General features: G+C 37.2%; 8 protein-coding genes and 1 pseudogene across 24 annotated transcripts; 4 read left to right on the top strand and 5 right to left on the bottom strand.

Moving 5' to 3' along the window:
* The first annotated feature begins 44,910 nt into the window (after nucleotides 1-44,910).
* LOC127935068 (sal-like protein 3) lies at nucleotides 44,911-55,557 on the top strand. Its single transcript, XM_052532658.1, has 4 exons — nucleotides 44,911-45,385; nucleotides 49,379-52,303; nucleotides 53,488-53,831; nucleotides 54,260-55,557. Exons 1-4 carry the CDS (start codon nucleotides 45,304-45,306, stop codon nucleotides 54,653-54,655), a joined length of 3,747 nt encoding a protein of 1,248 aa, XP_052388618.1. The 5' UTR covers nucleotides 44,911-45,303; the 3' UTR covers nucleotides 54,656-55,557.
* A 6,864-nt stretch (nucleotides 55,558-62,421) lies between these two features.
* On the top strand, nucleotides 62,422-92,658 carry LOC127934974 (probable phospholipid-transporting ATPase IIB; annotated as a pseudogene).
* On the top strand, nucleotides 81,135-87,309 carry LOC127935765 (probable phospholipid-transporting ATPase IIB). Its single transcript, XM_052533919.1, has 2 exons — nucleotides 81,135-82,084; nucleotides 86,525-87,309. The coding sequence occupies exons 1-2, from the start codon at nucleotides 81,942-81,944 to the stop codon at nucleotides 86,748-86,750; spliced, it is 369 nt and encodes a 122-aa protein (XP_052389879.1). The 5' UTR covers nucleotides 81,135-81,941; the 3' UTR covers nucleotides 86,751-87,309.
* Nucleotides 92,659-101,890: 9,232 nt separating the features above from the next.
* Nucleotides 101,891-141,660, top strand: LOC127935555 (nuclear factor of activated T-cells, cytoplasmic 1). The gene is made up of 10 exons (XM_052533540.1): nucleotides 101,891-102,373; nucleotides 104,531-105,563; nucleotides 105,687-105,846; nucleotides 110,664-110,866; nucleotides 112,378-112,550; nucleotides 113,542-113,682; nucleotides 123,725-123,780; nucleotides 127,262-127,394; nucleotides 129,243-129,881; nucleotides 139,792-141,660. Exons 1-10 carry the CDS (start codon nucleotides 102,355-102,357, stop codon nucleotides 139,845-139,847), a joined length of 2,613 nt encoding a protein of 870 aa, XP_052389500.1. The 5' UTR covers nucleotides 101,891-102,354; the 3' UTR covers nucleotides 139,848-141,660.
* Nucleotides 141,661-141,997: 337 nt separating this feature from the next.
* On the bottom strand, nucleotides 141,998-149,921 carry si:ch73-196l6.5 (riboflavin transporter 2). Of its 2 annotated transcripts, none has more exons than XM_052533541.1 (4): nucleotides 149,513-149,921; nucleotides 145,534-146,595; nucleotides 144,888-145,011; nucleotides 141,998-144,775 (listed from the first exon to the last, which is right to left on the bottom strand). In XM_052533541.1, the coding sequence occupies exons 2-4, from the start codon at nucleotides 146,550-146,552 to the stop codon at nucleotides 144,566-144,568; spliced, it is 1,353 nt and encodes a 450-aa protein (XP_052389501.1). In that variant the 5' UTR covers nucleotides 146,553-146,595; nucleotides 149,513-149,921; the 3' UTR covers nucleotides 141,998-144,565. The 2 variants fall into 2 exon arrangements, with proteins under 2 accessions (XP_052389501.1, XP_052389502.1); XM_052533542.1 differs by lacking the exon at nucleotides 149,513-149,921 and adding an exon at nucleotides 147,228-147,471.
* Nucleotides 149,922-150,066: 145 nt separating this feature from the next.
* On the bottom strand, nucleotides 150,067-158,175 carry LOC127935557 (solute carrier family 52, riboflavin transporter, member 2). Of its 3 annotated transcripts, none has more exons than XM_052533544.1 (7): nucleotides 157,397-158,175; nucleotides 156,372-156,484; nucleotides 155,547-156,264; nucleotides 153,692-153,829; nucleotides 152,715-153,567; nucleotides 152,286-152,409; nucleotides 150,067-151,549 (listed from the first exon to the last, which is right to left on the bottom strand). In XM_052533544.1, the coding sequence occupies exons 4-7, from the start codon at nucleotides 153,819-153,821 to the stop codon at nucleotides 151,340-151,342; spliced, it is 1,317 nt and encodes a 438-aa protein (XP_052389504.1). In that variant the 5' UTR covers nucleotides 153,822-153,829; nucleotides 155,547-156,264; nucleotides 156,372-156,484; nucleotides 157,397-158,175; the 3' UTR covers nucleotides 150,067-151,339. The 3 variants fall into 3 exon arrangements, with proteins under 3 accessions (XP_052389504.1, XP_052389503.1, XP_052389505.1); XM_052533543.1 differs by having other exon boundaries at nucleotides 156,372-156,550; nucleotides 157,397-158,173; XM_052533545.1 differs by lacking the exons at nucleotides 155,547-156,264; nucleotides 156,372-156,484.
* Nucleotides 158,176-162,492: 4,317 nt separating this feature from the next.
* On the bottom strand, nucleotides 162,493-176,308 carry LOC127935554 (epiplakin-like). Of its 2 annotated transcripts, XM_052533538.1 has the most exons (4): nucleotides 176,150-176,308; nucleotides 166,917-173,142; nucleotides 164,282-164,882; nucleotides 162,493-163,264 (listed from the first exon to the last, which is right to left on the bottom strand). In XM_052533538.1, exons 2-4 carry the CDS (start codon nucleotides 173,103-173,105, stop codon nucleotides 162,771-162,773), a joined length of 7,284 nt encoding a protein of 2,427 aa, XP_052389498.1. In that variant the 5' UTR covers nucleotides 173,106-173,142; nucleotides 176,150-176,308; the 3' UTR covers nucleotides 162,493-162,770. The 2 variants fall into 2 exon arrangements, with proteins under 2 accessions (XP_052389498.1, XP_052389497.1); XM_052533537.1 differs by lacking the exon at nucleotides 164,282-164,882 and having other exon boundaries at nucleotides 162,493-162,950; nucleotides 164,985-173,142; nucleotides 176,150-176,307.
* A 5,464-nt stretch (nucleotides 176,309-181,772) lies between these two features.
* LOC127935553 (plectin-like) lies at nucleotides 181,773-269,794 on the bottom strand. 13 transcript variants are annotated; one of them, XM_052533523.1, is made up of 36 exons: nucleotides 269,501-269,794; nucleotides 268,599-268,636; nucleotides 266,579-266,854; nucleotides 262,275-262,476; nucleotides 215,468-215,529; nucleotides 212,237-212,326; nucleotides 210,562-210,639; nucleotides 210,137-210,229; nucleotides 208,168-208,334; nucleotides 206,135-206,250; nucleotides 205,560-205,666; nucleotides 205,344-205,463; nucleotides 205,012-205,107; nucleotides 204,756-204,883; nucleotides 203,736-203,829; nucleotides 203,463-203,617; nucleotides 202,687-203,023; nucleotides 202,424-202,504; nucleotides 202,104-202,265; nucleotides 201,877-201,981; nucleotides 201,416-201,511; nucleotides 201,139-201,264; nucleotides 200,868-201,020; nucleotides 200,397-200,551; nucleotides 200,054-200,180; nucleotides 199,271-199,454; nucleotides 198,923-198,955; nucleotides 197,819-197,976; nucleotides 197,458-197,636; nucleotides 197,070-197,208; nucleotides 196,609-196,965; nucleotides 196,429-196,512; nucleotides 196,247-196,351; nucleotides 195,989-196,087; nucleotides 191,233-194,577; nucleotides 181,773-190,127 (listed from the first exon to the last, which is right to left on the bottom strand). In XM_052533523.1, the coding sequence occupies exons 1-36, from the start codon at nucleotides 269,655-269,657 to the stop codon at nucleotides 183,819-183,821; spliced, it is 14,313 nt and encodes a 4,770-aa protein (XP_052389483.1). In that variant the 5' UTR covers nucleotides 269,658-269,794; the 3' UTR covers nucleotides 181,773-183,818. The 13 variants fall into 13 exon arrangements, with proteins under 13 accessions (XP_052389483.1, XP_052389484.1, XP_052389485.1 ...); XM_052533524.1 differs by lacking the exon at nucleotides 198,923-198,955; XM_052533525.1 differs by lacking the exons at nucleotides 266,579-266,854; nucleotides 268,599-268,636; nucleotides 269,501-269,794 and adding an exon at nucleotides 264,322-264,492.
* Nucleotides 269,795-271,164: 1,370 nt separating this feature from the next.
* Nucleotides 271,165-280,038, bottom strand: eif3eb (eukaryotic translation initiation factor 3, subunit E, b). Its single transcript, XM_052534108.1, has 13 exons — nucleotides 279,900-280,038; nucleotides 279,320-279,437; nucleotides 279,058-279,175; nucleotides 278,887-278,929; nucleotides 278,652-278,756; nucleotides 277,813-277,938; nucleotides 277,290-277,414; nucleotides 276,502-276,628; nucleotides 275,880-275,981; nucleotides 275,022-275,131; nucleotides 273,683-273,785; nucleotides 272,549-272,683; nucleotides 271,165-272,175 (listed from the first exon to the last, which is right to left on the bottom strand). Exons 1-13 carry the CDS (start codon nucleotides 279,987-279,989, stop codon nucleotides 272,137-272,139), a joined length of 1,341 nt encoding a protein of 446 aa, XP_052390068.1. The 5' UTR covers nucleotides 279,990-280,038; the 3' UTR covers nucleotides 271,165-272,136.
* Nucleotides 280,039-288,358: the final 8,320 nt, after the last annotated feature.

Raw genomic sequence — 288,358 nt, forward strand, 5'->3', positions numbered from 1 at the left:
CGAATACACTGGCACCTTATTGTAAAGCAATGTTATTTTACATTGAGGTACTATAGCTTTTGTTAATATTTTGAATTATTTTTATATTTTCTGCTGTCATTTTCATTTTAGCCAAAGTTTCAGTAATTTAATTGTTTATTTTTATTAGTGTTTGTGGTTTGTGAATGTCTGTATTATTTGTTTATTTTAGTTTTCTACATTTTTAGAACATCAACATAAACTAAATGAAAATGAGATTTTTTATTTTTATTCAAGTTGTCTTAATCAATATCTGCCAGGTATATTTTAATACATAAATATGAAGATATGTTTACTTATTAAACACTTTTAAAAACCTTTGAGCCATTTTTAACTATTTAAAGTTTAACCATTGCTTTCAGAAAAATATCTGAAATGTATTATTAATATTTATTATATATATTATCAGTAGTAGTAGTAGTACTACTACTATAGTATTGTTATTATTATTATTATTATTATTACCAATAATAATGAAGAATGATCTCTTTTCTAATATGGCATGTTTTAGTCCAGATTCAAATGCAAATATGTATGAGTGTAAAAAAACTAAACAAAATAAATGTTTAAATAAAAAAGTACATATTTTACCCTTTCATGCATTAATTAATCATCTATCTATCTATCTATCTATCTATCTATCTATCTATCTATCTATCTATCTATCTATCTATCTATCATCTCTGTTTTAATGGCTCATTAAAATTTTAGTAATCAAAAGACACGTCTAATTAAATGAAATAATTAAATTATTTATTAATAAGAATGTATATTATGCCCCAAACATAGTACAGTACAGACCAAACAAAGTACAAACAAACAGTACAGACCAAAAGTTTGGTCTCATTCAAAGAGTTTTCTTTATTTTTATGACTCTGAAAATTGAAGATTCACACTGAAGGCATCACAACTATGAATTAACACATGTGGAATTATATATGGAATTATATACATAACAAAAAAGTGTGAAACAACTGAAAATATGTCATATTCTAGGTTCTTCAAAGTAGCCACCTTTTGCTTTGATTACTGCTTTGCACACTCTTGGCATTCTCTTGATGAGCTTCAGGAGGTAGTCACCTGAAATGGTCTTCCAACAGTCTTGAAGGAGTTCCCCGAGAGATGCTTAGCTCTTGTTGGCACTTTTGCCTTCTGTCTGCGGTCCAGCTCACCCCTAAACCATCTGGATTGGGTTCAGGTCCGGTGACTGTGGAGGCCAGGTCATCTGCTGCAGCACCCCGTCACTCTCCTTCTTGGTCAAATAGCCCTTGATGCCTTCAGTGTGACTCGACAATTTTCAAATAAAGAAAACTCTTTGAATGAGAAGGTGTGTCCAAACCTTTGGTCTGTACTGTTTGTTTGTTTGTTTTGGGGCATAAAATTCAACTTTTTGTTATCTTTTTAATAAATAATTTAATTATTTCATTTAATTAGACATGTATTTGATTACAAAAATTTTAATGAGCCATTAAAACAGAGTCCAGAAATGTTTTAATGAAATAGTCCAGTACAGGTTTCATCAGGTTTCCAGTACAGGTTTCGACCGATTTTAATCACATGACACTACTATACACAGCACTAGGAGATCCATTGAGAAAGTGTTACAATTCTCTGCCAAATCATTAAAATCGTTGTGACATCTAGTGAGAAACATTAAAATTTGGTGCAGAAATTTCTGTTATAAAGTATAAATATCAGATTAAACAGCAATGATTAGGAAACCAGAAGAAATAATTGTGCCATGAGGAAGTTACAGAAAGTTTTTTCAGTCCACAAATCAACTACATTCACCATGGATTTATATCAGTAATGTTAACTACAAATATTGTGTATTGTGTACAAGTAATAGTTGAATATAATAAAATTAATCATTTTAAGGGTTCACACAGCCTTTGTCAGTGAAATAGGCTACTAGCGGCAAACAAACACTTTCATTCTTAAATAAAAAAAGGTGGCAGAGGAGCACTTGTAGGCATTTCCAATGTGATTGGGTTCCACAGTGCTTTGAATTCATAGACATTATAAAATCGATATTGTAAATTGTGAAATCATCAAAAAACGGGGTTTTTTTATAAATGAAGATTTTTTTTTAATTGTTATTATTTGTAAAAGTTTGGCATATTTTTGTACTCAAATATAAAGTAGTAGTTTTTTTTGCGACTGAAAAGATGTAATGCTCTTTTTATAATCTCTGAAGCTGTCTGTCACTTAAGTATTATAGCCTACTACAGAAGAACAATGGTCAGCCACATTTAAGAGAATAAAATTGAACATTTTCCATAAAAAAACAAGGTTATTGCATGTTACTGTTGTTAAAAGAAAAACTTTACCTGCATGTAAACTTAATGGGGGGGGGGGCTTTATTATCAGGATGAAAAATCATGAGAGTCCTTCACTTTGATGGAAGCTCAATTTATATGCAGTACATTAAGTGCACACTGAATTAAAAAAAATCCAATCATAAGACACTGCATTGTCTCAGGGTCATGAAAAGATGCTATGATGATCTTATCACTTCAACAGGAGACCTGACAAATGTACCTGAATTACTGATAATGGATTATAAGAAGGTCAAGCGAGGCTGCAGCAGCATCATGATCTCTCAACTCTCATAGATCAGGGGAGGGGACTGAGGACTCTAAATGTGCAATATACTGCAGATTTGCATTTAAATTTATAAATATATTTACAACTATGTTTTGTGACCATGCGTTTTTGTTTTATGATATAACTAAAGTTCTTTCATGAGCTACAAAAGAAGAGTTGCTGTCTCAAAGTGCCCTGCTTTTGGTCGTCATGGAGACAGTGCAGGTACCTGAGTGAGTCCTGCAGTCTCAGGCTTAAGAGTTAGCAACAAGAGTTGTAATCCTCCATCATTGGTACATGCGTGTGCGTGATAGGTCACTGTGATCCACAAAAACACATGCTTCTGGAAGCTTCTCTTCAATATGGGAACACTACAGTTCAGAAGGGTGCAGAAAGAGTCTTGCTTTGTAGCAAATAAATAGAACACATTGGGTTGTTTTTCTTTCTATTCCCAAGATTAATATTTGGTATAACAGTTGTGTTATATATTGTTGTATTAATGTTGGTCTACAACACTGGATTATCTCAAAGCACTTACTGTATGTTACCCATGTAGTAACTTCAGCCAAATACTTTACTGTAGTATTTGCACTTTTAGTATTTATATTTACATTTAGTCATTTAGCAGACGCTTTTATCCAAAGTGACTTACAAATGAGGACAATGGAAGATTGAATAGAAAAATAGAATAGAAAAATATTAGAGAGGTAGTTAGATTTTTTTTAAAGAATAGAATTAGAATATAGATAGATAAAGAACCGTCTTTGAATTTCAGGTTTAGGTAAATACTTGCCCTCTATTAAAACCATCATGAAAAGACATCACTGCGTCTTTGTATGCTGTAAATGATGCAGCAAGATTATAAAAGGATTCACCAAAAAGGGCTACTTTTCTCTTCGCTGTGATGATGTGCAATTTGTAATTTTCAAGTACCTTCCTCTGACTACCATTTTTACGATTTCAAGATTTTCACCCCAGGGCCTCTTATGAGGAATCCATTTTGACTGCTGCAAGCGCGTGTCCATGTGTGTGTAAGAGTGGATGCATTTGTGTCTTTATGTGTGAGTTCCCATATGATGTTGTTCACATATGTAATTTAAAATTTTTTCTGTTCCCAAAATATTTCACTGGCTTCATTATTCACTAGGTGACACTATTCACACAGTTCCCAATATAAGTGCTTTATTGGCATTAATATGTACATTTTTATTGCCAAACCAATGAAGCATTGATGTATACAATCAAAACAGTGCAAGAAAGAATTGCTAAATAATATAAAGAAAACAACAAAAATAGTAATTGAAGTAAAGAAATAAATAAAATAAATACAGTTTTTTGAAGAATGGATATATCCGCTCAACCAATCAATGCACTCACAGTAATGGCGGCACTCTGAATAAACCTAGTATCCTAGTTTTCCTCATCTACTTTGTACTTTGTGATCAACAAACAAGGGCTTCACGATAAATGTGACTGTCATCAAAGTCCTTTATGCTGTGTTCACACCAAACGCGAATAGAGCGTCTGGCGCGAATGATTTCAATGTTAAGTCAATGCAAAGGCGCGTTTACGCGCGTCTGGAGGTCTCGCGGCGCGAATGGGGCGTTAAGCGCGGCGCGGAAGACGCGAATTCGCCTCATTCGCGCGTCTAGTTCGCGCGAATGACGCGAATTGACGCGCGAATAGGGCGTTTCGCGCGAAACGCGCGTTAAGCGCGAAGGTGCTTTTTGTGCATTTCGCGTTTGACGCGAATTCGCGTCTGCCGCCCGAGTTGAAAAATTTCAACTTTGGCGTCAATTCGCGCCGCGTTAACCAATCAGGAGCCTGCTAGGAGTCACTCATTCAACAGAATGTTCCTGCAGCCTCCGGTTGTGCAGGAATACCCTTCTCCACTCATTCAACAAGGAGGAACGACAGATGTTGTCAGTGAGCAGTCAACCGGAGCTATATGACAAAAGTACATATTTCTATAGAGACAGGAATAAGAAGGACATATATGTATATAAAAAACATATTAATAAATAAATTGAATAAAGGCCAATTGATAAGAAACGTTTCATTTTACCCCAAACGAATTATATTTTATCTTGAAGCACTAAAGAGACATCAGAGCCAGCGGCAAATGTCAGAAGGTCTAGCCGAGCCGAGGCTGCTCTCGGCGGATACATGATGACGGAGCTCCCGCTGGTCGCATGGAGCTCATCTCCGAGATCGGCGAAACACATTTTTTTAAATAGACGCTGTCATTATAAATAAACCACATATCTGAGTTTAAAACAACTACATTCTCGCCTGAAATACTTTTAAAACTACATTTCATGACACAGTAACAGTAATATTTTGAAAATTATCCGAATAAAAATGGCGGTTGAAAGTGCTGCGTGAACTCAGCTGGCAGAAGCCCCCCCATGACGCGAATTCGCGTCTGTTGTGAAGTTAATTCCACGCGCGAATGAAGCGAATGATCTCAAAATGGTCAAGCGGCAAACTAGACGCGGTAGACGCGAATTTGACGCTCTATTCGCGTTTGGTGTGAACACAGCATTAGAATACCCCAGACGTGTCAGTTGTATAGTTTTGAATGGGGAAAAATGCGATGCTCAACATGGCTGCTCAATCTCAGGAAGCCCCACCTTGTGAATGAAAATAGCCAATCGCTAATCGGCAAAGTCAGTGCGTCACTGCAGCTGTCATCAGAAGTCCAGGGCTGCTATAGAAACAGTAAGTGCACTTAGACGTGCGCATAGGACTGCCCATGTGCACTGGCTGATCTAGCCTGAAAAATAAGCGTTTTATACATAGACTCTATAAAAATATGGACATAGTGTCTGTGACGTCACCCATAGGTTTCCAAGAGCGTTCTGCGTTAACAAAAATGGACAAAAAGGCAGGAGTTGGTTGCTGAAACCACGCCCACTTAGCTCGATGGCAGTGACAGCAGCGGCAATCCACCTGTCACTCAAGTGGCCGCCCCCTTAATTATGCAGAACTTTAAGGGCTTAATATAATTTAAACAGATGAGTTATTAAAAATCTAAATTTGCTATATAGGCTAGACCAAAAAAAATCTTTTGAACCAGGCTGTAATTTATTTTTTATTTTTTTTGCTGTAAAGTTGGGCATTTTAACATGGGGAGTCTGGGGATTGACTCCATTTTGCAGCCAGCCTCCAGCGGCCAGTTGATAAATTACAGTTTAAGTCACTTCCGTATGCGGGAGGTTGCCACTTGGTTTTATAACGCTATTTGAGCAAAAGTAATAACATTTATGACACAGTTGTTGTCAGATTTCATTGGTGATTTCCAACATGAAATTTAATCGTAAGCTTTGTGAACAGTTTTGGAGAATTTGATGTTTCCCCATTCAAAGAGATAGGAGTTGTACTTGCATGCCTGAGAGGCGTTTCAAAGATGGCCGCTGAGCGCATCTTATCAGTGAAGCTGATTCTGTGATTAACAGTACCGGTAAATCTTCATCACGTGCTTTCAGATGGAAATTATTCCGATGCATTTAATACACAGAGCCTTAGACAAGCACTGACAAGCTACGCTATGCTATATCGCGTTCATTAGATGAATCATAGTCAACCAAATGAATGTAACATGACAGATATGAATGCACTTTGGGGAGTTGAATGTAAGGGAAATGTCATTTTTGAATTTCTGTGGTCTAATGTGATATTGTCCATGTTCTTGTCCATGATACATTTTTATTTTATTGGTGTAATTAATTTATAGCATTAAAAAATGACCAGTTGGAAGCGGTGACTGACGAATAAATTTTTAGTCCAGTGCCTTTACATAACATTAGTACTGATCAAGTTCAGAGGCTGTCATATGAGGATTAACTTGCTATGTTGTGTATTTCCATCAGTTTCATTATGAAAAATAACATCAGTTAATAAATATTGATTCAATGGATTCATTGCATGTAATATATATATATATATATATATATATATATATATATATATATATATATATATATATATATATATATATATGTATATATATATATATATATATATATATATATATAATATAATATATACATGTTATTATAACCTAAAGAAGCTATGTGAAAGTTTGAAACAGAAAATAGTGGTTTTCATCTAGCCACTTTCTTTGTAAAGAAAACACATTTTTACTCAAATTAATCAATATGGAACCGAACCCTTTATTTATGCTCCCTTGTGTGGTTGTGAAGTTTGGCTCTAATCCTGTTTTTGCTTTCATGTCCCGAATGATTAGCACAGTTCCCAGAGCCTGGAAGTGGCTTGTCTCTTTCTCCAATGTGTAGAGCATGTCTTCACTGAAGCAGGGTGACTCAGATGGTGGGGTGTATATGGCACAAAGAGAATATGTCTTTTTTTTGTGATAGAAGTAGTTCTTTATTGAGTTCTTTATGTTCTTTATGGAGTTTAATCCAGATATGGCATTTGACAATTTTGCAGTTGTCGAATCTCAAACTGTACAAGATGATTGGTCCTCCTGTGGGGGGAAGGCTGCAGTCTGGACTGGTGTGCTGAAATGATTGCTTAATACAAATAATTGTTCACAAAAAGATGATTTGTCTTCCTGAGTTTCTGCCTTGCTAAACTGTGCTAGGTTTTTGCAAATATATAATAGTTTCTCTGTAGTTATGTTAATTTTAAGCCTTGTATATTCCACAAACGTACAAGGCTATATTGATATTGACAGGGTCATTTTCCAAGATATTTAGATCTCCTTATCTCCTGAAGCACCAAAAGGTCCTAAAATCTGAAATCCAGAAGAGGCCATGGAGTAGGTGGAGAAAGTCCCGGAACACGCAGAGTACCTTGAAGTGAAGGTCTGCTCGCCTGTGTGGCCCACCCTTCCTTCCTCCTGTTTGCATAGTTCAAACACAAAGTTAGAAAAGTGTTACTTAAGTTTTACCAATGCATTATTCACTTTCAAAACCACAACCAGAGTAGTTTTGGCAATGTTACGCATTAAATCCAAACATGATGGAGGAAGACTGAACTGTCATGCATGCATTCATGGTCTGTTAACAGTTGAGCTTGTGTAAGATATTGCACTACACATAGCTGTCACTGAGAATATTTTTTTTCTCATGAATAACTATAAAAAGGGTGTGTAGTAGTTTGTATCAATTTGAAGATTTGAAAAGTCAAGTCAAATCACCTTTATTTGTATAGTGCATTATACAATACTGATTGTGTCAAAGCAGTTTCAGTTTCAAACAGGAAAATAAGAAAAACTAATTCTTATTTGTCAATAAAAATAAAAAAAACCTTGGGAGAAACAAAGCTCAGTCCAGGAGCCAAGTTTCCTCTGGCCAGACGAAACCAGCATGGCATGGTTTAATTCCAGGCTGCAACACTGGTCAAATTGTGCAGAGGACTTGTCTGGTTCTCGTGGACTAATCTAGATTTAAATTGATAGTCTGTGTCAGCCTCCCGAACAATGTTAGGTAGATTGTTCAAACGTTTGCATGCTAAATAGGAAAAGGATCTGCTGCCTGCAGTTGTTTTTGATATTCTAGTATTGAGGAGCTAAACCAGGGGTGTCAAACTCAATTCCTGGAGGTCTGGAGCCCTGCAGAGTTTAGTTCCAACCCTGATCCAACACATACCATGTAGTTTTCAAATAAGCCTGAAGGACATGTTGGATCAGGTGTGTTTAATTAGGGTTGCATCTAATCTCGGTAGGGCTCCAGCCCTCCAGGAATTGAGAGTGACACCACTGAGCTAAACTATTCAGAGGTTTATAAGTAATTAGCTAGATCTTAAAATATATTTCATGTTCAATAGGGAGCCAGTGCAAGGTTGAGGGAAGCGGGCTAATATGGTTATACTTCATGGTTATACATGGTTTGTTTATTAAGCACACAGAGCAACCACACAATAAAGCATTACAATAATCTAACCTTGAGGTCATAAACAAATGATTTAATATTTCTGCATTTGACGTTGAACGCATAGGTCAGTGATCCTCAAATCTGACTCGCAAGATCCAGTTTCCTGCAGAGTTTAGCTCCGACTCCAATTAAACACACCTGCCTGTGATTTTCTAATGATCCTGAAGACACTGATTAGCAAACTCATGTGTGTTTGATTAGGGTTAGAGCTAAACTTCGCAGGAAAGTGGATCTCGCGAGCCAGATTTGAGGATCACTGGCATAGGTAATCATTTAGATATACTTTTAGGATGGAAAAATGCTGTTTTACAAATGCTAGAAAAATGGTTATCAAATGAAAGATTGCTATCAAATAGCACATAGGCTCTGATGATGAAGAAATAACAGAGCAGCCATCAAGTGTTACACAGTGTTTTAGTTTAATACATGTGGAGGTTTTTGGTCCAGTAATTAAAACCTTCTTTTTTTTTTTTTCAGAATTTAGCAGTGGGAAATTACTAGTCATCCAGTTTTTTATATCCACTGTGCATTCTGTTAGTTTCGCAAAATTGTATGTTTCATCTGGCCACAAAGAAATATAGAACTATCTAAAAATATTGAAGTATTATCAGCATAACACTGAAAGCTAACACCATGTTTCTTGATGATATCTCCCAAGGGTAACATGTAAAGTGTGAAAAGCAACGGTCCTAGTACTGAGCCTTGTGGTACTCCATACTGTACTTGTGATTGATATGATGCATCGTCATTCACTACCACAAATTCACAGTGATGCCGGTAACGCGTTACTCTTATCTGAACACTTTTTTCAGTAACGAGTAATCTAACGCATTAGTATTTCCAAACCAGTAATCAGATTAAAGTTACTTAACCAAGTCACAGTGCGTTACTATTTTATTTTTTTTTTTTCATTTTCCTTAATAAAAATATATATTTATTAGGGGTGTAACGGTTCACAAAATTCACGGTTCGGTTCGATACGATACACTGATGTCACGGTTCGGTTCGGTTCGGTTCGATACGTTTTAGATACAGCAAAATGTAAAAACATCTCAACTTTTCAGAATGCCAAGCGCACCGCGGGTCATGTGACAAGAACTAACCAATCAGCTTCATCCTTTCCCGTAACAACGTTGAGAGCTCAGCCAAGATGAAGGATCAGCTGATCATAGTTGTATATGGATTGCAATTTTGAAATAAATTTAGTAGCAGAGCTACTGCAAGCGATTTTTAGAGCTGCAAATCCATTTAACCTTCGCTGAAATTTCCGCGTCTCATGGAGAGAGCACGTCATTGTTGCTTAGCAAAGACAGACGCCTCATGAGCGCTTCTGCCCAAGCGCTTTGGAAAGGAGGAGAAAGACGCGCTTAGCGTTTTCCATGCGTTTTTAGGCACGATATGTGAACGGCCCCTAAGGCGCTCGCTCACTCAGCACGCGCTGAAGGCTCGTTGCAAAATGTCGAATGCCTTTAACAGACCAGAAATATAAGATCCTAAAATAACCAACAGGTCTGGTGTTTGGGTTGGATTCCCTGTAAGCTATAGTTTCTAAATGCTGCAGGGATAGTTTGCTGCGTGCATGTTTCTCCTTTTTTTCGTCTTTTCCCAGATAGTACTGACGCATATATCCCAGATATTCCCGCTGGTGTTTTTTTTTTTTTTTTTTTTATTCCCGCTGGTGTACCCTGTCATGTTGCAGATGCGACATACCGTTGTTTTTTTATCCACCACTCTCTTGCCATCACCATTATAGCTTAAAGGGAATCCAAAGTGCACCCAAACACCAGACCTGTTGGTTATTGGAGGATCTTCTCATTTCTAGTCTGTTAAACGCATTGGCTATTTTGCAACGAGCCTTCAGCGCGTACTGAGTGAGCAAACGCCTGACTGAGTAGCCTAACATAAACATATAAGATGGTGTTTTTTTCTTCTTCGGGAGTGTCAGGGGCGTTGCCTGTTACGTTGTTTGGGTTATTGGGCTACCTTGTTGAACGCATATCATTATATTTCTCTCTCTCTCTTTTTTTTTTTTTTTCAAATATAATTAATTACTCCAACGAACCGTTCGGTATACATAATGCGTACCGCGTACCGAACCGAAAGCGTCGTACCGAACGGTTCAATACGAATACGCGTATCGTTACACCCCTAATATTTATTTCTTCTTGCTTCTCGGGGAGTGAAGTCACTTTTTCAAGTCACGTTTTCAGAATTCATGAAGTTCACGTCATGTGTATGTGCCACGCAGCAACACAAACGTAAACAATGGAGGGAGGCGAGAGATGCGCGTTTTCTAGATGGAGATACAGTCACTATTTTGAGTTTGTGTCAGCTAAAAGACAACATTAAGGTCCGTTGTACACTCTGTGCTGGCGGCGACAATGTGTTATCTAGCTACAAAAACACTACATCGAATTTGAAAAATCATTTGGATTCGCAGCACTGCATAGTCAAATTTATAGAGCAAGTCACACACAAAAGCTGGACTTCGGCGCAAAACCAGTAAGTGGGGTAGAGTTGAAGAAGTTAGTCGTGCAGTTTGTTGTGGAGGAAATGCCATTAAATACGGTTGACTCGCCTTCATTTCATGCCATAATGAACAAGATCCCTACCACTGTCAATGCCGCGCTGCCTCACAGAACAGCTTTTTTATTCTTACATGGAGGAGTATTCAGTGATGGAGAGAAATCTAATATTTTTATTAAATAATGTATTAATGTTAAGTCAAGAAAGGCTGCCTTTATTTTTTGTAAAAACATGTATTTTTTTCAGGAAATGGTTTTTAAGTTCTACTTTGTCGGGAGATAGATTGTGGATGTTACTGTTAAAAATACACTTGCAATAAAGTGAGTGTTGGCAAAACTGGTTGTCATTTTTATGTTGTCGGCAGCTGCTGATTGTAACTAATAAAGTAACTTGTAAAGTAATTAGTTACTTTTTAAATCAAGTAATCTGTAAAGTAACTAAGTTACTTTTTAAATCAAGTAATCTGTAAAGTAACTAAGTTACTTTTTCAAAGTAACGGTGGCAACACTGCAAATTCATGATGGTCAGCTAAATGAGTTTTGAACCATGACAGTGCAATTCCACTAATCTATTATATAACATAAAGTAACAGAATTTTGTAATCTACTGAAAAGGATGTTGTGGTTGATAGTGTCAAACACAGAGCTAAGATCCAGTTGCACTAATAGAGAAATACAACCACTATTGGATGATAAGTGCAGGTCATTTGTAACTTAGATGAGAGCAGTCTCAACTATGATACAGTCTAAATCCTGACTGAAAAATCCTCACAGTTACCATTTCTCGGGAGGAACATAGCTGACAGGATACTGCCATTTCTAGTATTTTTGACAGAAAAGAGAGGTCCATAAAGTAATTACTGCTGTGCTGTTGGGTAGATGCTTTATTTTTAAACAGAGTTATGAATGGATTTGGAAGGATCTTTTGGTATTTCTTTGTTTAAAATTCTGCGGCTGCATCAATAATGTCCTAAGGAATTTTTATGGCGGTCACAGGCTAAACCTTTGGAATCAGTATCTCGGTAGGTGAAGGGCAGAGACTGCATTTTGACCAATGAGAAGTCCTGTCCTTCCTGGGCTTGGTACCAGAGATAGTCTTCTTGCCCTCTAAAAGAGATGTCTGGATGTTTTCCTAGCATCTTTATCTGATGAAGTTGGACAGTTTGCTTATGTTAATCCACCAAGAGCCAATCAAAATGTAGAAAACCTTTGTCCACTACTGTGGTCAGAGAGAGGCCCTGCCATAAACTGGGCCCTGGAATGTGATGTCCACTACACAGCAATGCTGGGCTGTATTATAGTTGAGCAACTGTGTTATGAAGGCCTGTGCATGATGGAAAAAAACATTTTCTCTATCTTCTGAATTGTTTCTTTCCTTTGTACTGGCTTGGGTGATAGACTCGGTATTCTCAGATGTCCCAGGTATGAGGATTTGTTTGCAGGAGTTTGGTCCCTCCCTTTCCACTATTTCTTTTAAGGAGTAGAAGGCCTTTCCAATATGTGAGGGCAGCATAATTTCCCTGTACAATTAGAGTTGCATTCTGGTAGACGTTTACTCTTAGGTGCCTGTTCTCTGGGTCCTTTACTGAGTCTTCAGATATACACAGCTGTCTGCCTTTACAAATTCCATGTTTTGTGAAATGTTAATGTGTGAAGTATGTGCAGAATGCTGTATGTCAAACATTTGGGCGATCTGTGTAGAAGAGCAAGTTGGTGTTTTTTGTTGTTTTTGTTTCTGGGTTTTCGTTCTGTTGTTTAAGTTTCTGTTTTTGTCTGCTCTTTTCAGACTGGATGTCTGGGGGCTAGTCAAAGGTGTGAGCTCCAGCCCCGACTGTGGATGTTGCCAGCATGCAACAGTTCACACATCTTTGAAATTCAGAACAATACCTCAGCTACCTAGCCATCCGGGGGTGTGGAGGCCAACTATACTGTGTTGTTGTTACCTTGAATTAGAGTCTAATTTTTGTTGAGTTTGTACATAAACTAGATTTTTAATTTAGCTCTTTTTTATTTTATTTATTCATTTGTACTTTTGTTGTGTTCAAATTTTTTAATTAATACATTTGTTTTGAGGTCTATCTCTATCTCTCTTACATATCTCTCTCAGTGACACTATTGTCACTATTACATGTTATGTATCACTATCACAGGTTATGTATCACATACCATTTTGGTCACATTTGCTTGGTCCCTCCTTTTATAGAAAAGGATTTGGATAAATACTGTGTTGCAGTGCCTTAGGGTTGGCCTATGGCCTATTTTACAATGTGTTTTAACACGTAAGGCTCAAGAAGTTTATTCTTCTTTGTGTTTTGAACAGTCTGGATTTTGAAACTTTTCAAACTACAATTATAAGAACTTCTCAATTTTGGAAGTTTCTGGAAGATGCTGATTTTCTTCATCTTAGAGATATTAACATTCTTGAGTTATTTTAGAACGGCCTTCCTCAGGATGTGGTAACATTCTCAAATGAACAGAAGGTGCTTGAGGTACACAAAGCAGCAGCTACATGAGTGTGTTCACTCACAGAAGTGTTTTTGTTCAGCCGTCAACCTTATTTAAACTGTAGATTTGGTGAACCTTTTTAAATTCTTTTAGATTTTCTGAGACTGCTGAGGTGGAGTCATTTTCCTTCAGACTTTTAGCATTCAACATATTAGAGGCCATGAAAATGTGCTGCTGACGCTCATTAAATCATTAAATCATCACTGGCATCTAGTATAATGTTTACTATACTTTAGGGATTTGACTACAGGTTTTTTTTTTTTTTTTTTTTTGTATGGTAGAATGTATTTGGACATTATTTGTGTTGGAGTATTTGATCCATTAAAGTAATTTTTCAAAAAATAATATTTATTTATTTTAACATCTTGTTTGTGTTTTGCTGTCTTTTGTTACAGGTTGGTGAGTGTTGTTTTGTTTAGTTAGCTTATTACATAGAAAGTACAGGTGAGTGAGCTGACCTGGGTTATATTATTCAGGAGTTAGTCGGTTTTAATTGAAGAGGAAATGGTAGTTTAAGATTTGTTATCTCACCTGTCTTTGTCTAGTTGATGTACTCTTTGTTTATTTTGTAGCTTTTCCTTTTCCCTTTCTCTTTTCTATGTTGATTTTTTATATCATGTGGTGGATTTTATCTGATTGGATAAGCATTTAAAAACTGCACAAACCTCTATTGGCTTTTTTTATGTATTAATTAATAGGTTATAGAGGAACATTCAGAATGAGTTCGAACGTGATTAAAAAGCGTGTGATTAAATCATTTTAAATTAACACAACATAATTTAATTCAATTCTAAGTCCACAAAACATTGCAATAAAAAAAAGTTGCTATTTTAGGTTCTACCAGTAGAGGTCAGACTTGCACAGCATTTCAAAGATTGCACTTCATATTATGTAAAAACCCCTCTAGAGGTTCACCCAAGGGTTTTAGCGGCACTAGACTCGTTAACCACTAAACAAACTACAGATTAATCTAAAGCAATAATAATCAAGCATAGCGCTCATGACACTTTTCAGATCAGAATTCCCTCCTCCATTTTTCCTCCAACACAGACAGAACACAGTTCGCCCCCAGCAACATATCAATGTTTTATCATTGCTGTATAAAGCCTCGAGCCAAACGTGATGCTTAAACTCAAAACCGTGGTAATATCATTCGGGTAAAACGATGTGTAACAAATAGTAACTTAGTTAATTACTTAACTTAACAATTGTGCTTAAAGATTTTTAGCCCGTTAACCTGTTTGTGTGTGTGTGTGTGTGTGTGTGTGTGTGTGTGTGTGTATATATATATATATATATATATATATATATATATATATATATATATATATATTCTTATTAATATTTTTACGTTTTAAGTTGAGTTTTTAAGAAATGTGGAAATGTGGCGCATTAACTTAAATAATCATATTATATATAAATAAAACAGTATTTATTTATCATATGTATAAAACAGTATATGACCCCCTTTACCTTAAAGCTTCAATAAAACGTTTACTTCACAAAAAAAAAAAAAAAAAAAAAAAAACCTTTGTTATAATATTACTTAGTGCCTTAATTAAAGCATAATTAAGTTCTGCTATTAGATCCTATAACGCTTTACATAAGGAGGTCTAAGCACACTGCATGAATGACCAAGATAAGGGGTGTAGGCTATCCCAGCAGCTGTGATCCTTGGAGAATCTTTGGCCACTTAAGATTTGTAACATTTCCTTTTGATTGGGACTTCTTAATGATTGCCATAATGGTTTAGTTATTTTCTTATAACCACTTTCTAATATGTGATGCCCAACAATCTTTTGCTGCATCAGAACTATATTCTCTGTTTTTTTTTTTCTTTGTGACGGATGATTAAGGGAGTATGGCCTTTGAGGGAACATCTTTGTTCATTCCCTCTTATTTAAAATCCTGTGAAACAGTATGGATAATTTCATGTTCCCAGTCAGCCTGATGTGCTAAATTTGTAAATATGAATGGGAATACAGAGATATTTTAGACAGAAGAATTTCTAGGGGTAATGTGGCCAATGTGTATTTCTAGATTCCACTCCTACGGAAGAGATCACTGACAACCAATTAAAATGTTAGTCATTCACCTTTCAAGGTTTATGTTAAACTTACATTTTAAAAAGAAATTTAAACTTACATATATATACATATATATATATATATTTCTGTTGTTTTTTCTTACTTATTTTGGGACAATATGTACTGTACCAAATGCAGTACAGAACCAAAGACACTCTGTCAGCCAATGGAATCACTCTGGGGGTTTGGATTTGACACAGGGTATACAATTTGGGCACCAAATTGTATTGAGCCTATTATCTGATCTGTGAATGCCATGTGACTAATGACTAAGGTGGCAGCATAAGAACACATAGTCCCAAGCCCTTATACCCTGTGACGTCAATATGATCCATTATACGCTTTTAAGAGCCCTCCAAAATATAGCAGAAGCTAATAGGGCCACGCTATCTAGCAAAACCTTGACCCCCTTGGTCTGAATGTTGCTATATTATTATTAACTAAATATTAATTATCTATGTATGTTTACAGTTATATGCTGAACAGCTGTATTAGTAAGTATACAGTAGGTATTAATACTGCTGTAGTGACCAAACAGCATCTGATAAACCATTTTATAATTGTATAACTACATGTAAAGATTGAGAGAGATCATGCTGCTGTTGTTCCAATGCCTTTTCCGTTCCTCTTCCATCCCGGCAGTGAGCTGATGGCATACATCTCTTAAAGAGCCCATAGCAGTCAATAATATTCCATGCTAGCCCTCAGTATTGGACTCTGTAGTCGTATAATACCGCAGCATTTGTTATCATTCGCCCTGACGGCTGAGGTCTGTGTTATTCTCTCGGGAGCTGTTCCCCAGTCATTACCGCTGTCATAAATAATATGCACTAATGAGATATGAATTGATTGCTTATGTGAGTCTGACATTTTCATCTCTCACAGTAAATGCTGTTTAACAATAGATTACCACCCAATCGTTCCTTCACTATGGACTGAGCAAAAGAGTGAATGGACTCCACATCAGACTGAATGCGAAAAATATGGGTCTATATACCTGCTATAGATGTTGCACAAAAAGCTGTCAAGTGTTTCTCAGTCTGTTCAAAGAAATACTGATTTTTATTTGAATATTAAATCCTAAACAGTATGTAGAGTGCAGGATTTATTTCAGGGTCAGTTCTCATTATACTAGTGAGAATCACAGCATTATACATAAATGTTCTATTACTATGGTTTAGATGAAGAGGCTCTTAGGCAGCAAATCTGATTGAAAAGCTTGATTTATAAAAGACAGCACTAAAAGCTGTATTAAGTTAATTGTTTAATGACTATTAAATCTAAAGCAAACACATCAAGAAAACCTTGAGCTGAGCATCACAAAAAGAGAGTGTTTGTATGGCTGTCACTTTTGCTGATTAATAACTTGGCCTTTTAATGTACATTGAAGACCAAGTGTTTGTGTGAGTGTGTGAGACAGGAGAAAGTAAGGGAACTAGAGAACGAGAGTGGAAGAGATGGAGATAGGAGCATGAAGAGAGAGGGATTGCTGATGGTCTGTCCCTTTGTTCTCAAAGGAAATGGTGTCAGTGGTTCAGTGTAGCTTGCCATTGAGAGGTAAAGATTTACTGTCATCAAAGAGAAGATTAGAACACACAGACACACACATTGACTTGGGAGAGAGAGAGTGAAGAAGGGAACGAAAGAAAATAGAAAGAGAGAGGAAAAATAGATAGAGAGAGATTCACATTTTTGGTGAGGAAACTCATTCCGCGCTGGGAAAGATATGATCAGCTTATTTAGTGAGAGGGGAACATGGCAGCTCCTTCCTGAATGAATGTTGAAAGAAGTAAATTGTAAATATTGATTTCTGCAATGAACTGTCAATCTTCCTCGGCCCGAGATTATGCCGATCATCGCCGAGCGACGAATTCTAAAAATGCTGACAGAGACAGCTGTATGGGATTCGTTTTAGCAGTGAGTGGAGAGGGCTTTATTTTCTGATGGCTGGTAATGGTTGTTCAATTTCATCAGATAGCAGCTGAGATCTCATCGGTGGGGGAAAAAAGAAACCAAGCGTGAAACGACAGACAGACCTTCACAGATAGTGGGCTTTTCCCCCCAGAAGGATCTGAGTCTCTTCAGTGGTCCAGTATAGCAGGTCAATTTTGATACACCAGGAAACCTGTTTCAAACTGAGTCAAGTCATTGAACTGATATCCGTTCCCTTAAAGGGGGGGTGAAATGCTCGTTTTCACTCAATATCCTGTTAATCTTGAGTACCTATAGAGTAGTACTGCATCCTTCATAACTCCAAAAAGTCTTTAGTTTTATTATATTCATAAGAGAAAGATAGTCTGTACCGATTTTTCCCGGAAAAACACGAGCGTCTGGAGGCGTGACGTGTGGGCGGAGCTAAAGAATCACGAGCGCGAGTTGGCTTTTGCGTTGAGAGCATGTGGAAGCTGTGACAGCTGTGAAGGCTGAAACTGAACGAGAGCAGCAGCATCAACGTCTCGCTCCGAGCAGGGCTCGAACCCGGGTCTCCGGCATGGGAGGGGACGCACTAACAAGGAGGCAGAGATATTTTAAGCAGTTTTACTCACCGCCTGTGGTTCCAACACACAATCGTGACCCTTTTTCGTTGGGATTGCATCATCCTTAAGAAATAAACGATACGCAAATCCGTCATCAAACTGGGCTTTGTTTGTAAAACAAGCATTTTAGAAATGCAGGGAACAAACAAAAACACTTGCACAACTCCGTTGATGCTCTGTAAAAATAAACTCCATCCACTGTTCCCTTAATGCTGTTTTTTTTTTGGTAATCTGTGCAGGGTTGTCTTGCCCTGGCAACCAAAAACACACTCCTTTTGTGACATTTCGCGACGCTCTCGCTCTGATCAGTGATTGTCTGTGCTCAGCCTCTCATTGCTCTGCTATTCGGGAGCGCGCGCTCTTCCGGCAGAAGTGCCTTAGGACCCATATAAGGAAATTCTGCTCCATCTAACGTCACACAGAGCCCTACTCGAAAAAAAACTTTCCGAAATTTGTGACAAACCAGAAGGAGTATTTTTGGAACAGAAATACTCCTTCAAACGTACAACTTAATTTTTGAAACTTTGTCCATGTTTAGCATGGGAATCCAACTCTTTAACAGTGTAAAAACTCAGTATGCATGAAATAGCATTTCACCCCCCCTTTAAGTGAGTCAATATTTTGATGTAGACAAAAGAGAACTTTACAGATTTGTTCCAAAAAAAGAAATTGTTGGATTGTTGTGTTTTGCCCCTGTTTCTGTTCCTTTGCTCCCTTTTTTTTTTTGGTCATGTTCCTGTCCTCGTTTAGTTTAATTAGTCATTCAGTGCACCTGTGTTTGTTAATTATCCCTAGCTTTTAAGATTTTGTCTGTGCATTTCTCCTCTGTTGGGTCTACTCATTATGTATGTGTGTTTGCTCCATTCCACACATTGGCTACACCTTAGGTCCTAGCTCCCTTGCCTCCACCATCACCCGTTGATCCACTAACTCCACCGGGCTCCCTCATCCCACCGGCTCCACCTTGGTCGGGCGTTGATCCGCCATCGTCTCAGGACTACGCTCCGCCAGGCTGCCCCTAGTTGCTCCTTCTCACCGGCTCCTTTGGGCTACTTCCTCCTGCAAGCTCCATCTTGGTCTTCAGTCACTCTGGCTCTGGCGTGAATCTCCGGATCTCCACCATGGTCACCAGAGCCCTCAGCTCCTCTCCAACCCCCGAGATCCATGCCATCTACCTTGCTCGTTGGCTCTCTGTCTATGCCTCAGGCTCCTCTGCCACCTGCTCCCTCGCCATTGGTCAGCCCCCTGGACTCTGGCCATTCCTCCTCCACTGCTCCTCTTTCCGTCAGCTCCGCAATGGGCCATCATAATGGCTGTGGCCTGGGTCTAGCTTGGCTCCTCCTGCTCCTAATCCTTCCTGTTTCCTCCCTGGCTCCTCCCTCCATTTGATTCGCCCTGTCACTTCCTGTTTCCTCCCTGGCTTCTCCCTCTGTCTGATCCGCCTGCCTCCTCCTGTTTCCTCCCTGTCTCCTTCCTCCATCGTCCCCTCCCTGGACCTCTGTCCGCCGGCCACCTACCAGTTGTCTGTCCTCCTCCCAGGCCTCCTCCCAAGTTCCCACCCATGCCCTCCCCTCTGTTGTTCTGTTTTGTCGGGGAAGTCGTGGCCTAATGGTTAGAGAGTTAGAGAGTTTGACTCCTAACCCTAAGGTTGTGGGTTCGAGTCTCAGACCGGCAATACCATGACTGAAGTGCCCTTGAGCAAGGCACCGAACCCCAACTGCTCCCTGGGCGCCGCAGCATAAATGGCTGCCCACTGCTCCTGGTGTGTTTTCACGGTGTGTGTTTGTGTGTTCACTGCTCTGTGTGTGTGCACTTTGGATGGGTTAAATGCAGAGCACAAATTCTGAGTATGGGTCAACATACTTGGCTGTATGTCACTTTCGCTTAACTATTGTGTTTTGTCCCTGTTTCTGTTCCTGTGTTCCCTTATTTGGACATGTCCCTGTCCTCGTTTAGTTTAATTAGTCATTTAGAGCACCTTTTTGTGTTTGTTAATTATCCCTAGCATTTAAGTAATTGTCTGTGCATTTCTCCTCTGTCGGGTCTACTCATTATGAACGTTTGCTCTTGCGCCCATTGTTTGGATAGCCCCTGTGTTCCTTGGATTTCTCTCTCTCTCTCTTTATATATTATTCCTGTGATGTGATGGCAAAGCTGCATGTTCAACAGCTACTACCAATTTCCACATTTCACATTTTTACAAATTTCCATTCCTAAATCTGTTACCGTGTGGTCCGTCCATAAGTCATCTTGTGTACCGCTCTCGCAGACTCCAGGGGTATTCTTCTTCTTGTGGTTTTCAAAGCCAAAGATGTTCTGCTGCCATGGGTAGCTAACCCATGCCAGCCCTGATGGGGTCTGTTCCCTCCTAAGTGTTTGAATTTGGATCTGTTCCTCACACCAAACATCACGTGGATACAAAGGGATTTAAACAAAAATAAAATACTTTCATGATCATTTGATTTAATGCTTGTGCATGACAGCATACCAATCAGTGTGGGCCCCATGGTAAACCAAATAATATTACATGGTAGTGGTTAAATTATATCTCTCTCTTTCTTTTCATGTAAGGATTCTAAGATTATTTGTACCAATAATAATAATATAATATTTAATAAAAGTATAATTAAGTGCAGTGTAATTCAGTTGACTGATTTGCTTAATTTTGAAATGATAATTTTTCATTCTGATTTGACTTGCCATTTCAAAGATTATTTTAATCAATAATACACTTCATTAAAATGTATGTGATCATTTAACCATTATCATGCAATATTTTTTTATCTTGTTTATCATGGGTCACATAATATGCTGCCAGATCTTAGCCTGATTTGGGTCACATATCACTGGACTGATCTGGGTCACACTCCTCCCGCCTACAGTCGGCCCGGATATTGTTTGCCAGATCCACAGTGTGCCATCATTGCCACACATGGCCCAGCTCTGGCTGAAAGGGTATACATGCCATTGCCGACTGGAGGCTAGTAGTGCCAGCTTGAGGCCACATTTGGACCAAGTCCGTTTGCTGTGTGGGTCCTATATGTTTTTCTCACTTCCACCTGCATTTTAGCTGACCACTTGTGATCTGACCACAAAACACATCTTAATACCAGGCAGAAGCAGGGCAGGAATGAAGCAGTGACATTCAAGTGACAATATATTTTAGTGTTAAAGAAAAACAGTGCAGCAGTGGGATGTGCAGGTTTGAGCAGGTTGCCCCCCTCTGGTCAGATCAATAAGGTTTCTCTAAAGGCACAGAGCTGGTTATAAACCTCATATGAGTTATGTTTCTGTCATAATCATGAGAAGGTTTTAACTCTGACTTACAGCCCAGATAAACAGTAGGTGGAATGTGTAGAACAGGCCAGAGTGACGGTGACAGCTATTGAAACATTAAACGGGTGAGGAGTCTGAAATGTGCTGTTTGTATGCTGAACAGTCTGCCAGTCTTCATATTGAATATTGGGTTCCGGAACACTGAGTGCTTTGTGGACTCTATTATAAGGTTTTTGACTGATAAAGGATAGAAGCCACTTTCTGATGATTAACCTGGTAATCTACGATCTAGGAATTTTGAAGTAAATATAAGGCCATGAACACAAACAGACTGATAAGAAACTATTCTCAGTCATCACGTATGTTCTCAGAAATGCTTGACTGTGATTGGTCAGTCGTGGCACTCTGCTGTATATATGGGAAAACAGTCAGTCGGTCATTATTGTTTATTTTGCGATAATGACCGGCTAAAATAAAATGGCTTATTTTAACTGCAAGATAAATACATACGTGCACATGAAATATTGATTTGAGTTATTGTAGAACCTTACCTGTGTATATTTTCAGCTAAAATCTCTTTATCACTTCGTGGACTCACTCCCTCTTGTTGAATACAAACAGTTATCAATGGTAGTAAAAATGACCTCAGAGGTCATTATATTATTCTTAAAGCATTAATATTACTGCAATATTGCTTCAGTGTTCGTCTTCTTGCTATATTGTTTGTTCCGTACTGTAGATTGCAGGAGCATTGCCACAGATGACAGTGAGAATGAGGAAATCTTACCGCGAAATGCCTTGATTAACCAATAGAGCTTTTTCACAGACTGTGAGGATGAATATTGTAAATCTAGGTTTTTAGCATTTAAAAAAAATCAAATTTACATTTATAACATTATAATTGTGTTATATTGGCATACAGAAATATATATATATATATATATATATATATATATATATATATATATATATATATATATATATATATATATATATATATATAATTACATGAGGGGTAAAAATGTTGTTAATAGTGTAGTGATGTAGGAAGCATAACCTCACAAATCACTTTCAAACAAACCTAACACCACTTACTGTTGGTCAGTCCACATGACCGACTAATTGCAAAATCTCTGTGGGGAAATTCTTTGCCCTCATGTGAAATTCACAGAAGAATGGTAAATGTAACCGCAGCTTAACTTAGCCTATGCAACTGCTTTATTGCAAAATAAACCCCTGCTGACATATTTAATAGGAGATAGGTGAATAACGTTATAAAAACATGAAAAAGGAGAGGAATGAAAAATGAAGTGAAAACAAGCATTAAGACAAACATCTTTGCTAAATGTCTTTCACAGATATACACAATTCAATCTGAGAGCACTGCACAGCTGTGAGTGATGTGCAGAAAGCCAGTGCTAGCACTTTGTTTTGTTAGCATGTGCACATCCAGGTCTCATAACATTAGGACCACTCAATGTGCTGCTCTTTTGAATTACTGCTCCTGGACCAGGCCTGGGAAGGCTCATTTGCGAGCGATCGATATGGGAGAGGGATTGGGTGCAGATGGAGCGGTACATCAGGTCGGCCTTGATGGGGAAATCATTGAGGTCAGCGCTGAGGAGGCTAGAGCTGATCAGCTGTGTTAAACTCCTGCAGTGTCTCAGACCTCGCAGGACAGTGCTGGATGCATACACAGACTGCTCACTGCAGCATTATACTTCTGAGAAACGAGCTGGATCATTGAAAGATGATGGTGAGAAGGCAGCATTAGGTTTTAAAGCATCTAGCTGTTGTTAGATTCGATCTTAGATTACTTTGACAAATGAACAATAGCCTTAAAGTGATATATGCAAGCTGACAGGCTGCCCATAATATTGTTTTTGCCTTTTCATGACTTCAGGTCAAATCAGATGAGATTCAGTGAAATACGATCCTTTCTCAAAGAAAGTCTTGCAAAAACACACAAATCAAATGTGATTGTTGTTTTTTTCATAATTGATTCTGTCTAACTGATTTCAGAAAAAGGGCTTCTACTGGCAAAAAAAAAAACAATTTATAAAATCAAAATGTGATAGGTCACATATACAGGCTACAGCTAAAAAAAATGAATTGAAATATTCAAAACCTAATTTAGCATATATTTCACTTACACTGAGACCATCTTTTTTAACTAGCCAATAGTGTAAATAGCTTTCCACAAATCACTTACCTTCTGCAAATTATATTGTCAAAACTCAAATATGGCAATAATAAAGTTGAGTAATTAATAAAAAATGTATAACATCTACAAATGGCTCAATAAGCAGTTTTTATATATAGCATATACAATATCTTACTAAATGAACACTGAAGCCAGTTAATTCAGCTCTGTTTCTTTTATAGTGTACATTATTTCACACAGGTTACTTTCTCTTCTTTAAATCTAATTAAATTTAATATCAAAATTCAAATATGACAATAATAAACTTGGATATTAAAATCATCAACAAACAGCTCAATAACCACATTTTAATAACAGCTTTAAATATTGTATGGCATTATATATCAGTAAATGAACAATGAAGCCACTGCTTTTATCACCATTTATTTTTAACAACTATTGTAAATGGTTTCACACAGGTATCTTTCCCAGTTCATGCAGTCGCTATATTGTCAAAATTCAGATACGACAATAATAAACAAACAGTTCAATAAGCAGCTTTTAATGCTTCTAAATATAATAAAGCACATATTTCACTAAATGAAGTCTATTATTGCAGTGTAAATGGTCACTCTCCTTGTCGGCACTGTTGTCAGAATGGATTTGTGTGGATCATTTTGCTCATATTAAGCACAGATGATTCAGTTGTGTTAATGGCATTTTTGTATTCTAGTATGCATGCATTTATGGCAAACAGCCGTACTTGAACTTTTGTCCGAGCGATTAGGACACAAGGACAGTGCCTGCGGCATTAGGTGTCCTTTAATTGCCATTTGCATAGTAGGTTAATCATTTCCCGACTCCCCAATTACTTACCCTCTGTGCCCATGTCAATGCCGCTCTCACACAGATGCCCACATTTGGGATTATGGAAGCTTTGTTTTGCTTAAATGACTATCATCCCAGGATCAATCACAAATTGTTCATTTAGAGAGCGGAACATGGTTTTCCATTTAGACACATTCTCTGAATTCGGATAAGACTTTATGGCCTCCATTCATAGCATTATAAAAGATTTTTTTATAGATTTTTATAAATCTGGACTATCCATCTATCTATCTATCTATATATCTAGATGCACATTGATCAATGTTTTGTATATTTTCTAAACCTAATACAAATAATAATCATTATAATAATAATAATACTTCTGGGATTATTTAATGGTTTGAAAAGTGCTTTATACAGTATATATATATATATATATATATATATATATATATATATATATATATATATATATATATATATATATATATATATATATATATATATATATATATATATATATATATATATATATATATATATTATTAGTTAGTAGTAATGCCTTATATAAATCCAAATGTATTTTTATAACTAATAATGATAATAGCATAATTATGGATTTATTTATAGTTTAAAAAAAAGCTTACTATTTTATACCAGTTCATAATATATATATATATATATATATATATATATATATATATATATATATATATATATATATATATATATATATATATATATATATATATATATACAGTATATATATATATATATATATATATATAATAACCCATAGATTTAAGTCAGTTCCTAAATGTTTACCTCATTATTGTGGTTAAATCATACTTATTGTAAATAACTGTATTTTAAACTTTGCTTAAAAGTTTAATGCATATTCATATTTCATTCATGTATGTCTGATGTGAAAAAGTAAGCTGGAACACAAAGAGCTGACTCCCAAATTATTTATTGTTGATTCCCTACATTTTGGCATCTTGTTTTCTTTCCCCAGCTGTGTAGTGCCGACTTTGCCCTTTCCCTGAAAGGACAATATGAGTGTCAGATTTATGACCTGCTAAACGAGGCTGCTGGCCCGATTGAAATCTACTGCAGTGAGTAACAATGACAGAGTGAGGATGTTTGCCCATGATTAGCAGAAATGCTAGAGGTTAATTACTCAGATCTACATTTATTGTTCCATTTGCACATTTCAGACAGACTGATCGTTAATAATTAGGGTCACCGATCCGATCGAGGCGAACAAGGAGCCCCTACAGCCATTTCAAGCAGGCAGAGACCGAGGCACCATTACCTCGGCGGAACAGTTAGCGCTGTAAGCTATTGGCTTCATCTAAGAGCTGCATTAGCGTGAAGAGCTGAGCTCATAAACAGTGTGGGCCGAGCTTTAAATGGCTGACTGGGTTTATGTGTTCTTCTGTTTGATAATGCTTTGCACTTCTAATGCATTTTTAAGTGGCCCTTCACATACTCATTTCCCAATAAAGTGTATTAGTTTGCTTCAAGACCTGGTATGAAGGGGTAAATCACAGTAACATGCAATGTTTTTTTTTTTTTTGCATATGGAAAGCATTACCTGGCTAAAGAACCCTCAAGAACCTACAGACGAGGCTTCACCGCTAATTACAGGAAGTGTTTTTAACTTCCTGTTTTGCAGTGTTGAATATACAGTGCAAACAATTCAATATATATTTCACAACAGCTCACATGCAATGTCAGAAGTGCGTGATGGGTCAAAAGTGCATGTAGAAATCAAATATAATCCGACAACATGCTAGTATACTACTATTAAAGTGAGAGTTTGATGCTTGACATTGACTAGATATTGTTTACTTAATCTTGGAAATTGAATCAATAGATTTCGGCAGTTCCATAAATGTAAATCAGATCTTTAAAACAGGATTATCCTCTATGAGGGGATGTTATTCAGAGTGAAATGACTGACCGCAAGAAATCAATTCTGCAAATTAGAGAAGGATGAATCAGACGGCACCCATGTGGACATGGAAAATCAATAAAATAATTTAAAAGATAAAGGCTCCGGGTCCTTCAAATCTCCCCTGTGGCTGTACGTGACAGTTTATTCTCATTAAAGTTTTTGATAAAATGGCATGCAATGGAATCTGAGGAATCATGCATTAACTTTGTGTCCATAAGCAGAATGAGTCGTACCACCTTCCTGTACGGGATGAGTAAAGTTGGCGGAAACCAGATGTTTCTAATAATTCTATGATGAGGCCTTTGTTGTAACTGATGACTCAGAGGTGTTTCAGAGACCTGGCATTTCTGCCGCATTAGCTTTATTGCTATATTTAGAGTTGCAATGCACTTTCTGGCTGAGGGATATCATATCTGAATAGCTTCAATGGAAATTCCATTCATACCATTTGGTGGTGCTGTAGTCCAGTTCCTTGTTCTGTCAGATGGAGATGTACTCTGAATTTTGTAATTTTTTGTATTCAGACCCAACACAAGCACAGCAGGTGAGTTGGATTTATGTATTTAAAAGAAAAAAAAATGGTTTAGTGCTTTAGTGCCATCCATTCTTTTCACAGCATGCATTGCAGCATGATGAATTAATATGATTGTGTTATTTGTCTGTTTGCCAGTTTTATGTGCATTGCTGTTGCTTGTTTTTGTCATATTAATGAGCTTGCTGTCTTGTGGTGGCAGCGTGAGTTTGTTTCTCTACTTAAAATGATCAGTTAAGTAACCCTTGTCACATAACCGTTGTGATCTATTACGTTTTGAGGTCTGTGTTTGGTGTTTATGAATGTTTTAAGAAAATAAAAGTGTTCAAAAAAACTGGAATACTTCAAACCTTGCAAAGAAATTAAATTATTTACTTAGAACTATTTTAAAAACTATTTTAAAGAACTATTTTAAAGTCTTAAAAAACTTATACTAGAATTAAAATACTAGTTTTAAGTCTTATGAAACTAAATAGATAGCTAGCTAGGTAATAGTTAAGGTAATTGTTCAAATGGCTTTAGATTTTAAGTCATGGCGATTTGCCATTTTAAATCCAGTCAAGTTATTTAATGACGCAAATTATTATGCAAAATATTCAACAACAACAACAACAAAAACATGTAAACGGGCGTCTTCATTTTTTAAAGTTCAACAAACATCCCATTTTTTTAGTGCCTATAAACAGTGTAGTAATATATGACAAATGCATGACCACATATGACACAAAATGTATCCAATAAAGAACAAATATTTAGACTTACCCTAGACTGATGTTTCATTTTAATAACACTGCTGTGATTGAGGTAAATAAGATTGGAAGTTTGTTTTTCTGAAGAGAGACTCGCAGAATACGTTTTTTTTACAGACACACTGAAAGGTCACACTAATGTCTGAATAACCAGCCATTGATTTTCAGTTATACCTTTTAATAACGTGGAGAAAGAGACACTCCTTTATATACAATATTTATTAAGTACCTTTAAATTATCAAGGACCTTTAAAATTGAGAAACTCTCTAAGGCTTTGCTCTGAATCTTCTTTCTTTGAAAAAATCTTTTTGGACGCATTCTTCACGGTTTGGTCTATTTAAGATGTTCATCGACACAATGTAGGCACGAAAACCTCCATAATGGAGATGCCAAAAGGAACAGAGATTATTCTTTTGAAAAGGCTAATTGGTATGAATTACTAAAGTTATGGCTGTTTACATCCATCTTGTTGTTGGTTGTGAGGTCTGGACCTCACGGGGCAACCCTTTGATTGAGAATGAACTCAAGACAGCATCTGATGAGGTCAGGCTATTTGTTGATTGATATACAAAAAGTCACACTAGGACTCCATTAATCAAATGAGAATTTCACGTTCCGTATGATTTACATGTCGCCTCTCCTCCGGGAATTCTGTTTCGGACATGAAACAGGGTGGGAACGAAAGGATGAGTGATGAGAAGACAGGATAATGAAAGGTATTTTAAGCAACGAGTCTACTGTATGTGATGTCACTCCTCTAAAAAGTAAAAAAAAAAAAAAAAAAAGTTGTAGTTTTTTTTATTATTGTTTGTTTATATGCTTATATGACTTCTATGACTTTCTGTGATCAAACTAATTAATAAATAATAATTCTCATTTAAATTCTAATTCAGATTATTTTTTTTTCAGGTTTACATTTTTTTATTGTTTGTTTGTTTTCATCATAACCTGTCGTCAAATTGATGTTTCAATAATGAATCTAATTCAAAATCTTATTCTGATTTCAATTCTGATTTTAATTATGTTTGTTTGTTTGTTTGTCATGTGCTGTGATCACACTAATGGATTTAAATGATTCTGGTTCTGATTCTGATACTAATTCTCACTCTAGTTCTGATTCCACTAACTATTTTGAACGTGATTCTGATCATGTTTTACTTTTTTAACATTTGTTTACATCTTTTGGTCACACTCATGAATATATGTTAATGACAGATTAATTATGTTTCTTGTTCTTATTCTAATTCTGATTCAAATTTATTTTTGTCTTCTAATTCTGACTCTCAGTCTGACTTCTGATTTAGTTCTGATTCTCATTATTTTTGTCACGCATCTGGTTCAAAATCTAAATTTCACCCTTACTCTGATTAAAATTCAGATTTTAAGTGTTTTATTGCATGTTTTATCATTTATTTATTTATTTATTTTTTATCAAATTGATGCATCTGTAAAGGTTGTGGCTCTGAATTTTTGATTCTAAATTTGACTCTTAATCTAAATAAATTTGGATTTGAGTGTGAATCTGATCATGTGTGTTTTGTTAGTATAATTTTTTTTTTTTTTTTTTTGCACTGGTTAATACATTAATAATTAGGGATGCACGATATTGGATTTTGGCCGATATTCGATATGCCGATATTTTCAAAATAATTTTGGCCGATGCCGATACCGATATCGATATCGATATATATACAAATATATACTGATATATTTAAACTTTAATTTTACTGAAGAGAAATCCATGTATCTCTTCTGTACTGATTCTACCATAAATTTATTATTTTACAAATGTAGACAGACATTCACATCTGAAAAACAGGTCAATTATTTCACTTGGAGAATATCGGTTTGGCTCATCGGCAGAAATATTCATATCGGCCGATACCGATAATGGTCATTTTAAGCTTTTATCGGCCGATACCGATATTGTGCCGATATTATCGTGCATCCCTATTAATAATGTTTCTGGTTCTGATTTGAAACTGTGTTCTTATTCTTATTCTGATTCTTAATCTGAACCCTGACTCAATTCTGATTCTTGTCGTACAGTGATGGATTTATATTGATTCTGACTCCATACTGATTCTAGGTCTGATTTTGACGGCTGTCTTAATATGGACTGATAGTTTTATTTTCCTCTCTGTAGATCTGTGTGAAGGCTTGTGGTCAGACTCTGACCCTGTCAGTCAGTGACCCTGAACAATGACACACCGATTGACTCTTCGTCACCACCGTGTCATAAGGACGGTTGTTGTGGCAGCTGCAGAATGTTCTGAGCATAAAAGCAGAGCCATCAATCTCTGCTGGAACAGTCGTGTCCTCGCTGCCCTGAAATGATTTCAAACACCACAGGTCTTTTCCATTAACCTTTAAAAATTACAGATACTTGCTTTCTCGCTGTATCAATACGAATACACATTAATAAAAAATACACACAGACAGTGTGTCAGACAAATTCCCAAACTTGTTTTTGATGTTTCCTTCTCCACTTAAATTGCAACTGTTTCAGAGGGATCACAGTGCATGGGAGCAGATGTAATTTCATTTATATGTGACGTTTCCCAGCATGCCCCATTCAGACGCCAAAGCATAGCATGGGGTCACTCTTTTATTCCCTCAGTCTCAGGAGACATTCTCCAGCGTTAAAGATCTCACCAGAAGGTGAAGTCAACTAGCAAACATCCCACAATAATGGCACAAAGTGGATTTAATTTCTCACAAAGCATCAGCCGTAATCCACAAAGATGACTCTCACAGACTTTCAGGGAGTTTTTATGATGCTAATCAGATCACTGACAGCTTGAAGTCCACGGCTGACAGCGATGAAAGCAAATTTAATTTTCTGTTTTCACACAACGCAACTTTATTGAAACAAACTTGTATCTCTATGCATGAGGAGCTGTTTTGAAGCATATGGTGAAACTAGCATTAAACTAAAACTGCTAAAACTGCCTCAGAACTGTGTCCAGTCGGGTTTTTATTTAGCAGCTGTTTTTTTAATCTAGACACAGGACCCCCCACAGTTAGGCCAAGTATTTACTTTTCTCTCAACAGTTTACATTTGATAACAAGTGTGATATGTTGACTTCCTCAAGACACTCTCATGTCCCATTCTCTTGCATAATAGACCAGTGAACACAAAGTGAGAGAGTATAAGGGACTTTAATGGTATTTTATTAAGCTAGAATAAATAACACCAATGATAACAATAATAAAACATAATTATAATGACTTATTAAGATGCCTAAATTAAGTTACAAATTAAAATGATGTACATATGCCTAACTGCCTTTATATGAGGAACAATCTGACCTTGTCTAATACTTAAAAAAAAAAAAAAAATTAATAAGACTTGTTGACTTTCATGTATAGGAAATTTGGTAATATGTTACTTGAAGAAGTGAGTAACCTGACCTTGTCTAATACTTTTCTTGTAAAACATATTTAGTCAAACAAAAGTTTGAAATATTTAGTTTCAAACAAAACCAACTGATTAAAATGTATTTGCTCACTTGTTTTCTTTGTTATTATAGGCCTATATATTTTCCTTTCTATTTTCTTCTCTCTTAGTATTATATTTTGACCGGCGTCACCCATAGAAACTTTGCTTATGAAAATCGTGCTTATGATTTTGTGCAGATGAAATACTAATCTTATGCTGTGACTCACTGAAAATAAAGCATTAATTGTTACACATGTTTCTAAAATTTAAGTAATCTGACTAATCTGTCTAATAGAATATTGCATATGTATAATATATGGATGCATGTCTATACACACACATAATACTATATTTTAATATATTTTTTCTCGATATGTCTTCTGACCTCTATAACTTAAGAAACTATAATAAAAATTATAATACTAAAGTAATAATAATAATGTATACCTTGCATGTCATTAAATGCGACAGAGCAATATGCCTGCTTCTCTTGATGGTAAAATCTAATAAATATTTAGTACATTAAGTACATATTTGTTCATTCATTTTTTTATTACATCAGTTATAAAATATTTTAAATTATAAATATTTTGCAATCCAATTAAAAACTGTTTTTAACTGTTTTAAACAGTTAAAAACAGGAAAACAGTTAATCGACCATAACACTACTAATAAAGCCTAAATGTTATCTCTTGTGCTGATAAAGCACATTGAGAGAGCTAGAGAGAGCGAGAGTGAGAGAGAATGTCTGTGCATTCGCTGCATGTTCTCTGTTCCTCAGTCATTAGTGCAGCAGTGTGAGTGAGCGTTTGAGACCTGCTCTCTCTGGCCGCCCTGCTCTCTGCTCTGTTGTTGTTTATGAGGGCCGATGAAGGGCTGGGGAGTTGCTGAAATGACAGGACATGCCAACAAATTGCATCACTTCTGCCTCAGTAGCTGGGGACAAAGCAACGCCATATGCTCAGAGCCGGCGATGAATGGGGCTCATTTCCATGGCCGCACCAGGCTCCCAGCATCCCCTCTGTCCACCCGGGAGACAGCTATGCCAGGACATGTGACACAGATGAACCAGTGTACTCAATCTCACCAAAGAGAAAAAGAACTTTAATGCCTACTACAACTTTTAATGTTTCATGTTTAAGTAAAGTTCGTCACACTTATAAAAATGATAAAGAAAGTTTAATTTTATGTAGATAGTCATGCACTTACTCATTATTGCGTGTTTTTATGACAGTATGGCATTACTTTTTAGTCTGTTTACTTTCCCAACAAACATTTTCGGTCCTACTAAAACAAAAATAAAATGCTTATTGTTAATTAGATAGCTTGCTGATGTCTTTTACAGTAGGACGCACAAGCTTTGTATAATGTAAACCAGTATTCAAATAGCAAAATATAGATCCCTTACAACTTGTTTCACCCATGCACGGGAACTTTGGTAATACAAATGAACTATAGTTACTAAGATAATTTTTTCATAGGCAATAATGTATTTCTGAAATATAGGACATTACAAATATATTGTATTTTTTCCATCCAAAATGAATAAAAATTTGCATAAAGATACCTATATTTCTTGTTTAAGGACACTGTACCTTTTTGCAGTCCCCACAGAGGTGCGTCCCTCTCTGTCGCCCGCCTCTACTCCTAATAATCACTCTAATTAGAGTCGTGTGCTGATAATCAATCAAAACGATGGGGCTAATCTGTTACCCTCTCTGTCATTCTGCGCCTAATCCACCAACCCATTAGCAACCGCTTACGTCACTAAAACTGTTTAACTGAATTCACAGAAACACCCCAAAACCTTCGTTGGTGACCGATTTGTGTATATATGACTGCTGATTACTTATTTTGAGTGCTTAGTGACAAAGCCAATTACAAATGGCAAGAGAGAGAGGGAGAGGCAGAGAGAGATATGATTCTGTCAGTGTTAAATTGAGCATAGAAAGTCCACAGGGTTTAGGCATGTCTGCACAGATGTTGTACGGCTGAGTTGTATTCATTACTTCCCTGAAATGATTCTAGATAGCCGACCTCCAAGCTAGACAGACCTTGTTTAAATAACTCTCACAAATCGGGATCAAAACGAAAACCGACGTTGATGGAAAGTGTTTGCTTCTGTATAAGTAGAGGATTCTACAACAAGAATTGGACATAGCGCTCAAACAGCTACCAAGATGTGATTTAAAAAAATAATAATAATAATATCACACTGGCTTCTATGAAGGTGTTATCCACACTAACTTTTAGACCAGAACTAGTTCAAGGTTATTTGTCAGCATATGTTTACTCCGGGGGGGTTGACAGGGGTTGGGATCCTGAGTCAGCCCCACTTATGATGCTCGCTGGTGTATTCTCCAGCCTTCATCTCTGGGTTGATGCCAGCAACTCTGCCGATCCTCGGCTTGGCACAGGTTGAGATCAGGCATGCAGGTGCTCACTCTTTCTGTCTCCCGCCACTCTTTATGCCAGGAGTGTGACCCTCAGGTAATTTTAGTGCCAGGGTTGTTGGGGCGCTGCCAGACAGTGGTGATCATGTCAGATATGGTCATTAGTGTTGTGAAGATCTTGCCAGAGGATTTCCTCTTATGACCTGCTAAATGTTTAGGCTCTAGGTTTAGAGTAAATCAGGTGTCCGGAGGGTCAGGTAATCTGTCCTCGTGTTTTAAATCCCCACAGTTGATGGCATGTGACACTTATTTTGGTTTTAAAACTTTGAAAAGGGACCGAAAAGAAGGCTATTTTCCTTTCAGAAGTATTATTTAAAGAATGTAAGAAAACAGTTAAATGTATTACTTTATTGCTTCATAACTAAAACATCAAATGAACAGATCTGTTCTATTAATATTTGAGAACCAGAAAGTGTATAACATGTTTGTTCATAGGGAATGAATGAATGAATACATTCATGATATATAAAATAGATTTTATTTAGATAATATTAAGCGTAATATAATATAATAATTATTAATAATTAATGGGTTTTTTTTTTCAGTCAATGTGACTTTTACACTTAAAGAAATTTTAAGGTGAGCAGAGACTAAGATGTACAACTCTTTGATAGTGCACAAGTAATAAAGAACGGAAAATCTCATGTTGGGTTTTCTTTCCCTTCTCCCTTTTTTTTATTTTCTGAAAGGAGATTAAATTTTTCTGCATGAGGAAGTCTTTTTAAATCCTGCAGTGACTACCGCACTGGCCCCACACTTATTGCTTGGACACACCGAGCTGCAGTGAAATCCTGAAAAGCTCCCCCTGCCCCAGCTGTCCAGAATATAGAAAAAAATCAAATCAAATCAAAGCCATTTTATGGGGAAGACAGAGAGCATGTAAAAACAATGCTTTATGACCTGTTGCTTCTTAACAGGTGAGATAAAGCTTTTTTATCTCATTTTATAACCCAATACATTGTATTAGTAAAAACGTATTAGTTCTTAATGACAGTGTTCACTTAAAAAATAAACAAACATTGATTCTCATGACATCACTACAGCACAACAGAGTTCATATGGAAAGATGTAAATGCTCCGAGGTGTTGCGGTGGGAAAGGCGCGCATACGCTTGTGTTCAGAGATCTCCATTGTGATCTGATGGGAAGCCGAGACTCCCAGAGTAACTCAGGACATGCATTTATGACTGTGTGAAATAACGACTTAATTTTGGAGAAAGGTAAATGTTTTCACATGTTTTTTTCCTGTGTCTTTCAAGCACACCAGCTGACTAAATCCATGAAGTCAAACACACTGTTTATCATTGCAGTAATGCTCTGTTTCGGATGAATGACCGCAATACAATCATTGCCGCATTTTTAGCATGACTCCACTTATACAAACAGCTTTTTGAAAGACTTGGAGTCATCAATCTCTAGGACCCGCGTTCATCTTTACAATGGTGTTTTATGGCAGATGGGCTGTCCGGAAAGCTCAAAGACTTTTATTCCCTTAGGGTTACCCCCCAATATTCTCCAAAATGGATTTTAAACATGATTGGTGTTTCCAAGGAAAATTCGATCTTGAAGCCTCACTTGCTAGTGATTCTACCCATAAGCCCCCACACCTCCTCACTATGAACACTTAATCTGCTATGGAAACGTCCGGTTTCAGGACTACTCGTATTAAACAAACTAAGCCGTGTCCATATAGTTCCCAAAACATACGGCCCTCCACTTGTTCCAAACCTGTGTAAGTTTCCTTCTTCTGTTGAACATAAAAGAAGACATTCTGAAGAAAGTTGATTACCTACTTAATATTTAACTGTAGCCACTGACTTCCATATGTATAGGGAAAAAATACAACATTCTTCAAAATATAATTGTTGTTATTCTTCTTCTTCAAAAATTCTTATCCCTTCTGCATCCTAATCCTAAAGTCTGTACTGCAGCAGCATTCTCTGTTTAATGATGTATCTTTTGTGCAGATAAATGACGTCCTGACTCAGTTCACGGATGCTATTGTTGAGCCACACTTGTTTGGGACACCAGTCTATCAAACACATTCCAAGATCCAGATCGATCCGGTGTGGGTGTCTGCTTCTGTCCCTTTATCAAAGCTCTCTTACTGTACCAGACTAGAGGGGATTACGTCTAGAGACCGCAGACTAGATAGAAAGGACCTCACAGACACCCCTGGCCTCTTCAGGGACACTTGGTGGGGGACAAAAAACTTGCTTTTGTTCCCTCAGACAAAAAATTAATTACTATTTTAATAACAGAGCCAGACTTGCTGAAAATCGGCTTAGAGAAATGGTGATGTAATGATTGCTGGAGAGGAGTTTTGTAAGGGGCATTTGGGGGCTGCCTTGAGGGCCCTCCAAAATCTCTATTTGCCACATTGAAAAAGTGCACAAATCAAAGTAATCTGCAGGAAAATGAAACCCACACAGTAGGTTTGAGAAACCCGGGCCTATTGTACGAATTCCTGCGTGCCGTTGTGACATCTGCACGCAGTGTGTGCTTCCTTTACGTCTCGCATGGACTCGTGCACTTCAGATAGTGCAGCTGAAAGAAATCAAGTGTGTGTTGAAATTTCACAAATGCAAATAAATTTTCCATTTATCCCCATTTGAAGCACTTTGGGTTCGCACTTGCCCGCCGAATCTGCCGAGAACAAGAGGGAAAGTGATAAGCTCGTTTTTGATGAGCAACATTTCAATTTGCATGTGAACACACACGAATGGTGTTCTCTCTCTCACTCTTTTCTCCTCCCTCGCTCACTTGCTCTCTATTTTCTCTCCCACTCTCTCTCTTCCTGCCCCTTTCCCCTGACCGTGATTAATACACACATGTTGTACAAAGGGCTCCTTGTTAGCTTAATGGCAAGGCCTAAATGGAGACTTATATTTCCAGGATTATATCTGTATTCAATTGCAAATGATTTTTTGGGGGGACTTTTAATACCCTGCTCTCTTGTCTATGAATAATAGTATCATTTAAATGTAGCAGACACCTGGTGCAGGGAGGGGGGAGCTCAAGGCACTGAGTCTGGCTGGGCACCACTGCCAACTTCCCTCTTTCCCAGCCTTGCCTTATCCCCAACGACCAGCCTCCGATTTCACTCCCTTACCTTCAAATGCCATGCACTTGAAACTTTATTCTCCCTTTGGTAAAAAACACAGGCTCTCCTGAAAGGGAGAGAGGGATGGGAAAAAAATGCAGAAGAGATTTAAGAGAGGGAGGAAAGAAATTCTTATCAATCTTTTCTTAGATTTGGGGAAAAGTCATCTGAAGGAGCCGGGTAATGTTTCCAAGGGACCCTTCCAATTAAATACTTAAAAAAAGGCACAATAACAGAAGCCTCTCCTATACTCAGCGGAGGCATTAATGCTCTTTTGTTGATTTATTGTACGTTACCTTCTGAGGCCAAAGAGAAACAGGGGGTACTTTAGACGGGGGGCCATTTGTATGCGCCCCGCGTCCGTCCCGTGCACAATCCGGCTTGTATTGCGCGTTGCAAATTTATACCAGGATGTTGGTTTAGAGTGTTTTCCTGAAAAAAAGGAAAGTTTTTCAAGTAAGTGTCTGCTTTCATTAGCACAAGTGACTGAAGCTTATAAACAAAGCTTTGTTTCAAAACTCACAGATGTATTGCCGGAGCATGACTTTGTCCTCCAATGCTGAGATGTTTTTATTTTATTTCTTTTATTTGTCGATTTTATGAATGCAGACAAAAAAAAAAAATACTGGTGAGCACAAATATTAGACTAAGCTTTCCCAGGGTTGTGTCTTTCACCCAAGAAAGATATAGTTTTGTTTATAGTTTTCAAGTATAGAAACGAGTGAACACTTTTTCTAGTTCTCAGGGAAACAATTAAAATAACTATTGTTCCTCATTTGTGAGGCACTTCAGATAAAATAATCGATTTACAAATTAATAAGATATTAAAACAAATTTTATATTAAGAGAATGGAAGCATTATTACAAAATAACAATCAGGATCAGGGAATTTTATTCTGGCAAAAAAAAAAAGTATGTTGTGCATTAAACAACAGGCTAGACTGAAGCATAGCATAAAACCTTGAAAACAGTATCCAAGTGCACCTATTTTATTTTGGAAAGACCTGCCAAATATTGTTTATTAAAATGTTGGCTGCTATCAACACCCCGCATTCACACCGTTTCTTCCTCAAAAGTTTTGTCGGAGTCCGTTAGCTGCTATGCAAACAGCATGTGTTGGGACTTGGCTTGCCAACGTTTCTTTTGTTGTGTCTAGACTACAGGAAATGCAAAATTGCATTTGTTTACAACCGTTAGGAAGTCAAAGCCAAAGCGACAATTAAAGAGCTGCTCCCAGGGAAAAAAAAGGCTAGAACATGTAGCGCAGATTTTCTTTAGAGGGAGAGAGAGCAAGCGAGAAAAAACTCAGGAATATACGAAGAGGGTCTGCCTCATAAAAACATCTGTAAATCTTATCGTCCCACTGAGCTTCATTGTTCTCATTCACTGTCCTGACATTTGCTTCTGAAGCTTGTAAGTGCTGCTGTTTTCAGATCTAATCTCGAATCAGTCATTCTCTCAGCTTTCTTAATGAGTCACATAAGGATGTGAGGGGAGGAAGTCAATCCCTAACCAGAAATTTCAGGTTACCACAGTAGTAGCCTTCACTTCAATTTTTTCTATTTTAAGAATGTTCTTCCACGATGTGTGGATTACGGCTATACACCAGCGCCTGCTTCTATTTGTTTGTTTAAGTTCCCTGACCATGCCTCACATATGGGACTTTAGGTTTTTTTTTATCCTTTGGGAAAATAACAGTGAATGACGCTGGCCTTGTTCTGTGTTAACAGTGCAGTGAGATATGTGTCTTCTCTATGCCATGAGAATTAGTTGATATGACTGAGCTTCACCAATTAAATGTCGGCCCAGACAGACGGCAAACACTACAGTGTTGGCTGACTGTGTCTACGTTCCTTACAATGTCTGGTTATTCTGCTTATTCACTTAAGTAACAGTTTTATTTTAATTGTCAAGGCTACCCTTGAAAAAAAAAGTATTCGTACACTTGATGGTATCAGATACAAACAATAAAATCAAGTAGCAAGAAACGACGCCAGACATTTTCTCAGAACTAACTTCACTTTTCTATGCAAGTTTTGCAATGACTTTTAAATAACCGGTCTCAAGATCATTTTTAGTGGATGTATGGAGTCAGTTCCTCTCAAGATCACAAAGGTGTCCTAGCAGAGTGTAATTCATCAAATTTATGACTTTAAAACAATGACTTTTTTTTTTTTTAAGAATGACACTTGATTCAATATTTTGTTGTAGCTCAAAGGCATTAGTGCATTTTACATTTTAAACAATTTAAGCCACTGCATATATAAAACAAATAATAATGATGATAATAATAAAATAATTGTAACAACAACATTATTATTTTTTATTTTTTGTATTTATTATTATTATAAAGGATTACAATTATTTAAAACCTATGATAAATACAATTATAATAATACTGTATTTCAAAAATCAATAATATTAATATTAATCACCTTATATTATATTATTATTATTTTGCAATTTTAACTAATAATATTTTGTTATCAAATTGTACATGAACAATGTAAAACAAGATTCTGAAGAGCACATGATTTGATCTTGTTCTTCTGCTTCACCTCTACTGGACATAATGGACATTTTTAGACAGAATTAGTTCACATTGTTCAAATGAGTGATATGTATTTGGAAAAAGGATTTTATATCTTATATATATATATATATACATAGCCACAACATAATCTATAGTCTCATTAAGCACATTCAGAGAAAGCTGTGCCTCCGCTTCCACGCATAATGGTGCGCAGGGATAGTTTAAAAAGATAAAAACAGGAAGTGCCTTGAGTGACCTATAACAACAGCTTATTTAAAGCTAATTTTATCTACTTTTAAACAAAGCTGTGAGATGATAAACTAACAGATCTCAAAGTGAGATATATGTAAGATACATTCCTTACATCGAAAGTATTCCAAAAATGCCCAAAGGGAGAACATCTTATAGGCTATAATGAGGTGATCTCAGGTTCTCTTCCATCAGGGACATGTATGGTGACTTCTCTGCGGTTTGCCTCAAGCGTCTGTTTAAGATGAGAGAGGAAGTCACTATTTCAGAGAGTTTACACAGATGGAGCCCACTCTTCAGTCAACACTCACATAAAAATCGAGCAAAGACTTGTTTTTTCTTTTCGTTTCAGTGTACACACAGATGCTTATGGCGACACAGAGGTGCCACAGTTTGTTATGAACAAGCAAATTCACATGAAGTTTGGCTCATAGTGATAAAATATCACAGATGATTAATATTGTCCTATGTATACACACCAAAGCATCATTACAACAGATCTTGATTTATAACAAGAGAGCTGTTTACTAACCAGTTGTAGATCTCATTACACTTATCAGGCACATCTTCTTTTTTTTCTCAGATAAACTGTTCAGGACCGTGTGACTTTTGTTATTCATTCTGCCATTAAATTTAAGTTAGACTTTGGTGTTCTGGTTCTGTTGCTCTTGGTTTACTGAACTTTTGTCTGTGGCTTTACAGCAGAATGCTGAGGCAGAGGTGACTCATAAACCAGGCACACACGTCCGCTAGTCAGTGTCTGTTTACTTCTGCCAGCTTTTTACAATCGTAAACTGTAAATGTGATCTGTGATCTAAGGCCAGTGGCACGCAAGAGAATGTGCTATTAATTTGTTTTACTTTTTCAAGACACCAACAATCAGGGCCCCAGGCACCTTTGAGCTAACCTTTAGTTTACGCATTCAGAGGACTATTCAATGGCAACAGGCTTAAGTCAAAGCCACTAAATGACGGATGATCATGCTAACCTGGTTTTGCATCTCTCTCAGCATGTTCAGGGAAACAGCTTCCTAATCGTTATCTTGTCCCCAGCCTCCAACTGAGAGAGTAATTTTGGACATGGAAGGTTAGATGTCCCCCATATGCTCCTTTATTGAGCTGTCAGTGAGGTCTGACTTACAAATAGCAGTTTTGTCACAGTGTCTATTAAATTACAGAATACATTCAAACTTCCTCCCCAAAAAAGAATAACCATATTTTTGATCAAATTTGTAATTTACACACTGTTTCATTTTATACACGGGTCACTGGTTCTAATTTTCATCTGGATCTAAGAAAATCAAAAAAAAAAAAAAAAAAAATATATATATATATATATATATATATATATATATATGGAATCTTCTATGAATATTGCTTTGTTTTCAATTTCCTTAATTAAATGTCATAAAATATATATTTTTTTTAAGTTTAAGTAGTGTGTGATTTAATTTTAAAAGACAATGTCTCATTAAAAGTCTTTAAAAAATAAAAATAAAAATAATAAAAATAAAACTTTGGCATAAAGACATGTTAAAGCTATTTGAATTACTATTTAAATAAAAATAAGGAGTGAAGCAATTTCATTTTTAATGTAATACATATGAAACATTTCTGTCAAATCAATGTCAGTGTGGTGTAACCAACATGCAGGAAGCCATTTTGTTGTCATTTGACAAGTTTGTAAATATATGTTAATTAAAAAGAAATAATAATCATATATGTAGAACAATCACCGGGAAAATTTTTGATTTTATTTCGCTTTTTTATGCAAAATTCTTTTGTGTTCAAGTTATACTGTGAATAAATTTGTATTATTACTTTTAAATGGTGGTTACATAATAATAATAATCAGTAAAAAAAAAAAAGTGCATTTCTAATCACTTGCCACATGTATTTTGAACTAGATTATCTATAACCTCATAAGATGCAGTATTTTCCTAATATGTTCCCTTAAGAAGCAATAGACTGCATTATTAATTACTGATCTACCGACCAATGCACAAATATTATATTTGTATAAAATATGTCCTGTGATTTCAAATCCACAGACTCTCCATGTCTAACATTAGTTTTACCTTTGGATTAGATTATGCATCCTATGTCAGAAGATACTTCCTGTGAGGCGTTCAGAGAATCTGAGCTAATGGAGATTAAACTCATTAGTTACTTGCTTTTCCTCTATAGCATGCCAATAAATGCTAATAGCAGGGTTTGTTCTTTTTCAGGTCATAAATGTAACTGAATTACTTTGCGCCTCAAGTCTTCCGCCTGCCATCTCAGACTGCACACATTCACAGCCAATAATTAATGACTGTTTTTACTGGCTTTACTCTTATTTTGCTCGTTATTCCCACAAGAACATAAAATACGTAAAATCCTGTTTGTGCCTAAAATTTGCTGTCTTTCATTAAAAATAGTGTGTTGATATGACGACTCGGGTTAACAGAACTGAAACGTCTTCTTTGCATGGTTGTTTACAAAGCAAAAACTTTGTGTACGTTTTCAGCGAAGTGCTTCTGCAAAAGTGTTTGTAAATGACTGTAAGTATGGGGGTGAAATTACTACATGCTGTTGCATATCACGGCACACAGATCTCCATGCTGCTTTGTTGCATACAGTAAAAGTGCAAAAGTATTTATTTATTTTTTTGGACAATTGGATACAAAACTGTACCACGGTACTGCCAAGGGACCCGTATCTCACGGCTAAAAACGTTTATTTCGCCTTAGATGTATCAGGTCCAACTGGCCTCACAATAGACCCTGACTTACCCCTCATACATTGAGATTCAGTTTCTTTTCCCAGCTCAAGTCTCCCCCGCTAGTGTCAATCACAGCCTTTATTGGTGGAAGCGGACCTGACACCCCGGACCTCATGTGAAACCATGGCCGACAGGAGGCAATAAGCCAGAGAATAGCAGCCATCTCAAAGCAGTCCTCCATTTAGCAAGTGCTTTTTTTTTTTTTTTGCTCTCTTTGCTCCAGTCCTGCATTAAAGATAGAGAAGAGAAATCAATAGAGGTTCACAGCATTAGATAAAAGTCGCAGACTTGAGAAGCAGCCGCGTTAGATGTGGTAAATTAAACCAATCAGAAATTTCCAGAGGCCCTCGGCACATGGAACAGTGCTATCTCACATCTGTCCATCTCACTGGCCCTTCTCTGCTTTGTTTGTTCTTCGTGTAGTTTCGCCCTGACACTTCATTTGTTGATCTATCTGAGATGATGTGCTTTCTACTCAGAGTCAAACCCTCTTCATCGTGTTTAGAGCAGGGAAATATGTTTTTTAGCTGTGGGATATGTTCTTGGTTAAAAAGCTGCATTCTAAAATGGGGCTAAAATGAACAGAGAAATAGCACGGACCATGAAAAGATTCTAAACATGAACATAGTTTTAATTTAATGATAAATCTCAACAAACACAGACTTGGAGAGAATGTGTTTTTTTTTTTTTCAGTGGTAAACAACTCATGAATTGCTTGCTTGAACTGAAACACTGTTTTTCTGCTCCAACAGAGGCAATTATTTTAAATGAAAAGCTAAAATGTTCATCATACACATTTTTGCGAAGCTGCAATCCATGATTAGCAGGTGAGATGGTGATATAGAAAAGAAATACCTATATCTTTGACAATTAGTTCATTTAAATCTGCATTGTCGCATTCTTATGAAAGCAGATGGGGAATGTGAAGAAAAATAAAACAAAAACACAATTAACCACCGCACAGGCAAAAATACCCATAAGGGGTTTCATATATAGAATTTTAAATATTTTGCCCTTCTGGGTGATCTCCTTCACCCAGTTTTTTTTTTTTTTTTTTTTTTTTGAATAGGCTGTTCCTAATCCTTCATGGCATGGATAACAGAAAAGCCCGGACAACAGTAACTGTTTTAAAGACTTCCCTTGGGGGTGGATTTTGACAATTCTCACCACTTTGTAATTTTATTGATAATGAAGAGGATGGCGAGGAAGGGACTTTTGATTTTTGCCAGAAAAGCTAGTTAAGGACAATCAATAGTACATCATTGGGAGAGTTTTGTGATAAAAGCCCTCGGTTACCCTGGCAATCCATCACTTGGCCATACAGATAGGTCAAACGAAATTATATTGTGCTTATCTCTCTACACCAGAAGAGTAACAGAGACGCCGATCAATAGGCTTATATATTGTTCTACTTGTGTTGTAATGGAAATGATGTATCGCTGATTTAGAGCCCTTTGGCTGCTATGCACCAGCGATACTGGTCAGATGTGAATGTTGTCTGATCAAATGAGAGCGGCTAAATATCATGATAGACACATAACTGAAGTTTACTGTGTTAGGTTTATATGGCACTACACCACAGATCACAAAATAAGTGCCATAACTTATTTATTTATTTATTTATTTATTTATTTATTTATTATTATTATTATTATTATTATTATTATTATTATTATTATTATTATTATCATTTCCTTATGAAGTGAGATTCTTAACAGATGTGAAGTTAGACAAAAAGTAAACAGAAAAAAAAGAGCAGGTTGAACAGGGGTCCATCCTTCTGTGGTATCCTAGTGGTCGCCAATGCAATAAGCTTACACAGAACAGCCCTCCTGGACCTCTCCAGGACTTCTTCTGGGGTTTACACGCACATTTGCAGCACAAAATCAGCGAAAGCCCGTTTCAGTTCAGCTCCTACACGAAAGTATCCAACTTATGGAAAGCATCCAACTCTGCAATCCGCAAGAACGGGGATACAGTAGTTTTAATTTAGGTGAACTGGAGCATGCCTCCTCGGCAAGGCGCATACGGTCCGAGCGACATCAGAACGAACTGTGTTTGTTGCCTTACACGCTAAAAGTGTGTGAATCATTCGACTGCGTTCTTGACGTTCCTCTATAACTTTCAGGATTTCGCGCGCGCGTTCTGTGCAGGTTCCTCTCAGTCCTTTTTTTTCTTCTCAATAATACAATAAGTGAAAACTTCTCAAACGCTCTTTTGTGATATACTTGTTGTACGTAAATGTATAGAATGTCATAAATTACGCAGTAGGTCTGTTTCGTCGACGTACCGTCCCATAGCTACAGATCCTAACGGAAAGCGTTCGCGCAGCCTACTGTTGCTATGGTGACCTCCTCAGGCGAACGCGACTCTTCGGGAGTGTCTGTTTACCGTAGGCTAATAACTTGTAATTAAACTTTTGTGGCTATTGAAACATCTTAAAAACCGTCAACATTTTTGACTTCTTAGACTCCCCGAAGCCTCCAGATAACCAACTATTTTCCGAAGCAACTGCTTTTACAGTAGGTGACGTTAACTTAGATATTCGCCTCTCAGGACAAACTTTTCTTGTGTGGATATACAAATTAAACAAAACGTATTTTATGGACAGATATGCTTAAACTAGAATCAATAACGTTACACGTCGAAAGAACCTGTTTGAAAGTTGCTTGGATGTAGGCTAACTCATACTGTCAGTCATTTGAAAAGGCGTGTGGACTTGGTTTCCCTAACGTTAAGTGTTGTTTAACAAACTACGGATGGACTTTACGCCTTATGAAGTATCCCCAGAGCTGTAGACGCACTTGTTTGCGTCCAGTTTGTGGTCCTACATGAACAGAGAGCAAAAGTGGGACGAGTGAGGAAGTGAAACGGGCTAATTACTCAGTCCATCCCTCATTTCCATATCCAGAGAGAGTGTCTACTGGCGCGCGGCCAATCCGACATGCAGCGCAACGTAATACATGACCCTCTCTATCATTATAACGCCGACATGCGCAATCTGCACAACGGTAACAACATCTAATATCTCTTATTCGCTGACCCCGGGACTGTACGGGACTGCCTGCGTCCAATGCGTCTGCAGATCGGAGCACCGACGCGAAGTGCAGAGACATGTCCCGAAGAAAGCAAGCGAAACCTCAGCATCTCAGATCGGACGAAGAAGGAGCATTGTCGGACAAAAGTCCGGATAACGGTATGTGATTTGAAATACGAGTCTCTTATCTGGCTCTTTAGACACAAGTTTCTTTTGTCAGAAATTCGCGATGTTTTATGATTTGTTTCGAGTGGTGTTGAAAACACGCTGTAGGATGCATGGCATAGAATGGACACTTATAAATAGAAAGAACCTTTGAGTAAAAAAACAATAACTTGATTTAGTAAGCATAGCTTATGTAAGTTTATACCATGCTGTGTTCAGTTCAAGTAGACTAGATGGAACTCAAGACAAAGTTTTACATCCTTAAAAAATATAGGTTCTTCGATGGTTCTTACTTTAAATAGAGAGCCATTTTAACTGGTTCTTTGGAGATTTAAAAAACGGTTGAAGTAATGTTAGGTTTCCGTGTTTTTAAAGCAATTATGTCAAAAGAATCAGAGAATAAAGTTATCAAATTTGTTAGGTGTAAAAATCTTGGCTATTCGAACCTTTATTTTAAGAGTAGGCTACATTAAAGCACGAGTAAAGTGCGTTTATATATAATAGGCAACAACCTTTTGGAAATTTCGTGTCAAACGTTCATTAGTTATGTGTCATTTGACAAAAATGCCGAACACTTTTTTTTCTAAAAAATGCAGCAGTAATTTCTAGTGTCTTTAGTATTTTAGCAATATGCTAACAATTTATGTTAAAAGTAATTTAACATTTAAGGGAATATAGTGTTCTCAGCTATTTAATTTGCTTAATCAGGAACTGTACACGTATAAGCCATATATTTATTCAATTTTAGTGTTTAAAAAAAAAGAAAAAAAGAAGAAGAAAAAAAACAACAACAACAACAAAAGGATTTAGCTAACATGCTTTAAAATGAATTAATAAGGCTATAATCAGTAACGGTAGATTAGTGCTGTGCCTTTATTCGAGCTAAGACACCAAAATAAAAGATCTGCAAAACCTACAAAAATGTCCCATTGCAAGACCCAAACAAAACCATCAACATTCTTCTGTTTGCGTGAAAATAATTCTTTTTGTCATGATAATTAAGTTACTTACTTGTCTACATGAAAAGTCCTCACACTTGGTTTGGTGTCTAAGTTGTGTGTTCATTTAAATCGCGTTAAAGTATTTACTGCTACACAAGGATCGACCTTAAAGAAGAGAATCAGAGTATGGTTTGAAAACAGACGTTTATTGTTCTTCAGATCAGTTTTAATCAGATGAATCCATTAAAATCAGGCCTGATCTGTTCAAAGAGTAATTAAAAGATTTGAGTGAAAACCTGATGCAACAATATTGATGTAGAAATAGCCTAATCAATCATTTTAAATCGTGAACGTTTAAAGTCTAAACTGTGGGTTAGTTTTTTTATTTTATTATTATTCTAATTTTTTTATTTTTTTTATTTGTTAAAATTGTCTGCTTTAGTCAACAGGCCAGGCAAATAATTTATTTATTTTATTTTTAAACAAACCTAATTAAAAAAAAAAAAAACATCTGCTGAAGTATACTTGAAATTTAGTAAAATGGATGTGCAATATACAGCAATTTTACACAATGGGTACTTCAGTACATTTAAGAAAAAAATAAAAACTAAAGTAACTAAAGTAACACCATCTATAATTTATATCTGATAAAAGACTAATTGGCATAATGTTTCCTAATTGAATTAATGTTAAATTATGTTTATATTTTAAATAATAATAAAAATTAATAAATACTAATAATTTGACCTAACAGTTTTATCCACGTATGCAGCATAAGTACTTAGCTGATTGTTTTCTCTTATTTTTGTTGACATCAACGATATCATTTTCACTTTCATGTTTGCCCTTTTACATCTTTCAGTTTGCCTTCAAGTGTCATTCATCAGGCATCTACAGTGATGACTGCCTAATAGCGTTTTAGCTTTCTTCTTTTGGGGTCTGGGAAATTTATTCTAAGACTTACGTTGAAACCTTTGCCTGTCTCATGTTGAAATTATCCAGCTAGCTACCAAAACCACGGTTACCAGCTGAGCACCCTAAGAATCTCCCTATTTTTCATCTTTGTAGTGGTACATGCAGCAGGGCCTCACAGACTTTTCTTTCTGATTTAAGAACTTGATATATCTATCTCATGAACACATTTCACTGGGAACACCAAATGATTTTTTTTTTTGCGATTCCATTTGAACTAAATGCCAATATCTATACGGACTAATCTGTGAACATTTTAAGATTTGCAGCACATTCTTAAGTTAATAGGTTGCCTAACTAGATCAGTTTCCGTTAGCGCTCACCTTTCGTTGTTAATAGTTTTCAGACCACCCACACGGTTACTGGAATTAGACAAGCAAATTACCCACATTGTAACAACTCTGAGGAAGGCTCACAAAAATTGAGAAGAAACACAACAACACCTGACCATAAAATAATTTCAGATATTCTGTCATCCCCTCTTTACTAATTTATCTTTCTTACTGTCACTTTTTCTGAAATTTTTATCCAGCAATATTTTTATTTATAGATATATTCAGTGTTGCTACATCAAGACGATAAATGGGGTATTTAAGACAAATACACTGAATACACCCATATAATCATCTGTGGCATTCTCTATTACTATAAAATAATAAAAATATTAAAGGAAAAAGAAAAAAGCATAGAAAAGAAAAGAAAAAAATGCACACACACACACACACACATGTTTGTTTTTGTAAAAAGTGCATGTGGACATCCCATAGGTGTAATGGTTTTAATACTGTACAAACTGTATATTCTATGGGCCTACACCAACCCTACACCTAACCCAAACCCTCACAGGAAACTTTGTGCATTTTTACTTTCTCAAAAAACCTCATTCTGTATGATTTATAAGTGTTTTGAAAAATGTGTACATTGGTTATGTCCTCATAAGTCACCCTCTACTTGTAATACCTGTGTCATACCCATGTCAATATACAGAGATGTATCCTGATATGTCAAAAAAACAAGAGCACACACACACACTCACACACACACTTATACACAAATACAAACATATACAGGTAATATAGGATGTAATGCTTTACTCTATTTTTTTATTTCTGTTTGGACACATTGTCATTTCACCAAAAATGTTATGTGTAAATCTATTTGTGTGATTTTCCTCTGAAAAATTCTGACAAGTGCATAAATTACCCAAACCCAACCCCTTAGTGAGCAAATACAGTTTAAGTTGATGTAGCATTGGGCTTTTATATGTTTTCAAAATGCAAATATCAGAATCTTATCAAATACTGCTGTTTTATTTTATGACAAATAAAAAAATGTGTGGCTTTGATGATCATTACACTTCGATTTGAAATGATCATTTCTGAAGTTTGCATTCTTGTTTAGTATTGACATGCTTTATACTTCATGTTTATGTCATTGTATAATTTACATGAGAAAATGGCACTGACCAGATTTGTTTAACGATAACTACATTATAAAGGCTTTGACTTGTAGTGAAATGACAAAGATTGTTTTTTACTAGTGTTAATGATCAAATATGGCATGATTTAAAACAATTTGAAGTAAGTTGTGCTTTTAACACATTTAAAGCTGAAACCATTTTGTCAAGGTTGTACACCTTTAGCAAAAAGAGATAACTATTTCACTCAACAATGTTAAGTGGAGAGGAATTAGTTCTTCAAATTCATCAGGAAATAAGAGTGTTTGATAGCAATGGAGAGTTCAGATTAGTCAATCAAAGACTCAATTTGCCCCTTAACTGACAGTGCAGCTGTGAATTGTATAAAAACATTGGAAATCAATATCCCCTATAGAATTTCATTAAGCTCCCGTATATTCAATAGATAGGTCGCATAATTTGATGGATTGTGCAAGGAAAATTATCATCTGAGTCTTTGGAGCATGAGCACAAAGAGGCTGGCTTTCAGTAATTGGTAAAGTGGTACAATTGATTTAGTTTATCTATATTGTTCACTCCTCCAAGAATAGCTGTGAAAAATCTATCATCTCAGAAATTTCTATTCACACGCTTTCTCTCTGTGTCTTTATCTCCCAGTACTTCTGTTGAGGGGAGGCGTTGATGAGGACAGTGGCACGGAGAGCCGCAGCGGAGGTGAAGAGATGCACATGTGTGAGAGGTGCGGTGCTGAATTCTTCAAGTGGTCCGAAATGCTGGAACACCAGCAGAAATGCACGGAAACCCCCCCTGTGCTGATAGTAAAGAAGAATGAAGAGAAGGCCATTTCCCGCGGATCACCGACAGAGTCCCTTTTGAGCACCTACAGTGAAACAGCAGAAATGGAGGCTAGTGAGCTCAACTCAGAGCTGGCTGAGAAATTTGACGAGATGCATGAGGAAACTCAGATCGTCGACCTGAATGAACAAATGGATATAAGTTTGCCTGAGCATAAAACATCAAACCTCAGCCCTCTACCACTTGACAATGAAAACACTACCTCTTCCCCTGCACCATCAATAACCAATCACTTTGACATGCCAAGCACCAATGTGACCCTGGAGATTCTTCACAGCACCCGAGTGGCCGTTGCTCAGTTTTCCCAGAGCATTCAATGTGCGGGATCTGCAGGCAAGCTGAACTCAGCTGCTATACCCATAATTCTGGAGCAGTTGATGGCACTGCAACAGCAGCAGGTTCAGCAATTACAGCTCATTGAGCAGATCCGCAGCCAGGTCGCTGTAATGAATAGGCAGCCTACGCAAGCCGCCCTTAATCCTGCCTCAAAAAGCCTGCCCTCTGACTCGAACACTTACAATTTCCAGGGCATCGCTCCACCCCCTGTACTTCCATTATCTGGGGTCATGCCCTCTGCAGTGAATGGGCAGGCTTCTGTATCCCAGGCATCTATGCTAGCAAGGCCACCATTGCTGTCTTCCCAGCCAAGCAGTGGACAAATCAGCTCTAGAGCATTGGAGAATGCCACTGCTTCATTAACAAGTTCCAGTCCTCATCTCTTCAGCTGCAGCGGGGCATCCCCACTCTTGCCCACCTGTAGCAGATCGCACTCTAACGTTAGTAACTCTCAGTCCATAAGCACTCCTAGCCCACTATCAGCTTGCCAGAGTAGCATCCTTAGCCCTTCTGCCAACCTACCATTACTACCTCAAAGCCCTCCCAATGGAGTCATATTTCCCAATCCTCTGGCCAGTATTGCAGCCACTGCCAGTGCATTAGACCCACTTGCTGCTATGATGAAGTACCGTAAGAGCAAAATGCCCAGTGTTTCAATTTTTGACAGCAAGCCCAGTTCAGAGGACCCATTCTTTAAGCACAAGTGTAGGTTCTGCGCTAAAGTGTTCGGCAGTGACAGTGCTTTGCAGATCCACTTGCGCTCGCACACAGGTGAAAGGCCCTTCAAATGCAACATTTGTGGCAACCGTTTCTCTACAAAGGGAAACCTCAAAGTCCACTTCCAAAGGCACAAGGAGAAGTACCCTCATGTTCAGATGAACCCGTACCCAGTCCCAGAATATCTTGACAATATCCCTACCAGTTCTGGGATTCCCTATGGGATGTCTTTTCCTCCAGAGAAGGCAGGACCTACTTGGTTAGACAGCAAGCCTATTCTTCCAACAGTGCTGTCCTCGGTGGGTCTGCAGTTGCCACCCACAGTACCAGTTATTGGAAGCTTAAGTGATTCATTTACAAGCACACCCTCTGAAAGATCTCCACATAGGCTGTCTCCAGCCAGAGGTGAACTTGCATCGTCGTCGCCCAATCCCACTGGCACTGAGACAGATATGTCCACCATTGCGGCCTCCCCTAAATCAAACAGAGAAGGAGAGATCACACAGAGCTTCAATACAGAAGAAGTGCACCTGCCATCAAACAGTATGACTAGAAATGGCAACAACCCTAACAGCCTGCTTCAGCAGTCCATGTCTACAGAAAAACCTGTTAAGGTGAATGTAACTGAGTCCACTGATGCTCCTTCGGCTGATAATAAGTCATCCTCTCCTCCACTCATCTCAGATCAGTTTAAGGCCAAATTCCCATTTGGTGGTCTCCAAGACTCTATGCAAACATCTGAGACATCGAAACTCCAACAGCTTGTGGAAAACATAGACAAGAAGATGATGGAGCCCAATCAGTGTGTTATCTGCCACCGCGTGCTAAGTTGTCAGAGTGCACTGAAGATGCATTACCGTATCCATACAGGGGAGAGGCCATTTAAATGCAAGGTGTGTAGACGAGCATTCACCACAAAGGGTAATTTAAAGACACACATTGGTGTACACCGTGCAAAACCTCCTCTTCGGATTCAGCATTCATGTCCGATCTGTCAGAAAAAGTTCACGAATGCCGTTGTTCTCCAGCAGCACATACGTATGCACATGGTGGGGCAGATTCCAAACACTCCTCTGGCAGAAACCATCTATGAGAAAGATACAGATATGGAGAGCTTTGACAGCATGAGCACTTATGATGATGACTGTCTTGATAATATTTCATTTGAAGAAGAAGGGGATGTTGTGGAGAACAATGAAAACGCTCTCAGCTCTTTTTCAGACAGTCCACCACCTACCTCATCTCTTCCATCCAGTCTATCAGAAACTCAAAATGTAGGAGGCGACTCATCCCTCAATTTTAGCCAATCTAATGGAAAAAAGATGGTCAGGTGCGGACCTATGGATAATAATCTTCATGCTCTGGGCTCTAGCACCACTGGTGAGATGGAGAACCATAGCATGAGAAGTAGTTTGATGCCACCTTTGTCTAGCTTTATTCACATTTCACCCTATCCCAACAGTCAACCTGAGGGTCAACATGAGCATTCATTCTCTCTGAACCTCTCCTCTAAAGTCCCAGAGGCAACAGCCATAGTAAAATCTGAAGCAACAGATTGCCCTGCAGAAAATAAAGTCAACGAGATGACTGTTAATCAAACAGGAATCCAGCTTATAAACTCTACAGTCAAGAAAGAAAACAATTTCAACATGCACCTTTTCAGTAAGGAACACGGTAAGCTAAAACTGCTATATGATACCAGTAAAAACTGTTCACACACACACACACAAAAATGCTCATTGAACCCAATTAAGTTACTTGCAGTGCGCATGTTAACATATTAAATATAACATCATTTTTTTTTTATTATATGAAATGAATGTGATGAACAAGTAAGAAGGGACTAGTCTCAGTACTGCTGTTAGCAGTTATTCTCACTGAGCAAAGCAACACACATACACCGTAGTCATCTTGTAGCTCACAGCCTAAACACAAGCTCTACTCTTTACAGTAACAGTAACCACACAAAGACTGCAACATAACATAACATCTTCTTTAAAGGCACAATATAGAAGATTTTTTTTTAAATTAAAATATCCAAAAACCACTAGTGTTGTATGTTCTGCTGACTTGTGTTCTTACATTATCCCAAATGTTTTGGAGAATGTTTAAATCCAGAGGAATAAGCAATTTTAACTAGTGAAAAGGACCGTGTCCATAGTGTCATTGTGTCGCCTGCCAATGACGTCATAACCCCTTGATTTCCGGTTCCGGACTTTAATATTTCGTGCATTTGGTTTTAATCAAGCAGCAACCTTCTGCTCCCTCTCTTTAAACCGACACAGAAGTGACTAAAACTGCAATTCATCGACTGGCCGCCAGAGGCTGGCTCCAAAAGGGAGTCAATCCCATAGACTCCCCATGTTAAATTTCCCAACTTTACTGGTACAAAAATTTATTTTGGTCTTTATAGCTAATTGCCCTTCGTTGCAATTGTAAGGGATCAAATTTTTTTTGCCCATTTTCGATTATCTGGTAGTGATGCTTGGTGATGTGCTGCCAAGCATGCAGGGAATTCAAAGTCAACTGTCAGGTTATGTCAACAAAAATTATTAATGTAGTCTCAATACAAAATCCAGTTTACAAATATAAGTCATAAGGGGCAAAGTCGTGGCCTAATGGTTAGAGATTCGGACTCCTAACCCAAAGGTTGCAAGTTTGAGTCTCAGGCAGGTGGGAATTGTAGGAGGGGGAAGTGAATGTACAGCGCTCTCTCCCACCTTCATTACCACGACTTAGGTGCCCTTGGGCAAAACACCGAACCCTCAACTGCTCCCCGGGCACCAATTAATATTGTGGTATTTTTTTATTTAATTACACTGCCGATTTAATTAAAATATATATTTTTTTATTCTCAGAAAATGCTCAAAGGTCTGCTGAACGGGATGCTAAAAATGTGCCTACTGCGGTGAAACTGGAGATGAATGCTTGCAGTAGACCATACGTGCTCAAAGAGGGGCCTTTCCCTGCATTTGGCTTGCAGTCTCCCACCTCACGCTCGGAGGCGATTATACCGGGTGTCACCTCACTCACTGGACCACCCCCTCCAAGACGGACCCCTAAGCAACACAACTGCAGTGCATGTGGGAAGAACTTCTCTTCAGCCAGTGCCTTGCAGATCCACGAGCGCACACACACTGGCGAAAAACCCTTCGGCTGCTCTGTCTGCGGTCGAGCGTTCACTACCAAGGGTAATCTCAAGGTATGTGTGATCAATATTGTATTTTATTTAACAAATTAGTAACTTAATATATATGAGCTTTTAAAAGATTATTATTATTATTATTATTATTATTAAAAAAATTTTTTTCATAAAATGCTTACCATTGTTGAATGATGTTCTGTTCCCAATATGTAAAAAGCTGTTGTGCATGTGTAGACCTGGGCTGGAGCCAGTCCTTTGTCAGATTCAAGCCCAGTCATATTCCCCCTCTCTGCCTGTACTTTACTGTCAAATCTCCACCATCTCGTCAATCAAAAGAATAAATAAATAATATACGCATGGTGATTGTCGCAACATGGGTCATTTTTGTAACATCTCAATGCTACAGACACATATGCTGCAACACAGACACACATATTCCATAACTAGTGTAAAATTATTTTATTTTAATTTCTGTTTGTCTACAGGTGCACATGGGCACCCATATGTGGAATAACACTCCTGCCCGTAGAGGTAGACGTCTGTCTGTGGAAAACCCAATTGCCCTTCTAGGCAGTGATGCCCTGAAATTCAGTGAAGTGTTTCAAAAGGATTTAGCAGCACGGGCCATGAATGTGGACCAAAACTTCTGGAGCCGATACGCAGCAGCTATAACGAATGGCTTAGCAATGAGGAACAATGAAATATCCGTCATTCAGAGTGGAGGAGTCCCCCAGCTTCCTGCCATTACTTTGGCCACGGACAAGGCTAGCACTGGAAACAGCCCACCAATCACAGCCATGGAAAAAACAGGCTTAGAAAGGGGTGCTGGACAACACTTCTCCATGATGATTGATGACAAAAGAGACATTGGAATCAATTAATGTAAAGGTGACATATTCTTTCACCTTGCATAAGGAACATTGAAATTTTTCAAAATCAGAATGAACTTTTTAGAATGTGCCTGATACATGTGGAGGAAGAATCAGTTTATCTTATGCTATAATGGCACTTTTATTTTTATTTTTTATTATTGTTTGAAATTATGCCATGGTTAGTTTTTCAATTATGTTCACTGACTGAAACCTTACACTTGATTCAAGGGCATTGCTTTGAAATGAAATTATTATTTTATGTTATAAATATGAATTTTATTTTATTCTGTTTGTTTTTTTCCATCTGATTCTGCTGTCAAACATTGCTCTATTCACGGGAAAGGGAACATGTTTTTTTTTTTTTTTATATAATATAAACTTTTCATTCCCAAACATTGTGTTCTTAATATTGCTACAGCTGAAAGTATGTAACTTAAATCCCCAAGCAAAATATAAAGAAGACATTTTCGAGTTTTTGAAAAGAGATGTATTATTCTTTGACACCCCACTTCTTTGCTGCTATGCATTGAATGCAAACTGTTTATTTTCATGCAAATCAAGTACACCACCATGAAAGCTATTGTCATTTTAGCGGCTATCAGCAATGAAACGTTCCATATTAAACCAGTCTGTGTTATTATTTTATTAATGCTAATTATATGCTATTCTTTGCCTTATTTACCTTTACATGCAAAATTATTTAGTGGGCCAACTTGACTATGAACTTTAATATGACTGCTAATAAAGAACTTGCATTAAAAACACATTTACACTTTACAGTTTAAATGAAGCCCCTATGTTGCAGGACAATTCTATTTCACAATTTAGAGGTATGTTTCCTATCAAGAACAAAATAAATAAATGTTTCCAGAAACATTAACGTACAAGGGAAAATAAAAAAGTGAAAACAATATGCTTGTCTATGATGGTAACTTATGTATTATTTAAAGCGCCTCATGTCAGGTTATTTTAGTGTTTTTTTTTTTTTTTATTATTCTGTAGTGCTATTTTCCTTATATAATATATTGGTTAGTGTTGGGAAAAAAATATGAACAAGCGTTTCTTTTTTTTTCATATGATAATGATGAAGCAAGGGTAGGGGTTATTTGATGTGTCCTCTGCATGAAAAGGAGACACTATTTTTGTACTCAGATACATTATAACAAATAAAAAGTACACCAGGTTTGCTCTTCTGTCTGCCCGTCAGTATTTTTTACATGAAACAACTGATGTGGTATTACTGAACTGGACTTATTTCTAAGATGCAATATTGCTGCCACCCTTAATAAATAAATCAAAAAAAAAAAAAAAAAAAAAAAACTTAGTTTGTGTCACCTTACTTGTATATTGTAACTTTATGGAGAAAAGGCTTTACTCTTTATCGCTATCTCTTTCTCTCTAGGTATGTGTCTGTGTTGTAAAGTAAACGTGTGTTAGAGATTATTGTTACTGTGAAAAAAAATAACATAGGACAACATTGTTTCATTGCTGAATGTCAAATAAACCATCAACGATAGCCCATGAATAATAATAATAATAAAAATAAGTTTATCTGCATTTTTCCAGATTGCAGCAGGTATTTGCCTCACTCTAGGCCGGACGTGACGACATTAATACGTAGCCGAGCAAAGATGGCAGACAGCTTCCCTCTGAATCCTGTACGCAAGATAAACTGTGTGTTATAATGCTTGCTGGCAGACCTGCCAGGTATGTAAACAGTAGGATATTAATTTTAAACACTGTTCTTAAACACAAGACTCTTATCTGAGTTGTTGCAATAACGTATGTGTCGATATTGTATTTGTTTATGCCACGGTTCCGGGTTGAGTGCTAATGGCTAATGCTAGCAGCAGAGCGAGCTGTCAGTGTCAGATTACAGTTGATAGCACATGAGATGATACAAGACTCCCCGAGAGATGCCTCAGGTGATTAAGACGTTATATAAATCATGTGAGATGTTTGTCATTCCGGTTCCTACTCATGACACATCTTTGTACATTCATTGAAGCGTATTATGACACACTTATGAGATACTCTGGTTGTGGCTGCGAGTACATTTGTGGAGCATCTCAAGTAAAATCACATAGAATATGTCTATAAAACATTCCAGAAAATTCATTAAACATCACAAATCACCTAAAACACTATTCACGTGCGTCAGGTACATTCATAGAATATGTCCGAATTATGGTTATCAGTTAAGCATCTTTGTTTTATCTATGGCATATCTCGTACAGCATCTCATTCGCCTCAGGTAACATTATACGCGTCAAATGCCATGGTTTTCTCATGCTGAGCTTGACCAGATATCGCTGCAAACTGTTTCCCCACGTTTTACGTGAGGCAAAGATGTCAAAGATATTAATTTATTAACTAAAGTCCATCTGGTTTTCCTGAACTGCACAAGCAGCCTAATAGCAGACAGGATCTGTATTTATGGCATCCAGCTGTTTATCAAATGCAGACAGTCTTAAGGACCACTTGTGGCATTGCTGCTTTAGAGTATGGACCAAAGCCAAAGTGATTGCTTAATTAGATTTCATTGTTTGGGGTAATGCTATTGCACGTAATCACTGTGTGAATCGTTTTTTGTTTTATTGAGGAAGAAAGAGAAGAGCAGAATAACTGACCACAGTTAGGAGAGATTAATTGGACCACCAGCTATGTTTGGCTCGTACTTTGCTTATTCTGTTGTCCTTCTTGATATATATGGGTGGTTAAGGAGATTTGATGATGATACGAATGTCTTGCATTTGCCCTGCTCGACTGTATCATTTTATGATTACAACGGTCAGCTAACTTAGTTGCCTTTATTTTTTATTATTATTACACCCATTCTGCTTGACTGCTGTCTAGATTACTTTTAACCAAAAAGTATTTTCTAATGCACATCAAAGGCTAAAATCCACAGACACATGTCAGAGTGATATGTTTTTGTTGACATACCTAAATGATAACTTTCCTATTTTGGCAGGAACCAATTAGCCTTTGTAGAGATAATATTTGTAATTTCCCATTAGTTCGAAGCCTCTTATAATGGTGAATCTCATGAAACTTGTCAAGAACAAATTTTGCCCCAAACTCAAAAGAAATCATTGAGAAACTATTATGCATAGCCAGCCATGAGTAGGTTGATTGTTTGAGCATCTCGACTAACCTGACTTACTCATTTACCCTTAAGACTTTCATTCATTTTCAAAAATACGGTATTTTTTAAAGTAACGGTTATATATAAATTGAGCGTCTAAGTGTTCCAAGTCGCTTTATATGATGAATAGATTTATTTTAGGCTATTATTTACATAAAAACATTGATCAACACACATACATAGAGCACATTAAATATGGTAAAAGAAAAAAAAAAAGTTTGATTTTAGTTTAATGATGATCCGATTTATTTTATCATACAGTTCAGTTGTGCAGTAATCATCACTTCACAATGTGTGTGTTCGGTGTGTTGCGGAGGATCAAATAAGATTTACACTCTTTGAACTCTCAAATGTGTTTCTTCATGTTTGATTCTTTTAGAGGAAAATGGAGTGTTGCTTTTAAAATCCCTAGGACTAGAGTTTGTAGGTTGTTAATGTCCTCCATTGTAAGTGTATTACACTTCTTTAATAATTTAACAGACACAATATCATTACCTGAGGAGGCCTGTTCAGTCAGCACGGTTTGATGCTGATAGGTATTTTCATGCTTTTTTCAGCGTTCAACTGCAAAAGGCTGTCAGTGTTTACAGTGGTCACCGAGGCCTAATTGCATGAATTAAATCTATCCATGGACTGCTCCAGAGTGAAAAGGGAGTGTGCAGGTTTTGACACTAAGGCTAAAGTGGATCTGGTGCAGAAACGGTCAGGCTTTGTGTGGGTGGAAGTTGATATCCTCTCGGGACGTCGGCTGTTTCTGAGTGTCACAATAGCATTCTGCTGATCTGGGTTTGAGACTTGTCTCGATAAATGAGGAACACAGTATGAGAGAGGAACAGATCCCTCGACTTCTGCATTTTTTGTTCCACTCATTCATGTAGGCGCCTTAAAAAATGTACTTATTTCATTGCATAATGTCTTTTTTTAAATTTGCGAGGTAATAATGAAAGTAGGAATGCTGTTTTGGGAAACAAACAGTGTCTGTTTATTAAATTTGTGGCATGGCATCTTAATTCAAAACAGAATCTGTGCTCTTTATGTATCTTAGCAGTTATTTAGCTTTTTGTTCATTTCTATAAATGAAAAAGACTATGTAACTTTCATAATTCATAATAATTTTAATGACTCAACATGTTAGAGGGGTGACAACATCTTTTTTTGTCTTAGTGTTTCAGGTATCAGATTGAAGACGAATCCTCAAATGATGATGTCAGAGGAAGCTTTTGAAAATTATGAAAGTGACTATCAGACACTGCGTGAGTCAGAGGACTGGGTTGGTTCCTCTGTGGTGTATGGAAGGTCCTGTGCACCAGGTAACAGACCACATGAGAGCTTCTAAATTAGTCAGTTAGACTTAGTATTTTTCAATCTAACATGAACCACTTTTTTTTACTTGACTGTATGTCAAATAAATGCCAAATACTGTATAATGCATGGGCCAAAAACGTTTCTCTGATGCATACTCACACAGACCAACAATAAAAAAATAGCATGAGAACCTGTTCTTTATGAATGGACTCAGATTTAAAACTCAATTGCAAATAGTTTGGTTTTGACTATAAAGGCCTTTTCATATCAAGGGCGATAACTATTCCTATAACATTTTAATAAGCATTCTAATTCTTTGAGAAAAGGGCAGTCTATTCCTCCGATATAACCACATAGGAACGATATAGTTGAAATCACATTCAGAACGTTTTTTTTTTTCTAGTTGAAGAATAAAACATTGACATTAAGAATCAGACTTTAAAGGGGGGGTGAAATGCTCGTTTTCACTCAATATCCTGTTAATCTTGAGTACCTATAGAGTAGTACTGCATCCTTCATAACTCCAAAAAGTCTTTAGTTTTATTATATTCATAAGAGAAAGATAGTCTGTACCGATTTTTCCTGGAAAAACACGACCGCCTGGAGGCGTGACGGGTGGGCGGAGCTAAAGAATCACGAGCGCCAGTAGGCTTTTGCGTTGAGAGCATGTGGAAACTGGGAAATTACCGTGAGGGAAAAACCATCATCTAAAACAAACCATGGCTTACAGTCAGATTCAGACGTTTATTTATGATCCAGAATCAGATCCCGATGCTGAAACTGAACGAGAGCAGCAGCAGCAACGACTCGCTCCGAGCGGGGCTCGAACCCGGGTCTCGGGCATGGGAGGGGACGCACTTACAAGGAGGCAGAGATATTTTAAGCAGTTTTACTCACCGCCTGCGGTTCCAACACACGATCGTGACCCTTTTTCGTTGGGATTGCATCATCCTTAAGAAATAAACGATACGCAAATCCGTCGTCAAACTGGGCTTTGTTTGTAAAACAAGCATCTTCGAAATGCAGGGAACAAACAAAAACACTTGCACAACTCCGTTAATGCTCTGTAAAAATAAACTCCATCCACTGGTCCCTTAATGCTGTTTTTTTTTTTTTTGGTAATCTGTGCAGGGTTGTCTTGCCCTGGCAACCAAAATTACACTTCTTTTGTGACTTTTCGCGACGCTCTCGCTCTGATCAGTGAATCGCTCTGATCAGTGAAATGTCTGTGCTCTCTCAGTGCTCTGCTATACGGGAGCGCGCGCTCTTCCGGGAGAAGTGCCCTCAGGACCCATATAAGGAAATTCCGGTCCATTTAACGTCACACAGAGCCATACTCAAAAAAAAAACTTTCCGAAACTTGTGACAAACTGGAAGGAGTATTTTGGGAACAAAAATACTCCTTCAAACGTACAACTTAATTTTTGAAACTTTGTCCATGTTTAGCATGGGAATCCAACTCTTTAACAGTGTAAAAAACTCAGTATGCATGAAATAGCATTTCACCCCCCCCCCCCCCCCCCCCTTAAAGAGCTCAAGCTTTTAAAGCAGCAGACAACAAAACTGCAGTGCATGCTTATAATAAACATAATGATGCCATGCCTTAGTGTGGAGGCTAATATAAGTTCAGCCCAGAACTACATGGAAGGAGCTTGTTAATGATCATAAGGCAGTTGGGACCAGAGTCACCAAGCAAACCATTGGTAACACACTACGCCACAAAGGACTGAAATCCTACAGTGCCCGCAAGGTCCCCCTGTTCAAGAAGGCACATGTACAGTACCATTTAAAGTTTGCCAAAGAACATCTAAATGATTCAGAGAAGGCTTGGGAGAAAGTGCTGTGGTCAGATGAGACCACAAAATAAATACTGACTTTGACCACAAGAACACCATCCCTACAGTCAAGCACGGAGGTGAAAACATTATGCTTTACAGCTGTTTTTCTGCTAAGAGTAAGAACAACTTCACCGCATTGAGGGGCAAATGGATGGGGCCATGTACTGTAAAAGTGGATGAGAACTTGGATTAGAACCTCCTTCCCCTCACTGAAGATGGGTCATGGATTGGTCTTCCAGCATGGCAATGACCCAAAACATACTGCCAAGGCAGCAAAGAAGTGGCTCAAGAAGAAGCACATTAAGGTCATGGAGTGGCCTAGACAGTCTCCAGACCTCAATCCTAATAGAAAATCTGTGGATGGAGCTGGAACTTCGAGTTACCAAACAACAGCCAAGAAACCTTAAGCAATTAGAGAGGATCTGTAAAGAGGAGTGGATCAAAATCCCTACTGAGATGTGTCCAAACCTGCTGACCAACTACAATAAACGTCTTACCTCTCTGCTTGCCAACAAGGGTTTCTGTACCAAGTACTAAGTCACGTTTTGCTTGGGGATCAAATGCTTATTTCACTCACTGAAATGCAAATCAATTTTTAACCTTTATATAATGTGTTTTGGTTGGATGGTAGTCTCTATACATTAAAATAAATCTACCATAAAAATTACAGATCCTTGATTTCTTTCTTTTTCAGACTTAAAAAATCGGCAGGGGATCAAATAAATATTTTCCCCACTGTAGAAGCATTCAATATATCTTGGCCTTAACCTTTTGTTAATAAAATGTCATCATTGTCATGCAGCCTATCGTGTGTGTGTGTAGTGCTTGTGCCAGGTTAGCTCAGCTCCTTTCTAATGCACTGGTAACTGTGCATGAAATGCACACACAAGCACAGGTCGTGTTTTTTGGTTGAGGTGCTCTCTGCGCACCATCAGTCAGAAGGTCAAAGCACGCCAACCGAAAATTTGCGTATCCACCCAACGGTGTCAACAAACTCAATGTCTATTTGGACTTGCATTCCCACAATATCTCAATGCCTTTTGTGTTGCATCAATGACATGTGGCACAAGTGTGATTAAAAGACATTTTACTCATTTATTGTTATGAAAGTGTGTGTGCTTGACTCTTCTCCACTTATGTGCTACATAATCAGCAGCGCATCTCAATTGTAAGCTGTGTATTGATTTTTTTTTCTTCTCCTAATGAACAAATGGGATTTCACACAGCTGACCAGTTTGCTGCTTTCCAGTGGTTTTCTGTGTGCTTAGGCAAAGGATTATGAAATGAACAAATAATTCAAGCAGAATAACTCTTCTTATTCAAACGGTCCTTTTATTTGAACTACATTCATTTGAGCAAATAATCTCTCTTATGAATCAGGGTGCTGGCACTTACAGACACAAGACAGAAGGGGCCAACACAAATATTATTTTATTTTTTCAAGGTTTATGTAATTTAGTTCAGTGCCTGTCAAGCCAATCGCCATGACTGTGTACACTGCGCAGAGTACCGTCACACCGTTCAGTGGGGATGGCAACCGCTAGAATATAAAATGAATATGAAGGTCAGCAAAGTGTTTGGCGCTCTCTCTGACCTTCACAGCGAATCAGAGCTTTCAGTTTATTAGGGAGGGGTTTATTTGGCAGGGGGTTATAGAGGACGTCATCTACAGGTTTGATCTTCCCTGTAGGTATCTACATGGAATCTGCGACCTCAAATTATTTTTGTAGTGTTTGCCGTTTACAAAATTAATAACTCCCATAAGTGTAGTATTTTCAGTTGACATGAAAACAGAACGAACCCACTTTTCATAAGCTTCTTGGTCTTACTGTGCACAAATTCATAATTTGTCAATATTTCATATTACAGAAGCAAAATGAGTTTGTTGAGCTAAAATACACATTTAAATCCACCTCACACATTTTCCTTCACAAACACTCTATTTGAGGGTTTGAGAGCATCTGCAGTTTTCTGGCTCTCCCATTTCAGTCTTACTTAGTGGAAGTGCCCTGTCTGTCTGCTCAAAGTTCAAGTGAAACTAGACTGAGCTAGGCTGTCTTCGCTCACTGTAACATCACTTACATTAATGTTGCATTAACATAAGTTGTATTTCAAGTGGAATCAACTGGATACGCGTGACTGGTGATGAATTCTGCAAAAGGTCTCAAGTGTTCGTTTTCAAGAGCGTTTTAAGTGATTAACAGGGTGATAATTCAACAAAATCACTGGTTTTCAGTACATCCCTTAAATTAGGGGTAATGACCAGCCTTGATATTTGTTAATTATTCGGTCAGGGATCTTTTTAAATAAAGACCATTTACTGGAATCCAGGCCTAAACTGCGCCTGTAGCACTGTGTCCTCCTAGAAGTGAATTTGTCTAATCACCTCATGATCTTTTTCCTCCCGAGGTCTCTGTCACGCAGCTGTTGTGAATGTCTGGTTCACACATGTCGCTGGAAGAAGGAGCTGAATGCTCAGACATTATGCCTGGGACATCCCGAGAAATGTGAAGAGAAGTACCCCAAAAATGCCATCAAGAATCAGAAATGCAACATTGTAACTTTTGTGCCAGGGGTAAGGCAGTATAAACAATCTCTGCATGGTTTTTTTTTTGGGGGGGGGGGGGGGTCTGAGAGTGCTAAAATTAACCTCTTTACGAAAATAACAAGGAGTATATTTTATTTATTATTTGTGTAATATTTAATTAATGTTTATTTTGTGTATTTAAAATAGTTATTATTTTTGTTTTTTTAATTTACGTATTTTCTTTGTGCCTGCATTTATTTTGCAGCTCTTGCTAGGCTGTTTAAATTGAAATCTCTACCCATTGTACGCACAGCAGATTTGCTCAGTAATCAGGTTAATGTGTAACTAGCTGTGAAGTAAAGGGGTGTAACAGCAATCCAACGTATCTTTTTCCACTGAATGTGTAAGTGATCTACTGTATTATGACTGCTGGCGATGTCTTATTCAGTGGAACGCGCCTTCTGTAATGTTCCCTTGGCAAAGAATTTGCAGCTTGTATTATGAATTATGTATAAGCCACTCAGGTGTGCCTCCAAGAGCTGTGTTAGGATGTTACGTGTATTACCTTCAGTTACCTTCAATTTTTCAATTCAGTTTGTCATGGTTATTTTGTCAAATCTTAATCAAATATGTTGCATAATGATGATTTATTTTTGGTGCTTCTCTTTATTTTGGTGCCGGTTCTTTACCAGCAGTTTAAGGTCTTCCTCATCTTGTATTTTTTGGTAGTGGCTTGTTCTCAGTTTGTTCCATCATTAAAGATAGGATATTTGTACAGCTACTGGGTGCCACGGATGAGTACATCTAACCTCACAGAGATGGAAATTGAACACAAAAATGTAAATTTAATAGCTACTTTTTTTTTCTGTTCTTTTTTTTTGTCCAGGGCTTTGTGTTGGCTGTCAGTACGGTGAGGCAGTTGACGAAGTTCGGCGCTGTAGAAGAGATACAGAGATGAATTCCTAGCTGTACAGTAAACTCACCGTGAGAGGTGACCACACTGTAACACATCCTGATGATATTATACATGTTATGTCATATGACCAGAGCATAATTTTTTGAGCTCCTTCAAGATTTACTTCATTTGCAACCTATGAAGATTATGTAATAGTGAAATGATAATGAGTTTATTTGCCTTTTTTTGACTGATTTGTGCTGTTTACATTCTACGTAGGTAGGGAATTGATATAATAACATTTTCTCATCCAACATTTTAGACAGCTAAAATCATTTAGCAATTGTTATCATTGTAATCATTAGTTTATTAAATATTTAATAACTATTAATTTTGCATTTTATTAGCATTTAGTTCCTTTTTAATGTAAGAGATCTAAATAACATTCAATTATACGGTTTGACTTACTTGTATCAATGTCATTCGTCTCACTTTAAAAAAAATATATAATATATTTCTACATCAAATAGGCAAGTCAGTAATTGTATGCAATTTAATAATTTAAGTAACATTTTATTACATGTGTAAAGACCGAATCATTTCTGTGAGTGACAGTGTTTTACTCTTGGGTGACACGTCACTTGTTGATCTTTGATGATAATTCAATTTCACCATGCAAAGAATGCAAATGACTTCTGTTAAACGCCCTGTCTGGCTTTAATTTATGAATCAATTATCCATAAATAATGTCTTTCTCATCTAGTGGGAAACGGTTACTCTGTTTGGGGCTTTTTCTGCATGTGTGTAAAAATATTAGCGACTCTGTTCAGTTTGTGTATTTTTAGAAAAGCACACAACAGAATGAAAGTTGTGAAATTAAACAGATAATCCTACTTGAGTTGAGATATTAACTTTGACAATCCTTATATTTATCGTTTTAAAAAGTGTCTTTATTAAATATAAATTTGGACGCAGGTCTCATTTATCACCTAGGGCTAAATAATTCATTTCTAATTACAATTATTTGTCCATCTTGTTTTTCAGGGAAGGTCCAAGTAAAGAGCTCAGACATACAGGTTGGAGATTTAATCATTGTGGAAAAGGTTTGTTGTCCTTTTTTTATATCCCTTCCCTCTCTTTTGTTGTTCAAGGTATCAGCATAAACTTGCTGCTACGTGATCCGTCACATGAAATCCTGTCATTCTTTCAGTGGGACATTGTGTCTGTCTCTCCCCTTGCTGTCTGTGGTTCGCTTTAATTGCTTGCTAGGGAAATGACCTTGTTCAATTATTCAACACAACGCTAAAATAGGACTAACGTTACAGAACCAGAGTCAATAACATACGTATATGGCCACATTATTGCTAAGTTCAGCATAACTAATATATTAATATCTCTGAAGATTCTAGGCTGCCTAAGTGGGCAACTCTCTCATTTTCAAAACGGAGATAGTACTGAAAGCCCACCTGCCTCTGACCGATGGCTAATTTTTTGTTTTATAGAATCAGAGAATTCTTGCTGATAGGATTTTTCTGAGAACCTCAGAGAAGACTGGTGAGTTTGACTGTTCACATACAAGCAGAACTTTCAGATGATAACTACTTGTGTCATTAGTCAGTGGTTCCCAACAGTGTAGCCCATATGGAGTCTTAATTTTCTTCTATATAAAAATAAATTAGATAACAGTGCATTTTTTGTACACTTGTGTAGTCAATTCAACCCAAGTTCACAAAAGTGTCTTACCACAATTAGTTCATCAGATTAACTATACACGTTCCACTAATGTTTTATAACCACAAAGTGTCCAAATGCTTTGTCTTAATTTTGAACAATTTATCTTTTGTTATATATTTTGATTAGCTCGATGATTCTTGAAAAGTGTGTTTTAAGAACCTCTTGTAATTTCTTGTGAACACTGCTGGTGCTTCACTTACTAGTTTTAAAGTGGCACTTTTAATTCTTGCATACGGAGTAAGAATGTTCTCTGTGTGAAAGTGAGAGAGTGTGTGTATGATTAACTGTTTACCCGGCACTGAGCCATATAAATGACTAACTTACAGTATTTTGGGGATGTACAGCTTTCGCCAGATGCTGCAATTGCTATCTATAGATAAAAAATCAGAAAAGCTTAAAATTGATTTTATTTTTATTTGATGTACTTTTATAGAAATGTTTCTGGTTTTTAGCTGTGGTAGACTCTATGGCTCTTTAAAGTTACTTGCATTTGAATATTTTCAACAATTTGGAACGAATATTCTAAAACACTTTTCAGACTTATGCTGTACATTTTGCTTGTGGATCTTTTGTATCTATAAATATTTCCAGTTTTCTGTATAAATAAAGATTTTATTCATTTTTAAAAGGACAATTAAAATAATACTAGATAGTAATTTAGATTTTATTCATACATTAACCATTTCTTGGTGAGCAGATGCTCTGATGTGTTGGGGATATGGAATACTGGAACATGAAGAACATTCTCATATTTCACCCATCATCATTTATTTATTTATAGGGTCCCCTTTTTGCATTATAACATTATCTCTTACAATTTTCACAAATTAGTTTTCTTAAAAAATATATATGTATGTATATATATATATATATATATATATATATATATATGTCTGTGTAGACATTTTTTGACAAGTTGTGGATTCAGCAAGGATTGATACTTTTGGCAGTCTCAGTATATAGAGCATGATGAACACTGAAGCTTTTGCTCTGAGAGCTTAAAGACAATGACCTTTCCTGTCTACTGCCTACTGTTATATCAATCTTTGTCCAAGATCAATTTGAACAATATGTTAAGCATTCAGAGTTCTTTAGTGTATAGGGGCCAAGGTTTTGGCCTGTAACAAATGCATCCTTCACACATACGTCTCCATCCCTCTCACTTTTCTGTCTCTAAATAAAGAGAATACACCAGAATGGATTATTGAAAGTTGTCAGGTTAAATTTGACTTTTTTTCTGTCAGATTTAAGATAGTGTATTTGTTTTCCAGGTTCATGTTTAATTAGAACCGATCAGCTGGATGGAGAGACAGACTGGAAGCTGCGAATCGCTGTTGCTTGCACTCAAAGACTACCTTCCTTAAGGGTATAAGCCTTGTCTTGCACAGAAACAGTACATTTTCGATTTTGCTGTGACCTTAATGCCTGTTAATAATAAATTATGCAAACATTTGGAAATTGCAGCATGTTTGACTTCTTGTATGAAATACGATGTTATGATTTAGTCCTATAGTCCAAGTCTATTAATGGTGCTTTTATGCTTGGCACATATAAATATTTTCATACCAAAGTAGTCTGAAAGTTATGGAAAATTAAAAAAATGTCAAAGTTGACCACTATATTTGTGTGTGTGTGTGTGTGTGTGTGTGGAATAAATTTTACTTGATTAGGTTTTTATCCAATTCACAAGTTTTTGGCGCTCAATAAAGTATATATTTGTTTATATATATAGTATAAACAAATACATACAAATAATAAAAAAGTAAGATAATTTAAGCTGTCACACATCATCACCCATCTACTTCTGGAGCAAAAGCTGCTGCATCCCACATCACATTTCGGATGAGTCTGTAACTCTACCCCCGTAGACATTGAGTGATGTATCCCACACTCAGACTCTCTCAGGCTGATGATACGAAGGCTCATGTTTGATATCACTGTGTATCTGATTTACTGGCCGGAGGGTTTGTTTCACATGGGCCGGTAACTTTACCCCGAGAGACAACTGGAATCCTCCAAACGGCCTGTCTCCAGGTGCCATCGGCGTGGAGATGACACTCACCTCGAGCAAGGGTTCACGTTTGTATTTGTCTTTCCGAAACCACTTAATGTGATCACAGAATTAAAATTTCAGCAAGTTGCCGAATGATTGCTGCAGTAAAACAGCGGGAGTGTTCGGATCGGGTGTCTGGTGGGCTTGATGGTCAGATTGCTAAACGTCCCTGTTTTTCATACTTGCGCACACGTCATCGAATGCAAAAGCCATTATAACTTATAAGCAGCCCGTCAAAGTTTCGTGTCATTTTAATCATGTTGTTTTGTTTGCATTATCTGTTCTGTTTGAAATTCAGCAGGATGTCAGAATGGGCTTATTTTCATGAAAATCACTCTGATTGCTAGTCGCTTTTAGTCCTGCCATTATACTTGCACTAACAAGAGGTTGGGTTTGGGCCGAGCCTAGAATTTTGTTCATGGGATGACCTATCTGGTGCTGATTTATTGAGGTAATGTTTTTTCTCGACCTTTTCCGCTTTCTATCCGCAGGATCTATTCTCTATCAGTGCATACGTTTATGCACAGAAGCCTGAACTGGACATTCAGAGTTTTGAGGGGAACTTCACAAGGGTAAGAAAAACTGCTGTTAATGAAGGAATTTTTAAGAGGCTTCCTTTAGCATGAGCTGTGACGTAACAGCCCCAATTTAAACCCTTTGTTAGGTTTTCTTAGAGGTATTTAATGTTGTGTTGTTGCGCAGTAAACTAAACCTAACCGCTGTATTTAATTGCACATTAAAATAACATGGATTCTCAAAGTGTGCCTGTTCACATGACTATTAGCTGAAGTGTCTCTGGAATGTAAAACCGGCCAACAAGACACATTCCTTGCAACGCTGATGACATCACCGGTTGTTAGGCTCACTCCCAGCCCACTGGCCGAGCACAGTTCCTTATTATCAGCAGATTAGTGCAGTACCGGAGAAAGAGGGGGGGGGGGGGGGAAACAGACCCCCCACATGAAGCCTGTCTTTGTTTGAAGTCTTCGCTCTTGGCCACACAGCATGCAGGGGCAGAAGATCACTTCCTTCGCTGAGTCACCCTCCTGAGCCTGCTTTCACAAATCTGCAGCTACAGGGACACACTTCCAAATTCTGTTTCCCACAGTTCTTTACTAGCCGCACACTTGCTGCACCATATAGCCAACTCAGTGCTTTATTTAAAGGAGTTGTTCAATCAAAAAGGTTGCTGTTATTTACTCACAGTTATGTTGTCTAGACCAATAGATGTTACTTTCTTATTTGCAACACAAAAGATGTGTTTTTTAAGATTATTTGCTTTTAAATAAAATGAAATTGAGTGAAGACTGGGAAGCTTAAAAAAAAAAAGCACTGTAAAAGCCATACAAGTTAGGGATGACATGAGGGTGAGTAAATGATGACAAAATTTTCATTTATGAGTGACCTATCCCTTTTATAATGTTTTATGGTTCAGACGTCAATATAGCGCCTTACAATGACAATTTAGTTACTTGATTTATCGCTTCTGCTTGTATTATTCTCATTTGTAAGTCACTCTGGAAACAACATTCTTTAAATGTAAATGTGAATATGATTATTCCTAATGTAAGTCAAATGTACGCACATCTTTGTTAGTATCAGAGAGGTCAGTCCATTTCAGTCCTGATGCCTGTGATTTAACTTTAGTCTTGTCTGTACTCTTCTGTATTTAAACAGGTGTGAGTGTGGGTTTATTTAGCTGTACATTGGGGAAATTTGGTGACATATTATATCATGTTTTATAAATGAAATAATTTATTTTAGTGTTAGGTTATAATTTAGGGTTGATTTCTACTATTTATTATTAGCTTTATATACAGTTAATAAAATGATATACATAACTAAAGTTTGGGGTCTGTAAGATTTTCGAAGTGTTTTTAAAAATTATTTTATGCTCACCAAGGCTGCATTTATTTGATTAAAAATACAGTAAAACAGTTATTAAGTATTATTCACAATTTTAAAACCTGTTACATCAGTTTTGATGCTAAATGTAATATATATTTTTAGCAAAACTGATACAATTTTTTTAGGATGCTTTAATAAATAGAAATGTCAAAAGAACAGAATTTATTTGAAAGAGAAATTAAATTGTAAAATGTTATAATGTAAAAGTCTTTAATAATTAGAAGTATTTCTTTTAAAAAAAAATGAATTTACCTCAAACTGTGGTAGTGCAAAAATAATAATACCGCAAAATCAACAAAAATAAATATATCCTCAGTTATATAGCTAAATGAATGCATGAGCCTAAATATTTGTTGACAGAAAGGGGCTTTCACTTGATTTAGACATAAACTGACAAGTTCACATGCTATAGATTAAAGGGATAGTTCACCCAAAGATGAAAATTATGTCATCATTTATGTTGTTTCTTCTGCCAAACACATAAAGAAAATATTTTGAAGAATATTTGTAATTAAACAGTTTTGATGAGCATTGACTTCCACTGTTTGGACAAAAACTCAAAATATCTATTTTCTTTTATGTTCCAGATTAGGAATAAAGTCATACAGGTTAGCAATAACAAATAACGACTACATTTTTTTACATTTTATGAATGAGCTATCCCTTTAAGTAAGGAGTGTTTTTATGACTTAAATATGATGCAGCCAAATGTTTCTCATTAAACTGTCAGGTTCACTGCTGCAGAAAAGAATTATGAATGCTCATCTTGGAACTGTTTCTTTCCATGTTGACTAAAACTTATACCTAAACGTTTCATTGAACTTTTATCATAAGTATACGCTCCCATTTCTTTGATCCTTATCACTGATAAGAGACCTTTTCTCTTGATGAACCTCTTTTTAGTTTTAGCCAATCTGACAGGTTGGCATTGCTACATTCGTTGGCCAGAAAGAGACAAATCATGAACAAGTGGGCTGTCTCGAATAGAGGACACATCTCTCTTGTTTTCTGTGTCAGTACGCATGTCTCCGCAGCCACGATGTGTGTGGCCCTCTTTTTCACTGTATATTATACCCTACTGACAGAGGATAATTAGGTATCATCCGTATTCACCCAACCGCAACATATTATGTGGAAAAAATGCATTTAAAGATTTAATTTCTGTGCCTCTCCCCTGATTTATGGCCTGGCGTCAGAAATTCTGTTCTATTCTGCTCAGCACGGAGCGTGCTAACTCTAAATGAGGCCTTATTATGATGTTCAGCATGGCGCTGTTTTTGTAAACAAGGCAAATCAAGTCAAACCGATTTCACCGTTCCCTCTAAATGGACTGTGCCGCTTAACTGGGCATTAGTGTAATTCAATCCATCGTCTAATTCCCTACTTAACGTTCATCATGATGAAAGTTCATCGATTCATTATTTGTGCTTTGAGTCTTTGTCATTTTTATTGACCAGCTTTTTAAAGGCCATAATTGATAACCATGCTTCCTGTGCAAGATAACCATGAAATCAAAACAGAGTGTATAAATCCGGACTAATACACGACCTCTGTCCCCAAGAGGACCGTGACCCTCCCATCCAAGAGATCTTGAGTATCGAGAACACCCTGTGGGCCAGCACTGTGGTAGCATCTGGTAAGCACAGTCTTTTCCAGCTCAAAATGACTATTTTAGAAATATAAGAAAAACACACGCCTCAGAGGTCTGAAATATTCATCACAGGTCAAATATCTTTTGAGTTTATTGTGTTTTAGAAGAGTGTGTCGTTGATCTGCGATCTGCCAGCATCAAGACCCCCTTCGCTCTCCCGTTTGTTTGTCACTTGAGATCGCCGGACTCATCTTGCTACTATTCAAACAATCTCATGAGCAGAGAAATATGAGGAGCTGTTAATGGGAAGCCAAAGTGTCTGGCTTTTTGCAGTCCTGTCCCTGCGGTGTCAATGAAACGTGTCCCCAAAGAACAGGCCCGAGATCGGTTTTTGCTACTACGCTTTCTCCGACATCTCCTAGGGGTCTGTTGTTTAGAATCTGATCCCAGTCCAACAATAATAGCGGTACTATTCCTTCAAGTGGCCTGCGATTGTGCCAGCGATCAGCCCTTCATTGATCTGTGGTTGCCTCTGTCTTAGTTCTCCTGGGGGTTTTAGAGATTCTTCTTATTCCCCACCATGGTGTGACCTTCAGCCAGAGAAAGTCCTTCCATATCTCCCCACAAAACACAGTCTGGTGACATCATTGCATCCAACCAAGCAGACCCAACACAAAACACCATGGGGAGAGTAACAGATATGCCCTGTAGTCCTTGCCCATTAAAGACCCCCTTGAGAACTGCCTCGGATTCATTGCTTTCCAGACATGAAACGATATGTCAAGCTTAAACAAATTGAGAAATATTTAAGCTCTGCTGCAGCACGTTTTATATTGTGATACTTAGGGGTGTAACTATATTCCAGTGCCACAAATTGGTGCATATCACGGGTTTGAATCCATGGTACATTTTCGGTTTGGTTCTGTTTGCTGTGGGAGTAGAGTTCATGGCATGACACCAGTAATTACTAAAGAAGACTAGATTACCTTTTAACTTAACAATAATAACAATAATTGCTCTCTGTAATTTCATGTTAATTAATGCATTAACAAATGGGACTTTAGGAATAGTTACTTATTAAAGTGTTATCAATATATATATATATATATATATATATATATATATATATATATATTATTGCTGCGCAAGTAAATCAAATAATGGCCAAATAATGCAAATAAGTTATTTGAAAACATTACTTTGGCTACTTATAAAAAAATGCATGTGCCATGGAAAAATAAAATGGAATAACTGGACAATAAGGTAATGATTTTAATCAAATATGTAATCAAATATGTACCTCAGCAGCAGGTAGACCAAGAGAGTTTTGCCGTACGTACCGTGGGTAATGTATCCTGGTTCTTCGGCTTGGTTTGAATATTGTTACACCCCTGGTGTAACCGTTTAAACAAAAGTTGAACTTCACTGCTTCCTCGTTAGTGGTGAGGCTGTATACTCCATCAGTAATCAGTTTACTTTAATGAATCAGTCCATTACCAAAGCAGCACCATTGATCTGACTATAATAGGCCTCATTGTAATGGTTTATTTCTGGGTGTCCTACATATTGAATCATTTGTCTGAGTCTCAGCTGCATCCGTTAACTGGGAACACACTTTTTGAGCTAATTGTTCATTTATTGTCATCCGTTTGCAATCAGTCATCCAATTTGTCCTTTTATTTTATTTTTTACAGGTACTGTCATGGGTGTGGTCATATATACGGGAAAAGAAATGAGAAGTGTGCAGAACACATTGCAGTCCAAAAACAAGGTGGGTTTGTTTGACTTTGTTTGTGTTTATAAGTAAAATACTTGATTTTTATTTTTATTTTTTTTATTCATATTCGTCCCAAAGGATAATTGTTTGGGGGGGAAAACACACACAATTTAATGACATATATTAAGTATGAGCTGTGATATCTACAGTTGTATTATAAATACACACATGCCCAGGGAATATTTTTCACTTTAACCTTTCGAAATATACTTGAAACAAACCAAATAAAAATAGCGAACAGTTGAGGAGGTTTTCAACCCTGATCTTAGTGATGAATTTGGGCCTGTCGATGTGAAAGGACAACCCCAGAGAGATTAATCTAGAGGGAAATTAACCAACCAAGGGCTTGCGTGACATTTGTGGCAGAGCCTTAATCCTGCAGAATTCCACTTAATGATTAGATACAGTGGACGTCAATGCTTTAAAAGTAAACTTAAAAACGTCAAATCCCATTACACTCATTACCCCTCCCTTAACTGACCCCTGCTGTCTTTGGTTTTGACATTGTTTTACTTGTATGTGCACTACTGTTCAAAAATGTGGGGTCGGTACGATTTTTATTTTTTTAAAGAAGTCTCTTATGCTCAACAAGACTGCATTCATTTTATAAAAATATACAGTAAAACTGTAATATTTTGAAATATTATTTCAATGTAATATATTTGTTTAATGTTTTAAAGCTGAATTTTTTCTCCAGCCTTAAGTGTCACATAATCTTTCAGAAACTTTCAAAAATCATTTATTATTATTATCAATTTTGAAACGAGTATGAACAGACACTACAATTAAAAACTGAATGCGGCTGCTCAATGCAGTGTGCCGAACAACAGTCGCATCCCAGATCAGCAGGAGTCAGATTTCATTTATCACATGAGGAGAGTGAGTTGAGCTGACTGACAAGAAGAGTAAGATGAGAAAGACAAGGCGATGGCAGAAGATTTAGTTTCAAACAGAAATGCAAAAGCACCTGTTTGGCAATATTTAGCATTTTTAAAAGCCTGTTGACTTTTGCCGTTTGTCTAAAGTGATTTTGGAAGTTTTTGTACTACTAATTTCTTATTTATGAGGTTTCACAGTGTTTGCTTATTTTTACTTTATTTAAACTTTGTGTAATTTATTCATTTTATTTGATATCAAGGTGTCTACCGTGACTCCAACTTTCTTATTCGTTTTGCTAATAAACGTTCTATAGCCTATTTCTTATTTATTTGGTTCCACAGTGTTAACTGATTTTCTTTTTTTTCTTTTTTTTTACTTTAAGTCTAAGTTATTTTATATAAGGCCTATAACGTGTATTTTTTTTTCTTTTTGTTAATAATAGTTCTATGTTAAATATAAGTGAGTTCTCATTTTACTGTTTTGTTCTATCCATTCAAGCATTTGATGCAGAATTGCTGCTAATTTGAAAGTGAAAGTAAAATGCGCACTGGCATTTATAACCTACGTAAAAGGGAAGGCAAGCGAGGAAAAGAGGGTGATACTGGTATTATTGGTATTGTCACACGCCGATTAACCGGTGGGAAAATTTCATGACTGTCAACACAACCCTATGACTTACTTGATCTTAATAGAGTTCGTAGTGTTATGTCTGAAATCAGATGTAATTTGGTTGACGTTAAAGTACTGTATTCTACTTATTATAGTTTAATGTTGTTTAAATATGAAAAGTCAACTATAAATGAACTAATTGTAGATTAATTTCTTCAAGAAGCGTAAACATTGTAGGGCTATCAAAACAAGATTCAAACATTATTTGATCATCCCAATTACCCTGTCATGGTAAAGTTGGCTCAGCATCTGTACAATTATTATTATTATTATTTATCCAAAAGCAGAAGAGAGTGTTCGGGGAAACCTGTGTGAAAACAGTCGTTGTTTTAGCAATATCATTTGGCACACTCTACTGTCAAATAAGTTAATGCTTAATGTGGTTTTCCTGTTTGAAATATATTTGAGCAACTTTAGAGTAAATGTTTGGATTAAATTTATTCAAATATATTATAAGTGCATTTAATTTTATTGAATTTGCGTACATCATTTTATTAGACATCAGCCTGTCACAAAAAACTATCCTAAAAACCCATAGTGGTTAACCACTATTCTTCATGTCATGAAGTGTTTCATACCCTGTCATGGATGCTGCAAGATGTGTGTGAAAGCAGCAGTTTTGGCGGAGCTCATAGCTCTACCATGTTCTTCTGTATGTGAGAGTGGAATTCAATATCTCAAGGAGATGATGTCAGAAGTGCCAATACATGGAACGAGATGGGGCGGGAAAGTCGATACGACTCGGCGAAAGTCACGGAGAACGTTTTCGCCTCTTATAATCTGTTGTGACATTCCTTGAATAAAGCTCTAAGGTCTCACTAGAAGCTGCTGACAGCACAAAAGCCATCACTTTACATGGTGTATGTGTGTGTCTGTCGTTGTAATATGGAGCGATATTCTCTTTAAAGATCGAAACCTTGGTGGTCTAAAGGATGTGACAAAGGCTTGAACAACCCTCTTGGCTGACCAGACACTGCTCCCTACTTAAGGTGTTATAATCTCTGTTATATTTAAACAGTGTAACTTTATTTGATTTGATTTTGATTTTAAGTAGATGCTAAGATACATTTTATTTAATAAGTATATAAGTAGAGGTCTAAATTCAGTTTAACGCTGATAATTTTAGTTGATAAGATGGTTTGGTAAAGTGTAGAAACTTCTCAAGGCCTTGTCAGCAGTCCTGCACCGTGGATGGCATGTTCTATTTAGCTGTATTGCATATCCAGTTTCTGGAGCACTAGTATAATGCCATATTGTTGCAACAGCCTCTGTATTCTTGATGGATTTCAACCAATGAATATTCATTATGCAGGCACAAAGTCGTCATCAAATTTCACACACAAAACATACAGGCAGCGAGGGCAGGTTGAATCATTCCTTTCACTTTAAACGAGGCCCGGATGAATAGAGTAAAATATGCACTCTCGATTCATTGATAGCATCTTCAGCTTGAGGTAATTGAGTCGCTTTTTCCTCTCGGGCTGAATGAATAACGGCTTCACCCGATCCCCGGCCAGCTTTGCAAAATTCAGCCTCTGCATTGTTTTGCCCCCATAAGGGGGGGGGGGGATTCCTCCCTTTCAGCTGGGGAACTATGTCTTCTGTCTTAATTTTTCTTCATTTTAATCCTTCCATTCCCCCCTTTTTCTTCACTAGCTAAAGCATAAAGTTCTGAGTGGGGTTTTAAACTACAGCTGATAAATCAGACTGCAGCTCTTCTCTCCCAGTGTCTCCCAGTTTACTCAGTCCTCCAGGGACTGGGGGCCATAGCCAGTTGGGGGATTAATTTTGCTTGCATTTTTTTTTTTTTTTGTCTTTTCTGTTCAATTTGTCCAACCCCTCTCCCCCTCAACCATCCCTTTCACGCAGATTCCTTTTCTCAGGGGACGGTGTTATGTGTTGCTGTTTTATTAGCGTGCTGCCAAGATGAAAGACCTCAGTGTTTTCGCACAGGCCACGCTGTCGGCCCTTGCCAGTGAGAAACAAGAAAACTTTTTTTTTTTTTTTATCATTTTCCCACATATTCCACTGGCTGAGGGGACATACTTGAGAGAAAAAGGGGAAAACTCCAGCTCTTTTGTCAGGGGCCGTTTCTATGAAGAGGCGTTCTGCTTTTATTTTTCCAGTTTTGCCTCCTGTGCTTTTCACAGTGAGACGACAACAGCAGAGGGCTTCTTGGTTAAATGCCTCTCATCTCTTCTCTCCTCCACATACATTATTAGCATGAGAAAGGTCTGCAGTCTGGAACAGGTCTGGGGGACATTGATCAGTGCTGGCTTATAGGCAGGTTGTTTTATTTTTCATAAGAGTAACATTTCGGATCACTCCAGATGAGAGGAGCCCTCAAGGTTCTTGTTCTCAGAGGGGATATCACATGCTTTGGATAAGAGCGCTTAAACCAAATCAACTACTCATTCATTGTGGGAGCTTTTTTGGAGTGTGTTCTAAACAGCCAATGACAATAATAATTAAGTTCATCCGGGAATATTCATTACTAAATATTTTTGAATATTTCAATATGTATTTACTATTTTTAAACTACTTAAGTACTTAATTTTGGTTGGTCAGTGGCATAACATAATAATATTTATAATTGACTAGTTTCATTCACCTATCAGATTATGGCTTATTTTCACATTTTCACAGTTTATTAAAACTTAAACCTGTTAATAAAATACTTAAATTGGAATTTCATGCCCATTTATACATTAAATGAGGGATCAACAGCCAATATTTATTGCAAAATACACCTTCACAGGATGATTTAAAGTGATACTGACCAGCTAAATGTACGTTATCTCTTACTTGTCATCTCTTCACTATAGTGTAAGGCCCAATCCCAATTCTATTTTATGCCCCTTCCCCTTTCCCCCGTAAAGGGGTAGGGGAGAAAATATTCCCCTAAGGATTGAGACACCACTTCTATGCCGTCACACGTCATCTTTCGTCGTCTAGCTCTTACAATACACACATATACTGGTGTGCTGGTGTGCATTAGAGCCTTTAATTATCTTTCTGTATTACCATATTTTTCGGACTATAAGTCGCACCTGAGTATTAGTCACATCAGTCCAAAAATACGTCATGACAAGGAAAAAAACATATGTAAGTCGCACTGGACTATAAGTCACATTAATTTAGAAGCAAGAACCAAGAGAAAACATTGCCGTCTACAGCCGCGAAAGGGTGCTATATGTCTTCAGTGTAGACTACAGGAGCACTGAGCAGCATAGAGCGCCCTCCCGCGGCTGGAGACGGTAATTTTTTCTCTTGGTTAATGTCTCTTAGTTCATTTCTCTTGGTTCATGTCAAATTCATTTTGATAAATAAGTCGCACCTGACTATAAGTCACAGGACCAGCCAAACTATGAAAAAAAGTGCGACTTATAGTCCGGAAAATACAGTAATGAGCTGCTCACTGACACACATATATCGGAAACCGCGCAGCCCACACATCCAGGAGAAAATAAACTTGTCAACGCTGCCCCACGACTTTTATTAAATACAGTTTAAATACTGAATCGCTACATTATATTTTCCAGTGACGAGAGGATACAATCGCTGTTTTTAAGTAAACTCACTCTAAAAAAGATAAACGCACATAAATGCATCTTCCATTTCTCTCTCTCTCTCTCTCTCTCTCTCTCTCTCTCTCTCTCTCTTGCTCTCTCGAATAGGCAAAATTTGAGAAAATGGTTTAGCGATTTCTAATTATTGTGGGGATTAGTCTACGGCAGTTATCGCCCTGATCAGACATATGCTGTGGCAATATCATGCAGTCTGTAATGATATGACGTTAGCAAATATTAGCGATTTTTTGCAAACATTTCTTTGAGTAACATGACCATTAATATTAACTTGCAATTGAATGTAACATAAAACAAATGATTACTTTTCGTTAAAATCTTTATTTATGCAAAAAAAAGCTTAAATTTATGTGTCTTTTTGTTCACTGTAGCAGCCATGTTTCCGAGATAATTCATACCCCTTTGTTTGAAGTGTGGTCCCGAAAAATCTTCGTTTGAAAGGGCTATCTGGCCCTTCCCCTTCCCCTACACCTCCAACCAAAAGAGAATCTATTCAAAAAAGAAGGAAAGGGGAAGGGCTAAGGGGTAGAATTGGGATTGGGCCTAAGTTTAAACACTTATTTAAGCATCTCAGACTTTCCCATCTCTTCCTCTACAGGTGGGACTGTTGGACCTGGAGTTAAAACGCCTAACAAAAGCGTGGGTTCAGGTGGTTCTGTCTGTTGTTATGGTGGCTTTTCCAGGATTTCTTGGGCCCTGGTTTCGAAACCTGTTCCGTTTTGTGGTTTTATTTCATCCCCATCAGGTGTTTATAACATTATTACCCAGATTACTCTAATGTGAAAATATAACCGCAAAATCTTCAAAGCTTCAGCAGTGTGTAATGAAAAGATATGAAATGAAAGATAAACATATTTTAATACAAAATGTATGTATGTCTGTTTAGTCTAAGAGTAAAATTGGACATGGGGAAGTCGGCATAAGGCTGGATGATCATGAAGGATGAGAGTATTCCAGGTACTGTGGTTCGGACAAGCTCCATCCCAAAAGAACTCGGCTGTTTGGTCTACCTGCTTGGAGACAAAACGGGTATTTTATTTATTTATTTTCCTTTTTATTTTTTATTATTTGCTATTCCTTTAAATCTTTAGACCCCCCCCCCCCTGTCTTCCTTGTTTTATTTCCTCCCGCTTTCTTTGTGTTGAAACCACTCTGCCCATCCGAAGCTTTATAATAACTATTGATTTTTCTCCTGATCTTAATCTTTGTGAACTGTTTTTCCAGGCACTCTGACCCAGAACGAGATGTCTTCAAGCGCCTCCTTCTCGCTACTGTGTCATATGGAACGGACACTATGGATGAGATCCAGATTCACATCATCCAGTCCTATGCTCTGGTGTGACTGACATGTATCACATTATACATCACCATTAAGACATTCGCTTTCACTATAGTGAGAGCTTAAGGAGTCTCACATCCTTCACAAAAACTGCTGCCGTCTTTGGTGTGTGTGTGCGTTTTGTGCCAACAGCTGGGTGACACAATGTTAAAAGCCACAGTAGCAATTGATTTTCATGCTTCACGGTTCTTCATTACTGTGATGATGGAGTGGCAGGCAGGTTTGAAATGTACCCATGATATGAGCGATCATAGCCTTATTATATCCCCCCTCAGGACGTGTCAAAGTCCGTGTCCAACAACTTGTGTGAAATTGAGTTTGACAGAAATCAATAAACATAATGTAATTTACAGCTTAACATGCTTTGGTGTGCACAAGGCAGTTAAAGCTCAGATTCTCTCTGGAGTGTTATGAGTATAAAGAAATTACTATTAAAAACAGCTGTTTTTTGTAGAGGGCAAACCCCATCGTCTTATTTAAGAGTGTACGGAGGGATCTTGCCTGTCCATCTGGGATTCTGAACTCAAAACGTGTTTTGAAATGTCAAAATTTGATATTCATATGTAGACAATGTGGTTCAGTTTAAAACCTTGCAAGTTTTTTGTGGCTCTATTATAGTGTTCTTAGCTTTCCATAAAATTGTACTGTAAACGTGAAGTATGTGATTTTTGTGGCACTAAATGAAAATGAAATGAGTCATTTTATGACTCTTTAATAGCATTAACATCTTAGCTTTTCCATAAAGTTGAACTTAAAAGGCAAAGTATCTAATTTTTGTGTTAATATAAAGGTGAGATAAATCAGGACCTTCAAATAGTATAAAATGTAAATGTATACACTGTTGTATATATATATATATATTTTGTCCGGATTCTGATTATTTATTTAGTCTGTAAAAATTTTTGCCATATCACTGTTCCTCTCTTTCTTGCATAATAAATATGATGTTATTAAGTATAAATATGAAATATATATGATTACGAATGCCAATAAACTGATAATGAATTAATATTAATATTCTCTATTATTTTTTCAAAGTAAAACAAAAATACATATTTCTTTTAATGTTTTTAAATTCTACAAGTGAATTTAGACATCACAACATTTATAATTTCCACTATAAAATTGACATTCTTTGTTTAGATGTTCTAAATATTGCAGTTAACAATGTTATGAAATTGTTATTTTTTTAAGATTAAGTCAGCAAACATAATCTAAGTGTAAAAATAGGGAACATTTCGAATCCCAGTCAGTATGTCATGCCTGTTTACAACTGGCTGACTGTAAAATTATCTAATCACATATTTACTGTGTATTTATGTACATATTCAGATTGTCGAATCAGGAACCTAACTTACAATTTTGAGAGAGTGAGCCAGCAGTGGGGTGTTATTATGTACCTGCAGCTGTGATTTGAAGGCTATGTGCAGGTTGTCATCTCTTCCCCTCGGCAGAGCTCTGAGGAAAGAAGAGTTCATCAAGAGGAATATCCTGCTCCAGTGGAGCACAGCAACCCCTGTCAAACACACACACACACACACACACACACACAGGGGTGCTTATGTAAATTGGTAAGTTTCGGAGTCAGGGTGGGATTCCGACATCGCTGTGTGGGGAGACACCGATGAAATCCTCACGCTTTTTTTGCCCAGTGTGTCTTGAGACTGAGAGAGCACAGGAGAACAAATGATCAGCATACACTTTCTGACCAAGTCCCCCGTTCTTACACTGCACATGACTTTATCAGATTATGACATAACTTGGTAATTTAACTGATTTTTAAATGTGCTGGGCTGAATCCTTTTTTTGAAAAAAATATCTATTGCTGTTAGTGAAAGGAAAGGGCAACTTAAATTGTCACAGTATTACTGTATTAATGATCAAGTGGTGTTATTTCTGAAGTTAAGGCACACACTTGTTATTTCATATTTGTGTCTTTCCAGGTGAGCTCGGCGCAGTCTAATGGCATCATTACCAGTTCAACACCCTCTCGTAAACTACACCCACCTGCGCTAAAGGTCCGCAAGAGCGGGATCCATGAGGCCATGAAAGCCATCGGCCTCTGCCACAATGGTAAACCAGTGTACGAATCCCGTGTTAACGGTGCCAGCGCGGAGCCAGAGAGTACAGAGGCCGACCAGGACTTCAGAGACGACAACCGCACTTACCAGACTCCAGTCCTGATGAGGTAAGAATGATGGGATGTTCTGTTTATTTGTTTAATAAGTTGTTTACTTCTTCTTATTATTATTTTTTTCTTTGATTTTTTATTGTTGTGTATTTTGTATTTAGCATTTTACCTGTATTTACCAACTTGTTGTTGTTGTTGTTTTGTGGCATTTCCTGCCTGAGCGGTTCTAGCAAAAAAAACAAAAACAAAAAAAAAAAAAACAGGATTTGTTTTTATTTCATTTAGAATTCAAATAGATTGCATTGACACTGGTCTCCTCATTCCTCTAACGGTGTAATCCTATATATCGCTGCTTTAGTATTTATGACTCCCCCCACTTTAGCTTTGAATTTACTGCCTTATTGGATGGTAATATAGACTCTGTGTTAGTAGAGAAATCTGAGAGGACTCAATAAATATCAGAAGCAGAGGGGGCAGGGGTAGGTCACACACCAGGAAGGACTCGGTCATCATTTGTGTTGAGAGATCGTAGATATTTATAGATCCGTTGTAGAGCAACAATATTTTGAATGAGTTGTTGGTAAGAAAAGCACTAAATAAATGGCAGAAAAAGCATTGAGGCCAAACATATGTCACGAAGGCAGCGGCCCTCAAAAAGATGGAGGGAAACATCAGACTCATTATAGTGTTTTTTTTTTTTTTTTTTAACAGAAAGGAATGAAGAGTTGTTTGAGGCTCGACTTGGAGGTATAATTCACCCAAAAATTACATTTCTGTCATCAATTACTCACACTCTCATAATCTTTCAAACCTGTGTGACTTTCTTTCTTCAGTGGAATACAAAAGACGTTTAGCAGAATGTTTGGCATTGCTTTTCATCGTACAATGACAGTCTCAGAAAAAAAAGCCATAAAAGTATTGTAACCATAATCCTTATGAAACCAAGGTATACCAAACTTACTGAATGGACTGTATTTCCATCCTTCACAGCCTCATTTTCATTAGCATATGATATTTTTATATCGGAGCTTCACATTTTGTGAAGCATTTCTATTTTGTTGTCTATGGAATAAAGATAACTATATCCATTCTGAACAAGGTGAGTGTGATTTCACCAAGTACAACGTGTTCCTGGAACAACATTCCAATAAACCAATCAGAATGGAGATATAACCTTTCAGGAAATATCTGTTTTAGGCTTACAATCAGGGTTAGGTACTTCTACTCCCTTGTTAATCAGCTATCATTTCCCACTGATTTTAGGAATAGATTATGGGTATTGTTAGGTTTAGGGGTAGGGATTGGGTTAAGTCTATATTTTGGACAATAAATGTTGTTCCAGGATCATCAAAAGATGTTAATCCATGAAAATGCCCTACTTGGCAAAATCACGGCGACCTTCTGAACACCATGGGTGAATAAGTAAGTGATAACAACATTTTCGTGTTTAGGTGAACTAATTCTATACACTGTTTGCTGTTTGCTGCAGGATCTAATGTAGGTGAACTAATGAAAGGCAGTCGTTTTCAAAGCATTGATTGTTTTCAAGAAAATGCGCCAGTCATTATATAAATATATATTCTGGTGCTCTTTAATTTTTCCTTTATACAGACCAAGCATCTTTTTCTTCAGGACCTTCTTTAGACGCAGATATCTTTTGAGAGTGATAAAAGGAAAAAGAAATCTGTCCATCTCCCTCTTTAGTGGAATTGCCTGTCCTCTCTTCTCCCTTGATGTGTCTACTTATTTATTTTCTTTAATGCCCAGGTCTTATCTCTCCAACGTCTTCACTCCGGGATTGATCAATATTTAATTTTCTCGGAGAGACTAGCGGTTAACACTAGTCTTTCTCTACGTGTCACTCTCATCAGCGCCTGTGTCTATGTGTGCTCGCTCAAAGACCTCCAGCATCTTCAGCCTTTAATATGACAGACGCATAGCGATAATATTCCTAAAGAGAGCCGAGGTCAGGGATTTAATATCCCAGATGCCTTTCCGCACACTTACTTTAAGTCATTTGTGACCTTTGACCCCAGAGTGTCAAGGGTCAGAGGTTTATTATGACCTTTAATGATCAGACATTGTCATGAGCAAGTCCGTTTGTTATGTCCGATAATGAAGGTTTACTTATGAGGGGTAATAGAAGTTCACTGAAGGTTTTATTAGTGGTTTTGGCTTATTCAGATGAGATGACAGTGTCCAGTGGCTCTTGACCTTTGGTTCTTCAAGGGAAAATATAGTATTGACCTCTAACCCTTAGCCTATTAAATAGAAGTTGTCACAAAAAGATGGGACACTCGGACAAGAGAGTTATGACATGTTCAATTCTTTCAGAATGAGGTTTTGTTAAAATGAGGTTAAAGCTGATGCAATCTTAGTCTGGTTTTTATTAACAGAATAATTTTATGTATTTTTTTTTTTTATTATTATTGCATGTGTATTTTACAATTGTGACTTCCAGGCCTAGATAAGTTCATAATTAATAACAAAATGTAATCATTTATAAAAAAAAAAAAAAATAGTTTGCAATGAAATGTATGATAGATAATACAAGAAATTGTTCTTTGTGAGTGCGATCTCTAGAAAGTCTTTTTTTAAAGCCAGTAATCAAACAGCTGGAAAAGTCATGAAAAGTCATTGCTCAAAAAGTGTGAAATAATATGCTCTCGTAAATAACAACGATAAGCGAAAGATAGGACTCAGATAAACTTCTCTCAGCATATTCCTGGATGAAACTGCTCTGTCAGATGAAACCATCTCCACTTTGCCTTCTTTATGACGTCGTATCATATTTCCTGTCACATCTGCTCTCTTTATTAAATAACAGCCACGTCTTCATGTGGTCGTAGGTCACATGGTGCAGTTTCAATCCTCTCTGCTTCTTGAAGGCACAGTGATCCTGGTTTATGATTACAGCTTTTCTTCCTGTACTGCTGAAATGATTGATAGAGTGTATTAAAGGCTCTCCCCTGTGTTGTAAAACAGTTCCCTGCTCGTCTCCTGAAGGCATTTCTCTACCACCTGAGTTACTTTTGTGTGTGTGTGTGCTCTTGAGGGCATCATTTAGCACGGTCAGGCTTATAGTAGACTGGCTAATTAGTCATATCACATTGAAATGCCAAAAACAAGAGTGCTAGCTGTGTTCTGATGTGTGTAATATCAAAGAAAGCAGTTGTAATCACAGAGCTGCAGAAGAATTAAACGGCATCATTTGCAGGGATGGTTATGATCTTTCAGTCTTGAGATAAACAGTGCGTGCAAAGTAGTCTTGAGACACAACTGAACAAAATTTTATGTATTACTATCTTTTCTAATTTCATGCAATTTTTATCTAAATCCTATTAGCAGCATAACTTAACTATACAATATTGGCATATTTTCAGTAGAAAGTTGAATTATTAACATGAATTTTAGAATGTCATAGTATTTGGTTAAGGTTTACTGGCAGAAGCACTGTCCAGCATGATTTGAGAATGATCCAAACTGAATCTTGTGCTCCAGTGGAAGCAAGAAAATTTGACTGTGCAAGAATTCACATGATCAATGTCTCAAATTAGATTTTCAGAAATTTCATTAGTGACCTTTTGAATCTTAAAACTTTGTCGGTATTAATGCAAATGCCTCGGATGTTTTTGAAAGAAAACCAAAGTCTTTTATTTTATATGCATGTATTTATTCATGTAATGAAATGTTTTATTTTTCACTGGAAGCAAATTCTATGTGTGTGTAAAGTAGGGCTGCACAATTAATCGAATTTCTAATCGCGATTACAATCATGGATGCTACAATTACGCAATCACTCAAAGTGGCAATTAAGTCCACTTATGTTATTCTGCACGCTTGAGATATGTTTTATCTTTTTACATGTTATCTTAAGGGTTGTTCCCATTATTTACATTTTAGCCTTAATATAACATTATAATACCATTCATATTTTTTATAATTTAAAAAAGAAACCAATCAAATGTATAGTTGAAATTTGAGGCATAATATTATAGAAAAGCACTGAAGGTTTTTCAGTTGGAGTGTTTTCAGCTCGTTTATTTTCATTTACAAATACGGCATGTAGTTACATCAAACAATGGTAAACATCATTCAATGTAAATTGTGAGAATCGTAATTAATAATCGCAATTACATTAACGGGATGATTCAGATTTTATTTTATTGTTTTAATTTATTTTATTTTATTCATATTATATTTTTTTTTCATTTCTATTACTTTTGAATAATATTTACCTATCTATCTACCTCATTGATTTTTTATTTGTATTTTTTTATTTACATTTTATTTTTTTATTTTATTTTTAAATCTAATCATCAGCCATATTACAAAAGACTATAAACATACCCAGCTCTTTGAAAATTTTCTTATCATTGTGAGCAAAAAATGTGCATGTAATTGGTCACAATAACACATTTTCACAACAAATAGTTCTTTTGTGTTGGTGGCGGTGGTTTGCTGGACTGAGAGTGTGTGTTTGACTCTGCTAAACAGATACCTGACGTCCCTCCAGCTGAAGACCCCAGCCGGACACATCTTGACCTATTACATCCTCCAGATCCTTCCCTTCACCTCTGAGAGCAAGCACATGGGCATTAATGTCAGGATGTGTATCCAACTACAAGTGTGCAAGTGTGTTTGTATGTGTTCAGAATTACATATTTCCCTCATTTCAAACACTGTAAAAACATCTGGAGAGAATATGAATGCCCCTCTTTAATTTGGCTTTGTGTCCTTTAGCCTTTGTTGAGTGAGCTATTATATACTTCAGGACTCTGTGTATTTGAGTGTTCTGTGAGTGAGTGATGTTTGCTGTATCGTTTGTCTGTCTGTTACAGTGCATGCATAAGAGTATTTGTGACCTAAGCTTTTTGTGAGATTTTGTGTTCTACGTTTGGACATGGTAATGGCTTAGACATGATTTGGATTATATATTTTTAAGTGTTCTGTATTGAATTGACTGTTTCAGGAGGAGGCTCGCGGCGACATCACGTATTACATGAAAGGGGCTGATGTTGCCATGTGAGCATTGTACAGTACAATGATTGGCCGGAGGACGAGGTGAGAATGCATGTACCATTGTTGATGAGAAAATCGGCATTCTGCTTTTTTATGTGGGTTGGTGAGCTTATGAATAAATCTAATTTCTGTTTCTGTGACCCTTCTTTGCAATTGTTTTTGTACCTGATTAATAATCTTTGTGTGTGTGTGTGTGTGTGTGTGTGTGTGCGCGCGCGTTTGTGTGTCTAACTGCAGGAAAAAGCAATCAAATTTTTGTAGTGTTGTGTGTGTGTATGTGTATATATATATATATATATATATATATATATATATATATATATATATATATATATATATATATATATATATATATATATATATATACTGTATAAGGCAGTTATGACACATAAAAACTTAAGAAACCACAATGTACAAAATAAAGTTATATATTTATACCATTCAAAAGCTTGGGGTCAGAAGGGTTTTTTCTTTGTAACTTTGTATTCATTGAATTAATCCCGATGTAAAAAAATAAAAAAATAAATATAAGATCTTGGTAGACAACACAAGTCTGAAAGTTTGGGGTCAGTAACATATTTTTGTGACAGTCAAGACATTGTTTATATGCTTAAAAAAAAAAAAAAAAAAAAAAAAAAAAAATATATATATATATATATATATATATATATATATATATATATATATATATATATATATATATGCCATCGCAGGAATAAATTCCATTTTAAAATATTTTAAAATAGAAAACATTAATAAAATGTTTTTACTGTATTTTTGATCAAATAAATGCAGCCTTGGTGAGCATAAGGTTTTCAAAAACATCAGAACATCTCCAAACTCTAGCGTATGTACATATTACAGTTACACATTTATAGTATAAACAAGCAAACTTATAGCCCCGGTTCCTGTATTTCTGTCATTCCAACTCACTTTCTCAGTAGATACCGCCAATGTTTTTGGCATTGAATCCCTTGTAGGAATGACTTAATGAACAGATCCCTGTTGAATGAAAAATCAACACATTTGATAAGGAAGCACTTAGCATGACAAACAGGTCGGCTTGTCCTCGACTCTGTGATCAAGGACAATCTGCTCAGTCCATCATCACACATGCATTTCTCGCTTTAATGATTACAATTCTATTGGCAATAAGCAGTCGATGAGGGGCGGAGATGAGGCTTATTAATTAATGAATGACCTCATTAAAGGCATATGACTGGGAGCATCATGTCATAATCCTCATTGGTCTATTCATGATGCGTTATGTGTGTATGCGAGACGCTGCTATAGGACAGGTCAATAAGTAATCACTGCTTCACTTTCATCTGCTGAATTCTCATATCAAATTTAAACTGCTGCCCCACATGTTTTACAGTCTGCACAAAGATTCCCACAGGCACTGTTGTATTTTTCACAATTGATCCATTCTGTGTGTGTGTGTGTGTTTGCATATCTATATTTGCGTGACAGTGTTTTGATGTTTCCAGTAAATACAATTGTGTTAAAAGCATTTTTTATATCTTTGTTCTCATGCTTTCTGTATACCAATTGAGTTCACGTTCTAATACACAACCACTCTCACAGCATGGCTGTAGCTGATGTAACTGTAGTTGTGTGTTGCATTATGTTGTCTCAGTGTGGGAACATGGCCAGAGAGGGCCTCGGACACTGGTCGACACTAAGAAACAGACTGAACAGTGATAAACCAGCTGTATTTCCACCCTCAGTAAGTTAAATAAATTAATATGTTGTTCATATATAATGATATATATATATATATATATATATATATATATATATATATATATATATATATATATATATATATATATTGATTATCATCTAAGAGAAACAATCAGAGGGGGAATTGTGAAATAAAACATTATTATTTTTTTTGCAGGCTCAATATTTGAATGGGTTTGACTACTAAATGGCCCCACTTTTTGGGCCAAAGTTAGTGTGTTGCAATAACGGATGCATATGGACAAGGCGGCTAGACGTCTGACTAAATATAATAACTATAACAACCCCATGACTTGAGTAACAAGCAGAAGTAATCAAAAACCAAGTTTGCCTTGTCAGTAAGAGTGGAGGGAGGAGTGGGGTTTGTTGTACTCTTTGTGTTGATGATATTCTATTTATTTGGTTTGAGGGCCTCCTGGCTGTGATTAAAGCATATTCAAAGTCATTGTCTGAAATCTGTCTGTTATTGAAACACTAAAAATCTTAGTCTCGAGTGATAGTGTTACTTACACTTTTGATCAGTTCAATGCATCCTTGTTGAATAAAATAATGTAAAACAATCTTGCAGAGCCTAATCCTTTGATATAGTACGCTTTGTAATAAAACATTTTTGCAGAATATTTTCTATTTGCTTTTAATATATATTAATAATGTTAGTTATTGTTAATAATGTTGGAGACCTCTTTGAAAGATTATGTTGATTTAGCAAAAAATCATAGAATCAGAGTTTGGAATTGAAATGGTTACACCATTTTTACTATTAAGGCCAGGCAAGTTTAAAATCCTTATTAACTTAGCACCCATTTTATCCATCTTTCTGTCTGTTTAGAGTCATTATAATCAGGTGAAGTTGAGTGCACACGATCGCACCCTGAAGGTGGTGGCAGTGGTGGAGAGTCTGGAGAGAGAGATGGAGCTTCTGTGTCTCAGTGGAGTGGAAGATCAGCTGCAGGCGGATGTCCGGCCCACACTGGAGCTCCTCCACAATGCTGGGATCAAGGTACACATACAATAGATCGCCAAAAATATGTGAACACCCAAACACCCTACCTATATATGTATGAAAAGCATTAAATATCCTGTCTACACTGGATGCGATGCGACAAAATACAGCAGAACCCATTATAATCAGTGATGCTGTCTACACTGGATGTGGTGCGACACAACATGACAAATCCCCGACAGTAAACTGATGCCTGACTCTTTTTATGACGTCCTAACACAAATTCCAAATGATTTGCTGCAGTCACTTTGTTGCATCCAGTGTAGACCGCCTCAAGCTGTGTAGGTGTAATAATGATAATTAATATTGGGTTCTTCTTTATGTTTCAGATCTGGACGTTGACCGGAGACAAGCTGGAAACATCTATCGCCAAAAGTTCCCGATTAGTTTCTAGAAATCAAGACATCCACGTTTTCAGAACCTAGTTCTGATCCTGATGATTTGGATTTTTAAGTGAAGTGGATTTAGTGTGAACGCTCTATGGGGTTTTTGTGACAGGTGTCCAACAGGGCCGAGGCTCATCTGGAGCTGAACTCCTTCAGAAGGAAACACAACTGTGTGCTGGTCATATCAGGGGACTCTCTGGAGGTAAAAAAACAAAAACATTATGTATGATCAAGATTGATTTTCCCCCACTGATTATATGTGGCCCATCAGGTCTGAGCTACTGTGTGAATGAATTTGAGCTGGCGTGTCTGTGCCCCGCTGTGGCTTGCTGTCGCTGCTCTCCCACGCAGAAAGCTCAGATCGTTCGATTGTTACAGCAACATACAACCAACGGAACATGTGCCATAGGTCAGTCCTCTCCACGTCTCTCCTCAGACTGTTGAGCTTTAAGTCCCATTATCCAATAGCTGAGACAAAACCCACTTAAACTGAACTCTCTCCAAGCGCATGAATCTTTGAGAGTGGTAAAGATGACTGTCTTCACAGTGTCTTCTCATGTTTTCTCCCTATCATCTTTCTTATCTCTGTGCTCAGGCGATGGAGGAAATGATGTCAGCATGATCCAAGCGGCAGACTGTGGTATCGGTATTGAAGGGAAGGTGAGGCATTTCTCATTAATGTAGATTGTCTATTCCTGTTGCTGTAACTTTTTTTCTCCCATTTCATCTTTAATTAAATGTTTTTTCCATGTCAAATAAATTTTCATTACCAGAATGTGTAGGTGTTTTTATTTTATTTTTTTCTTATTTCTTATTTCTAAGGGTGTAATTCCCTTTACTGTTATTATTTTTTTTTTTTTTGATTCTCATTACTGTAATAAAGTTTTTTTTACATTTAATATTAAGTTAAATATAATATCATTGCAGTGTTCATAACATTTATATTTTACATTTTAATATTTAATTTTAATATAGATATGTATAACATAAGCATTAATGTTTATTAAATATTTGTTTTTGTTTTTAAGCCACCTTAAAGCCACCAATAATGGTTTATTTATACAATACATTTTAATATAATTGTTGGCATTATGTTAATGAGAATTTAGGGGAGAAATATGCATAAATGATGTGAAAATACAAATCATCTTAATAGTCATATACATTTTTATTTTGAGGAAAAAATATTATCCCGGCATATTCTTGACATTTATCGATTCATAGTTTTTTTTGCAAGGAAAACATAATTCACTGAGAAATGTTCATATTCAGTACATTTATTAACTCTTTTAACCTAGCCTAAAAAATCAAGAATGATAAACAGAACTGTGACATTATAATATTTCAGACTCTGTGTGATTAAGTAGAATTGTCACACAAAGAGGAAAGAGCCTCATGTATATTTCCACTTCTGTAGTGATAAAGTGATCAGAGTCATTAAACTGGTTTGCGCTCAACATAAAACCGTAAAAAGGCACAATCAGACATTCTTTGAAAATAAATCTGTGAACGTTTCATCAAAGAAATAAAAATTCTAAGTGCAATGTAACCTGTCTCCCGTCAATTCAGTGGAGGTCTTTTGATGAATGTGATTTTCGGACTATCGCCAGTTCTTGCACGCACATGGCTGTCTTATCCGCACTGTAAATCGATCCGTGCAGTGAGCAAGAGATCAGTGTCCCCGTCTGACAGCTCCTGCTTTTTAATTAAACCTTAATACAGAGAGACAAGAACAACAGGGAAATATGAGCGAAGATTTCATTTAGTCCAGAGAGTAACCCTGAGGAATGTTCGCTGTATGAAGAAAGGCAATTATGTGACCAGTTAGAGGCCATTAGGCTGGATTGCGCTGGCGTTTATGATTAAAATGAAAACAGAGACGGTTACAGTAGGCTGAGGAGCCGAGTGAGCGTGGAGCAGAGGTCAGAGCTCAAAGCGCTCATGTGTGAATGGGGGATCAGACCGTGAGCGAGGGTCAAGAACTTTCTTTATCATAGAAGAAACTTGTTCTAGATGGACATCAGTAAACCTTATGGATTTGTCAGGTCTTGCAGTCTAAATAACCCTAGCAGATATTTTACTTTATTATTATCATTATTATTATCGTTAGTCGTTTAATTTGTTAACTACTAATGTGTTGCATACAGATGTGCTTATACTCGTAACACTAAACTAACAGCTTCATCTTAGTCTTTGTTGGGTCATATCGAACACATTCTCTGGTTGTCCACCAGGGGGCGTCCTGATGTGTGTGCACGTGGTGGCGATCTCCTTCACTGCTCTGATGCTGACGGAGCTGCTGATGGTGGCGCTGATGGTCCGCACCTGGCACTGGCTCATGGTCGTAGCCCAACTTTATTTCTGTTTTATTTCATTTATTTATTTACTTATTTATTTATCAATAATGTATTTGAAGTTTTAAATACTTTTTTAATGTTTTTTACCTGTCTACCTTCCTCCCTGCACATTTACTGTTTGTCTGGCTATATAATAAATTTTTGACCCCCCCCCCCCCCCAACTCTGTTTCCCCTTAAGCTTAAATAAATGAAATTGATATGAATATAAATTTCCTATATGCTCTGGTTTCAGTGTTCGAACAAAACACACATATTTAGTTCCGACTGATATACAATAACTACAGCTTTAAAGCTCTTTCTTCTTCTTTCTGTCCATCTCTGTTTTGTGACTGTGCCTCGGGCGTAGGTCACGTGACCTTAGGAGCTTTCCTGGGTAGGTTTGTCTTTCCCCGTGTTCTCTCTGTTGTTTCACCACACCAGCTATCATTTCCTGTCTCCACAAACATGTCTGTTCTCCGTCCTCGGGTTTCAGTCTGGTGTGGTGTGGGCCCCTGGGTGAGAAGGAGCCATGCAAATATGCCCTAACCCTCACTCATTTTTCAGAACATTCCATCGGTGAATGCATCCCATCTACTTTATCCACAGCCTGACAGACTTCTTTTTTATAATGTGTGAAAAAGGCACCTTGATGAAATTCTGAACATTTTGACCCTGACGTTGTATTCCTCTGTTTTGTTTGTCGTCAGATCTTTCGTTTATCACGACACGGATGTTCTTGCGGAAGGTGTGTGTCATCACGCTGGTCAGCTGTTTGACGCTCTACATCATCAAATATCTGAAGCCGAAATGCTCCACAGAGGAGTTATTCCAAACTCTCCTCCTAACTTTCCATATGGTCACATGGTGTCAAAAGGCAAGTGCACGTGACTTTGAAACTTTGAAATTCATCTATTGCTTTTTTTTTTATGCTGAATGTTAGTTCACCAAAAAATGAACACGCTAACATCATTTACTCACCTCATATTTTTTTCTTAGGGTCTTTTTTGGGAAACCCAAAAGGAGAAGTTTAGCCAAATGTTCATGCTGCTCCTTTCCATACAATGGTGAGCATAGGGCTGTCACTTTTCAAAATTGCAACATCTTAAAGTCTACTTTTGTGTTTGAAATTCCTACCTTTAAATTGACATAAAGGTGAGTAGATAATGACCAAACATTAATTTTTGAGTCAGACCATCACTTTAAGCATCGAATACAAATGCCTGAAAGTGCTTTTATGATGCTGTTTACCTGTGCTTCATAAATGCATTTTTCAGTGACATAATGTGATTTGTGCGTGTATATTTATTGACTTCTCATCATGTTTCTGCACTTAAAGATGTTGGCACAGTTCTAGGATGAAACGATGAGTAGTATTGAGTTCTTGAAGAGGATTAAGCACAAAAAAGAGATCAAGATAGAAATAAAAGAAAAGCCAAAGGGTTTGAGGCACCCACACCTGTCACTTTTCACTTACCGTAAATGCATACAGAGGGAAAAAAAATCAGCATTACATATTTTTATTGAATAGATTATGGATTTTTATAGCTTTTTTATTTATAATTGTTATTATTGGTTGTATGTAATGATGTTAATAGTTTCATGATAAAGTATCAGCTATAATGAACCTTTCATCATTAGTATAGTCACACCTATTAGCACTATTTTTCATCTCATTTTGGCACATTCTGTAGGCTATTATTAACTTTATTAATGAGATCTGGGTGGCCGTTATAAAAGAAAGATTTTTTTAATAAGATCATGAAAAACTGCAAACAAAAAGCAGTTGGATATCCTAACTTTGTCCCTTGATGAAGTTGGCTCAGTAATGTGTAAGATCATCTTGCCTTATCTTTACCAAGTCAACTGGTATGAGGAATGAGTTTTATCATTCTCTTTATTTTCCATACTGAGTGTGTGAGAGAGTGTGTGTGTGTGTGTGTTTACAATACTGAAAGAGATAATGTCAAGCACATGTGCTGTTTCTTTCTTGCTGTGTGTTATGATGGTTCTCCAGTCTGCTTTGAAGATGTTGAGTTGTACTGCACTCAGGAAATCCACTGATTTATTTTACTGGATATAAACCTTAAACTAACCCTGTGACAGGCCCAACACCAATAGCTTATTTAATATTTGTTTGAGTATTTGAGTACCAGTTTGAGTGAGTATAAGGTTTTCTCTCTTAAATATTTATAATGCAGCACTGTTTAACTTACCTGGCAATTATTTGTATGCATTGCTTCTAACCACTAGAGAGCGGCATTTACACAGTATTTACTGTCACAGAAGACAAATATTGGACCCATATGGTAACTACATGTGTTGACAAGATTGCTGTTCAATGAGGCTTTCAGGACTGTGACCCAGGTTAAACCAATGGATGTCTTAATTGATTTTACACCAATACATTTTTCTTATTGTAAATGTTGAAAACAATTGTGCTGTTTAATGCTTTTGTGGAAACATAATTTTTAAAGATTTTATGAATTTCAAGGTTCAGAAGAATAGCATTTAAAAAAAATAGAAATCTATTAAATAACTCTTTAAATACTGTATAAATAACGTTTGATCAATTTAATTGCATCTTTACAAAAAAAAAAAAAATAGAAAGAAAAAAAAAGAATGCACTGATCCCAAACTTTTGAACTGTAGTGTGTGTGTGTGTGTGTGTGTGTGTGTGCATAATATACACATTATTTCATTTGTTTTACTTCATTGTTTGAAGATGTTTGTGTAAAACAGGTATAAAGAATGAGCAGTTGTGTCCAGACCTTTGACTGGCAGTGTGTATGGTACTTTCTGAGACAATGTGTTATCAAGCCCTCCGCCCAGATTCACCCACACACACTCTACGGAGCAGGAAACGTGTGGTTTACAGTGACCCCATGCTAGATGTGATGGTCCACTGGCACTAACATGCCAGGAAGCTTTCTCTTTCATCTTATCTATCTTTTTCTCTTCCTCCCTTTCCCTTCTCTCTATATCTCTGTATCTACCTTTCCTCACTTATACATCAAAACTCAATTTTGCTGTGCCAGCTTTTGCTTAAAATGCCTCAAATCCGTTGCACGTGCCTAAATGGCGTCTCCACCCTTTGATGTGTTTGTGCACTGGATATTTCCGCAGAGGTTGTGGGGCAGTTGCCTTGTTTTATCAGCCGCATGTGGGGCACAACACGCGTCATACTGTTTTGCTACTGTCTCAAGTGTATCTGTTTTTCCAAAGCATTGTGTTTCCTGTAGGTGGACACGGATTCGGGATACGCCTTTAGCTAAGCACTTTCTTACCATCAATGAAAACCTTCAGCTGTGTTTGTTGAAGCTTATTTTAACAGTGTAAAGGTCCACAGTCTCTCCATCAATATAACCTTCACATTTAGTTTTATTTGTTTGGTTAGTAATTTATTTACATTCTTAAAAGGTGTTTTTGATCTATCCATCTGTCTGTCTGTCTGTCAGTCTGTCTGTCTGTCTGTTTATCTATCTTATCTATGTGTGTGCGTGTGTGTGTGTGTGTGTGTGTGTGAGTATATGTATATTGGGTGCATATATATATATATATATATATATATAATAATTTCTATCATCCATCCATCTATCTATCATTCTATCTGTCTCTCTCTCTCTATCTCTCTCTCTCTATATATATATATACATATATATATATATATATATATATATATATATATATATATATATATATATATATATATATATACATATACATATACATATACATATACATATATATATATATATATATATATATATAAATATTACATTATGTGTATTATTATTTTCTATCTGTCTGTCGTTCTGTCATTCTGTCTATTGTTCTGTCTTTCATTCTATCTATCTATCTGTCTCTGTCTGTCTGTCTATCAGTTTGTTGTTCTTTCTGTCTATATATTGTTTTACCATTCTGTGGTTATCTATCTGTCTGTAATTTCATCCATCCAGATTATTTTTCATTATTTCTGTCTGTTATTGAGCTAAAGATTCCCCTGAAAATGAACTATAATTTGATATACATGAATGAAATAATGCAAAAATTATGATTTTTTTTCTCTTAAATCTTGTTTCATTCTGTTAAAATGTCTCATATTTCTTCTCAGGTAAGAAAGGTGCTATGTGTTTAAGAGAATTGGATTGATTGGTTAGTAATTTTTGTCCCATTTTTATTAAACTTGGGTTCGTGATTTTCGTGAAACTTGGGTAATTTATTCTCAGTGGCTGCATTTGCTCAAAACGACTGTCTTAAAAATCGATTGGAATGACTTTCCTGCCATTTGTTGCTCAGCTCGTGGTATCGTGGACAGGTTAGTCACTGTTGTGTCTGGGCTCCACAGTGGAGCTCTGGGCAGAGGGTCTGTGTTTGCTCACTCTGCCTGTGGGAGCACATGAAATCCCTCCCCTCTGGAACACAGCCACAGTTGCCCGGCAACAACCTTACACAACAGGAAACAGACTTGGGGATTCCGTCACTGCGCCGAGTCAAAGGGAGCATTCAGTGGAGACAGGAAGCCCCAAGGTACAGCAGGAGGGCAGGTCTATACCCAAGGCCATGTCATGTAAATACCACCTCAAATTGCTGTTGCTGTTTCTACTTTAAGCACTTTATATGTTCATCAGATTAGTTTTAATGTGGTCTGGATTTTATGACATGGACTCATAAGGCACATTGTAAAAAGACTAAAATAACACATTTGATTGCAATCCCACTGTGACTAAAAAAAAAAAAAAAAAAAAAACACATTTAACCCATACATATTTTCAGTTGCTCATAGAGCCCTAGTCATCTGAAGTTCAACTTCTGCATCCAGACGGGGTTTTATCTGTTTTATCTATTTAGGAAAGAGGGAAAAAAAAAAACATGAAAGGTCTTTTCCAGAAGACCTCCATCAAATCAGTCATTCCCAGTATTGTCACCCACAAATATAATGATGAGACCTGCCAGGCCAGACGGAACATTGACTTGTAAGAAGAGGTGAGTGGACCTATGACATCAATGACTCCCCCTTTCTGGACCAATCACAGCACAGACAGAGGAACAGTAGGGTGCACATGGGGGTTGAATGTGGTTTTGGTTTATTTTAACAACTTTTAAATGCTGACACATCATTAGTGATGCACATGCATATTATGATTCATGCCGTTGTTATGAGTGTGCAGCCTTTTTTTAAACATCTCCGAGACAGACGATTCAACATCTGTGGCATTAGTTATGGACTCACGTTACATAGTCCCACATGTCTTTGCTGTCTGTGGCATGCCATGCGTTGATACATATAATAGCACATTGCCGCCCATGTATCCTGTTTGGAAACATAATTTGTCATTTGTGTATTCTCGAAAACCTTATAAAGTGAACACAGCTGTGCATCATGCTGTCACACGAGCCATGCTAACTGCATTAGCACTCATTGTATTATCATTATCATTAGTGTCCGTAGTTCTTGAAGTCGTAAAGCCACAGCTACTCCTGTTCATTGCTAAGGTGTCTTTGGAATATAAATGTGAAAATTATGACTATATTTCATGTCCTTGTGTTGCAGTGTGTGTATAATAAACTGGCTGACCTGCCTTTGCGGGCGTCTAATGAATTATTACACAAAGTTCTGGAATACTCCTTTCTGACTGGTCAATCTTGCCATCCAGTGCATTGACCATTGGTGATTTTTGTCCCCAATCCAATAGTGCCAATTCAAAACATTACACAGACGATGTCAATTATTTCTCTAAACCTCAGTATAGGAACTCCAGATAGAAAGCATTATAGTTTGATGCGATTTTAACCATCCATGGACTCTTTTTCTGAACTTTGAACTTAACCCCTGAAGTCTGAATTATTCTTGATGGGAGGTTGCACGAACTGACCAATGAAATCAGCTGGGGGTTGGCTTTGCACCTCATGCAGATACAACTAGAGGCATCTTGACTTATGACTGTGTCCAAAATTACCCTCTATATTTTTATGTAGTGCACTATTTGATGGCACAACCATTTGTAGTGGTGTCCGAAACTATAATGGACATTGTGGAGTGCACTCATTCGATCCCACCAAAATAACAGACATGCAGCCCATGTACACTCAGCTGAGCACAGTCAAGGTCATCCTGAATTTCCATGTTTCATATATATAACTTGTTTCATCCATGTTTCATCATAAAACTTTTGAACACGATGAAGATGGCCAAATTTTTCTTATTTTGTTGAAATATAATTTTTTTTCCATTTAGTTCTGCCCTTCGTAAGCAACAGAAGATACTTGTATGTTTCCCGGTACATAAATTAAGTACAATTTACATTGATCTTCAAATTCCAAAAGTTTTCACCCCCCAGCTCTTAATGCATCTTGTTTCCTTCTGGAGCATCAGTGAATGTTTGAATCTTTTTAAATAGTTGTGTTTGAGTCCCTCAAATGTCCTCAGTGTGATAAGGTGCATCTCAAAATCATACAGTCACTGCTGGAAAGGGTTCAAATATGTAAAGATGCTGGAAAACTGAAGAATCTGCAGGACTTTAAAGATTTTTCTGAAGAACGCTGCTCAGTTTAACTGTTCAGAACAAACAAGGGACTCATGCACAACCATCACAAAACAGAAAGACAGTCGAGGATCATCAGGTGACCACACACAGTACTAAGAACCAAGGGTTCCCAAACTTTTGAGTAGGGTTATTTTAATAATTTCAGGAATAAATGCTAATATCTTACTCAGGACAGTACTAAATAAAAAATAACATGCATTTAGTATGATCTCTCTTATTTTTTGAAAATTACTCATATTTTCACAGATTCTGCAAGGGGTGCCCAAACTTTCGATCCCCACTGTATATATATATTTATATATTTATATATATATACATATATACATATACACACACACATATATATATATATATATATATATATATATATATATATATATATATATATATATATATATTGCTTAGCAGATGGTAATGTTTTCCTAGAAAATACTTTTTCAGTCTTTCTACTTCAATAAGTCATGTTTATTTCAAAGTGTTGGCAAGTGTTACTTGCCCTTTCTTTGTAATTATTTGTGAAAGTTACTAGCAATTTCTGAGTGAAAGTTGTTTTAAAGTAAATCCCACACCTTTTTTTCCAGTGTAACATTTTAATTTAAAGATTTTAAATCATTATGTCCATGTTTATTTGGTCAGCAACCATGTAATAAGAGGAATTATGTACAGTCATTGCTGATGTCGGTTTAGATCTAAATCTAGTAATATAGACAACAAAAGTTCTTTTTAGGGAGTACAAAATACACCACCTTTTTGGCATGTACTGAACTGTAAAGCTGAGACGAACAAAAGATCCGTAACTGTCCGGATGGTGCTCAAAAACCAACAACGGGCAGACAGAGTGGAAAAACTACAGGCCAGCTGACGTAGATCTAGGTGCACGTCAATCAACACAGTTAGTGCTATTTATTACCTTCAGCCTGGAAGCTGTGTTTACTGCGGCACGCAGCTTGCTTTCACATATCTGGGGAGGACAGGGAGGCCCTGCCCACATCCCCTCAAGCCCACTTAGGGCCCCTAACCAGTGGGTGAGAGCTTTCCATGAGGTCAAACAAATACATTTGACCCACAGAACAGCAGGAGAGAGAGGACTGTAAGAGAGGGTAATGGTACAATTACCATGTTCCCATGATGAAAGAAACAGCTTGAGTTTCATAAATGCACTAATTCCTGATGCAATTATATATCATCCTGTGCGTGTGGGGTGAAGGCTATTTGGCTCTCTTGTGTTACTCGACCTGGATGAATTCTTAGTGGGGGCAAGCACTGCACAGCTACTTCAAAACGTCCATGTCATTAGAGAGCTTGCAAAAGGCTCAGCCACAAAAAAAAAAAAAAAAAAACAGCCATTCATCTAGGGAAACCATATGCAATTTGTAAACTTTTGTGCACTGAGAAACCGTGATACTGTATTTGTGCAGATGCAATTCTTTGTGCAGAGATCTATTTATCGTTCTATATTTTGGGTCTTATTTGGGACTTATTTTGGGTCTGAAAAACGTTTAGGGTTACTTGCATGGGAAGGATGAATTGCATGAATCTTTATACTACAATAGTAATACTACAAAAATGTAAATATGCATTATTATTATTATTATAATTATTATCATCATAATTATGACAGTACATGTCACTGTTTACAATGAAGTGCTAAGTAAGATCCATGTTTTCAATAGTGCAAGTAATGTTGTGCAGTATGAGAATCCTGCACTAAATGCTAACATTGGCCAACATTTCTTGGCTTCAAGAGAGTCCTAGATCAATGGTTCCCAACCTTTTTCAACTCGCGTCCCACACAACCAAACATATGTTTGCGTGGCCAATTGCAAAAAAAATAACAATAACTGAACCTGCTATTGTTGGGTTAATAACTTAGTACTAAGAAGCTAGATTGTTAAATGTCTTTATTGAATGAACTGGCAATGAACAGTAAATAACTTGGGCTGGCACCGCTCGGCACAACTGCTGTTGTTCTGTAGAATATGCAGCAAAAATATCTAAGATAAATTGGCGGTTTATTCTTAAACCAATCGTTTGTTATTTAATTATATATATGAAATGATGTTATTATGTTATGGCTTTGACATTTTTACATATATGAACAATATTATTATTTATTTTAATAGTAATTGGCGGCCCACCTGCAATACCATCCCACAAGTTGAAAACCACTGACGTCCTAGATGATTCCCGATGACGCAGCGAATCGCACCCCACTGGAAAGTTGTCAAAACCGAAATAAGTTGCCCGGGTTGCCAACATCATCTTATGATTTTCAGATCCCATTTCCCTGATGTCCTAATATATATATATTTTTTTTTTAAACCACCGGAACTGTAAGTCTGTTTATTCAATCACTATCAACGCACTGCGTGACGAGTCTTAATGTGACAATAGAAAATATTAACATGACAATGACTTCTTTAACTGCATTTGTTTTTCAAAACAGCCACATTTGATTTTTCTCTGTTTCCAGTTGCCTCTGGACACGCCTACTTTGTTTTAAATCGTGGCTGCTACTGGGACATATGAAAGTAAGAAAAAAAAACACCTTCCTAAATATAATCTAATAGACAGAAATATAATAAACAACGATTTGACTACATGTGGCTCAACTGGAATGTTTTAGACAAATAGGCTACTATAAGCCGGGGATGTCAGGACAGTCGACAGCTGAATAATCATTTGAACCGGTTCTTTAAAACGAACTGTTCGAAAGAACCGATTCGCAGAAACGAGTTGGACTTCCCTTATCTAGCATATGCGCATGCGCACACGCCGGCTTCTTTGCCTTCGGTTTCAAGGGCTCCACATCTGGAAATGTTGAGAAGAGAGAATCCCTCTCTTCATCTGCTGTAGAGCTTGAGACGTGGTGCTTGCGTCACTCTACTGGGAGGCGGGGCTACACGGAGGTGTTTCCCGGCTTTATATAGATACAGAGACCTTTCCATCGCAAAGCAGTGCGTCACCAGAACCACTGGAAACGAACATGCAAGTCCAGAATAGAAAATATAGCGAGTTAGACAAACTGTATTAAAAGAATATTCTAACACTTTTGCGTTGTTATTGCACGCGCTTTAAAGTGTTGTATATTGAATCATCTGAGCTTTCAAATCATTTATAGTTTTCTCGTGACTGGAATACACCTTTATTGCGGTAGAAAGTGAACATTTTTTTATCACAGATATCTGGACTCGTTATATTGGGAAATAAAAGCCTCATCGGACCCTGCCGTGCGTATTTGGGAAAGTGCGTTGAACTAGGTGTGAGTTTACTCTACACTTCGCAAGCATGAAATCCGCAGAGGAAGGTAAGATTAAATGCATCCACTCACACCGAGTCATATTTCACGCTAATGTGTTTCTGTAATAGTATTTTAATATGAGTATAATTGAACCTATTAATACTGATTCACGCATGCTTGCTTGTGAATTTGCATGTCGTGTAAATAAAATAAATCCAAATCTGCTATCGTGCACGCACTATTTGTTACTAGGGAGACCTGGGAGTGTTGTAACACATTTGGTTTCAACTTCTCTAACTCCATGTGTACCGCATGTGTCTCAAACTCTGGCATAACGTTCCCATGTTTGTCTGCTATAAGTTAAAATAATTGACAAATCTGCGGCATGTTCCTAAACTGCGTAAATTAATGTCAGGTTTTTGTAATCTATCCGACTAACGAGTGTTTTGGCAGTAGAGGTGGTTTATAGAACACTTTATAGAAAATATGGGCAATTTAATTAAACATTTTTAAAATGAAAATAACTCACTGCCTCTATCCAATAATAAATTGTATTTGTTGCTAAATTAATTAACACACACACATATTATAGGACTTTGAAAAGTTGAGTTACAACCCTCCCCATGCATGATAATGATTTCACCCCAGTTGGTAATTTCTGATTGGTTATTGGTGATGTTATAGCTCGCCCTGTTTTACTGCTCTGTTGTTGTTTTGTTTGTTTGTTTTTTTGGACTAGTGGAATTAAAGTAATTTCTTATTTAATCAATGGGCTGAATGAGTTTTTCATCAGTTTAGCAGACTGCAGAAGGGACACTATTTAGATTGTGGGGTTTTGCATCCCTCCCTTTGCAGCAACTGTGCATTTCACAAGAACTTAGATTATAGTTCATAATGGCAGCTGTGCTAAAACAAATCAAGTTCTTATATTGTCTACTGAGAAAAGTAACTTTAACCAGCCTTAAGCTGGTTTCCTGGCCTTTATTTGTTTAAAATGGTCTCCCAGTCCATCATTTAGCTGGTCTACAAATCTGGTCTCCTAACTTGATCTGATGAAATGTGCCCAAAACTCTTTTAAATCCAGCCAGCAGACCAGCATAATCATGCTGAGATGCCAGCAAACCTACTTAGGCTGATTTAAGGTTTTTTATTTCAGTGGGGTTGCTAATATACTTTTAGTAATCAGTAATTATTATTATTTTTTTTTTAAAGCTATCAGAATCACATAGTGTATACTTATGGCTTGCTTACAAAAATCTAATATGTAGTTGTTAACTTGATTCAAAACGATACATACATTAGGGATACATTAGCATGCTATCAGTGTTCAGGGTGCTTTGTTGCACTGTGGTCACATTTTCAAGTATCCGTGTTTTTAATCGTCCTCTAAAGTAGCGAGAAATCATTGCAAATTTTATTGCAAGCAGAGCCAGTAGTGACTGTGCGCCAGTTTGGGCTAACTTACATTACTTATAATTCCACCAGGTTGGACTGACTGACTACAGTGGCTCACTCAACTCAACTATGCCCCCCCCCCCCTTTGCAGGAATTACACATTAAAATATTAAATTTCTTAGTCTTAATGGTATAGTAGCTGTATAGACATACAAACTTTGATAGGCCAGATGATGTATTACTACCGGTTTTCTTTCTTTTATTTTCTTTTATTTATTTATTTTTTTATATAAAATGCTAATGTGTTCAATGATTTGTCTCCAGGAACTATTATCTTTTTTTATATTTTTGTAAATTTTGGAATTTGGAAGCGTTGGAACCGTTCAATATACGTTGCATAGAAGCAAAAGTTTGCCCCTGTTTTTTCGACAGAGATTGCTTATGAGTATTGGTTTTCCGTCTGGTTTTGTCCTCAGGATGTTATTTTTAACGTTTTGTTATTTTTGGCATGCTATTTGTGTATCACACACCTCGCTTCCTCTGCAGAGGTTGTGGCTTTTAACCACAACGTCAACGTTCTTGACATTTTTGTTATTACTTATAAAGAATAGAATGTCATTTTTAGCACCCTTTTTTATACCAAATGGCAATTCTTAAAAAAAAAAGGTTTATTATGTGGATAATTGTAAAAACAGCAGTCTTCTTACAATACTCTGTGAGCTGCAGCATGCACACTCTTCAAGAAATATCTTTTGCACCTGTGCTCTTTTATCTCCGTAGCTTATTTTTAGTTGCAGTATCTTATGAAAATGTGATTGCACCTTACAGATGCATACGGTTACAGCCAAAACAACAGCATCTCACTAGCTCTGAGCAACCCCTGCCCACCCTCCCAGTACCACCATCTCCAGACCAGCCCTTCCTTGTCGATATCCATCAGTCAGCCATCCTCGTTCTCCCCTCAAGATAACATGAGCTCAGTGGGTTATTTCCAAACATCCGGCATCAGGTCCAACGGAGCGCCAACATTGGAAAGTCCACGCATTGAGATAACAGCTTACGGGCAGTTCCCAGAGGACGAAGTGGAGGAGAACAGCGTTCCCGTAGCCAAGCGAGTTAATTCCATAGTGACATTAACTTTGCCAAGCATTGATGGTTATCGTGACCCCACTTGCCTCAGCCCGGCGAGCAGCGTGTCTTCCCGTAGCTGCCATTCAGATGCATCTTCATACGAATCAGGCTTCTCGTACAACTATGACAACTCGCCACAGAACTCGCCCTGGCAGTCTCCCTGTGTCTCCCCGAAAGGTTCCTCATCTCTGCAGTCTTGCACACTTGGAGCTTCTCCACGCCATTCTCCCTCCGGTTCTCCCCATACCAGTATCACAGACGACAGCTGGATGGGCACCCGAGGTTCGCGACCAAATTCTCCTTGTGGTGGTAAACGGAAGTACAGCTTCAATGGTGGCCAGTCGCACAAGTACCATCCGTACTCGCCAAATCATTCCCCGGGGCCATCGCCACACACTTCGCCCCGTCTCAGCGTGACGGAGGACACCTGGCTGCCCAACACCAATCAGTACACCAACTCCGCCATTGTTGCCGCCATTAATGCCCTCACCACAGATGGATTAGCAGATCTTGGGGAGGGGATCCCTTTGAAGTCCCGCAAGACCAGTCTGGAGCACAGCGCCTCGATGAACCTGAAAGTAGAACCAGGTGGAGAGGAGACAGGATCCCTGGAGCTTTGCCAGGAGGACTTCTCCTCAGCACGCCTGCCATTCAAAAAAGAGACCTACTGCAGCGGCTTCTTGGATGTGCCCCAACACCCATATTGGTCCAAGCCAAAGCCTTACATCAGGTTGGTAGTACATAGATTTGATTTATTTTTTAAAATTCCTAATATTTCAGCCACTCATCTGTGCTAACTACATTTATTTTCTTCTCTTTGTCTCATTACTTTGTCTCACTCTTATTTTCGAAGTCCATCGTTGCCAGCTCTTGATTGGCAGTTGCCTTCCAGTTCAGGGCCATACAGCCTGCAGATTGATGTCCAACCCAAGTCCCATCACCGTGCTCACTACGAGACTGAAGGCAGCAGAGGGGCCGTGAAAGCACTAGCAGGAGGGCATCCAGTGGTCCAGGTATAAGTTCAGAGCCTCTCAGAGACAGTAGGGATTCTCATAGTGTACCCAAAAAATTAAAACTCTGTCATCATTTATTAACCATTATGAAGTTCCAAACCTGTACAACTTTCTTTCTTCTGGTTAATAATGTTTCAACTGCTTTTTTCCTTTGTATGAAAATCAATGTGGTCCAAAACAGCATTGGACTGCAATAAATTTCATTGTATGGAAAAAAAATAAATAATAATTGAGACATTTTTCAAAATATCTGCTTTTGAGTTTCACAGAAGAAAGTTCTATCAGTTTTGAATTACACAAGGGTGTATATGATCACAGAATTTTCATTTTTGTTTGAACTGTCTCTTTAAGCCTTAAAGGGGCAATGTGGCTTTTTAATAATAACATGTTTTTTAATAATGACATTTTTTTCTAAAAGACCTGCAGACTTTAAAAAGGGATATTTGGGTGGAGGTAAGACTAGACATTATTCATTTATACGTATGTATTATGACATTGTAACTATACAAAACTAGTTGAAAACCAGTGTAAAAAGAATATCAAAAGCTGCAGGGTTAATCTTTAACTAGGATGATGCAGGAAATTATTATTTAGATTGCAGTATAAGTCTTCCAGTAATATACATTACATCACAAATGTTTGGGGTCATTACATTTTTTTTCTTTGAAAGTAGTCTTTTATGCTTGACAAGGCTGCATTTATTTGATCAAAACACAGTATATTTTGAAATATTAATTTCTATTTTAATAAATTAAAAAATTTAATTTATTCTTGCAATGACTTTTGACTATTGTCAGTGCTGAAAAAGCTGTGCTGCTTAATATTTTTATATTTTTTCAGGATTCTATGATGAATGCAAGTTCAAAATAATTATTTTAAATAAAAGCAAATCTTACTGACCCTAAACTTTTGAACAGTAAATGTATATATACACTTTAATACTATAGCTAACATTCATTTAAGAGATTTTCATAGAATGTCTTATTTTCAACCATTTTTCGTCAACATCTTGCAAAATCCTCTCCATGATGTGCCATGGTAGTATATACTCACTCTCTCATTGTTTTTGTTTTTGCTGACGTAAGAAAACCTCCTTGCATTTGTTTTCTCTCCAGTCATAGTGACATTGTGTGATTTAAACCCTTATATAATATATTTTATTGTTATACTGCATGTCAAAATTCAGGAAGCGTGACTGAAGTACTTCTTTTATTTCACAAGACCACAGTGTTGTGGTGTCAGTCCATTCTGCTCAACAGACACTGGTGATTCACACACCTCATTAGCTTTCGTAGCTGAATCATGGGTATTCAGCACACAAGTTGAATGCAGATGCTCACTAATGGATAACAGAATTCCTAAAGACAGGAGTTGTGGTTTTATCTGAAAAAAATTAAATAAAAAATCAGTGTGGTTGGATGTGACTATTGGGGTCTCTACAGCCGATTTATCTACTAAAATCGCTGTTAAAGGTGAACTCAAAATTTCAGGGAATTTCAAAATAATGATGTGCTAATGACTGTGAATAAATGGCTCAGTGCGACTCCCGTCTGAAAAAACAAGGTCCTCTCACCCTCGTGTTTCATTTTTTTTTCCAAATTCATTGCCGTTTCCGGCCTAGTGCACAAGCTGCCTTTTGTTTAACTGAAGGTCCGTGTACTGTACTGACATCATGTGCAGCAGCATCGTGTGGAGGCGTCCAGTCTCCGCTGCACACAGTTCTGGCAGAGGCAAGTAAAAGGGGAGTGTTTGAAAGAGCCTCAAACAAGCTTGTCCCGTTCTGTAAACCATCAGATTAGAGAGCGCTCTCAACTGCACATGTTCTTCTTTTAGTGACGGCACCTCCCTTCATGCTCTGTCACCACTGATGTCCTCCGCAGAGGATCTCAGTCAATGTGCAAGTTATTTTGTGACCTTCAGCAGAGTTGTTAAAAGTACTTTGCCAGTAATTTGGGGGTTTTATCAAAGTGTTTTTCAAGTTCTACTTTTTCACAAACCAAATAGACTTGCCATTATAATTTGCACCCTGATCTTAATGAATTAGCTGTATTTTCAGTATTTTAAGCACCTACTTCATGTATTCCCATAATTATAAGTCACTATAACCTCAGAGTTAGTCTTTGTTAGACGCTGTCTCTCCGCTTGGGGTTTGCTGGTTTTTGATGGGCAGGACTTTTGTACCCATGCTGCTAGAGCCCCGTCTCGCTCTTTTTCTCCCTCCCTCTGCTCGGGTTCCTGGTGGTTTCTCTCAGATTTTTTGTATCCTGGATGCAGTTTGACCACATGCGCCGTCAGCATGTGAGTGTGTAGCCTCTGAAGTGAGTCTGCCGCACCACAGCTATGTGCTTCCACGTCTGCGCTTAAGTCTCTCGAAAAGCTAACTTCTCAAAGAACAGCTCTGTCAACAAAAATCACCGCAGTTACTGGAAAAAGTGACGAAATCACTAAATATAGGTTTGCTTTGTACGAGCAGTGCTTCCACATTTATAATATTCAGACTGGTTTTATCTCATAGGCCTACTGTGTTTTTCTGGTAAAACTGTTAGTAGAGTTTTTAGTTGGTTGAGTATATTTATTTAGGACTTATTTTATCACTGTAATGGGTCTCATTTGCTAACAACTGCATACTCAAGTGTTTTAAATTGTACCAAAAGGCTCAGCTATGTTTTATATCCATCAGTATTATTTTTAATGATAAACTCCTTTTAGACAGACCTTACACATACATGTATTTATTTAAGAAAAATATGTTATGTTAATATATTCAATATTTATATATAATCTAAAATACACAAATATAAATGTATATGCATGGAAATATTTCCAACATATATACTGTATGTGCGTGTATATTTATAGATACATAATAAATATACACAGTACACATACATATATAATGTAAACAAAAACTTTTATTTTGGTCATGATCGCGATTAATCATTTGACAGAACTATATATATATATATATAGAGAGAGAGAGAGAGAGAGAGAGAGAGAGAGAGAGAGAGTATCAATTATAACTTATGATTAATATTCTTGAAAAATAAAAGTCCTAATCATCCAAACAAACAAACAAAAATGTCCTAAAACAACCAATTAAGTGTATTAAATATTGACTTTTGGGATTTAGCATAGTATATTTTATATACCATGTAATATAATATAATATTTTATAATAATAGATTTTATTAACAGATCTTGATGGTTAATATAGTTAAATTAACAACTCACAAATATATAAACATAATAAAATACAAATATTTTTTCACTAATAATTTAGTTGGTTTTAAATTTGATCTTTATGTCAGAAAAAAAAATGTGTGAACTTGTATATCTGAATCATGATTTTATTGTTTTAATACATGCGTAAGCACTATTAGTGAACGAGCCCAATGAGAAGAACAGGTGGTCTTGCTCAATATCACTTGAGACGTAACCTTTTCCAGTAAGAATTTGTTCACTGATTGTGTTTAGTAACTCTTCAAAGGAGCCTGTGCTGTAGATCTCCTTTTTTTCCTCAAGCTGTTTCCCTCATCTGCCACAGATGTGCCACGGAGGTTGAGAGCTTGAGTGGGTAAGAACTGACCCACAGCACTTGGAGGTGTGGACGTACTGCTCTGAAAGAGTCTTGGCATTCCTCTAGTGGGTGATAATGTAATGAAGTGAGGGCAGGGTTCTGAGAGTGCGATCTCTCTGGTCTCTGTCTTTCTGGCCTGTGCACTCCCTATTGCCTGAATAAACACAAATGCAAGGCTTAAACATATCTGCTTAGAAAAATATACAGAGTGGTTCAGGACTTTCACCACAGATTCTGACCACCCTCGTTGAGGATCTCCATACATCAGTTGTGTATTACAGAGACTTGACCAAATGGGCCTGAGTTTTGAAAATAAATTTTCCCATACAAATTCTTACTTCATATTTACATCAAGAATTCATGATTTAAAACAACTTTTGTCTTTTGTATGGTTTTCCTTGTGTTATTTGTTCTCAGCTTCCACAATCAGTATCTCCTCATTTACAGTAAATTTGAAGATTAATACACACTACCATTCAAAAGTTTGGGGTTTGGGGGTCACTTATGTTTGATGATTTTATTTGATCCAAAATACAGTCATATCTTTAAATATTATTACAATAAAATAATTGGGTGTATTTTCAAAGGTTTTTTTTTTTTGTGATAGCAAGCTGACTTTTCAGTATCATTACTCCAGTCTTCAGTGTCACATGATCCTTCAGAAGTCATTCTAATATGCTGATTTGCTGGTTTCTTATATTACCAATGTCAAAAACGTTTGTGCTGTGTAATACTTTTGTGGAAATCATGATATATATATTTTTTTTCCCCCAGGATTCTTTGATGCACAGAAAGTTCAAAAGAACAGCATTTATTTGAAATCTTTTATAACAATGGGTTATTTTTAATTGGTCCCTGCAGAATAAAAGTAAATAAAAATCATACTGACACAAACCATTTGAATAGTAGTGTATGTATATGACAAAGTTTTTGGTCCAGTGAAATTTCAGTGTGGACGGGGCTTCCTTACACCTCCTTGAAGAAATAAAAACTGAGCAACTGACAAAATGTAGCTTAATTTTGTATCTGTCAACGTAGCTGCCATTTGAGTTTTTGTTAAGCAACAGGACATACTGTTGTTTGTTAGGCTTCTATATATGCAGCACCCACTTTTATAGTCCAAAATCCCATTTTACATTAAACAACATCTGGCTGTGATTATGTCACTTCCTTGTTAATTGTGGATAGACAATCCGCTAGAAACAGGTTATGCCAATAAATTAGTGTCTGTACCTTTCAGCTTCACGGCTATATGGAGAGTGAGCCTCTGACCCTTCAGCTGTTTATTGGGACAGCAGACGACCGTCTTCTCCGGCCCCACGCCTTCTACCAGGTCCACCGTATAACCGGGAAGACTGTGTCCACACCAAGCCATGAGGTCATGCAGTCCAACACCAAAGTTCTTGAGATTCCTCTATTGCCTGAGAGCAACATGAGGGCCATGTGAGTATACATGTACATTTCAGAAAGACAGGAAAAGCACAGAGAAACTTACAAGCCCAGTGGGGGGAAGTGTTTGTACCTTGGTAATTATGTATTTCTACATGCATCCTGTGCATATTTCCTTCAATAAACAACATAAAAAAACCTTCGTTTTACTGCCGATCCTCCTGTTGTGAAGCAGAAGTGTGTTTTGTGTGTGCAAGGAGTCCCAGCGCCGTGGGTTTCCCTTGTATGAGCTCCAGGGCTTGTGTTACAGGAGGCCTCTGGTCGTGTGGAGCCTGTAATGGCCCGATGGGGTCTGTTCTGCAAGCCAGGCGGTAGCAGTCTTACCAGCTCAGCATTTTCCTCCCACTCTATAATGGATGTAACACTTAACTTAAACAAAAAAAAAAAAGACAAGAAAAAGAAAACCACACACCCCTCTGGATCGTTTTTCGGAGATTTCTGGGAAGCGTTCCCGATTTGTCACGTTTCTGTAGTAAAGCCAAAAAATGGGTATGTCCCTGTTTCAGTGCAGTTTAGCCATTTATTTTTATTTTTTTTTCAAAGTCTTTAGTATTTAATTCCACGTTTTCTTTTAATTGGAGAAAAAAATTATATATATATATATATATATTTTTTTTTTTACTTTTTATATAGAGTTCAGTTTGAATGCATATAGTGTTGAAAATGGAATGCTGGAAGCTCAACACAGACAGTTGTTTGGGAAAAGGAATGACGAATATAACCTCGCTCTTTTATAATAGCTGTATAATTAATAATTTGGTAGCCTTGTATAATTCAGTTTATGATTCCAGATTTATGATTCATTATATAACTTGTATAACTATTTTATTTTTTTTATAATTTTTGTCTTTTATATTATATATTTGCATATTTTATTTTATATTCGATCTCATTTAAATCTTTTCAATAATTGTCATTTCAATAATTTTTATCTAAAATCTGGATGACACCTAGAGTAAATTGTGCTCATCCTCACCACATACACATGGAGATGTTAATATCTGTACTGCAACAACATATCACTCGTATTCAGTAATTGTTACTCAAGTTTTTTCAGAATTCCTGTTTTTTCCTAAAGTAAGCTTTAAGGATCAGCACTTGTGTGCATCTTAAATAAAGGGCCCTAAATGTTTCTTCAATGAGATTCAGATCTTTGACAGGCTCTTTAAGTATTTTTTACTTTTGACAGGTATTTACTTAAATTGACTTGGAGGATTTGAATGTTAAATGGAGAAAGAAAACTTTTCATGGATTTTTTTGACAACATCTCTGCCATGTCAGAAGCAGAAATTGGAAGAGACGAGAGAGAAAGGGAATTTATTTGTGCAGGGCCAGGCGTAATTTTGGCAGAAATAGAACAAAAAAATTCAGGCAATATATTAAACATTTACTCTGTTCCGAGAAAATGTTTATTAAACAACTGTCTAACGATATTTACCGCACATTTTTGTACTTTGGAAAGGATTTGTTGAGTCTGTAACACTAACGTTTTTTCTGTGCCACAGAATCGACTGCGCTGGAATTCTGAAGCTGCGTAACTCAGACATCGAGCTCCGGAAGGGCGAGACAGACATCGGACGGAAGAATACGCGTGTGAGGATGGTGTTCCGTGTCCACATCAACCAACCCAACGGCAGGATGGTGTCCTTACAGGTGGCATCTAACCCCATTGAGTGCTGTGAGTCATGCCACTAAATCTCACTAAATCTTTTTTTATTCAGTATCACTAACATGGCATTCATTTACTTTTTATCAGTTAATTTATCCCCTGGTAATCAAACTCATGTCCTTGCTAGCACTGTGTTCTACTGACAGGAATGCTGTAATTAGATGGATTGAATCAATAAATCAAATACAGACTTTTCGCTCTAATAATTGCCAGGCCTGATCAATTGCTATGAGGTAAATGAGAAATATCACTAGACAATGGGAACCGCTCATAAAATGTGAGTGATTTCTGGATTATAGCCAGTTAAAGGATAAACGTGTGAAAGACATATGAAGCATATATCAGCAGCACATATCAGGTACAATTTACAAAAGTACAGACTGAACTACTTATATATATATATATATATATATATATATATATATAGAGTCAAAAGTTCAAATGGTTGGGTCAGTAAGATTTTTCATTCTAAGAAATTAATAAACCATAAAGTGACAGTAAATAAAATTACATTGTAAAAAAAAAAAAAAAGCATTTACATTTATCAAAGATTCGTGAAAATAAAGATATTAAGCAGCACAAATGTGATATTAATAAGAAATGTTTCTTGAGCACCAAATCAGCATATTATAATGACTTATGAAGGATCGTATGACTCTGAAGAAGGAGTATTGGCTGCTGAAAATTAATTGTTCCATCACATGTAAAATAAATAAATAAATAAAATAAAAAGAAATCTACTACTACTCGTAATAATAATAAAAAAAGAAAACAGATATTTTAAATTGTAATCATATTTTACATTATTATTATTATTATTATTATTATTATTATTATTATTATTATTATGCTATATTTTTCATTTTTAAAAATGCAGCCTTATTGAGACTTCTCTCAAAAACATTTTTTTTTTTACATAACTCACCATTTTGAACCATAGTGTGTTACACATATACATCTCTTTCCTGGCTTTCTTTCTGTCTCTTTATCCTCCTTGCAGCCCAGCGCTCGGCACAGGAGCTGCCCCTCGTGGATAAACAGAGCATGGAAAGCTGTGCCGCCTCAGGGAGGGAACAGATGCTTCTCAGCGGGCACAACTTCCAGCCCGACTCCAAGGTGGTGTTTGTGGAGCGAGCACAAGGTAGGGAACACGGAGCTGTGATTGTGTGTGTGTGTGTGTGTGTGTGTGTGTGAGAGAGAGAGAGAGAGCAATAGGAATTGTTTTGAAATGGCCTCTCTTTTGGAAAATTTCTGAAGATAAAGCTTTAGGGACAAAGGCTGAATCCCAATTCGCATACTTCCCCTAAGTACAAGGATATATGCAATGCTGACGATGGTTAATAACATAGTTTTAAGTGTGATGTAAATGTTTTGGGTAAGTTCCACAAGGAATCTCTGTGTCATTCGTAAAGTACATCCCCCACCCCTTGCATGTTAATTAAATATTTAGCTTATTGTATGCTTTTAGATGCCAATATGAGTCTAGTACACATCACTTTTGACCAAAATCCACTTCACAGATTGTCGCCCCAAAAAAACAAAAACAAATTCTGTCTTGGCCTGGTCATAATGATATGTTTCAATAGGGCATCAGAGAACAATCGCAAACCAATCCTCTTGCGTAGTTCTAGAGGATCTGGACAATATTAGGCCAAAAAGCATGTGTAGGTGCCATCTGGACATATTTGGCATGCTGTTTCAATGCAGAATGATTTGTGATGGACTCTAACCTGGCATACTGTATAGGACAGGTAGCAAGGAAACTGGGATTTAGGCAAACACTGCTTACTTTTCACATTTTAACTAAATCATTTTAACTTTTAACATTTCAGTATGTTATATCTGGGACACGTGCAGCATAAAAATGGACCACAAAAACTTCCCAATTTTCCAAATACTCTCCTGTCTTCCATTTTTTGGATGAACACTTAAAGTAAACACATTCAAATAAACATTGTTCATTGTAACTTTTTGAACTGTTTAATGCATTTGATGATGATGATGATGATGATGATGATGATGACAAAGAACTGAATTTATTGTATTTCTTTTAGTTTTTTTAATAAAAATAATTACATTTAAAGTTAGTTTAAAAGTAATCTTAAACTAACCCAAAATGTATAAATTGGTGTGAAGTTGGCCTACAAGTGGATCCACAAAAATATTAAGCAGTGCAACTGTTTTTAACATTGATAATAACAAGAAATGTTTCTTGAGCACCAATCAGCATATTAGACTGATTTCTGAAGGAGCATGTGATGCTGAAGATGAAGTAATGACTGCTGAAAATTCAGCTTTGCCAAAAAAAAAAAAGGAATAAATTACAGTTTAAAATATTTTAAAACGAAATTGCAAAACCCAAACACACTCTCAATATCCATTGTTTGGATGAACACTTAATTCCATCCCAAAACTATCCCATCAGTTGAGCTGATATTGTGTTGTGCTGCTCAAACAAAAATTATGGAATTATTTTTCAAGCCACTAGTGGTGCAGAAATCACACACTGCAAATTACTGCCCATAGTCCAATGGAAGTAAAGGCATCCAATATGAATGCCTTCCTCCCTAGGCTTGATGCAGTGGCTTGTCTCTCTGTTATTGTCATGAGCGTCAGTGTTTACTCAGAGCATTTATTCTGTGACAGTCCTCTAGAAACTATGTGTGGAAAGGTCGTGCTTTGCTCTTAAACTCCTTTCTTTAATTGTGTGAATGTGTGTGTATGCTTTCCTCCAGAAAAACCCTCCTACCACTCCCTCCATCCCTCCTTCTTCCCCTCTCTGCCGTCAAAATATCCCTTCCTATGCCAGAGTGCCACATGTGGAGCACATTAATGCGCTGTATTTTTAACCTAACAGATTTACATTTCCAGAACTTTCCATTGCCTGAGCTGCCCAGGAATGGAGCCCAAATAGAGAGAGAGAGAGAGAGAGTGCAGTCTGGGCATTTGTTTTGATTTTTTGTGTCTGTCTTTATTCAGGTCTCTCTCTTTTTCCATATGGAAAATAGAAGCAGTAGCCCTTGACTGTTGATACCTGAGATTTACAAACAGTCATTTCCTTGATGAGTAAAAAAAAAAAAGACAGGCGGTGAAGACAAGGCAAAGGCAAATTAAAGTAAACACGCTGGATGTTTGGCGATCAGTAACACAAAGCTGAAGGAAATGGCCTCATTGTTTTACCTGTGAAGAAGGGAAATTAAGCTGCTGAAGTGCATTCAAGTTGTAGAATGATATCGAACCCTCTCTTTAATATAGTAGGCAATTCTCTCTTTCTCTCTCTATATAATGAAATTAAAATTAGTATTTTATTATTGTGTTTTATATAAAATTTTGTCTTATTAAATTTTTTATCTTATTTAGAGTTGGTTTTAAAGCGATGGAAGGATGGATGGATGGATGGATGGATGGATGGAGATGGATAGAAGTTGCTGTGGAAGTTGCATGAGTTTTGTTGCATCAAGGTCCAATTGGTTTAATTACTGCATCACTAACATGCTGTCTAACCAAGAGACATTTTTGGTTTGTGCACATATGTGCGTGGGTGTTTGTGTAAAGAGGAGATAGAGAGAGAGAGATAGAGAGGGCATGTGTGTGCTTGCTGACAGAAGGGTGTGTGCTCTTGTTTTTGAGAAGGGTTTCCCTGTGTCTGGCATGGGTTGTGGATTCTTGGGCACTCCTCACATGGAAACACCCCTGAGCCAGCCCACCGTTGGCATCAACAGCCCTCTCGCTCTCTCTGTCCACTTTTCTAAAGGCAAATCTTTTCCACTATCATTTTTCATGAGCTCGGTCACATGCTCCTGCTTCATTGCCTTATAACTTATTCCCCTGTATTTGCATTTACCATCATCTATAAAACTTTGCCTTCTTTAAAACTGGGAAACACTCTGTTTGTTTTTAGGAAGGGAACGAGGCCTCTGCCTCTCTATGGATTTTTAGATGGAATTTCTGTATATTAGATTCATATTAGTTCTAGTATCATAATTTTTAAAGGAATAGTTCAACCATAAAATGAAATCATTACTTATTCCCTCCTCCTTATTCATTGTCATGTTGATCCAAACCTCTATAACTTTCTTTCTTACATGAGACTCAAAAGGTCTTTTGAGGAAATATGCATATAATGCAAGTGTATGCATATCCAAATTGAAACCGAAACCATAGATGTAGTCTAAACAACTTGCACACTATATTCAGAATCTCATAGAATTACAGTTGTGTGAGGAACAGACCAAAATTTTGATGTGTGGCCAAGATATGCTTGAACAATGTATATTTTTTGATCCATGGAAGAAAGAAAGATTTGGAGCAACGGGGGGTGAGACAAAATGACAGAAACGGTTCCTTAAGATAAATGTTAGAGGAATATTTCTTGCAAGATGATCAACATGGTGACTGTTAATGAAAAGGTGTTGAAATCAATCTGAAATCTGAAATCTCGAAGTCTCGAAGGAATGGGTTGTTTTTGTTATGAGTAAAGAGGGGGCTCCCGCAACGTGACTCACACACAGGGAATCCCTCTCTCTCTCTCTCTCTCTCTCTCTCTCTCTCCCTCTTTCTGACCATTGTTTCCTCTCAGCTGCAACGTGACTTCATGCACTCTTTTCCCATCTGTACTTGGAGCGTTTCTTAAATGGAAACTAATATACAATGGGAGAGGAAAAATTCTGAAACTGAGAGAAAGAAATAGGGAAATCATTTAAAACTGACTGGTGATTGAAAGTAAAGCAGAATTTTCAATTGGAATTATTGTTATAGCTAATTCATTTGAATAGAATAGAATAGAATAGAATAGAATAGAATAGAATAGAATAGTTTGTCAGATTATGAATGTCATCTTGACAAAGCCTTATTTGAAAGTTGTTAAAAAGAGATGCAGTTATTAGATGCCTTTTAAGGTGGATTTTTGGCCTTGTTTTTGGGTTGTTGCTATGGATTTGCTGATAGATAGATAGATAGATAGATAGATAGATAGATAGATAGATAGATAGATAGATAGATAGATAGATAGATAGATAGATAGATAGATAGATATGGCTTTATATAAATGTGTTTGCTGTCTGATCTGTGCACCTTCCACATCAGAGTCATCTGTGATTAATATGTGTATGTTACTAATCTGAGTTCACTGTCTGGTCTAGACACCACAGCATAATCAGACACCTCCAAGAAATCTTCATTTTGGCTTATGACTAAAGATAAGACATCTCCTTTTCTTAGAAGAGGAAGAGGGAGAGGGAAGGATTTCTCAACTGTAAAGTTCTTTAAGTTGGCGTCCTCAGATGCAGATCAGGTTGAGATGGGTGGAGAGATCCCAGTGTCAGTGGTCGAGCAGCTTGTTGACTTTGTATGCAAATTCGTAACAACAGAAGTTGTTTTTGTTATCTTTATTTGACACCGGCCAGGGCTGGGATCTATCGTGGTTGCTGTTCGAATCAATTTTTTTTTTCCAGTGACTGGAAATGGTGTATGTGTTTGTGTGTGAGTGCTTGAGCCAGATGTGTTAAATTTAATATGTGCGTGTGGGTGTGTTACGGAACAGTGGGGATTCCTAACAGAAGGAAAAATAGAGGGCAAAAAAAAATTAGTGAAAGGAAGAGGTAGACACAAAGAAACACCCTCGTGAGAGCAAAAGCGTTTTTACATCTGGACTCACTGGACTTCACTGCCTGCCTAGCTGCAAAACCACTTAAAATTCTTTTTCCCCTCTTTCCCCTCTTTTCTTTGTGTGTTGGTCTGTGAGTTCATATGATAATGCTGTGGGACCATGCTTATTTTTACCCTTTATATTAAGTTATCCAGGTACAGACTTGTGTGTGTGTGTGTGTGTGAGTCAGTGTTCATTAGAACAGAAGTAGATCTGTCTGCAGTCATGGGTGGTTCCAGACAGCACAGGTGAATATTGGTCTCGGCTTTTGTCCATAAAAACCATAAACCAAATTCTTTTTACTTAATCATACGGTGAACAGACAGATGGTAGTTTGAAAACACACTTTAGATGCATCAACCTCCAGTATTGGTTAAAACCACAGACTGCTGCCAAAATGATCACAGCATTAAAATTTAAGTCAGTCATTCAAAATGTACTTGCAATAACTTGTGTGTGTCCGTATACATTTTCATCAAATATCTTGTGAGGTGTGTGCACCACTGCTTCAAAACCACAGCATCAGCAGTGCAAAGAATTTTGTCCAATTTGTGAACGAATGACTTCGTATGAACTTATTATTTTTAATGGGACAGTCATGAAAAGGTCTGAACTCGTTGAGTCAGAAGTTTGAATCGTTCTCATTGCTTCATTGAATTGTTTGGAGCCACTACTGACTATGACTCCCTTACTGAACCATTTACTTGAGTAGCAATGTAACTCGTAGAAAGGTAATTAACCCAACAAACAGTTGATTTAAATCAGCATTTCAAGTTCATGTTAACAATCATAGCCTTAGAACACATATATTTTATTTTACTTAGTTTAATTTAGTCTAGTCTCTAACCTTCCCTATTAGCAATAGTAATAGTGATGCTCACCTTAACAGCTACTAATAATGTTGTAAGTTGTGAGTGGTTTGTATAGGTCTTCTATGAGTTTATCCTAGAGAGGCTTGGAGAATGAAAATCTCATGCGGGAGTCCGCCTTCACACTTCAGAACAATAACCTCCGTGTGAAGGAGCCCTGAGGTTTGGCTTGTCCTCAACAACCCTCGGCAACAATGGTGCTCTCTCGCAAACAAACCAATCACGACCACAAGCCTCAGGGAATCCCTGCATTGTCTCCTCATTAAAGAGCAACAAAAATAATATTAGACATTCATAAACAGACCATCCATGACAATGGCCTGGCAGAATTTGGTGTCTTTTATAGTTTTCCTTTTAAACGCAATGAAAATGCACATTTTTTAGCACATTGGAGTGTTTTCACATGGCATAGAAGAGGAGCGCTCCTCGCCTGAAGACTCCACAGCTGCTGTTCATTAGCACGTTCTGGAAAACTGGCTCGCTTGAGCATCTGCAATTAGGGTCATCCCAGCCTGAGCTCCCCTTTCTCTCTCGTGCCATACGCTGATCCCTTTTGCCCAGAGGAGGAGGGGGATCGCTCTCCGCTGTAACTCGGGGAGGACAAGGGAGTCTATTCACAACGCAGTGGCGAGCAGGTCTGCGTTGCCGCATCTGTGTATGTTTACAGCACAACAGTCTGAGGGAGGCTTTTGGACGCACACTACCACCACCACCCAGCTCCCTGACTGCCTTCTACCCCTGGGGCACTAAGATTTCTTTCTTTGTGGCCCACCCTAATCAACAGCACAACAGGGCTTTTGATTCTGATCTGGGCTTAGGGGGAGTTTGGCAAGTACAAGCTGATCCAGAAAGAGTTTTCTGATTTTGAATTTAGTTTTTGAGTGGTATTTGCTAAGACAAGCGTCACTAGCTATTTGTAATACTCAGTACCTAATACTTAAAGAAACAGTTCTCTCAAAACTCATTGGTTCACTATCATGTGATCCTAAACCTGAAAGCATTTCTTTATTCTATAGAACGCAAAATATGCTGTTTTGAAAAATGGACTCTGGATGATGTTCATCATAACATTGAGACATTCTTTAAAATATAAGTCATACAGGTTTAGAACAACATGAGGGTGAGTACAAGACAACATCAGTTAAATGTTTTGGTGAACTCCCTTTTAGTATTAAAGGGATAGTTTACCTACAAATTAACATTCTGCCATTATTTACTCACTGTCAAGTAGTTACAAACTTGTATGGGTGTCTTTTTCATCTGCTGAACACACATACACTCACACACACACACACACACACACACACACACAAAATAAAATATATTCTAATTAATGTTGGTAACCAGTTGAAGGTAGACATTTTTTTTCATACCATGGAAATTCAATGGCAATCAGCAACTGTTTGATTACCAACATTCTTCAAAATATCTTATCTTATGTTCAACAGAAGAAAGAAAATTTGTGATCAAAGGCTATATCTAGAGACCAAAATATCATACAGACTTGGGGTGGGCATTTTTGATGTGGAACATAATTACAACCACCCTAGCAACTGCATAGAAACGTCTGAAAACTAATCTGAATGTCTCAGCAAATTGCATAACTTGCCTAGTAGCCCCCTGGAAAGCATTCGGTAGTGGCAAGTTTTATAGATGTAACCACATGTAAAATCTAGTTAGAGTTTAGTTTTTGAAATACGTCAGGTTGACCTTGGCTTTCAAGAAAACTAGCTCATGGTATTTATTGATAACGGACTTGTTTACTTCTCACTGAGCAAGTATTCTGATATGATGTGGTCAGTGGCTGAGTCGTAGGCAAGAGGATTGTGTGTCCTCATCAGTTCTCCAGCGTGGAGAGCAGGCAGGTAATCCACTCACATGGCTCAGCTGAGTAGGGAAGAGGGCTCTTATGACCACAGGCTCCACAGTCCTGCACTAGCACTTAGACATGTCCCACTGGAGGGAAGGCTCAGAGAAAAGATTGAACCTTTGCAGAAAGAAAACTCAAAATAAGGGAGGATGGGGTGCAGAGTGATGTTACTTACAAAGAATTGCTAAGGCCTTGATCCATCAGTTTAATACAGTGTTTCTTAAGTTAATCAGGCATTCCACATCTTTCCCAAAAATGTGCAATGTGCAAATGTCACACACAAGAGATTGTATTAGGGTGAAATAGTATCTCTGATGGAGACAGACGGTGATTTAACTCAATTTAACTCTCTCTTCTGTTTAGTTCAACTTTTTTACTGATCAGCTGTCATTTTGATATCTAAAATTTTGGGGTTGGTAATATTTTTTTTCCTTTTTTTTATGTTTTTGAAAGAAATCTCTTATGCTCATCAAGGCAAGTAAAAACAATAATATTGTGAACTGTTATTACAACTGAATATTTGTTTAATATTTTTCAATGTTATTTTGTGCTGTAATGTCAATTACAATGTCATTACGCCAGTCTTAGTGTCACATGATCCTTCAGAAATCATTCTAATATACTAATATTTAGTGCTCAGTAAACATTTCTTATTATTTTATTTTGCAAACCATGTTTTTTTTTTAATGAATAGAAAATTCAGTAGAACATCATTTAATTGATATAGAAATATTGTGACATTATGAATGTCTTTACTGTCACTTTTTGATCAATTTGATGCACCCTTGCTGATTAGAATATTAATTTATTTCCAGAAAAAATTTACTGACTCCAAACTTTTGAATTGTAATGTATATATCATCATTAAAATGAGCCGTAAAATCGCTGTAGATAGACATATTTAACCATAATATATTTGTCTGCTGACTCCACATACGCCAGTGGTACTAACTCTTTGGAACTGATCTGAAAAAGAGCAGGAACAAAAGCGAGAGAGAAGGAGACAGTGGGAATGGAGGTTCCCTGAAGCATCACATTACCTTCCAGCAGTAATGACAGACCGTTCCACCACATCACAGACCGCAGCGCGACTAGCCAGGGATGCCCTCACTGTCTGCCCACGAAAACTAGACCCCACTGTCTAAGCTTTCTTTTAAAATGCTATCAAAATAGTCTCAGCATTCCATTGGAATAATATGTCTGGAATAGTTTGAGAACCTCCAATGGAAAATGACCCCCGATGCCAGAGTCATCGCAATCAGACGTTACTCCAGTATTGTTAGCACGCCTCTAAATCTGATGCTATTCGGATCTATTCAGCGCATGTGCTGTTGAGTAACTTTAGAAGAACTTGACAGGTCATTTGTCTTGAAATTTAACCAGCAATTTGTCTGACTTGAAGCTTGGGACCTCATATAAATATTTCAAAGAGGTGAGAACAATACATTTGATCTTTCTCAGTGGTATAAATAAAGCACTCAATGTCTAGGAATACTGGAGCATATTTGTCATAGAAAATTATCATGGAAAACCAATACAGTGTTTTCCACCGCATTCTGTTTAAAGCCAGGAGCATCGTCAGTGTGACATGTATGATAGCAATATGCAATTATGTAAAATTACGACAGCAGACGAGCCAATGGAAAGATGTGTCATCCATTGTTCTTTCTTTCTTTCTTCTGCTTGCTTTCCTCTCTTTTATTCTGTCTTAGACGCAATGATGCTTTATATTTTCATGTGTGTGTCTGTGGTTTGCCCTAGCGGGTCGCTGCTGTGACCAAACTACCCTGCGGTTTTCTCCTGCTTTTACAGCCTGAGTAAAAACGTCTTTTCAGTGATGTCTTAACTAAAAATAGCAAACGAAACCTTAATATGTCTTTTGTTCCCGAGCGTTTGTGTGGGAAAGCCTGTTTGCATTGAGAAACTGGTGGCTGAAAATAGTTAAATAAAACTTTTTATAATAAGGAGAAAATAAGCCCGAGATTGGCGATTTGAGAGAAAGGACAGATGAGAGTCTATGACGTTTAAGCACGCCCCACGCTCTTTAGCCAAACAGCCGCTGCTCATTATCTGAAGCAGAGTTTACTAGGTCTTTTATTGGACCCTTCAGACACTATTTGTCATGAGTTGCGAGATTCCACAAGGGGCTGATGTAAGCGACTGGTCCCCCCCATAGCAAAAGCACGTCACACGCACACACTTCTTGGCTCTGGTAAGATCATTAGGATTGCATCAGCCCCCCATCTGCCCAAGCGGGTCAGAGGCAGACAGGACATGATGTAATCGCAAGGCTGACTGCAGTATAGTGATAGCTCTAGAAGAACTTTTTAATGTTATACTGAGGTCGTCTGCGGCAGCGGGTCTCTGCTGATTTTGCTTCAGGACCCAGATTTTATATCGAGTTGTGACTCAACAGCTACAAAAAAAAAAATATAAATACATATATAAAACATTATTAGCCATGTTACATATTGACATATTAAGTGGCACTAATTTGCACCAAAAATGCAAAAGATTCTCCTACATTTATCTTGTTTTCATCCCTTTAAAAATGTACTAAATATGTGTTGTATGTTTATTTTTCATGTTAACAAAATATCATAATGATTATTATAGATTTTTTTAAATTAAAGTTATTCACTCATTTTTGTTTTCCATCACTCTATCATAATATATAAATGTAGATATATCAAATATTGAATTCAGAGTTGAAGTTGTATGGAGTTTCTTTTGCATATGCTAAGTGAAAGTTAATAATATGCTATAAATTTGTGCTCTTTTTATTTATTATTTGCAGATGGCCATCACATATGGGAAATGGAGGCCAAAGTCAACAGAGAATCATCCAAATCTGTAAGTCGCCAATTTTTCACCATTTTGTCTTACACCAAAAAGGGAAGCAAGATGAAATCCTGACAAATATATAAATTAAATAATATAAACATATGCATAAATATATAACCAAAATAGTTTAGAAGTAAGATTTTTTTTGTTGTATTGTTGTGTTTGAGGCAAACGGGTTGTTTTTTGTGTCTAAAGCGGATATAATGTACGAGTTGAGCCCTACTCTCTGTTCTCAGGAGGAAACACAAACACACACACAGGCAAACCTGCTCCTTGTTTTCTCTATGGAAGATTCTTTCTGTGAGAGCTCAGGGACCACAGTTTAGACTCTGGGATTAGACCGTGTTTGTGTGTGAATCACTGCACCTGCTCCCCACGCCACACACACTTGTTAGGTAGCACATGTCTGTCTGTAGAGCTGTTGGAAGAGACCCATTCTAAAGGTCTTAACCATCAGTACTGTCCAGCTAAGAAACAAAGACTTGGTTAAAATACATTTCTGGAATATTATACAATATTTAAATCAAAGACAAAAGCACCAGCTATTTTGCATTTTATTTGTAGATTCTGGTAAAGAGAATGTATAATTGCGTAGTGACTCTTTAATTGCTTCTTGGCAGAACTTTCAAATGCGGTCCCTCTATCAGAAAATAAGCTTGCTAAAACTCCTTCAAATTTATGGCAGAATTGTGTTAGCTTCTGTCTGAGCTCATGTGTTTATGATAAAATGAAGACAGCTCGATGGCTGTCATATTTTTTTTTAGAATGAATTAATGTTTGTTTCTTCCCTGCTTGAGCCAAAATCTCACTGAAAGCTAGCCTTTGTCTGGTGTCTCTTGGTTCATAACTTTATGAGAGCCTCCACGCCTGGTTTCAATGCTCAGAGTGAATGGAGACCATCTGTTTGAATGGAGCATTAATGTGTTAGACATTTTTTTACAAGGACGCCTTTGATTTCTGCCCTTCCCTGCCCTGCTCTGTGTGTATATGTATATTTATTTAATATGAACCATTTTCTCACTCAGTCTAAACCACATGGCTCTTTTAGTTCGGTAAGCTGGATTGTATCAGTGGCCTTTTTTTAAGTTTTGGAGGGATCTGTTTGTCTTTTCACAATCTGCACATTCATCTGCAAATCCAGAAGATAAAGCATGATCTTCTTTAAAGTCACAGTAATTTTTATGTAAACACCAGCGTTTGAAATTTGTTGCTGAATAGTCTTCAAATGAGGACTGTTTAGTTGGTGGATCCAGAAAATGTATAAAGAAAATGAGCCTTAATCATTTTTTTTTTTAAATGTTTTTTTCTTTTGTTTCTGATCTCCTAAATAGCACTGTGTATTCAGTGTGATCAAACATACAGTAAAATGGTAATATGTAATATAGAATTGTAATAATTTATTAGCAGTTTTCTGTTTTATTAAATTTGAAAATTGTATTTATTCCTGTGTTGGCAAAACTGAATTTTCAGCAGCTATTACTCCAGTCTCCAGTGTCAAATGATCCTTCAGAAATCATTCTGACATGCTGATTTGCTGCTATTATTACCAATGTTGAAAACAGTTGTGCTGTCAAGACTTTTGTGAAAAGAGTGATATTTTTTTTCTGGATTATTTAATGAATAGAAAGTAAAAAAAAAAAACAACAACAAAAATGGTATGTATTGTCATGTCTTTACTGTCACTTTTGATCAATTTAATGCATCCTTGATTAATAAAAAAAATAATAATAATAATACATGTGTATTAACTGAACAGGCCTAAAAAAAATTCCATCATGATTTACTATAGAGACAAAAGATAAAAACTTAAAAGATTTAACATAATGATAAAACATGATATTGAGATTTTATTACTATTTTGTAGCAGGAAATGTTGTCTATGTCACAGTTTTGGGGATTTCAGTCTTTCTCAATTGAAGTAGATAAGATCTGTAGGCGTATAACCAAAATAGCTTCTTTTGGGTGTAACCAGGTTGAGACTGCCAAATTACCTAAATCGCCTTAATATTTGCATTGAATATGCTGTTTCACTCAGAAATATGTCATTTTATAAAAGTAAAATGACTTGTGAAAGACAGTTCATTTTGGATTTTTAGGAACATGGGTGTGTTGTTGCTATTTTAACACATTTAAGTATTTTTCCCCTGGGGAAAATCTGAATTTTGTTGGATTTTGCTGTGGGCAAAGGGTCCTGAGCACAGCTGAGAATCAGACTAATGGATGAAATTCTCTCTAACACATTGTGCTTGGTCTGGCATTGCTCTGCGGCTAAGGCGATGTGCTAATATAAATAGTCGGGGAGCTCACCTGCACATGCTTCTAAAACCTGCAAGAAGACTGATGACTTCCTCTCTGGCTACTGTACAGCACCTCCATCAGTCTCCTCTCAGCCACACAGGGTTCATCTCAGGGTGGAGGAAAAGAGGCTGAGGGAGATAGACAGTTTGACACTAGCAGCACCTTTCTCATACTGTAGTTATAATCGCAGATGGCTCAGCGGTCAGAAGTTCAGTGTTGTCTGGAGACAGAGAGTGGAGAAGTCCCCGGATATTCTCTCATTCAGAGTGAGAAGCACAAAAATAAGGCCGTGCATGCAGCTTGGTTTGTCTGAACCTCCTCTGCCCTGAGCTCACAAAGCCACAATTGCTTGTGCTTGTGTGTGGCTGTTGGCTGTTGAGGTTGAATAACGGAGACATTGTTATTAAGGCTTTTGTTATTTTGAAACTCTTTATTCATTAAAATGTCAGATGAACCAATACTTTCAATTTTAAACTCTTATGGACTACTAAAAGTAACTCACCTAGTGGCTCTGTGGTGATAGAAAAACATTGTTCTGTTTGTTTTAGCATCCTGACCAGCCCAGCACATCAACATGTATTTGGACAGAGGAAAACTGGTACCCCGATGAAGGTTTTTCCCCCATTTCAGTCACCTGATGGAGTTTGGGTTTCTTGCAACTGACTTGATTAGCTGGTCGTCAAAAGACACTTATTCTGTCATTTTATCAGTTTGACAGCAGTGATACTTAATGATAACTTGATCTGAATTAAGCTGAATAATGTCACTATATCGTCTAGGTGCTGAACTGAATTTGTGCATAATTGAGAAATGGCACAACATGGACACTGTTATTAAAATGAACTGAGTCAACATTGAACTCACTTGAGCTGAATAACGCACTACTGTCTTCGGTTGAGCTGCTTATCACTGAATTGAACTTGTTTTTTTTATAACTGATGAACTTTTCACAGTTATTGAACTGAACTGAATCAACATTGAACTAAAAATGCCACTATTTTCTTCTGTAGAGCTACTTCGGTTGAGCTGCTTATTGCTGAATTGAACTTGTTCTTCAACTGAACTGAATAAACACTGAACTGACTTGCGCTTAATAATGACACTATCGTTTTGTTAAAGCTGTATAAATAAAGGTGACGTCACTTGACAGCAGCTCAACCGATTCTATTTCACTTCATAATTTGCATTTCAGGTGGCTTTGCTTGTGGAAGTCCCACCATACCGGAGCCAAAGAATATCCAGTCCAGTTCAAGTGAATTTCTATGTGTGCAATGGCAAACGGAAGAGAAGCCAGTACCAGCGTTTCACGTACCTTCCTACAAACGGTAATACATCACCTTCTTTTACTTTAATTCATACACACTCCTTTATTTCCAGTCTGTGACTGAATGAATTCAGAAGACATTCAAATGCCTTTTTAGTGGATGGAATTGTGGCTAGTTTTTTTTTTTTTTTTTGCTGTTGTTAAAATCATTTACATAAAATTTGTTCTTTTCCATACCTGCTCCGGGAGCAGTGGAAGGGCAGTGACAGGGTGGGGTCCAGTATGTGAATGCTATTATTCAAATCCAGACTGGTTGCCAGGTGAAAAAAAAAAAAAAATGACTTGACATCTGAAAAGTCCTAACCACTGCTAATTCCCTCAGGCCCAGTGTGCATAACCAGTGGGTGGTTCAAAGGCTTGAGTCAGACCCAGCTTGTCCCAACCCTGTCTCCTGAAGTGTGGGCACTGCAACTGTAGTACTGTCTTTTTTTAGACTGAACACTATAAATATGATGCAGTGTATCTGTACGACATATTTTATCATTATGTGGGTGGAACAATGAAAACATTTAGCTAAACATTATCTTTTCAGGTCAGTCTTCAGGTTGTGGCCAAGGACCCCTAAAATAATAATAATTGTTGTATTATTAATAATAATTAATTATTGAATCATTAATAATTTAATTATTAATTTGACTGAATACATAATTAATGATTTAAATAATTAATTTTAAATAATAATACAAATTATTTTATTATTATTATTATTATTTTTTTATGTACCTGGAAGTTAAGTGTTAAAAATCTGAATCATCCGTCTTTTGAGGTTGAACATGAGGTGGAGTGACAGATATCTGCCAGCCTCTATAGTCATGTGCTAGAAGCCTCATTTCCCCCTTCTGGGCTTAAAATGGGTGTCTAGACTCTATTTTAAACTTGTCTGGGCGGCAAAGAGAGTTCCCTTTTTTCTGTATTGTTGACAGAATGCAAAATAAAACATTAGGGCTTCTGTGGAGGCATGTTGGTGTGAGGGATGTCTCATCGCTGAAGAAAAATAAACTGCTGCTGACAGTCTGTTGAGAAATGCAGCCAGAAGTTAAGAGGTGAAAAATGTAATGTCATGAGGATGAAGAGTTTGTCAACAACAGATGAATTCTCCCCAGTATCTAAACATCTGTTCACCAGAATCAGATACATCAGGAAACAACATTGAGGTAGTTTTTAGTTGTAGACAAGTAGTCATATCTGCTAAAAGTTACTTTTGTATATAATAGATTATATCATACATAAGACCATAACTAAAGGCATGAACTAAAAGCCACAGAAATATAATTTTTTTACAGTCTCTTTTGCTACTGTGCATGTCAAAAACGGCCAGCCTTACTGCTAGTTTGAACTCAGTACACTGAATATGTATGATCTGGTTTTAATCCAGTCTCAATCCAATTCTTACCCAGTTGCAATTTAGCTCCTTTAAACCTGAGATGACATCTTAAAATGACAACCTGAATCTTCTACTGAGAGAAAAATGTAGCTATGGATTTGAAGCTACTAGTAAAATATTTCATAATGCATGCTTATATGGTAATAGCACTGGGGGCAGATCCAAAAAAAATAGGCCTTTTATTTTTGAAAGCAGCTGGAAGGCTCTTGTGGTGATGATTCATCCTTTTTTTCCCTCTTTCTTTAAATATTTTCAGTTGGGCGGGAGCGCGTAGCCTCAGACACATAGTCTCATTGATGAGAATGTTTGTTTCGCTGTGGGTATCCTAGCCACAAACCCACTCTCTCGTGCTAGCTCGCATAAAGTCACATGAACCCGGAACGTGTGTTTATTCGTTTTTCTCCTTTCCCCCATTTTCTTCATCTGATCTTTCTCTTTCCTTTCTTTTCCCCTTCACCTCCTCAGCTCCAGCCATTAAAACAGAGCCGCACGATGACTACGACCTCCCTCAGGTTTGTGCGCCACTCCATCCTACCGGGTTGGCGCTGCATTCGAAGCCCTACTACAGCCCCCCGGCTTTGACCCCCATGATGCCCTCAGAACTAAGGCCTTGTGTCACAGGCTCATTCACATCGAGCCCTCAGAGACTGGCGGCAAACCCCTCCTCCCTGTCCTGTTCGTCCTCCCCCAGCACCAGCCCCAAACTACAGGATCTTTCCCCACCTCACCTCTCCACTAAGTGCCTATCAGCGGGATCGAGTATAGGCCCCCAGTCTCCAACGGTCCCACACATCTCCACCATCCAGCCCACACCTGGACGTTACCCACCGTCCATCCTCTACCCAACAGGAAGCCCTGCATCCTCTCCAGGGTCCCATCCTTCCACCCCAAACTCCGCACCAGAACTCCCCTTCACTCCCAGCCACAGTCTTACCCAATCACAGGCTACCAGCGAGGCCTCTGCATTAGCAGCTCAGATAACCAAAGGACCGGTGAGGAGTGGGTCCTCCCCCCTCGTACAGGAGGAGGGAGACACCCCCACCATGCTGGCTGTCAACATCAAGCAGGAACCACAGGAACTGGATCAAATTTACCTAGATGATGGTAAGTGACAGCGCAATATTCCAGCGAAATTTAGTGACCGTGTGCATCGTAGTCTGCTGATGTAATGCCCAACAGATGTTTCTAATTGCTTGATCTTTTTGCTTGAGTGCTCCCTCACAAAATTAAGATCCAGCGTAGTGCTAACCTTACCGCCACAACGACAGCGGCACTGTTCCATGATGTTTAATATATCGAGAATGTAGTTACATTAACTGGAAAGTTAATGAATGACTTCATCGGTTTTCCTTCAACTTTTGTGTTAAATTTTGTGGAAGGAACATTCAACAGATGGAAGAATTTTAATATTTAATCTAACGATTAAATCATAAAAGCGTATAGATAATGGTTTTGTAGTTGTAGCCAGATCTTTGACTAAATGGCAAAAAGTCTGATCCACATCGCAGTTTATTCTGGCCCAGAACCACCGACAAAAAGAGAATGTTTGAATGACATAATGCAACCCATTACAGTTTGTCAGTTTTCATTCGGGACAGGATTATCCTCTTCAGACAATTCAAACAAATATAGAGAACATATATGCTACCGTTCAAACGTTTGCGGTTGGCAAGTTGTTTAAATGTTTTTAAAAGAAGTCGCTTACGCTCACCTAAACTGCATGTATTCAATCAAAATTAAGTGAAAACAGTAAAACTGTGGAATATATAATATTTAAAACTAACTTCTTTGCATACTCATTTAGCCTGGCAAACTTTGGCAAATCTAGTGAATATTTTATCATTGTAAACACAACTTCTATCCCCAGGATTACTGATTGAAACCCTGTGCCCTGACTCTGGGACATTAAGTCAGCCAGTCAGATTAGAACTTGCCTAATTGAGAAAGTACTGTCCAGTTTTGCCTGTAATATGCATCAGGCGTTCTCTGGCTGGTTTGTGGGTGTACTGATACTGAGACTAATGGCTCTCTAGTGTATTCGCAGAGGCCCAAACATTATTGGTAATGAAAAGATCTGCTAAAACATCACATGGTGCTTCAAGTCCAACAGGAGGTCCCTTTTCAGCAATGTCATTAAGTTTGCATCATGGGAATATACAAATAGTCTGGACACCATTCAACCTGCAGCTTTTCAACACTTTTGAACATATGATCGGCCATCAGCATTTCTTAAACCTTTGAGCGTCTTCCTTCCTTAAGCCCTAAGAGCACTTTTGAGTACATAAAACCCTTATACTGTATGCTAATTTAGTGAGGGAATTATCTTGAATCATTCTGCTAGTGATCTAAGATCTCTTCTTGGAGTTTAAAGATGTCTGATAGCAGATTACAGAAGGATAGTGCTTTCCTTAATCTCCAGACGAGGCTTAAGTCTTCATTCGTTTGAGAAGTTGAAATATAGTCCATACCACTCAAACTAAGCAGAAACATGGACAAGTAGTTATGCATGGAGTGAGAGCGGGATTTTTTATGGGTTCGCTTGTCAAAATTATTACCTGTCATTTCTCCCCTGGCAAAATATATCGCATTTTACCAAGCGCTAACACAGCTTCCCGTGTCATTATACAGTCGGATTGCATTTCTTCTAGATTGTAGCTGTAATGGACTCTGTCAGGTGTGGCATTCGCTGAGCTTGTCAACCACTCTCATTAATTTGATTTGAAACAGAGGCACTTTTCTACTGGCACAAAACCATCGTCCATCATGCACAGCTGTCGGTCTGTCTAGTATTGAGTTTTTCTGATGCTTTAGCTGTCTTATTATCATTGAAGATGTTCTTACTTCTTTTTATATACTTGAATAAGCTGTCGGGTGTGATGAAGGTACGTTCAACTTCACAACCAACCGCTTAACCAATCCTTCAGTCTTCATTTACTGCTCACTGTTTCCTCTGATATGCTCCTTCTGTTGTTTTCCTTTGCTTCTTGAGGAGGGGTTACAAACCCTTTTACTCATGGAAACTCTTACAAAAGCTGGCTGCGAGCCTGGCTCCTGGCCTTCACCAGCCGTAAGCTTTGAGGGGCCTCACTGCAATAAAGCACACTGACTTGGCCGCTGCCGACACAAGCCTGTGGCTTGAGCTCTGCCAGGAAGAGCGATCCAGCTCGACCCGAGCCAAAGCAGTAGATCCTGCAGTAAAGGAGGGGGTCACTACGGGAAACGCTCCACACCACGTGACCCGAGAGCTGGGTTCCCCATAAGAAACCACAACAAACTTTCCAATTTAGCCTGTGGGGCTGTTAAGAAATGCATGTAGGAGTGGTGAGCAGTTTGAATGTTTTTAGAGCATTGAGCAAGTACAGTGACGACTTGGGAAATATATTTATGCAACGTGGTGAGTTAAGAATAATTGTGTTGTTTGGCCAATAGACTGTTCATTTATGACTATAAATATTGGAAATGTTTTTTTTTTTCAAAACTAAAAAGCACTGTAAACTTTAGTCCTGTTTATGAAATATTAAAGTATTTCTCATGTTTTTCCAAGACATTTTAAGGTTTTTAGCAGTTTTTGCCAATTCAATGAAAGTCAGTGGGGCCCAAAACAATATTGGACCCAATTGACGTTAAATATATGGACCAAAATAAAACTTACTATCCCTTTAAACGATCTCATTTGGTGGGTGCTTACATAAGTGTTTGAGGAGACAAGATTGGCTAGACTTTGGTAGACACCCCCAAGTCGATGACTAACAGTATTGTAATTTTGTTAATATTGTAGCAAAGGCCAAAAACATCTTGTGGTCTGGTACTTGGTCAAGCTAACATAGTTTTTGAGGAAGATATGCCCTTGTGAGTTAATTATGTTGCTGGTCATTGCGTAGATGAAAAATCCCAGTGTGATTGTGATCCTGACCCGGGGTCTGTTTTTCTTGTCTTCTGCTGATTAAAACAGTTAGGACTTCTGGGAGTTTTGGCGCTTGCGGACCCCTTAATGAGGCTAACAGCATTGGTGGGATAATTGTTTGGTAGTTCCTTGTTCTCCCATTGTTTCCTGAAGGTAGAGCATGGGCCAGGTCTCCGGGCTCTATCACACGGATCCAGCTGCCGCTTATCCTGGTCCAGCAGGAAGCAGGTTCTTGGATTACCTCACATCCACATATTCACTTCCCAGTCGGAGTCATAACAGCAATTCCAGAGATACGAGATCTTTATATCAAAGTTCATGAGGTGCATTTGTCAAAATAAATAGTATATATATGTAAACATATATATTAATTTAGTCTGAAAAATATGAATTCTGAACTTTTCTGAACATCCAGTCCACTCCTGATGGCTCATGCCATGCTATCTTAAGCGGGTCTGAATATAATTGTTTGGTTTTAAATGTTTAGACATGAACTTAGCACATGCTTCTATACAAAGTTATTTAGTTTGCTTTCAAGTTGATTCTGTATACATTTAACCAGTTTTAGTGTTATTTCAACATTATTTACATACTTTTTTTTATATGTATAAGCTTTTTTCTTGCTTTAATACAAAATATACTTTTAGTTATATTTTTAATAATTCTGTTATGTGCTATTATCTTTTGTGTTTATATATATATATATATATATATATATATATATATATACACACACACACACACACACACACACACACACACACACACAAAAGATAATATATATATTATTATTTAGGACTCATTTATTTTATTTCAGTTAAGATTTTAGTTAAGTTTTGGTTTTCCTTTTTTTATGTCCAGTTACTAATTTTAGTACTTTAAAGTACACTTATTTCAACATTTCTAATTTTCATTTAGTTTTAAGCTTTTCGTCTAATATTTAGATTTATTCTATTTCAACTTTATTTCGTAAAAAAAAAAAAAAAAAATGCCTTCCCTGGGAATAGAACCTGCACGATCTTGGCTTTGCTAGCACCATCCTCGATTGTTGGAGATGCTGTTTTTAAAAATAGTCTACTGTTTGTACCGTGCTTAATGGTCTAGCATTTTTAATGTGTTATTGAATTGAAAATGGCATCTAACATCCACATATTTCTTTCCAAGCAGAGGACTAATAAAACCTAACTGGCTAATGCACTGATTCATGAACACTCTATAAACTCTGCCCATGCATCATCTTTACTCTGAATCATTTATCACGTGCTGAAATACCTCTTGAGTCATGCTTAGCTTATAAGGTTATAAAGGGTAAGTCTCAACTATTTTTGCCACCTCAAACAGCACCAGGCTGAAGTCAAAAATGTGTATTAGTTCGATATGAATCCTGAAGCAGTGTCTCATATTTCAGCTTTATTATTGTGTATCCACTATCCAGTCACTTATCACTTGTTGAAGTCCTTTCATTAGAATCCTCATTCGAAATGTGGCAGCAAATTGAGATGTATCCTATGGCAACTGCCAACAGTTTTCTTTTCAAGCCAACAGTCTACAAAAGCAGCATTGCAGTACATGAGTCACTAGCTGCTATGCTTAGCCAAAACCCCAAACCAAAATTGTTGGCCAACAGAGACTTGAAAACAATCAAAGTTTCCTTGGTCTTTTCAAAATGTTAGTGCATGTGTCAACACCTACCGAAGCCGTCTTTATTTACCATGAGCACTCTGAACAAAATAAAACCTCTTCAAATGTAAGTTGTCATCTTGGCTCAAAATAACCGAGTCCCTACTAGAGTCTCTCCACTCAACAGAAATGTCTTGATTGCTTTTGGATATGTTCACATTTGTTTTTGTATGCTTTCTTTGTGGTGTGCTCTCTGAAGCTTGGGTTCACAAGAAATTTGTGTTTCCTGTTATTCACGCCAAGGAGGAACACAGTTCAAATATATTTGGATGATCAGGTCAGTGTAAGGTGAAACCTCAAAGGAGCTGTGAACATAGTAAGAGTTATAGTAGAGTTGCTCTCAATCTGGTGTGATCTGAACATGTGGTGAATGTCGAAAGTGTTAGTAGATGCTTCGTCGTCACAGCAAGGGTGGTTTGGACCATGACACAATAGGTCATGGTTAACTAGCTCTCACATAGTTGTACTACCAGTAATATTACCACAGAAGGACCTGTTATCTTTTAGAAGATCCACTGATTTACTTCTATTCTAAGTTCTGATCGACTGATAGTGTCCCACCATTTGTATCACTCCGCTTGTCTGTGTTTGTTCCACACAGACTGTCAGTCTGCATTAGTTAGGGATTCACTCATTCAGATTCACTCATTCAGACAGAAAGAATCAATGAATCATTTGTTCAGCTGAATCATCCAAAACACTGATTCATTTGATTCATTTAGAAATGAACTAATGACTGCCTTATTCACCTGATACATTCCATTCAAAGGTTCAGTGTCAGTTCTATGTAATTAATACTTTTATTTAGCATGGATGCATTTAGTTGATAAAGTGATGATGCAGTTTTTGGTGTGTTTAAAATTATATTGTGCATTATATTAAAGTTTTATTTTGTTTGTAGTGTTTTGAGTTTTACATTTTGTTTTCTTAGAACTTTTTCCACAACAAAGTGTCCGACCCCGCAGTTCATTCAGTAGTCTTTTAGACTCGAAAAGATGCTTTCGCCAACGTCCAGCTCACCATATATCATGTGAATAAAATTTTATTGCGTGTGTGCAGTCGTGCAGGTATTTCTTCCCAACCTCCTCTGTTTTGACAGATGGGAACCTAGTGATTCAAGAGACCTGCGTTTTAATGTCCAAACTCCCATGGCAGTTGTCAGTGCTCACCAAATTTTTCAAGAAGATGTATTGGCGTAATTTACTCCCAACTGTCAAAGGTTCCTAATTGTTTCAGCATGGAGTGGTGTTTGTGTGGCACATCCATGAGTGATTTTCTCCCCATAAATCAGCCAGTCTTATTGATTCATTTCCTGTTCACGTATTAGTGCTACTCAGTCAGAACACCATTGGCAGTAGTAGCGTATCATAAGGGATTGTGCTCAAGTGAATGTGAAATCTTAATGGATTTTTATATTTATAAGGCTGTGAAAAATATTCCTCCAGCTTCAATTTCAGCATATCAGTGGTTAGAGTTCTGGTATTTTGCATATGGGGTTAATTTAATTGCAGTTTTTGATGTTTTGTCAGCTGACTGTTCCCAATTTTTCTTAGGTATGTTGTTGATGGTGTAAGGTGTTTCCGAGTAATAGTTCTTGTAGTTTTTGGAGAATGATCCTGTATCAGTTTGAAGAAAAAGTGAAATCAGGAGCCTGGGAAGAGGCCGTGTCAGGCAGAGGTCAGGTAGGCTGGGTGCGCTGCGTCTCATGAGGAGATGAAAGACAGATTTGGATTCATTGTTTAGAGGGCACGTCAGCATTCCTGGCGACTTCTCAGTCCCTTAGGCAGTTTTGCAGTGGGAGCATGAAGGCCATGGTTCATTTGCAGGGAATTCCTCAGCAGGCTTCCTGGTGTTGGCCGGGAGCAACACTTGAGGGGAGGAAATCCACCGCCTTCAGCCCACACGTGTCTGCTTAAACTCCCTCTCTCTCTCTCTTTGTGTCTCAAACTTTAGATTGTAAGGATTTTAAGGCTTGCATGATTTTTAGAGGTCGTAAAAGGACTTGCGTCTCTTCATTTGTACAAACTAGTGGTCAAACTGAAATGGGTTTTCCAATATCTTTTGAATTTCATCAGTGAATCTTAAAAAAAAAAAAAAAAGTATCACAGTTTCAGCCGTTTTCAACATTGCTAATAAGAAGAAATATTTCTTGAGAATCCGATTTCTGAAGGATCATTCGACACTGAAGCCTGGAGTAATGGCTGCTGAAAAATCAGCTTTGCCATCACATAAATAAATGACATATTAAAACAGAAAACAATAATTTAACATTTTAATAATGTTACACAGTATTTTTACTGTATCTTTAATCAAATAAATCATAATCAATTAAGCATAAGATAAATTTTTTTTAAGACATCTTAGACCACAACATTTTTAATGACAGTGAATCTTCTATTCAAAATTTAAATATAGAGAAAGGTAATGCTGATATGTTATTAATAATTCAATTTAAGAATGGAAAATGAAGTGTAAATTAATGTTAATAAAAATAAATTAAAAACACTTATTTTACACATAACACAGAAATTAGGCCTAAAAATAAAAAGTATGTGTTCACCGTTAGATTTTGTAACTGACAAAAGACTTTCAGTGCTAAAAACCGCAAAATTACCTTAAATATGCCAATTCTTTGGCTCTTCACCAGTGATGGGAATAACGGCGTTATAAATAACGGCGTTACTAACGGCATTACTTTTTCCAGTAACGAGTAATCTAATTGATTACTCTTCTCATCTTAATAACGCCGTTACCGTTACTGCCAAAAAATGCAGACCAACTAGATCTCTGAGCGAGAGGCAAATACTTGTTTTTACTGTTCTTGCTTGGTTAGTGGGCAGAGCACGAGACAAGCGCATAAATGCTGACGATTGGCTGAGGTAGAGTAAAATTTCATTGTAAGCCAATCAGAGGTAGAGTTGGGCGGGTTTTCGAAAGCACGCATAGTAGTGATGGGAATTCGGCTCTTTTGACTCAGCTCACTGAAAAGAGCCGGCTCTTTGGCTCACAAACGGCTCTTTAAATGACTTTGACTATAATATTTCAATTTTTATTACATAATTATTTAATTTCTATAGGCTAAATTTGAAAAAATAGAGTTGGCTCTTCAGATATGCGAGCCAGCTCCCGAAGTTCAACTAAAAAAGCCGGCTCTTAGAGTCGGCTCATTCGCGAATCGCGAACGACTCATCAAAAGCTCATTCGCGAACGAGTCGATCCATCATCACTAACGCTCATTCGCGAACGACCCATCATCGGACAGGACAGGACACACAACGAACAACACAAGCCAGTCAGTCAACGAGAGACAGGTATGGCGACGAGCCCAAATAATCCAAAAGTAGCCTTCTCTAAATAGAAGTATATACATTACTTTTTCCTTCAAGAAATTAAAGAAACAATAAAAGGAAATATCAAAAGTTCCCAAAAATCTATCGTGTTATTTGCATTGATCCACTATATAAACATAATATCTACATACTTGCCATTTGATTGGAGGCTAGTCTCACTTTGTCCCACAGCAACTTTTTTTTTTAGATGTGTGTACAATGTTTCATGTTTCTGTTAATAATGTATTGTATTAAGTGTCCATTTCATTATAATATTCAGATTTATCATAAATAATTGAACATGCACATGTATTTTAAGTACCTTTAAAGAGGGGTAGAGGTGGGGTCACGTTTGAGCATTTAAAATTTAATTTTACTTGAAAGTAACGCAATAGTTACTTTCTTAAGTAACTAGTTACTTTAAAAATTTGTAACTGAGTTACTAATTTAGTTACTTTTTGGAAGAAGTAACTAGTAACTGTAACTAATTACTTTTTAAAAGTAACTTGCCCAACACTGCTCTTCACTGATATAAAAGATGCAGAACTTGTTATTTATGTAAAGATTACCATTAAATCTGTGGCCAAGGAAACTATGACTTGAAAACTTTTGATGCCTTTAGAAAGATGCTGAATCCTTGAGGATGATATCCCTCACCACAAATGAGAAAAACACACACAGCTTGTCTAATAGTTATCAAATGCTTCCTGCTGGTGCTTACGTCCATGCTAAAGAATTCAAAGGCCAGCTAAAGCGGTCTGTGCCGATCGTAAGGGAAGAGGAATGTGCTGTTTTGAAACAGATAGAGCAAAAGATATGGTTGCCTATCTGCGTCCCTCAGAGGTTTGAGAGCCGTTAGCAAAGAAACGTGAACGCGAATCACTCTTCTCAGAGCTAAGAGGCTCAAATGTTTTGCAACAAACCACCAAAGGCATAAAAACTGAAATACAGACATTTAGGGAAGGATAATGTGCTGTGTCTTGGTCATACAATGCTCCCTATGGGCCTGAGAGTAAGATAATACATCTGCCGCTAATATGCTAACATGCTAACTTTAAGAGGCAGCCTCATCCGGTTTCCCCTGCTATCACACAGCAAGTGAGTGCCAGGCTGTTTGTATAGCCTGAAGCCATGCTAAGTCACTTCCCATGCTCAGGCCAAACAACACAGCTGACAGAAGGAGCCAGGGTCCTAGTGTGTGGGAAAAAGCAATGACAGATAGAGGGCAGGAAGATAACAGACAGCTGGAGTTGCAGGGATCTCCATAAGAGGGCATGAGATCTTCTGATCTTTCTTCTTCTCAGTCTCATGGAAGACACTCAGAGGATTTGATTTACTTTTATTCATGTTAGTTATATTTACTATTGTTTTTAGGGGTGCCATATATGTAGAAATTATAATAGGAGTAATTAAAACATTTAAATCCCTTTGCCTAGAAAAGTAAGAATAGTTTCATACTGACAAATTCATACTCAGCAAGGATGCATGAATATGTTTTAAAAGTGACAGTAAAGACATTTATAATGTTACAAAAAGATTTCTATTTTGATTAAATGGTGTTCTTTTGAACTTTCTATTCATGAAAGAAACGTAATGAAAAAAAAATTGATCATGTAAATGTATGAGATAATAATAAGAAATGTTTCTTGAGTACCAAACCAGCATATTATAATGATTTCTGAAGGATCATGTGACACTGAATACTGGAATATTGGCTGCTGAAGATTTAGGTTTGCCATCACCGTAATCAATTGTATTTTAAAATATATTAAAATGGAAATAATTTCACAATATTACTGTTTTAACTGTATTTTTGATCAAATAAATGCAGCCTTGGTGATAATAAAATGTATAAGAGATGGAATTGACGTGAATTCAATAGGTGCTATTGATCACATAAATATCACATAAATATTCACATAAATCATCCACATATAATAGATGCCTCATGACATATAGTATGCTGCTATCAGGGCATAAAAACTGTTTAAACACATTGTAAAACTGCATTTAGCAATATTTTCCTGTGATTTGTATTGCAGATGAATTGTTTGTTTTGGGTGTAGCCTACAAGTAACATGATTTCCGCTTGTTTTCACAGTTAACGAAATCATCAGGAACGATCTCTCCAGCATCTCGGTGCACAGCCACGCATAGCAGCTGAAGGTCCCTCTGAGAAGACCATGACAATCATCAACTCTTCTGCCTACCAAATTTCTGACTGAAGATCCGAATCAGCAAGGCCTGACTGTGATAACACCAGTTCAACAAACAAAACTTATGCACTCAGATCTCCAGTTCATATGAGGCCGTCAGAACACACCAAACCTTACTTGTTTTATTTCCACAGGGGGGACTGAAAACCAGCCTAAAAGCACAGTAAAACACAAGTGCACTTCATTTCAGAATTTATCAGTACATCTTGGCGAGATGGAGCGTGTGCTGTTATGGACCAAGTTGTCTCCCTCTTGCTTTCCTATTTACTCTCTTGTACTCGATGTAGCTTTTTAAATTATTACCGTAAGTGCAGTTTGACGTCTTTCTCCATACACAACCATGTATATTTCTAAAAAGAACATTTGCATATCAGAACATTCAAGTCTGGTCACAAATCAGTAACTTTGCAGGCAAAAACCAGACGTGCATATGACGCATGCACAATTCTAAATAATAACCTAAACCTTTTTTTTTTCTTTTTTTCTTTTTTTTTTTTTGCTTTGGATGCATGCATATGTGAATGCATGTCTGAATGCTCACTTTTGTCTATTAGTGTTTTTTGTTACATTTCATCATCCAATAGCACAAATACGTGCGGTTAAATGAAGTACCTGTTCCTCATGAAGAAGAAAACATTGATGACTGATTGCCATTGCGGAGATGTTTGTTCGAACATCATTTTGAAGCCTTGACCTGTTTGTAAGCCCGAACAGCCTTATTGATTTGCCTTAAGCTTATGCCAAACTGTTATTTTGTTCATCATTTGACAGCAGATGTCTGTGCTTATGTCTGAATAGCCATTCCAATGTTTATAACTTTTGTAATATCAGGTATAATATGTACTTGTTAACTGGAATTTTTATGAATAGAATAGAATGGAATAGAATAGAATTATTTATTTGGAGTGAGCTGGAATTAATCAAACACAAGCCATAAGGGAAGTATAGCAATTCTGTTCCCTTCACATTTAGTAGCAACTTTGTGACCAGAGAATTTAACTGGACTGGCATTTGTCAAGCATCCAATATTATTCTAGCAATTTTTCAAGGCAAGATAATGGTTTCAGATTAGGCTACGCTCTCGGACTGCCTCTGAACAGCTGCATATATGTTTCACTATAACTGCCTCTATGACCTGATGGTTTACTGCACTGTGCCTTAAAGTGTTTATCAAGCAGGAATACTTTTTATATGTATTTGTCCTCTCTAATTATAAACGTAATGCATGTTTCTCAGCATATATTGAGATTTCTGTACAGGGGTTTTTACTGCCTGTACATTGTATCCTGTCTGTAGGTTGTTAGATAATGTATGCACTTTAATTTGTATTTTTCTGTACTGGGATCTCAGAAATACAACATTGTTTTTTGTTGTTGTTTGTTCTTGACAATCAGACCTAACATGATATATATCAGTGACAACAACAGATTGTTCTACTTGCAAGTATATGAATTCAATTTACCCATGCTAGTCACATTTCTATGGTGCATTTACATTTCAGTACCAAAATATGCACAATAAATTCATGCTTTGTTGGCTCTTTTAGAGGTGTGTTGTTGAGTGGTGTAAAAATATGCATACATATTTTTTTTTTTTTTTTTTTTTTTTTTACTAAAGCTGTTTGGTAACAACTGAGCAAAATAAAAACCACATACATTAGGACATAAGCCAACTATATAATGAAAGATTTTAACTGAAGAGTGCCCATAAGATTTTCAAATGTTAAGTTGGTCAATGTGTAACATGTTTTTAAATGTATACAATTTTTTTTTAACCCAAAATTGTGTTTTGCTATTTAAACTAAGGCGCTGCTGAATGCTTGAATCTGTCTGGTTTACAAATGTTCAGTTTTTATGGAAATGCACAGCTAAAGTAGTTCAAGGCAGGTATTGACTGCATTACCATGTTCATATCACTTCACCAGACGATTTCAGTTATTTCAGTTAGGTCCTTGCAGCATACAACAGCAAAAGAAATAAAACCCTCAAAGACACTGACCCAGCAAATAAATGTAGTAAGCAACAAGATAAACAACAAATTATTTCCATGTTTTTGCCACAAAATTATGTTCTGTTATGTACAGAAAGCACATACATACGATTTTATCAGTAAAATAGTTTATCTGCTACATAACATTTTTTCACTATCAAGGTAATAACAGAGCTGTTCTTGAAGCAGACAAACTTAGAGTATCGCTATTAGTAGAGACGCACAGGCTCAGCTAATTCAACATGCTTCACACCCGAGATGTTACGGACACAACTTCACTTCATCAATTTTTGGGTATGCATTATTTTCTAATAATTCAATGGACTGTTTTCAATGATTCATAATTTAAACTGTCCTCGAGGGCCGGTCTCCTGCAGGCACATATCTAGAAGCTTTTAGTAATTCTGAGGAGCTTGATGGCTGCTTCAGGTGTGTTTGTTTAGATTTGGAGCTGAACTTTGTAGGATAATGGCCTTCCGGTAACTTGATTAGACATCCCTGCGTTAAGGTATGTGTCTACCCACCTTCCATTTTCATTTTGATTGGTTGCATGCAGCTATTAGTAACTTCAATGTGCGAGGCTTCCAGTGTCATTTACTTCTGGTTATTTTAGCAGTTCAAAAAAGGCCTTTTATCATGCTTGATATTGCAAACTGTTTTTTGTCATCATATTATTTTAATTATTCAAGTAGTCATGAACACACTTGTTTTTAGTGCAAATAGTTGCATTACCGCGGACTGCACTTTGTTGTTCTTGTTATGAACATATAGTGCATGGATATTAATGAATCTGAAGTCTTGCACATTCACAGAAAATAGCTTACTTTCATGTTGCAAAAAAACGTGGACACATAAAACTGAATTTCAAAAATAAGCCCACTAAGAGAAATATTCACTGGAGCTAAAAGTGTGAAAACTAGTCCTACATTTTAATTGTGACACCAGACTGCTAACTGATGTTAAATTCTATACCAAAATCAAATGACAAAATACTTCAAGATGTTTCTTATTGGTCCTAAAAATCATAGAGAATAAAAACTGGAGATGATTTATTTGACAAGTCTTTTGTCCAAACTTTTAAAGAGTATAAAACCCTGACTGAAAATTCCGTTTCACAGATCTAGTTTCAACCCTAGAACCAACGGCTCATTAAAAATGCGGCAGTATCGTCTGAAACAGAATCATGAAAAAATGCTTAAGATCTCTTCCCCATGTGCACAGGAGAGCTGAACTTCCAGAGTAGTAACTAATGGATCAAAGTAGAAGCAGCTGTTGTATCCAGGCTTTAAGCCAAGCACCCTATGACACCTGCCAGGCAGACAGGAATATTTTCCATGGGTTTGAATCCCCGTTCACACAGCCATGGTGACAACGCACAGTCAGGGTAGGGTGGATCATCAAAGCCAGTGCCCAGAAATAGCCACTCTATTAGTTGGCTGCCTGGGTGAGGATTGTTAGAGAGCCAAGAAGTCAGATGGCCTTTGCTAACGGTCACAGTTATCATTGTGTGAAAACTGTCCCGTGGAGTGAAGAGCTGCGAGTCTGAACTCCCTCCACATCCTAATGCAAATAACTGTCGTCCTCCCATTATCCTCTCTCCCTTGATAATGTGATGGCTGGATCAAAGCATGATGGTGGATGTTCTGTCCAGACTGTTTTCATCTGTAGTCGTTTATTAGAATATCAGCAGTTGCAGAGGATACTTAAGACTATGAATCTTCTTGAAATTTAAATAAAATAAATCTATAACACTGCAGATCTTTAATACCCTATCTACCCAATTCATTGTCCTAGCATAATTACATTTTCTAACTTTATGGCCCTCGTTTTCAAAGTCAATATCAAAGACCACCCTGCAAAGGCTGTTTCTTCTTCGTCTTCTTCTGGTGAGATGATTACAAAAACATAAGCTTGGTGTCCAGGTTTTTTTTTTGTTTTTTTTCCAGAAACTAAAGCTGTTTATACATTCAAATAATCATGTAGAATAATTAACAATATTTTTTTAAGGAAAGAAAACTAAATAAGTGATCTTGTGTTTTCTCTTTTTTGATGTTGTCTTTTCTATTTTTTTTCTAACAACTAAGCAATTGTTCTAAAGGTAACTCAAGCAAATGTTTCTGATGAATTACTCAATATAAACATTTTAGATCATTTTAGACCATTGTTAAGGGGACGACTGAAACCTTCCTGCTTATTACCCATAGTAGAAAATCCAATGCATGTGTTACTTATGCATTGCTACCCCATCCCCCCCCCCATCCCCCAACCAAATGGTAGTTTGAGGTCAGCTAGTAAAACTTCTCCTGTGTAAGAACCAATCTCAATTGACTGTAGAGCGTTACCGCCTCCTAGTGGACGATTCCGGCAACTCTGGGATTGAACATACTACGAACGAGTTATGGTTAAGGATGTTAAAAACAATTAAATGGACAAGAAAGCAAATAAAAGGGGGATCAGCATATCAGGGAATCATACCAAATCAGGGAATAAGCATAAAACACTTTAAAAAAAAAACTATGTTAATATGTGTAGTAAAACATCTGCATAGTATACAGAATGATTCATATAAAACAATATATTGAATAATAATATTTTACATATGATCCACGATTAAGAATTAATAGAAATAATATTAGAATTAATTTTAATATTATTTACAGAACCCATATCTCATAGACAATTAGTGTTACATGGGTCACCTGAGGTGAAAAAGTCATATACATTGACCAAAGGAAACATAGTCACCGCCCCCAACATTGAGCCCAACTGCACTACAGCTCCACACCACACAAGAGCGCTGTGGCCTTCATCTCGCAAGATGACAGCAACAATCACCTTTACGTAAGATAGGATGAAGATAAAAGAGAACCACGCCAGCACCTGAAAACACAGGATTACTCAGTGTGAATAAACAAAAATAAATTGTAACATAGATTAAGCAAAACATGCTTCTTACATTAGGAATTAACAAAAACTGGTCTCGAGTACTCACAATAATGACGGCTCCAGAGGTCTCATTGACTAGCAGTGGACACGGACTCAACACAGCCATGCCCATAATGTAAACTCCAATAAAAGAGCCGATAGAAGTGAGGACTCCCATCAACACCAAAGACCTGTTCAGAATGCAACAAAGTGTTGAGTGGTAAGTTAAGAATGTTTTAATTTAACATTTTAAACTTTCAGATTATGCTTTCTCAAGCCAACATCAAAGTTTAATTGCAAAATGTGCTCATTTAGTTAAAATATATAAATGTTTTACATTGTTTTAAGGTAATTAATTTTTGCGATGGCAAAGCTGAATATTCAGCAGAATTTTCCGTCTCACATGGTCCTTTTAAAATGCTAATTTGGTGCTCAGTTGGCCAGGATTCATTGAACACTACGTTCAAAAGAACATAATTTATTATAAAATGACTTTTGTTTAAGTAAAAGTATTTACTATCACTTTTATCTATCTATCTATCTATCTATCTATCTATCTATCTATCTTTTTATTGTCTATATTGTCTATTTCATGTCCACATAAATTATTTGACTGGTAAGTAGCTATAAAAAACCCAAAGTTATTTTTCACTTATTTCACTATGAATTCAGTTATTGTCCATAAAATCACTATTGCTAATGATGTTACTCACCTTTGAGTATAAAACATGCTGATGAAACAAGCTATAGGATTGGCAACATTCGCCATAGTAGCTGACCAGTGATAGGCCTGGTTTCCATATGGTAAACATGAGTACGACTGCACTGACGGCAAACCGGTATTAGTCAGAGCGGTCACCCATGCCAGGATAATGTAGATGTATATCACTTCCATCCATGTGTGCGTCCCTGTCCCGAACATGCTCCTGGGCTTCTGAATGGCCTTTCCAGGATGCATCATTGGTTTCTGTTCAGATTTCTTGTTTTTCCAACGCAAGACGGGATCTCCATTTCCATTTATGTTATTGGGACGCTCACGTGCAACAGCTGGATGGTAGTTCAAAAGTATGAACGCCACCAAACAAACCACCATCATAGCCATCAGAAAGAAAAAATAGGCTTCAACTGAAAAGTTAGCTGGTTGGTAGTGAGCCACAAGGTAGTTAGTGTCTCTTTCAGATCCGTTAAGATGTGTTTCATTGGATTTGAGGATTTGAGATGCATTGACGCATTCCACAACACCTACACCTTGAACCATCGCCACTAAAGCTGGGACAAGACCACTCAGGCCTTCTCCTACATAGTAAGTCATGAGATACTCCGCCTTGAGCTGCATCATGAAGGGAAGGAAGGTCACCGAAGAGGTGCAGTCCACTATTGAGATGAAGAAGATGAGGATCAGGAGAGGAACGCTGCGCTCCACACCTTGCACCACTACCGTCTCACTCCAGAAGAAAGCCAGAAAAAGGCTTACAAGTATCCCAAAACCAACAATAAAATAGATAACTGCGGTTTCGTTCAGCACTCCTGGACGGAAGCGATGCATTATTGTGACAAACAGAGGTCCGATGTTGGCCAGTTGGACAATAATGGAGATGTAGGAGGGAAGGTACCAGCCTTCAGGTACCTGAGGAACGATTAGAGGCAGCTCCACCCACAGACCACAGATGGTGACCCAAGAGCCCATGCCAAACAGGCCAGCCAAAACATGGGTGAGGATAGACATGGCCATGGTGATTTAGCTCAGGATCCCTCAGACTTTGTATCCTTAATGTCTTCAGGAAAAAAAAAACCCGATGAGTACAGTTAGTAATAAAGAGAATTTCATTCAGTGACAGACATTAATATTGCAGTTCTACTTAGAGCCACTATGATATACAAATTACACACTTTAACTTTAAATTCCAAATTCGGTGCAAGTTTATTTATTCAGCTGTAATGTCAGAGAAAACTCAGCATTATGTCCCTTAGCACTACATTTAATCCAGGGGCTCTCCAGGGGATTGACCCTTTAGTCAGTGCAACTTTGGATAAGAAACATCTGCTAATATAAAGTTATTCAATAACATCTTCTGTAACTTGAGCATTCTCTTACTAATTCTTTGATGCTGTGCCAATGTATTTAAAGGAACAAAGTCAGGAAGATTGTGCTTATTTGCAGAAAGAATATCAAAGTACAAATCAGAGTGCAGTTAGCAGGGAGTTTACAGCAAGCTGAGATCATGAAAATGGGACCAAATGGTGCAACACTGTCATAGCAAGAAAACTGTAGTCAAATGAGTTTTTCAAATTTAAGCTTTCAATGTGTAGCTATTATCAGTTAACCTAAACTGATCAATATATATATATATATATATAAGTATACTTAAGTTAAAAATAAACCATGTAGTAAGATCATAAATCTTACCTTTATGTAGTGCAGCAGCAACAACAACAAAAACCAAGTTAAAATGAAGTACAGCAATGTGGAGAATATATATATTGTAGCATCATGCAACTTCCCAGAATAAATAGGCAGGAGACTGAGATCCAGTTCAAAAGCAGCCAACGGCCTTCATTTGTTTGAAACAACGGATATCAGGAGGCATACTAACTTCCCCAATAATAAGAAAAGGTGGAGGGCTCAGAACGTTCTCCTCCCTGATCTGAACTCAAATTAACTTAAATCCTCCTCTGCCACATGCGTGCACCTGGCCCCTCCTCCAAATGTTCCCCCAGACCAGGGATGGGTGATACCTCTTACATTCGATCCAATATTTTCAAGCCCAGTCGATATCAATTATACTTACTTAACATATTCCGGGCAGGATTTAGGGGGTGGGGGCCCCTGGGCTTGAGGTTATGCTTGGGTCCTATACCTACACTATAAATGCCCTCTAATAGAACATCATTATGGAGTAACACAAACATATGCTTTGAGGTTCATAAATAATACAATTAATATGCAACATGTCTAGGCTATAGTTAAATAAGAGTGTCCTCTTATGTCAGGTTCTTCTTTAATCAATAAACTCAATCGAATAAAAAGACACGCTGGCTATTAACAATCAAATGAAATCACTATATCAAAATTCATAGATGGATTGTGCATAAATGTTACGTTTAAATATAACATTTTAATGTAGAAAAAAATAAATGAATTCAAAAATGACATGAGCTACTTTATATAATATGAAACTACAACTGCAAGTAGGTGGAAGTCTTAATGAGTGAGTAAAATCAACTGATTAGTTTAAAAAGCTGATTCATTTAACCTTGTAAACGATGTGCTTCTAGCCTGATTGAATCAGTTGCTGGTCTGTGTAAGGCTGAAGAACAAAACACTGTTGATCTGACTGAGATGCAGCTGTTCTGCTGTTTGTTCTGTTTTCTTTCTTATTAAGCAAAACGGAATGTTGTGTCGGAAAGTTACTCAGTTGTTTATTTTACATTTGCGAGAAAAAGACAGAACTCTTGTTTGTGTGATAGCTCTATAAGCTATGTAATAAAAACAGAAAGTCATTAAAATTGCTATTTTTATTTAAAATAATTTTGATGATATTTCTTCCCCACTGTGTGTAGACGGCGCTCAAATCTCATCAGATGATCACATCATTTAGTGGAACATTAATATAGTAATATAGAATCATCCTCTGTAAAGAAATGAGGTGTGAACATTTGAGAATGCATCATTATATTTCTAAATGTGCACTATATTTGGCTAAATGCTATATGGAGCGATTTAAAAGAACCATGTGATAAACCAGTCAGTGCAGACACGATTCAATCTGTGTCCTTCTTCTATGTGAAAAAATACTAGTTTATGCTGTTTGAATGTGGCCTCGGAGGTCATAGTTGTAAGCTTACCCCCGGGCTGGCCCTTTTAGATATTACGTCCACAGTGGAAATGTGGCTAGTAATAATTTCTGAATTCTGACTGGCACATAATGAACAAATCAAACGAACGTAAAGGGGCTAGGATTATGCAGGATTACTTGTTATTGTTTCACTGTTTCATTTGCTGTTGTTTTTGTTACTCATAGTTATTTGGTGACCAATTATAGGTCATATAGCCTGTTAAAAGGTTTTTCTTTTTTTTATTCTCACTGTTGTTTGAGTGTTAAATTCAAGTCAAGTCAAATCTGCTTTATTGTCAGTTTTTGTACACGTGCAGCACAGACATAGAATTGAAATTGCGTTACTCTCAGACCCGTGGAGCATACAGATAACACTAACAATAAAACATAAAATATGGATAAAATATAAAAAACAATGTAAAAGACAAAAGATAAGTAAAGCAGCACAAGGCACATGGCAGATAGAGTGCAAGCCAGTGAAGTAAACAAACTGCAGATATAATGATTGTAGTGCAAAAGCAGCAAATTATAAAGTCTGTTCGCCTGAGTAAATGGATATGGTAACCTAGTTCCAGTAAACTGAACGATAAACGGTCGAATAGGCATATATTAGAATCATTATCATCTCTGCATCCTAGGATTGACGTGCACAGTTAGTCTGTCGTATATATTTGTCTCCTATATCATAATGAACAGCTCTTTTATAAAGTGTGGTTAAACAAAACTAGATTGCGATTATTTTTGTCATAAGCAACAATTATACTGATCATACAAGACTAGCATGCAACATTTGACAAATGCATTTTTTTATTTTTAAGTAAAACAAAAAAATAAGTGACAACTGACAGATACTCACATGATCTGAGGCTGATCATATGGAGACAAAGTCCTGTACAATGAGAGAAATGTCTTATATGCTCTGCATGAGTGGGTGTGTCTATTCTAGCCAACCATGCCACCTGTCTATTGATGTTTTACCAAGGGGGGAAATTAATGTGTAATGTGTAATTTGTAGATCATTTATTACAATGCAGGTATATAATTCAGAATTACACTAATCATTGCACATGCACTTATTCATAAATAAATATTCATAAAAATGCAATATTAAAATTTATATTTGGTGATTAAAAACATCATCAGTAAGCAATGAGAGCTGTTTCCTATGTACATTCTGGCAGGAAATGTAACACAATTTTCCTTTGCTGAGCAGACCAATCACAGCTTCAGTGAAAGTTTAACTATAGCCATTATGTTATGTAAGAATGTAGTAAAAAAGTGACTACAACTGCTGATGACTAAAAAAACAACAACCTGGGAAATAGGTTACATTTACATTCCTATAGCTTATCAGTTTTTAGGTCATTTGTTTATATAAAAGAAACTCCACAACTTTGTTCATACCACACATTTCTCTGTCAAATGAACCATTTATTTAAAAAGCTCTGAGATCTTGTAAAACCAGCATATGCATAAGAATGTGAACAATTCAAAACAGCATTTAACTACTGCAAGAAAATTCAAAATGAAAATAAATATTTATATTTAAAAGACAGGGACCACCGAAATATATGGCATTATGGAACTATAGTTCTATGATACCTTGTAATATTTTAGCCTCATTGTCTTTTAAATACATTTTTTTTCTCAAATCTTTATTGACAAATTGTCAACAGCATATAAATACTGTGCACAATTAACAGTTTAAACAGAGGCTTTAATTAGAGACGTCAGGAAATCAGTTAGTGCTCAACACAAATCTGATTTAAGCCCAGTTTATAAAATACAAATTCTGAATTTATGAAATAAGTGATGAGAATAATTAGTGCTAAATGCCCAAAATTACACATACCACATTTGTTTTTTGAATGTTGACACATTTTACAAAAGATAACAGCAGTTGCAAAATGAGATTAACCTTAATTAAAATACTGGCCTCACATCTAAAATATTAAAAATCAAAAGGGTAAAACATGGCAGATCTGGCAGGTTAGACATACAGTATTGTCAGTACTACATTTAGACTCTGTATATACATTACAACTAAAATTTAAAACCAAACAAAACCTGATATTCAGCCAACAAAGTTAAATATAAATCCAGAAATACTGGAATGTGATAATATTTTTTTGCTTATGGTCGTCAAAACAGTGTAATCTTGGGTGTAATAAAAAGCATTGTTTTCCCAGTTAGGAACAATGTCAATATACTATTGTAACTTGATTTTACTATTGGGAATAAACAAAATACTACACAGATGAAGCATATAGTACAAGTCTATTCATTGGATAGTGTATATTGTAGCAGATTGCCGACTTCTGTTTTCTGGCCAAAAAAACTGCGGACATGCCGATACTGAAGTTTTCCATTATGAAATCAGACCCGCTCTGATTTTCAACCACAGATGTCTTGTCTCGTCTTGGTGCATGAAAACACTTTTCACTTAATCTAGATCAAGGTCAAGATGTTCACATATACACTTTCAACATATTCTTTACATTCACAATATTCCATCGGGTAACACAAAGATATGCATTGTAAACAAGTACAGCTGTTTTTGCATTGACTTTAACTTGAAATGTCCTGTGATGGCATCAGTTTGACCATCTTTTTCCATTTTAGATTCACACCTATATCTGTTGTATAAAGGTATGGGGTGAATGTAAAATCAGGTGCTGCAATATTAACTGCAGTTGTCTGTGCAGTCCTGGGCTCGCTGGAAGACCTGGTACACACTGACTAAAGGGAACATTGTGAGAGCTCCAATTAGAGAGCCAGCCTGGATGAAGACTCCACACCAGAGCAAAGCTGCATGCCCTGCTTCATGAAGCAGCGTCCCAACTACAACCTTCACGTAAGAGAACAAGCCAGTGAAGATGATCCAGGATATGATCTGAATGAAGACAAATAAGACTTCTGTTAACAAACTAAACCTGATGTTAATTAATGGTTTCTAATATTGTCCGTGTAATTTAATATAATTATTTATGTACTGTATTTGCATAGAATTTGTGTATTATGTGTGGCGAATGAATGGGTGACTTTGTGATCAGGAATAAAATTAAAAATTAATTATTAAATCAACAATAAGGTCTATTGAGCATATTTGGCACATTGTCATTTACCTTAGTAAATATTTAATTACAAAAGATTTCCACTGTTCAGAACTACTAAAATGAGTGGATTTGTTGACTCCAACATTTTTTTTCCTTTGAAATATTGAGATGGTCCTCACTGCAGAACACAAGATCCAGGGGGAGTGGTTGGATCCAACTCTTCCCACCTTACACCTAAACCTACCTGTCTCCACCCCCAGATCACTAAACCTACCCATCTCCACCCCCTAGATGTAGATCCAACCACACCCCTTGGATCTTGTGTTCTGCAGTGAGGGGCTACTGGAAATACTGCTATAATGACCCCTTTTCACAATAATTATCTTTCAAGTATCTTAATATTTATCTTAACTCTTTCTTTATCAGATCTTTAGAGATGATACGATAATGAAACACTTAACAGTTGCGACACTTTTGCACGTGGTAGCTCAGTGAAGTATTCAGCACTTTTAACATTTTGAGAGATTCGTTCTTAGTTCCTCTCCCACTTAGTAATGAAATAGAGTTACTAACCACAAGAGCAACGCCATACTGACTTCCTAAAAGTGGTGGACAGGGACTCAGCACAGCCAAGGCCATGAGATAGGCAGCAAAAATACAGCCTCCCAGTGACATCATACCAAGACCAATGCTGGACCTATAATGAAACCATCAATTTCAATTTAAAAAATTCAACTCAATGAACAACACCTATAATCACACAATAATATGACAAATTGTACAAGAGCAGAATTTAAATCAGAGGTGTCCAAACTCCTGAGTTGTCCTGCAGGGCCGCTGTCTGGAACTTATGCATAGTAAGGCCTTGATAACCAGGCTCAGGTGTGTTTAATTGGGGTTGGAGCTAAACTCTGCAGGACAGTGGCCCTCCAGGAGCAGGTTTGGACACCCCTGATTTAAAGTAACAGGACAACTAAGCATCAAGAACTTTAACTCACTTACCTAAGTAAAACAAACATGGCCACAAAGCAGACCAGAGGGTTTGCAATGTTGCCCAAGATGACAGAGAGGTGAAAGGTCATGGTGCCATAAGGCAGACAGGAGAAACTCTGCACGGATGGCAGCACACCGTTGGTCAAAGCATTGGATAATCCCAGCAACAGGAGCAGATATATATTGCGTGATGTCCAAAAGGCCACAACAGGTGCCTGTTTTTCAACTTCAACCTGTTCCTCAGAAACTGTGGAATCTCCATTTTGTAAAGGTTGTGTCTCTTCCTCTGTTTTCACTGATGCCTGCTCCGCCTTTTGAAATTCCTCTGCCGTAGTCAGAGTGACCACTCTGCATGTCAGAGCCAGGAAACAGAGGGCAGAAATAGCAAGCATCACAGACAAAAACCAGAAGAAGTCTTGGGCTGGGAAGTTTTCTTTGAGATAGTGGGGCTTTGTTCCGTTGGCGGTCTCATTGCACTCTAGTTTCCCTACACCCTGCCCCAAAGCAACCACACAGGGAAAGAGTGCAGAAAGACCCTGTCCAAAAAAGAATGTCCGGATGTACTGCGGGGGGTAACGGAACATGAAGGGTAAGAAGGTGACGTTGGAAGTGCAACAGACGAATGACAGGATAAAAGTAAGCAGCAGGAACGGGACAGATCTTGGCTCTCCAGCAACTGTGACCACCTGGGACCAAAAGAGAGAAAGAAACACAGCTGCAACCACCGCTAGCACTTGTATGATGTGGATGACCATGCGTTCTTTCAGCCATCCTGGAGCAATGTGGTGGGTCAAAGTCACAGCCACTGGACCCAAATTCCCAAATGCAATCAGCACTGAAATATAGGCTGGCAAGTTCCACTCTGTAAAGAAAGAACATGTTTAAGTTCTACAATTATCAGGATAAATACAGCATCTACTAGGTACAGCTGTGGCACGTTAATGTTTTATTAAAACAAGTTTTTATGTTCTTAAAACACTAATTACCTTCAGGCAGAACTTCTACAACAACCGGCATCTCAACCCATAATGAGTTCACGGAGATCCACGAGCCCATTCCAAACAGGGCCACTAGAATATGTGTAACAATGGCATGATTCCACCATGTATCTGCCATTTATATGTCTAAGAAAAGGGCACAGTTGAGTTAGAGCGTCCATATTTTTAATTCAAAAAAATATACACATTTTGTTTGACTGTATTGAAGGAATAGAATAATCAAAGTAAATAGCTTGACGGTGTCAACTGATATGGACTGAATTAAAACTAATAAACGTTAATGACTTCTCACTTTCTGAGTGATGATCATCACCGAAATGCTTGTTCAGCAGTCAGGGCAAAATTTTCAGTGTTCACTTATATACAGCAATGAGATGTAAAATATAAAGTAAATAGCAATGTAAATGTAAAATAATAAAACATAAAAAATCTATTTTAAATATATGCATAGATACATATAAAAATAATCATTGCTTTTTTTAAATTAATTTTACAATTTGTCCTGTGTACATGAATAGTACTCCACAAGCAACAGAAAAATTTAATGCTGCAAGTCTTTTGAAATGTTGGAAAGAAAAAGCCACATGCAACTGGCTAAAAAGTGTGAAATGGAAAAAGAAATTAAATATTGGAATGTAAATAATAATAAAAAAAGAGTATGGATGAAACTAAGGTAGGTATTGTTTTAATTCCTTTTAATTTGTAGGATTCTTTAAAGAAAAGTCAATGTTAATACCATCATTTATTTAAAATATACATACATAAGATTATATAAATATATACTATATAAGTGATATAGTATGCGAAATAAATATAATGTAGTATCTTATCAATAATAATAATATGTATTATTATTAGTGGTGGTAGGTGTAGTAGTAGTAGCATTGTTATTTAATAAAAGTCAGGACAAGTAATTTGCTAAATACATTTATTTTGAAAATGCAACTTCTATAAAATAAACTAATATTAAATAAAACAATGAACTAGTTAACTATTTTGGGTTTAAGAGAACAAGCTTGTTAGTATCAGAACATTGGAGAACAAAGATCTTTACCATATGTGAGAAGAAAAAAAAGAAACTAATGCAAAATGCATGTATTCAACATTTTCATCAGTTTAAAACACAATCAGAGAAATTCCAAGTTCTCCCTGTAACAAGGGCCAAAAATCTTTGTTTTTTTCCTATCGATACTGCTCTTTTGTTGAGTTTGCTGATCAGTGGCTGTGCTTTGGGGGTCTGGGAATGATGGTTCAGTCAGGGTCTCTTAATCTCAGTGTAATCAAGCACATTTTCAGATGGTGATGTAATTATAACTCTCTCATTTGGCAAGACGTCGTTCAGTGTAGAAACCATGTCATTCAAAGAGAACCCTATGTGTTTGTTATTCAAAGAGAACCCTGAATGATTTTTTTTCTCTGGAATCCAAGATGGTCTTTTGGTAGTTCAGCTCACAGTGAATGACCTAATGTGTATGCACATGGCTTGCACCTTCTTATTTTGTGAGCAATCATTCAACATCTTGCCTGCTTTTACATGGGCCTCCATATTTTGAAACTGCTTCAATAATAATTTTCTTATGAATGTGATCTTGAGCTTTTTGCTTTAGTCTAGACACCATTGGTTTTTGTGTGGCATTGAGATTTTCACAATCAAAGATGGAGTAGTGTTTTTGAATGGTTTTGACTGGGGATAATGTGAGCGCTGCTGATGCAGGTTCATCTGTTGTCACTCGGGAAGCAGGTTCTTGTTCTGCATTTTTGGAGACAGAACCTTCAGTCTGACCAAGAGTTTTATCAGGCCTGTTTTTCTCATAAGGGTATGCATGACCAAAGGGGTACTCACCCATCAGCTTTGAAAATGTACAGTTTGCCATTTTAACAGCTATATCTGTAGACAGATCTTTGCAGTGTTTGCCACCAGGTAAGAAAACTTTAAGATTGTCCTCTAGTACAGCTGCGAGGGCTTTCATCATCCTCTGTAAACAAGCTTTTATTAGACTCCTCTTTCGGCTCCTCTGGTTGTTGCGGTACTATTTTATGAAATCTTTGAGACTTGACCGTAGGAGCCTATAGGCTCGTTGAATCTTGCCATCACTACAACATAAAGGCTCAAAGTTGCATATCCAGGACATCAAGATGACAGGGTCTAACTTCTCTCGTGAAATAAAATTTGTCAATTCAAGAACTAGACTGTTTTGAGACCAGTTAATTTTGCACAATCAGAAAAGTCCAACATTTCAAGTAAATCTCTTCTTCCGATTCCAATACTATCACATAAAGTTCCAACAAACTCAAAGTTGACAGCCGTTTCAAGAAAGTTCTGCCTTGGCTTTGAGCTGCCATGTTTCTCTCAATCAAGCTTCAGAAATCAGCAGATTGAAACATTGGGATTATCTTTTGGAGCCACTGAATTAAATCAACCCATGAAATTTCTTGCTCTTCTCTCATCAGCCCAATCTGAACCCATATGCGGATTTTCCAGGGCTTTTCATCCAGCTCCAATAGGTCTCCATAATGAGCACCAAGGAAGTCGTCAACAAGCTTGGTGTAAAAATCATCCTCTGAAAGACATAGTTTTCAAATGTAAGAAAAAATATACTTTTTAAAAAGCTGTTTGATTTATTTTAAGTCATTGGAAACAACAACAACAAAAACAAATAGTACTCACTGAGCTCAGCAGCAATGGTCTTAGCACTCACACTAGAGGAACCAAAGTCTTGTAAGTTGTCCATAGTTGAACATCAAAATGGCTTGGCTTGTTTTTAAAACATCTGGTGGATGCTTCCAAATAAAGGCCAGATAAGTGTTTTAGTAATAACGACCAGAGAATGGTAGTCCACAGCTGATCTTAACCGTGCAACAAAGATTATCAAAAATGATCAGGTTATTTTTTATCATGTTACAACTGGTGTATTTGCCTAAGACTGTAGTTTTCTTATTGGTATTACAGCTTTATAATCATTTTCAACTTAAAAAATCACCTGCACACTTTCACATGGAGCAGCATTAACTAACTTACACTTTTTAAAAGTCATCCTATATACTCACCTTAATTTTACAGTCGTGATAATATTTACAGCAACTATGGTTTCCTTGATACTATATTGAAATGATTATGAATTATGTAAGGGTTATGATTACTTGCTGCAAATGTCACAAAATGAATGAATATAATTCATGGGATAAAACCGTAAGAATGGTGCAAATGGTCAGTTGCATCACTGCTATATTTACTGACATAAATCAAGTTAATATACTCTTTCAGCGGGTCAAGTTATTTGTTAGTTATCCTTGAGCAATCAGGGAATAAGATGTTGACGCCCAAATTGTGCACGCGGTCGATTTAGTAGGAATATGTTTTCTTATCGATTTCATGTTATTATTGACTATATATCTAGTTTGGTCGTTTTGGTTTTAATGTTTAAAAAAAACGATCACTATGGCTGGAAATGAGAACAGCTTTTTTTCGTATTTCGTGGTTTGTTCTAGCTAACGTCGCGTGTCAGTCCGTGGTGAAGCTTGAAAACATGTCTTCTGTGTCGAATTGCGTTTACTGTGGGATATTACCATTGATGTTTAAACAACGTTATGTAGCAAACATATTTAAAACTCATAAGCACAAAACACGTAAACATATTAATGTATTTAAATCAACGGTGAATGTTTAAGTGTGAAATCTCAAAATGTACTTACCGATTTATAGGTAAATTAGGTGTGCTGTGCAGCGTTGTTTCTTATTGTAGCCTTTGAAACGTGAAGAAAGAGCCGGGTCCGATTCAGTAATACTTTTCATAAAACTGAGGAACGTCCACTCTTCATCGTGGACTTCCCTGTTGAGTCACGTGAGCATCTGAGGAGTCTTTGATTGGATATACTCCTTGCATTGTTTTCTTTGATAAACGGCTACGCTAGTCCAAAGGCTTGTTCGACTTCATGCAGTTTTGCGCAAACCGATCGTCGGCTGACTTGAAGCAGTGCATGCCGGTTAGAAATTTTGTCCGACTTGATACAGCGCTGACGCCACGTGACTGTGACGTGTGCCGTCAAAGTACCACGAGAGCGATTCGAGAGTAGCCGGAGAACTCAGCCAGCGCAGCTTCTGAAGAGCGGCTGCACAGGTTCTGATGACGACACAACTGATCCACGATTGGCTGGATTCACTGATGACACCGATGACGTGCGTTTCAAGTTTATTGCGAGTCGGCTTCAGTTTCAGAAATTCTCATATGGACTTTAAAAACAGTTCAATACGTTTTTATGTCGTCTTCATCTTATAAATCATATTTATTAAATATTGTTTTACTGTATTTACTTTATTGTTAATATAAAGTTTGTGTATGTTTATTTTGCATGACTTTCTTTTTTATACAGACCTTTTACAGTATTCAGCAGCATAACCTATTCAAATGAGCATTTTTAAGAACTAAAATGTTAATCTAAAAAGCATACAATCTAATGTGGTCATAAATGCTCCTATACAAATGATACATAATACATTGTGTTCCTCCATTTGTTTGGTTTCTTCATATTCTCTAGTTTATTTAGCTGTGTTTATACTTCACCTGCATGTGGTTAGCAAACTGCTAACAACTTGCTGTAACTTCAACTTGACAACACTGTTCACTTTCAAATAGTTGGTCTAAATCACAATATAAATCCAACAGAATTGTGCTTTTCTGTATATGAAAATCAGTGGTGTTATGTTTAAAATGTTAAAAAGCTCAGCAGGAGGGCACTGTAAATCTTGTTGCTGAAACCTTCTTGAAAAACACATACCCACCAGGGAATTTTTTTTATAGGTTACTTTTATCATTTTGTATAAGCAGAAACACCCATGTCATACTGATAAAGTATATATCCAATATGGTATCTTGTTTTGGAAGGCACCCTTCCAAAACACCACTTTTTATTTTTTTATTTTTTTATTTTTTTCAAAACACCACTTATACACACATTTAAACGCGATCAAGTAAGCAATCGCCACGTGATCTGCCATGACTGACGTAATTGCAGCAAACTACGGGAGCCACAACGTGTCCGGCTTCATATCTCCGTTTGCAGCTCCTCCCCACCTGCACGCGGCTACTCTCGCCGATCGGTTGCATCCAGCCGCAGCCGATGTCGAACACACCTCAACTCTATGGTCCAACTCCAACTCGTTTCAGCGAATCAGTTACAAGGAGCCGGTTCAAAAACGGTTCAGTGATTATTTTGCGTCATTACGTAATTGCGTCATCACATCGAATGTCCAATATAATATTTTCAGAGGTGTAAACAGTACTGAAAAATTTTACTCAAGTAAAAGTACAGATACTTAGTGAAAATTTCACTCAATTAAAAGTACAAGTATCTGGCCAAAATAATACTTGAGTAAAAGTAAAAACGTACATCTTTACATTGTAGGCCTACTCAAGTAGTAAAAAAAGTAAAGTACTTATTTTTATTTGTTATTTTTAACAACTACATTTAAAATGCAGCACAGTGGAACACACACACACACACACACATACAGGGAAGGGGATTAAAAGGAAACTGTATCCTTTCCACCCTTATGCCATCCTATATATATATATGTGTGTGTGTGTGTGTGTGTGACTTTCATTTATCAGATGAACGCAAAAAAAAAAAAAAAAAAACATCTCTTAGTTTAATGCAAGTGAATGGGACGTCCCAAAATGAATATGACAGACAGTAACTCATACAACCCCTGTTAATGAATCGGTGTATTCTTAAGTGAAACGATAAATAAAAAAAATACAAATACCAATATTTTAAACTTGACCGGCGTGTTCACTTTGTGTGGTTTCTGAAGTGGTCCTGTCCCCTTGCATTATACAGACTAAAAATCTTTTTTTGTGTTCATCTGAAGAAAGAAAGTCATAAACATCTGGGACGACATGAGGATGAGTAAATGATGAGATAATTTTTGTTTTTGGGTGAACTGTTCCTTTGAATAGCAAGATGTGATGCAGAGGCTAAAACATATTCCAGACAGAATACAATAATGTGTTGCTTGCATTAATGAGGAGAGTCATAGAATTAAAACATACAACATTCAAATTTTTAAAATGCCACTTTTTTGTGTCTATTCAACATCTCTGTCTAGGATAATTAAACGTTTAATTGTTTATTTGGGGTATTTAGAGTATTTATTATTTTTTCAACAAATATTGATAAATAATTATTTGTGACTAATTAGATTGATTAATAAGCAAATTATAATTATTAAGGTTAAAAAATACTCATTGACAAGTCTTAATTGCTACTCAAAGTGCCAAAAAAACATCATAGCCTCTGGCCTCTGCCTTGTGAGAGTAAGTGTTGATTTTGAAATATGAAGAAAGTAAACATTGATGTGCCCAACGCATTAGTGAAAGTATACTGTAAACCACACACATATGAACATCACATAGTTTGATGGACATTACATCAATTTATTCTCATAATATATACAGGTGTATCTCAATAAATTAGAATGTCGTGGAAATGTTCATTTATTTCAGTAATTCATTTAAAATTGTGAAACTTGTGTAATAAATAAATTCAATGCACACAGACTGAAGTAGTTTAAGTCTTTGGTTCTTTTAACTGTGATGATTTTGGCTCACATAAAAAAAAAAAAAAAAAAACACCAATTCACTATCTTAACAAATTAGAATATGGTGACATGCCAATCGGCTGATCAACTCAAAACACCTGCAAAAGTTTCCAGAGCCTTCAAAATGGTCTCTCAGTTTGGTTCACTAGACTACACAATCATGGGGAAGACTGCTGATCTGACAGTTCTCCAGAAGACAATTATTGACACCCTTCACAAGGAGGGTAAGCCACAAACATTCATTGCCAGAGAAGATGGTTGTTCACAGAGTGATGTATCCAAGCATGTTAACAGAAAGTTGAGTGGAAGGAAAAAGTGTGGAAGAAAAAGATGCAAAACCAACAGAGAGAACCATAGCCTTATGAGGATTGTCAAGCAAAATCGATTGAAGAATTTGAGTGAACTTCACAAGGAATGGACTGAGGCTGGGATCAAGGTATCGAGAGCCACCACACATAGAATTTGCTGAACCACAGACAACATCAGAGGCGTCTTACATGGGCTAAAGAGAAGAAGAACTGGACTGTTGCCCAGTGGTCTGAAGTCCTCTTTTCAGATGAGAACATGTTTTGTATTTCATTTGGAAACCAAGGTCCTAGAGTCTGGAGCAAGGGTGAAGAAGCTCATAGCCCAAGTTGCTTGAGGTCCAGTGTTAAGTTTCCACAGTCTGTAATGCCTTGGGGTGCAATGTCATCTGCTGGTGTTGGTCCATTGTGTTTTTTTTTTTTAAACCAATGACACTGCACCCATTTACCAATACATTTTTAAGCACTTCATGCTTCCTTCTGCTGACCAGCTTTTTGAAGATGCTGATTTAATTTTCCGGCAGGATTTGGCACCTGCCCACACTGCCAAAAGCACCAAAAGTTGGTTAAATGACCATGGTGTTGGTCAGCAAACTCACCAGACCTGAACCCCAGAGAGAATCTATGAGGTATTGTCAATAGTAAAATGAAACCAAAGAGACCAAAAAATGCAGATGAGCTGAAGGCCACAGTCAAAGAAACCTGGGCTTCCATACCACCTCAGCAGTGCCACAAACTTATCAACTCCATGCCACGCCGAATTGAGGCAGTAATTAAAGGAAAAGGAGCCCCTACTAAGTATTGAGTACATTTACAGTAAATGAACATACTTTCCTGAAGACCATCAATTTACTAAAAATGTTTTTTATTCGTCTTATAAAGTATTATAATTGATTAGATTGGTGGGTTTTTGTTAAATATGAGCAAAAAACATAACAATTAAAAGAACCAAAGACTTAAACTACTTAAGTCTATGTGCATTGCATTTTTTTAATACACGAGTTTCACAATTTGAGTTGAATGAACTTTTTCCACAACATTTTAATTTATTGAGATGCACCTGTTGTATAGTATGGAAGGATAACTATGAATAATATCTGGGGCTTGTACTTCAACAGCAAGATCGTAGCATCCAAGAAAGGAATACACATGCTTGCCCACGAATGGAACAGCACCCTCAGGGAGCTTGATTTGGCCAACCAGCCATTTTCAGAAGAAGACACGGAGATTGCCATGGGAAATCTTGCACATGGTGGTGAAGCTGATTTGTTCTGCATCCTGAACCTCAGTGGTACTAAAATCACTTCATCTGCACTCAGGCAATGATGTAGCTGTGCATATACTGTACATACGGTACCCGCCAAAAGATAGAAAGTGCATGTATTTTCTTACTATTCAGTAGATCGGTAAGGATGTTCGGGAACCATTTTTGATGTTTCACAGGTCATTAATGAGACAGTCAATTGCACTGAAGTACTTGAATGTCTTCTTGACGGTATCTGCCCGGTCATCTCTAAAGAGTATATCATGGTGGAGAAGACATTCAGCTACTGGACAAATTAGTCTGAATATGTATATTGCAGGAACTCTTAAATTGAATTCATTTATTTTTAAAGTGTACAAAATGTAATTTCTCTCTCTCTTTTTGGGAATTGTTTATAAATGATAAGGCAACTTTGTCAGATTTTCAAGTACAATTTTTCCAAAAATATTTGTTTATCTTTTCTACCCTAATCTGAAACAAGTTTCCTCTTGTTTATGTCCTGGTATGCAATAAATGTTGAATGTTGACTTTATCACAATGTAAACGCCATGTTTAACAAAACAGTATTTAGAATAAAAGAGAATACTGATTACTGACTTGAAAATGACCAAATACATTGACATATTGCAACTGTGTGTTTATTTCAATTGTTTTGAACACAGTAGCAAGAGGGCTTGAGTTAAAAAGATGAAATACGAAATTTAATTTGCGCTTTTACTTATGCTTCTACATTTCAGTTTAAAATGTATTTTATAATAATGTAAGCAATGCACACAGAAAATGAATGTTAAATAATACACACATACAGATTTGTATTTGGCTTAAGTGGAAATAGAACATAATGATTGTGGATAAAGAAGTTAGAATATATTGCATGGCATTTTGAATCCAATCTTAAATCTACTTTTTTAAAGCAAGCAGACTAAGGCCAGTGTTGGGGTCTCTAACACACCGCTCCACAAGTTGCAAGTATGTGAGGTTCTCTTGTGTGTTGGGATCAAAGAAACCTTTGGTGTCATCATCTGGATCGGATAGGATCTTGTTCATCTCCTCATCAAAGTACCCTCTTTGGTAAGCCACCTCCACAGGAACACGGTGGCTGTGCACAGGATCAATGATGCCCCCGGTGGCGATCTGAGCCTCTAACAGACGAATACCGTGGTCCTTGACGATCAGATCTTTTTTCAAGGCCTGGAACAAGGAGATTATGTTCCCTGTGTAAGGGTCTGTGTAACCAGTGACCGCCCGTTCTGCAGAGAGCAGTTTGTTTTTCAAATCTGCCCCAACAAGTCCTTCAGCCACTGCCTGTTCTACTGACAGCTTTTTATTCTTCACTGGGTCAATCATAAAGCCAGTGGCAGCCTGGGCCTCAAGCAAAACCAGAGATGTTCCAGGTGTCAGAAGTCCCTTATTTTTGGCTTCGAAGATTTTCATGGTTTGTTTGGTAGACTGCACAAATACACCAGCGATGCTATTTGTTCCTTTCAAGTATTTTCGCACAGAGTCCATTTCACTTACATGATCAACTGTGACTTTTCCGGAAGTTAGGTCTTTGTACATTTTCTCATCAATGACTTTGGACTGCAGCAACTCATCAGCGCTCACTTCCTTTCTGATGCCTTGAAAATTTTGTTTTTGGGTCGTCTCTGTTGTTGTTATTGTTGTAATGGTTTGGGTGCTCGTTTCTGATTTCTGTGATACCACTGTGAGAACTATTTCTAAAAACTGTTCTATAGTTATTGTTCCTGATTTAAACCGCTGCACCAGTTCTCTCCTCTTTTCCTCAGAAATGTAATTTGAGTGCAGCAGATCCCAGAGTGTCACCAGCTGTCCTTGGAATTTACCTCCCGCTTTCTTTGTGCTTGTAGATTTAAGGATATTCTTTGTATGTTCATCAATGAAGAAGTAGAACTCACCCTTTTTCGCAATCACAAGGAGGCTCAGGCCAGTGTTGGGGTCTCTAACACACCGCTCCACAAGTTGCAAGTATGTGAGGTTCTCTTGTGTGTTGGGATCAAAGAAACCTTTGGTGTCATCATCTGGATCGGATAGGATCTTGTTCATCTCCTCATCAAAGTACCCTCTTTGGTAAGCCACCTCCACAGGAACACGGTGGCTGTGCACAGGATCAATGATGCCCCCGGTGGCGATCTGAGCCTCTAACAGACGAATACCGTGGTCCTTGACGATCAGATCTTTTTTCAAGGCCTGGAACAAGGAGATTATGTTCCCTGTGTAAGGGTCCGTGTAACCAGTGACCGCCCGTTCTGCAGAGAGCAGTTTGTTTTTCAAATCTGCCCCAACAAGTCCTTCAGCCACTGCCTGTTCTACTGACAGCTTTTTATTCTTCACTGGGTCAATCATAAAGCCAGTGGCAGCCTGTGCCTCAAGCAAAACCAGAGATGTTCCAGGTGTCAGAAGTCCCTTATTTTTGGCTTCGAAGATGTTCATGGTTTGTTTGGTAGACTGCACAAATACACCAGCGATGCTATTTGTTCCTTTCAAGTATTTTCGCACAGAGTCCATTTCACTTACATGATCAACTGTGACTTTTCCGGAAGTTAGGTCTTTGTACATTTTCTCATCAATGACTTTGGACTGCAGCAACTCATCAGCGCTCACTTCCTTTCTGATGCCTTGAAAATTTTGTTTTTGGGTCGTCTCTGTTGTTGTTATTGTTGTAATGATTTGGGTGCTCGTTTCTGATTTCTGTGATACCACTGTAAGAACTATTTCTAAAAACTGTTCTATAGTTATTGTTCCTGATTTAAACCGCTGCACCAGTTCTCTCCTCTTTTCCTCAGAAATGTAATTTGAGTGCAGCAGATCCCAGAGTGTCACCAGCTGTCCTTGGAATTTACCTCCCGCTTTCTTTGTGCTTGTAGATTTAAGGATATTCTTTGTATGTTCATCAATGAAGAAGTAGAACTCACCCTTTTTCGCAATCACGAGGAGGCTCAGGCCAGTGTTGGGGTCTCTAACACACCGCTCCACAAGTTGCAAGTATGTGAGGTTCTCTTGTGTGTTGGGATCAAAGAAACCTTTGGTGTCATCATCTGGATCGGATAGGATCTTGTTCATCTGCTCATCAAAGTACCCTCTTTGGTAAGCCACCTCCACAGGAACACGGTGGCTGTGCACAGGATCAATGATGCCCCCGGTGGCGATCTGAGCCTCTAACAGACGAATACCATGGTCCTTGACGATCAGATCTTTTTTCAAGGCCTGGAACAAGGAGATTATGTTCCCTGTGTAAGGGTCCGTGTAACCAGTGACCGCCCGTTCTGCAGAGAGCAGTTTGTTTTTCAAATCTGCCCCAACAAGTCCTTCAGCCACTGCCTGTTCTACTGACAGCTTTTTATTCTTCACTGGGTCAATCATAAAGCCAGTGGCAGCCTGGGCCTCAAGCAAAACCAGAGATGTTCCAGGTGTCAGAAGTCCCTTATTTTTGGCTTCGAAGATGTTCATGGTTTGTTTGGTAGACTGCACAAATACACCAGCGATGCTATTTGTTCCTTTCAAGTATTTTCGCACAGAGTCCATTTCACTTACACGATCAACTGTGACTTTTCCGGAAGTTAGGTCTTTGTACATTTTCTCATCAATGACTTTGGACTGCAGCAACTCATCAGCGCTCACTTCCTTTCTGATGCCTTGAAAATTTTGTTTTTGGGTCGTCTCTGTTGTTGTTATTGTTGTAATGATTTGGGTGCTCGTTTCTGATTTCTGTGATACCACTGTGAGAACTATTTCTAAAAACTGTTCTATAGTTATTGTTCCTGATTTAAACCGCTGCACCAGTTCTCTCCTCTTTTCCTCAGAAATGTAATTTGAGTGCAGCAGATCCCAGAGTGTCACCAGCTGTCCTTGGAATTTACCTCCCGCTTTCTTTGTGCTTGTAGATTTAAGGATATTCTTTGTATGTTCATCAATGAAGAAGTAGAACTCACCCTTTTTCGCAATCACGAGGAGGCTCAGGCCAGTGTTGGGGTCTCTAACACACCGCTCCACAAGTTGCAAGTATGTGAGGTTCTCTTGTGTGTTGGGATCAAAGAAACCTTTGGTGTCATCATCTGGATCGGATAGGATCTTGTTCATCTCCTCATCAAAGTACCCTCTTTGGTAAGCCACCTCCACAGGAACACGGTGGCTGTGCACAGGATCAATGATGCCCCCGGTGGCGATCTGAGCCTCTAACAGACGAATACCGTGGTCCTTGACGATCAGATCTTTTTTCAAGGCCTGGAACAAGGAGATTATGTTCCCTGTGTAAGGGTCTGTGTAACCAGTGACCGCCCGTTCTGCAGAGAGCAGTTTGTTTTTCAAATCTGCCCCAACAAGTCCTTCAGCCACTGCCTGTTCTACTGACAGTTTTTTATTCTTCACTGGGTCAATCATAAAGCCAGTGGCAGCCTGGGCCTCAAGCAAAACCAGAGATGTTCCAGGTGTCAGAAGTCCCTTATTTTTGGCTTCAAAGATGTTCATGGTTTGTTTGGTAGACTGCACAAATACACCAGCGATGCTATTTGTTCCTTTCAAGTATTTTCGCACAGAGTCCATTTCACTTACATGATCAACTGTGACTTTTCCGGAAGTTAGGTCTTTGTACATTTTCTCATCAATGACTTTGGACTGCAGCAACTCATCAGCGCTCACTTCCTTTCTGATGCCTTGAAAATTTTGTTTTTGGGTCGTCTCTGTTGTTGTTATTGTTGTAATGGTTTGGGTGCTCGTTTCTGATTTCTGTGATACCACTGTGAGAACTATTTCTAAAAACTGTTCAATAGTTATTGTTCCTGATTTAAACCGCTGCACCAGTTCTCTCCTCTTTTCCTCAGAAATGTAATTTGAGTGCAGCAGATCCCAGAGTGTCACCAGCTGTCCTTGGAATTTACCTCCCGCTTTCTTTGTGCTTGTAGATTTAAGGATATTCTTTGTATGTTCATCAATGAAGAAGTAGAACTCACCCTTTTTCGCAATCACGAGGAGGCTCAGGCCAGTGTTGGGGTCTCTGACACACCGCTCCACAAGTTGCAAGTATGTGAGGTTCTCTTGTGTGTTGGGATCAAAGAAACCTTTGGTGTCATCATCTGGATCGGATAGGATCTTGTTCATCTCCTCATCAAAGTACCCTCTTTGGTAAGCCACCTCCACAGGAACACGGTGGCTGTGCACAGGATCAATGATGCCCCCGGTGGCGATCTGAGCCTCTAACAGACGAATACCATGGTCCTTGACGATCAGATCTTTTTTCAAGGCCTGGAACAAGGAGATTATGTTCCCTGTGTAAGGGTCCGTGTAACCAGTGACCGCCCGTTCTGCAGAGAGCAGTTTGTTTTTCAAATCTGCCCCAACAAGTCCTTCAGCCACTGCCTGTTCTACTGACAGCTTTTTATTCTTCACTGGGTCAATCATAAAGCCAGTGGCAGCCTGTGCCTCAAGCAAAACCAGAGATGTTCCAGGTGTCAGAAGTCCCTTATTTTTGGCTTCGAAGATGTTCATGGTTTGTTTGGTAGACTGCACAAATACACCAGCGATGCTATTTGTTCCTTTCAAGTATTTTCGCACAGAGTCCATTTCACTTACATGATCAACTGTGACTTTTCCGGAAGTTAGGTCTTTGTACATTTTCTCATCAATGACTTTGGACTGCAGCAACTCATCAGCGCTCACTTTCTTTCTGATGCCTTGAAAATTTTGTTTTTGGGTCGTCTCGGTTGTTGTTATTGTTGTAATGGTTTGGGTGCTCGTTTCTGATTTCTGTGATACCACTGTGAGAACTATTTCTAAAAACTGTTCAATAGTTATTGTTCCTGATTTAAACCGCTGCACCAGTTCTCTCCTCTTTTCCTCAGAAATGTAATTTGAGTGCAGCAGATCCCAGAGTGTCACCAGCTGTCCTTGGAATTTACCTCCCGCTTTCTTTGTGCTTGTAGATTTAAGGATATTCTTTGTATGTTCATCAATGAAGAAGTAGAACTCACCCTTTTTCGCAATCACAAGGAGGCTCAGGCCAGTGTTGGGGTCTCTAACACACCGCTCCACAAGTTGCAAGTATGTGAGGTTCTCTTGTGTGTTGGGATCAAAGAAACCTTTGGTGTCATCATCTGGATCGGATAGGATCTTGTTCATCTCCTCATCAAAGTACCCTCTTTGGTAAGCCACCTCCACAGGAACACGGTGGCTGTGCACAGGATCAATGATGCCCCCGGTGGCGATCTGAGCTTCTAACAGACGAATACCATGGTCCTTGACGATCAGATCTTTTTTCAAGGCCTGGAACAAGGAGATTGTTTTGCCTGTGTAAGGGTCTGTGTATCCAGTGACTGCTCGTTCTGCAGAGAGCAGTTTGCTTTTCCATTCCATGCCCACAACACCTTCAGCCACTGCCTGCTCTACTGAAAGCTTTTTGTTCCTCACTGGGTCAATCATAAAACCAGTGGCTGCTTGGGCCTCAAGTAAAACCAGAGATGTTCCAGGTGTCAGAAGTCCCTTATTTTTGGCTTCGAAGATGCTCAAGGTCTGTTTTTTGGACTGGAAATATACACCAGCAATACAGTTTGTTGCTGTAAGATATTTTTGAATAGATTCCATTTTGTTTATATCTTCATCATCTACTTCATCATTGTTAAGCTTACTCATAATTTCTTTTGAGATGATTTTTGCTTCAAATAGCTCACTTGCTGACACTTTTCTTCGAAGACCTTTAAATGAATGCTTTTTTGTGGTTACTTCAATTATCATTGCTGTCACCATTTCTGTTATCTCGTCTATTGAAAGTTTCTTTTGTTTGTATTGGTCAAGTAATTCTTCCCTTTTCTTTCTAGATATATACTCTGAGTGTAGTGAATCCCAAAGTGATACACGTTTATCCGCGAACTTACCAGCACTGATGATCACTGATTTTTCTTTAAAGATCTTTATTATTTGTTTGTCACTGTAGATTGAAGTTTCAGCACTCTTTTCAGTCACTGGGAGAAGCAGCAGGCCAGTAGTTGAATTCCTTTCACATTTCTTCATTAGTTGTTGGTAAGTAAGAGGTTCTTTTGTCTCTGGGTCTGAAAACCCCTTTTCACTATTTATAGGATTTGCCAGAAGATCACTGGTCTGATCATTCAAGCATCCTTGAATAATTGCTTTTTGTATAGGCAATCTGTAGCTGCCAATTGGATCAATAATTCCTCCTGTGGCAAGTTGTGCATCTAAGAGGTTCAGTCCATGTTTTTGAGGGAGGAGGCCTTTTTGCATTGCTTCAAATAAGCATATTTGCTTATCTGTGTATGGGTCTGTGAAGCCAGTGACAGCACGTTCAGCCAATAGTAAGTGCTCCGATATCTCTGGTCCAATAAGTTGATTTCTGACAGCCTCCATGACTGTGTGCTGTGTGTTTCGGATTGGATCAATAACATATCCAGTTGCTGCCTGAGCCTCAAGCAACAACAGTGCTGCATCAGAAGTGAGTAATCCTTCAGTTTTTGCCATGTATAAACTTAACACTTTTCCTGATGGATGAAGCTTTACTCCAGCAATGCTTCCAGTGCCTTTCAAGTACATTTGAACAGATTCAAGTTTAACCATGTTTTCAAGAGTCTCCTTACCATGTTGCAGCTCATTGTAAGTTTTGGTGTCAATAATTCCAGAGTCATACAGCTGTTGCACAGAAACAGGTTTTCTCAGGCCCATAGTTGTCTGAGAATTTGCTTCTTTCTGTTCTATTGTTTGAATAGTTTTGGTAACTATGTGGATAACATCCTTGATATTTATCTTGCCCAAACAATATTGTTCAAAGTACTGCTGCCTTTGTTCATCTGTGAAGTATACAGAATGTATTAATTCCCAAAGTGACAGTGATTTTCCAGAGAAATTGCCAAAAGGAACAACAACACTTTTTTTCTCAAATTCTTCCTTAATCTCAGCATCTGAGATAATTGTTTGTGATCTTTCTTGTGTTTTCCCTTTTTCAGCAACTGGAAGCAGGAAAAGACCAGTATCGGGGTCCTTGATGCATCGTTCCAACATTTCAATGTAGGTCAGATTTTCTTGTGTGGTGGGAGCAAAAAATCCTTTGGTGTCATCACTTTGATCAGCAAGGATCTTATTTAAGTCTGCATCAAAATAACCCTTTTTGAAAGCAACTTCGAGTGGTAAATGTAAACCTGTTAAGGGATCAATGATTCCACCTGTTGCAATCTGAGCTTCAAGCAGACGTATGCCATGCTGTTTTACAATAAGGTCTTTCTTGATGGCTTCGAAAAGTGATATTGTCTTGCCTGTGTATGGGTCTTTGTAACCAATCACCGCTTTCTCAGCAGCCAGGAGTTTTTCATACAACTCTGGAACAATGACTTTCTGCGTCAAGGCCTCGTCAACAGTGAGTTTCTTGTCTTGTATTGGATCAATAATAAAACCAGTGGCAGCCTGTGCTTCAAGAAGACACAAGGCAGTCCCAGGGGTCAGATAGCCCTCTTTTTTGGCTTGGTAGATGCTCATTTTCTGGTTTGACTTTTGTAATAATACACCTGCAATACAGCTTGTTCCTCTAAGGAAGTTCCTCACAGTGCCCATCTCAGTGAGGTCTTTGATTGTTAGTTTGCCCTCAAGCACATTTTTGTATGTTTTTTCATCTATTATTGCCGAATTCAGCAGCTCCAAAATGGATACTTTTCCCCTGAGACCATCTACACTGAGGTCAGCATTCCTTTGTACTTCCTTGCTCTCAATGATCTTTAAAATAATTGTTATGATTTCTTCTATTGTGATTGCTTTGGACTTGTAACTCTTTAACAGCTCCTGCCTTTTCTCCTCTGACAAATATTCAGAGTTGATGAGATCCCAGAGTGTCACTTTATTGTTGCTGAATCTGCCGTATCTCACAGAGACGTATGTGGTCTGGAGCAGCTCTTTGATGCTGCCTCCTATTTTGACTCTCTTGTCGTTTCCTTTGATTTTCAAGAGGCAAAGGCCTGAGCTTTGGTCAGTGACACATCTGGACATAAGCTGCATATAAGTAAGGTTTTCATGAGTGTTTGGGTCAAAGAATCCTTTTGTGTCATCAGTTGGATCGCAAAGGATCTGATTCATTTCGTTATCAAAATATCCTAGTTTATAAGCAATATGAACAGGAATGCGATGGCTATTTACAGGATCAATAATGCCCCCTGTGGCAATCTGGGCCTCTAGCAGACGTATACCATGATCTTTCACAATTAAATCTTTCTGCATTGCTTGGAACAATGAGATTTTCTTGCCAGTGTAAGGATCTTGGTAACCAGTCACTGCCTTCTCTGCTGAGCTTAATTTCGCATGAAGATCAGCCCCTACCACTTGTGCCTTCACTGCATCATCTACAGAAAACTTTCGATTAGCATTTGGGTCAATTATGAATCCTGTTGCAGCCTGAGCTTCAAGAAGAACAAGTGATGTTCCTGGCCTCAGAATTCCCTTTTGTCTGGCTTGGTAGATTGACATTATTTGGGAGTCAGGAAGCAGCACACCAGCAATACTTGGTTTACCTTGTAGGTATATCTGCACAGATTCATTATCTGTAACATCTTTTACAGTCTTTTTTCCTCCTCTGAGATCTTCTAGATCATGCTCTGTGAGTATGTCAGCTTCGGCAAGCTGGTTTGCAGTTACTTTTTCCCTTATACCTTCAAAAACGACATTAGCTGTTTTCACTGAATGTTCAATGATCTCCAGGACTTTGGTGACTATAATTTCAATTGTGAGTGTTTTGTTTCTGTATTGCTGGATAAAGTCTTGCCTTTGCTGTTCAGTAAAATATTCAGACATAAGTAATTCCCAGAGCGAAACAGTCATTCCCATGTATTTTCCACATGCCACTTTTACCATGACACCCTTGAAGACTTTTTTGATGTCATAGCCAATAAATTTGTGATTCAGACTGCTGGATGGATCCTGAATGGGCAATAATGTAAGTCCAGTAGAGGGGTCGATGACACAGCGATCTAGCAGTTGCAGATATGTCAGATTATCATTTGTGTTTGGGTCAAAGAAACCTTTAGTGTCATCTCTAGGATCCTCAAGGATGGCATTCATTTCCTTATCGAAGAAGCCATGCTTGTATGCAACATCCACAGGAACTCTGTGACTGTTTATTGGATCGATAATTCCACCAGTCGCAATTTGTGCCTCAAGCAATCGGATCCCATGCTCCCTCACAATCAGTTCCTTCTTCAGAGCTTGAAAAAGAGAAATGGTTTCACCAGTGTATGGATCCTTGTAACCAGTCACTGCACGTTCTGCTGCAAGCAATTTTGCATGGTACTCTGGCCCTACAAGTTTTTGTTTAATGGCTTCATCTACACTGTATGTCTTTTTTTCAACAGGGTCAATCATGAATCCAGTTGCAGCCTGGGCTTCCAGCAGAATCAAAGCAGAACCAGGCATGATTATTCCTTGTCTAATTGCCTGATAGAAGCTAATTTTCTTGTTAGTAGAGAGCACAGCTACTCCCCCAATGCTCTTTTTACCTTCTAGATATTCTTTCACTGTTTCCATTAACATCACATCCTTGGTAGTGGTTTTACCATTATGTAGATTTTCAAATGTCTGTTGGTCAATTATTTTTGATGCCAGAAGCTCAGCGGAGGTTACACCTCTGCGAAGACCTTTAAATGTGATGTAAATCGGGAACAGCAGCAAACCTGTCTCTGGGGCTACAGTGCATTTCTTTATCAATGATGCATAGGTGAGGTTTTCTTGAGAGTTTGGATCATAGAATACTTTTAGAGCATCCACCTGGTCTCTAAAAAGATCTTTGTCATAGTGACCTTTCCCATAGGCTTGTTCTTCTGTTAGGTAGCATTTTTCAATGGGGTCATAGATCCCTTTGGCAGAGATCTGTGCCTCAAGTAATCTAATGCCATATTCTCTTGGGATTACATCTTTTTGCATGGCCTGAAAGAGTGAGATTTGTTGGTTGGTGTATGGATCGGTATAGCCTGTGATGGCCCTCTCAGCTAATTGAAGTTTCTCTTTGATTTCATGTCCCACAATGCCTTCCTTTACTGCATCTTCTACAGACCATACCCTGTTTCTGACGGGGTCGATGATTCCTCCTGTTGCAGCTTGAGCTTCTAACAGTGACAGATATGTTCCTAGCTTCAACAAGCGCTTCTTGAAGGCTTGGTATATTGTAATTGTTTCATTTGAATGTTCAAGGAACACTCCAGCTACTGGCCCCTGAGAACTGCAGTTTTCTTGAGCTGGCATTTTTTGTGTGTATGTATGGATTTTCTTGCACCAGGTTCTGTGGATTACATAGGAATAATTATTAGTCATGCATGTAAAAACTAGTCTAATTTGTTCATTTAAGTTATCCATATTTTGGCCACTGTAAAAAACGCAAAACTGTACACCATAGAAACCCGTTGAAACTTGTGTTTGTGCAAGCAATGAAAGTACCCTTCTCCCCTTTTAAGTCTTGTCCTCACATGAAAAAAACTTCTTGAGCATTGCATCACTGGAAAATTCAGCATGTGCTCTGTTTAGCATGAAACTTAGCTTGTAAGCACTGGGAAACTGGAAAAACAGTATTCTGAAGTATTCTTGAAGAATGTCAGGACAAAGAATCAATGACCCACACAGGCTTTTCACTTTTCAGTTGCATAATCATGCATAAAGGTTCTTTCTTTCTTTCTCTCTCTCTCTCTCAATTTAATTTAAGTGTGCTTTATTGGCATGACAAAAACTAAACATTTGTATTGCCAAAGCAACTGGGCTGCTCACAAATAGTGCACATATGCATTAACAGAAAGAAAAAGAATAGCAATAATAGTAATTATATATAAAAAGTATTAAGCATGTAGTGCAAAATTAATTACTAATGTTTGTAAGTATATAAATTACAAATAAAAACTAAAATAAGGGATTAGATAGATTTACAGAAGCAAAATGTACATCTAAGTTTAATAGAGTAATATGACATAGTCTACATGTGCTGGAAACATCAGATCAGGGGAGATTGAGTGTTTTCTCTTCTATCGTGACAGGCAGTTACATATTGAGCAGCAAACACACAGCAGTCCTTTCATTCTCTCGCTCGCTCTCTCTCTCTCTCTCTCTCTCTCTCTCTCTCTCTCTCTCTCTTTAGTAACTAGCAAAAGAACAACAACAATATATTGTCCAAAAAAAAGGCAGAATATTATGCATGTGCAATATTATTATGGCTTCTGACTAAAGTGAGTGACTGAAAATCTATCTCCTAAAATGTTAACTGCATCATCAAACGTCTTTCTCAGGTTTCTTCGTCAGCTGAACTTGGTACTATTTCTTCAAGATAAATGTAAAAGAAATTAATTATAGTCATATACCTTATTTAGCAATCAATAAAGGGTTGTTTTCATTAAAATATATTTAATAATATGTGTAAATGCATAAAATAAGCCTTGAATATATCCGACTTTGCCTGTGAAAACCCAGCTAAAATTTAAAAAAAAAATTAGATTTACTGTTTCCTACATAAAATCATTCTACATAACGTACAGAACATTCTGTGAAAATACAAACTTGACATCTTTAACACTGACTGAATAAGACCATGTTAAAAATTTAAATGATAATGAAAATTATAGGTGTAATCAAACTTTGTGACTCTTTATCTCAGAATTTGATTTTTAGACTTTAGCCTGCTTTTCACGGACAGGGTCACATGGTTGGATAAGATAGCCCTTTTTCAGTGAATTTTAGCTCCCCTATACTGACTTTCATATCTCACTATTTTAATGATTTTATAACAAGGATGTGACATCCTGGTGTAAACACTGAATGTTTTCTGCAAGTGATATTTGCTTTAAATGATATCTTAGTTATGAAGTCTCTCTGTTGCAGTCATTCTTCTAGCAAAGAGCAAATGGGTGGTTAACCCTTACACAAAAAAGGAGAAAAAAAAAAATGCTGTCCAAATTTCTGGATACAGACAGTGATTGATGACTGTATGATTAAGGACTTCTGAAACCTTACCAGAAATGCACATTATAATACCTGTTCATGGACAAATGTGAACCTGGACCAAAAAACCAGTCATAAGGCTACATTTCTTGAAATTGATATTTATAAAAAGTCTGAATGAATACGTTTTTCATTGATATATGGTTTATTAGGATCTGACAATATTTGGCCGAGATACGACTATTAGAAAATCTGGAATCCGAGGGTGAAAAAAATAAAATAAATCTAAATTCCTTTAAAGTTGTCCAAATGAAGTTCTTAGCAATGCATATTACTAATCAAAAATTAGGTTTTTATATATTTATGGTAGGAAATTTACAAAATATCTTCATGGAACATGATCTTTACTTAATATCCTAACCGTCGGTGTATGAATGACTGTGTGAATGGGTGAATGTGAGGCAATTTGTAAAGCGCTTTGGATGGCCATGTGGTCTGTTGAAAGCGCTATATAAATGCAGTCCATTTACCATTTTAATGATTTTTAGAAAAATCAATCATTTCGACCCATACAATGTTTTTTTTGGCTATTACTACAAATATACTGTAGTAATGATTTTTTTATTACCTTTCTGGACATGGACAGTATACCGTACATACATTTTCAATAAGAGAAACGGAAAGCTCTCAGACTAAACAAAAAAAACTTAAAATGTGTTCTCAAAGGTGAACGAAGGTCTTACGGGTTTAGAACGTTTGGAAAGTTTTTTAATGCATTCTACAATTTTTCTTTTAATTGAGAATACTTGTCAACATACAACTTATTCAGTGTCATTTCATGATGCATTATATATTCAGAAAGCCTTACTGTACTTCTGTAATTCTGTAGGTATCCCATTACTTGTTCCACAACTATGACGTACCAGGCAATGTTATTTATTGCAACACTGTTGTACTGTGGAAAAACCTTGGTTATGTTTCAGCCTTCACCTGAAAGTCACTTTTGAGAAAAATGTCTAAATGCATCATGTAAATATTTGACCAGTTCTTTAACCATCTTAGAAATGCATTACTTTATATAATCATCCCTGTTCAAAGGTGTCCATGTCTGTACTGTCTGCAAATATTTGCCCTTTCATAAAGCATTTTAGATCTTTATTGCGAAGAGGTGTGGTCAAAAGAGGGAGCATGTGGTAATCATTACATTCATAAGAACATTAATTATGGAACACACATTCGGTTAACTGATAAACCTTGCTCTACATTGTTAGAACTGCTACCGTTTTAAAGTAAATGACAATTCAATTACAAGAATAATCTTTAGATTGTTGTCTGAGACCACAAAAACTACATGAAATCATTCTTACTTCTTCTGGATGTTTTTGCTGGAAGCTTCAGTCAGGATCCTGGTAGAGTCTAGTTAAGGCTGTGTTTTTCTGCTCACTAAGGGTTGATGTGGGTCAAGCACACTGTGAACCCTCAGTGAAAAACTGTGCATGTTTCCTTCCTTTCCTCTGTTTAATATACAGTCAGGGGCAAACTCCACCCTCAGGAACCCACCCACCTCTCTCAGTGGAAATAAAACAAATACTGTACCTTGCAGCCGAGTAAAGGAATAGCTCTCTCCCTGTTGAAAAAAAATATGCACAGAAACCCAAAGCATAAACTATAGCAGTTATTAAAAACTAGTTTTTTTTTTTTTAAGTCAGCAACGACTTCGAATTTTGTTTGCTACATTAAATGGGGTTATTAAGGGAAAGAACTGACTGCCAGGTTGTTGTTTTTTTTATTTCACTGCATTCACAATTGGTGACTGGGATTTCAGACTGTGGCAGAGCAATGTATCAAGCTCATTTACCAACTTTCTATGAAAACCTATTCTCATGGATGCTTTTATCATTACATTTCATTAGTGTTATTTATTTAATTTTGTGCACAGTTTCTGTTAGTCATTTCAAATTATGTAAATGTATTCCATGTGATGTCTTGTCTCTGTTGTCACAAAAGGCATGGTAGTATTACAGTATTGCAGTATTGCAGAACTTGACAGTATTATTATATTACTGTATTTGCTTATTCAATGCACCAGTGTAAAGAACAGATTTAAGTAGAAAGTCTCTTAAGATTTCAAAGGCTGCATCTGTTTGGTCAAAAAAAAAAGTAATATTGTTGAATATTATAATTAATGTTTTCTATTTTAATATATTGTAAAATGCAATTCATTCCTATGATAGTAAAGCTGTAACTCCAGACTTCTGTTTCATCCTACGTGGTTCACAATACATGTTGTGATGGATGAGAAATTCAAATCTTACTGTAGATTGACCTTTTACTGAGACAGATTTCTTTTAGCCTTTAATGTGCAAAAATATTTGCATATTGACCACAGGATTATATTGCTAATTTGACAGAATAGGCAAAGCTGAAGTCCTTGATGGTGAATATTGGGCATGTTTGCCAAACCCACACCGCCCTTCCTCTTGTCACTTTCTGTTGTTGAAGCTGTTACAGGCAACATGTTGTAGCTGTTCCAGAAGTATTTTAAATTCATCATCTTTCAATGAATATGGCTTGATATGTTGACTTGCCCCAACTGATGCAGATGAAGTGACTGAAGACTGCATTGGATTGCATACTATGGTCTTATATCTGATTCTTGTTGGGGACAGTTTCAGTGGGCATAAAATGAGATCCTGTTCTACCTGCCGCTTTTGGTTTTTGGATAAACATACCTCAAAGAAAACATAGATTCCAAGATAAGATGGACAGACCATTAATCAATAATGTCACACGTAAGTGGAGATATATTTAGACTTGTTAGGTTGATGAAAAAAATGTAATCAGCATTTATTGGTTTCTGATAAACACTTTTATATAATCAATTTCTGCAAAGATCTGACTGTGAGGCATTTATGGGAATTTGGAACAGAAATCATTTATCATTGTTGCAATTCATGCTGAACTAATCTAAACCCTCAGGGAATGAGGGAATTATTTTTTCAAATAACTTTAGTTATTTTGTGTATTTGGTCTAATAGAACATGTTGACATGCTTTAATGTTCAAAAAACACATTATTTTTCAAACACTGTTAATTATTGTATGCTCTGTCTCTCTCAAACTCTTAGTTTTCTTCAAAGTCCCTCCTTCCGACAAGCACAGTCTGCTCTGCTCGTATGTGTTTGCAGTACAAAAGCCAAGGACAGATAAGACAGCTGACTCCATTGTGGTGTGACCATTTCTCTCTCTCTCTCTCTCTCTCACAGCTCATATTTACAGTAGCTGATTCAGAAGTGCCAGATTATCATATCAAAGTCAGAATTACCTCCTCTCCTAGGTTCACGAAACGGTTGTCCATTAAATGCGTTGCTGTTCTGTTGTAACTTGTAAGTAGTCTTAAAGATTCCTAAATGCATACTTTCAGAAGGCCAAATAAAGTGCTTTTGCTTGCTCCTAGATACACACAGCATCTCCCTGATATGGCTGATTCAACACTTACTGTGGTTACTGAAACCACACCTTCTTTCCTTGCGTGAACATCTGTGTGGCATTACGCAAAATATTCCCACATAGTGACATAGACATGTGGGGGCGTGTTTGAATGAGCTGTTTTAAAGGGGGGTGGCAGAGTCTTAACTTTAGTCTTTGCAACTTTACAGATCTTCTTCATGCACCAAGAGCTTGTAACATTCCAAAGAAAAAGTAAAAATTATAATATGACCCCTTTAATATGTGTGTGTTTTTATGCATAGTGTGGTTTGAGAGACTTGTATGACAATATATTCAAGTGTTAATACCAGTTTCGCTACGTGTTAATACTGCTTTATACAATATGGTTAATACAAGTGTGCCAATTCCTTTTGTTAGAAATGTTTCCAGTAACCGGATACATGTTCGAACAGTTCCAGAATTTCTCAGTACTTAACCTGTCTTGTTTCTCTTTCTTATTACTCAGTTCCTCCTACATTTATAATGCAGATGCACTAGAGTATCTGACAGAACGACTATGTAAGACTTGGCCTGAAAGAAACAAGGTGTGGCAGTTTACAGTAGTAAAGCAGTTTTGTATTCCTTCCTTGGAAGAAAATTATTGATAAGATTTAGATCTCATTTGTCATTTTCCACTAAAATAGGGTGTAAAAAAAGTTAAGGTTTTTCTTTTTTTAAAACAAATTGTCATCAGGGTTCTTAATATTGCATGAGTGGTTTATTTATAGCATTCTAATGTTGCATTTCATATATATATATATGAGAGAGAGAGAGAGAAAGAGAGAGAGAGAGTGCGGCACAAGGTGTCTTCAATATCGAACCTTTTCACAATATTCTAATTTTCTGAGATACTGAATTTGGGATTTTCCTTAGTTGTCAGTTATAATCATCAAAATTAAAAAAAAATTAACAATTTTAAATATATCAGTCTGTGTGTAATGAATGGATATGCTTTACAAGTTTCACTTTTTTTGAATGGAATTAGTGAAATTAACTTGATGATATTCTAATTATATGACCAGCACTGGTATATATATATATATATATATATATATATATATAGAGAGAGAGAGAGAGAGAGAGAGAGAGAGAGAGAGAGAGAGAGAGAGAGAGAGAGAGAGAGAGAGAGAGAGAGAGAGAGAGAGAGAGAGAGAGATATATATAGAGAGAGAGAGAGAGAGAGAGAGAGAGATAGAGATATATATATATATATAGAGAGAGAGAGAGAGAGAGAGAGATATATAGAGATATATATATATATATAGAGAGAGAGAGAGAGAGATAGAGATATATATATATATATATATATATATAGAGAGAGAGAGAGAGAGATATAGAGATATATATATATAGAGATATATATATATATATAGATATATATATATAGATATATATAGCCTACCTACACTCTAAAAAGATGGTTCTTCAAAGGTTCTTTACATACTGTATCCTGAAGAAACCTTTTAATACTGAAATTATTCTTTGAGTCAGAGTGTAGGGTTCTTTACTGCCGTCTTTTTATTTTTTAAATCTGTAACTGTCAAAGCACTTCATTATTGAGTTTCTGGAGTTCAGTAAACCATCTACAGACTGTCAACACACTCTCAACAGGTAATTTATTTAAATCTTAAATTGAAATACAAATTTAACTTTAAAATTGTATCTGGTTTTCAAATAAACATGTTCTTTTCTCCTCTTCTTTGGTCACATGTAAGTTACTTCTCCACTAAGTAACAGAGACAATGAATAACAGTTTATGCCTTTTTTATGGCTCATTAGGCCAACTGATTTTCTGGAGTTCAGCTACCCAACTACACAGACTGTCAACACACTCTCAAAAGGTAAATTATTTGTTTCTCAAAATGCCTATAACTTTTAATTTGCAAGTGGTTTCTCGTAAATCATCTATTTTTCTCTTTTCAGTTTAAGGGGACATGTAAGTGGGACCAGCCCTGTTCAGTTAAGGATATTTCTCTCTACTTTCTCAATGAAATCATAGTAAGTTTCTGTTTGCCTCATTCCAGATTTGAAAATATCTCAATCAAGGCATAACACAACAAAATGCCAAAGTTACTATAGTGATTGTTTATTAACTCTATTGTGAGCATGTACAGTCTTCTGTTGAAGTTAATTTGGTTAAATTAATTTAAACAGCAGTTTCACTGTTACTAGTCTATCTCACGGTATCAGTTTTTTGCTCTTGACACCCACAATGTCCTGAATATATAGCAGGTATAAAGAGTATGAAAAATAGCACCTAATTTAATGTGATTCCGATTAGTAAGAAGAAAACATTTTGGTACATGATGCAGAATTCTGCGCATGCAAAACAAAAACCAGGATAATTAATATAATGATTCTGCTACCAACCAAGAAAACAGCACCACATTTTAACCTTGTGTCAAATTTGACCTACATGGCAATGAACTTTCCATGGAAAAACAAACATTTTTAACAGAATGATGCCTTTTCTTGTTTTTTTTTTTTTTTCAGCATGACACCAGGCCACAATTTACTGAGTCTGGCTGCAAAGCAAACCTCATCACCTACAGTAGCATCAGTGCCTGACCTCACTGGAAGCAAATTAGGTAATGTGTGGAAAATCTTCCAGAGGTATGAAACCTGTCCTAGCAGCAATGGCAGGATCAATTCCCTTTGTTTTGAAATGAATGAGATCTTCTAGCACATCTGGGTGTGGAGTTCAGGTGTCCAAATGAAGTCATTTTGATATAGCGTTCCAGATGGTATCAGTTACAGAGAAAACTACTTAATTCAGTTTCAGTTAAGATGAAGAAAAGGATGGGGGATGAAACTGTTTGGGGTGGGCAAATAATTGGTAATAGTTATGAAGAAGATTTTATATCATTTTACAAAGCAAAATTATATTTGCAATGCAAGCAAAACTTGGTAAGTGTTCAGGTGGAGCTAGAGGTAGAAGACTGCTTTAAATATTTAGGGCAAAGCTCAGAAATAACTTCTGTATTGAACTGCATTATTAAATAATTCAAACACACACCCAACATATAAACAATCATTAATGCTACCATTTTATTACAATGTTTTGATGACAAGTTAATTATGATGTCAACCTTCGTTTTACCTGTTTCTTTTGGCTCAGTAAGGCATGTTGGCTTCTTGATTTTATACGCAAGTATGGTTTAAATGAAAATAATAGCTTTTCATCACAAATCTTTTGATAAAGGGCATTGTATGTATGTGTGTGTGTGAATAGCTTGAGGGGGTTTGTAACCAATCCAGTACAAAACCTGTCACATATAGTATGACAAACCCTTTCTCTTACCCTAAGGAAAATGTCTCAAAGTTAATGGATTTGAATCATTACATAAAATTATTTAAACTCTTAAGTTAAGAAATGTAATGCTACTTCATTTCGTTTTAATGCTGAGTGTATTTTTGCTGTTTCACTGATACAAGTTTGTTTTTTCTGAAGGATGTGACTAACTACCAAGGAGTAGACAAAAAGGTAAATTGACACTGTACAGCAGGTATTTAATATTTATTTACAATAGGATATTAACATTTCATCTTGGAAATACCATACTCAGATCATGCATTCAATATCAGAACAGTTTCAAATATACCTTTTACTTTCCTCAAAAAGCTTACTTAAAAAAAATGTTTTGCTGAGTATAACTGTTCATATTGCATCATTTTTATCATGTTAGTAGAAGAAGCAGAAGATTGGAAAATAAAACTGAAATATTATTTATAATACAGTGAAATACATCATCGGATTGGACAGACTGAAACAGATTTTCTTTTTGTCTTTGAAATTCAGTCTACGTTTACAATTTTATGACTACAGTTTTAGATATGGCATATCTTGTTAGATTACAGAGACCTTGATCTTGTAAACATCTACTTTCAGGTCAGAGATCAATGTAAAATCAGTAGGCCTACATCATTGCACCAACACACAAGGCTGTATTGCAAATTATATACAAAAAAATGTGTTTACTGAAATACTGTGACTTACACACCAGTATTTCTAGTACAACACTAAAACGCTTAAGATTTAGTGTTCAAATTGACCAGTAAGGGTAAAAATTAGTAGACCATTATGATGTCTTCTATAGTCCATTAGCGTTTTTAAGTCTAATAAACCAAATTAATCTAACAATTAATAATCAAAGCTGAAAATGGAGCATAAATAAAGGTAGTGGAACATGTCTGTTGGTTGAAAGATCACACTGTGATTCTTTTCAAAAGGAGCAATTCATTCCATATGCACCAAACACACGGGTGGAGTTCAAGTGTCAGTGAAAGATAGGGAGCTATTTAGTGATTGAAAACAAAGCAAATTAACATATCAAATGGGCACTTCAATTAAAAAAGTTTGTCTTGGAATATTCAAGGTATCATCTTTCTGTGGTAGACAAAGAAAGAGACACCTGCTAAAAAATCAGACCCATCATTTATGATATTAAGAGGCTTTCATTTGATAACTACACAAGTGCATGGAAAAAAAAAATGTTTGAATTGACATTATTGCCCAGGCTAGATAACATTGAAAGAGAGAAGGGAGTGCATCAAATAAAATAGGCTACTTTTATGCAACAATAAAACAATGAAAATCCTTACATCATTCTGTTCTATATAATCTGCAATGATACATAAGTATTGTCTTTAGGCTTTAAGTCTAATAAGTGTGCACAATACATTTACAAGAAAATGTATGCAGACATCACACAAGGTTAAGGCGCAAGTGAGGTCCCCTTTGAATCAGATGAAGTACCAGATGCAAATTATGGTTGGGATGTGAGCCACTTTTTCCTTTTAAAGAGGTTTCAGTGTAATCTTTAGAGTGATTTCTGGCAAAGTCTGCAAGGATCTTCATTTTTTAAATGTCTGTAGGATTGGTGAATCCATTTCACTTTATCTAAGACTGCATAGTTCAAAGTTTATTTTCCAGTTTACAATAATGAAAAGAGAATGGATTTCTAAAGAACTGTGTCTGTGGCAGTGCTGCCAAGACATGTAATGTTTTGTTTATTGACATGCTCCCAATCAAAAGAGTCCAAATGTCCAATGGACTTTATTCCGCTCTGCAGATAACAATCACCCCCCCCCCCACTACCCTTTTTTTTTTTTTAACCATGCTGACTTAAATTGTTAAAATACAACCAAGGGATCTTTACATGAACACACAAAAATATATAACAAATAACTTATACATCTCATTTGGAGCATTACCATATCCTTTTCAAGAAATCTAAACATTCTTAAAACTTCAATATTATTAATGTGCCAGTTTACAACGTAATACAAAAAGAGAGGCTATAAGTATTTAACACTGCTTATAAATGAAAAGACTGAAAAAAAAAAGATTCTGCTATGAATGTTGCGCAGAAAAAAACTGTTTATGATATCATTTTATACTGTCATGTCAAAATGTAAATGAAAGTGAGAGATAAAAACATCTGTATATTTAAAGCCAGTCTTTTATAGCATTATTATTCCCATCATTAAAAAAGCCTATTAGCAATATCATGCAGAGCAGGATAAATGTCCTTTGTGTGTACATAAATTAAGCAACTAAAGAGGGTTGAGTTTGTGATGATGTGAATATTCTCTTTTCATCATAGCAACAGTTCCTGACTGATGCTAAAGCTAAAAGGGCTTGCTTTAGTTCATCCATCTGAAGTCCACCATGTGCCCCTGAATCATAACGACGACCATAGCTAGTGGGGCTGTAAGATGAGGAAAAACCCATGGAGAAACCTGAGCCTGTAGCATCAAAACTTCCCCTTCTAGAGCCTGATCTTGAACCAGTTCTGGATCCAGACCTAGACCCTGAAGTTGATCCAGAGCCACTGATGCTGTATGGGCTATAAAGGCCTTTACTTGACTGAGAGGATGCCTCGAGCAACCTCAGGCCAGATCCTTCCTCGATCATGCTTCTGTCCATGGCATCCTTGTATGAGATCTTGAGTTTTGTTTTGGGGCAGGTGAGGTATTTTGAATATCCACTGACATCTCTCAGTTTCTGTGCAGTGCGTGCATCCAGATTGCCCTTCTTCACAGCATCATCTAATGAAACTCTTCCTGAAACATCCGGTTCAATTAAACCACCTGTTAGGTACTGGACTTCAAGGAACCGTTGGCCAGCTTCGTAGTAAAGCCAACCCTTCTTTAAGGCTTGAGCGGCAGACATTTTGGTTTTGGTTCTTGGATCTTCAAATCCCTGAAAAGCTTTCTGAGCTAGGTTGATACGTTCAACCATGATCTTGTCCATCAGCCCTTTGTTCACTGCATCAGCAACAGAGAATTTCTCTCCAGTGTTTGGGTCAATAATTCCTCCTGTGCATGCTTGTGCTTCTAGTAGTCTTTGACCAGTGATGTTGTCAACTAGATTCCGATGCATAGCCTCCGTAACTGACACCTTTTCCAAAGTATCTGTATCTAAGATTCCAGCCACTGGTCCAGTTTCCTCGGCTGGATCAGTCCAGGTTGTAGCCGGCGTCTTTATGGATGGAATTGGACTCATGGGATAGGATGAGCTGGATCCAAAGGAAGATGATCGAGATCTGAAGCCACTCATATTACCAGAGAGCATGTCTGCAAATTCAGTGATGGAAAGGGTACCAGCACGGTACTGGTCTAAAGCAGACTGGTCTATGAGGCCCTTGGAGATTGCATCATCAATGTCATACTGCCGCCCAGACCTTCTGTCAGTGATTATAGACTTAACAACACCATCTGATGATGAGGTGGTAATTTCTTCCCATTCACACTCCTGCTCTGCAAGCTCAGTGTATGTTTGTTGGTCAATGAGTCCTTTGCGGTATGCCTCATACACAGACATTTCTTTTCCTGTTTCTGGATCTACGATGACAACTCTACGTTTGCGTACTGAAGACTTAGAGGATGTCTTTCTTTCTCGTTTCTTTTCTTTTAGCAGTAAAAGAGAAAGTCCAGTTTCAGGGTCTGTTATGCAGCGCTCCATGAGCTGGAGATAGGTCAAATTCTCCTCTGTGTTTGGATCAAAGAACCCCTTTGTATCATCAGAGGGATCTGTGAGAATACTATTCATCTCCTCATCAAAGAGACCCCGTTTGTAGGCAATTTCAACAGGCAGGCGATGGCTCTCTTCAGGATCAATGATTCCACCGGTGGCTATCTGAGCCTCAAGCAGACGGATACCATGGTCTTTTAGAATAAGATCTTTCTTCATAGCCTGGAAGAGGGAGATCACCTTGCCAGAGTATGGATCTTTGTAGCCAGTCACAGCTCGTTCAGCAGAGAGGAGCTTATCTTTAAATTCAGGTCCCACAACTCCCATTTTTACAGCTTCTTGGACATTTATTTTGAGATTTTTGATTGGATCAATCACATATCCAGTAGCTGCCTGAGCCTCCAGAAGTTCAAAGGCAGTGCCTGGTCTGATCATGTTCTTTTTCATGGCTTGGTAGACTGACAGTCGATCTTTGGTAGCCTCTACATATACACCTGCTATAGAACTGATGCCTTCAAGATATTTTTTCAAGTCTTTACTAAGGTCCTCTACAGAAATGGTACCCTCCATGAGTGCTGTGTAGGTTTTCTGATCAATAATTTGAGAGCGCAACAACTCATCTGGGGTGATCTGCTTTCTAAGGCCTTTAAATAGAAGTCTCTTGTCTGCCAGAGACAACAATCGTAAGCCACTCTCTTTGTCAACTTTGCATCTTTTAAGAAGTAGTGCATAGGACAGCTTTTCATCAGTCATAGGATCAGCAAACTGTTTGACATCTCCACTTGGATCAGATATCCTGTCAATGGTTTCTTTGTTTATATAACCACGTTGCATGGCAACATCGATTGGGAGGCGGAAATAGTACTCTGGATCCATGAGGCCACCTGTTGCTACCTGGGCCTCCAAAAGCTTCAAGGCATAATCCTCAGGCACAAGGTCCTTTTTCATGGCTTGGAATAATGAAATGATTTTACCGCTATAGGGATCCTTGTAACCTGTGACTGCTCTTTCAGCAGACAAGAGTTTGTCATGGATCTCTGGGCCAACAAGACCCTTCCGGACGGCCTCATCAACTGTCAACAATTCACCTTTCACAGGGTCAGTGATGAATCCTGTTGCTGCTTGTGCCTCCAAGAGATTTATGCCAATGTCAGGTTTTATGAGACCTCTTTTCATTGCTTGGTAGATGCTAACCTTAGCATAGTTGTCTGAGAGTATTCCAGCAATGCTGCCTGTTCCAAAAAGATACTGCTTCACACTTGGCATCTCCATAACCTCCCGGATCGTTTTCTTGTCTTGTTTGAGTAGGTTGTAAGTTTCGAGGTCTATAATGCGAGCTCTGTAAAGTTCATCAATAGTAACCCGCCGTCTGATGACATCACACAACATACTCTGCTCAGTCCTGATGATCTCTCTTTGTTCAATAATTTCAATTATAATAATGACCATTCTTTCTTTTGTGATTTTGCCTGAGCGGTACTGTTCAAGAAGACTTTGTTTTTCTTCTTCTGGAAGCAAATCTGATTTCATGACTTCCCATAATGTCACTTGTTTCCCTGCTAAACTATCATGTGGTATGTCAATTTGAGTGCTATTTAAGTCCTCTTGTGCTTGCTCCTCAGTGTAAACATATGATTTCTCAGCTTTCTCTGGAGTCTGGGCTTTAGAAAGTGGCAACAAGAGAATTCCAAATTCCGGATCAGTCATGCACCTCTCTTTCAATTGTTTGTATGTGACATTCTCATCTTTGTTAGGGTCAGTGAAACCTTTGATGTCATCTGTGGGTTCTTTAAAAGATTTGACTAATTGCTTGCTGAAGTAGCCACGGTGAATGGCTATATCACTGGGAAGTCGATGGCTATTTACTGGATCAATTATTCCTCCAGTAGCCTCCTGAGCCTCTAGAAGAGGTATGGCATGTTCTCTTAGAACAAGCTGTTTTTGCATTGCTTGAAGAAGAGAAATCTTATTACCAGTGTATGGATCTTTGTAACCAGTAACAGCTTTCTCTGCAGATAGCAGTTTTTCATGAAGCTCTGGACCGACAATGCCAGCCTTAACGGCATCATCCACTGTAAATTTCTCATTCCTGATGGGATCAACTATGTAGCCAGTAGCTGCTTGGGCTTCTAGCAGGGACAGTCCTGTGTTTGGTGTCAGTAGTTTTTGTTTCATGGCTAGGTAAATGCTGAGTTTTTCCTTGTTTTTCTCCAAAACTACACCAGCAATACAATCAGAACCTTGCAGGTAGCGTTTGATGGAGTCACTGAATTCTGCAGGTTTATTTTTGCCTTGTTGGATTTTTTCATAGGTATCTTTGTCAATGATTTTAGATTCAAGCAAGGCACTGGCTGGTACAGGACCTCTGAAACCTTCAAAATTGTGCTGTCCCTTCTTTTCTTTTTCATCCACTGTAGCGATCACAATCTTTATCAGTTTTTCAACAGTGATTTTTCCTGATCTATACTGCCGAATAAATTCAATCCTTTGTTCTTCGGTGAAATATTCAGAATTGATAATCTCCCAAATGGTGATTTTTCTTCCCTTAAAAAGTCCACTGTGTAACTCAACTGTAGCATGGCTTAAGGTCTCTTTAGTTTGTGTGTCAGAAACTGTTTCAGTTTCCTTTGACTTGATTGCCTTTTCTGATAGTGGCAGCAATGGGAAACCAGTCTGCTTATCAGTGATGCATCTTTTGAGCAGTTCAGCATAAGTGACATTTTCTTGTGTGTTAGGGTCAACAAATACTGTATTGGAGTCTGATGTGCTGCTTAAGTTTTGGTTCATCTCCTCATTTAGGTAACCACGTTTAAATGCAATTTCTGGAGTGATGCGATAACTTTTCTCAGGGTCAATAATTCCTCCAGTTGCAAGTTGAGCTTCCAGCAGACGGACACCTTGGTTTTTCTTAATGAGATCTTTTTGCATTGCCTCAAATAGGGATACAGTTTTTCCAGTATATGGATCTTTGTAACCACAAACAGCTCTTTCTGCAGACAACAATTTCTCATGCAACTCTGGGCCAACAACACCACTTTTGACTGCTTCATCAACTGTGAGCTTTTGGTTTTTCACTGGATCAATTATGAAGCCTGTTCCAGCTTGGGCCTCCAGAAGGTATAGTGCAGGCTCTGTACCAAGTAAGTCCTTCTTCATAGCTTCGTAGAAAGACATCTTTTCAGAAGTTGACTCAATCTGCACTCCAGCAATACTGTGTCCCCCTTTTAGGGCTTTCTTGACGGGTTCAAGCTCAGATACCTCTTTAAGTGTAGCTTTTCCATTTTGCAATTTGTTGAATAAATCTTTATTAATAACTTTTGCATCTAGAAGTTCTGACGCTGGCACTGATGATCTCAAACCATCAAATGCAGGTTCCTTCTTGTTCTCCTTATCCTCTACAACAGTTATTACAATTCTAATTATTTTTTCAACTGTAATTTTGCCTGTCTTGTATTGACGGATAAGATCCTTTCTCTGATCTTCAGTGAAGTACTCAGAGTTTATGACCTCCCAGATTGTGACAGTTTTTCCTTTGAATCTTCCAAATGGAACTGTTAAGTTAGCCTTACTAAATACATCTTTAGTTTCCTCATCTGTAAAAGTTCTTTCAATTTGGGCTGCTTGTTCTGTGATTGGTAGTAATGGAATGCCTGTCTCAGGATCTGGTTTGCATCGATCCAGCAACTCACCGTAAGTGAGGCTATCCTGAGTGTTGGGGTCAGTGAATGCTTTTTTGTCAGCAGGAGGGCTGGAAAGAATTTTGCTTAGGTCTTGATCGAGTTGACCTTGTGTGCATGCCATTTGGACAGGTACACGGTGGCTATTAACAGGATCAATTATCCCACCTGTTGCATATTGAGAATCAAGAAGTTTAGCCGCCTGGTCCTCTGCGATTAAACCTTTTTTCATTGCTTCAAATAGTGATATTGTATCTCCAGTGAATGGATCTTTGAATCCTGTGGCAGCCCGTTCGGCAGACAACAACTTGGTGTGCAACTCAGGTCCAATCAATGTATCCTTCACAGCTTCGCTGACAGAGAGTCTTCTGTTCTTAATGGGGTCAATTATGTAACCAGATGCAGCTTGGGCTTCGAGAAGCATCACAGCTGTGCTTTGTGAAATCTTCTTGTCCTTCAAAGCTTGATAGATACTCATTTTCTGGTTGGGTTCAACTATTACACCACCAATGCTGTCTTTACCTTTTAGGCACATCTTTACCTTGTCATTCTTAGAAAGCTCTTGCACAGTTGTTTTGCCTTTCTTGAGCTTGTCAAATTCTTTTTTGCTAAGCACCCCGATCTCATGAAGTCTGCTTGCAGGCACCCTCTCTCTAATTCCATCAAATGCCAGGGGTACATCTTTTTTCACACCATCCACTTCTCTAGAGCCATTTAGGACCTTCTTTGTTGTTTCTACCATGGTCATTTGAACTAACTCTTCTTCAAGGACCTCGTCTGTTTGAATTTCAATCTCCTTGGTGTGGGATGGCTTCTGTGAACTCTGAAGTTGCTGGAGTTTTTCTCGCAAGTTCTTGTTTTCCTCTGCCAAAAGTTTATCTTGTTCAATTCTTTTCTTTTCAAGTTCTTGCATTTCTTTTTGCTTTGCATGCATCTCTTCCTCAGCATCCTTTTGCTTTTTGATAGCAGCATCCATTGCAGCCTGCAGTTTCTTTTTCTCATTCTCCATTTGCTGCTTCTGACGCTCCTGTTCATCTTTGAGTGCTTCAGCCTTCTTCACTTCATCTTCAAATAACTTCTCCAACTTCTTTTTTTCTGCCTCAATAGCTTTCTCCTTCTTCAGCAGTGTCTCTTTTTCTGATAAGAAAGTTTGCTGGAGGGTAGTCTTTTCTTGCTGTAACTGTTCTTGTTGTACATTGGCCATCTGTGATAAAAATGTATAAAACAATAATTATTTCAATGCATGACAGAGAAATCACCATACAAGGAAAAATATAACTGCACGAATCAAATCCAAAATTATATAACGTATAAATGATTTTATATTTTGAGATGCGGTTATATTTTTTCTTATATAATTACACCATACCTTGCACCTGTCATTGCACCTATTAATTAATCTCTCTTGTATGCTGTGGTGTCATATGTATATAGGTTGATGTTTTCATGTGATTCTATGGTTATAGTGATTTCCACTTGAAAGACAATTAAGTAAACACACATCTTAAAGATATGGTTTACCTAAACATTAAAAATTAGTCATCATTTACTCACACTCCCATGTCACAAACTTACTTGCTTCTCGAGAACACAACATATCTTGAAGAATGTTTCAGTTGTTTTTGTCCGTAAAGTCAATGGGTTGTAAAATAACTTTGGACCCACTGACTCTTACTGTATAGAAAAAAATACTGATACATTCTTTTAAATTTCTTTGTTTGAGTTCCACAGTAGAAAGTCATACAGGTTTGGAATGTGAGAAAAATATGAAATATTATTTTTGGCGGGGGTACTTTACCTTTGGGATAATTGTCTTTTCAATTGAAATCACTGTAACCACAGTACCCTATATAAATAACTTCACTGCATACTACAGTAGAGATTAATCAAAAGGTACACTATTATCTAACGTAATAGCTGAACTAGTTAGTTAATTTATTAATAAATAAATTATGAATTTTAGGAAAATTACAACACATTATAGTGTCCAAGTTACAGACATTAGATATTAATAAAAAATATATATATACCAATACCTTGCAAATATGGGCTGTACAACATAACTGTACACTACTGCATTTATACTATTCAGTAATTATTTATAGTGTACCATGGACACTGTAATATAAAAAGTGATCAGAACAACTTTGTTCATGACAATTGCAGGCTGTGTTATTACGGTGACTGGCAACATGCAATTTCCATGAACAAAGGTTCAGAAGTTGTATGAAATCTGTTAATTGTTAATTAAGGGGTTTACGGATAAGATGTAAAACACTAGGCCACAGTACTACAACATAACACAATACCTCTTTTGACTGTTTTTGTAAGTCAGCTGCCTCTTTTTTCAGTTTTTCCTTTTCTTTCTCAAGCTCTGCAATTGCTTTATGCAGATCATCAGCATCTTTTTTGCTTTGCAGCCTTTGTACTTCCAGTTTCTCGACAACAGTATGTTTTTCTGAAGTCTGTTTTTCTGTCTCTAGTAGGCGGGTTTTGATTTCATCTGCTTGTTTCTTGAATTTTTTGGCTTCGTCTTCTGCTTTTGACTGAGCATCACTTAGCTGTGCCACCTTGATCTTCAGTTTTTCAGCCTCTGCGGTTATCTCTAATTGCCGCTTGCGTTCAGCCTCTAGGGATTTCTGGAAACCTTCAGTCTCCTGCTCCAGACGCTGCTGCATCTCCTTTTTGGCCTCCATTAGCTTTTGAGCCTCTACCTGTGCTTGCTCTTTCTGTTTCTGGAGTTTTTCAGCTTCAGCCTTTAGTTTTTTTGCCTCCTGAATGGCTTGCTTTTTCTCTTCCAGCATCCTATCGGCCAGTTCGCTCTGTTTGGCAAGATCAGACTCTGCAATTTGTCGTAATCTTGCAGCTTCTTGAGCCTCAATGTTGAGCCGTGCTGCCTCCTCTGCCAATTTTTTCATGTTCTCAGCCTCTTCCTCAAGAAGTTTCTTTGTGTTGTCTTTATCTTTCTTCATAAGCTCTTGGTTTTCTTTTTCAATTTTAAGTTTCAGTTTTAGTAAGTCCTCCATCTGGATCTTGACTTTAGAGAGCTCATCCTCTACTTGAGCTTTCTGCTTCATAGCATCACTGACCTCTTGTTTAAGTCGCTTAAGTTCATCATCAAGGATTGATTTCTGTTTGTCTGTCTCATCAAGTTGCACTTTAACCTTCACTAACTCCTCCTCAACCGTAGACTTCTGCTTCAGGGTCTTTTCTGCAAGTTTTTTGTACTTGGCCATTTCAGCATCAGCCTCTTGTTTTTGTTTTAAAGCAGCAGCTTCTGCCTCAGCCCGTCTGGAAGCTTCTGCCTCAGCTTCCTTCCTCAGTTTTTCAGCATCTCCCTGGGCTTTTGCCTGTTTGGCAGCTTCAGCTTCAGCTGCCTGCTTTTGACGTTCTGCTTCCTCTGCTTTCTTCTGCAACAAAGCAGCCTCTGTTTCAGCCTTGTCTTTAGCCTTTTCTGCATCTTGTGCCAGTTTCTTTGCTTTTTCAAACTCTTCCTTGAGTTTATCCTGAGCCATGCTGTCCTTATTTTGCTTTAGAAGAACATCTTGGGCTTTCTGCTCAGCAGCCGAACACTTTTGTGCAGCCTCTTTCACTAAAATGACCTGTTTCTCAGCTTCTTTCTCTGCAAGCTCCTTCTGCTTTTTGGCCTCTTCTGCTATTTTTATAAGACGCTCAACCTCCTCTTGAGCAGCTTTGTGTTGCCGTGCTGCCTCTTCTTCTGCAGCTTGGATTTCTTTTACCTTGGCCTCTGCCTCTTTCCTTTTTTTCTCCTCTTCTGAAGCAAGTTTTCTGAATTTCTCTGCCTCTTCCTCTGCCTTCGCTTTGCTCTTTTGCGTCTCCTCTGCAATGCCCTTCAGCTTGTTAAGCTCAAGTTCAAGGTCCCGTTTGCCAGTTGAAGCTTTTTCGAAATTGAGTTTGAGAATGTGGATCTCCTCCTCCACCACTTTCCTCTGCTTCAAGGTTTCTTCTACGATTTTCTTTTGCCTGTCAAGCTCAGTGTCTGAAGACTTCTTTAGGTGATCAATCTTTTCTTCGATCTCTTGCTTATGGTGTGCCGCTTGATCTTCAAGAGCTTTCCTCTGGTAGGCCTCGTCTTCGGCTTGTCTCTTTAGACGGTCATTTTCAGCCTCCTTCTCTTTCAAAGCAATCTCAGCTTCAGTTTTTAGACGGGTGGCTTCGTTGATAGCTGCTAACTTTTCTTTGAGTATCATGTCAGCCTCTGCTCTCTGGCGGGCAGCTTCTTCTTCTGCCATCTGCCTTTGTTTCTTTGCTTCTTCTGCAACTGACCTCAGTTTAGTGGCTTCCTCAGCCAGCTGCCTCATCTTGGCGGCCTCGGATTCAAGTAGTTGTTTGCTCTTTTCAGTGGTTGACATAGACTCTTGCTCAGCTTTGGATTTAATTTGCAATAGAACTTCCATCTCTTTCCTAACTTTGACCAGTTCCTCCTCCAGCTCTTTCTTCTGTTTAACAGCAGCATTAACATCATTTTTGAGACGCTGGAGCTCATCATCCAAGACAGTCCTCTGTTGGTCAGCATGCTCGAAATCTGCTCTTAACCGAATAAGTTCTTGCTCTGCTGCAAGCTTCTGTTTAGCTGTTTCTTCAGCCATCTTCCTTTGATTTTCCAGTTCATTTTCTGCAATCTCTTTCTGTTTAAGGGCAGCCTCCTCAGCTTTTGCTCTCTTCTTTGCCTCGCGTTTGGCCTCCTCCTTCTGTTTCTCCGCCTCCTCCTGAGCTGTAGTTTTCTTATTGGCTTCTTCCTCTGCGTGAAGCCGGAGCCGGAGAGCTTCATTAGCCTTCTGTCTCCATGTCTCTAGCTCCTTCTCTGCCTGCTCTCTCGCTTTATTTGCTTCAGCTTGCTGCTTTTTGAGATGTTCTGCCTCTTCCTGCAGCTGAATGACCATAACCTGCTCATTTTTGAGTGACTCTTCCAGTTTTGCAGTTATTGACAATTGTTTACTCTCAAGCTGAGTGGCCGCTGTCTTCTTGGCCACTTCCTCAACCACTTGAATTTGTCGCTGCTTTTCCAGCTCTGCTTGTTTCAGGTGCCTCTCAGCTTCCTCAGCTTGGAGCTTGAGCTTCTCGAGATCCTCGAGGGCCTTCTTCTTCTCTGTGGCAGCCTCCTTTTCTGCCTCTGATTTCAGTTTAAGCTCCTCTTCTGCCTTGCGTTTCTTCTGAGTCTCTTCAGCAACTTGTTTCCGAAGCTTCTCTGCCTCATCCTGCGCTGCCTTTCGAAGCTTTTCAGCTTCTACTGCTTTGTCCCTGAGTTGCTGAAGCTCTGTTTCAGCAGTGTATTTTTGTTTCATCGTTGTCTCCAGCTGAATTCGGATTAAATGGATTTCTTCTTCGATTCTGGTGCGGCTTTGCAGGGCCTCCTCTACCTGTTGATTCTTAGACTTAATTTCCTGTTCTGAAATGCTTTTGAGCTCCTGTAGCTCTCGCTGGATATTGTGCTTCTGTTTCTCAGCATCGACAGCGACATCCTGTCGTTTGCTGACTTCGTCTTTCATTTTCATCTTCAGCTCATTTGCCTCTTGTTCTGCTTTAGTAATAGCTTTTGCATGAGATTCAGCTAACTGCCTTTGCTTTTCTAGCTCGGCCTGCATCTCGGCCAGCTTTTTCCTCTCTTCCTCCTTTAGTCTTTCGGCAGCTTTCTGTATTAGTGGAGGTAAATAGTAGGGGAAATGGAGACAAAGGTAAGCATTTAAGAGTTAGATATTACAGACGCATGTAAATACTTGTTGATGTAAGTACATGGACAAAGTTAGGGGCAGTTAGACTAAATAGTTATACTAAATAAAAATCAACTTCTGTAGTTGCAGAAGATTTATGAAGGATAATATAAAGTCACAATATATGGTATGCAAAATGAGACACAATCACTTGACAAAACAACACTACAAAATGGCATCATGCTAATGAGGATTTATTACTGGATATGGCTTTTTTATTTTAATATTTCACATCAGTGTAAAGGTTTACAGAAGTTGTTATGAACTCTTTAACAAAAGTTGCATAATATGGAAATTTAGCCTTTTAAAATTTTCACTGAAGAAAAAAGTATTTGAAAATTTATATTTAAGGTATTATCATGCATACAACAGAAAAGCTTAGTGATGCAGCAAAAAAAAAAAAAAAAAAAAAGAATGATACCATAAGGGGGGAAAAAGAAGAAAAATAGTTCTGATGAATGTCCAACAGTGTAGATTTTGACAAATAAAATAATACATATTAATGCACATATTATTTAATGTATTTCTATATAATGCAAATGTAATTAACAGGGGGACTGGAAGAGGATGTAAATGCATTTTGTGGACAATTTACCTCTTTAGTGCCCAAACATGACAAACATTCATCATGATAAAGCACTGGCAAGCAGTTTAGAGAAGCAAACAAGAAAATAAAGGTTAGAAAAGAAAATGGAAACCAAAATTGTGTAGAAAACAACTACAGAGGAAGGAGTGACAGTCAAGCTGAAGCATACTTAGAGGGAAAATCAACAATCAGAGGACAAAGTAACGATGGATAAGAATACTGCTTTCTATTTAAAAAAGCAACAGATAGAACCAGGAAATTAAACTAGAGGGAAAAAATCAGGCATCCCTGGTTTGTTGCATCATACATTAACATTTATTCTCTGGATGAGAGAATATTTTGTGTTTGCTTCAGGCTAAAAGATACCTATACTAACTGAAAGCTCACTATAATAGAATTTTTTCTCCATAATAGTAAACCGATAATGAAAGACATACATTGTGAAAAAAAATGTGATGTGCTGCACCACTAGCATTATCAGACCTGTGAGCATCTTGATTGTTACATTTTTTATTTTCACAACGTTTACCTCTAGCACATGACCAATAATAGCAAATTTCTGAATTGTGTCACTCTTTAATAACTTGAGATTTTTTTTTTTTTTTTACTGTGTCTCTTATGCTTTGTACAGTGAAATGAAAACATATTTCAGATGTCCATATATTCATAAACTGAACTACACAGGGTTAAGTTAGTGAGTTAAAGTTAGTGCTAGACTACTAACAGACTTTAGGTTTCGACACTTACCTCCTCATCCTCTAGGCGACGCTGTGTCTCAGTGATGAATTTAATATACTGACTCGAAAGAGTCATCAGCTCACTGTAGCGTGTTCTCAAAGTCACATACTGAAAGATGTTGTTGAAGTTACTTGGCATATCAAATACAAAACACAATCAAGAAATAAAGCCCAAGTACAACACTCTAAGTTAAACATACAGTATGTAAATTAATGCATTTATCAGAATGAGATTCAAAAACGTATGGATATCACAAATTAAAGGTACCTCTTGTATTATGTCATCAGATGCAGACTCCATTTTAGTTTTCTTCAGAGGAGAAGCGATGGGCTCCACCGAAGCTTTATACATCACCAGCTGAAGCTCATAATCCTGGATGAGAACATTCAGTCAGACTGCAACTCATAAATCATAACTCATTAAATGAACATGCAGCGACATTAACACACCTTTATGGCGTCAATGTATGCTCTAGCATATTTCTGGCACTCATCCACCTTGTCCTTGTTCTTTTCAATCTCTTCAAGCAGTTTCTGTACAGTGGATGGACATGACATTGAGAAGTGAAAATGAATCAAAACCCTCTATGTCATATATACAGAAAGACAGATAAATAGATAGATAATTACCTTCTCCTTGTTCAGCTGCTCTTGAAGGGCTTTGCTGTCACCTATAGGGACAGCATGAAGTTTGTCCTGCCTTTGCTTGGCATCTGCTATCCAGCGGATAAGCCACTCATAGCTCTGTTTGTAGGCCTGCATCTGCCTGTTGAGAAGGTCAAGTTCTCGCTGCCTTAGCTCAATCTGAGCAAACACAGCCTGCCAGCGATCCTTCAGGCTGCCCACCAGCTGTCTGTAGTGCTCTAGCTCTATGTCCCGCTCACTGTACAACTGAGACATCCGATCATTCACCGCTGTAGCCCTCTGAAGCTCCTCTTCCAGCCGGTCAAACGTGGCTTGCTTGCCGTTTGCCTCTGAGTGCAGTTTCTAGGGTTAAGAAAAGAAGTCATGTTTCATTCTAATTCCTATTGGTAACCACAAAAAAAAAAATGCATATGTTTTTTTGTGTGTGTGTGGGAGGGAGAATGCACCTGGATCTGTGTTTTGTTGGCCTCAATGTCTTTCTCATTAACAGGAACTTTGTTTACATCACGCAGTTGGTTTTCATACTTGTTGAGAATGTCTTCAGCTCCTTGTGTGCTGCGGATTACTATATCAATGGTCTTCAGCCTTTGTGGACAAAAGAAATGGAATAAGCTGTATTTTATATAGAAAAGACAAAACAACAAAAGGTTTCCACAAAAATGTATGATCAATATATCAACATTGATAACAATAAGAAATGTTTCTTGAGCACCAGTGATTTATGAAAACTTGTTTAAAAATGAAGACTGTAATGGCGGCTGAGATTCTGCTTTAGGATTTAATCTTTTTTTTTTTTTTTATAATGGATTCAAATAGAAAAGACTTGAGTCTCACTTGTCAAGATACAGAGAGGAAAGACTGTAGACATGCTCCATCTTTTTCTGGGTGATGTCTATTTCTGAGCGCAGGACAGGGGCAGAACTGGACTGCTGAGATGTGGCCAGAACTACTTCACTCTTCTCCACCATCTTATCCAGGTCTTTCTTTATACCCTCCAACTCAGCCTGCAGTTTCTGTAGGATGAAGTGGGAATAAACAAATATGCATGAAAGAATATATATTAGGATTTCAAATGACTGCAGTTGACTTGTGCAGGCTCTTTATTTAAAGGTATTTCTTCAACCAAAAAGAGCCAATTCAATGATATCATGTTCAAACAGATTTAATATATATTTAATGCAGTGTTTCTGTAGACCTTCTGTTCAGTGGCTCTCTGTGCACAGGCTTTGAGAGGCTCCTTGTCCATCAGCTGTCTGAGGCGGTTCACCGTGCGGCTCTCACAGCCTTCTAGTCTCAGTCTCAGGTCCTTTATTTGGGTGATGTAACTCTTGCACACGGACTCATCCTGTTCCCCTGGATAATTAAAATACTTAGTGTTCAAGCAGCTCAAACTCATCCTAAAATACAATTCAATATCAAAACAACACACAGACTTCTAGGTCTCATCAGTCATAATAGATCGATGTTGTATCTACAATATAGGCACACTACTGTTCAGATGTTTGGGGTCAGTCAGAATTGTTAATATATTGTATGCTCAGCAAGGCTTCATTTATTTGATTAGAAATACAGTAAAAAAAAAACGGTAATACGGTAATGGTAAACCTATTTCCTAGTTCCCCTATATTTCAAGGGAACTGTTTCTGATTTTAATATATTTTTAAATGTTTTTTTATTCATGTGTTCAGTCTTCAGTGTCAAATGATGCATTAGAAATCAGTGTAATATGCTGATTTGGTACCTAATAAAATATTTCTTCTAATTATAAAAAGTGAAAAGAAATGTGCTGCTTAAAAACAGATGAAATCTGTGAAAACCACAAATCCATTTTTTCAGGATTCTGTGATGAATGGAAAGTTCAAAGGAGCTGTCTTTATCTGAAATAGAAACCTTTTATTACATTATAACACTTTACTGCTAATTTTGATGAATTTAATGCATCCTTTCTGAATTTATTTTAATTTATTTCAAAAATCGACACCAAACCTTTAAACAGTAAAGTATGTTTTCACATGAAATCAAGCTGACATAGTTAGAAGCATTTACATTCAGGTGCTTGTGTAGAGAATATCTCAAGGCTTAAAGTAAATCAGTTCATTTGCACAATTTTAAGTACGTACAGTACATTTCAAAATGTCAAATAGTGATGAAAATCTCAATGATGTGGAAATGTCATCACACAAGTGAAAAGACATGCTTAGAAACAGCAACACACACTGCTCCATTAGCAACACATTGGAGTCAATGGGGATGAAAGCAAAATGTTTATTAATAAAGAAATCCACACTGTGATCTTTACCCGGTGCGATTCCCTTTTGGATGGCAACAGGTTCTGAAAAATAAGTCTTGCAGTCATAATGTGAGGTGGACGGAAGGTTCTATCCAGAAGTGTGCTGTCCTAAAAACACTTGATCCAGCAGAATAGCAAAGCTCTTGAAATTCCGTAATGCCTTTGTGTTGGATCAAGCATGCAGAAAAATCTGCAGCTGTGCTCAGGGCTACACCTTAAAACAACAGTGTTTCTTTCTTGTTTCTTGTGCCAAGACAGCTTTGTCTGTGTGCAATCCCCATTTACTTGATGAACAGTGAAAGCGATGAATGGTTTCTATACATATAAACAAACCCACCACCCCAACCTGACACCTACCTTGTTCAACAGAGCGTAGCAACTTATCATAGTGTTGAGTGGCTTTGCTGTAACTGTTTTCAGCTTGCAAGCGATCATCAGCACCGAAGAGCTCAGAATCCTGACTGTCACGCATGAAGGCCTGATAGTGCTCCTCCAGTTTCTTCAGGGTGAGTCGATATTCCTCGACTCTCAAAGTCCTAAACTAAAGAAAATGAGAGAATAGAATATGTCACCTAATTAATATTCATGAGTGTTTGTTTATATTGTAATTTTTCACATCATTCATATGCCTCTGCATGCAATGAAAGAATGCATAATAATGCATTCTTTAAAGTTATGTATGATATATCAATATAATATCAATTATTGGACAATATTAGAGCTTTTATTTCTGATAGCAAACTAAATATATATTGGCCGATACTGAATATTTAATTGTGCATGCTCAAATGAACTGCTGTTTAAAAGTTCAGAGTCCGTACAATTTTTTTATGTTTTTGAAAGAAGTCTCTTATGCTCACCAAGGCTGCATTTGTTTGATCAAAATATAAGAAAAACAGTAATATTGTGAAATATTATGAAAATTATATTTGATTATTATATCATTATAATATTGTGATGCCTGAATTTACAATAGATTTTCTTTTTAAAGATCTGATTTTAGGCATGGAATTTTATTGTAATAATTTCCATAATTTATATATATTTTTTTTTATACTAGTGCTTGCGAGTTCTAGTATTTCGTACTAAGAATTTGAAAGTCTTTAAATACTGAAAAAGGGGTGTGCATGTGTTAGATACCATGATTAAATTCCAGGAGTTGATAAGCAGGATATCTCGCATGAGGTATTGCCAGGACAGCAGACTCTTCATATCTACATGCAGCTTTTGCCAAAGGACCATCAGCCTCTGCAGACTCGCGTCTAACCTGTGGTTCAAAACAGAATTAAAGATAAGATGGCAAAGCCAAATGCTGATCAGAAGGATTCGCTTTATACTACAACATTTGCTGAAACCACACATCTCGAGTCAAAAGTCAAAGGAAAAAGGAGTATGAGGAATTTTATGAATTCGCTGCTAACTGAAGAAAGGGAGGTCGACTGGGACTAGACTTCTGCACTTGTATCAGGCTGTACGGTCTTACCCAGAACTGATGTCCATGGCCTCTTTGTTGGTGGGAGGGATGATAAAACAGATGGACGGTACCGTGGCCTCATTTCCACTCGAGTTTCGCACTTTCCACTTGTACGGTTGAGAGTTGTTCACCAGGACACACTCGTCTCCTTTGTGTACTGTGATCTGGGTCAAAAGGATGAAGGATGTTAATTCTGTAGTGATTAATATGGATTACATTTTGTGTTCGATAAGTGCAGTTACTAATAGCAAGACAACTTATTGGGTGAGGCTGATTGCTTAGCCTCTGTAATAACAAGATATTCATACTTAATTATGATTTAATATGGAAATCACATCCGACTCCATTTTTTTAAATCAGGACTGTGATATAGCAAGGCAAATAAAAATATTGTTGGTGTCTCCTTAATATTACCCCCAGGATTAATTCAGCTTCTTTTATTACCAATGCACACAAGAAAACAAGCGACAGAGTGTTTACCTCCATTTGTTTGAAGTCACAGACAGCCTGAACGGGTAGTTTGCCTTTGACAGGGTAAGCGGTGTTCCTCGGCTTCAGCTGGATAATGGTCTTGGCTCTCCGGTTGAGACCCTCCAGGTGTGTCTTGAATTCGTTTAGCTGTTCTTTTTCCTCCTGAAGACCAGAGAGACATATATAAATATATACATACACACACACACACACACACACACACACAATCTAATCTAATATATATACTGCTTTGTAAAATCCCACTCATATTCACACCCACCATTGCATCCTGTAGCAGATCCTCTAGACGTGTGACCGTGATAGAGCGCTCACACACATATTTCTTCTTCATCATGTCCTCCATCTTCTTCATCCTCTCTCCAGCCTCTTTAACATCTGAGAAGAACTGTAGAAAAGAAAAAAAAAATGTTTAGGATATCAAGATAATTGAGCTGAAGTTCATTTTGATCGAACTGAAGACCTGTTTGCCTTTCTCCATGGTTTCTCAATTGTCATCCAGAATCTATACAAGCATTAAGTCGTATTAATGTATGTACCTGGAAGTAAGATGTGTTTTCTTTCAGATGAGTCTCAATGCAGCAGCACAGCTGAAGGATCCAGCTCCACTGAGTCTGGAGAGCTGCAGTGAAAGCCTACAGAGGAACAGATTACAACCATTAAAACACACAAATTCTGCTGAAATGCTAAAATATTCACATTGACACTACAATGAAAATCTGGGATTGAAAAGATAATTGAAGCTCGGAAAAAAGAATGTTACAGAACCTTAAAAAACGTAAAACACAGACACTTTACAAGCACAAACGGATTAAAATATTAAAGATTCTGCAGAAACAAGTTAAATTTATTAAATTAGATACATAAACATTCATTACTCACATTATGTAGCTTTTTTATCAGCTCTATAATTACATGACTCGCATAAATCAAAGACTCATTTTAGTATTTTGCTTTGGAGAAACACAACTAATAAAAGATTAAATGTACAATTTTGTACCTCCACAGTTTTCCTGGCAGGATGGTCCTCTTTTAGCAGTTTTTCTCCAGTCATCTGGACATTGTTCACTCTCTTCTCTCTCTGTTCAAGATCTCGCATCAAACCCTACAAGATATCACAGGAGCATCGACCGTTAGAGTCAAATGCAATTAAATTGGCATAATAGCATTAAAAAGGAGCAATTTTAGTGCAGGTCGTATCATGTTCAGATGTCTTGGGGGTCTTACAGAATAGGTATCTTTCTTGGCAGTCATGTTGGAGTTTCGGTCGCTCCAGTCGTAGTTCACTTCCTCCTCTTCTTTCTCATTCAGCCACATCAGCTCTTTAGTGGCAGCTACAACAAAAGCGTGCAGCTGATCTAAACGACGTAGCCGTGACTTGGACGCATTCTGAGATGGAACAAGGAGAATTAACCAACTGATAAATTGGCAAATTCTGTTTTAGAAGGTTATGTACATTATGAATTTGCTGTGAAGACATTTTAAGGTCCATGATTAAGATTCAACAAAGGGATCAGTGTGTTTTAGTTTTACATTGAAGAGCATACCAGCAGTTTGGCGTACTGAAGGTCCAGTTTGCCCAAGTATTCTCGATAGGCTTCCTTACTGACTGACTGAGTCAACTGATTCTGAAAGGGGGAAAAATTAGGTTGGTTTTGTGATGTTAGCTTTTCATATATTTTTCATATTTCACATGCAAATAAGATTCATATATACAAATCTTAAAGAGACAGTAGCAAAAACCTGTAAGAAGGGAACACAATATCTACTACAAAGATGTAAAATTTCAAATTTTTATGCATTGAATTACCTCATCAGCCCGTGCACGGTCAATCTTGCATTTGAACTCCTCAATGGACTGATGAAGACCACGCTGGCTACCGAGCTGAGACTCCACAGAGGGCAGATCTTCGCCCCACTCTGCCCCATCAATGCGTCTCTGGTTGTCCTCCACCCAAGACAAGAGGTCCTGAATGTACTTGAGAGTGACTTCGTCAAGCTCAGGTCTTAGGCGCTGGGGAGACTGCTGTAACGTTTGGACATGGGAGATCTGGGTCATGGGTATCTGCGACACTGTCACACCTGACTTCAGACGCAGATTAAACTCACTGCGCAGGTTAACCAGACGCTCATGGAGACGGTACACCCTGAGAGAACAAAGAGAGGACAGTTACTGATGCAATTGCAAAGATGCAGTGATGAGAAATCATTTATTATAGATAATATAAGATTAATTGTTGTTTAATTGCCATTTAATACATATCGATATATATATATATATTCTTAAAGCAGCTTTCTTAGATATTATTTATTTTATTTATTTATTTCTACATATTTAATGGCTATTTAATAAGTAATAAACAGCTTTTCAGAAGATACCATATCACAACTCAAGGCAAGGAATTATTATTATTTATTTATTTTAATTATTTATTTATTTTAATTTCTTTAAAATTGTAAACATTTTTAAAAAGTTAAATATGAATGATTAAATGAAAAATGGTAAAGAATTCCTATTACAACAATATACAGTTTGTAGATGTTGCTGAATTTCTCAAGGGTATGACAGTAAAATATTATACTGACCGCCTGTACATCTGTTCTGCCTGTAGATGGCGTCCATCTTTGAGTAGTTGAACATCGTTGAAAAGGTATCGGATCATGTTTTCAGCCTTGTTCAGATCTGTCTCTATATCAGATGCATGCTGGATGGGCTTTCCCGCACTCAGCAAACGTATGTCCTGCAGTAAAAGCAAAGGTTTATTATAATGCTACTTGCTACAGGTTTTTCTTCTTTAAAGTCTTTGGATTCAAATAAAGGAATTAAATGGAATAAAAGGAATAGGATTTATATCTCACCGTCTGTAACAGTGTTTCCACCTGGTTAAGCTGTTCCTCGCACAAACCTGACTCCATTTGCACTTTACTGACTATTCTCTGCAAACGCTCCAGCCTGTACATGTAACAGACACACAAATACTCTTACACGCTCTGCATAATTCAATAAAAGCAAAACCGACATGAAATATTAAGAATATAATGAGTGGACAAAGGCTAAACTAAACTAGACAATATTCAGACTGTACAGGCATTTAGAATCCACTAGAAAAAAGTCACTCACACCCTCCTCTCACGGAGCAGGTACTCCAGACCATGGCTGTCATTCATAAAAGCCATGACTAGTAATTCTAATAATGCTGAATCCCAGTATAGAGAGTTTTTTTTTTCTTTTTCTCCGGAGCAGAGGCACATTGAATTGGCTATTGATGTTAAGAAGTGCTTCTGTTACTGTTCAGGCTCTTAAAAAGATTGCAGAGAGGTTGCAAGGCTGTCTTGTGACAAATATTTTTTGAAAGTGACGGCCTGTTTGCTTGTGAGAAATGCTATTTATGAAAAATTCATCTGAACAACTAGTTGTGATGTAAGGTTAATGCATTTGAAACAAAAAAACAGAAGGGAATAATCATTCAAATAAAATATTAAATTATATTAAGAGCTGAAAATAACACATTAACGCGTTTCACAGTTGTTTATTCATTAGAATAATATTATTGTTCAAGATATTATCCATTAGAATGGTTGATGTTTCTTTTTAGGGCAAGTCAGTTTAATCTGTAGATCTTTATTTTTCTTGAAACATAACTGAAATGAGGTGACTAAAGCTGTTTGTTTAGATTCAATTCAAAACATTAGTCAAATCTGACCACAATGGTATCATACTTTTTAATTCATTAGCTTGATACTTTTTGACCCATATTACTATTATCATTACTGCAAAATCATCTTGTAAATAGTTCAGATAATTCAAATGAGTCATTAAACAAACAACAAATTCATGAGGAGTTCCGCAAAAAAGAAGTTAATCCACAGATTTCTCACCGTTCAAACTCTGAGCGCAACAGTTTCTCTCGTTCCAGAATGGCTATGTGCAGGCGGCCCCACTCCTTCTCCACATCGATGGGGTGGAAGCTGGGGGGAACCTTGATTTGACCCGCCTGCACAGCACCCTGGTGCCAAACAAACCACGTGCATAAAGTCAAATCTTGGTCAAACCATGTTAAGAAAACTCAAAAACCCAAAAGGATTGTACTACACACTTGTTTAAAAGACAATTACTGTAGCGAATTTGATTTACCTCGAAAGACTTGTAAATGAGCTTGGTGCGATTTTTGTCAGTTTCCTTGGCTGGTAGTTCAGACTCTTTAAACTTCAGAAACTGACGCCAGAGAACCTGCAAAAATAAAAAAGAAATGGTCATATCACTTTCTTTTTTTATAGTTTGAATGTTTTATACTTAAACACACTTGCATCTGTGACCACAAAATAATGACATTATAGCTTTTTTTTTTTTTTTTTACATTTTATAATTACTTCTAGCTTGTAAACAATAAAAGTAAATTACTGTACCATATCATAATTACATATGTAAATATGCATGATCATTAAACCATGGATCGTGGGACTAACCTCAATTTCCTCATAGCTGGAGGGGAACTTGCGTTCCTCAAACACGAGAATGTGATGTCTGATCCACTGCAGTAACATGGTCACCAGCTCGTAATATTCCTGCCAGCGCAACTCCAACTCCTGTACACATCATTAAAAATGCATTTCAATGAATACTGACCATCTCAATGTCCCATGATGCCTGTATAATAAATACTTATATTTTCAAACACCCACATTGGCCTTGACTCCATCACGAACGTCAGGAACTCTTGGCATGACGTCATACAAAGAGGACACATACGTGATGATGGACTTCTCGTCTGGGTGTGGCACGTCTACATCTGCAGAAAGGAAAAACTAACTATTATCATGATGTACAAAGGTAGGTAAATAAATCACATGATCACTTTTAGAAATCATTTTAGTATGATGATTTCTTTTAACAACGTCAAAAGCAGTTGTGCTGCTTAATATTTTTGTGGAAATCAGTTTTTGTTGGATTATTTGTTGAATAAAAAAGTTAAAAAGAACACCATATATTTAAAGATTATTTTTTGTAACATTATAAATGTATTAACTGTCATTTTTGATCAGTGGCATGCATTAAATTATATATAAAAAAAAGAATCTAAGTAAAAATTTGACTAACCCCTAACTTTTGAACAGTAGTAAAAATTACTCAACATCATAGAAGCACTATTGGAAAACTATTAGAAACCACTGTTACACAGGCATAAACAATCATTTAAAAGCCCCTTAAATCCTCTAGGACCCCTAAGATCTACTATTAGTGTTTTCTGCCTGTTTACCTTCAGGATCCAGCAGGCGTGTGACGCCCATGTCTCTCTCTGCTACGGTGAAGGCCTGCTCCAGATTCTCCAGGTTGGTTTGTCTGTACACCTTATTCATGTCAATCAAATTTGGCCTAAAGCAAAAGAAAGGAGACACAGAATGCAGTTAGAGGTGGAGAATTACAGGAATATAACTCTAGAAAGGAACAATGGAAGAATCAGTAACAATCATAAATGAAAAAAAAAAATCCACACTTTAAACATTTCAATGCATTGATTACATAAAAATACACCATGCATCAATTATATTCTGCCTGCTTTTAATTACATTTTTAACAGATACTGCTCATTTGGTTAATTATTTTGCATTTGATTATCTGCTTTGTTGAAATAAATAATTTCCATGTAGCAAACAAAAAGTCCTATGACATGAACTGTGAGCCTTTAAAATGGATATTTTACCTAAGATTTCATTTTGACGCACACTTGCAGATCTTATATTTTAACTCATTGTTAGGACAAACCTGGAGGCTGTGTAAACATCTGTGGCAGTATCTGGCAAGATTGATACTGTATCTCTTCAAAGGATTTAAGCCTGTCTTATGTGACTAAGTACTCACTCAACAGCAATCATTGCAAAACAATTAAGGTAAAACACTTCGTGCACGCACAAGCAGCCGGTTAACTACATGAAAACCTGAAAGTTCAGTACAACTACATTTTATGGCAAATAACAACTAAACTAAATAAATAAAATAAGTCTGTGAAATTGCAAAAGCTACAATGAGAAAGGCAGAATTGCTTTACTTGTTTTTCAATTATGTTTTTAACGAAACAAAGCATTCATACGATTTATTGACTGTCTGTGTGAGCAGGTAGCACGGTTGGCCCCAGGGAAGCTCGGCATCTGAGACGAACACGTTTCTGTAAGAAAACCCATCTCTACTTAGGGTGGAGAGCCTTTGCTCCATGCCATGTTCAAGATCTCCGCTCTGGGATCCACCACTAGAGCAGGCACCAGGGCTGATGGACCCCTGGCCCGAATCAAATGAAGTCTCTGATGGCACATCTTCACACAACATGACCACCCGGTCCTCCAGTTCACAAACAGATCCATGGCTGGACAACGAACTGCGACTCTTCCTTGAGCGTAGCTTCTTCTTGAGACTGAACATTTTGTTGAATTAAATCAATTAAATTCCCATTCTTTGAGTCATTTACAGAGGGTCCAGGCGGGTATTCTTGTCCAGTGAGAAGCAAGTTCCAGTCTCAGTCCTCAGAGAAACCGGCCTCCAAATTGTCACGCATCAAGCTTCGACTGAGAGCTTCGACCAGGTCTTCTGTTACCGCTACTGTTGCAATGGCTTTCACACACTCACACTTCACCAATTTGCAAGCAAGTGGGAAGGCGAACTGCTTTCTGTTTGCTCAAATCTCAAGAGTCCTCTGTGTGTGATAGAGTAGGGTGAACCTGAGCTATGCAGCTGCATGCTGAATGATAAAAACACACCCTCTGGGGATCCATTCAGATTCAACACGCCCTTATTAAAGGCTTCAGGTTTCCAACTTTTTTCATAAGTGCCAATTCGAGCATACTTGGACTTAATCCTGCTAAATCTGATGCCAACCCAGGTGAATTTGTTGCAGTTGAGAGGTATTTGTATGAAGTCTGCATGTATGACAGCAAATTGTTGTGCTCTTGAGTTTTCAAACAGGTCAGCCTACATTTAAGTATGGCATGACAGATCACAGTTCCTGTCAAACATAACTTGTTAAAAGCCAGGGTTTAGTACTAAAATTATAGACCCGTCAAGGGGCAGAAGGAATCTGTGACTGACACTGCAAATGCAGCCAGCAAGTCTGGAGATGAGCTTCATAAACAGCCCGGAGATACAAGGGTGTGTCAACTATTTCTCGCTTCTCAGATGCCAAGATTACGAAATAAACTTAAAAAAAAACAAATTCTGTCTCTTTTACATGAGGACCATTGATTAATGTGTCACGAGAATGTGTTCCAACAACCATTTTCCCTATTTAAAAGAAGTTTTTACTTGTGTTTATGGATGATGGCGTTGAAGAGCTTGCCATCTTTCCAGCTGGTGGTGAAGTTATCGCACCGCAGGCCTTGGTAGCCCTCCACCATCCGCTGAGACCACAAGAGCAGCTTCTCCTTGGCGGTCATATCATCTGACTGACCGTTCACCTGGATATCAGAAATCTGACGGAGCCAAGGAAGATAGTGAAACAGTCAGCAATGTATTATGATATGTATTATTATATAAAGAAATAAACTAGCAGACTAATGATATATATACTCAATAAATTATAACTACAAGTTTCATAGTAAACTAAAATAAGGCATAAAATGAAATGGAATCAATGCAAATATGGTTTCAATAAGCATACTCTATTAGTATTAGTATTCTGCTGATTGTGTCAAATGCTTTGAATGGTTCTCTACAAACATATACACAAAGGGTACAAAGTTTGCACTCTGTTCAGTAAAATGTATAGTTTGTTGCTTTTCCAATAATAGAATGCAATCTTGTAATGCTCAGGGAAAATGTTATAGCATTTCATAATTTAAGTTTCATCAAAAAAAGAAAGAAAGAAAGAAAGAAAGAAAGAAAGAAAGAAAGAAAGAAAGAAAGAAAGAAAGAAAGAAAGAAAGAAAGAAAGCCTAAAATACCCTCACTGTTGCCAAGATACTATGGACAATCATTGTGGTAAGCAGTGATCATAAGATTCACAGAAAATAAGAGGATTGTTCAAATTTTGGCCTGTGATTTTGCATGCGTTTGTTTCTCTGGTGACTCATCATCAGGATTCTCCATTGGGTAATAACCGCTCAACGGCTAAAATCAAGTTCCCTCTTATAATGAGTATTTTATAGGGAAGTCTGGATGATCTAAACCTCAAAATCCTTACATTAAGGATGTACACAGTGACTCATCCTTGCAGCATAGCTTTACAAGAGCATTTAAGGTCCTTTTCAAGGCAAAATTCCTTTCTGTCTCTATTTTAATAATATTTCTTGTGATGACTATAAGTTCAACAATTCAAACTTCAAATTGTTACAAAGTTATTGTAAGAATAAAGAATAAAAAATTGAGATCTGGTGCCAAACACAACAACTTCTGCAGAGTGCATAACGTTATTTAAGCTAATTCTGCATTGCTGCGACCAATTCTGGTATATTTTTATTGTATTACAAGCTTTACTCTATATGAATTCATAACTATTTGTTTAACTAAGTTTATTTAATATGTCTGTCCAGATAAATAACATTAGACATTTTTTAAGTCGCCCTAAAGTTCTGTACAGCAAGCTTTTTTAAAATGACAATTTTTTTGTAAATCTGTTGTGCCAAGATAAGCACTTTAAAAAATAATAATAGTAATAAGGAAAAGAAAACAATTAAGATGCATTCCCACAACCAAAAACTCCCTGAAGGGAAGATGTGAGTCACCAACCGAAATGTACCCCATCTCAGCCCATAATCCCCCACAGGCCTAACCGTGACATCAAAGACGCAGGCTTCGGTTTTTATTTCCCAGAAAAAAAAAGTACAAAAACGTGCTCCAGTCTCCTCGTGAGACAAAACATTGTGCAGCAGTCCAGAGACAATTGAAACAGGTTTTGTCTGACTTTTTTCTTATGAATGAAAATCAAGTTTGTGCACAAATGAACATGAGGTCATGTGTGAAAATACAACAAATTCTAGTTCTGTTCTGAGGGTGTTGTTTTTTTGTGGGTGGCCTGAGATTTATATTTGGTAAAATTATGAAAAGTGATCTCTATATCACTGATGCCAGATGATACATTAAACCCTGTCACAAGTCTGCACAGATGACTGTGTTGTTACAGCAATAGTAACAGGTAGTTGAGAGACTTGTGACATGTAGAAACAGTGAAAAGGGAAACGAAAATCTGTGAAGCAAAACTAAATGTAGCATATAAAGAACTCATTAGAATGTGTCTGCTCAGAGCAAGTAAAGCACAACCAGTGCTACACCAGACCTGGAAGTGAAGGATGATGGTCCATATCAGCCCAAGGGTCAGTTTTGGATTTCCATCTGCAATGTCGTCATTTCTTATGTTTACCAGTTTCACCTGTCAAACAATGAGATCTGTGTTAACCAGTGAAATCTTATAAGGCCAGGGTTTTCATCCTGGAGTCCACAGACACCCTGTGGGTCTAAAAAGATACTGCAAGAGGGAAATGGAATGGAAATATAAAACAAACAAACAAAAAGTATGACTTTTCTAAACATCACCTCATGATCAATAATGCAATAATAGGCTTTCATATTTTTAATAAAAAAATAGCTTTTTATATTTTTATTAATATTTTTCTATTTATTTTGTTTTATATCCTTAATGCTGAATAGTAAAATCAATAAATAAATGAAATAATGGCTAATGAGGTGTTTGGTTCACTGTACCTGTCTGTGTCTGAGGAAGTCCAGTGCGATCTGTACATTCTGTAGTTTGTGAAAGCGCATGCGACCCTTCTCTCTGGGCTGAAAAATAAAATAAAATAAAAATTATATAATTGCATTAGCTAAGCAAACACAACAATGACTAAAGTAGGGATGCCCCAATACAGAAATATTATAATAATGTCTCGTCCATTTTGAAAAAATACACTAAATGAGACCAGAAGGTGAAACAGAACATCCAAACATTTTATTGTACAGTAAGAACTGCTAAGCACTTTTAAAATGCATAGAAAAAACAGCTCAAAACATTCTCATTTAATTGGACATTTCTGATATCAACCTACACAGGACATGTAAAAAATGATTATGGCCAGTAACAGAACAAATTCACTATTTCTTTATTTGACTATTCTTTGCACATTTATTGAAAAAATAAACAACTGAAAGAAAACTACGTTGTACAAGAATACCAGATATCTCCCAATTTCATTAACTATAATCCATTACCTGAATCCAAATACACCACTATGTCAAAATGTGGACAAAATGCATCAGCACACAAAAAGAACATGCAATGATAATTGACAATCAGTCATCACAATTAATAGCAAATCAAAAGCTAAGCTGTCCTATGAGCCAGGCTCTTACTGGCATGCAGTGCATGATGTCACTTAGGATTTCAAAGGATCCCATGTCTGCAAACATGAGAAGACATGAATCAATGCATAACTAAAAAGAATGTTGAATACTAAACTGACATACATTATGTCAAATTCCTGAAAGCCTGTGGTTAATGATTCCCTGGACAGTGAATGCAGTACATTCTGTCATCGCAAACATTTGAATATCCACCCTGATTTTTCTTAGTCAAATAGTAGCATAATCTATTTACATTTTAAATTGAATATTTTCGTGGACATGGGGGGAGGACAGCACTGTGAACAAGCGACATGACAAAGGAAGTGACATCATGCACAACACATTTCCCCTGGCAGTGACACATGCCACGCCCCTTACCGGGGAGGCGAGCCGGAAATTTTCAGACCCAACTCACCAACCGCGAATTCCTGCCAACGTCTCGCTCCCTCGGCTACCACAGCAAGAGCATCGCAAGATAAAAGCAAAGGCAAAGGGGTCAAGGTCAGGGCAGAGGTGAGCAAACAGGAAGTTGAAAAAGGAATGGTCAAGAGGGTCAAACCGATGCAGAGTTGAAACTGAGGCAGAAAATGTCAGATTGTTAATGTGTTAAAAAAGTGAGACGCAATGCAAAAGAGACACAGTCACAGCAGAAGTCATAAGGATGGGGAAATGTAAGGAGACATTCATTCCTACCAAAACATTTCTGTATGTGTGGTTTCCTCCACTGCTCATACAGATCTGAATGCCACGTGTCAACCACTGACGCATGCAAAACAAATCTGAGGGACACGACTTTAAGGGTGTTAAACTACATACCTATCCAATCAGATGCAGAATTCAAGGGGAAAATTATTTAACACAAACTAAAAGGTCTATAAAGCAAAGGAGGACATAGGAAGAGGAGGGGCTTATATTAAAAGAGCAGATCCAGGTAGTGAGAGTGAGCCTCGCAAAAGCATAATTTCAGATTGATGTTTGGAACTAGGTTTTGAATTGGGTTGTGGATGGAAAATCCGATCCCAAATTAGCATGAACTTACCAGTGTCTCTCCAGACAGCACCTCCAGCAGCGAGATGAGGCTGTGTCCATCTCTGAGATCCTCGTACAGGTCTGTGATGTGTCGCTGGGCCTGAATAAGATAGGAAATCATCATTACTAATTATGAAAACTGTGGAAGACTACACGTTTATAAGATAATATTATGCTATTTAATACCACAGTTCTTTGCAATAATTTAGTATAATAGATTAAATCAAAGCTGTTCTTTTGAACTTTATATTCATTAAAATGATTCACGGTTCCATGAAAACATTAAGCATTAAACATTAATAATAATAAGAAGAAATGTTTCTTGAGCCCCAAATCAGCATATTAGAATGATGACACTGATGACTGGAGAAATGGCTACTAAAACAGATTTGCCATCACAGGAATAAAATATTTGAAAATGGAAAACAGTTATTTTAAACTGTAATAATATTTCTCGAAATTAAATGCAGCCTTGGAAGCATAATGATCTTTTTACATGATTGAATGGTAGTGTATTTAAAATAATTTATGTCCATATTTTATCTACCTAGTTAAATACTTTAACTAGTTTTTTTGTTGTTGTTGTTGTTGTTGTTGTTATTTTATAATGCCCATCTGACTTCTTGCATTTTTTTTAGTTTGTTGTGCATCCATTTTCTTCACTTGAGTTCAGATATTTACAGGTCTTAGTGACTAAAACAGAGATTCCCTACAAAAAAAGGGTTCTGAAACCCAAAAAATCCTGTTTTGTAAGCATTGAACCTACAAACAGAGCAGTTTTGCTGTGGAAATTATAGGCAAATGTAATTTGAAATGGCTTTCCTCACCAAACATAAAAAATAAAAAAGCATACACAGAGCAGTTTTAAACATGAGAATTAACATCACAGATTTATTCAAAACCACTATGGGATTTTAATAATTACAAAAAATGTTTCAGAAAAGTGAAGTTAGTTGGTTCTGTGCAATTAAAACCATACATTAGTTTGTGGGCCAATTTATCTAATGATACTCTGTTTCCTGTTGACAAAGGAAAATAGCTAGGGGCTAAAACAGTAAACATAGAAACTACTAAAGGAGACACAGAACCAGGTGTTGACACATCTTAAGTGTTAGAAAACTGCATTTCATGCAAGGAAGTCAGGAGAATGTGTATGTTAGCTCTAGGTGCAGATGTAGGAAGCTCCATACAGTGCATGTGAAACCCATGCAGGTAATAACAGAAGTCAATCTGCAAAGGTGTGATCACAGACAACACCTACCTCTGCCTTCCAGTGCTGACAGAGAAAGATGGAGGAAAGGATGGAACATGGAGAGATTAAAAAGAGAAAGGTTGGAACAGATGGGATATACAATGAGAACGCTATGACAGAAAGACAGTGAGAGAGACAGTGAGATACTGTATAACAGTGAAATGAACACAGGTGACACATACAGTTTGTATTAGGGGTGAATATATCCTTTAAATATTTTGTTCATTGCATCAAATCTTTAAACAAGTCTACTGATAACAGAAACCATTATTAATATACTTGTTCAGTTTTAATATTCAAACATGAAGCAACAAATCAAATATGACAGAGCACAACACACATGGAGCAAAGCATCAATACTAAACTGTCTTTGTATTTAATTCAAATCTATTAAGTCAAAAATAACAATGCAACATCACTGACACATCTGGTGAAACCATCATTTTGGCAACTCGTTCTTAATAAATCTTTTTAATCTTTAAGGCTGATCCTCTCTGTGCCCAGTTTGAAAGGAGAGACGGTAAGGCTTTGCTGGCGTTCAGGTTTCCATCCCAAACAGCTGCATCCAGATGAGAAGGATTTCCTTACAGCACACAAACAACCCACAGAAAAGCCTCTGAGTCCACTGAATAAACCCTTCATCTCCTCGGAGGAAGGAAAATCAGTCTAACACAATCCAAAAAAACTAACAGAGCTTTAAAAGAAAAGCTCTGCTTATAAAAAAAAATAAAAAATGCAAAACTAAAATAACTACGTCATAATGTCATATTAATTTATTAATTCAATTTATTTTGATAATAAAACTTAAAAAAAAAGTAAAGTCTGATAAACATCAAAGTAAATTTAAAGATCCTTTAGATTTTAAAAAGATATTTGTACACGTGCAAGAGTGAAATACTTTCTACCTATATCCTTGATAAGTTACATATTCTTGTATGTTTTTTTTTTTTTTTTTCATTTTCTTTAGGTTGGATAACATAAAAGCAGCCAAGGAGAACATCAGGATTTTATATTCAATATTATATATATATATATATATATATATTCACACCTTTGCCTTGACTTCACTGCAGTCATGCAGTGCGAATTAAAAGAATATAACAGTAAAAACACAAATATTGTTTTAGCAGCATTTCAATGGATAAGCTCGTAAAAGCTGAATCTAAAATAAGTATTAAAGATTTTAAAAAGTGTTTTCTTTTATAGTTTAGGATGGAGTTTAACATAACATCTCAGGATTTGCCACAGTTAACTGCAGCATCTCTTTTGTTGCTTTCTTTTTTTGTGTGTGGGGAGGGTAAACCGTTGTTTACCAATTTTAAATCTAAAGATTGTAGATTTTGGGGTGGAGTTTCGTACCACATTTTGAAACACTTTCTTTTCAAACTGGCACAACTGTTTGTGAAAAGCGGTGCCTGTGGGCCAGACTGTTGGATGAAATCCAAGCGGTACCAAGAAAACAATCTGTTTCTTTGGGGATATAAAATGAGGCCAGATGTTGATGACTCATCCTCACACACTCATAAATAAATAAACAGCACCTTTCAGCAGTGCGGTGTACTGGGTGTGTACTGGATGATTATTCAGCTACTCCACAGCAGTAGCAGTTACACACACTCACCATATGTTTTCAGATATAGACAAACAAACTAAACTAATGTCTGTTCTTCCCATTCTCTCTCACACACACTCCTATCATTTTCACACTTAAAGCGTCATAAACTGTTATTTTCCCTGTAATGACAGACTAATAACTATGTTCTCTGTGCAGTGTGCTAAGAGTTTCCAATCAAGCGGCTGTCACCACGGTCATTTGTAGATACTGCACAAGTCTTCTACAAAACAAGTCTGTGAGATAATAGATTGACAAAGTGGCAATCGGTGAAGGGCAAAACAAATATACTGAATGCATGACTCTCTTTGAATGTGTGAAAACATAGAATAACTGTGTATACTTTGAATTCCCTCTATTTGTGTGAATGATAATACCTTCATCAGATGCTTGTTCACCCATTTTGTGAAGGTCTTTTTCTGTACTCGATCTCGTTCATCTGTAGAACACAAAAAGACACAATTTTTAGTTAAATTAAATCAAATCAGAGAGATGCACTGGAAACCAGTAAATGTAATACAACATACTAATGGAAACTTCTGAACAAACCTATAGTTATCTTTGGAATTAGCATAAGTTTTTCATCATATTTGCTTTGATCAAAATATTTGCATGTGATCTTTTATTTTAAACTAATACTTTTACTTTTATTCACAAAGGATGCTTTAAATAGACTTTTTTAAATCATGGTTTTAACAGAAATTTTCAGCTGCGTTCAACATTGATAATAATAAGAAATGTTTATTTAGCAGCAAATTAGCATATTAGAATGATTTCTGAATGATCATGTGAGTAACGATTGCTGATAAAATTCATCTTTGAGACACAGGAAAAAATAACATTTTAAAATATATTAGTATAAAAAGCAGTTATTTTGAATGTTAATAATATATTACAATAATACTAATTTTACTGTATTTTGATTAAATCAAGGCAGCCTTGGTGAGCCCTTCAAATGCATAAAAATATTGTACCAACCCAATATTTTAAACAACAGTATACGTTATGAAGCATAATTAAAATGTCTAATTAAAATGTCTTCTCAATGGTATTTATCATGACCCAAAATTGTGCGGGCTCATTTTATGAACATCCTGTGCATATTTATCTACTATCTATCTACTCATCTGAGCACCTAGAAAACATTCCACAGGTGAACTGACTTAAGCTCTTTACACTGTAGTTAAGTGACTACTTAATTTGAAAGTTTTTCAGTTCTTAGTTTGTGCGTCTATTTTCTTCACTTGAGTTCAGATATTTGCAGGTCTTCATGACTAAACCAGAGAATCCCTAATGACGAAAAAAGAAAGATGACTTGAATCTTGATGCTTCTGAAAAAAAACATGACTGACTCCTTTACTGGCACAGTTTTACTGTTGCATTTGCTCCTCAATTTGTTTAGAAGCTTTCAAGTGTTCCACATTTACCTTTACGTTCATCTTGAATTACCATCAACAATGGCATCAAACATTTATGTGGAAACTCGCTTAAAGGCGTGCTAAAGGAGTGCAGTGTTCCAGAAGTACTACTACCTGAACTTAGTGGGATTTACAATGAACTCGTAAAATGTAAAACAACTAATATAAGAGAGTGATTCAAGAAATTCAGTATAATGGCACTTTCAGGTCCCATTCTGACTTTGAGATGATAGCACACTTGAGCTAGCATGAAAGAGAATTGATGAGAATTCAAGTGGAGCTGTAGTTAAAGAACACTTGGAGAAGAACACCTCATCACAAGATGAACCACTAAGCCTGAAGAGATTTCTGATGACCAGCAAACATGACAAATCTCAAACTTGTGATAAGGCCTGCAAAGTTCCGTTTTCATCACCATTTCATCAAAACATTGAGCTAAGATGCAGGAAAGCTGGTTTTAACAAAACAACTGCAGCGAACTGGATGCATGTTGTTGTTCTGTCATTCGGTTGCCATGGCAGCCACGCCAGTCGGCATCACCACCACATCACTTCCTGTTTCTTAAACCTCGTGCTGTCATGAAAACCAATTCCTGTGACAGCGTAGTGACTCATTGTATGAAGTATTTTATGAAACGACAAACATTTATCTAGTCAGCTAAAAACTGGGCAATCTTATATTGCAATTTTACATAGCAAACAGCATAAAACACATAAACACACATCATTTTCTAACACAAACTTCAGAAGCATGTGGAGACATGAAACGACAAGATGATGCATCTGTTTACTGAGCGTCTCTTTAAGTCACAGTAATGATTTCAATCAGAAAGCCGATCTCAGAACAGCTCTAAGACTACCTGAATGGTTGCACAGGTCAAAGGCCGGATAAAAGGGGCACTTAAAATTCCAAGCAAAACATCAACAGACCTGCACAGCCTCATAATGAAAAGGTAACGCCTATCAGCATATCTTGGGCCACCATAAAAGCCTAGCTAATGTTCCATGCCACAGAACCAAAGGTTTTCATGGTCTGACAAAGAGCATAGCATAGGAACGCATAGCTTGAGGGAACAGAGTTTTAGTGCATGAAGCAATGTGTCAGTGTAAATTATAGTTAAAAATCTAGAACATTTACAATGTTTGAGCTGTGCTGTACCCAAACCATGACCTCTTTTCCGACATGCCATGCATGTGCACACTAGACCACAACCCAGATTTGGGATCTGCCTTTGCAATGGACCCTCCCTTTGAAGCCCCAAAACTTCCAGTTGACATATTAAACTTCTTATTATTGGTTGGAAGTTTACAAATTAATTTCACCTGTCCAGAAAGGGCTAATTATGATGCAGAATGATATCTTGACTGCATAACTGATTGCAGAACATAACAAAAGAAGCCCAAAATATGTGCCAAAAAATACAAAAATTAAGCAACATAAAAAAAATCTAAATCCCCCCAAAGAAACCTTAATAATGTATAATTTACATCATACTTAAGAACTTATTAATAAATATTGTAGAAAGATTAAATAGGATATAAAAAATAGATTTAATGTCTAATAGCTAATATTAAGTATTCAAACTGAGAATTTCCTCTGTACCTTTTCTTTCATCCATGGCCCTCAGCATCCCCTGGTAATAACCTTCATCCGTGAATACAGCGTCACTGCCAACACTGTCTGTGGAGTATGTTCTGTAACCTTGATATACAGCCATTCCTGTACTTCTGTTCTTGCTGCAAAACCACAGTTTCAACCACCTGAATGGTTTCTTTTCACCCGGCCTGCTGTTTCAGAAAGCAAAAGAGAAGATCCATGCAGGCGAGTGGGTGTGTTCCAAGCCAGCTCTTTTCGCCCTCCCTTTTCTTCCCCTCGAGTTCTGTTCCCCTCTCTACCGCTTTCTTCTTTTTTCACATTTCTTGATAAATACCTGCCTTTAGGCTATAAATTCAAAGGTAGCTCTCATTTTGAAGGGGGTTCTCTAATTTTGTGGTTGGAAAAAGTGTGAAAACGCACACACAGCAAAAAAAAAAAAAACTAAAAAAAAAACTTTGTGGCAGACCAAATGTTGATGGTGTACATGGACAATGAGAAAGTCAGTAAAAAATGAAAACCACAACAATAATATTTTTTAAATATAGGTATTACTTCTACTCAAAGCCACACATTTTTCACATACTTTGAAAATGGTTAACTATCACCGCAGCTCACATCTGCAAATACCCTGTAACAAGGGAAGCAGCTGTCCTGGGAATGTGACCACTGAAAATAAGTCTGAACACGGCACAAACCACACTAACACGTGTCCTAAGTAATTCGTCTGTCCACACTGAAAGCAAAATGTCACCACAAAGTGACCAAACTGCCATCAATCAGAACATATTTGAGGGTAAATATACAGAACTTTGAACCAATAACATTGCATTATGGGCGGAGTTACTCCATGTGACAAAGTAGAAATAGAACCTTACCAACTTTTTGACTTTGCCATGGTCCTGTGGCTGGTTAGGATAAAAACTTTACATACTATAGAATGAGCAACTTGTTTTACTGTAGAAGCTAATCTGGTAGCATGCAATAGAAATGAGCCACCATCTAAAGCACCAGGGAGAAATATCAGAACTAGGGTCTGTTTCCATCTGGGTATTCCATCTGTTTGGGGTGAGAGGAAGGATTTGGTGTTCCACCAACAAGGAAATCCCACTCATGAGGGAAAATGTGACTAATTTCAGGAGTCACACAGAAAGGCTCTTGTAGTCTCAAGTAGGAGGTTCAGATTTTCAGTGTCAGGAGTTGCTGCTGTTCTTTGATTGATGTAGATAGACACAACAAAGACATTATTTCATGAAGTCCTGCCAAAGTCACCGCAGACGGACAAAAATAAGGCTGAACCCATGTGCATGTGTGCTTGCAGTAAATGAATCTCTATCGCTCTCTCTTGCCCCAAACAACAGACTATTTTTTCAGATGAACAAAATGACCTTCAAGATGTGAATAACTAGTCTCTTGAAGTGTGTGTGTCTGAATATTTGAGACCACTGGAAGGAGTGAGAGTAGTCATAGTATTCCTGAGTGCACATGTGTGACTGGATCTCCCTAACTTCAAAGACTATCCATCTCTCTCTATCGTGGACAGGATGGCAAGCAGATAGCAGGTACTGTATGTAGGATTCTTTGTATTGCAGCTTGGGGCCGCCGCCTGTTTGGGCTTGAGCTGGAAGACTTGCTGCTGTCACATTTCTGATTGGAGACAGCGCTAGCAAAAGCCACTAACAGTGTTTTATTCCGTTTACAGCTGCGCAATGAAAATCAGATGAGAAAAAAAAAGAAAGGTAAAGACAGATCTGCACACAGGAAAAAACAATGAGATCTGTGCAGTCTGATTAAAATCTTCAGAGTCAGATATTTAAATGAATCATTCACAAACTTCCACGTTATCTGTCGGATTCATTTTGATGAATGAACTCACTGTCTGTCAGAGGTTTTTACTAAACTGACATCCGACCCACTGAACTGAATCTCAAGTTGTCATTACTTTTCTTGTGTTCCACTTGTAATAAATAAAAAAAACTATTACTGTATATTTAAGGTTTGTGAGAATTTGAATTTTATCAGTGTAATGACTATATGAAAATTTAGTTAGAGATCAATAAAATGTAAGATACATATTTAGTGCAATTACTAAAATTTGTAACCGTAAAAATATTTTACCTTGCCTTACATGGCCTTTATATGTTAAATAGCTACTAAACATTCAGGAAACCTTTAGACCTATGAACCTTTTTTAATTAAAGTATTTTAGAGCCAATTGAAAGGAATTTGTCCTCTGATTAATTGCTTAGTCCTTCTGCAAGTCAGACAATATATCAGGGGTAAGAAAATAAGAACAGGTACCAGATATATTTGACTTCAGGCAGTATAAGAGCACTATAACAAAACACAGACCAGATACTCATTTATTCCTTCATACAAACACACCAATCACACGAGGCAAATCCTCCAGCTTATGAGCGTGCTGTGGACATGTAAAGAGGAAAAGGGCACAGAGTGCAACATTTTGACGGTTTTACAAATAGTGCCAGATTCTGCAGACATTGAACTTTTACTTTCTCTTAAGTGTCTTTGGGTCAAACAGTACAATGATTACTTAAAATATTTATTCATTTCTATAGTAAAGAACATCTCTGTGTAATTAAACTCTTAATAAATGAAAAAAAAAATAATAATAATACAATATTAATAATATATATATACTTTTTCAATTAATAAAAAAATTGCACTTCTGTGCATGTGGAAGTTTTTCATTGGCCATAATAACCATATTATGCTCCATAAAATTCTATAAATATAAAATACTGATCTACAACAACCTGTAAAAAAAGATAGAATAAAATGTCATTTTAATTCAATTAGTAATACAAACAAAAATGCTATTAGTAATATTGCTAATTACATTAATAATTACATTTTATAAAATTACATATCGTACACATATTCAAATGAGATTGATTTGTTAGTTATTTTTTGTGCATCTACATCTTCTTAGTAAAAAATAAATAAAATACTTTCTCTAAAATACAATTCTTAACAGCTTAACAGCTTAATTCTTTAGCTGAAAAAGCATGCAAAGACAGACAGTTTTGTGACCGATTCAGAGGGAGCTCTGAAATCTTCCGTAGCCCCAAACTGTCAATCACACATTCCTTCAGTTTAAGCACCTACTATGAACATACATTCAGGCAGTAACTCATCAGACACATAACACCGCTGCTCCTCACAATGACTTGCAATAGCTCTTAAGACAGGTTCACATCAACGACCACTCCTCCAACAGCCAGTCAGACTTGTGAGAACATGTTCTAGATCAACAAGAATGAAACACCAGCAAAAATGTTCTGGTCCACCTTCCCTCGTATACTCACATTCACACTTATGTGACAGACCCTGGTTTATAGTGTAAAAATAGTCTGGAAAACTATAAAACTAGATTTAGGTTTTAGACGGAAACAGAATACTTTTTTTTCCAGATAATCTTATTGGGCAGATTTTAGAGAAGGGTGGGGGGAAAAGTGTTACATACAAATAGCATTGCTTTGGTAACTGGAACAGCATGGAAATAAATACTTTAGGAAAAAGGTTTGTGAAGCCTAACTATATGTCTCCCTCTTGTGGTCACCATTCCAGTTGGATAGCGCAAAAAGAATCAAACCGCTTTATTATCACATAATTCATGAAAGACAAAGACCATCATTCATAAATCATTTCTGCGCATATATCTTTGTACACTGATGTTCCTCACAGCTGGCCATGTCAAAACGTTTTCCGGCAGTCACTTAGTTTCTGTTGAATATGAAAGCTGACTAAGTTACTGAGGCAACAGACCCAAACATACAGAAGCTGTGAGTTAGAAACAACCCGACAATATTTTCAGAGTCATTGCGGTTTTGGTCCAGTGAGGCTCACTTTTCCAAAAGCAGATGCTGAGATGCAATTTTTCCTCTAACAATACTCACATATGTTTATAGTTAGTGAAACAGCACATACTTGTGCTTATTAAATAAAGACATAAACAAGTCATTTGTATTTATAGTTTTTAATTATTTAAATGATGTACTGTATATAGCCTAGGCCTAAACATGGTCTTTGTAGATGTACGTGTGTGTATAGGCTATTATATACTATCTTATCTTCATTTATACTACAAGTCAATTATATTCACACACAGGCTACACATTTTATCTAATTGAAATATCAGATAAGCTTTAGAAGGAAGAAATCGGAAACTATTTCCTCAATTAACAATTAATATAAACATAGACCTATCTACAATATCTTTTTTTTTTCAACTACACATTTTTTTTTTTTTTACGAAAAGTGACAAACTGACTTGATTCAACATAGGCTATGTAAATTTAGTAAATTGGAAAAAAAGCAAAAAGATACAGTAAATTACATTTTTAGCATTAATGTATTAATTTATAATATGTTTATATAAAAAATAATAATTTAAAGCATATATTTTATGTTCTTTGAATAAATATGTTAGTTCTGGTTCTCTGACTGGATATAGCTAAGTTCAGAGTAGCATACTAGTAGGCTATATTACTACTACTACTACTACTACTACATCTCGCTCCAAATGGGTTTCTCTCACATGCGAAAAGTGACCTGGAGTGGATCTGGAGTGATTGCAAAACGCGCACATATGAATCACTATTGCTTGTTGTGTGATGCCGCTGTAATATTCAATATAGGTTATATATTTCGAGAGCAATTATAATATTAATAATTATAAAAGGAAATGTTAGATGGAACGTTTAAAGTTGTTAAGTAATTATTAAACTGCGGGACACTTCTGTTATTACTTAAATGTTATACCAGTTAGCCTAGCCCATTAATAATTAGCTACACTGTTTTCACCCTGAATACCATCAAAACATAAATAAACTATCTTTAAAAGACACACATGACGGGACGGACGTAAATGTTTATACAAATGGCACAAAACAGGTTGACTCTACTTATACCCCCCACCCCCATAATTTAGGGACGCGCGCGCTCACACAGAGTTATCGCCCCCTAAATCGAACTCCGCCTATTCGCCTGAACCACATCACACGGCAAAAATCGGTGCTTCCGCGCATCAGCACCTACCTGCACAGCACATGCGGCTGTATAAATGCGGTCCGACTTCACCCCAGCTCATCTCGTGAATGTAGTTCCCGCGTCCGTAAATCACATCCAGGCTGAATATAGCGAGACACGGCGCAGCTGCCGAGGACATGTCACCCGCGCCAGCCATGATGCTCGCTGAGGAAAAACTGTTGCGCTCCCTCTGCGGTTGAGCTTAGTTCCCGAAACTCTGTATCAGCCTCACACGCTTGGATTCATTTGTTTTGGGGCTGAAAAAACGAATGGGCGTCTCACTGGGAAAGCAGTGAAAGCATTAATCTCAATAACTAGCCCAACCCATCGCGATGTGTTTGAAGCTGCGCGCTCTCTGCTGCTCGAGCTGCGGGACAGACTCTTCTCCCGGACTTCCATTGAAATGTGATTCCTCCCTTTAGGGCTATTAGTCGCTTTTACTGATCAAGACAAATAAACTCACTTTTTTATATATATAGATTTACATTTAGCAAATACAATCACAAACTTTATAGTGTTTTTTTTTTTTTTTTTTTTTTTTTAAGATTCAAAATAGTTGACTTGATACAGGTACATAGCTATAAACTGTAGGTAGGCTATAGCTACAGTTCTGGCTAGAGGCACTAAAAGACAATTTTGGTAACGTGAAAAGAACCTCACAGCTCCCATTAACACTAATGGAAAGACATGGAAAGACCCTCCTGAACTTCATTGTGAAATTCTAATGGTGATATATTGCTGCTAGGCAACAAGCGTCAATTAATTTGAAAATAAATCATGTTTAAAAAGCAAAGTGCTGTAAAGCAGAGACAAAAACAGCAATAAAATATGAAAAACATTGCATAATGACAATTAAAAAGGGGTAATATTCAGAGGAACTTCCACTAATGCTGCTATTACTGTTTTTTGTTTAGTAAAGATTTTCAAACCGAAATGAGTTTTAGCTACAGGAAGTAGTGTGGTTTTGATGTGCAAGACTTTCTTGCAGTGCAGGTTATTCAATATTTGAATAGGTATGCAAACAAAGGCAGTGTCGGTACAGGTGGGAAATGTTGAGCTGGCAATGCGGTTGTGAGATGACCTCACGTTCAATAGAACGATGAATTCAGGTTTTCACCCATCTACACTTCCAACTCACAGCATTCACAATGCATTTTCTTTTCTTCATGAGGGCTCACAAAAGAACTACATCACCTCAGGGAATTTCTTCTTTCCCAGCTTCTGGCATCCTCACTGGAGATATTATTGTGTTTAAATCTACTTATTGTGAAGAGCTATACTGTCATACAAATACTTGACTTTAAAAGCCAATGAGAATGAATGATATAATCCATGAATATAACGAATCCACATATATGGGGTGGGTAACAAATCAGACTTTGACTCAAACCAAAAGCCTTCAGAATCACGAAGACGACAGTAAATATTGTGATGTTTGTGAGTCATTCAACATAGGAACTTCATTTAAAGGAATTCCTCACAGTTGACTCATATAGAAAATCTGACTCACTCATTTTGTACATTACATCTGCAACACAGGAAATTTGAGCTTCTGTGGTCTTGTGTACGAAAAGATCCACTTTTACACCAAGAATACACACAGCGCTATAGTACAACCCTACAGAGAAAAGTACATTCTGCTCAGTTTTTCATTCCATAGACTTGTTATTCCACCTATAAAAAAAAGAAAAGAAAAGAAAAAAAACACGACTACATGCTAAATCACGACTACATGCTAAATCTATAATCTGTCTCGCATTGGGATTGATATGCAACATAAGGCAGGCATCGATAAACCAAAAAGACTTCAAAAAGTGTTCAGAAAAGGAAAACTATTTCATTCAGATCTATTTAATCTATATGAAAGTCTACATACAGTTCCTGGATGCTTGTCTGACTGCTTCATGCTGGCAGTTTAACTGGCTGCAAACAAAATATGGTGCTTATCTTCCAAAGAACTTGTCTAACCATCAGAGATCATGGGTAAATGAGAAATATGTGACGCATTGAAAGATATTTGACTGTTTCGATTTTTGTGAAGATAAGGGAAATATTATATAGTATAATAACGAACTATATTACCTGGGTGTGGTCAATGGGAACACTACACTCGGCATCATGTAAAAGGTCAACTCCCCCCTAAAGACTTACTTGGTACACAAAAAAAAAAACTGTATGCATAATAAAATAAGTCTGCACCTTATGACCAGGTCTATCAAATGTGTAAATGTAATTCCACAAAATGGGACACTCTTGCCTACTTCAAATTTTAAAATCACCCCTTCAAAATATGTTTCAGCCATGTTAAACTAATTATATCATATACTGGAATAATAATAATTCAATTTTATACATACCTTCTCCTATTTTATTTTTATTAATTTAATTGTTAAGAAAAAGATTTAACTTTTAACTATAATTTTAGCAAAGTTTTAAAATCATGGCAATTTTTGAAATTTTTGCAAAAAAGATAAGCACTTTTTCATTGAAAAAAAAAGTCTAAATATTTATATATCTGTTCAAATTAAAATCTTTAAAGGGGGGGTGAAATGCTATTTCATGCATACTGAGTTTTTTACACTGTTAAAGAGTTGGATTCCCATGCTAAACATGGACAAAGTTTCAAAAATTAAGTTGTATGTTTGAAGGAGTATTTTCATTCCCAAAATACTCCTTCCGGTTTGTCACAAGTTTCGGAAAGTTTTTTTCGAGTATGGCTCTGTGTGACGTTAGATGGAGCGGAATTTCCTTATATTTTATATTTTCCTTATATTTTCCCTAGGGCACTTCTGCCGGAAGAGCGCGTGCTCCCGTATAGCGAGGCTGAGCACAGACATTTCACTGATCAGAGCGATTCACTGATCAGAGCGAGAGCGTCGCGAGAAGTCACAAAAGAAGTGTGTTTTTGGTTGAAAAACACATGGCTGCGAAAAAGGGTCACAATCATGTGTTGGAACCGCAGGCGGTGAGTAAAACTGCTTCAAATATCTCTGCCTCCTTGTTAGTGCGTCCCCCTCCCATGCCGGAGACCCGGGTTCGAGCCCCGCTCGGAGCGAGTCGTTGCTGCTGCTGCTCTCGTTCAGTTTCAGCCTCGGGATCTGATTCTGGATCATAAATCCAGTTTCCACATGCTCTCAACGCAAAAGCCTATTCGCGCTCGTGATTCTTTAGCTCCGCCCACACGTCACGCCTCCAGTCGGTCGTGTTTTTCCGGGAAAAATCGGTACAGACTATCTTTCTCTTATGAATATAATAAAACCAAAGACTTTTTGGAGTTATGAAGGATGCAGTACTACTCTATAGGTACTCAAGATGAACAGGATATTGAGTGAAAACGAGCATTTCACCCCCCCTAACAGAAAAGTTATTAAAAATGATATTAACTGTATAAAGGACATAAAGGTTAAAGTATTATTATGCCAGCTAAGGATATGCGTTGTGAGATTTGCTCAGGGATCATTTGAGCTAACACATGTTTGAAAGCCCAGAGTCGAGATCTTCATGTAACTCACTGGTATGAGCGCGGGTGTTTTGGCTGTATCCAGGATACACACATCACTCACAGAAAGTAAAACTGGTGGCACCATGTGAGCTGCAGAGGAAGAGTGTTCTTAATGTAAACTGGATATGGTGAATGGTGAAACTTGCCACAACCGGCTGACGTTCAAAGGCAACCTTACAGATATCCTTTACTACGGCCAGTGCTCTATAAGCACTGCAACAAAACAACTTTCAGAGATGAAAGAGACCACAGCCGACCTAGTTTCAACTGGCACGCGACTGAGTCTCTAAAAACTGACACAACCTTTTGTGTAATCCTTATTGCTTGCTTCTGAAGCGAAGAGCAACTGCTGGCACAGTCACCACAGTTCACCTCATACAACCCCAAGTCAGTACACCCAGAAAAGGGAAAGTACATAGTGGGGTTTATAGCTTGAATGTACACTGCCATTTGAAAATTTTGAAACTGGTAAGATGTTTGTGAAAGCATCTAAAGAACCAATTTAATTGATTTACAAGTAAAAAACAGTAATATTGTAAAATATTATTATAATAAAAAATATATATATTTTATATTATAAAATCTAATTTATTGCTGTGATTGCAAAGCTAAATTTTCAGCAGTCATTACTCCACTCTTCAGTGTAAAATTATCCATTATTAATATTTATAATGTGCAGATTTGTCGCTAAAGTTCATCACTTATAATTGTGCTTCTTAATTTTTTTGTGGAACTGTGACTTTTTTTTAAGGATTCTTTGATAAATAGAAAGTTTAAACGAACAGCGTTTATTTCAAATATAAATATTTTGTTACATTATACACATTTTTACTGTCACCTATGATAAACTCATACTTCCTTGCTGAATAAAATCAATTTATATCCCCAAACTTTTGTGTACCGTAGTATACAATACTACACTCAGAAATAGCTGAAATGATATATCTATTATGGACAGAGAAACAACTCATAAGATCATTTTAACAAACAAGCATCTTGAACTAAAACATTCACTTCACAACACAAACTCGAGTTTCAGGTTTACGAGACTACAGGAACATGCAAGCTAGTGATCGCTGCCCAGGTGTCTCAATGCAACGTAACCTGCCCTCCAGCACAACAACCCTCATTTACCAGTCAAACGAGCCCTGAGTACATATAACGCCCAAAGGCCACACCCAGTCCCGATGGACAGATTAACAACAGAATAATAGTGAATTATGCTGATAATGTGACACGCAATTAAACTATTCCATCAAAGAATGATTAATCGGTTTTTTGCGTCTGCAAAAAATAATGTGCTTTTGTGACTCCACTTGTATCCATATTATTTGAAATGATTTTAAACTCACAAACAGTAGGTGTATAATTATGGGTTCATAAGTGCTATGTTTGCCATCTCTTATTAAGGATTCAATTCACTTCCTTTGCTGAACAAAACAGGGAGGAATTTCAAAAACATTGCCAATGAAAACACCACACCATCAAAATCAAGGCTGTCTGAGAATGTTTTGTTCTTGATAACGTGAGACAGCGGCATTATTAGAACTTTTTGTTATTATGCAAATAATATGTCATTCAACAGCACAGATAAACACACATTATGTAAATTATGGTTTTAAAGTCAGTATTAGGTAGAGAAGGGTTTCAGGACAGTTGTTTGAAGGGACAGTACCCAAGGACACGCCCCTGAATAATGGTCACCTTTCCACACCTCTATCTATTTAAATAGACTGCCAGATAATGGGCAAGTATGAAGGTTAGGTTCAGGGTGTGTGCTTTTGCTTTCATACCTTTGGAAAAATGTCCCTGCAACCCTCACAAGATGACTAGATGATAACAGCTTTTCAGCATGTCTTACAGTACAATGCCTTAGGCTAACCCTGTAAGCACAACTGAAACCAAGTGACTTCTTCCAGACACTAAGAATAACAATTTGCATTCTCAACATACCAGTAAGATACTCCTGAATATATGAGAAAAACACTCTGTATATCTTTTTCGAGCTAATAAAAATATTAATGACAATGCATTACGTAAAGTAAAAAGTCCTTAAACCACAGAACAAAATACAGGTTATACTACAAATGCCTGCCAGAATTGTAAATCAAACGTAAACAGAGTGCTTCAAATGAGTGAGCTTTCTCGCCATTGGCAACAGTTTGCATCTGCAACCCATCAAAAGTCACAACGTCATCATGCACTGTGCAGAACGTAAAGGGTTAACACCGTAGTTTCAACACATCAGGGGAAAAAAAGAGAGAGACAGAGAGGGAGGGGAATTGAGGGTGTGCTCCACATGTGTACAGAGAGAGCAAGAGCTCGCTGGACAAACGCGGTCCGATACTATCAGAACACTGATGCAAGACATTTTCTAGCTTTAAGCGTCTCAATTTGTTTTTATTAATCTTACCTTCGTTGACTTGCTTTCTTCGCTGCATCCATCTCCACACGGCTATCAAGGTTGCCACATGCCCCAAAACCACCAGGGTTGGGAACACAGTTCCAGAAGGGTTTGCCGGCATCTGGCCTGGGATCGAGTTTGTGAGCTCCGCTCACCGGAGCAAGGCTCGAGGTGAAAGGTGAGGGAGGCTAGATAGGAGGGGGAGGTGGCTGGGGGGCTTTAAATGTACCCAGCAAAATAGTTTCTCCAAATACAAGCGCTCTAAACGACAGCTGCCCCCCCTCCTTCTGTCCTTTTTTATTTTTTTCTCTCCGTCTCTCTCTCTCTCAGCCTGTGACTCGGTGCGCTGGTAAAAGCGTTTGAGCTTCCTCCACCTCCCGCCCTCCTTTCACAACCACTCTCGCTTTGACCAATAGCTTAATTCCTGCATATTTTTTGTTTTTGCGCTCCATTTAAACATGCTTACTCACTCCAGTTCTTTCTCTGCAGTCTTATGATTTAGAATAGATCATGTTTCTGCATGGCAACTACAGTTGTTCTCTAATAATCCATTGTAGGAGCTTTTTTTCCTGTCTACTCAGGCTTGAGTCTCCATCTCAAGTTAATAATACATGAGAGAGGATCGTTTTTGGGAGTGCGCACATGCAAACACATTCATTTGCCCTCAACACCTGATAAGAGTCTGTATCTACCATACTATTAAATAACATCTTCTCCCATGGTTTTTCCGTCTGCAATATGTCATAAGAAAAAAACTTTTTTGGATTAACAAACACCAACTATTTTGTTTTCTTGTGTCTAGTTTAGTTAAAATTTATAGCTGTATGTGGAATATTAGAATTATTGTCCTAGTAGTTTCTCTCATGCATTATGTACTGTAACTCCACTGTACTTCCAGCAGAAAATGACTTCCATATGTTTTCCAGCTTCAGCCATGTGTTGTAACTTTCCAGATGCCCCTGCAATTAAAGGGCCCCCGTGCATGGACTTTCATTTCTGCAACAAAACACCAAGCAGACTGGACAGATCTATTAGACGTCCTACCAAAAAGAAAGTCAACATATTTTATCCACGGAGTGAGAGAGCTATTGCTCTTGCTGAACAAACAAATCTAACATGAAGGACGGAAAACATGAGAACATGAAGAACATAGAGTGCAAATATCTGCAAATGAGTATTTCTGCAAGTGCTGTGATCTTATTCCAGAATGTTTGTTTCCAAACAAATGACATGGCACACCCAAAGTCATAAAACACAGACACGCACCCACACTGCATAATCATATTAAATGATTGGAGCAATGCACAATGTAATGACAAGAAACTGTCACAAGCACTGCTGTTTTAAAACAGTAACAATGAGCCTCTTGATGATCTATTGCCATGTGACCAAGCAGCAGGGAGGTAGTTAAACACAGCCAAATAACGATGCCACAAATAGAGCCGCTGACACATTAAAAGGGACTCATGTTATGCATAGATGAGACGATGAAAGAGTTTAAAAGTAGAAGAGAATCCAGGTCAGGTATGTAGCTATGCAACCCTAAAAAAACGATCACTCACTGGTTGTAAAAACTTACACATCAACACACACACACAGCATACCAGGAATAAACCTCCAGGTTCTAAATAATGGCAGGTGATATAGATAGACAGACAGACACACACACCCATGTCTGTCTATGCCAGTTCACTGGGCTGATCTACAGTAGATACTGCTGACGGACAGAACCAAAATGGCGTACTCTACAGGCCACACACTGACCTCACTTCCTTTGAGTGTGGTACAGTTTCACCTGTCATCCATTTCTATTGCACAAGACAGATGGCAGGTGAGATATTCAGCAGAACTGAAATTCAAAATGAAACATTATACACTTAGTCTAAGCTTTTAAAAATCAACAGTAACAGTAAATTGCTATGAATACAAATGTAGCAATATTAGCAATAGTAGATTGTATATTTAACACAAAACATAAATCAGACATAAAAGAGCCCTTGTGCTTCAGAAAAGCCTCCTAAACAAGGGTCCAGGTCAATGCCCATATACAGCTTCAATGTATAATCACTTCTAATGTAGCCCAGAAAAAATAACAAAAAAAGGTCTTTGGTTCCAACCTACCATCGGGTCGAGATCGGCAGCAACAGCAAAAGTTCATGCTGAACAAAATTGGCCCTTCTATCGAGCGCAAGCAAAATACTGACACCAACTGCTAATGCGGCACATCTGACCTCAAGACATTGTATGCTGATAAAATCCAGAGGGGCGTACAGCAGTCAGAAGATGCTGGGGGGGCATGGAAGGAAACAGGGAGGGAGAATGAGAGAAAAAAAGAAGTGAAAGGGCAATCAGTTTTATTCGGTCCAAATGTTTTCCGCTGTGGAAACTGCATCCCTGGAACAGCGGTAAAGTTCATTATACACTTAACTGTATAAACATAGCAAAATGAATTATTTTCTAATTTTTTAAACCTGCATGTATAACAAAGATCTCATTGTGTAATGCCTCCTTAAGTCTAAGCAGTGGGCTGTCCCTAAAGCTGCTAGAATTAGAAAATAAATGGGGACCTCAAATACTTGCAAATCTGGACTGCCAAACAATTGCAGTTCAAGTCTGCTGGGGTTTGAGAAATCAATTTTTGCAGTAAACCCTCTGTTTTTTACATTCTTAAGGGAGTAGTGGGTGCACCAATAATATTAGCCTTGAAAATAAAAACAATACATATGGAAATAGTGGTAAAATCACTAACAACCTATTGGATTTTGGTAGCTTTTTAACTACATTATTAACACCAGGTACCAACCAACCACCTTCACGACATCTAACAAGGAAAAAAACATTAGCATGCCGATGTGTGTCAATGAAAACAAAATTATGTAGTTTTATCTCAACATAATTAAATGACATTGGAGCAAGTTTCAGAATCAGGCTCTTAAAATCTGTATTTAGTTTAGTGTCCCTTTAAATATGCAAATCAAATGTTGCCTACCTTGGCCCTTTTGGATCAAATCCTCCATGTATGATCTACCATCTTCAATCTCCATTATAGCTTGTTTAAAGCAGTTACTCTGATTTACTAAACTGAAATCACTTAGAGGACGACAGCGTTTCCCTTTTCGTCTCTCTTGCCCCGTTTGTCTTTATTTCACTCAGCAGACTGCGCTAAAGCTGGAAATACAGTTTTTGGTAAGAGTGAGTTGGCAACATCTTAGTGTGATCGTCAAGAGCACAGAAGCAAGCGTGTTTCTTGCCCATTTCAAAAGGGCAGAGAGGGGAAAAAATGAACGGACGTTAATTGGTCTCAGATCTCCTACTTTTTCTGTGTCATTTATCTGCCTGGGAAAGGAAACTTCTGGAGCAAAAGATGAATGGCTTGTTTGAAAATAATGCACTCCCCCTGACTGTAAAAGTATCTCGGCCCCATGAAAATGTATGATTTAAAAGTTTGTCCTAACTTTAAATATAAAGTTTTTGTAGAAATATCTGAACAGGAGGTGGCAGTATAGAGTGGAACAGCTGTCCTTAAACCGTGAGAGGGGCGTAGGCTGCATCCTGTGCCACGACCCATGACCTCTTTGTGCTGTTTATAACTGAACCAAGATGCCAAGAAAGACCTTTGCCTTTAAAGTTCTTTAAAAACACTTCAAAGACAAACACATATAAAATAAACAAAAGTCTTCTGCAGTCTAAATTGCATGGTAATTTTTTTTTTATCAAGGATTGATTTACTATTTATCCTCTTCAAGGCAAATGTTTTCCTCACACTCCTTTAGACTTTAGGGATCTGTGGGCGCCTGTCCTTCTGGCCTCATAAATAGTCTGTCTGAGACTAGCATGAAGATTCCAGCAACCCTTTTGCCTCAGTTGTGGTGTTATAGATTTGCCGCAGGCATTTTTGTCTTTGAAAATGCAACAAAGCAGCTCCTGTCATTGATTCTTGAAAAATAATTTCCTAATAGGTCATTAACAGCACAAAAGAAAAAATTCCAGCTTAAACTGTTTCCTAAGAAAAGGTTGGTCTTTTTTTTTTGTGCAATTCCTGAGTCACTATTACGTACAGAAAGCAGTAAACTTTACTTTCTTTACTATGTGCATGAGAAAATGTAATCAAGTCAGAATAAGAGAAAGACTGAAGCATGCTAAGCACTGCCATCCGAACACAGCATTTCTGAGACACTCTTTCACTGCAGACATTCTTGCTGAACAAAGTCCTGACACTTTACATATTCTTTCCATCTGATTTCTTCCAGTGATTACAGTAAATATCAGCTGGGATGGGATTTTTTTTCTCAACACATCTAGTCGCATCTATTTGAGTTTCTGCCATAAGTTAACACAGATGTTTTGTATGCTTTGTATATTTTGCATAACTTTGCAAACTGGTCACACATCATTCAGTTCTTTAGAATGGAAAAGCCTGAGGCACATACACTAAAAGCATGAATGAAAGGGAGGGATCTTAACCTGACCTGCTGTTCTAGTGCAACTGAACCTGTTTATCTTATCATTCCTTAGACTTGAACAAGAAACTACAGTGTGTAGTAGTACACGTGGCACAGGTTCCCTTTTGCAGAGTTAAAAAAAGGAACAAAGCACTAAAAAAATCGTAAATCCTAAGCATGATCTGGAAGGAGTAAAGCAAATCAAAACAAAACAACGAATGATGTTATTTCAACTTCCCGATAAAATGTTGATCTTAAAAACGAGATGTGCTTCAGGCCCCATTGCATTAAAATAAAATAAAATAAAATACAACAGAAATTATGAAATTAAGCTGCCGTCAAAATCAGACTAAGCAGATTGAGTTTAGTGGATGCCGAAACATTGTGATTGGAAACTTTCAAGTGGGTTTTTCCTCTGGCATTCCAGAACCAAACAATCAAGACAGTATGTTTACACCCGAGGGGTTTCATAGTCAATAAAAGAAGAGGCAAGAGAGTTAAGTTTGTACAGAGTCCAGCACAAATCTGCACAAGGCTGGAAAATGTATAAGGAGGTGCTTAGAAGAATACATAATAACACTTAAAAAAAACTAATTTACACAAAGAAACTCCAAGCGCGTGCTGGACATGTAAAATGTCATGAAGTAGCTGCTATATATTGTGTGGAATATTCTACGTTTCATCCAATTTCTGAGGCGCCAAATCATGTTTAACAAACAAGAAAATGTATTTATGAAAACCACATCTACAAAAATCAATGTCTCCTTATCATAAATCCAAGTCTCACCAAAACATAGCTAAAAGCATAATCTTGTTGCTATATGCAGCTTTCAATTAGAATTGTTTTAATTTATTAAACAAAACTGTTATTTAAAGTAATTGAACAAAATAACTAATATAATACTCAAATATACAAACATATATTTTTAAATAAAATAAAAAATGTATAATTAATTTATAAATAATAGTATTTGTTTTAGTGTGATAGATGGACATTAATGTTTAGTTTATAAAAATTAAGAGAAATTTTAAACAAATGTTTCCAAAGACACTACACACACCCCCAATTTATGAATCACTGGTTTAGAATGTGGTGATTCAAAGGCAAAATTATAAATCAGTATCATATGGTTTATTTACGGTAAAAGCTCACTTAAATTCAAGCATGCACCAGTAATAGAGGATGTTAATTTCAACTCATAATACATAATTAAACCTAATGAAAGGTAAATGGTTCTAGTGCTGAAAGGACTGTTTTTTTTCGCTTCATCTCCCTTTAGCAGTCTCTATTATATATACACAATCATACAGTATGTGCTAATGGATGCTGATGGAAAACACAGCTACGGCAGTCTCTCAAAGGGAAATCTAGACAATGGTGCCTATGTTTGCAGCATCTGGTGAAATATATGAGACCTTACTCCAAAAGTGTGGAAAGAAACATGGTTTACAGTTAGACCATAGAAAAAAATGTTCATGGAAAAATGACATCAAGCTCTCTTAGTCTCAGGTTGGAGTGTGTTTCACATAAAGAAAATGTCAGAAAATTTCAATATTGGGATAAGGGGTAATAAAAACTTTAACCAAACTACACACTGCCCTCTAGAGTTTAATGCTGGTTATATTTTAAATCATTTAAAGTGCAGAATGAAATAAAGGAATCACTGTCATATCTAAATCCTCTATCACCAGAGTATGAGAGTAATAAATGCAAGATCAACTTTTTCTTGATTTCAAACAATTTTGAAATTCTTGTGCCTCATCTGCAGCTCATGAAGAGATGATCTGTTCTCCAGTTGCTCCCAACATCCCGATTATTCATTGCAGCTTCATTGACAGAAAATGAATTATCACTCACCCCTGAAATATTACACAAGGTTTATAAAAGCAGTCTGTCTTCCATTTAAATCAATGTTTCAAGACATCAAGTTTCACAATTTCAGATTTTTGGCTAGAAAGTAATATACACCCTGCTGAAAATCCCAGCATATGTTGTGTTTTGTATGCTAATATATATATATATATATATATATATATATATATATATATATATATATATATATATATATATATATATATAGACCATGTTAGTTGACCACCTTAAGCGGCAAAAACAAGTAAGGCTTCCTATGTCAGCTTCAAATCAGCACTATATAGCTTGATACTAACAACAAAAAAGTACCAAAGACAATGGCAATACCATGTTTTTAGAAATACACTATAATAACACAGCTTTCTTTAAAGCACTCTGAAAATACCATGATATGTGAATATGGTAATCATTCAAATGAGGTTATATATCCATAGTTTTAGCATCAATGCATGGTACCATTACATTAATAGAGAAAACAATCACGAAAATTCATGCTAGATGGACAATATGAGTTATTTGTTGAGACTTCTGAAATGCTATTTTTGCAACAAAAAAAGAAGGTTTTTATAATAAGATAAAATAAGTGTGGTTGAGAATCAATTCCCCTTGAGAAAGAGGAAAAATGTACATTTTGCAAGTGGAAACAGTCTCTCAGAAGCCAAGTCCATCTGTTAGTCATTACCCGATGCTGAAACTGATTTAGGGTGAAGCTGGGTAAACAAAAACATTGTGTAGTCTGAACCTCCGAAAGAGAAGGAGCTTAAATCACACTGATCTGCAAAGCCTCAACCATGCATATCTCATCAATCAACAACAGCATAAAACAGTTAGACAATCTTTACAAATAAACCCAAAAAATAAAAGCTCCACTAATGAGTGGCAGTGTGCTGTTGTGCACACTTATACAGATACTGTCCGTCATTTTAGACCTCACACTTATTTGAGCATCTCTCAGACAGTAGCTTTGCCATGGAGCTACTATCTCATAGAAGGAGCATTGTAGAGAGCAGTTCATAAAACAAACTGTATGAAAGGAGCTCATTGAAAGCCTCTGGCAGATAAAGTGTTCCTAAAACTCCAGTTTCCCATCACAACTGGGGCTTCTCACGCATTCCAACGCTTGCTTTATGGGGTGGAATTTATTGCACATGGTTGTTCTCCAAAACCATTCAACACACCCCTGCAATCTGACATTATGGAGCAGTGGAAAAGAGCTCCAACACAGGACAATGAGTATGTGAACACATTCACACACAAACTTTTGATGAAACACACTACACTGCATACAAAATCTCAGGCTCAATGTCTATTGTACAGTCATACAAAGATTGTCATATATTAACACACGCTCTAAACAAAGTTAGTGAACATTGTGCAAGAAGACCAACTAGTCAGAAGGGAACTCATTCTTTAAAATGAAATCAATATTTTGAAACAAAATTCTTAACATATTGAGCAATGTGAAAACAAACTGATTTATGGTTTCAGGGAGTTTGCAGTCTACATATTTTTCAACTCGCTTTCACTTACACAACACAAACAAATTTCATTAATTATGTGTTACTCTATACACACCCCAATTATCTAGCAATTTTCCAATGACAGATAAGAACAGGTGTTCTTCTTCACAATGTATTTGTCCCAAAGTGTTTTAACTAACAGCATTAAAGTCATTATATTAATAATATACAGTAGCAACAGCTATTACAATAAAAACACTGAAATACCCACTGCAGATTGTTACATTTTTGTTCCATAGCTACATTATAAATGATTCTCTTGTAACAAAGAAGGAAATTGTATTTTTCTTTTACCCTGGTTCTCAAAAATTACTTTATCAAATATGATAAAACATGAAAACTAAATACAAATGACTAAAACAATTCCTATTTCAAAATTTAGGCTTTTTTATGAATTCTAAATGGCACACAAACTTGGTGCCTAAAACACCTTTCAGCAATAATTTCACAATACAGCAAAGCCTTTTGTACCTTACTGATGAATTAAACTGACTAAAATTAGTTTCAGTCTTAACTATTAAGAGTTCCAGCTGAACAGCACCCCATTATTTCAAAAAGTATTTCTCTAGAAGAGCATTATGTCAGGGATGGGAACCTAATATAATCTAAGCAGGAACAGAAAGAGATCCATGGCAACAGGAAAGGATGCAGGAAGGTCGAGCCCAACACCCTCATAAGATGGGCGCTGTTTTGCCTCAGACGTGAGCGAGTGAGTCAGCACTTTGAGCGCCTGCTGGGTGTGGTCAATAACCATCGACTGTTGCCATCGCAACCTAAAATGACTCATACAGACAATGAGTAATGACTGAAGGTGTCCATAACAGCGGCCATAGACAAATGTGGCATGGCCTCTAGCAACACTGAAAAACAAACCGGCACATTAAGGCTTTTTCCTGGAACAGGCACATCACTATCTAAAGAAGTAATGTAATACTTTTTTCTGAGTTCACCTAAAAATAAAACGAAAGAAATCGCTAGATCTAAATAATTGCATAGGATGAAGTCAGCAGCTTCAAAGCTTCTTATAAGGAGTACTTTTCTATTAGCAACTAAAAGACTAATTATGTTTTGGAAATCTTTCTAGATTTCCGAGCAATCTAATTTAAATATTATTGAAATATTAACAGCAATAAATACTGTAAACAGATAAAAACAAGTATGTTCAGGAGTTTAAAATAGTGGTGCATCAAGTTATAAGACATATAGCACATTGAGAAAAGATGTGCTTTTACTTTTCTAAGAAATCTGACTTGTAATTGTTGCTTAGCAAACCATTAAACATGGCAAAAAATCCCATAGAATTTCCTTACAGAACATGGGCTACTCTGGCCAATAAGAGAGCACCAAGCAACCTAACAAACACCCACAACGTCCCATCTAAGCAAAGTCTTAAAAACCACATAGACATGTCCTAGCATCCAACCACAACACACTGTGAATTCTGCAAACTAAATGCGATTATGAATGTATGTCGCTTCAGAAACCAAAGACCTATAAATTAGTTTGCACCCCGGATTTAAGACCAATATTCTAGTCAAGGATGGCACTTTCTTTTTTGCATTTAAACATCTTGTGGAACATAGAAACTTCCTCCTTGATATGAATGAGGGGAAAGTTCAGTCAACAGTTCAACAGCATTACAGGTGCCACACGCCAATTTGAACAACTGTATTATGTTACTACATTACTAATGCTGGAGCCTTAGAGATATCTTTAAGAAAACTCGATACCCCTGACACAGACCTAAGTACACCAAGAAATTCAAGTAGCTATGAATGCGATGACCACTGATACAAAATCCATAGAAGTATAATATGTGCCCTCTGGCAGTAACAGAACTCAAGAAACATTAACAATCAGACCATTTGGTAACTTGGGTGTGTTTCTTGGCGAGGACAATTTACTTCTAAATTACTCCCCAAAAGGCCAATTTACTTCCTAGACTTTGCCACTATAACACCCTGGTAAACAGGAAACTCACGCCTGTTGGATCACAATGAGGTTCCTGGCTGAGTCAGATCCTGCAAGATCCTCATGAGAAGAACTGAACTACTATGTGGTACCACACCACCTTCCAGACCAGACTTGGCACTGCCACAGAGCCTTCGGCTTAGTAATTTAACTGCCAACTGAGCTGAATGTCAGTTATATAACAAAATGGTGAGGAATTAAAAGCATATGTCCGGGAGAGGTCTTATATTTCCATACAGACTGTGCTTAGTGTGCAAATGTGCAACAGGAGACATTTTCTGAAGGAGATGTTTACTTATTTTTATTTTCTTTTTATAAAAACCAGGCTTCAAACAGACCAACTAATGTGTATGGTTGTTTCATAAACATGTTATCGTTTGCTTATTGCCATATCCTGTCATAAGTTTTAATGATACTATTTCATAGAAAGTAACATTTATTTAGCAAGGATTTATTAAACTGATCTTAAGTAACTTTAAAGACATGCATAATATTGCAAAAGATTTATATTTCAAATTCTTCAAATTCAAATTCTTTTGAACTTTTAATTCATCAAAGAATCATGTAAAACAGTCACTGAATCCCTGTGTCCATAAAAATATTACCAGCACCAACATTTATAATAATAAGAAATGTTTCTTTAACACCCAATCAGCATAAAATATTATGCTTTTTGAAGGACCGTGTGATACTGAAGACCGGGGTAATTCAGTTTAGCATCATTGGAATAAATTACATCTTAATATATATTATATTTACAATTTTAATAATATAATCACAATATTTTTTTTTCATGTGACTTTTAAAGGGTTTAAATAACCCATGCTTTTCTCATTACACTCCCTTTGAGAGGGCTAAACCAACGTCATTCCAGATGAGCAGATGTTTGATGCCAAAGTTCTCGTTGTCAAATGTCTTGGCTCCTGTTAAACATTCTCTTCCTTACCAGAGACAGACAAGCTTCCCACACCTACAGCTCTGAGAGAAACAGCAACTTACCTGAAAAACAAGAGAAAGGAGAGAACATTAGCTTAAACATTCATGGTTACAGCCTCAGAGGCTAATTTCTCCTCACACTCAAAATGGTTCTTAGGTGTTAGCTCGACTGCTGACGTATAAACTGACGTCTATTTTTATGGGAAAAGTTGTTGAAGACATCAGACAGGACCTGGCTCCTTCAATGTGCTAACTATTAAAAACAGACAGCGAACAGAATGCGGCTGAAACAAAAGAAAATAAAGCTCAGGAAACAGCAGCCATGGCATGAAAGGTTCTCTTGAAGGATGGTAGTTCACTTTACAACATTAACCCTTGATTAGACACAATAAACCCCCTACCGGGCCACAGCTGCACCCTAGTAGTGTACATTACCAGATGGAGCTCCATGACATTATCTTTGTGAGGGTACCACCTACTGGACACTGCAGGTATGAGTTCACAGTTACCTTAATAAAACAATTCCTGAAGCAAGCTGACGTTAAACTGTCAGAATATATGGACCAGGATCAGCAAAAGCATCTTTTACAGCCTACTAAACACTTATGATATTGAGGGAAAATGCTGATAGAGGCCTCCATCACAAGACTGCCTCTCTAAACTCTCCTACCATCAGCAACAGTGCTTGTAATGCAGTTTTATTGTAGCTGGCTGGGGTAAAAAGGAAAAATGAGTTGAACTAAAGGCACAATTATTTGATATGAGTGAAGAGCAAAGAAAATATTTGATTTACTCAGTTTACTCAGAGTTCTTGGAGGCATTCGGGCAGTGCTGGATCAGTGCTGGATCAGTGCTGGATTTAAAAAAAAAAAAATCAGTCCACCCAAAATAAAAATGAAAATTATGCTTGTGTCATTTCAATTTGTATGACTTGCTTGATCCTGTGGAACATATCAAATCTATACATTTACAATGAGTTGGAACTGGATTTTAAAAAGGACACGTATGTAAGCAATAAGCATATGTGTGCTGAATTTTAAGTATTCTGAAGTCGTAATTTTGTTTTATAACCAGACTAAAAGTTAAGTTGGAATACAATGAAAAGCTTCTATGATAAGGGCTGTTTTGAGTTTCATAGTGCTTGAAATGTGGCACAGCAGGGTGTGGTCTTAGAGAATAGAAAAGACCGGAATGCCTGATGACACAATTATTAACTCCAACAATACAATGGTGTGACTTCTTTCCTTCAGCCACCACTACATTCTTTGATTTCTGTGTAGTCCATAAATGCACTCTGTGTTATATTTTCCTTCCTAAAGCAGAATAAACGACAGACTTTAAATAAATCAATATCTACATCTCCTGATGAGGATCAGATCTTTCCACATTAAATTACCGGAAAATTATCAGCAGCGTTTTGCTCCTCATTAGAGGTTCATGATCTTTGATGTAAGGCTAACGTCAGTGATACAACAGTGAAACTAATCGGTATAATAGACAAAAATAGCCATATGCAAATACTGCAATATTCAAGATTCCTGACATGGCCTGTACAACACTCGCACTCAGACAACATCCTGAAATTATTAACTCCACACACATCTATTTCCAGAAAGAAAAACATTATTGCGGCTGACAGATTAAAGTAAAAAGTGCATGTAAAAAGATGAACGTGAGCAGACAGCCAAAACGCAATAAATAAATGCCATCCTCTCAACAGTTTTTCTATGAAGAGAGGTAGATAAAGCCAGGATTTACCGTCCAAACTATTTCTCTGTAGCACATCAATTCAACCTGTTAACTCTTTGTAAACTGACAATACCTTATTTGATCTCCAGGTTCAACAAGATTCCTGCACCAGACATGCTGTCTCTATGGTGCAGCAGTGAAAGAAAACCATCTAGCAGACATAAAAGAGAAGGTAGAAAGGCCAAAAGCTCATTAAGAGGGAATCTGGGTCTGGATCCAGTACAGCATTAATCTGAGGCAAATTAGGGGGAAAGCAGAGGCATTTGGCTGGTCACTGGACACAGCAAAAACAGTGAGAGCTATGAATGCCTTCAATTTGAATATGAATAAAAGTTTCATTTTAAACATCAGTCATTTTACAATTTATTGTGATTGTGGCACACCGGAGAAGTAAGCTGCTTCGGGTAAAAGCCATTTCAGATGTCTACATATTCCCTGGTACTCAATATAGATTTTAGTATTATTTTAAACACATAATTATTACTGTATAATTTTTTACCTTAATAAAATAATATTAATACATACACTACTGTTCAAAAGTTTGGGGTCTGTGAGATTTTTTTATGTTTTTGAAAGAAGTCTCTTTTGCTCACCAGGGCTTTATTTTTTAATCTTTTTACGTGTAAATCTCCAAATTACAAGCAGCTTCCACTGCCATTAATATTCCTGGCATGTAGATCACGCCCAACTCTTCTTTAAGTCTGCCAAGAGTGTGTCCAGCAGAAAGTGACCCCTCAATGAAGTGGGCAAGTACAAGGGTAAAGGCTGTCAGGCATATTAACTAAGACTCTCTGGACTGTTTGAAGGGGTGAGAAGCCTTTGTCTGCTCTGACAATTGAGAAAACATTCACTCCGGTCACAACAGCTGAAGGCTTTCTGTATACTGAGCTGCTCCATTGAAACACACTCGAGCTGCAGCCAGTGATTCATCAGAATAGACACATTTAGATCACAAATTACTCTGCTTGGGACTGAATAACCTTTTCAGATAAAGAAGAAAAGGGCGAGAAACTAAATAATTAAAAGGAATGTGAACAGCCAAAAATAAAGAGGAATAACTGCCATTCTTGTAGCTTAAAGGGAGTAGTTTGATGTTTGTCATAGTGATGATGTATCATTCAGATCTCAAAACATTCTCCACAGTCCATTTTTTTAAATTAAGCTACAAAAAGTTTGTTATGGACTTCCTTAACTTTTTTATATTGGCTTGATGAATAAATTACCACATGACCAAGCACTCCCATTTAAAATATGTAGAAGAGTAAATCACAAGAGTCATAGCTGTATTTAAAACAAAAGTCTCTTGAGCAAAATAAAATAAAATGAGAAAAAATAGAATCACTTTTAAATCAGCAATTTGCAAATAAACCAGTCAAAGTACAAATAATTATGTGGAAATAATAATTATGTGTAATTGGGCTTATAATCAAACTAAACTTAGATAGTGCTATTCAAGTTATGACTAAGCACATTTGCATTGTGTGCCAACATCTTCCCTAATCCAACAACTGTACTTTTACTAAATCGCAAATATCAAAACACATAAGGTAACACTAATGTTCTGACTCTAGTAGAATCCATATTTGCCTTTGACAGCCCTTCAAAAACAACATAACCTAGAGACAAATCAACAAAAATATTCAGTTACTTGTAGCACCAAGACACAAAAACAATCACTAAAATCTGATTCATGCTCTAAACCACCTTTGCCAGTAACCAAACGCTACGAGAGGCTTAATCCCTAGATATGAAGTGCTGGTCCACTTTCATGCTCCGATGGACAGACCTTTGAATATCAGCAATCAGTATTTGTCAGCCCCAGCCCAGCCTGAGGAGGACTCAGCTATAACCACAAAACAGCTAGAACCACAAAACTGCGAACCTATATAACTTATACTGCTGCTAGCGTGCCCAGTGTCATATATGTAAAGTGAATATCTATCTATCTATCTATCTATATATATATATATACACACACACACACACACACACTGTATATGACACTTCACCCTCTTTCTTCCTCTTGCGAATCTGCATTAACTAATACTGAATAACAGACATCTATCCAACGATCACATCAAACTTCCTGGCCCACCACAAGCGGCTCTATATTGGGAACAGGTTTGGGGGGGTCCCATGTCACTGTGCTGCCTGTTACCGTGGTGATGCTGCAGTCAGTGCACCGAATGTGCCGCATGGCTGACGCAGAATCCTGCTGCTTCCCAACACAGTTAAAAAGAACCAGACGACCTCCCAAGCACTGCTGGAGTTCAAGCATGAGGGCCCCCACACAAAAGACCCGGCCCTTCCCTTCATAAAAAACATAGCAAAGTTGAAGCAGAGAGGATACAATGGAATTCACTAAACTTTGCATGCCATTCACATGCCTCCTTAAAATCCATTCCCATCCCATTAAACCACTCAACGGTTCTTTGCTCTATGAATTGATCCACATTGGTAAGTACCTTTGAGAGAGGTGATCTCGTGTTGGATGGACCGGGCTGTGTCCATGTCACTGGATTCTGTCAGACTGGTTTCCTGGGAGCGTGTGCGTGCGTTGCGCGAGGTCAGTCCAGTAAGATTTCACCAGCCACGCCGCTGCAAGACTTCAGGATTCGGTTCTGTCCTTCCCTCGGCTAAGCCTGCAATGCTGCTTGCTGACCGTGTGCTTTCTCTGTTTTGATCCTCTTTCTCGCTCACTCACTCACTCCCTCTCTCACACTTACTCATTCCCTGTTTGCAGAGTAACTGCGATGTGAAAAGTACCCCACCCTCACTTCTTCCTCCTTTCCCTCTTTCCTCCAGCCCATCCCATCCCCCGTGGGTCCCACGGGGTGCCTGAGCCAATCAGAATGCAGAGTAGGTACAAACTGTATGCATTGATGAGACTTTTGAAGGTGTGAGACAGATGCAGATTGTATAAACTAAAACAGAGAATATATATAAAGAAGTGAACTGCAAAACAAAGAGGTTGAGAATTTTAAAAGACAAGAATAGAATCTACACAAGAAAGCAAAATCGAGAGAAAAACTCTGGGAAGTTGTTCTTCTATGTCTTTCCCTGTAATATATCTAGCCACTGAATTTTTTTTTTTAGATTGGTGTCTTAACAACATGACTACAAATGCTATTTAAGCTAAATGCACTCACAGATTCTCTTTTATGACTAATTTAGTTTCCATATTTTCTATCTGATTCTCTAATTCAATATGACAGCAACAGTGTCCAATGAAAACATGCTAAAACTGCACATACAAAAGAGCAACTCTCACAAGCCTCCTCTTGTGGTCTGGACTTAGCTTCATATTTTTAGCATTTTCCAGTGCAAAATAATAACTATTCATTTTATCTATAAATACATCCCTTAGACAGATTTATATAAAAAGCTAAAAGGTTAAAAAATTTTAAAATAAACACAACACACACACAAAAACACAAGACAAATGAAACAAATAAAGTTGAAGTATTGAATTCCCGAAAATGCTTGAGTTTTGTTTTAGGCTCCTGAAAGCCTGTGAAAACAAGATTATGGGAATGATTAAATCATTGATCACCTTTGATTATCAAACAAGCATTACTCTTTCACTGTCTGTTATTCATTTATATAATGCATGTAGGTCTTGCAAAGCCATTTAAGACTGAGAATGACCCTTCATTATCATATGGTATGTGAATTGCTTCCTCTGTTGTTTATGCATATGTCAGCTCAAAATTAAGGTGTGATATTAAAATCAATTTTCACGTGTAAACACATGCACTCACAAACAGATGAGCCGAGGTCTAAAGTTGAGTGTAAGCTTTCCAAACATTACACTGGGCATGCCATGGATAATTAACAATTACATGCTCTAGTTTTCATAATGAATGAAGCAATGCAAAAGCCTCACAAACATAATTCAACACATCTACAGTGACTCAGCAAAGCATGCTATAGTGTACTTACTCCAGTGCTGTAATGCTTCTGCAAGGAAGTCTACTTGATTATGCAGACAGACTTGAACTAGACAAACCAATGACATCATCAGATCAGATCTTCTTTGCCAAAGCATTATTTGATTTTGTCATCAGACTGTTGTTGTTGTAATAACTGATGTGTGTGCACAATCAAAACCAGGACACCGATTCATCTCGTGGCTAAAACACACACAAATAGAGAAAAGCCCCATACAGACTAGATGACACAGTGTTTTGAGAGCAGTCAGGCTGGCCTATTGCTGGAGCTCCTGAGATTAGCAGCTCTCTCTCTCTCCCTCTCCCTCTGACACACTCCGTTATTCTATCTCTGCTTGTTTTTTTTTTCAGTGCCCCTTTTTTGTTCTACCTCTACGTGTCTGTCATAGCCACAAGGCAGTTCAAGGTAAAGTTCAAGGGGTTCAAGCTTGACATTTGAACTTTAAAGGCATTAATCTGCTAAAGATTTTTGATTGGCCAACCTTTACAAACTACGTGGCAACACCCCGTCAAGATGCAGAATAATGAAACTTGTTTTTAAGTTAACATTTTTCTGAAATTAATAATTAATTTTTACAGCATAGTTTTCATGAACAGTTTGAGCCTATTTTATTAAAGCATATCTAGGAACTATAAAAGTGTCCAGGAAATGTATAATGGCTTTCTGTTAGTATAAATGACACTTTAGCTCAGTTATGCCAAAAAAAAAGTAATTAAAATATGTTCTTATTGGTCATTCACAACATTGAGCAGTCATATATTTTGTATATTAACTGCAATCCAAGACAACATACTGGTGCTACTTTCATGTCATGTATTTCACTCTGCAGTCCTTCTGTTTTCAAAGAAAATTGGAATAATTCACTGGAGCCCATCTTGTAAAAAGTCTACTGTGAGAAAATCAAAACATCCCTTGAAAGAATAACAAAACAGAGCACCTGCACGATCGCAGGATCTATCGCAGCAGAGAGCAGCGCGGGACAACACTTAATGGGAGGCTAGAGACTTGTGTGTGCGGGATGTGGGAGAATAATTAGGGTGTGCTCACACTAGGCAATCTTAACCGTGCCGGAACGTGTTTGAACCCCAAAGCCTGGCTCGTTTGACTAGTGTGATCTCTCCGTTTAGCAGTCCCTGACTCGGTTGGAAGAGGTGGGCAAGAGCGCGATTCAGTTATATATAGATCAGTGAGTGTGAGCCCTAACCGTGCTGGGGTGCAGAACTTCTGATGTGTGCTGTATGATTGCGTTAATATTTTTTAACGGTAAAACGGTTAGGTCTGTTAAGCAATATATTGTGAGAGGGACGTGGTAACTCTAAATAATAAACCACAAAGTTAACCAAACCATGCACTCCACTGTGATTAGCGAGAGCGCTTCTCTGCTGTCCTCACATGCGATCGGAAACTTCCCATTTCCAACTTATAAAGTCACGATTACGAGCTCGCTGCATTCTTTTCTGTTAAAAATAACAGTGGACAGTGGTTTGTGAATGTTGATGTTTAGGCTAAATAATTTGACCCATGATTTGTCTGTTTGTGTATGCAGTGCCGGTGAGCAACAGACTTTCATAATATTAAAAAACTGCATTAACGCAATAAAATAACTATCAGCGTTAATCAATGAATGCATTAACGCGATAACACGTTAAAGGGGGGGTGAAATGCTCGTTTTCACTCAATATCCTGTTAATCTTGAGTACCTATAGAGTAGTACTGCATCTTTCATATCTCCAAAAAGTCTTTAGTTTTATTATATTCATAAGAGAAAGATAGTCTGTACCGATTTTTCCCGGAAAAACACGACCGACTGGAGGCGTGACGTGTGTGCGGAGCTAAAGAATCACGAGCGTGAGTAGGCTTTTGCGTTGAGAGCGTTTGGAAGCTGTGATATTACCGTGAGGAAAAAAAACATCCAAAACAAACCATGGCTAACAGTCAGATTCAGCCGTTTATTTATGATCCAGATTCAGATCCCGAGGCTGAAACTGAACTAGAGCAGCAGCAGCAACGACTCGCTCCGAGCGGGGCTCGAACCCGGGTCTCCGGCATGGGAGGGGACACACTAACAAGGAGGCAGAGATATTTTAAGCAGTTTTACTCACCGCCTGCAGTTCCAACACACGATCGTTACCCTTTTTTGTTGGGATTGCATCATCCTTAAGGAATAAACGATACGCAAATCCGTCGTCAAACTGGGCCTTGTTTGTAAAACAAGCATCTTCGAAATGCAGGGAACAAACACAAACACTTGCACAACTCCGTGGATGCTCTGTAAAAATAAACTCCATCCACTGGTCCCTTAATGCTGTTTTTTTTGGTAATCTGTGCAGGGTTGTCTTGCCCTGGCCACCAAAAATACACTTCTTTTGTGACATTTCGCGACGCTCTCGCTCTGATCAGTGAAGTCTGTTGTGCTCTCATTGCTCTGCTATTCGGGAGCGCGCGCTCTTCCGGCAGACGCGCCCTTAGGACCCATATAAGGAAATTCCGCTCCATCTAACGTCACACAGAGCCATACTCGAAAAAAACTTTCCGAAACTTGTGACAAACCGGAAGGAGTATTTTTGGAACATAAATACTCCTTCAAACGTACAACTTAATTTTTGAAACTTTGTCCATGTTTAGCATGGGAATCCAACTCTTTAACAGTGTAAAGAACTCAGTATGCATAAAATAGCATTTCACCCCCCCTTTAACTTGACCAGCTCTAGTTATTTTATAATATTGTGGAATACTATTTAAAATAAGCGTTTTTTATTTTAAAATACTTTTAAAAAATTATTTTATTCTGTGATGGCAAAACCGCATCATTATTCCAGTCTTCAGTGTCACATGATGATCTCTGACCTGGGTCTTATTTTTTGTGACCTCGCAAAAGCTTGTAGAATTCAGCAACTTGCATGGACCTGTTTACTCTTTCACATGTAGATCACTCATCCTGTCTCTCTCTCTCTGACCTCTGACCCCTCGGCCCACTTCACACAGTGCAATGGAGTTAGATACATGTCAGACAGTATATGCTGTCAACAAATACGAGTTTTGCATCTTTTCAATATGCTCCTATCTATCTATCTATCTATCTATCTATCTATCTATCTATCTATCTATCTATCTATCTATCTATCTATCTATCTATCTATCTATCTATCGTCTTTGAAATTCTCGTCTTTGAAATTCTGTAGAGATAAGGAAAATAAATACTGTGTTGCGTGTCCTGGTCAGAAGACCAGCGCAACAAGACAAAAACATTAAAACCCATTATAGACGAGCCATTTGTTGCATACATTGGGGACACAATTATGGATTATACTGTCTTTTTACACGTTGCATCGCGGCACGTAAACAAAACCATGTCTGCATCTGTGATTGGAGAAATGACAAACAACAAGTGCTACTCTACACTGCTCAAAACTCGCGTTTGAATCATTGAGGAAAATAGCTCTCAATAAATTGTGCTGCACACATCTGAATGTTTGGGTTGAACTGTTCTGGAACAGTGTTGAAATACAACTTAACCACTGATTTCTAGTCGTGTCCTCTTCTGGAAGGCCAAACAAAGTATTTCCGTAACTTTAGAGATCTTATCCATTCACGAACATCTTGTAACACTCCAAAGAGAAATGAAAACTTAAAATCGCATCATATGACCCCTTTAAATGAATTTCTCAAGATGTTGATCCTATAGTACAACAATGTCTTGCAAAAGTTTACTCGTAAAAATAATACAGCCCTTAGAACAGAAAAGATACATTCTGTGCTCACTGAGTAACATTTATTTCCCAATAAGTTATTGAGCCATCAGTCAAGACGAAAAACCACAAAAGCCAAACACTCAATTACACTTCATCCGTCAACTTTCACTGGTTAATTCTGTGCTGACAGTTCCAAGAATTCTCAAACTTCTGTTCAACCTTTCATGAAACTCACCACAAAATTTCATCTTATTTGTGAGTCAGTCAGTTTTTGTCAAGGCAACATTATGGGGTCTTCTTCTGATTCATATTTCTAGTGTGATTATCACGAAGAGATAATAAGAGATAGTGTATCAAGAATAATGTATTAGTTTTTAGTCTTTTTTACTTGTCACACAAAGAATGAGCAATGTTTTTAACAATATTTAAAAGAAAATTTTATTTTTAATAAAATATTAAGTTTTAATAACAAACACTTTAATAAAATGTTTTTATCATTTTATTTTTGTTCAATAGTTTTACAATAAACAAAATTTTGTCCAAGCCTGATTTTAAATAAATACATAGATAAATAAATATATAAATATGCATGGTGTAGGATTATTTAAACAAACCTAACTAATTAAAAAAAAAAAAACAGGCAATGTGGTTTTGGCCTGGTTATGTTTCTCTTTTTCACTTTTCTAATAGTTATGTGTCAATAGTGGATTTGCGTGCAGTCTCTGAACATCCTGAACAATAGCCCTCACCCAGTACTCTGCCAACAGGCCTAATGAACACACATGGCATTCATGGCAACCTGATATAGCTCTGCTGGCATCAAACTGGCCTTGCGTGCCACTGATCAAAGCTAAAACTGATGCTCCACATACTCGTGCCTTAGACAACACAGTAGTCTGAGTCAAGTCAATTTTGTTTGTATATAGCAGTTTTCACGATATACGTTGTTTCAGATCAACTTCACAAACATGTATGATGTTAATGTTTGTAATACCTAAATGCCTACTTATCCACATTTTCAGTTTAAAGCTGGGCAATAGAATAAACTGGTGTTTTATTGAGAGGGTTGGTAAATACCATCTGACACACTCCTGTGTTGGCATACTGTACAAATAAACTTTACCTTATCTTACATAGACCTCATCCTAGTCATCTTCCTTGGGTATGTCTCGACAACATAAACAGGAAAGCTACAATCTACAGTACTATACAATGACTAAACATCCCATGACTCAACTCAATGAAGTGACTGAGATGTTTCTGAAGCTCCCAGGTTTTTTTGGTTCAAGTTTATGTGTAGGCGGATGGGGAGTTTGTTGCAGACATTCCTGGTATCCCAGTGACAGAAATTCCCCACCAACCAAGCAAATTTTTTAACTACTGCCAACGAGACACAGACAGATAGCACATTCATCAATCATCAGCTAACAGGATGAAAAAAAGGGTTTCTTGTTCAGGCTCCAAAAATTGGGGAAAGAGTGAGTATGCAGAACAAATAAGATCAAGTTTCCAAAACACAAAGATTAGATTAAGACATGGCCGTAAGAACTAAAGAATTTAAGAAGGACAAAAAACATGCATACGAGTTTGACTCCTAACCCTAGGGTTGTGGGTTTGAATCTCAGGCCGGAAATACCACGACTGAGGTGCCCTTGAGCAAGGCATCGAACCCCCAACTGCTCCCGGGTGCCGCAGCATAAATGGCTGCTCATTGCTCCTGGTGTGTGTTCACAGTGTGTGTGTGTGTGTTCATTGCTCTGTGTGTGTGCACTTTGGATAGGTTAAATGCAGAGCACAAATTCTGAGTATGGGTCACCATACTTGGCTGAATGTCACGTCACTTTCATGTATATTAAAAGACACATTAGGAATTTAGAAAGAATTCCACAGCCGGTCTAAAAACATTAAAATCTACAAATGTAAAACATAAGGTGCTGCCCACAGACTTGTGATAAATCCCAAAGAGGTGAGAAATTAAGCAGCAAACATTCTCTGTTTACCCATACTGGCTACAAAGTGTGTTCATCCCTCATGTGAACGCTGTGAAGGACATTTTCACATTAACATTTTTGTTCTTTCTAGACATTTTCATTCTTATTAAAGTTACTAGAAAGCCAAAGAAACATACAGGAAACAAATCATGTATGTAAATGTGTGTTAACTCTATAACGCCTGCTATGTCATGTAACAAAAAATCATGTTAAAATGATATCAAATATATTAAAATGAAATCAAATATGACAGATCAGGCTTAAGAGGAGTGCTTATTTGCATTTCTCTCAATCATCACAGTATTGTATTGCATTATGTTTTGCCAACACATTAAAACTACAGAGCTTTGATCAAAAAACTAGAAGCATTCTAATATCATCTTAATAAAACATTATTCGGAGAAACTGAAATTCAGATGCCCAAATGTTTAAATTTAATATTCAATCAACAGACAAATAAATAAATGAATGGATTTTTCTGACTATAATTTCTTACATATATTCACCAAGGAATTCACCATGAATGAACTGCATCTGCTGATGTCCGCTGAGTTTGTGTGTGCATTGTTTTAGCACCTCATTTAATAAAGGAATTATGCTTATCAAGTAACATGACCAATAATGCAACAGCACAATTCTCCATCATCCACCACACAAAATCCACAACTCAAAACATTTCTCTCAGTATCCTTCTTTCCAGCCTTTCTCTCCAAAAAAAGTTTTCACAGTGTATTAATAATATTCCCTTTCTATTCCAGTTCGGAACACCGCAACTTCCATTACCCAAACTTTCCCTCTTTAAGATGTGCATGCAGGCCTCGGACAGGAAAAAATTTCACTGCACTCCCACATGCTCCTTTTCATTTTCCACTTTCAGTTACAAGCTTCTCTAATGTTAATACTCAATCTTATGCTAACGTTTTTTTGATCATGCAATTTAACTGCTTTTCTGGGACTCAAATTCATTCACTTTCAAAGAGGGTGACTTTGTACCCAAGAATGGGTTTCCAAATATAAAGAGCTGACTTTCCCAAGATGATCCATGTATTTCACACGGGAATGCTTTATGACATGAATCATTATCACATTACCAAAAGTAAACCCTCAATACTCATTGGCTGTGTCATCAATAGGGGTTTCATTTGAGTCATGAGCTTTACTCATGGGTGTGTCTCAGGACATACTTCCAGGAAACTGCATGTAACAAATACTGTACAGATATACATCAAATACTTCTAAATGTGTGACCAGCATTAGTTCAAATCCAAATCTGTGCTGAGAATAAGTGAAAATACACTTGTCCTGTGCACACTCACAGATATCTGTGTGTTCATAACTATGGGTTGGCTTTTTAGAGACACTATTTTGGAAAGTAAGATCATGTTGCATTAACCTGATCTTGGCTGAGGGAACAGAAGGGATAGATCTGTTCCATATGTGGACGATCTAAAGGTGGCTCAATTAATGGCAGCTCATGTTTTTGGCCAGTTATATGAGCACAGACAAACTTTTTCAAAGACACTCCTGTTCCTGTTGACCTTATTTCACATTATTACCTGATGTGATCCTCTGTAATACACTGAAATCTCACATTATGAGCTTCTGCTATATTGTCCTTTTTTTTTTTTTTTTTAAATCAACTGATTCCAATGTGATTTTTTACAAGTGCCTAGTTCATCTTCATTTATAAAAAAGAAAAATAAATCATTTTAATCTTAATTTTGAACAGCATTGGGTTAGTAAAATTTTTTTATACAGATATTAATACTTTTATTCAAAAATGAAGCAAGATTAACATATTTTTATATTAACATATCCAAATTGATATATTATGATTGAATTAATTTATTATGATCTCGTGACTGCTAAAAATTCAGCTTTGCCATCACAGAAATAAATAATGTTTTAAAATATTACAAATGTTACTTTTACAATATTACTGTTTTTACTGCATTTTTTATTTTTTTACAAATAAATGCAGCCTCGGTAAACAAAAGAGACTTCTTGTGAGAATGTAAAACTCCCACAGACCCCAAAATAGTAGTATATCTATCGTTTTATAATTTTGAATCTAACATTAGCAAAATCCTTAAAACGATTTGCTCTGAGAAAAAGGCACTTGGCCAAATACTTAATAGACCACTGCATCTTACTGTTTTAAAACATACAGGACAATTTCCTTTTTCTTTACTTTGCTAATGTACTTCAGGAATTCCAAGAAGGCTTTAGAGGGGGCCTTGCCATGGTAATATCAGGTAAATCACACAAGGGTCCAAGGTTAAATCATTCAGCGTGAGCGTGCATACCAATTCAGGATGTGGCCAACCCAGAGTTTAACAGGTATTTGCATCTTTAAAAGCTACTCCTCCCTGACCACACAGGGTCACCCCAGGTCAAAAGCAGCCGCAAGACAGTCATCTATGGGACCTTGTGTTTGGTTAAGGTTAGAGGATGCACTCCACTGACTTACCTGGTTACCATAAGCAATCAGCTCAACAAGCATTCCCTAGGGTCAAAGGTCAGTTTCTAGTTCAGAGGCAGATGTAGTAGCCATGAAACCAGATCCTGCATCTGAAGAGTGCTGTGAATGTTTCCATTAAAACAAATCTAAACATAGGACAGCTTTTATTCTGCTTTAAAATAGTTCCTCCGTGTTATAGTGATACAAGTGATACCAAAATATCCACTACGCAGCATTTCTATCCATCAGTACTAAACTGCTTCCATGGTGGTGACAAACCAATTTCAAAAAGACACACCTGAAGATCAATAATCTGGCACGTTTAAAATGAGCCTACAATTGAGAAAATATTAATGCTTCAGATTTGGCTTAGTATAATTTCATAAATTATCCACTCTAATTCAATCTGTGTATTTCTTAGTCTATCTGCCTCTTATCAAGAAATGTCGCAAAAATCAAAAGGCAATCCAAAAGGGAAAACTGGTCAGCCTCAGTGGGTCATGGAATACTCACACTGGTGCCAAAGGGAGAGATTTTGCCACCATGTGACACACTTCAAAAGGGAAGAGGTCCAGAGGAAGACAAAAAAAAAAAAAAAAAACTTTTACAAACTCAGGCCATAGAGTTTTTAACACAATCAGTTGCACAACTGGAAACAAATCAAACTCTTTTAGGTTTTTGTCATAACTTATATTTTGCTAGTAAAGATACTTTAAATGTAAACTTTCAGGGAAATAAATTCCTTTTGTGTAAACACTATGTATAAATACAATTATGTCCAACATTATGTTTCACATAAAACCCCTCCAGAGGATTCATTCAAACTTATGCTGGCCGTCTGGGTCCAGTTCTCCTCTACAACAATAAACTGGGGCGATATTTATAGATCTCTCCGCAGGTCCCAGTCCTGCACACATGGGGCAGAAGTAGGATTATGGGAGAGGATGACTACACACTTAAGAACATGAGCCATGCAAGGCATTCAATCTTATTTGTAACACTAATTAAATAAAGTTAAAAAAAAAAACAAGTAAAATAGTAAAATATTATTACAATTTAAAATAACGGTTACATTTTAATATAGTTTAAAATGTAATTTATTCCTGTGATGACAAAGCTGAATTTTAATTGTCTTCAGTGTCACATTATACTAAATAGACGTCTTATATATTAAACAATTATAAAAGTTTTACTGTCACTTCTGGATCGATTTAATGCATCCTTGCTTAATAAAAGTATTAATTTCTTTAAAAAAAATAAAAAAAATAATTATGACTACAAGTCTGAACTTCTGAACGCAAGTGTATATACTAATGCTTTTAATGTTTAGCTCATTCCTGTTTACAGCCTGATATCACATGCTTTCTATATAAAAAAGATGAATATTAGAAAACTGCAATAAATTAGTCATCACATCTGCACAAATTGGGAGATGCATTCTCCAAGAACCAATGATTAACACTTAGCAAACTTGTCTCATAAGCATTATGTTTATAGTCAGTTCCTTCCTGGACGATTGAAGACCCTGACAGACCAGGTGGGTTGAAGACATCTGAATAAAATCAGTATGAAATGGACCCGTCAGCATGCGTTTTAACAGAAATGGCTGTAGAACTCATGCCAGTCCAAAGTTTCAGAGCTACTAGTGCCTCTAGGTTTAGTCTTTTGCAACTCTGCAGTCAGACGCATCTGTGCCAATCAGTATAGAATTACTTATAACCCGAAGCCAGTGACTAACTACAGCCCCCTCTTCTCCAGACATGAACGCACGCAGCACACAATCACAGTCGCACATATGGTGCATTCACACACGGACGGTGACAGCCACGGCTCGAGTACCTTTATACTTCTCCCTGACGGTCTCGTACGCTTGCACAAACTCCTGCTCGTCTACTTGAGCAGTCACGCTGGCTGGATCGTACATGGACATGGCCTTGGAGTGAGGTCAGTTCAATCTCTGGTCTGTTTTCCCTTCTTCTCTTACTTTCAGCCCCTTTTCGGATGTGCCTTCTTGACGACTGGTCTGTCAGAACAGACTGGTGTGTTTGTACAGTCTCACTCTCTCCAGGCTGTGTATGTGAGTATGTGTGTGTGTATGAGTAAGTGTGTGAGTGAATGTTCCCCCACAGTTCTGGCTCTTGTTCCAGACCACCAGTACCACTCCCCTCTTCAAGCTTGAGAAATACCAACACACACACAGCACGGTCCCACCTCTTAAAGGCATACATGCAACAAACATACGTGCACAGACACAAGCAACAGGCTGCTTTCTAAGGACATCAGATCTAGTACAATGAAGCAATATGAAGCCAGACAAATACGACCAGACCAGCACGAATGGAAAGGCACTAAGGAAGTATAGTGAGGGCTAATATTGGCTGTAACACGAGGACTGAATCTCAGCAGGACTTTGACACTCTCACATTCATTCTGACTCAATAACAACAATGTGTGAACAAACATACACTGAGTCCTGGCATCTACATGAGAATAATATTAGGCTTAAAGGGACAGTCCACTCTAAAATTTAAATTCTGTCAGTTTACTTAACCTCAAGTCATTCGAAGCCTGTATGACTTTCAACAGTGGAACATAAAAAAAATAAAACATTTTGTGAAACAGACAAGAAAAATACTTCAAATAATAATGGCTTGTTAGGGACAGGTGTGACATGACTTTTATAAATCTTGCAAGAAGATAAAACCGTTGGGAAAAGCTCATTATACTTGGACCAGTAAGAAACCACCAAGAACACCCTAAAAGCAACAAACAACAATCCTAAGAAACAGCTTGACAATAACCCAGAACGCCCTAGAAACCAACTATTGGTCACCCAGCATACCCTAAAGTCTAGGAAGTAGTGTTGTCACGATAGCAAAATTTTAGTACATACTGTACATTAAAACAGCAAGCAGACTTAAAGCTGCAGTCGGTAACTTTTGACGCTCTAGCGGTTAATAAACAGAACTGCTTGCGTCTTGCGGAAGAACATCGTAGCCGGAACTACTTCTCTCTGTTTATGTCTATGAAGAATCACAAAGGTACTGGGTTACTCCGCCGCGGTATCCCGAAGCAATTTAAAATAGTCAGAATATAAACACTTATTATAGGTGCACCCTAGTGATTCAGGACAGGCTAAAAACACGGTTTAGGAAAATGGATTCATGGTGTCCTGGCTTATAATATACATTTTGTATACTTTGAACACAAAAAAAAAAAGTTACGGACCGCAGCTCTGATTGGTTGTTTCTCACCGGGAGCGGTATAAGAGCATGATATTATATGCACTGCTAAATGATACCAGAGAATGCTTGAAGAACTTAAATCATATGCTGTATGAACATAATCGTGTAGTTTTAGTAAATCGTAAATCATTGGTATAATATTGATGCCGTAGTGTTTTTAAAAGTTTATTTATGGACCAAATATCTGCTTCTGTCTAGTTTGCTTTGCGATATTTAGTTTTCATATTTATTTTTCCTCTCACTTGTGAAATGCTGGCTGGGAACATTTGCTTCATGGAGGCGTGTTAAAGGTGGGTTTTACAGTAGAGATGGTCCGACAGTGAAAACACAGCTTGATTTTGGCTTTTCGGCTCATTGTTAGCCCGGACTCACACTGGCCCGACAGTGGAAAAACAGCTATTGTTAACAAAGATGAAAAGATAAAAAAAGAACATGAACCACTTGACACCGCACAGAACAAATGGCAGGACAATTGTTTTGAATTACAGATATAGTTTGACAAATAGTATCAGTTTTGTTTGTCTTGTCCTTTGCTATCATTATGACTACAGTCACCACATGTCAGTCATCATAGTTTCCAGAATTCTTTCAGCATGCACTAAGCAGCAAGGAAAGCAAAACTTTTACTCCTATTGTGAATATTGTATTTTAATATACCTAAAGCAAACAAAAAGTGTTCCCTGTATAATAGAAGCTGTCAATCAGTACAGTTCAGCACAAGCTCACAATTCTGCACTCTTGCAAAAAATCCAGTTATAATCAAAAAAGCTAACTAAACTCCACAATGACTCTGTTACTTGAATTGTGTCTACGACCTTGTTTGTCATATTGAAAGGATTCATAAGCATGCACAAATCAGTTTGCCCTACCTACCACCCAGAAACATTATTTTTGCAGCAAATATGTATTTTTAATCTAGTTCTAAAAAAATACCTATTTTAAATTAAAGTACTTAATACAGAAGCTGCTAATAACACTACATTAAACACAGACTTCATGATAGGAAAGCACTAGTAGAATGGAGACCATGCCACTTATGTGTGTGTTTTGAGAGCGTGACAGTGATTAAATAAGCAGAGAGAAAGTGAGTGGGAAGGGAAGAGGAAAATAAAGCCCTTTTGTATGAAGTGTGTCCTATAGCCTATCTCAGGAGGAAATGGAAAAGCTTCCTGAGATGAGGATGGGGTTAGAAGAAGTGAACTTTTATCACTTTAAAAAGCAATTTGCTTTCAAAGAATGAAGTGGGTGTGAGACGCAATTCTGCTGCTCCTTGGCCCCTTTCTAAAAAACTAAGTCAAGCTGGTAGCAGCTATGTTTGATGTTTCACATCCATCTTAAAAATCCCCAGTGGTCTCAAGGGGGCAAACCCCACCTGACACCATAAGAAACCCCCTACACCAGATGTGCCCTCATTACAACCGTTCCCAAGGTGTCCACAATCCATCAACCCGTCAGCTCTTTTCCAAAACCATGGATAATGCTTGTCAGTATTTGACATTTTTAACATCACTGAGAAACTCTTTCTCAAACTACTGCAAATATTTTAGCTTCAGGTGCCATAAAATATAAAAATAAATACTGCTGAGCATCCACATGTTTATATAAGAGAAGGGAGTATATTTCTGGAAAAATACATAAATCCGGATCAATTCTCCATTGCTGTTTTGGAGATGCCATGTAATAAAATCTTGTGTAAGAATTTAATCATGCCTGATATATGTGCTCTGAACACACTTGCCAGATGTGGATTGAAAACAGAAAAAGCACAGTTAATCTGCCATGAAATTAGGGACCTGGATATGCCCTAAAATATATCAAATGGATTATGCTGAAAATCATATTTTAACAGGTAGTTCATCAAAACTATATTTTACATGTGCTGAACAAAATACCTGTAAGGTATTTTGGGTTGTTGCTCAGTGGAGTGAGTTAAAAGAACCAACACATGTCCATGTTCATCATGAGAACCAACCAGCTTTTCATCTCAACTTCATAATCAGATAATCAATAATGGCATGGCGCTAATATCTCAAGATTCTTTGTTACAGCAGCAGGACAGATGATCATTAGCACACAACCTCAGTCTAAACTTCTGACCTTTAAGGGAAAATCAAGGTTTGCTGGAAACCCGAGCATTAGCGCTCAATCTAAAACACATTTCTCAGGGTTTTTTGTTTAAACTACTGACACCATGTGGTGGCAGTAGGGCTGCCATTTGGGGGATATATATATACGTTATATATAATATTATACGTTATAATATTATATATATATTAGAACAAATGATCTCCCACCATCTTATTCACGGTCACCGTCTAACAAGAAAAAGGCAACAATACACTTGACCTTGACTATAGTTCATAAGCCAAAATCAGTATATTGATAAAAATTTAAACAGATAATTTCCAGTGATTTACCTCAGAACTGCTTCTGAGCTGTGGCAGATTGTCAGTATGTGAAATGTAACAATAATGTTGAGATATATGAAGTCAAGACTATGGGTAAATAATTCACTGAATTTTTTCGAGGTCTGGGGTTATGTGAACAATTTATGTATGCTATTTATAGTTAATCATGAATAATTGATTCATCCTGGTATGCTCTTTAAAGGTTACAGATTTTCTCAAGATCTTTCTGAAGCCAACAACCTGAAAGTTTTCAGGACTAAGCTAAACAAGAAAAACTGCACAAGCAGAAATGTGATAGCAGACGGAAAGCAGGCTGTCACACTCTAATTAACCTGCATGTGTTGAATAAATTTTTAATTAATTACATAAATGCCAACTGCAATCAAACTGCATATCTTCCACATGCCAGTAGTTCCTGTCTGGAGAAACTGATAACCAGTTTGTGCTGTGCAGTGATGGCAAGGAGGAAAGACTGAATGTGTTTAAGTTTAGATGCTGAATTCCTTCCCTCAACACCTCATAAGTATCACTAAAACAGGAGAGAAAACAGGTTTGAAAGCATTTTTTAGAGTATGACTCCGTTTTAACTCACCATAACACTATTGACACTAAAAAGCTGCATGCAAATGAAAATTTTTTCATAAATATTAAAATAAATGTATTATTCTTTTATATAAAGTATGTTCTTGGGATGGAAATATCTTATGTCTGGTGACTATAACTCACTGTTACGGTCAGATTAGTTCAGAGCTTGCCTCTCCATGAAACCCATAAAAGTCACCTCCTCTAACCTTTCTCTGATGTCTACACAAGTAAAATTCCAGACATTTTAGAGCATTCTGCAGTGCTCACTCTAGCCAGAGGCAACCGTATAAAAAATCTGGGCCCTGCAACAAAGCGGCAGGCCAGAAATTCAGATCTGATGTTGGAGATATAATAGAGTTAAGAGCCAAACTAATTTGAGTTGTGTAGACTGACTGGCATTTGATTTTCAGCATGATAGATGTAACATTTTTATGTAAGACTGAAGAATTTAAATTTAAGTATACTCCGTCCCTAAATGCTGCCACTTATTTAATCAATATTAATAATCATGATTACACTATCAAGGGGACATATTTTTGTCATAACTGCAGCAATAAAATGAATTTAAATGAAGCATTTAGCAGTGAAAAGCAAGCAAGCAGAGATGCGGACAAATTTTCACAGTGCAAATTTACTGCCACAGGATGGCAGCCAAGTGCAGTTCAAACCTGAATGATCAAAACATCCCGTTGTATTCCAGTAAGTGGGCAGTAAAATGTGTTGCTAGAAACACAGTCATCTCTGTGAATAGTATGAAAGCTTTGAAAGAGCTAGGCACTAGCAACACCCCTAGCAGCAGCAACAATGACCCTATTGCAGCAAAAGTCACTTTGGATAAATGTGTGCCAAATATATAAATGTTACATGCTTTAAAAGTTTCCTGAAACGGTCACAAAAGACTACACATGAAACAATGGATGTGGTTCATCCAGACTATACACCAGCATCCTGCTCTCCACAGTGAGATAAAGATGTCAGTGTACCAGAGGAAACTCTACCCTAATATAAAATATGTATGGCACAGAGAAACCATGCTTAATAGTGGCAGAATCATCCCTATGTGTGCATAATGAAGATCAGAGGAACTAAAAGAGATAAGAGCTCTGCAGTCCAGTGACAAACACCCTTGCCTAATATTGTGTAAGTGTGTATGGTTTGTTATGCACTCTCACACACACACAAACTGCTCTGTCAGTCCTTTGCAACATGGCAGGATCACACAAGGAACAGACTTACTGCAGGTTACTAGATATAAATATCTATACATATTATTATTTTTTTTTATTAAATATAAAAAAAGTGCTTCTGAATGTGCTTTTCTGTAATAAATGTTCTACATGGTTTCAAAACCTGCATGTACAGTACATCCAGAAAGCCAGGGGTTGTTTTTTTTTTCCTCCTAAGCCAAAATACACTTTCTATCTTGCTAGATAATGTGTCATGTGATGATGTTCAAATTGCATCGCCATTTCTGTGTGCTTGAAGATCTTGCTGCAAAAAGCATCTTTCATCATTGACTGCCATTCAAAAAGTTGCCATGTATTCTGACTAAAGGTGAAGTCACATTTACTGTTTTTTGGCAAAATTTCAAGGGCAAACTCTAGTTTCAATTTGAATCTACACTATTAGGTCTTCCACTGGTGGGCAAAATTTTTCCCCACGTGGAATTTACCAACAGAAAGTACCTTGGTTTGACTTTTCTGAGCTGAGTTTCATATGTCGCTGCCATTTTGACAAAAGACAAAAGGACTTTTTTGCCCACAAGGTTTCACTGAATGTATGCTCATGATACTGCACCTTGAATAAATATTTTGGAAACGGCACATCATGAATGTTTCATTATATTATATTATACTTGCAAGTGACAAATTTTTGCTGCATCTAAAAACACCTTAAAACAAATTCTCAGATTGTTCCTTCAAGTTTTTTAGCTTAAAAAAATAAAATAAAAAACTACATCGTTCCAAAAGGGGCCTTTTCCAGCTATGCCACAGAAGAACCATTTACAAGAACCTTTCAATTAACAGTTCGAAAAAAAGTGTGAAGAACATTTTAAAAAAGTAAAAAAAATAAATAAAAAAATAAATAAATAAAAAATTATATACCAAAAAATATAACCATATAAGGCCCGATCAGACAAAATGTGTTTTTGCAGTGAGAGGAGCCTTTTTAAAATTATTTTCTATTGGCAGTGAGCGTTTTACACACTGGACACCTTGTGTATCAACTGCCTCTTTTTATTTATTTGGGCCTAAAGAAACTTTAGAGGAATTGAAAGGTTCCATGAATGTTAAAGGTTCTTCATGGAACCCCAGATGCCAATAAGAAGAATTTTAATTGATAATTTTAATTGTGTTCTTAATTGCAGTATTCCTTTATGATTCCTCTGACCTGCAATGCGAATGATGGCTCTCTCTGCAGAGTCCAGGACATCTTCGGAGGCAGATTTGGAGCGTTTGATGCGCTGGTGTTTGGGGAGGTTCCATGGTAAGGTGTCTCCAGGAAAAGGTGAAGAGCTCAGGTCACTTGCACTCTCCTCTGATGCAGACCGTTCAAGTGTCCGCCGGCGACCCCCTGACATGACCTGGGAATGCTGACATGGAAAACATGAGTGTTAGAGATCATTCAACATTAGTACAGCTGTCCAAAGTGTTTAGAGTCACTAGAAGACACTACAAAATTCACACAACTGTAGATATTATCAACTTTAACTATTGTCATTTTTGAGAAGGAGTTGAGAAAACATTATAAAATATAAGCCTACTTATAAAAATCCCTCATGTCTATGGCATATTATAGGAACCAAAGATATGTACCAGAATAACTGGAATTCAACAAATGAACAAAAATATATTATTTATAAATAAAACATTAAGAGACTGCATCACTTAGGTACAATCAAAATAAATACATCAATGTATAATGCTATTGAAAGTGTGGAACGGTATTTAAACTTAGGAAGAAAAACCAAAGGAAGAAAATGAACGTCATTATTGTTAGTGGATCTAAAGAGATTTCAGACAGGAGTGAAATTCAGAGAGGTGATTTAGAGAGCCAACACAACTTCTGTGACCTCTGCTGACCTGTGATGAATGTGAAAAGACTGAAACTATATTTCTTCTCAGTTGCAAAAGATTTTTCAATAACATGCTTCTCTTGCATGCATTACAAAAATGCATGGAGCTTTAATGTAGCCTACCAGTCCAAATTTTGATGAATTTATGTTATTGGTGATATTAAAGTCATTTGCTTAAATGCCTAAAATATAATGCCTAAATAAACTTTTATTATGTCCTACCATTCAAACATTTCAGTAATTCTTTATAAAGAATTGTATAAAAAAAAAAAAAAATTATATATATATATATATATATATATATATATATATATATATATATATATATATATATATATATATATATATATATATAATAATAATAATAATAATAATAATAATAATAATATATATATATATATATATATATATATATATATATATATATATATATATATATATATATATATTCAAAATGAATAATCGTTCAGCTAGGACACATTAAATAAAAAAATAATGACAGTAAAGACTTTATTAAAGTAAAGATTTATATTTCAAATAAATTGTTCTTTTGAACTTTGTTCACCAAAGATTCCTGAAAAAAAAAATGCAACATGGTTACTACAATCAGCCGATATTATGCAGCACGAGCGCTTTCAACACTGAAAAGCAGTCGTGTCTGGAGGAATGCTGAAAATTCACAGAAAAAAATAAAAATAAAAGAACATTAGAACAGAAAACAGATTTTGTAATATTCTTCCACATATTACGGTTTTTCTTGATCAAATAAATGCATCCTAGGTGAGCGTAAAATAGCTACTTTTTTTCTAAAACATAAAAAAATGTTACTAAACCCAAACAATTGAACGGTTGTGCATTATAGGCCGTTACATAATACTTCACAGACCACTGTCATTTACCATGGTAACACGGACACTGTCAGGTTATGTGTTAGTCAATAGCGGAATGAACGCAATAACGACTTAAAACCACTTCAGCAGACTGACAGAAAACTGCAGCTGTTGCGTAGCATATGTTTCTCGTGCGCTGTAAAAACCATTTTTCTGAGCAGCGCGTTTAATCGCGCGCAGAAGGATTCTCGTCATCATTGCTCAGCAGATTCACCAATGCGGCAAACACAGCAAGCATCCTTTCACAACTGCTTCATATCGGTACCGCGACTCTGTTTACAGCCCATATCCAGCATCCAGCTGTGGACTCTCCCTTCTGATCTGTCAACAAGCCAATGACAGGGTCGCCGCTCCGCTAAAACGATGCCAAACTTACAGCGTCCTGTCTGCGAATAATACACATTCAGAAAGGCAAGATGCAGCGACTGCAAGATGCAGCGATATGGAAAAATGTACCTGCAGTAAAACTTACCGGGGAGGAATCCAGCACGAGCGCGCCTTAGTTATGAAAGTCAAGTGATAATGCTGCTGGATGCTCTGGTGCTGTCTGCCCATGGAGATGACGGTGCAAAATGCTGTGAATGATCACAGCTAAACAGGGGAAAGGTGATCTGATCTGATCTGATCCAACTCTGTGTTGCCCCTGTACAGCTTCAGTTCCACACAGTGGTGGAATGTCACTGCATGTTTTGCACAATGCAACAAAAGATTTGATTTATTTTGTGGGGGAGAGTTTATTGCCTCCACATGAACAAATGCTTCTCTATTTAATAAACTATACAGTTGTGACCCAAAGTAATGCAACCCCAATCCCCTTAGTAGTGACTGAAACATTTGAATCTAAAATCAGTAATAATGTCAACCAAAAATGAAGCTAACTAGATATTGCTTAATAGACAATAAGCAAAAAAAAAAAAAAGTAAATATCGATTTATTTTTTCACAAAATGAGTTCCAATATAAAAATGTAGCATCCCACTAGCAAAGCCAAGTTTGACTCCCAAAGAAAACACAAAATCTATATTACCAGGTGCTTTTAAAAGCAACTGTCAAGCTTAGTGTATGTTGTATTCATAATGGACAATTAAAAAAATATTTAAAAAATTTTTTTATAAAAGAAACTGAACGTAAAAGCTGTCATTATTAATTAATTTTTATTCTGTTTTATTATTATATATTGAATATATTATAGAATAGAGAGAGTGTGTGGCAGTAAACTAACATTAACTTACAATGAGCAAGACATTTGTTACAGTATTTTTTTTAAATTAACACTAACTTGGATTAATAAATGCTTTTGAAGTCTTTTACAATGTTAGTCCAGTTTGTAATTTGTGTGTTACCAAATAAGGGTAATCAATAATTATGAATTGATCAATTATTTGTAGAATGCATTTTAATTATACATTTATGACTTCTAAATATATGATTATATGCATTTATTGATATGGACATGTGTGTCTGAAATAAAGTAAAGTTTAATATTAATATTAGTGGGGGGGGGGGGGTTATTAGTTGATTAGGCTTGAAAAAAAAAATCCGTCCAAAAATGTCTCTTTGGAATCTATGGGTCCTCAAATGTTTGTCACATTACATTAAAAGTCAAATTATTTGTTGATCAAAATGTATTTCTCTGTAATCAAATACATGTATATGCATCATCATTAAAGGTACTGACTTTATAGTAGCACAGTTGTCACATTTTGCAAGTAAATTTAGTTTACATGGCTCAGGCTTGACAACATCTTACATAACAGAAGCTTTTATACTGCTCAATGGCTGGTAAGAAAAAGGGATTGTTGTGGCCATTGGCATGGGCTGGTTAAGGGAGGGGCTACTATTTAACAAAGCACCAGTCTCAGTGCCAGCTTCAGCCTAGTGCACAATGCCTACTAAAGTTAACCCTCTAGTGCACTTCATTAGGGGTAGAGCTGGGTATTTAATGATGTTTGAAGCTGCTGGGTGGTCCAGATGAGCTACTTAAAGTTCCATGCATATTTCTTAATTTAGGAGATCTTACTTAAAACTTACTTCACTGCACTTTCTTGTGTCTTTCAGTCCAAGTCTATTAGCACTGAAGCCCACCTATATGTGTACTCTAAAATAAACTTTGAGCAAAGACTGTACAGACTTAAGACTTGTTAAAACCAAGGTGGATAAATCGAATGATAAATATAAAGTATTAATAATCATTCTAAAAATTAATAATCATTTGTTTCTTCAGGTTGATAAACCAAGAATACATTCACAGCCCATAATAATCTATCCTGCTTTAATGAGCTGGAGCATTTAAAGCGGCAGGCTACTTAACTGCAGCATGCTTATAATAAACAGAATGTCATTGTACGTTAGTGTGGATGCTATAGTTGCTATTATAGCCATCTTTTTAAGATGTCAAAAATAAAAAAATCATTAATCATATCAGAGACAGAGCCATTTAAAATGTTTATCCAATCAAACACTCTAAAGAATGAAAATGTCCCTCCCCCTAATGCCACCAATTAGTAACAGCAAAAAAAAAAAACAAAAAAAAACAAATGGTGGTTCATGGCAACATATTAAATGAAATACTACTGAAAAAAATAAAATAAAAAAATGAACCATTAAATTGAAATAAAACTACACTCTTCAAGCAACAGTAAATAATACAATAAGGTGTCTAAATAATAAAAGGTGTCTAAACTGATTTGTATGAAAAGTTCATGAATTTTGAAACAAACAGATTCTCACCTGCTCAGCAGATGCAGAAGTCCCAGTACCAGATGCGATGGTGACTTTCAGGTTCCGTCTGTTTCTCTTCCTCACTGTTGTAGAGGGCTTCTCTTCTTTCTCATCTTTTCCCACCTTCTTTTCTTCCACATCCTCTGTCTTTTTCTCATGTTTTTCCTTTTCTTTCGTCTTCTGTTTCTCTTGAGACAGAGGGGTTGCCAGTTTGATCACCCCGGCGATCCCCTCATTAAGCAGAGCCGCAGAGACACACTTCTTGTCCTTTGGCTTCTTCTTCCGCTGAAAAAACAGTGAAATCAGCGTATTCATTTGAACACTGTAATTAAAACCTGCAAAAAGAACCACCTTTCAAACATATGCAGGTTTAAATTATTTAAGCTGGATCAATGACAATCCTGAAAAGGCCACAAAAGGGTTATCAGTGAGTTTAGAGACTGTTCGGCTATATCTGACGCCCACTGCCTGGATCACACAAAGGAGTCCTTATGCGACAGCCTGTGACTGTGATTGAATCTGTCAGATGCACAATTAGAAGGCAATTTCTATTAGACAAATACTTTTTTAAAATAGAAAGCATGTACAAGAACATAATTCATGCTGGCTTTTATTTCAATGCCTGAATCAGAGCATTTTAATGACCTAATGGCTATTACCAAATGAGATTTTAGGGTTTTAACATGGCACTTAAATCCAAAAAAGAACTGCAAGAAAATTTTGGAAAAGTTTTTTTTTTTTTTTTTTTTCTGTAAACTGGGTTATCGCAGTACCCAGAATAAATGATTATGGTCACCATCTTCATTTTGTCTATCTGCTCTGTAAATTGCACAAACAAATCTAATTCTTAAACTTTATCTGCCTTTTCTCTCAGGCTGTGAGATAATGTAATTTGGATTTCCTTTTTTTCTCTGTCCACTTGGAGGACAGGGGAGGAAACAGCCTTTTGTTGTCTTATAACAGTGTGCAGAGACAAAAAAGCATTCATGCAGACAGAGCTATCACAGGCCATCTCTGTCCAGCAGTCTATCAAACCAGCATGAACACAGCCAGTCTGCACTGACACCTGACATATAGACTCAATAATCTATGTCTTCTAAAGCAATTATAATCTGTTCATCAGTTATTGATCATAAGGAATAGTGCATGTACACCACTGTTTTACTGTGCCTTTATATACAGAGTAAACTGTAAGATTCTGTTTTTACCTTCATATAAAATCATTTACCTTCAGTAGCCTACTTAATTATTACAAATGACTACAATCAGTTATAGCAAAGTATTTTTCTACTAGGCCTATATAAAAAAAGGGTTTTCGGATCACTGAAAAAAAAAAAAAAAAGCTCTATAAAGGGTCATCAAAATGCTTGTCTAAACAATACTGGCCTCTAGAGGCTGCTGGGTAAAAAAATACATATTCAGAAGAAGCCAGGCATATACTTGTATATTCGGAACGGCATGCTAGCATGCTAATATTGCCGTTTGTTTTGTTTTTGTACTTGAAAGAAGTCTCTTATACTCACCAAAGCTACATTAATCGATTAAAAATACTACAAAACAGTAATTTTGAGAATTATTACAATATTAACAATTTAAAACCATTTTCGTAGTTTAGTCCAGTTATTGCAAAGCTTAAGTTTACATCACTTATAACTACACTCTTGTGGGTCACATGACCCTTCACAAATAATCTAATATGTTGATTTGGTGCTCAAGAAACATGTCTTGTTATTGTCAATGTTGAAATCTGTTGAGCTAGTTTTTGGAGGGAATCCTTGTAACATGCTATCGATTTAAACCTTTACCATTACATACAGCTTCAGATACATCGTAAACATGGTAAAATGATAGTATGCATTGTTTTTGATGTAGTATTGAGTATGGTTTTATTCCATTCTGAACATAACTGAGAATTTATATTCACAGTACACATTTCTGCTGGGAAATGGACAAAATTTGGGGTATATGAGTGTGCTGTATACTAATATCATATCAGCATCATTAACTTGATAATAGAGTGATGGCGTACCTGGCTCTGGTGTTTCGTCTTTGACTGCTTCTCCATTGCTGGAACAGAAACAGAGTATTAAATTAGGCGAAGGAAGTGCAAGTGGAGGATATTAAATTATGACATCTGCCCACCCGAAATACTGAATATAAATGAACAATGACAAAAGCTTCTCAACTGTGTGTCATGATATTAATTGAAACATTCACAAGGAGGATTGTGTATGTGTTTTTTCTTAGGTAAATATATATATAAATGTGCTGGTATGTAGTATGTAGGTTAAAATGGTGTAGAACTGTCAAAACCTGTCATCAGTAATCATTCTAACAGCAAGCCTGAGCCTGCTTTGAACTTTGACCCCGGATCTCATAAGAAACTAGTCTTGATATGCGAACTGCTGTTCCACTCTTTCAGACCCTCCAATGTTTCTTTTAAACACATGGCTGCTACGTTTGTGGAAACCTATGCGTTTCATTTATTCAAAGAATACACAGATTCCACTTAAAAGCTACAATTAGTACATCCAATTTAACAACCATCGCTTTGTGGTCTCGAAACAACTTTCTCAATTGGGTCTTTTTTAAGCAATTCAGATCTTGGTTTGGAAAGACTGCCATTGCGTAATATCCCAGGGAACATTTAATTAAGGGATACTGCTTGACAAATAGCAAACTGTGATTAGAGGATTCAGCACACCCCTTCAGATGACGTCAAATAAGAATACATGACAGTGAACACACAACTCGACCAGTTTTCCATCCTTTGTGCACTAAAAGCAGCCAGTCATGGAAAACCAGTTTATTGTTTCCACTGTAAAAACATTTTTTTCTTCTTCTTCAAACTCTCTAAAAGTACTACTGATCTGGAAAGAGCTTAAGAACTGTTTCCAGACAGCTGAGTGAGAATAAAAGCAGCTGTATTACCTGAGAGGTATCTCTCCAGAGGGGAGGAGGAGCTTTGGCTTCCCCAGCAGCAGAAGAACAAGCTCCAAACCAGGACGGTGGCCAATATCAGCACAATCACCCAGAGCACCCAGGCCGGAGCCGGGTACACCAGGGCCCAATCTTGCAGCGCATCCATATTTAGCCACTTTTCCTTTTTTCCCCTCTCTGTCTACTTTCCTCTCTTCTAGCTCCAGTGGCTGCTTCTCAGTGGCAGATGGGCAGCAACCGTGCAAGGCCACAACCCACGTCAGCTCTGGAGGAGTGCGTATACGAGTGTGTGTGTTTTCTTCACTGAGCCGGGCAGCAGTCACAACCCTGCCTGGAATATCCAGCAGCCACTCCCAGAGCAAAACATTTCTCACTGTCTCACACACACACACCTTCGTTTCATCCGGCTCCGAGACCTGTTGGTTAATGGTAGGTATAGTAGCAAAAAAATGCACCTGAGGCACTTTAAAGCGACAACGAAGTTCACTTAGGTGTGCACATAAACACTGAGAACAGGAAGATAATGTAAACAGTGCCCTTAAAATGTATTTGGACACTTCAGTCACACTTATAAAAGAGATCTTGATGGGAACTGATTACGTACATCCACTTAAAAAAAGTTTTTAAGTGTGACTTCCATGGCTAAACACTTTAAGATTCACTTTTAAAAAAAGCAGCATTAACAATTTATATAAGAAACATTATTAATATTTGTTAAAAATTTAGAACCAAATCAGCATATCAGAATGACTTCTGAAGGATTATGACCGCTAAAAATTATATTTTGTCACTAAAGCCATTATAAAATATAGTATTAATACAATAGTTCTTTTAAAAGGTCATAATTTTTCACAGTGTTGCAACTTTTACTGTATTTTTGATCAAATAAATGCAGTCTGGGTGAGCATAAGAAAATAAATTAATTTAAAAAATCAGAAATTCCAATGTTTTGAACGGAAGTGTGGATCCATTACAGTCTCTATTTTCTTTTATGAAAAGAACAAATTTATCAGCTTCCAGGAAACATGCACACAGTAATCATTTTGTCCGGACTTTGGATAAAATATAAAAATAACCAAAGGAAAATCTGTCATTCAGAGGAAGCTGGTCATTTATGAGTCACAACAGGATCTTTCCATCTTGGTTAACTGCTTTAACAACACACACCCTGTTTTTTCAACTTTTGGCCCAAAATTACCTGGTCCCCCAAAATCAAACACAGATGCTCAACATCCTTAGGTTTTGGCTTGTAAACACACTGGAAAATCAAGACGCCTTTAAAGAGATGATGATCAGTCAGGCACTGACTGGTTGTGGCAGTCTTTGGTGAGTAGCAAGACAATGGTGGAAAAGTTAGTCACTGCTGCCACCTAGTGGATGAAACATGAGCTGAGACATTGCTTCTGCATACGCTTGCCATTACTTATCACCAGTCTTGATACAGGGCTTCCACACTTTGTGACCTATGAATTTCAAACCCTTTTTCATTAATTTCTGTTGTATACTTCACTTTTATTACATTTTTAGAATAAGTAGTGTCTTACAAATGAAATGCTGTTGAATGGTTTTCTATTAACAGTTCTAAAGTTTGCAGGAAGTAAAGCTCGTTCTTCTTGTTTTTCTATTTGTTGGAAAAATTACTTTTTGTTCCAAAATGTTTTTCAAATAAATCAATGTTTTTATTTTTCCATGCACAACTGTTTCAACAATGAGAATAATAATAAATGTTTACAGAGAACAAAATCAGCATATTAGAATGATTTCTGAAGGATCATGTGACACTGAAGACTGGAGTAATGATACTGAAAATTCAGCTTTACATAGACAATAAAATACATTATAACCAAATATATATAAATAGAAAACATTTGTTTTAAATGGCAATATTCCACAATATTGCTGATTTCACTTGGTGAGTGCAAGAAATTTCTTACTGACCCTAAACTTTTGAACTTTTAGCAACAGAAACTTCCAGGTCTTTTTAAGATGTTTAAGAGAGAGGGCGCTCTATGCTGCTCAGTGCTCCTGAGCAGCGACTTATATATGTTTTATTCTTCATCATGACGTATTTTTGGACTGATGCGACTTATACTCAGGTGCGACTTATAGTCCGAAAAATACGGTAAACATTTTTTGAGTTTAAGTGGTCTCACATGACAAACATCGCCTTAAATGAACAATGTCTTTAAAGATGCAACAATAGTAGAACCTTTTTGGAAACAATCCTTATTATTTGCTCCCAATAATGACACGCTTCCCCTTTAACCATTAAAGATTCCAAAAGTGTTTCGCAAGATCCTTGAAAATGTGTTCAGAAACACACTTTTACTGTTCATTGTCATGTTATGATGTTCAAGACAATGACTCGCATTAGGGAAAAGAAAAATGTCCTTTGAAATGACACTGAACTGGAATAATTAATAAAGTCTTGCCTGCTAAATTACTTCCTTCATGCAGAATATAGAAAATTCACGGAAACATCCCAGAACTCCGGAGCTCTTGTCATGCTGGAAATGTCTCCATCAGTCTTTTGGAAAATGCTCCTAACATAAAACGTGACTAAATAAAGGATGGTTAGTTAAATACGAAGATGAGGTTGAGGAGTAAGTTGATCCGCTGTTTCCAGTCTAATAGAAGCCAGTGTCTTGAGCCGCCCAGTTCGGAGTCTAAAAAAGGAAATGGAGGATCATTAGTGACATCAAAGAAGTTTGCTCGATTTCTTCTATTAAGGGTTTGACATATTTTAAGTGGCCAAAATCTTCAGACTCCAGCAATATCTCCAAAGTGAATATCAAGCAAAATGCAGGACAAGATATATGACTTAAAATCTGATTATTCAAAAATTACACAGCCTGGGCTTTGATTCAGGCGTGTGCATGATATTTTGAGGAAATGTACACTAGCTAATGCTGGCTAATGTTCAGTTAAGGTACAAATGCTTCAACATTTCAAAGCACGCTCATTTTATGACGCTAATGATTCCAATGAGGCTTGGCTGAAGGAAAAAGGGTCTGCCCGAACACCCTGTGAGTCCAGTACCTCGTTCCTGCTGCTGTGGCTGATCTTCTTCTCGATGTTCATGGCCAGCATCTGACTGCGGAACGACAGGCTCTTGGTCTTCTCGATCACCTGCTGATACGGCGACACAGCGTTGTTGCCCATCACCACGTGACCCTGAGCAGAAAACACTCATCAGGGAGGAGCAGTGAACCGTTTTAGACTTTAAAAGAGCACCTGCATAAATTAGTAAAGAACTTTTCCAAGTATTACAATGAAAAAGTAAAGGCTTTAGAGGTATTAGGGATTCAGCATCACTTTGGGTTTTTCTGAATTACAGCTCCTATGCCAGCTTACATCAATCTTAGGCAATATTATTTAACAAACACAAACTAAAGGCAAGAAAACTAAAACTAGGCTATCCCCCCCACAAACACACATTAATTAAACTTAATTTCCTCATATATATTTCTTTCAATTTCGGTATAAATAAAAAATAATAATAATAATAATTAGCTAATATTAATGAATTTACCTGTATTGTAAAGTGCTACCAATATGGAAAAGAGCAGCTTGGACATTCTGCTAAACATAGTCTATTGTGATCCACAGAAGTAAAAAAAAAAAAAAAAAGGGGGGGGGGGGTAACAATACATTAACCAACTATGCATCTTTTAACTAACTATAAAAACTATCAAGGAGTAATATAGTTTACAACATTTGTCTGTACAGATTTTCATTCTCCATTCATGTTAGTTCACAGTGCATTTACTAATGTTAACCTCTACTTTTAAAATTCTGTAGCAAAGGTTAAGATTAATATTATTCAAGATTAATAAATGCTGTAGATATATTGTTTATTAGTTCATGTTAACTACCCTAGTTAACTAATATTATCAATCAGGACTCTATTGTAAAGTGTTACCAAAAACCCGAGGGCGAGTAACTTTTGGGTGAACTATCACTTTAAGGGATTATATTCATCTTGTGAATCTAAAAAAGAAATGACAAATACCTTTCAAATGTAAAGCAAAAGTAAAATTGCTCTAGGCTATGTGCACCTTAGTCAAACAATGAACAAACAAACAGCCCACTTTCACTGTCGGAACGAGTCTATTGCATATCAATCTAAGGGTCTTTGCATTTGGACATGTGCTCTGCACCGAGCTCGCTCACCAGTTTGGAGTCAATTTTGGCATCCAGTCTGGCATTGCGGATCAGGTTTACGATCCATCTCTCGGCCTCCTCTGGGGTCATATTCAGCTTATCTGCCAACATGCTGCCCAGAGACATGAAGAGCGATGGGTGAGAGGGACAAAATAAGAAATGCAGACATCGCCTGAGGTCCACAACAAGCTGTAGCTCTCGTCACGATAAAAATCAATCGGTGTGATGAACAAAAGCTGATGACGAATTAAGTCGCACCACCAAAATAACAGGACTCCCGGCACAAACAGTGATGTTCAAAGGAAATGTTAACAAACATCAAAATAACATCTGTAACAGAGTTATAACAGTTAACTAGAACCTTAAAACATTTGTTACTTGAAATATTAACTGATATAAATATATTTTACTATCTTTATGTATTAAAATAACTAAAACCAAAATAAAATAAAATATACATTAAAATTACAATGAAACAGAAGATAGAAAAAATAAAACTAAACTATTAAAGGGTGAGTTCACCCAAAAATGAAAATTATGTCATTAATAACTCACCCTTATGCTGTTCCAAACATGTAAGGCCTCCTTTTATCTTCGGAACACAGTTTAAGATATTTTAGATTTAGTCCGAGAGCTCTCAGTCCCTCCATTGAAGCTGTGTGAACAGTATACGGTCCATGTCCAGAAAGGTAAGAAAAACATCATCAAAGTAGTCCATGTGACATCAGAGGGTCCGTTTGAATTTTTTGAAGCATCAAAAATACATTTTGGTCTAAAAATAAAAAAAATTACGACTTTATTCAGCATTGTCTTCTCTTCTGGGTCTGGTCTGAGTGTGTTCACGACGCTGCTGACGTGTTTTCTGGTGCGCCCAATAACAAAGATAACACATCAGCAGCATCACTGCAGTGTTGTGAACGCATGTTTTTTATATCTTTCTGGACATGGACAGTATACCGTACATAGATTTTCAACGGAGGGACTGAGAGCTCTCGGACTAAATCTAAAATATCTTAAACTGTGTTCCGAAGATGAACAGAGAGGTCTTATGGGTTTGGAACAACATGAGGGTGAGTTATTAATGACATAATTTTCATTTTTGGGTGAACTAACCCTTTAATGATCCTAAAATAACACTGATCTGTAAACCCACGGCTGTCTGAGTACATCGATCACAATCTTTAGAATGTACACTATTGTGAAGTCGCTCAGCTTTTGTCAGATTTGGTGGGTGTCCATTGATCCTGGCTGCGTGGTGAATCTTCGCAGGGCGCTACGCTCTTTTTACAGCACTAAGAGGATAAGCGCACACTGGTCTATCAGGATTCCTCCTGGGAGGCGGCACTACCTGATGCTGATGCATTGATGGATCCGGCAGAATGTCTCGAAGATGAACAGTCGTGCATTTTCAATGAAATCCTCCAAGCAGGCCACCAAGAAGAAATCATTCACCAGCACCTTGAAAAGAATAAAATCCTTTCAAATAATCTACTTTGAAAGTTGTATAAGCGTTGTTGATGTTCCACTGAAAGGCATTGAGAATGAATTATGTATTTTTAAAAAGTATGTTTAAAATTATAAATAAACTGAATTTTATATTATATATATACACAAGTATAAGTATAGTATAAACGGCATTTTAAGAGTAAATTAAGACTTTACATTTACTAAACTTTACCAGTGAAGCAGGTAATTTCTGCACACAAACAGAATTAAAAAATGGCTTAAAAAAAAAAAAAAGTAATATAATATATAAAAAATTTGAATTTACCCCCAATAGATTTTTTCTTTAAGTAAAAAATAAAAACACTCTTTACTTTAGCTGAACCTAGATCAGCATTTATAAACAAATCCCTGAGACATAAACTGAAACTGGTGAAAGGCAGAGGAGATTATGTTTTCACAGGTCTGAATGCTGAATGCTCCCTCTGGCCCAACTAGGCCACGTCTAAGAGAGGAGCTGCCTCATAGCTGTAGGTCTGAAAACTGACAGCAGAGACGCCTTGAAAAGCCTAGTAGGAAACAGCAGTAAATTACAGTAGACAGGGATTTTCAGTGGATGAATGGACCAGTGGCTCCAAGCAAAGCACCCATCAATGCTCGTCTCCTACCGATTCTAACAGAGGGAAGCAGTGTACAGAGGGAATCACAAGGATGACAGCCCTGATAGCTGTGTTATACACACACAGTGGAGGATGAACCTTACCGACTCACACTCTCTCAGTTTTTTCTGAGCGCTGTCGAAATCAAAGTTAACGTAGAGGCACTCCACAAACTCTGTGATAGGATCCTTGTATGTGTATGATTCCTGTTGAGAGAGCAAAAGGAGAAGGAAACATTAATCTCGTGCTAATTTGACAGCAAGTGCTAAAGTCATGGGTATAAAATGTGGCAGCGCCCCAAGAAGCACTCCGAGGACTACATTTAAAAGAGACACTAATTCACTCTGAATCAATACTTAAAAGGAAACACATCTAGTATGAACGTAATGGAATGCAACGGCGCTTGTCGAGCTAGGAACCTCAAAAGAGAATCTGTGAGCTCATTCAGCCGAACCATAAAGAGGATCTTCACAACAACCCAAACTGAAATAAACTCTTTCAGCTCAGATGCTCCTGTCATAAAAACACTGCTGTTGTGTGCATATTAGCATGCGAAATCTACATTTAACATGAAACATTTGTGAGATCATTTTATGCAATTTGTTCATATATGCCTGACAAACATTATCATATCATATCTGGTTAGTGTTTGGCTGGCATGACCCTTAACCCGAGTAAATCCGAGGCAATCCACTGTCTAGTTAAATTTGCAGTCATCATGCTGACCTGTTGGATGACCTTGACCAGATCTTTGAGGACCTGTCGTCGCTTTCTCACATCTTTGTTGGTGATTACGGCCGTGGTCAGGTAGCGCAGAATGTGAGGGCACATGGTCTGAATAGCATTCAGGTACCTGAAAAACAGACGCTTTTATAGAATACTTGGGGTCAGTGCAAAAGATTTATATTAATATAAGCGTGTCTAATAAATAACTGTTGTTCTTTGAACTTTTCTGTAATCACTAAAGAAAGAAAAAAAAAACGAAAAAAATAAATAAATAATCTATATTAGGGCTTCAAGACAAATCAAAGTGCTCAGACCGAGCGGCGTACATTACATGGTCATGCAAACATGCACTGCTCCCTATAAAAAAGTTAATGTTCAAGAGCAAATCTCATTAACTGCTAATTTTCCAGCTACCCTCTCTGAAGTAATTGTTACAAAAACAACTCACACTTTTTTGCAAGTCCCTTAAAGGTGCCATAGAATGCAAAAATCACTTTTATAAGGCGTTTGAACATGGTTGAGTTGCCGCAGTGTGTGAAAACAACCAGCCTATAATGGTAAAAATTCCCACAACCACAAGCTCTTGATGCTCCATCAGGGTTGCCAGGTTTTCACAACATAACCTTCCCAATTGCTACTTAAATCCCCCATCAAAAATCACATTCCGGTGGGATAAAATACACGTTTTTGGTGGGATTCTGCTGGTACAATTCACACCTCTTTTCTTTAATGAACAATTTAAGAGCACTTGTTATAGCGGAAAAGGGGATTTCTGTAATCGTACTCACTGGGGCTGATAGAGGAACAGCTCGATGATGTTGTCTCTGCCTTTAGGGTGGTTAAAGAAGACAAACAAAGACCAGTGTATGAGCCACGTCCTCTGCTGCAGCGACTGGAGAGGAGAACTCACAGACTGAACCGAGGCAGGAAAGAAAAACATGATTTAATTAAAAAAAATGTCTACACTGCTTCAGTCTTACTTATGTCAAACTGTTGAAGCTACAAGCAAAGACTAGCAAAGCAAACAAGGCTGCAGTAAACCCACTGGCATCCATCTTTGACTTCAATACAAATAGAAATTGCCGAGCATTTACTTCTAGGAGCTGATGCAACGTAAATGTCACCCAGGTCAATTTTGTGTGTATAGTTGATCTAATGCCCGACGTCTGCTAAAGGACTGTTTTATCTGAGCTCAAAGGAACATGGGTGGTCCAGCAAATGACCATGTGGGAAGGATATTGGATTTCTCCAGCTGATGAAATACAGCCACAAAAGCTTCTATTATACAGGGAGAATGCCAGACAGACATACATTGTTGTCGATGGTCTCTCGTAATCGTGTCAGGTCCTCCATGGCTGCCTCCCAGTTCTGCATGAGGATCTCGGAAGCCAGTTTGCCCCACAGAGAGCTCAGAGCGTTCCTGTCCGTGGAGGGAACCTGGTCATGACAATGAGACATTTGATCAGTATCAATTTCTCTGTTATTTTTCACAGTGAAATTTCTCTCTGATATATTGTTGCTTTAGCATTGATGTAAAATGAACTGTCATGTCTCGACTGGTTTACGACACAATATTAAACCTACATCTCTGAATATACAGCAGTCATACTCGTGAATCTTCAGTTTCATATAAATCTTTACAAATCATTCTAATATGCTGATTAGGTGCTCAAGAAACATTTGTTATTACAATTAATGTTTCTTTTCTTTTTTCTGGATTCCTTGATGAATAAATCATTCAAATGATCAGCTTTTATATGAAATGAATCAATTTAACATATCCTAGCTGAATAAAAGTATTAATTCCTTGCAAAAAGAAACTCTAAACTTTTAAAAATAACTATATTTCTATTTATAAAAATAAAAAAGCCAAGACGTATCCACCAAAGCTATTTTTGCAATTTTTAAAACATTTACAATGCATAATACTTTTGCTTATGTTCGCTTAATGACCTTTTTAAACATTCAAAGGTACTTTTTCCAATTGTTTGTTCAGATAAACTACTAAAAACAAAAGCTGTTAAAGCACTCAGGAAAGAAACTAATTAATTTGTATAATTTTGAGTGTAAAAGAGAGCCTATGTTACACTTTTTGTAAAAAAAGAGGATAAAACACTAGCGGTCTTGTTGACACAAACAACACCACTTACAAGCACACGGAAGAAGTAAAGATACTCTGCGGCCCCTGAGTAGTTGCCACACTCATACTGGAACTTAGCATAACGGTACAGCGTATCCAAATATTCCTGACGAAACTGAGGGAATAAACAGATGGAGCTCATCACTCATGGAATGAAATATTCAACGATGCAATAATCTGTTGATTAGCTTCCCAGAAAATAAAAATTGGATAAGGGGTTAACTGGTCATAGTTGTGAAACTTACACCATGTTTGTCTGCTAAATATTCAAACAGCATCCTCCCGTCTCTAAGAAAAAGAAAAAATTGCATGGTAGTGGTGACTGCATATGTTAGGATGCTTATATAATAGCCATTAAAAATCAAACTGAAATTATATTTCAATAAGCAGTAAACAGTAATATGATGACAGAAAACCTGGTGGACTGCATCTGTCTCTGAGTTTCTGGATCTTCAAACATCTTAACAATAGGCTCAGTTTCAGACTGGAGCTGTTTCAGCTGGGCCACCACTGTGGTTCTTTTCTCCCTTAATGCTGCAGAATACAATGAATTTAATATGCATGCAGCGTATAGTACTGCACTGTATTTGATGTGAAAATCTTCATTATAGATCTGGATATGATTATATTTAATTCTATAACCAGTGTATATTTAGGTAGAAAGGGAAAAATACTTACAGTGTGGAATTTCTTTGTCAGAATTGAGGTTCTTGTATACATCCATGGCAAAGTCCACCATGTTAGTGTCACTGAGAAGATCCAGCTTCCCTTGGAGAAGTTCCTTCTCATTGTAGATCTGAGAAGACAATAAACAATAGATTTAACAGCACTATAACAGGTCTTCTGAAGATCAAATAGAAGAACCCAGCCAAATAATATAGTAATATAGTAATATAGTATTTTACACATAACACAATAATTAATGATGACCTTGTTCACGTATTTATGGTAACGTTAGTATGTTTCTTTAAAGAAAGCCATGATATTAGAACACAATAACAGTTTGACCAAGTGTAGAAACACAAAGAGTTCAGAGCCACGGAATACGAATTTAAAGTTGTTATGTTAACAATAAAAAGAAATAAGTATTTATTGCAAATGTCTCATTTCTGTTTAATATCAGATACAAAAAAAATACTTTTTCCAGATCGTCTGGCTATTCGACACACGTGGCGCAGACCATTTAGCGACGACTAAACAATTCAATAAAACCAAAGAACAAAGCATATACTTTACACTACTGTAATTTATGTATTACCTCTTTGACAGAGAGAAATTCCAGCAGCGGAAAGACCAAATGCCGGTCTAAAAAATGTGCAATCTTAGTGGTCAGATCGTACTCCGCCATTTTGGAAATAAAAAAAAAGCCTTTAAAAACTTTATTTAAACAGTGATGAGAACAGTGACTTGCTGCACCCTGTTTTTATACAGTCTATGGCTGACTGCACCCCACAAGCACTGTTAGCCAGACAAGACTGGTTGGAAAATTTAACTTCCTCTTAGTTGATAGTTTGGTACTGGTTATTGTTTCTGCAAAACTATAGCAAATTCATATGGGATCTGCCTTCATCTTTGTGGCATTTTAATTTCTTGTTGTAATGACAATTAACTGAATGCTGGGTCAATCATTTTATGCAGTAAATTATTATACATTTTAGCCATTTAAATATTTTTTACAAAGCAGTATACCAGATTCAAAGAAACTGTGAACCTCTGACACATACTTATAACCTGATTATTTACACAGTAAAAAGTTTAGCATGATGCATATGTGACAGAGTTGTACATATAGCCGGCAATATACAGATGCATCTCAATGAATTAGAATGTCTGGAAAAGTTCATCTCATTAGTTCAACTCAATTTGTGAAACTCATGTATTAAAAAAAAATGCAATGCACACAGACTGAAATAGTTTAAGTCTTTGGTTATTTTAACTGTGATGATTTTGGCTCACATTTAACAAAAACCCATCAATTCACTATCTCAACAAATTAGAATATGGTGACATGCCAATCAGGTCCAGCAAAAACAAATGAACGAACGATACCTGGACCCATTCAGCTAATCAACTCAAAACACCTGCAAAGGTTTCCTGAGCCTTCAAAATGGTCTCTCAGTTCGGTTCAATGGGCTACATGATCACGGGGAAGACTGCTGATCTGACAGTTCTCCAGAAGACAATCATTGACTCCCTTCACAAGGACTGTAAGCCACAAACATTCATGGCAAAGAAGCTGGCTGTTCACAGAGTGCTGTATCCAAGCATGAGTAGAAGGAAAAAGTGTGGAAGAAAAAGACGCAAAACCAACAGAGAGATCTGCAGCCTTATGAGGATTGTCAAGCAAAATCGATTCAAGAATTTGAGTGAACTTCACAAGGAATGGACTGAGGCTGGGGTCAAGATATACAGAGCCACTACACAGAGTCGTGTCAAGGAATTTGTTGAACCAAATACAATGTCAGAGGCGTCTTCCCTGGGCTAAGGAGAAGAAGAACTGGACTGTTGCCCAGTGGTCCAAACTTCTCTTTTCAGATGAGAGCAAGTTTAGTGTTTCATTTGGAAACCAAAGAGTCTGGAGGAAGGGAAGCTCATAGCCCAAGTTGCTTGAAGTCCATTGTCCAGTCTGTGATGATTTGGGGTGCAATGTCATCTGCTGGTGTTGGTCCATTGTGTTTTTTGAAAACCAAAGTCACTGCACACGTTTACCAATACATTTAGGATCACTTCATGCTTACTTCTGCTCTCCAACTTTCTGAAAATGCTGATTTTATTTTCCAGCAGGATTTGGCACCTGCCCAAAAGCACCAAAAGTTGGTTAAATGACCATGGTGTTGGTGTGATTGACTGGCCAGCAAACTCACCAGACCTGAACCCCAGAGAGAATCTATGGGCTATTGTCAAGAGGAAAATGAGAAACAAGAGACCAAAAAATGCAGATGAGCTGAAGGCCACTGTCAAAGAAACCTGGGAATCCAGCCACCTCAGCAGTGCCACAAACTGTTCACCTCCATGCCACGCTGAATTGAGGCAGTAATTAAAGCAAATGGAGCCCCTACCAAGTACTGAGTACATGTACAGTATCTGAACATACTTTCCAGAAGGCCAACAATTCCCTATAATATGAAGCATTTTATGTCTTATGAAGTATACTAATTCGTTGAGATGAATTGGTGGGTTTTTGTTAAATGTGAGCCAAAATCATCACAGTTAAAAGAACCAAAGACTTAGACTACTTCAGTCTGTGTGCATTGAATTTATTAAATACACAAGTTTCACAATTTGAGTTGAATTACTGAAATAAATTAACTTTTCCACTACATTCTAATTTATTGAGATGCACCTGTATTGTGTGTCTCCACCTGCTAAGAATGTTACATAATCTCACTGGAGGATGACTGGGCATAATAAGGGTTAAGGGCTTCCTATTGGCTGGCTGGTTCAATTGTGTAAGGCCAGCGGTAATTTGTGTGTTTGATAGTTCTGTAATTATGGCTGTAATTGTCTGTTAATGAAATGTGTTGTATATTAAGAGCAACAACATGTATATTCAATATCGAGAAAAGTGTTGGATGTTGGTGAAGAGTGTGAAAAATGTGTGTTTTATTATAGCGCCGGCAGGAGGAGTGTTGAATATCACTCTGAGTTAGGCTACTGTGTTTTCTCAGTGAATAAATCGATGAATGGGAGACGATTTATTGAACAAGAGCTTTATTGACACAACACAACACAAAGAGGATAAGAGACCAGTTACACATGATATGATGGAAATAAAGTAAGCATTGAGAATTTGCTTTAATTGAGGGTGAGTGTTTTGAGATCTTTCTGCAAATTAAGTAACCTGTTCTGTAAAAATGCCCAAAAAAAGAATTTCCTGAGAGACATCGTATAAGCAAAAATTTGGTGACTTATTTTTTCCTTTCCCAAAAGATTGTGGTGGGGCTGCTTGCAGTTTGGTAGAAAATTTTGTCCTCCAACACTTTCTGTGATAGAAGATAATAGGGTTCATGCACTAACATGGCAAAATTTGCAACTTCTGATAAATGAACTAATATGATTTAGATGTCTATTATTTTATCCAATATATGTTAATGATTGCATTGCATTGCAATGATAATAAATGCATTGCAGGAAGGACCTAAATGGATGGTCATGTTTCCTTGGTAATTTTACAAAGGTTATGTTATATCTTGATGTAAAAGTAACTATTTAATAAAGGAAGAAACAGATCAAATGATCTGACTATCAAGAGGTGAGTGACTCTACTTATGATGGACATATCATCATTTCGCAGTTAATTTCTCAGATGTTTTTTTTTATATAAATGTGACAGATCATCCATAGCCTTTATAACAGCAAAACATCAGACTCACTTTTAATCGTGCAGCATGAAAAGCATGAAGGAGCAGTTAATACAGTATTCACAAATGATACAGCTTATAAATGGGCTTGTTTAGCTGAGAGAAAACGAGAGAATGCCTTACAAAGGAGGTCAGGTTTAACTAACCTGTAATTGAGCCACACTAGTCTCAGTGCTGTTCCACCTCCTTAATCTCACTTCTGTTTCAACTCCATTGTGGGTATTTTTTACGATGGTGATTTTATCACTGCTTTTCCATAGCACTTTCCACTATGCCTCATAAAAGCACGAGTTTGACAGATGGCTTAATTTATTCTGGACAGCTTCAGGAGCAGGTTGAAAGTGCTGCATGGAAACCAAACAATGGAGAGGGCACTACTTGCCCAGGAGATGTAGGCATAAGATTGTGTCCTTCGGGACTTTCTGTGTGCTTGATGGGTTTTACTGACAGAAAATCATCTTTAAATAATCCATCCATGCATTTGGTTGCTAGAGGAAAATCTTAAAAGCCTAGTGGGTCATGTGAGCGCAGATATGGGATCTTTCAAAAGTGCTGACTCTGTAGCAGTGCAGTGTTTTTTTTTTTTTTTTATCTAAATCAAAGGATACTGGATGACATTTTTGATTTGATATTGCAATAAAACATAAAGGAAGCTGAATTTGATTTAGTATTGCCCTGGAGAAAAAGCAGAGATCTCTGCAACAAAAACTGTTTACTGACCCCTTGCATCTGTCTTGTGCTGGTCGTGTAGACTCAAATAAAAATACATAACTGTATTTATACACCGTTGAATGTGTAGAAATTCCCTTCAGCCGCATACTACTGAACTTAATTTCACTAACCCCTTGATATCAGACTCTTTCATTCACATATTAATTTATCCATGGCTGTGAAAAGCTATTAAAAAAAGTCCAAAATGAAAACATACACAAAGCATTCTCTGTGTGTGTTGAAGTTGTAACAGCAGTGTTTATGTTTCAGGGCTCCAGACAACTAAATGCACCAGTCATTTCAAATCATCAGATAACATCATTAAAATGGCATCAGTGGAGTCTGCGCTGGTTTTTCTGTCTGTAGAAAGCCTGCAGCTAAGGTTACATTCACACTGTCAGTGTTTGGGACTTACAACCGTCTTTACTCATAGGTGAGTCTCAAAATATCCTGTTTACAAAACAGCTTGTAATAGAGGCTCAAATACTCTGTATGAATGTGCAACTGAAGTCAAGCCAGTATTCTATTAGGACTATCACCTGTAACCATAGTGACAGTGACTAAAGTAAAAATATCAAAGGAGCAGACATCAAAAACTTCAAAGTATTATCACATTTGACATGACAATAGTTCAAGTGAGGGTTGATTTCATCTGTCAAATCCTAATTAACCGATGGCAGCTTTTATACCTCAGTAAAGAGCCGAGCATCTGAGTCGCACACAGATCACAAATCTGTCTGGAGGAGCTGTGGTGAAGGACAGTGACTGGATCTAAACCTTCAGATGACACACAGCTCATATCTGCCTCTCTGTAAGTTATCGAAACCACACATACACTAGATGCAGCCAGAGTGTCTATCTTGCACTTTCTGACATAACAGACCACTAGTTTAGTCTAAATACTGGGCAACCCTTCATCCAACAAGAGCTGCGGGAGTCAGATCTGACTAATGACAGGTCAAGAATAAGGAGAGACGACTGACAAGACCATTCTGGAGTATTTGCTGCTCAACACATCCTGAACTCAACATCTGATAACAAATATCTGATGACAAATATCTGATCTTGTAAGATGTGCTTCCTTTACACAGAGTACGTGTGATTGGGTCCCTAATGCGACAAAATTATACACAATATTAGAATGTGTAGGAGTAGGCATAAAAATCGTGGGAGCAAAACACTTTGTGGGAGCAGGCGGCAATGGACAGAAATCCAGTTAGTACAGGAGAATAAGAAAACAAGAAAATCCCAGACATTTTGGGCGATTAAGAAATCCCGGCCGGACACTTCTTTTAGGTCCAAAAAGAGGATATGTCCAGTAAGAAGACGTCACCCTATTAAATATTGTGAAACCCAGCAATGTGTCAGGAAAAAGAGACTTTCAGTACCTGTGCTCTGTTCACTTAAAAAATGAGATCAATACAGGATGGAAACTTCTCATCTTCTTGCCTCCAGCTTTATTGACAAAGCCTGAGAGAAACCTAGCATGAAGCATAATACAGTAGCAGCATAAATCAAACGAATGTAACTAAAGTTTTCCCACAGTGAGATTAATCTAACTTTGCTCTCAGTGCTAAATTATGCATCTCACAGAATTATGGGGTGCAGGTTATGAAGTTCCCCTTTCTATAGGCTACACTTTTGAAACTCCCCACATGATAATGTCATGAGTCAGCTCTTTTCATTCACCACATATAAGGGAGTGATTTGCACAAATTGTCTAACAGTTTACCTGGCCTATTCATAAAAACCTGAAAAGGCATCACTGCCTCCAATATTGTGTGCCATCCATCACTCTCTAGAGTCTATATGCACATTAATGAGCTCTCTAAAGCAAACTCTCTGGTAAACTGTAGAAGCATTTTCAGTGGGAAAACATAAGTTACGCCACTAGCTCTGTTGTGTAATGGATGAAAACCAGAACTTGTTTTCTTTGAGGCTTTAAATTAGAGACACAAAGTTAACTCAGAAGCAAACCTCAGCAGTATTACCTTCAAAATTTATGTTACACATATTCAAACTGGGTTGAAGCAGAGTTCTTTCCTTAGCAACAAGGGAAACTTGGTTTCTATGGATATGTGCCCTTACAGGACAGAAGAGAGAGAGAAAGGGACACTGCTGTGTGGGCGATGCAAACGCGATCCCAGCTGGCTCTCATTAACTCACCAGCCAATCATTGCAGACCCATATACTGCGTAACGACAGGCACAAGAAGGCAACAAGGTAAGGCTTTCACTGTTGGTGAAACAGTGACACAAGAATCCTTGAAGGATTTTTACTATGACTGATGCTAAGTTCAACTTGCATTTTAATGGCTGAAAAGTACTTTTTTCTTTTCACAAAAAGAAAGTGATGCGGCTTTACTTTTTGCATTGTTGTTTCTCTTGTTTAAGCATCACCTGACACCCCCAACTCCACTTTTTCTCTGCTGGCATGTGAAAGATGCCACATCTTTCATGGGACTCACTACCCGAAGAAAACAAGTAAAGAAATTATGCTAGAAATCGGTGAAAAGGTTTCTCAGCAACCCAAACATCTTCACCATCTAAGTATGAAAATAGTAATTGCAGAACTGAAAGGAAATACTCAATTTTTATTGACTCATGATCCATCGTTATGCAGTTATGTTATAATTAAAGCACCTCACATATCACGGTTCCAGTTACAAAAATTTAGTATTATTTACTACAGGTAAGAACAGCCTCAAAACAAGCAAAATCTCATGGCTATTTATAACTATTTTAATTTTTGTGAAATTGGTGGCTTATTCATATGAATTTATATGATTAAATTTTTATGTTTCCATATGATCTGCACATGTCCCAGTGATGGTTATGTTTAGAGGTGGACCTTCATTTTTATACGATTCAATCATATAAATTAATTTTCAATCATCACAGTGTAAAATAGTTACATTTTCCTATGAGATCAGGTTGCTCAAAACCTTACATTGGCTTTTGTTATGGGTATTCTATTATGTTCTGAATTCAAAATAACAGAAAATCGCTTTATGATGTGTTTATAATTAAATTTGCATATTAAAGTTCTTCAAATAATATATCATGTTATATTACCATACAAACATGGTCAAATGAAACATTCCCCATTCTGTGTGTCTACACTTATCATTTAGTTGGCAAGCTAACAGCCTATTAGCTAAGTCTATCTGGTAAAGAAAGCTGTGTTGAAAATGAACTGAAAAGGCTGTTTTTCATGTTCCAAAAGTGTAAAAATCTAATTTGAAAATGCCATCATGTATATTTAATCAAATGATGACTGTCTCTTTTCAGGCTCACTAACAGGCTTTGTTATTATAATGTTGAACTTCTGAAAAACTCTTCACCACAGTAGGTCACAGTAATACATCATCAACAAGGCACAATGAGGGTCCCAGAAATTATCTATAGAGCACAGTGTTTTTTTGCCCCTAGGTGCCTTTATTTCCACCACCTAATTTGAGAAACTGCCGCTGACGTTGCTGTGTCATAAATTCAGATCCCATTGAAATAAGCGAGGTTGCTACATTACTATGCAGCGACCCGACTTTCTATTTCCTGTAGCCTTGTGACTAAGGCTGCTGACTTCATTCTTTGGTCTCAATGATACACAACGAGCTTCCGAATCAAAGCGATGAATGATGAACTAGTGCCTTTTCACCAAGATACTTCATGGTTGCTGACTTTTTACATCTTATCTTTACTGTTGCTATGCAACAAACTCTAGGTAACAAAAATCATTTTGTCGAACAGGCTATTAAACCGCACAAATGGTCAAGAGAACCGAAGAACGGATGAACTGGCTGACAGGTCACTCACATGACATATAACTGACAACTCCATCTCAATCTCACATGCAGTCTGGACTGGACTTCATTTTAATGACTTCTTTCCACTCAGACTGGCTTGGTCCGGTTTTTTATCCGAAGAATGAGCCAGATGATATGTTAGGATGTCACTGCACCACGGATTTATGATATGGCACAGCTATTAGTCGTATTGTGTGTACGTGCACATGACCATATCTTTGTCCCTTGAGATGATGTCCACACCCACTCCCTGACCCATACTGACCTTTTAATCAATTTAGCCCCATTTCCTGATGCCAGCGGCCCCAGGTGATTGAGTTATTATACAGAGTGCTGGTTAGAGTGTATTAGACAGGCTAAAAAAGCAACAAAAGAGAGCTAGAGACAGCTAGAGAATGAGAAATGACATTTAAATCAGTTCTTTTTTTCAATTTTTTTTTGTGTGTGGTGTGGCATTGTTGACATTTCATTAATTGCTATCCACACCGATGTGTGCAACCTAAAAATACATGACATTAAAATATGCGCGACTTTCTCTCCACATCCCCCCACCACAACCCATCAGTCTTCACCCATATCAGAAGCATAATTCTGAGTCTGTTTCACTGTGAACTAGTAAGCTTTATTAAAACCACAGGTGATGGAAGTAACATGTAGATTTAATAGCTGCAATTTTCTACAAGCATTTGTTTAAATGTCTAACGATACCCTTGAGTATTCTCATGCAAACAGACACACAGGGGGCTATTAAAACACTCATGTATGTGCTGTCAAGTAGAAACGGGATGAAAAGAACACTGGTGTCAGGAATCTTTGCTGCAATGCTAGTGTATAGGGAGG

This window comes from Carassius gibelio, chromosome A19, assembly GCF_023724105.1.
Source record: "Carassius gibelio isolate Cgi1373 ecotype wild population from Czech Republic chromosome A19, carGib1.2-hapl.c, whole genome shotgun sequence".
NCBI lineage: Eukaryota > Metazoa > Chordata > Actinopteri > Cypriniformes > Cyprinidae > Carassius > Carassius gibelio.

Bases quoted from the DNA above. Each gene is read 5' to 3' on its own strand.
- LOC127935554 (XM_052533537.1), bottom strand. From the start codon at position 173,105: ATGCCAGCTCAAGAAAACTGCAGTTCTCAGGGGCCAGTAGCTGGAGTG. The intron at 162,951-164,984 runs GTGGCTTACCAA...GTTCCTGTGGAG, and splicing joins GCCACCGTGTTCCTGTGGAG to GTGGCTTACCAAAGAGGGTA.
- LOC127935068 (XM_052532658.1), top strand. From the start codon at position 45,304: ATGTCCCGAAGAAAGCAAGCGAAACCTCAGCATCTCAGATCGGACGAA. The intron at 52,304-53,487 runs GTAAGCTAAAAC...TTTTATTCTCAG, and splicing joins CCTTTTCAGTAAGGAACACG to AAAATGCTCAAAGGTCTGCT. The intron at 53,832-54,259 runs GTATGTGTGATC...GTTTGTCTACAG, and splicing joins CTACCAAGGGTAATCTCAAG to GTGCACATGGGCACCCATAT.
- si:ch73-196l6.5 (XM_052533541.1), bottom strand. From the start codon at position 146,552: ATGGCCATGTCTATCCTCACCCATGTTTTGGCTGGCCTGTTTGGCATG. The intron at 145,012-145,533 runs GTGAGTAACATC...CATTCTGAACAG, and splicing joins AGCATGTTTTATACTCAAAG to GTCTTTGGTGTTGATGGGAG. The intron at 144,776-144,887 runs GTGAGTACTCGA...CTGTGTTTTCAG, and splicing joins CCTCTGGAGCCGTCATTATT to GTGCTGGCGTGGTTCTCTTT.
- LOC127935557 (XM_052533545.1), bottom strand. From the start codon at position 153,821: ATGGCAGATACATGGTGGAATCATGCCATTGTTACACATATTCTAGTG. The intron at 152,410-152,714 runs GTAAGTGAGTTA...GTTTCATTATAG, and splicing joins GCCATGTTTGTTTTACTTAG to GTCCAGCATTGGTCTTGGTA. The intron at 151,550-152,285 runs GTTAGTAACTCT...GTCTTCATTCAG, and splicing joins AGTATGGCGTTGCTCTTGTG to ATCATATCCTGGATCATCTT.
- eif3eb (XM_052534108.1), bottom strand. From the start codon at position 279,989: ATGGCGGAGTACGATCTGACCACTAAGATTGCACATTTTTTAGACCGG. The intron at 279,438-279,899 runs GTAATACATAAA...TTGTCTTCTCAG, and splicing joins AATTTCTCTCTGTCAAAGAG to ATCTACAATGAGAAGGAACT. The intron at 277,415-277,812 runs GTATGTCTGTCT...GCCTCGGTTCAG, and splicing joins GAGAGACCATCGACAACAAT to TCTGTGAGTTCTCCTCTCCA.
- LOC127935555 (XM_052533540.1), top strand. The intron at 105,564-105,686 runs GTTGGTAGTACA...TTATTTTCGAAG, and splicing joins AAGCCAAAGCCTTACATCAG to TCCATCGTTGCCAGCTCTTG. The intron at 127,395-129,242 runs GTAATACATCAC...TCACCTCCTCAG, and splicing joins CACGTACCTTCCTACAAACG to CTCCAGCCATTAAAACAGAG.
- LOC127935553 (XM_052533523.1), bottom strand. From the start codon at position 269,657: ATGGATGCGCTGCAAGATTGGGCCCTGGTGTACCCGGCTCCGGCCTGG. The intron at 205,667-206,134 runs GTAAACAGGCAG...TCCTTTCTGCAG, and splicing joins ACGCCTGCTGGATCCTGAAG to ATGTAGACGTGCCACACCCA. The intron at 202,266-202,423 runs GTATGCTCTTCA...GTTCCATCTCAG, and splicing joins TTCAGTACGCCAAACTGCTG to AATGCGTCCAAGTCACGGCT.
- LOC127935765 (XM_052533919.1), top strand. From the start codon at position 81,942: ATGAAAGCCATCGGCCTCTGCCACAATGGTAAACCAGTGTACGAATCC. The intron at 82,085-86,524 runs GTAAGAATGATG...TCTGCTAAACAG, and splicing joins CAGACTCCAGTCCTGATGAG to ATACCTGACGTCCCTCCAGC.